This window comes from Scyliorhinus canicula, chromosome 9 (assembly GCF_902713615.1).
Source record: "Scyliorhinus canicula chromosome 9, sScyCan1.1, whole genome shotgun sequence".
In the NCBI taxonomy this organism is placed as follows: domain Eukaryota; kingdom Metazoa; phylum Chordata; class Chondrichthyes; order Carcharhiniformes; family Scyliorhinidae; genus Scyliorhinus; species Scyliorhinus canicula.
The window spans coordinates 6,166,413-6,454,770 of record NC_052154.1 but is presented as its reverse complement, the minus strand read 5'-3'; the positions used below and the strand labels follow the sequence as shown (position 1 = coordinate 6,454,770).

The following is a 288,358-nucleotide window of genomic DNA, read 5'->3' as shown; positions in this document are numbered from 1 at the left end:
TCCTAATTCTATTTGTTATGTTTCTATCCCAGTGGGTATTAGGGATTCTGAAAGACACTTGCATTATATTGATTTGACTTTACTTGCGTCACGCACACTGTGAACCAGAATCAACTCCTGGCCATGAGTTTTGATTCTCACAAAAGCTTTTTATGTTACCTGACTTTGTGGTCAGTGTGATATTCATCGCAGTATTCACTGGAATTTAGAAGAATGAGAGGAACCCATATTGAAACGTATAAAATTCTGGCTGGGATGCAGCAATGTTGTTTCCTCTGGCTGTGGGGGGGGCGGGGGGGGGGGGGTGGGTACTAGAACAAGGGGTCACAGCCTCAGGATATGTGGCGGATTATTTAGGGTGAGAGGAGGAGAAATCTCTTCACTCAGAGAATGTTGAACCTGTGGAATTCTACACCACAGGAGGCTGCAGAAGCCGAGTCACTGAATATATTTATGAAGGGAATAGATAGATTTCTAGACTCTGAAGCGGTCAAGGGGTATGGGGAAAGCACTAGAGTATGGTATTGAGATAGAGAATCAGCAATGATCACGTTGAAGTGTAGAACAGGCTCGAAGGGCTGAATGGCCTACTTCTGCTCCTATTTTCAAGGGAAAGAACAATCAAATTACAGCAACAAATGGGAAAGGTGCCCGACCCATTTTGAGTTCCAAATATCTATTTGTTTATCGAACTTGTGCTTCTTCTGAACCTTTTTGAGTGCTCTTGGCATTGTGTAAGTGCGAAATATTCCGCTGCTAGCTAGGTTCATGAATACACTTCAAATATAACTAATTGGGCGTGGTTTTCCAGCTGCATTGCACCCGCCACCGATCCCGCCAATCACAGCTCCAGAGTACCAGGTTCGATTCCTGCCTTGGGGTCACTGTCTGTGCGGAGTCTGCACGTTCTCCCCGTGTCTGCGTGGGTTGCCTCCGGGTGCTCTGGTTTCCTCCCACAGTCCAAAGATGTGCGGGTTAGGTGGATTGGCCACACTGAACAGAGGGAGAACCCAGAAACAGGTTTTGTGCCAAACAGCGAGCCGATTGTAATGCTCCCGACCTGCTGCGCCTGACAGGATCTGGTTCCTTCCTTCATTGGGCGTGATCCGGATCAATACGTTTAAACGAGCCGTTAAACCCATTTAAATAGGTGCCGCTGTTCAAGGTTGGAGTCTCCCGGCTCCTGGCATTCACGGGCTCAACCGGCCCAGCTTTAGGCCGGCTCCAATCATTACTGGTCTCAAAAAAAGGAAACCAGATGTGATGGCAATGCCGGGGGAGGGTGGGGGGGAGGACTCGGAGGCCATTGGTCGGGCACAGGGCAGAGCAGTGCCCTGGCACTGACCCTGGCAACCGGGCAGTGCCAACCTGGCACACTGGCCCTTGGGCAGCACGGTAGCACAGTGGTTAGCAAGGTTGATTCACAGCGCTAGGATCCCAGGTTCGATTCCCGACTTGGGTCGCTGTCTGTGTGAAGTCTGCACGTTTGTCCCGTGTCTCCTTGGGTTCCTCCGGGTGCTCCGGTTTCCTCCCAAAGTCCAAACGTGTGCAGGTTAGGTGGATTGGCCATGCTAAATTGCCCTTAGTATCCAAAACAAAAAGGTTAGGTGGCGTTACTGGGTTACGGGGAGAGGGTGGAGGTGTGGGGCTTAAGTGCGGTGCCCTTTCCAAGGGCCGGTGCATACTCGATGGGCCAAATGGCCTCCTACTGGACTGTGAATTCTATGTTCTAAAAAGGGTGCCCTGATCCCTGAGGAATCATAGAATTTACAGTGCAGAAGGAGGCCACTCGGCCCATCGAGTCTGCACCGGCTCCTGGAAAGAGCATCCTACCCAAGCCCACACCTCCACCCTATCCCAGTAACCCAGCAACTCCACCTAACCTGTTTGGACACCAAGGGCAATTTAGCATGGCCAGTCCACCTAACCCGCACATCTTTGGACTGTGGGAGGAAACTGGAGCACCCGGAGGAAACCCACGCAGACACGGGGAGAATGTGCCGACTCCACACAGTGACCCGTGACCAGAACTGAACCCGGGCCCCTGGCGCTGTGAGGCAGCAGTGCTGACTTGCTGCCCCTACCGGGAGTGGTAACGGTCTTGTTGGTGACTTTCAGTCCCCACTGCAGAAAAAGGTCAAAGTGTGGGATTCAGCGAGAATCTCCCCATGCTCCATAAAAATGATGAAGAGCGGGAGGATTGCGATCATGATTGCGCCCAAACACCCAACTTGAATCATCCCCCCCTCGAAACCGCCCAAAATTACACAGCGGAATTTGCTGTCGGCGCGATCCTCCAGTCCTCCGGCAGTGCCCCACGCCCGTGGCTTTCCCTATGGCGTGTGGTGGTCACAATGGAAAACCCCATTGGCCGATTGCAGGTACTGGGAATACCGTTGCCAGTCGTTGCGCCGTGCCAGAAAGTACGGCTGGCAGACCGGACAATCCCTCTCTTAGCCATTTTTTGGGAGAACCGCGCCCATTGGCTCCAAAGAATGTGGGGGTCTCCCGTGGGCATGAAAGGCGCTATATAAATGCAAGTCTTTTTTTCTTTCAGCCATTGTGGTGGTGGGATAAATATTGGTCAGGACACCAACCCTGCTCCTTGTTTGAAGTGGTGCCAAGGTATATTTTATATCTACACGGTCAAGACCCTTTGTTTTAGAACACTAATTCGAAAGATGACACCTCTAACAGTGCAGCACACCTTCGATACTGCACGAGGAACGTCAGCCTGGATTGTGCTTAACTCTCCAGTGTGGGACTTTAACCCAACTCAACCTCGGATTCAGAGATGGCAGCGCACGCGCTGATCCACCGCTGGCACCTTTCACACTTTGAATCTTCAGAGAGGAAAGGAGTGAAGTCTCCAACTCTGTGAGACTGTTTCCAGCAGTGTTCCGCAGCACATTCCTGTAGCCACGCTGCTGAATGCAAGCCTGTGAGAGTCTGGTGACACTGTCGCCTCTCCCACAAGAAACCAGCCAGGAAGCAGCAATGATTTAATTAAGCATTGACTAGACTAGGTGTTGTAAACCACAAAGAACTAATGAGTTCACTTCACTCTTTTAGATTGTTAAATGGTGTAAACAAGCTTTCCGAGTTAATTAGCTGCATTAGCAGAGCAACCAATTTAATTTGCAGTCTACCAGCCCTGCCTGCACGGTGTCACGGTCTCACCTTCCCATTGCTGTCTCTCACACAAGAACCTTTTCAAAGTGGCAGTAGACCACTCTGCCCATCGATGCTGTCGATTCTATACCATCATGGCTTATCTTGGGCTTCAATGGCGACGGCCAGAATCCTCCGTCCTGGAATCTAAGTTGGGTGGCAGGTGTGGAAGTGGGAATGATCTCTGCAGGGGCGGAGAGGGGGTGGAGAACGGGGGGGGGGGGGGGGGGGCAGGACGGTTGCCCGCACACAATCCTGTACTGTTCAGCTCATTACAAATGCGTCTGAGAAACCTCATGGGTTTGAAGGCCCCCACACTGTGGCCGGGATTTTCCAGCCATTGGGATTTACTCTTCCCGTCGGCAGTGCACCCTCACCCAGGTATCCCGGCAGCGTGGGGCGGCTGCAATGGTACATCCCATTGACAAGCGGCAGGAGTATAGAATTCCCCCGCCAGCGAATGGTGCGCCGCTGAGCAACATGCAGCTGGGGGACCGGAGTATCCTGCCCCACATATTGCCTCACTGGAGACCAGGATTCTCCGCATCACAGGCCAGACAACCTGTGGCGCCGTGGTTCAGCGAGACCTCCCTGCAGACTCCCCTCCAGGCAGACCAGGCGAGGCAGGAGGCACTGTTTCCCAGGGGTGGCAGCAGGAGGTCTACCCCTCTGATGACAGCGGCCAGGGTGGAGGCCACAGCAGAAGTCCGTGCCCATGTGGCCCACCAGAGAGCAGTGCAGGAAGGGGATGAACGATCAGCTACCCTCCAATTAAGGGGCAATTTAGCGTGGCCAATCCACCTACCCTGCACATCTTTTGAGGGTGAGACCCATGCAGTCATGGGGAGAATGTGCAAACTCCACATGGACAAACTCGAACACTGGTCCTCTGCGCCGTGAGGCCGCAGTGCTAACCACTGCGCCACCGTGCCGCCCAGATATTGCTTTAATAAGGGAACCTGTTTGAGCATCCACTAAATCTTTATTTTTCCCATTCCAGGTGCCAGCAAAAATGGGGGAGGTCCACAAGGGAGGCTAGCGACAGAACCGGCAACAACCCCATTTCTGAGGAGGATGCCTCGGAATCCTCAGAGGAGGCATTGTCACGGCGTTCACCCTCTGCCTACGCAGACACAGTACCCTCAGTGGATCCATGTTCTAGAATAGGCTTGGGGACCACAATCTGGTGAGAACATCATCGACACAGGTATACAGCTGGCGGAGGAAGTGACAGCCAAGGTCTCTGGCACTCAGAGGATTGAAGAGCAGGGACATGATCAGCCCTGTGCAGATGGATGAGCCTCTGGTCTGGGTCCTGAGAGACGTGTTTAAGATGCAAAGAGAGGCAGGGGAACATCAGGCACAACGTCAGAGGCCATGTGCAGACTGGACCAAAGGCTGAAGGAGTCCATCCATGTTCTGCCTGTTGCCATAGATCCAGCATGTAAGTACTTGGCTGCCTCCATGGGAAAGGTGGTGGCCACCTTGGAGACCCAGGTCCAGCAGAATGCACAGTGGCTGCCAGATATGCTACATACTTTGACTTCCACTCTATCTCTTTAGCCATTGTTACAACACCCTGGGGTAGGCCGCGGTCAATTCCAGCCCCCTTAACCCAGAGTCACAACACAATTGAATTAACCAATCATTTTTAGAAAAATACCCAAGGTCTTTGGACCTTGGCTGCCCAATAATTACAGTCACCAGGTTTGAAACACACACACAAGACAGACAAACACAGAGGGGGAGAGAGGGGTAGAAAACAATCAGTATAAGGTAAAGAGTCTTTCTTTCAGATGGTTGTCTTTCAACACACTTTCCTTCAAACCAGGCTTGCAGTTCAAGATTTCTGTTCCCAGTGTAGTGGTTTTAACTGTAGATTCATTCAGGTCTCTGTAGTTTCAGAAATACAGCAGCTATTCAGCTTTTACTGGAGAAAATATGAGGGAGGCAGAGAGAGTGAGCAGGTCCTTGTCTCTCAGTGTCCACGTCTCCAACTCTGCTTTCCTTTGGTCTCTGGAAGTCATCCCATTCAGGCAGGATCCAATCAACACCTGTTACCAGGCAGACTACAGCCTTTTGACCAATTCGTTGGCCAGTAGCTTCATCGCCTCCAGTACATCAGACCAAGGAGGGCGCACCTTCAGCTGGGCTGGGGACCCTTAGCAGCCTGTGCTTCTCTCAGCCTCAGCCCACAAGAGGACACCCACCAAAGACATCACTGTCAACAAGGTCTGGCAATCAGTGGGCTGCCTCCGCACCCTCCTCGGGGTCTGACGTGGTGGAGGCGATGAAGCTACTGGTATAGGGCGGTCGAGTAGCAGGGTGCCCTTGGAGTTTCCAGGGATTAAGGCCCCAGGGTGTCTGGCTGGTGTCCCCCCTCCATGTGGGTGCCTGATGGCACCTCCTCAATTGTTTGAGGGAAGGAGTACCTGAATAGAGATCAAAGTTCCTCATCCCCCTCTTGCCTGTGCATTTTGCTGGACCTGGGTATCCCAGGTTCCTCTGCCTCAGCTGTGGATGTAGGGACGGCGTTGAGGCACGGAAATAGGAAAATATATTTTGAATGCACACAAATGGCACAGGTGTACAACCATTGTGGTATCAAGAAACGGCTGAAGGTGCTGGTTACTGCAAAGGCTATGGGCCCTGACAATATTCTGGCAATAGTTCTGAAGACTTGTGCTCCAGAACTTGCCGCACCCCCAGCCAAGCTGTTTGAGTGCAAGTACAACATTGGCATCTACTTGGCAATGTGGCAAATTACCCAGGTATATCCTGCACATAAGAAACAGGAGAAATCCAACCTGGTGAATTACCGCCTTAACCATCAGGAAATGAGGAAAGGAGTCATCAACAGCGCAATGAAGCAGCACTCGCTCAGCAATAATCTTCACATTGATGCTCAGTTTGAGTTCAGTGTTGAGTGCAGCTCCAACACTGAAGAAGCTCGACACCATCCAGGACAAAGCAGCCCCGCTTGATTGCTCTCCCTTCCACAAACATTCAATCCCTCCACCAACGACAAACTGTGGCAGCCGTGTGTACCATCCACAAGATACACTGCGGCAACTCACCAAAGTCCCTTCGGCAGCAACTTCCAAACCCACGACCGCTACCAACTAGAAGAACAAGAGCAGTAGATACCTGGGAACCCCAGCAAGCAATTCCTATCTAAGTCACTCACCATCTTGACATGAAAACATTCCTTCAGTGTTGCTGGGTCAAAATCCTGAAATTCCCTCCCTAACAGCACTGTGGATGTACCTACACCTCAGGGCAACTAAATATGGGAAATAAATGCTGGCCTAACCAGTGACGGCCACATCCTTATTAATTAATTTTTAAACAATTACACTCGTTACCATCCCCCTGACCCCACCCGTTACCCGAGCCACCTGTTTTGTCCGTTTCCATGACTACCCTGATGAAACCTTCAGCTACCTGACTATTGTCCTGGACCCTATTGTATCCCACTCACCCTTCGGACACTGAGTGTTTCTCCTGCTGCCCAGTACCCTCAGTCCAATCCCCCGGACCCCACCATGTACAGCATGGACATCTCCCTCTCTGATCATCTATCGACCAACATCCCTACAACAATCAAGGCCCTCCCCTCCATCTCACATCGCTGTACCCTTGAATTCCCCCCCCCCCCCCCCCCCCCCCCCCCCCCCCCGCCCCCACGGACAGACTATCTTCCTTCCCCGGCCAGCCTCCCACACTTCCTTGCTGGTGCCTCCCTCCCCGCTGGTGCTGCCAGCCTTGCCAAGCCTCCGCAAGCCTGGACTATCGGCACTCCATCTCAATCAACAGCCTGACACTGCTGTCAGATCTCCAAGAAGGCAAACACAGTGACTACACACCTCAAAGTGGCAGAAGAAGTCAATCTCACCAGGTACATTCCGCTCCAATGCAGGCATAAATGTCAATGTGCTGACTTTTGACCAGCAGACGATTTAATCCTGCCGAGGATGAGGATGTCTGATTTGCTAGTGAATGTCAAAGGACTTCCTGGCATTGTTCACTGGAAAGCTTGGTCCCCACCTTGAAAATCCCGAGAACACAATTCCGACAGTTTGTCCCGACATTGGGAAACTGATTTTTGACGTCATGCCAAATTACGCTCCCCCACCCGTCCACCAAGCTTGCCACCGCTGTCTGAAAGTCCAAACTCTCATTCGCTCTTCCAAAACTATCTCTGTGTCCTTGGTCCTCAGGCCCCATGTCAGTCTATTCTCTTTCCCCGTTGAAGGTGCTAATGTGCCAGGTTACTGTCATAGAATCATAGAATTTGCAGTGCAGAAGGAGGCCATTCGGCCCATCGAGTATGCATCGGCCCTTGGTAAGAGCACCATACTTAAGCCCACGTCTCCACCCTATCCCCCTAACCCAGTAACCCCACCCATCCTTTTTGGACACTAGGGGCAATTTAGCATGGCCAATCCACCTGGTTTAGCTCACTCAGCTAAATCGCTGGCTTTTAAAGCAGACCAAGCAGGCCATCAGCACGGTTCGATTCCCGTACCAGCCTCCCGGACAGGCGCCGGAATGTGGCGACTAGGGGCTTTTCACAGTAACTTCATTGAAGCCTACTCGTGACAATAAGCGATTTTCATTTTCATTTTCACCTAACCTGCACATCTTTGGACTGTGGGAGGAAACCGGAGCACCCGGAGGAAACCCACGCGCACACGGGGAGAACGTGCAGACTCCGCACAGACAGTGACTCAACCAGGGAATCGAACCTGGGACCCTGGAGCTGTGAAGCAACAGTGCTAACCACTTGTGCTACCGTGCTGCCCTCATTGCTTATTCATGTTACTTATTCTTGTATCAGTTCATCACATGGAATCAAGTGTCAAAAAGTCACTGCAAATTCAACACAATAAGGGAAAGGATTTATGGAAAAGCTTTTAAAAATGTGCAGCGTGCAAACTGCATTGTAAATCTGCATTTCTATCCTTAATTAATATGCCCTTCAAGTTCCCCTGGTTGCAGAGACACAACTGAAATAATCAGGTTTCAGATTACACTTTCAGGACCTTCGTGGATCTGTACAATATCTGCCCCTGAGGTACCATCAGTCCTCAAATTGTTTGATACTTACCAGCAAGTTACTGAACTGGGGCCGCCAATGGAGGCAAGCCTCGCCTCCCTCCTTAACTTGTGTTAACCCCTCAGACCCTGCATTCCTATCTTATATGTGAGGTATGTTGGCCATCAAACCTCGCCTTCCGCTGGAATTATCCATTGAAGTGTAAAGTTAGATTATGATCTCATGGGGCTACAGGTTGATGGAGCCTACAACCTCTAAACTCTTCGGTCAGAATACAACAGCTGAGCCACACTGTCACACGTATCCTTCAGGGAAGGAAACCTGCTACCCTGAGCTAGGCTGGGCCTATACGTGACTCCAGCCCCACACCAACATGGTTGAGTCTTAATCGCCCCCTGTAGTGGCCGAGCAAGACACAGAGTTATGTCAACAAATCATCACCTTCCCAGAGGCAACCAGACATCGGCCCTTATGGCATCAGTCCCACGTGACACTCTTTCCCCTGCCTCCTCACTCCTTCAGGATGGTGCCCCCTTTTAAATCTTGTTCATTCACCCGAGGAAGGAGCAGTGCTCCGAAAGCTAGTGATTCGAAACAAACATGTTGGACTTTAACCTGGTGGTGTAAGACTTCTCACTGCACTCACCCCAGTCCAACGCCGGCATCTCCACATCAAATCTTGTTTTTGCCATTATGAAAAATGAAATTAAATGAAAGTCGCTTATTGTCACGAGTAGGCTTCAAATGAAGTTACTGTGAAAAGCCCCTAGTCACCACATTCCGGCGCCTGTTCGGGGAGGCTGGTACGGGAATTGAACCGTGCTGCTGGCCTGCCTTGGTCTGCTTTCAAAGCCAGTGATTTAGCCTTTTATAGACATGTCGACGCTGCGGACAGCAAACTAATTCAGAGATGAAGAATTAGCGAGCATGTAAGAAATCTAAATAAAATGTAGGCCGTGCCGGTGATTCCGAATGTGATTTAAAAAGAAAACGATTAACTAACGTTCAACCAGCCACACCTTTTTTGGGCAGCTGCCTAACTAGTCCAGGCCTCCCCCTTGAATGCTGTTCATCTCTCTTATCTTACTCTCCTGTTAATTTAGGTCCACACCACCCAAATATTCACCCCTTCACCCATTTCCCTTGTTCCTAAAGGAAACTCTCTCTCTCTCCGACTTCTTGGCCCGCCTTCAAATAAATCCACCCATCTGAGGCGAGCGAGCAGCTTTGAGAAATAGGTTGGCCCTGCGGTGATCTTGTTTGGAATTCAAGCATTTGACCTGCTGATCGGGAGTCAGGCACCCGGCTATGTGAACTGGCAGGCCGCCGTTCATCATGCTTTCATTCACTGGAATTGGTGTTTCTGCAGACACGTGGCAGAGGCATTTTGTAATGCACACTGGGGCAGTGTACAGAAACGTGTTTCTGTCAAGCGTTCTCAGAAGAATTCAAGCTGGTTCTTTTCCCCCGAAGAGATTTTCGCGCACACGTGTCAAGCCGCGGCAGTCTCTTCACTTCAGAGTTACAAGCAGCTCGTGGGCTCCAACCCCACTCCAAAGACTCGAGCACAGATCCCAGGCTGGCGCTGCCAGGGCAGTGCTGAGACACTGCTGCACTGTCAGAGGTGCCAGCTTTCAGATGGGACATTAAAACAAGGCCAGCTTTTCCCTGTTGGGTGGGTATATAAAGGAGCCCACCATGCTATTCTGAGAGCAGAGGAGCTCTTCTAAGAGGGCCCTAACCAGTATTTGTCCTTCAATCAAAATCACCAAAAAAGAAACAGATTATTGCATTGTTAGCTGTGGAATCTTGCTGTGCATAAATTGTTTCCAACGTTACAACAGAGATGGCTGCATGACAAGAGTTCATTGACTGTAGAGTGACATATATGTATAACTGGGAATATAGTTTTTTGCAATGTGTTTAAGTGATTCTATCTTCATGAAACTGTGGTCAACCTTTTTATTGTCGCCCATAAAAGACAGGTGCCACGTTCTGAGCCAAAGATCCTCATTGTATCAGCTCCATGTGGTTCCATTGTGATGGACTGATTCACCCTTCTTACCGATTTCTCTCCTCTCAAATGTATTCTATTTGAGCCACCCCCCCCCCCCAACCATGGCCCACCCACCACCCCCCCCTCATTCTTCCACCACTGCCCATCCTAGGCCCCCCTCCACCTGCCTCCTCATTCCCCGACACACAATGCCCATTTAAATCTAGGTTTACCATTGTTAATTGATGAAAATTAATTGGTGAAAATAAAAGCTCGCTAGTTATTTTGCATTGGGAATGTGATGATACGCATAAGCAATCATGTATATAATGATGTAAACCACCTGCGACCAGCAGGTGGCAGTGTACATCTACCACATGACGCTGTACCTTGAGGAGTTGGGAGATAGTCGTGTTAGTGGATAGTCATAATTGCAGTATCTCTGGAATAATTTATTAGTATTAGTAGTTTGTAATATATTTCTTCTTGTTATCCTTACCGCGCATTTGTTTTATAATAAAATACTTTAATTAGTCAGGAACTAGATGTTCTATTGCGCATCATTCCTACCGGCCAAGCACCAGAGCTTAACAGGGAATATCAGCATTATGCATGATTACAATTACGGTGTCCCTTTGCCTTTGCGGTCAAAGCTTTCTGGAAATTGCTTCACACCCCTCTCTATCCATGAAATATTCTGCATTGCTGGAACTCAAGGCCCCAACCTCAAACTCCACATTTGCCTGGTTGTTGCCTCTAATCCATCATCTCTCTCCCTTTGTCTCATCATTTGCGGGAAGGCTATCAGCTGCACTCCCCCCCCCCCCCACCCCCCATCCGCTGTGCCACCGTGTCACGAGGATATTGTGTTTCATTTGTGAGACCAGGGGCAAAATTCTCCGACCCCCCAGCAGGGTTGGAGAATCGCCTGGAGGCGCCTAAAATCCCGCCCCCGCCGTGGCAGAGATTCTCCGCCACCCGGGAAGTGGCGGGGGCAGGAAACTTGCCCCGCCGATCGGAGAAGCCCCTGCGGCGATTCTCCGGCCCGGATGGGCCGAAGTCCCGCCGCTGGGAGGCCTCGCCCGCCGCCGAGGTTTAAACCACCTCTGGAACGGCGGGCTCAGCGGCGCGAGCAGGCCCCCGGGGTCCCGGGGGGGGGGGGGGATCGGACCCCGGGGGGTGTCCCCCACGGTGGCCTGGCCCGCGATCGGGTCCCCCCAATCAGGGGCCGGGCCAGTGCCCTGGGTGCAGTATGTTCCTCCGCAACCGCCACGGCCTCCGCAATGGCGGAAACGGAAGGGAACACCACATCGCGCATGCGCCAGCAGTGACGTCAGCGGCCAGCTGCCGCTGACGTCACTGCCGGCGCATGCGCCGACCGGCGAAAGCCTTTCGGCCAGCCCCACTGCCGGGGGCGCCGGTTTTTTGCGCCAGTCTTCTGGTGCCAACCGCTCCAGCGGGGGGCTGGCCCCCAAAGGTGGGGAGAATTCCCCACCTTTGGGGAGGCGCGACCCCTGAGTGGTTGGCGCCACTCCCCAATCCGGGACCCTCCGTCACGCCGGGTAGGGGAGAATGCCGCCCCAGATCTCGAATACTGTGAGCGTTTTGGTTTCCTTATTTAAGGAAGGTTCTAAATGTGTTAGAGTCGGTTCAGAGGAGATTTACTCCGATTGATACCCGAGATAAGGGGGTTGACTTCTGAGGTAAGGTTGGACAGGCTGGGCTTGTTTGCACTGGAGTTTAGAAGAGTGAGGGGGAGACTTGATTGAAGTCGTGAAGATTCTGAATGGTCTCAACAAGGTGGATGTGGAAAAAATGTTTCCTCTTGTGGGTGAGTCCAGAACTCGGGGCCACTGTTTTACAGTTCGGGGTCGACCCTTTAGGGCAGAGACGAAGAGAATGTTTTTTTCCCCAGAGGGTTGTGTGACTTTGGAACTTTCTGCCTCAGGAGGCAGTGGAGACGGGGTCACTGAATATTTTTAAGGCGGAGGTAGATAGAGTCTTGTTAGGCAAGAGAACCAAAGGTTATCGGGGGTAGTTGGGAAAGTAGAATCGATCAACCATGATTCCATCGAATGGTAGAGCAGGCCCGAGGGGCCGAATGGCCTACTTCTACTCCGGTTTCACATGTTCGCAGAAGAGTTGATCATTTGAGGAATCAGGGACGGGATTCTCCGACCCCCCCCACCGGGTTGGAGAATCGCCGGGGGGGGGGGGGGGGGGGGGGGGGGGGGGAGGCATGAATCCTGCCCCCGCCGGCTGCCGAATTCTCCCGAGCCGGGGTTTTGGCAGGGGCGGGAATCACGCCGCGCCGGTCGGCGGCTGCTGACAGCGCCCCTCAACCCAGCGATTCTCCAGCCCGCGATGGGCCGAGTGGCCGCCCGTTTTCGGTGGGTCCCGCCAGCCTAAGTCACAACAGGTCCTTACCGGAGGGAGCTCCACGGGCGGCCTGCAGAGTCCTCGGGAGGGGGGCGCAGGGGGGGGATCTCGCCCCAGGGGGTGCCCCCATGGTGGCCTGGCCTGGTGATCCACGGGCGGGCCTGTGCCGTGGGGGCACTCTTTCCCTCTGCACCGACCGCTCTGTCAACCTCCGCCATGGCCAGTGCGGAGAAGAACCCCCCTGCGCATGCACTGGGGTGACGCCATGCGCTCCCACGCATGCGGCAACTCGCGCCGGCCGGCGGAGGCCCTTCAGCACCGGATGGCATGGCGCCAAGCTCTTTCACGCCGGCTGGCGCCGGAGTGGCCTGCCCCGCCAGTTCACGGAGAATCCCGCCCCAGCTGAGGAGAAATGTCTTAACTCAGAAGATGAACCTTTGGAATTCTTTCAGTAACCTTTGTATTGGCCATGCTAAATTGCTCCACAGTGTCCAAAAGGTTAGGAGGGGTTACTGGGTTATGGGGATAGGTAGGCTACTCTTTGGTGCAGACTCGATGGGCCGAATGGCCTCCTTTTGCACTGTAGAGATTCTATTGTCTCCTCCTGCTCCTATTCCTTATGTTCGTCTGCTCCCATTTTCTGCTTTCTGTCTGTTGACCAATCCCCTAATTTCATTCAAATATGTTGTCACCAACCCCATCAGCCCTGACACCTATCGTAACAAATAGTGTGGGTCCGTGAAGAAAGAAATTTAACTGGATGGGTTGGCAAAGAGTTAGGGTTAAACAGAACAGTGAACATCTTTCTGTACTTGGAACAAACGACATCAAATAATTATACAAGACCAGAACACTGCTCAGCCAGAGCTATTAACTGTCAGGATTCCACTGTGGTGCTCTGTAATTGATGCTTAATACTCTGCTTTAATTTGGTAAACACGTACAATATTTTCTCCAATTCCAGTTTGTTTTCTCTCTTCATTTCATGCTCTGTTGGTTGATATTGTCTTTGGTTTCTGTTTATGAGTTGTGAGGTGACTGGAATGTTAGCGCAGAATTTCTCATTCAGGTTAATAGAATCGCCGCGTCAAGCCTTTCGATCTTCAGCCTTTTGCAACTGAGGTTGCCCAAGCCTCTTCATCAATAATAAAGACCAGAATCGTTGAAATAAGTAAAAGAAATTATTCATGCGGGCTCAGTTCCACGGACTTGCATGGGTAGGGAGGTGAATCGGTGCCTCTTCTTTTATCCCACCTTTTTTGTTCAAAGAAGGGTGTTCTCCGCTGGTCCTACAGGTGGTTGCTGACCTCTGGGCCACACCTGAGTGTTCACCAGTGACGCCCGGTCCCAGACAAGGCTGTCCAGCTATTCAGCTTTGGGATGCCTGAATCGGTGGGTACTCGGGGCAAAGGTCATGGCTGTATTCTCCGTCGGCGGGATCCTCCATTTCGCCGGCAGTGCACTCATGCCCGTGGATTTCCCGAGGGCACGGGTGTGCCCCCAAGCGGGGCAACCCCATTAGTCAGCTGACGGTGTGGTGATATGCACCACTGTAAATACACAAGGGTTTAATGTAAATACACGTAGACTAGATAGACACTAGAGGGAGCACCAGAGACATGACACCCAGACATTCAACCAATAGGCCAGTAAGATAGGACACAACCAATGAGCATTCACGATACACACAGAGGTGACACTACCACAGGAGGGCATTACATCAACCCATATATAAAGGACACAGCACACATGGTCTTCCTCTTTCCAGTGGAGGCACTCAGTGAGTACAGACACAGGGTTGATTGAACATCACACCCACCATGTGGATTGTAGCAGACTGGTTCGTCAGTCTGAGTAGCTATAGAAGGATTGACAGTGGAGTCGAATCCAAGTCGGAGAATTGTAAATAGTTTAATAAACGTGTTAAAGCTATCTCCACGTCTGAACCTTCCTTTGTCAGAGTGCACATCAAGGAAGCAGCTTATGCTAAGTCAAGAGGAAAACAAGACAGATGGGACTGAGGATCCCACTGCTGGCCGGGGATGCACCGCCCAAGAAAACGTGGGCTGGATTCTCCGATTCTGAGGCTATGTCCCCACGGCGGCGTGGGAATGGTGGTATTTTACAACAGAAAAAATGGCGTAAAACAGTCACCGATCCTCCATTTGGCTGGGGGCTGGCAGGACGGAAGCATAGAGCACCCAGCTCTAGCTGCCGATACGTCCCGGAGAATTGCCGGGTCCGAGCCGCGTATGCCCGCGACGGTGGCCTGTAGCGGCTGTGCCGTGCTGCATGGCGGCGGCCGATCGCGGACCCGGCCCGCAAAATAATGCCCTCCCCCCTTGGCCGGCTCGAGAACCCCATACCACCACCCACAGGGCCCCCAGCCCCTGATGAAGTCCCCCTCTGCCCACGGATCGGCCCTCTCCTGACAGTGGCAGCTGCGGACCGCCATGCCGAGTTCCCGACGGATGGGATCACACGTGACCGACACCGTCGGGAACTCGGCTGGTCGGGGGCGGAGCAACGGGGGGGGGACCTCAGGTGATGTCCTGATGCCGTCAATACGGCGCGCGGCGTCCTCTCAGAGTACACCCCTTTGGAGGGGGCGGAGCATCACAAAAGCGCCCGATTTGTTCGGGAACTTTGATTCTCCGGCCGATCGCCGAACACGATTTCGCCGTCGGCGACCGGAGAATCCAGCCGTGGGTGCGTTGGACGGAGAATCCCACCCCTTAAATCTCTCAATGCTATTCGGGCGAATGATTTGAACAATGTGGTTGTAAAGGCAGCTTTCTCTGATACCACAAACTGTGAAACTAAAGTTCTGACGGTCACACAGGCAGAGTTAAAACCAGAGGTTGCTGTCAGCGGTTAGTATTTTTCCACGCGACGTGGAAGCTGCCGACAAGGCCAACTATTGGTTGGCCATCCACAATTACCCATGTTTCCCGGCTCCTCCACAGGGCCACACTGTTGAGGACCCCGCAGGTAACGATCTTGTTTAAACAAATCACTGGAAAATAGAATGAAGACGCCATGCCATGTCGAATGGGGTGTAACTGGATTGTGAATCACAATTGCTGCAGCTGTAACGTTGGAAATGCGGCAGGTAATGTTTGCTCAGCAACATCCCCACAATATCAACCAATGGATTGATCAGTCAACCTGTTTTAGTGGCGCTGGTGGAGAAGATAAGCGTTGGCCAGGAAACAGGGAAGAAAAGATCCCAAGTCGCTGCCCCAAAGGAGGGCAGGAGCCCTCCCCCCCCCCACCGAAGGACAGCAGGAGCCCGCCCTGCCCCACCCCCCCTCGGTAATTTGCTTCTAATGCTTGCCCCTCGACCAACGCCATTAGAAAAGATCACACAGTCATTTAGGGATGCCACTTTCTTTGAACCTTTCACTTTAACAGATGTAAAAATATCGAACACGGCGGGGGTGGGGGGGGGGGGGGTGGAAAGGGTTGTTCAGCTGACAGTCACTCACCATCCAATTTGGGGAATGATTACTTTTGCTTCCCATTTGACGGAGGAAGGAAGTTTGTCACAAGAATGGCCGGTGGCTGTTGAATGGCTGTCGCGTGGGAGCACATCATGTGATGAAACCTCCAGAGGGTCATAGGGTCGTACAGCAAAAAAAAAGAGGCCTTTCGGCCCATCATGTCTGCGCTGGTCATCAAACACCTATCTGCGGGCGGCGCAGTGGCACAGTGGTCAGCACTGCTGCCTCACAGCGCCGGGGTTGAATTCTGTTCCCTGGTTTAATTCCGACCTTATAAGACCATAAGACATCGGAGCAGAAATAGGCCACTCAGCCAATCGCGTCTGCTCCGTCATTCAATCATGGCTCATCCCCATTCTCCTGCCTTCTCCCCATCACCCCTGATCCCCTTATTAACCAAAGACCTTGGGCAGGATTCTCCCGAAATTGGCGGGATGGCCCGACGTCGGCACCAGGAACGGCGCAAACTACTCCGGCATCGGGCCAACCGGATGTTCCGGAAACCTCCAATCCGGAAGGGGCTAGCAGCGGAGTGACACCATTCGCGATGGCGTCACCCGTCACAGACGTACGCGCCGTCATTGACGCCATGCGGCGTCACAGCACAAAAGACGCCACCGCCGGAGACTCAGCAAAATGGCTGCCCACCGCGCAGTGCCAAGGTTCCAGGAGCAGGACATGGAGGCGCTCCTGGACGCAGTGGAGCAGAGGAGGGAGGCTCTGTACACCGGACACGGCCACAGGGTTGCACCACACGTCAGCCGGCGCCTGTGGAGTGAGGTGGCAGAGGCCGTCAGCGCCGTGGCCGTAGCAACCAGGAGAGGCGTCCAGTGCCAAGAGAAGGTCAATGACCTTGTCAGGGCAGCCAGGGTGATGACCCCTCACCCCCGCCCCCCCCCCCAATTCCCCCCTCCCCTCCCCGGACCTGGCGCTGGACCTTGTAGACAGACCCGAGGTCGGGTGTGCAGCCTTCCCCCTTCCTCCTGTCCCCCCTTCCCCATCCCCACTTCCCCCCTTCCCCCATCTCCTCTCTCCTCACCTCCCCCCCATCCCCCATCTCCTCCCTCCTCCCTTGCCCTCTTGCCCCCTTCCCCGTCACCCTTTCCCCCCTCCCCGTACCCCATCTCCTCTATCCTCCCTTCCCCCATCTGCCCTTCCTGTCCCCCTTTCCCTCCTTTCCCACCATGCCCCCCATCCCCCCTTCCCCACCCAGTGCCGGGGAGCTAATGGGCCAGAGAAAGACCCAGACAGTCAGGCGTCCGCTGCCCCCATCTGGTGCCAATGTGGCGACACCGTAGGGCCACATCCAGCAGTGGGGAGGGCAGCCACACCAACAGGCCCCCGTCCCAGTCGACCCAGGATACTGACACCCAGGACACACCCACCCAGGACACCCACGTACAGGACACACCCACCCAGGACACCCACGCAGAGGACACACCCACCGAGGATACCCAAAGACAGGGACGGACGGACAGGAAACACCACCACAGGGGACACCGGACTTCGGGTCCGATGAGGACCTCGACATGTCGCCACTGCTGTCTCCTACACCCTCCACCATCGCAGAGACACTCACCTCGGTTGGGCACTCTAGCGATGAGGTTGGTGGTACACAACTGGTGCGCAGCACACAGCCTTCCCAGTATGGCAGGTGGAGGTAGGAGCAGGTGGAGGTAGGAGCAGCCAAGGGGTCGGACAGTCGGAGGGCAGCCCATGCGCAGCAACCAGCTGCCGCCCAGACGGGTCCCAGGTTCCTGGAGTTACCACACCTACCCATAGACCCGATGCAGTCACGGACCCAGGGACGATCGAAGGGGGTGACGGCCGGCTTGCCCCACGTCTAGGAGCAGGGAGTGGTGTCGGTCATGTGTGCCACCCAGGCCGTGTCCGTGGCCCGGGACATGGCTGCTTCCTCACAGGAATCCATGAGCCAGAGCCAGCTGCAGATCGCTGGCGGCACTCAACGCCATGGCCAGCAGGCCGTAGCCCAGTCTCAGCGGGCCGTGGCCCAGTCTCAGCAGGCCGTGGCCCAGTCTCAGCAGGCCGTGGCCCAGTCTCAGCAGGCCATGGCCCAGTCTCAGCAGGCCGTGGCCCAGTCTCAGCAGGCCGTGGCCCAGTCTCAGCAGGCCGTGGCCCAGTCTCAGCAGGCCATGGCCCAGTCTCAGCATGCCGTGGCCCAGTCTCAGCAGGCCGTGGCCCAGTCTCAGCAGGCCTTGGCCCAGTCTCAGCAGGCCGTGGCCCAGTCCCAGCAGGCCGTAGCCCAGTCCAGCAGGCCGTGGCCCAGTCTCAGCAGGCCGTGGCCCAGTCTCAGCAGGCCTTGGCCCAGTCTCAGCAGGCCGTGGCCCAGTCTCAGCAGGCCGTGGCCCAGTCTCAGCAGGCCATGGCCCAGTCTCAGCAGGCCGTGGCCCAGTCTCAGCAGGCCGTGGCCCAGTCTCAGCAGACCAGGGCCCAGTCTCTGCAGGCAGTGGCCCAGACTCTGCAGGCCGTGGCCCAGTCTCTGCAGGCAATGGCCCAGACTCTGCAGGCCGTGGCCCAGTCTCAGCAGGCCGTGGCCCAGTCTCAGCAGGCAATGACCCAGTCTCAGCAGGCCGTGGCCCAGACTCTGCAGGCCGTGGCCCAGTCTCAGCAGGCCGTGGCCCAGTCTCAGCAGGCAATGGCCCAGACTCTGCAGGCCGTGGCCCAGTCTCAGCAGGCCGTGGCCCAGTCTCAGCAGGCCATGACCCAGTCTCAGCAGGCCATGGCCCAGTCTCAGCAGGCCTTGGCCCAGTCTCAGCAGGCCGTGGCCCAGTCTCAGCAGGCCGTGGCCCAGTCTCAGCAGGCCGTGGCCCAGTCTCAGCAGGCCGTGGCCCAGTCCCAGCAGGCCGTGGCCCAGTCCCAGCAGGCCGTGGCTCAGTCTCAGCAGGCAATGGCCCAGTCTCAGCAGGCTGTGGCCCAGTCTCAGCAGGCCTTGGCCCAGTCTCAGCAGGCCGTGGCCCAGTCTCAGCAGGCCTTGGCCCAGTCTCAGCAGGCCGTGGCCCAGTCTCAGCAGGCCGTGGCCCAGTCTCAGTAGGCCTTGGCCCAGTCTCAGCAGGCCGTGGCCCAGTCTCAGCAGGCCGTGGCCCAGTCTCAGCAGGCAATGACCCAGTCTCAGCAGGCCGTGGCCCAGTCTCAGCAGGCCGTGGCCCAGTCTCAGCAGGCCGTGGCCTAGTCTCAGCATGCCGTGGCCCAGTCTCAGCAGGCCGTGGCCATGTCTCAGCAGGCCATGGCCCAGTCTCAGCAGGCCGTGGCCCAGTCTCAGCAGGCAGTGGTTCAGTCTCAGCAGGCCGTAGCCCAGTCTCAGCAGGCCGTGGCCCAGTCTCAGCAGGCCGTGGCCCAGTCTCAGCAGGCCGTGGCCCAGTCTCAGCAGGCAATGACCCAGTCTCAGCAGGCCGTGGCCCGGTCTCAGCAGGCCGTGGCCCTGTCACAGCAGGCCGTGGCCTAGTCTCAGCAGGCCATGGGCCAGTCTCAGCAGGCCATGGCCTAGTCTCAGCAGGCCGTGGCCTAGTCTCAGCAGGCCGTGGCCTAGTCTCAGCAGGCCGTGGCCCAGTCTCAGCAGGCCGTGGCCCAGTCTCAGCAGGCCGTGGCCTAGTCTCAGCATGCCGTGGCCCAGTCTCAGCAGGCCGTGGCCCAGTCTCAGCAGGCCGTGGCCCAGTCTCAGCAGGCCGTGGCCCAGTCTCAACAGGCCGTGGCTCAGTCTCAGCAGGCCATGGCCCAGTCTCAGCAGGCAGTGGCCCAGTCTCAGCAGGCCGTGGCCCAGTCCCAGCAGGCAGTGGCCCAGTCCCAGCAGGCAGTGGCCCAGTCTCAGCAGGCCATGGCCCAGTCTCAGCAGGCCGTGGCCCAGTCTCAGCAGGCCGTGGCCCAGTCTCAGCAGGCCATCGCTGAGGGCATCGGCGCCATTGCCCAAGTGCTGGCCGGCATCGCCCGGACACAGGCAGGGATGGCCAACTCCCTGAGCTCCATGGCTGCAAACTTGCAGACCCTTGTCGATACCAGCACGGGCCTCCAGACTGGCAGTGCCAGGTGGCGGGGGTCATTAGATGGCCGGTCCGTTCGCACCCACAACCCATGAAGAGGCCCAGGGGCCATCGGGCACCCCGAGGGAGGAGGAGGGGCTGAGGCCCATTCCGGGCCCCCCTGCAGGGGAGGTCCCGGAACACACTGACATCTCGGACCCCCCCCCCACCTTCCGTCCCAGGTGCATCAGGTGAGCAACCGGCTGGGCAGGTTGGCAGCATGCCATCCCAGACTAACGAGCCGCAGGCTGGCCCTTCCAGGCCGGGCCGGTCCCAGGAAACGGCCGCCAAAGGGCCTAGTCACAGGGGAGGAATCAGAGGAGTCCACCTCCAGTTCTGCTGTACCGTCTGGGGAACCACCTAGACGTCGTTTAAGGGCCCGTAAGGCCAAAAAGGCAGACACTGAGTAATTTTGCACGGGCGCAGGGTACAGATTAGTCATCGGGGCTGGGGCACATGTCTGAACTGTTTGTCATTAAAATCACTTTCTCACCTACAGAAGCTGCCTCTGTGCTCTGTCTGATGCGTGTGGGGGTGGGATGTGAGCTGAGCGCCAGTGTGTGTGTGAGGGGCGATAGGACATTGAGCTCAGGTGAGTGTGCCCCCTTCTCCCTCGCCATCCTGCCCCTGGGCACACGGCAGGACCGTGAGCTGCTGTGTCACGGCCGCATACAGGGATGGTCCGGGTGGAGGGTGGTATTGTGGGGCATGCGTCAGACATTGTCCAACGATGTAGAGCCCAGAGCTCATCGCAGAGCGGGTTGTCATCATCCTCCATGGCCTGCAATAGACCCGCTTTCACTGCCGACCATGTCAGCCCTGCCTGTTGTGTCGCAGGTGAATGTGCAATGGAGGGGGTGCTGTGCGTGCAGGCACTGGGTGGTGGGTGGGGTGAGGGTGGTGGGTGGTGGGTGGGGTGAGGGTGGTGGGTGGTGGGTGGGGTGAGGGTGGTGGGTGGTGGGTGGGGTGAGGGTGCTGGGTTCTGGGTGGGGTGAGGGTGGTGGGTGGTGGGAGGGGTGAGGGTGGTGGGTGAGGGTGGTGGGTGGTGGGTGGGGTGAGGGTGGTGGGTAGTGGGTGCGGTGAGGGTGGTGGGTGATGGGTGGGGTGAGGTTGCTGGGTTCTGGGTGGGGTGAGGGTGGTGGGTGGTGGGTGGTGGGAGGGGTGAGGGTGCTGGGTTCTGGGTGGGGTGAGGGTGGTGGGTGGTGGGAGGGGTGAGGGTGGTGGGTGAGGGTGGTGGGTGGTGGGTGGGGTGAGGGTGGTGGGTAGTGGGTGCGGTGAGGGTGGTGGGTGATGGGTGGGGTAAGGTTGCTGTGTTCTGGGTGGGGTAGGGTGGTGGGTGGTGGTGGTGGGAGGGTGAGGGTGCTGGGTTCTGGGTGGGGTGAGGGTGGTGGGTGGTGGGAGGGGTGAGGGTGGCGGGTGAGGGTGGTGGGTGGTGGGTGGGGTGAGGGTGGTGGGTAGTGGGTGCGGTGAGGGTGGTGGGTGGTGGGTGGGGTGAGGGTGCTGGGTTCTGGGGTGGGGTGAGGGTGGTGGGTGGTGGGAGGGTGAGGGTGGTGGGTGAGGGTGGTGGGTGGTGGGTGGGGTGAGGGTGGTGGGTAGTGGGTGCGGTGAGGGTGGTGGGTGATGGGTGGGGTGAGGGTGCTGGGTTCTGGGTGGGGTGAGGGTGGTGGGTGGTGGGTGGTGGGAGGGGTGAGGGTGGTGGGTGGTGGGAGGGGTGAGGGTGGTGGGTGAGGGTGGTGGGTGATGGGTGGGGTGAGGGTGTTGGGTTCTGGGTGGGGTGAGGGTGGTGGGTGAGGGTGGTGGGTGGTGGGTGGGGTGAGGGTGCTGGGTTCTGGGTGGTGGGAGGGGTGAGGGTGGTGGGTGAGGGTGGTGGGTGATGGGTGGGGTGAGGGTGCTGGTTTCTGGTGGGGTGAGGGTGGTGGGGTGAGGGTGGTGGGTGGTGGGTGGGGTGAGGGTGCTGGGTTCTGGGTGCTGGGAGGGGTGAGGGTGGTGGGTGAGGGTGGTGGGTGATGGGTGGGGTGAGGGTGCTGGGTTCTGGGTGGGGTGAGGGGTGGTGGGTGAGGGTGGGTGGGTGGTGGGTGGGGTGAGGGTGGTGAGTGCTGGGTGGGGTACCGTACTGTGCTGTCCGTGCCCATACACGCCGATTCCCACTCCACCTAGTCTGCGCACGGTGCAGCTATCAGCCCGTCCCACGCCCACTGGCCGAGATGGTGACGGTTGGCAGTCTCCCGTCCCTGTCCAGCCCATCTGTCCCGTACATTGCCCCCATCCTCCTCATCTTGGGAGGCCAGCCCTGCATCGTGTTGCTCCTCTCCCCCCCCCTCCTCTGTCTCTACCACATCGCCCCTCTGCTGGGCTATACTGTGCAGGACGCAGCAGACAACAACGATGCGGCCAACCCGCTCCAAATAGTACTGGAGGGCTCCTCCAGCGCGGTCCAGGCACCTGAAATGCATCTTTAGCCGCCCACAGCACTTCTTGACCACACCCCTGGTTCTCCGCGTCAGTCTGTGGTCTCCTTATTGACGTCATCAGCCATGACCGCAATGGGTAACACGTGTCGCACAGCAACAAGCCCTGCAGCCGGGGTGGGGGTCCCTCGAACATAGCGAGGATGAACGGTTGTGCCAACATGAACGAGTCATGCACACTGCCCGGGTACCGGGCAAAGACGTGCAGGATATTCATCCGGTGGTCACACACCACATGAATGTTCATGGAGTAGGTCCTCTTCCTGTTCATGAACACTGCCCTGTTATCCACTGGTGGCCACACGGCGACGTGCACCCCATTGATTGCCCCCTGTACCATGGGTATCCAGGCCATGGCAGCAAAGCTGTCCAGATCATTAATGTAATATGACAGACAGCGAGGGACCCAACACCGATCCCTGTGGAACTCCACTCGACTCAAGCTTCCAATCACAAAAACAACCTTCGACCATCACCCCCTTACCACTGAGCCAATTTTGCTTCCAACTTGCCAAATCTCCCTTGATCCCAAGAACTCTTTATCAATCTCCCATGCAGGATGTTGTCAAAAGCTTTACTGAAGTCCATGTAGAATACATCGACTGCACTGCCCTCATCAACACACCTAGTCACCCCCTTTAAAAATTCAATCAAATTTGTGAACCGAAAGTCATGGTCAAATTGTTGTTTGTGTGCACAAATTGGCTGTCGCACCTCATTGGGCGTAAAGCACTTTGCGACGTCCTGGGGTCCTCAGGGTCTCTATATAAATGCAAGCTTTTCTTATTTTTCCTTTCCCCCCTTTATTCCCACCGGGTGCTAGCGCTGTGTGCGTCGTCAAGCTGACAGCTGTTTGTGCATGCAGCTTGTAAGTTTGCATTGCATCAAGTTGTTGACTTTGGGAAAACCTGCTACTTCTGAGCATCCTGACACACTATCTATCAACATTGATGGAACAGGTAACAAAGGCCCCACTGCTCCCTGGGTTATCAACTCCTTCAACAGGGACACTGGCACAGATGGTGGTATGTCAGCCAGCATTCTCAGCACAAAGTTGGCATCTCCTGGAGGGTAGTTCTGGCCTTAAGTATCTCCAAAGCCTTTTCAACAAGCGCTAGGAAAGTTGCTTTTGGCAATATTTCAAGGACCACCAGCTGCCGAAGATTCCATCTTTGTTTACCTGTCAAATGCCATCAACTTAATTCAATCATCCATCAGAAGATGTGCTACTCTCCGAATTGGGAATTTCAAAATGCAACCCAACAGATTAGCAGAGAAAGAAATACACACATCACCGGCTTCTTTTGGCGGATTCCCCATTACAGTTAATAATGGGCTCACTTGTTTTCCAGGGGGAAGGTTGGTGCTTGTTTGGAGCTAACATCGACCAGCTGCTCTGACCGTCTGTTAACCGTCAACAAAGCATCACTCAACGCGTCTAATCAAACGTCCTGTCACTCGCACCTTGACTGGCGTGCCTAGCCACTTGGCAGTAAGACAGGTCGAACAGGAGCGATCTTAAACAGAGTATTGCCGCCTTCGATTGGCACCCAATTGGTTAGTCAAGGGATCTAGCCTATCAGAATGGTCTATGGTATTAAACACCATTTGTCTTGGTTCAGTCACATACCTGGGGCAGCATCATCCAAACAAATATGGACTGCTGGCAAGAGAGACGGGTTTGTGGATGGCAACGCAACAGGGAAACATGGGTTTAACATTTTCATCCCTATACATTGTGGTGGTGTGAATGGGAGCACTGCCATTGGTGCAGAGCATTGGTCTCCCATTGGCTCTGGCTGGTCATGTGCCTCTCGTCTGATTGGCTGGGACTAGTCATGTGACTGCTCATCAATTGGTCGCGAGGCAAGTAGACCCTGCCTCCGAGGCGGGGTATAAGTACCCAGAGTTCCCGGCGGTCGGCCTTTCTCTGTAGTCGACCACCGGGCTAACAACTAGCTGATTAAAGCCACAGTTTGGATCTTCATCGTGACTCGCGTCCAATTGATGGTACATCATACATAAATATTTGTGGCCCTCAAAACCAACCCATTATCCTTCAGGGTACTATGCCCACCACTAATTTAGAAGTTTGTAAATCCACACCAGCGACCTGCGTAGTACAAAATCTGGGCTCATTCCAGTGCAGTACATCGGGAGTGCTACACTATTGGAAACCCTGGCTCTTGGAGGAGACATTAAATTTCCACGGTAACTTCATTGCAGTGTTAATGTAATACTAATAATCTTTATTGTCACAAGTAGGCTGACATGAACACTGCAATGAAGTTACTGTGAAAATCCCCTAGTAGCCACACTCCGGCACCTGTTCGGGTACACTGAGGGAGAATTCACAATGTCCAAGTTACCTAACAGCCACGGGCTGAATTCTCCAGTCAGCGGCGGCCGGAGAATCCTAATTCCAAACATAATTGGGGCGGCGCCGCTTTCACGATCGTCGGCACCCTACAAAGCGGCGTACTCTGCAAGTACGCCACACCACGTATCACCACCCGATGCTCTGCCCCCCCCCCCCCCCCCCCCCCCCCCCCCCCACCGGCCGAGATCCTGGCGGCACAGGACGCGTGTGGACTCATCTGTCGGGAACCCAGCGTGGGGGCTCCGGTCCAGCGCTGCCGCATTTGGGGGAGGGCCGATCCGCGGATTGGGGGGGGGTATCATTTGGGGCTGGGGGCACTGTGGTGGGACGGCCCGGGGCGTGCGAGCCAGCCGAGGGGGGGGGGGGCTATCTTGCGGGCCGGGTCCATGAGCGACCTTCGCCATGAAGCATAGCGCGGCCGCTGCAGGCGCTGCCGTGCGCATGCGCAGCCACGGACCCGGAAATTCTCCGGGGCGCGTCAGCAGCTAGAGCCGGGTGCTCTATGCTGCCGTCTTGCTAACCCCCAGCAACATGGGTAATCGGTGGCCGCTTTGCACCAGTTTTCCTGGCGTAAAACGCCACCGTTCCCACACCGGCGTGGGGACTGTGGTGAATGTGATTCACACCGGATTGTAATCTGTATATAGATGTGTCTGTATTGTAAGTGCAGTTGCACTACCTGTCCTCCAGGGGGAGTAGCTCTGGGAATGCTCGAGTTGTATGGGGCTTCTCCCTTGGCTCTGCCCAGGACTCCTCCCCCGGAAGCTGCTGTATAAAGATCAGTGCCACATGGTCAGCCGGCCAGTTCACCGAAAGTTCAATGGCTAACCGGCTGGCTCTGTTGTGAGTATATTAAAACCACTATTCTAATCCTACAAGCACGTGTCCGTAGAATTGTTGGTTCCAACAGGGACATAGCCCCAGAATTGGAGAATCCAGCCCCACATCTTTCGGGACTTGTGGGAGGAAACCGGAGCACCCGGAGGCATCCCACACAGACACGGGGGAGAACGTCCAAACTATGCATCGGCAATGATCCAAGCCGTGAATCGAACCCGGGACCCTGGCGCTGTGAAGCAACAGTGCTAACTACTGTGCTAATGTGCCGCCCAGAGATGTAAATTAATGTTAATAATAAATGTATGGCCTCTCAGGTGGACATAAGTCACTCAACAACCACTATTTCAAAGTAGACAGTGTGCCCCCCCCCCCCCCCCCCCCCCCGCCCCACCACACCCCGTGCCCAATATCCCCATCGGCCCATGTCCTGGGCCGATATCTATGTCCCAATCTACACCTAAAACACAGATGATCTGGTCATTAATAAATTGCCGCGTGGGGAGTCTTATTCTGCAGAATGTGACTGCCATATTCCTTACATCACCGCACTGGCTAAACTTCCAGCAAAAATACTGTGTTGGCTCTTTTGTAAACACCGGCTTGTCTTCCTTTCACTGATTGGAAGGTTCCTGTCATCGGCGAATCCCTGTTTTGAGAGATGAGGGTCACATTAAAAAAAACAGGAGGAAACGGAAGCGTCTGATCTCAGTGAGAACGTTTCCCCTCATTGGTCTCTATCAGGTGGTCAGCGGTGAGATGGTGACGCGCTCCGGTGAACTGGAAGAAGACTATCCCACAAAGATCTAACGTTCTCTCTCTGACGTGGATTTCAACTTTCCTAACGTATGTTTGAATTGGCGAATAAACCATGGAGATTTCCAGGCATTCACCGAAAATGATGTTATGAAGCTGATCAGCAGCCAATCGTACAGTAGGTTTCTCACAGACAGCAAACCAGGAAGTAGAATGTGCTGATGATACTTTACTATTTATAGATTTTATAGTGAGAAAAATAAAGATTTGGATTTACCAATGGGAAGAGGTAGAAGTTGAAATACCTCAAACAAACGTTTTTTTTTAAATGTCTATTATACGTAGAATAATGCAGAAATTTTAAATTCCAATCATAGAACCCCAAAAGTGCAGAAGGTGACCATTCAGCCCATCAAATCCACACCACCCCTCTGAAAGGGCATACTACCTTGGCCCACTTCCCCTTCCCTATCCTTGTAATCCCATAACCCCACCTAACCTTTTGGATACTAAGAGACAATTTAGCATGACCAATCCACCAAACCTGCACATCTCTGGACTGTGGGAGCACCCGGAGGAAACTCACGGAGACACGGGGAGAACATGCAAACTCCACATGTGTTTCAGTCGCCCAAGATTGGAATCGAATCAGGATCTTTGGCACAGTGAGGCAGCAGTGCTAACCACTGTGCCGCCATGCCTTTCCAATGCGAATAATAATTGAGTTTAGTTATAAAATTAGTTTCCCGGGGCCAGAGAGGCGGCTCAGCTCTTTAAAAAAGTACTTTGCTGGCCATGTAGGAAAATAGCAGTATAGTTCTATATAAATACAAGCTCTTTCCTTATCTGCACTGATAAGGCTTTTGGAAACATAATAGTAATCTTTATTGTCACAAGTAGACTTACTTTAACACTGCAATGAAGTGACTGTGAAAATCTCCTAGTTGCCACATTCCGGCGCCTGTTCGGGTACACAGAGGGAGAATTCAGAATGCCCAATTCACCTAACAGCACGTCTTTCGGGACTTGCGGGAGGAAACCGGAGCACCCGGACAAAACCCACGCAGACACGGAGAGAACGTGTGAAATTAAAAATGAAATGAAATGAAAATCGTTTATTGCCACAAGTAGGCTTCAAATGAAGTTACTGTGAAAAGCCCCTAGTCGCCACATTCCGGCGCCTCTCCGGGAATCGAACCATGCTGCTGGCCTGCTTTGTCTGCTTTAAAAGCCAGCGATTTAGCCAAGTGAGCTAAACCAGCCACCATGGACAGTCCTCAAATGCTGATGTGGCCACTCACTCCACCAATGGAACATGGGGAACAGGTTAAATTGTGACTGTGGTCACACCGAGTCAGACCACTGGCCACACACTGGGCTCCTGCTCAGTAAGAAGTCTTACAACACCAGGTTAAAGTCCAACAGGTTTGTTTCAAACACTAGCTTTCGGAGCACTGCTCCTTCCTCAGGTGAATCGGGTTTAACCTGGTGTTGTAAGACTTCTTACTGTGCTCACCCCAGTCCAACGTCGGCATCTCCGCGTCAGACCTCCTGCTCTGAGAGATCCATTCCTGTGCCAACTGAAATCATCAGATGGATCGTTAACCTCAGCAATGAGCCATCGCTGCTTCTCCAGCCACACCAATAAAATAATTCAACATCTAACTGGTTTTAAAATTCTTGATCTTGACTCTGGGTGCATAAGGGACGATTTAAAAAATGAAATGAAACTGTGAAACATTACCAGCTCTCTCACCGTGAGAATCCCCAAAATGTGCTCCCAGAAAATACAATAATCTATATGCATAACGCAGCAATGGAGTCATTGATACAGAAACTATGGGAACAAGTAAATCAAGTGGTTTTAACATTATAAAGTGTGAATTGACTTTTGGTGACCTATCATTTCATCCTGTGTGTGTGTGAAACTTGCAGATTACAGAGATCTAACAAGCTCCAGAGATGTTGTTAAAACACCTCTTAACAAACCAATTTTGACAGAACTGTAAAAATAGAACAATTAAACGACTCTGTTTTTCCAAGTACTTTCGTTGAAAGGAAGAAACTTGCATTTATTAAAGGAACTTATCACATTTCACAAACTGCTAAACACATATTCTACAAAGCAAGAAAGAACTGCATTTATATAGCATCTTCTTCCATCTCAGGACAACTCAAAGCGGTTTACAACCAATTAAGTAATATTGAAGTATCGTCGCTGCGATAACGTAGGAAATTCATCGTCTTCTTTCTGCACAGCAAGCTCCCACAAGCAGCAATGTGCTCAGGACCAGTCAATCTAATTTTGGTGATGTTGATTGAGGGATAAATATCGGCTGGGGTTTCGATGAGGTCTGCTCTGCTTGTCCTCAAAAGAGCACCATGGGATCTTTTACACTCACTGGGGAAATCAGACACATTATAGCAAAGTCAGGGTGCTGGTTTAGCACACCCAGCTAAATCACTGGCTTTTAAAGCAGACCAAGCAGGCCAGCAGCACGGTTCAATTCCCGTACCAGCCTCCCTGAACAGGTGCTGGAATGTGGCGACTAGGGACTTTTCACAGTAACTTCATTGAAGCCTACTCGTGACAATAAGCCATTTTCATTTTTTTCATTTCAATTAGAAATACAATTACAAAGAGAAAATGAGCAAGAAATAGATTTAACTCGAAAAAAACTTCATCCTGAAATATTTTAGCGGTTAACAAATCGCCCATTTGCGAGAACTGTGCTTATCCCATCAATGGTACTTGGGAATCTTTTTCATCCTGACACTGAGCTGCGCTCTAGCGGGGGCGTTGCACCCGAAGGGCAGTGGGTCGCGGCTGGTAGATTGGTAGATTGCTCTTCCTTACTTTTACACTTATTTTGTTGGGACCAACTGAGGGGGTTGAATCCCTCCTCACCTGGGAGCAGAACAGTTCAGCGCTGTCCCAGCCGCAACATATTGAGCAATCTCATCTGGGTTTGTTTAACAAATTGGGGCTTGTTCCCCTATAGTTCCCACAGGGAGTAACAAATGGAGGGATATGGTCCGACTAAACAAATCTGGGAAACCTCGCCTGGGGAGCGGTTGGAACAGCATGCATCTCTCTAATCTTATTTACTCTACGCCAGTTTGCTCATGGTTCAGGTAATAATCCATTCGAGATTCCGCTTTCTAATTTAGTCCGAGCTGCTCATAATCCCGAAGCAGAACTTCTTTCCAAATCCTAACTCTGTAGTTGTTCCCAATATGGAACATGGCTACTCAATCTTCCCTTTCCCACTGCAAGTTCCTCTTCAGCTCAGAGCAGATTGCTGAACCTTGGCATCAGGCAACACAGCTGCATGGTCTCATGTCCTGGGCTGCAGTGTCAACCCACCTGACGATACTGAGCCTAACTACCACCACATTCCCATTGACTCACCCACTTTGATAGCTTCCGAGACCACAATGCTATGGTCAGTTTGCTCATCCACCTTGCAGCTCTCATTTTCATCCACATGGGCTTTTTCCTATCTCGTTGCATAATACCAGGTCCACTGTTGCAAATGAATGATTTCCATAAGTTCATAAGATATAGGAGCAGAATTAGTCCACTTGGCCCATCGAGTCCGTTTCACAATGCAATCATGGCTGATCTCACCCTGGCCTTAACTCCACCGCCCTGCCCATTCTCAGAAAACCCTTCAGCCCATTACCAATTAGAAATCTGTCTCACTCCTCCTTAAATTTACTCACTGTCCCAGCATCCACCACACTCTGGGTAGTGAATTCCACAGATTCACAACCCTTTGGGAGAAGTAATTTCTCCTCGATTCCATTTTAAATTTGCTACTTCTTATCTTAAGACGATGACCTTTCGTTTTAGAATTCCCCACAAGAGGAAATATCCGCTCCACCCCTACTTTCTCCATATCTTTTATCATTGTGTGTACCTCAATATGATCTCCCCTTATTCTTCTAAACCCTAGATAGTATAGGCCGAATCTCTCTTCATATGACAATCCAGCTATTCAACCAAGCCCTGCCATGAGCTCACCCAATGTCCAGCACCAGTCACCAGATTGCACTCCGTGCCTGAGTTTCCCTCTCCATTCTACCACAGCACTAACACCAATCGTAGCCCATCAGCAGTCACCTCAGCCAAAATTAAATACCTCAGTACCAATAAGACATTGATCCAAGGGCTTATCTGTCCTCCGTACCTCAAAGCCATACGAGGTGCTGCACTGTTCTACCCAGTTCATAACTGTCGGGGGAGACTGGACGGACTGAGGCTCAATTTGCTTGAAAAGAGGTGACTGAGAGGTAACCTGTTGGAAGTGTTTCAAATGATGAAAACTTGCGTACGGTAGAAGTAGAGAAGAGATTTTCAATGGAAGAGGCGATGCAAAGTAATGACCATGGGCGAGATTCTCCATGCTGCCGCACCCATTTTCTGTTGCGGCGCACCCACGCTGGAAGGGGGATTCTCCGTCCCGCCAACCGGCCAATGGGGTTTCCCATTGTGGGCACCCCAACGCCATCGGAAAATCCGCAGGCGTGAGTGTGCTGCTGGTGAATCGGAGGATCCCGCTGACGGAGAATCCAACTCCATAGATGTAAGATGTTCACTAACGTACCCAGCAGAAAAGTCCGAAGGAGGGTGGCATGTGGCGCAGTGGTTAGCACTGGGACTGCGGCACTGAGGACCCGGGTTCGAATCCCGGCCCTGGGTCACTGTCCGTGTGGAGTTTGCACGTTCTCCCTGTGTCTGTGAGGGTTTTGCCCCCGCATCTCAAAGATGTGCTGGTTGTGGGGATTGGCCACGCCCCTTAATTGGAAAAAGAAAAAGAATTGGCTGGTACATAGATTACGGTAGAATGCTGGGTTGTCGATTAGTTTGTTCGTAATCTAGGACAAATGTTCAGCACAGCATCGTGGGCCAAAGGGCCTGTTCTGTGCTGTATTTTTCTATGTACTATGTACTCTAAATTTATTTAAAGAAAATTCAGAAGGAACTTCTTTACATAGAAAGTGATTACATTGTGGAATTGACAATTGCACAAAGTCAAGGAGGTTAATAGTATGTTTAAGGAGAAGCAAAATCGAAACCATTAACGATTTTGAATCTCCTCTTTACGTCCTAAGGTGAAGGGCCCAAATTTCTCCAATCTTTGCACTTTTGGGCAGCACGGTAGCACAGTGGTTAGCACAGTTGCTTCACAGCTCCAGGGTCCCAGGTTCAATTCTTGGGTCACTGCCTGTGCGGAGTCTGCACGTTCTGCACGTTCTCCCCGATTCTGCGTGGGTTTCCTCCGGGTGCTCCGGTTTCCTCCCACAGTCCAAAGATGTGCAGGTCAGGTGGATTGGCCATGCTAAGTTGCCCTTGGTGTCGAAAAAGGTTAGGTGGGTTACGGGGATATGGTGGAAGTGTGGGCTTAGGTAGGTTGACCTTTCCATGGGCTGGTACAGACTTGATGGGCCGAATGGTCTCCTTCTGGGGACCATGGGGTTGTTTAGCACACTGGGCTAAATTGCTGGCTTTGAAAGCAGACCAAGGCAGGCCAGCAGCACGGTTCGATTCCCGTAACAGCCTCCCCGAACAGGCACTGGAATATGGCGACTAGGGGCTTTTCACAGTAACTTCATTTGAAGCCTACTCGTGACAATAAGCGATTTTCATTTCATTTCTGCTTTGTAAACTCTATGATCTATTAAGCGAAGTCCCGCATACTTGGTGCTGTTCTAGTCAACCGTCTCTATTAATAATAATAATAATAATAATCGCTCATTGTCACAAGTAGACTTCAATGAAGTTACTGTGAAAAGCCACTAGTCGCCACATGTCGGCGCCTGTTCGGGGAGGCCGGTACGGGAATTGAACCCGCGCTTCTGCCAGCTGTTTAGCCCACTGTTTCGACATCCACCCTGAGACATGGTGACCGGAGTGGGATTCCTGCCGAGAATTGGGCAGTGATCTGAAAAATTCCAGCATAACATCCATGCTCTGTTACTGTCTGTCTTTATTACTGGAGCCGAGGGTCTCAAAGGCCTTCTCACATCTTGCTACCATTGAACATTTGTGTACATTTATCTCCATGAATCTCTGCTCTTGTAACCCCATCGAAACTTGCAGCATTTAGATAATATCGCGTCCTCTGGCACTTGCTGACAAAATTAATCAATGTCGGCATTCAAAGAACGTGAAAAGCAGGAAGATTTTGTTGAATGTTCCTCCGACTGTTCCCCTGGCCGTTGCTTGCAGCAGTTGCGCTCAGATTAATCCTTGATTCCAGGAGATTCCACGACAATGGCTGAAGGGGTCCAACGTCAAAGGCACATTGTCCCTTCTTGCTCAGTTTAGGAAAGGGAGAAAAAATTTGGGAAAAGAAGATAAAGATGCACAGTGAGGCGCACATTGTCCATTCGCTGTTTTCATTGCCAGAATTCCTCTTCACCATCCCATTTCAGTGTACCGTGTCAAAAGCACAATGTGTAAATAATGTATGAGTGGAGGCGGCAGTTCTCTCACACATACCCAAATAAACACAGACACTTTATACAAAGCCAGAAATCTTCACGCACGACCTTTTGACAAATTGCAACAAACAATTATTTCTATCCGCACTGGCACTTGAAAGCTCTCGCTTCCAGCGTTTCATGTTTGCTCTGTTTGATATCTTCTCAATCTGCAACCTTTCTGCTACATAGTCCCAATGGACCATCCCCGGCTTCCCGAGACAGGGTCACCAACCCTCCAGGATTGGTTTGCAGTTGACAATTAATCTCCAGGAAACTGCAGCGAGCAAAAACCCCAAGAGGAAAATCATCAGGGGTGCTGAACAAAACTTTTTCATTACCTCTGAACACTTCAGTGTAACAATACTGACGATGGGAGGTAGAAAGTAACCATAGTCCCAGATGATCTTTCCTCTTTGAGGGGGAGAGCTGACTGGTGGCGATTTAACCTGAGGATCACCACACCTCAGGTGAGAGTCTGCACATCCTCCCCGTGTCTGCGTGGGTTTCCTCCTGGTGCTCCGGTTTCCTCCCACAGTCCAAAGATGTGCAGGTTAGGTGGATTGGCCATGATAAATTGCCCTTAGTGTCCAAAATTGCCCTTAGTGTTGGGTGGGGTTACTGGGTTATGGGGATAGGGTGGAGGTGTTGACCTTGGGTAGGGTGCTCTTTCCAAGAACCGGTGCAGACTCGATGGGCCGAATGGCCTCCTTCTGCACTGTAAATTCTATGAAATTCTATGAGAGGCAAGGTTGAGAAGGCCTCGCTCTGCATCACAAACCAGCTGTCCAGCCAACTGAGCTAAAAGCCACTGGACAAATTGCGAGCCACCCAATCCGCTAATAAAGCATCAGTTTGTTCCTTAACTAGCCGGTGAGGAGCACGGACGCGCCGGGTGACCAATCCAAGGTGTATGGGGGCAGCGTGCCTGGAGGCAGTGGGTTAGCTTTCGAAACCTGGAAAAACACCATGTCAAAGATCCCCAATTGCTGGAGGAGCCAACAGATTGTCTCTTTCCTCCCTCTCTGTGTGAAGACCACTCCTTCAGCTCAAACTGTTGGTGCACACCTGAGGCTGAGAGATTACTGCACTGGGGATAGATAATGACAGGCACATTCTTTCCTCCTGTAATTCCTGTATGGCGTTGGAGCAAGGTGCTATTCACCACAATGTCTTCAACTTCCCCAATGGTACGTTGGGATCAAGCGAGCCTCCGCACCTTCTGGAAATGATTAGAATGTGGAACTCAGAGAGTGGTGAGAATGTGGAATTCACGAGCACAGAGAGTGGTTGAGACAACTAGCAAAGCTGCATCAAAGGAGCCAGCTAGAAAAGTACATGAGGGAGGAAGGAACGGGATATATTGGTAAGGTTAGATAAGGTAGGGTATGAGGAGGCTTGTGTGGAACATAAAGGTTAGCATCGACCAAATGGGCCGAATGGCCTCTTTCTGTGTTGTACATTCATTGCAGTTGGTGTGGATATTCTCAGCTTCGTCCTGGTTCCTGTTTCCTTGATGGGACATTGAGAGATAAATCAAATGGATCAGTTGCCCACATTTGAATAAGGAACTGAGGAGTGATCTGTTCCAGGTGTTTCAAACGTTGAAAGGATTCAATAAGGTTGGAGGAGAGAAACTGGACATTATTCTCTGTTCCAGTGACACTGGACAGGATTCTCTGGCCACGTTCGTCCGGCGACCGGAGAATCCCACCCGAGGTCAGTGGATTTTTCCATTGTCGGCCTCTCTCCCGTGGCGTTCTTGCGGCGGGCAAAGGAATCCAGCCCATTGAGCAGATTTCTCCATTGGTTGGCTGAAATCAGGAAACTCGATTCGGCGGAGAATCGGTTCCGACGGCGAAATCGTGGCGGACGCCGATTTCACGCCAACTTGCAATTCTCCGTCGCCTCGACAGCGGCGTGAATGCATTCCGGAACATCCACACAGTAAACATCGTTGGCATATCATTCGCAGGCCTGTGCCGGTATTCTCCGGGCGACCGCAATTCTCCTGAACAGCCTTGCTCTCCCTACTGGATTCCCAGCTGGGAGAATTAGTGGTCGGAATTCCCACTGCCCCGCCGCTAAGTTAAATCCTCCATCGGTCCAAAAAAGAGGATCGGTGTTGGGCGACAGATCCGTCCATCCATCTCCAGAACCATCCCATCAGCCATAGGTCATGGGGTTACAGGGATAGGGTGGGTGGATGGGGAAGTGTAAATGGATGGAGTGCTTATTCAAATGGTCGGTTCAGACGTGATGGGCTGAATGGCGCCTTTGTGCACTGGAGGGATTCTATGAATGAAGGGTACGTCAGATGCATTCAAGCATGAAGGGAAAGATAAAGGAGCAAACCTCCTGGCAGCTGTGTTTAAACTATTAAGCTGTCAAAAACTGCACCGTGAAATTGAATGACTGCTTCGCATTTCAAAGGATTTCAGGAATTTTAAGCTTTTCCAAGTGTTGTGGGTTTTCTAGGCATGCTCCAGCACTTCAAAAAATCAGTGTTTTTAATTGCATAGTGCTGGGGGAGCAGATGCGAGGAATGTGAAAGTTTCCTGGCTTGATCCTTCACTGAACTGACTGCTCTGCTCATCAGCTGGCAGGCAGAGCCGTTCAGAGTGAGAAGGTCACCTCAGAGTTTAAACAGGTCAGATCAGGATGATGATGATGATTTTGAGCAGAGGGCTGCCTGTGATCACTATACCAAGGGTGACTTTCAGGTTGCCCAAGGCTGGAAGGGGCAGTCCAAACACTGGACCAGAGGGGGGAGGGTCGCCGGATCAACCTCTTACACCCAACCCCAAGGACCCTTGGAGGATCCTCACTCTGCAGCCTGGCAACAGAAGAGTTGCAGGTGAGCAATGGACTGACCCCTTTGACCAACACCCCCCCCCCCCCTCCCCTTCATGGTCCATTACACCAGGACGTTGCTGGTCAATATTTGCAACAAAGCCCCCCACGAATGGAATTCCTGCTGGGGAGGCTTGAAGCTTAAGGGGTGGGGGGTGGGGAGGGGGGGGGGGGAGTGGAGAATCGGACTTCCAGCACGTTATTCACATTCTATTTGCACGTTCCCGCCATTGCGGAGTGATAAGACCGCTATGGCTGATGGGATGGGTCCGATCCTGTTTTTGGACCGACGCGGGATTCTCCACCCGATCAGGATTTGCAAACTTAGCGGCGGGGAACTGGGAATCCCGACCACTATTTCCCCCAGTTGGGAATCCAGGGCGGAGAGCTAGACTGTCCAGGAGCGAACTTTTTATCACGAAGGATGGAGGAAATCTGGAATGCTGAAAGGCTGACAGTCAATTGGAGCTTCCGTGACTGAGGTTGAGGTTTCGTGTTCGGTCAGTAAGACTATCAAAAGATATGGTGCAAAGGCAGGAAAAACAGTTGAAACGCAAAGCAGTGTCGATCTAATTGAATGGCACAGCAGCCAAAGGGTTGAATGGCCTCCTCCTGTTTCTTATACTTCTACGTGTCCATGGTTACGAATTAAAATTAAGAGTGAGGCATCAAAATTGTACCATGGGATATTTTGGCATAAATAATATTGTGCATTGTGCTTCAGACAACAAAAGAAAGGGCTTTCATACATCTGTAATGCCTCGGTTTTAGCACACTTGTATTACTGATGCCTGCATAACTTAAAAAAACTATGGGACCATTTTAGATGTTTCAATTTTTTCATCAGTGTTCCCTCCGGCGCTTTAGTTAAACGGTCATTCTTCATCAGCGAGTCGAGGCTGTGGGTGGCATCTATATCCAGACTGATTCTATCCTCGCTCAATTGTTCCAACCAGGCACTGAGAAGGGATTACCATCTGAAAAGGAAGGATGTGTCGGGAGAGGTTGGGGGAAAGGCACTCGGTGAATTGCTCATGCGGGGAGCTGCTGCAGGCAGATTGGGCCAAATGGCCTCCTTCAGTACTGTAGCCATTCTGCGATTCATTTAGCGTCAGAGGTTAACAGTGGGGGGTGGGGGGGGGGGGGGGGGGGGGGATTGTTAAAGGGGAATGGGATTGTTAGTCAGGCAGGCACTTGAAGTGGTTAGCCAGCTTGTGTGTTCTCACCCCTACCCCAACACATGTCAGTTTACTGAGAACAGGCCAGCTTGTTCTTGGGTGTCTTCCTCGCTTGGAAGTATTAGTACCGAACCCACTCTCAGTCTCCCCACCCCTTCATCGGCACAAGTAGGCTTACATTAACACTGCAATGAACTTCCTGTCAGAAGCCCCTAGTGTCCACATTCCGGCGCCTGTTCAGGTACACAGAGGGAGAATTCAGAATGCCCAATGCACCTCACATACATGTTTTTGGGACTTGCGGGAGGAAGCCGGAGCGCCCTGAGGAAACCCACGTAGACACGGGGAGAGCGTGCAGACTCCGTACAGACAGTGACCCAAGCTGGGAATCGAACCTGGGACCCTGGCGCTGTGAAGCCACAGTGCTAACCACTGTGCTACTGTGAGAGCATTAGAACATTCTCATTCCCTGGTCGCTGAAAAGGGGACAACAGGTCAAAAATGAGCCAACGTGAGGAACGAGACAGCGTTTAAATCACAAATAATAACTCCCTTAACTAAATTGGGAGGGCGTACTTGCTGTCGGAATATGCCTCCGAATTTTTCAACCGATCGTCGGGTAGCCTTCCACTCTCCATCTCTCTAAAATGTGACGTTTCACCTCTGTGCAGCTACCCGCTTTGTCCTTCTCTCCCCCCCCCCCCCCCCCCCCCCCCACCCCCGCCACTCCAAACCCCCGGGAACAAAATACAATAAAGAAAAGGGATGGAAAGATCACTTTGCCATCACGATAATTTTTCTTGAAAGCCTCTGCTCATTAGTATGCAACCCTCTAAGTCACTCTCTGAAAAGCACCTCTGCTTTTAACATCAGGGATGAATTCTACATCCAATTAAACTTAGAACCTTATCGAATTTGACATAGTTTTATAAATCAGAGAAACGAAGGTTTCGAGAAGCAAATTTAAATTCTAGTTATATTGTATTCATGCTTTGATTGTTATAATCATTAAAGGTGAACTTTAACCTTTCTCTTCACACTCAATTTCATGCATTTACACGCACGCTTGGTCTGTTGGCAGACTTGAAGTGTGCTTCCTGAACTGTGGTGAAGTGCTCCCGACTGCAATATTGGGAGTCTTTCCTCATGTTTGGTCTCCGCTGCCCCCCTTATATTTCCCAGCCTGCAGTTTGTGGTAAAGACCTGTGGGAGAGGAAACAAGCTGGTCAATGGTTGGGTGCAATGCCACGAATTATCCCTGATGGGGGGAGATGAGGGACAGCAGAGTGATGTTTAGTCCATACACTTGCCATCGCAACATGTCTTCAACACCGCCAATTCGAGACAACACCAGGGTTGTTACAATAATGTGCTGCTTTAGGATCAGCATGTCGTGTTACCGGTTCGTCTATGGTGTTTCAATTATGAGGAGCTTGAGGCGTGTACATTTGAACATGAACTGTCCAGTGTTAATCTTTTACTATTGAGAGATCTCAGGTATTTTCATACATGTTGCTGTTCTCTGTGCAGGCTGCTTCCAGGGTATTCTGTTCATGAGTCTATTACCATGTAGGTCATAGGCAGCACGGTAGCACAGCGGTTAGCACAGTTGCCTCACAGCTCCAGGGTCGCAGGTTCGATTCCCCACTGGGTCACTGTCTGTGCGGAGTCTGCACATTCTCCCCGGGTGTGCGTGGGATTCCTCCGGGTGTTCCGGTTTCCTCCCACAGTCCAAAAATGTGCAGGTTAGGTGGATTGGCCATGCTAAATTGCCCTTAGTGTCCAAATAAGGTTAGGCGGGGTTTCTGGATTACAGGGATAGGGTGGAGGTGTGGGTTTAAGTGGGGTGCTCTTTTCAAGGGCCGGTGCAGACTCGATGGGCCGAATGATCTCCTTCTGCACTGTAAATTCTATGTGACCCCATTCATCATAATGTGGGTGGTGCTATTCTCTCCAGTCCTATGTTAACCCTTGCTCTGCCGTGCACATTTACATTACAATGGCAAGTGGGCACAGAATACAACAGGAGTTAGACAGATCAAAAGGCAATTCTCATGTCTATAGTGAGCCAGACAATTTCAAATGGGGTGGTGGTGGGGTGCCACAGCATGCCTTAACGTTCCTGAGCTTATGAAAGAAAAATAAATAATACACAATTTCTGCGAATCACAGTGACATCATGCAGGAAAGTACGTGAGGCCAATAGTATAGCAGCGGATAGGATTGGGCTGACTTGAGTGACCCTGATTGAGCAATGAGATCAAGTGCACGGGAACAGGAAGGGGCCATTCAGCACCTCATGCTCAGTCAGTTAGTCCGCAGCTGATCGATGTGGCACTCAAGTGCTCTGTGTTTGATTGGCTCTCCCTGTGATTGATGCTCTCTGTACTTGCTTGCTTAAGCCTGGGCGTGGATCCAGAGAAAAGTAAACAAGCTGCAGCAGTTGCTAAACGCCAGAGCTGTAACTCCATCAACCTGCTATGGTTCCATATTCCTTCAAAGTCGAGAAAATGGTCTTATCAATGTCAGCTTTGAAATTCCCAGTTAACCCACCCATCAGCCACAATAAATACATAAGCCAGAGATCTGTGTCCCAGTGTTCATCAAGGGTAGGGATGTCTTGTTACAGCTATTATGGTGTGTTACAGCTATTATGGTGTTTTATGGTTGCTTTTCATTGTTTAGAATTTAGAACAGTACATCACAGAACAGGCCCTTCGGCCCTCGATGTTGTGCCGAGCAATGATCACCCTACTCAAACCCACGTATCCACCTTATACCCGTAACCCAACAACTCCCCCTTAACCTTACTTTTTAGGACACTACGGGCAATTTAGCAATCCCCCCATTAACCTTACACTACGGGCAATTTAGCTTGGCCAATCCACCTAACCCGCACATCTTTGGACTGTGGGAGGAAACCGGAGCACCTGGAGGAAACCCACGCACACACGGGGAGGACGTGCAGACTCCACACAGACAGTGACCCAGCCGGGAATCGAACCTGGGACCCTGGAGCTGTGAAGCATTGATGCTAACCACCATGCTACCGTAACAAATACTGCAACAAATTCCAATAAAAATTATTTTTTAAAAAAAGGGTAGGGATGTCCAAATATGTAACAACCATTAGGATATGAAATGAAAATATCGAGAAAATTTGATTTTTGGTTGTGATATCGCACTAAATTAGCAAATTGTTAATTTCCTTGTTTAGTGAACTGTATCAGTTAGAATTCTCCTCGTTGCTCTTGCTAATTTATCCCATTCTTCTGCAGCTGTGGCCATAGGAACTGGATCAACCTCATATCATTCAAGTCCTCTCCATCGCTTTTGAAATAGTTTAACAATACACTTGTACACTGAGAGCATCGCAGGTTGGCCTTGAATTAATAAATGGAACTAGAAAGAGAAGTTGATCGTCATTCCACAATGAGTGTTATTGGACGGGTGATTGCAAACACAACTTTGGTGATCGTGGTTGTGAAAGAGTGGGAGGCGATCCGTCATTGTGCTATCGAAGTTGTTGAGGAGGGAAACGGAATTCTTGGGCGGGATTCTCAGACCCCGCGCTGGGTCAGAGATCGCCGGCGGGCTGCGCGAATCGCGCCACGCCGGCACGACGCAGAGCGGAGAATTGGCGCCACTGGGAACCGGTGTAGTCGGCGCGGTGCCGGTTGGGGGCTCCACGTGGCCCCCTCTGGGATTCTCCGGACCGGATGGGCCGAGCGGCCGTAAAACAAAACGAGTCCCGCCGGCTCCGTTCTAACCTGCTCTGAGCCGATGGAACCTCGCGTTGAAGGGCCCAGGGGTGGCCTGTGGGGGGAGGGGGTGTCCGGCCCCGGGGGGGCCATCCTCGCTGTCTCCCGGAAATCGTGCGGTGGGACCGCGCATGCGCGGGCTCTCATCTCCGAAACCTCCCGTCCAACTTCCCCGGCTCAAACCTACGGTTCCCCCTAATCGGCATCGCCCTTGACCCTGCCCCCATCTTAAAATGCTGCCTCAGCTGCCTCCAAATCTTCAGCCTTGCCACCACCACCGGACTCCCTGAATATGAACCCAGGGCTGTTAGCAACGCCCTCAACCCCGACCCCCTTCACAGACTCTCCTCCATTCTTACCCACTGGGACTTCCCCCTTCAACCCAACTCCTCACCTTTTCGGCATTCACCGCCCAATAACAGTACAATAAATTCAGGAGGCCCAACCCTGTCGCCCTCTCCGCAGAACTGTCTTCCTAACCCTGACCACCTCCCCCCCACCCCCCCACCCGACCAAATAAACAAGGGGATCGACCTATCCAGCTCCTTGAAAAACGCCTTCGTCAAAAAGGCTAGCAGGCACTGAAATAAAATAGAAATCAGGGCGGCAGATACATTTAAAAAAAAAAAAAAATTTAGAGTGCCCAATTATTTTTTCCAATTAAGGGGCAATTTAGCGTGGCCAATCCGCCTACCCTGCACATCTTTGGGTTGTGGGGGTGAAAGCCAGGCAGACATGGGGAGAATGTACAAACTCCACGCTGACAGTGACCCAGAGCCGGGATCGAACCCGGGTCCTCAGTGCCGTTGGCAGCAATGCTAACCACTGTGCCACCGTGCTGCCCTGGCAGATACATTTTTATCACCTGCACTCGACCTGACAGCGACTGAGGGAGACTATCCCATCTTGCGAAATCCGCCTTCACCCTCCCCACCAGGCGAGTAAGATTGTACCGATGGAGCTCCCCCCAGTCCCACGCCACCTCGATAGGCCTGTTTTCAATGACTATTTTCAATGTTTCTGTATCTGCCGAAGAGAAATGTGTGAAATGACAAAAAACATTCTATATTTCTAATGTGCCAATGATTTTTCTTCAGGGTCGCAGACAGCACTGACCTGGAGATCGATGTTCCATTTCTGGAGGCCCCAGGCCAAACCAGGAGGTCTTCTCAACAGCTCCCTCATCGGGTCCTGCCACCTTCACAGACTTTTGCCATTATTCACCGGGTCGCCATTTCCCTGAGTCTGCTCATTCTTCCCACCAAAATGACTCACTTCCCACGACTTATGACTTCACTCAATATGCCATGCGGAGAATTTGGATTTAGGACAGTGCGAATCCGGAATAATCCTTCTCAGGCCATGGGCAAAGGGATCTCTGGGCAAAGGTCTGCCGGAATTCTGCATTCATTCAGCATAGATTGAGGGGTGATTTGATTGAGGTGTTTGGAAGTGTGAAGGGGATTCAGTGGGGTAGATGCGTGGATGTTATTTTCTCTGCTGGATCGATGAAGGACACGAAGAAAAAATTTTACACCCAGGCAGGTGCTTCAGGAATAGAAATCAGCAACTCACTTCCCCGTACGGTTGTGGAAGCGGTTGTGATATCACGGTTGCGTTGTAATTCACCGACTGACCACTAGGAGTCTCACTGGTATATAAGTGAATGTTAAAGTCATGTGACCTCAGACTGGCTGGAGGAAGTTGAAGAGTGAGGTTGCTTTGCATGATTTTACTGATTTCATCTGTTAAAGTTAGTTAATAAATCGTTTATGACTTTAACTACAAGTGTTCTTGTAATAAATCAGGCTATCCGACGAGAACACTACAGAAGGTGGAAGTTAATGGCAGCTCTCAAGACACATGGCGGGATTTTACACCACTCACCAATCCCCTCCTCCCTCCCCGCCCCACCGGTGCCGTGTTTCACGACGGCAGAACAGCCTGCGATTGGCCGGTCCTGCTGCTGTCACCGGGTTTTCCCATTGTTCATGCCCTTTGCTGCTGGGAAACCTGCGGCAGGGGTTCGCCATCGACAACTTTCGGGTGGGCCACCAAATCCCCCACATGACAGATCATGCCCCGGCGTGGCCGGAGAAACACTTGCCTAAGATTTTGTTTTTGTAAATTTAGAGTACCCAATTCATTTTTTCCAATTAAGAGGCAATTTAGCCTGGCCAATTCACCTACCTGGCACATCTTTGAGTTGTGAGGACGAAACACACACAAACACAGGGAGAATGTGTAAAAGCCACACGCACAGTGACCCAGAGCTGGGATCGAACCTGGGACCTTTGCACCATGAGACAACAGTGCTAACCAGTGCGCCACTGTGCCAACCTTCACTCTTGCCTAAGGATGATAGATTTTTTCAATATATGTTTTTATTAGAGTTTCACCAAACTTTCAAAACACAAAACTCGTACAGCGCAGGACAATTGTTTCTGTAAACATCAAAACAGAGAAAGACAGGATAACTTCCGAACTGTGGTCCTTAACAACTAGTGCCTCAAATAAATAATGATCTTTATTGTTACAAGTAGTCTTACATTAACACTGCAATGAAGTTACTGTGAAAAGCCCCTAGTCGCCGCATTCCGGCGCCTGTCCGGGTACACAGAGGAAGAATTCAGAATGTCCAATTCAGCTAACAAGCACGTCTTTTGTGGATGGAAACCGGAGCAGCCGGAGGAAATCCACTGAAATACATACATTGGGTGAACCTGTAGACTCTGCACAGACAGGGACCGAAGCCGGGAATCGAACCCGAGTCCCTGGTGCTGTGAAGCAACAGTACTAACCACTGTGCTACCGTGCTGCCTTTACACAATGGATAAATCAGAGGATGGGGGGCTAAGAGGATCGTGCCAAACAAACATGGTAAAATTACGTAACAAGATGCACACCTTTATGTACAGCGAGATCAAGACTTGCAACATGGCTCATGGGAAACTGTTCAGGAATATCTCATACAGAGCGGGGCCTATTAATCTGAGGTTGGGGTCCCACACATTACTGAATGTATCTGACTTAGAACGGGCTACAGAAGTCAATTCAATAGGAATATAATCCATATATATTTTGTCCCAATTTTACATCAGATGACGCTGATCACTGATCCAGGAGTAGAGGATATTTTTCAGAGCTGCACAGTCTAGGATGTCATCTGGCCTTTTTTCCTTAGCATCAGCTATTCTCCTATTTGGAAGACCCAGAATTGGGAATAAAGAATCAAATTCCAAGGCTGTGCCAAATATCCTCTCAAGCTCCTTAAACATACCAGATCAATAGGATTGAATCTTGACACAGGACCATACGCACTGTATTTAATCGCCCTCGACTACCAGGCACTTTCGGCACATCAGGGAAATAGCAGGATCAAACCTGTGTCTCAAATTTTGTGTAATGTGCAAACAGTGCAATATCTCAATCTGAGTCTCCTTCCTTCTGTTACATACATAAATTTTATTGGCATAACCCCATATACTACCCCATGTCTCCTCACCAATCTTGGTTGCCAAGTCTCTTTCCCAAGACTGCAAGTTGCCCAATGCACTTACACAGGAACAAGAACACAAAGTATCATTAAAAAAAACTGCTAATTAGCTGTTTAGCCCTGTAGATGTCAGGATTTTTTCCCACTGGGGAAATAGAAGTCTCAAGATGAACAGTTGTCTTATTGAGGATAAAGTCTCTTAAGTTGCAGACATTTAAAAAAGGAGTGTTTCGGAATGTCCTTGCCTGGAGAGTGGGGGATTTATGGTGACTGGAAACGTATCCACTGAGGGGTTTAAGTGACAGTGAAAGTCCCACCCACAAAAAAAATTGGCTAAAGCCAACTGCGCAAAGTCCATGAAGACTTCAGTAATGAACTCCGAGGAGCAATTTGGAGTGCCACACACATTAATTATCGAAACAGATTCTCCCCAGACAAGACCCTTAACCAACACATATCTAGCCCACCCCCCACCCTCCCCCCCCACTTACCCTTCACATGATTCTCCACCTAAGATTAATAGGTTTTATTAAATTATGCTATCAAGGTTTATGAAGCTACGGGTGGTAATTGGAGATGCGGTGAAACTCAGCCATGATCAAACTGAATGACAGATTGGATCAAGTGGCTGAATGGCCTCCTCCAGTTCCAATATTTCTAGTGTGGATATATCCAGATAAAAGCCTTTGTTTTATCACAGCAACACTGTGGGCAGTTGGCAATTCTGGATGAATGAACTTTCTCATCCATATTTATCTAGTGGCCCTGAAACCTTCTGACCTTTTCTTCAATAATTTGGTCTTTAGGGAGCTCTAGTTTCCTCGACCTGATTTCAATGAATTAGTTATAAGGTAACCGTGACATGAATGAGATGCTCCGAGAGAGTCCACGAGCCCCTCTGCATCAGTGCCACTGGTTTTTGAAGCTGATTGAGAGCTTCTAGTTTGTGACTCTGGGAAAGTCTTTATTCGGACAAGAGTTGTGCAGTGAAGGAACCTTCTTCGCAAAAGATCTGACTCTCAGGGCCATTGGGGAATCAATTATTGGAGTTTGACTCCCTTCACCGGGAGTCAATAAGCACTCGGAAGCCGTGATTAACAAAGAGCTTCCAGTAAGCTCGCCGGCAGTGACATGGATGTGCCTGGAAGGTGGCTGGTTTCAGCCTTTTGAATTAGGCCGTTACATAGACCATCGATGGAGGCTCTTGCCTCATATCCGGAGGCAACTTTATCTGTGGGAATAGGGATCAATTAGATCAAACTGAAGGAAAAGATGGACTAGGTCGTTAACGACAGGTCTTTCTTGATATATGTATTTTTTAAGTGTCTCAACAGTACAGAGGATTAGTGCAGAGTCCAGGAATATTGGGCGTCGTGCAGTTAGGTTGGTGGAATTGGGTTGAGGCTGATAACTTCTCTTTGAAGATGATGGAGATCTGATGGTATATCAGAGTACTTGCTTCTTCCAGGGAAGGAAGAACATCAAAGCACTGGCCAAAATGTGGTTGGGCGGAGAATATTTTCCCACACCAAAAAAGCTACGGTGGTCGATTTGACGCCAAATCGCAATTCTCCATCACCTCGACGGTGGCGGGCGTCAATGCATTCCGAAATGCATGTACAGTAAACACAATTTGCATGTTATTATCAGGCTGGACCCAATATGGTCTGGGGCCCTACAATTCCCCGGCTCCGATTGGTCGAGTTCCTGATGGCGCGGTTCGCTTGTGTCTTTAAACATCATGAAACCAGTGTCGTGGCTGATGAGGGAGAGAGAGAGGAGGTAGGACACAGAGAGGCACATGGCCAGGCTGGCTGGGATGGGGGAGCCCTGCCAGGGCCGGGGGAGGAGGGTAATGGAAGAATGGGCCGAGTAGCCGTGGTGACCCCCACGGGATTGGGATGGTGTCCAGGCATGGGCCACCATTGCCAATGGCCTGCAACACAGCCATCTACCTGCATACCCCACTGACTACCTACCTTGGCCCCCAATTCTGCAGTGACACCGGCCATCTGGGCTCCCTACCACCAGACCCCACCCTCTGCCATACCCCCTCACCCGGCTGCCACCCACTGCTGGAGCACCAGGCAGCCCACTCTAGGGCAACGCCCACTTTATCCCCTAAGGGGGCGCCGAGTGGGGGCCACGGAGTGTACCATGGGCAAGGACAGCACCAGCCTGGCATCAGGGACAGGTGTCAGGACCAGAGGCCTCCACTGTGCTGGCCATGGACAGGGCCAGGGGTGCGGGGCTGGGTGGGAGACATGTTGGGACGCAGCCCGCAGTATCAACCGGAGCCACCATGTAGCCCGGTGGACCTGGTTGGGCATGGAGTTACGCACCATGCTAACATGTTAGCCTCTCCCCCCTTGCAGACAATCGATATTGCAATTCAACCAGCAATGGTGGCCTTCCTCCTAGTCGCCGCAGCCCGGGGGGTTGCCCTGTGGATGTACGAGCGGGAGCTGCTCGAGGAGGAAGAGGACGCTGCAGCAGCAGAACATGCAGCAGCGGAGCGTGATGCAGAGGAACAGGAAGCAGCCGCCAAACAGGCCGAGGACGAGGTGCCGCAGGAGGCCCTGTGTGTACCGGCACCCCATGTCGTTCAAAGACCTGGCGGACTGAGCATGCCATCAAAGACTCCGGTGAAGCAGGGGAGACAGTGCAGCATATCTACCAGATCATGGCACACCTGGCACTGTGAGGGTGTGGGGGAGGACACCCGCTCCCAGTGGCCATCAAGGTGATGGTCATCCGGAACATTTACAGGATGGGGTCCTTCCAGGTGCCGAGTGGGGACCTGTCCAGGATCCCACAGACCTCAGTTTTCCCGGTGGAGGACACTAGTACCATTCCTATAGGAACGGGCAATTCAGGGGTAATAGAAAGGGTGGAACTTGGAACAATCGGCATTAATAGGGAAACGGTACTTAAAAGACTCTTGGAATTGAGGGCAGACAAGTCCCCAGGGCCTGATGGCCTACATCCTAGAGTGTTAAAGGAAGAGACAGCAGAGGTAGTGAATCCATTGGTTATGCTGTTCCAAAATTCCATGGACACAGGAAAAGTTCCAGTGGATTGGAAAAATGCTAATGTAACGTCCTTATTCCAAAAAGAGAGGGAGGCAGAATGCGGGGAGATTATAGACCAGTTTGTTTAACATCTGTTGTTTGGAAAATTGTTAGAATCAATTATCAAGGATTAATATCAGGACGTTTGGAAAGCCAAAGCTCGATCCATCAGAGTCAGCATGGTTTATGAAGGGAAAATCATGTTTGACTAATTTGCTGAGCTCTCGAAGAAGCAACAAGCAAAGTGGATAATGGAGATCCGTAGATGTAGTATATCTGGACTTCCGGAAGGCGTTTGATAAGGTTCCGCACAGAAGGTTAATTCACAAGATAAGATCACATGGGATTAGGGGGTAACTTATTAACTTGGATAGAAGACTGGCTGATGGCAGGAGACAGAGAGTCGCGGATAAATTGGTCTTTTCTGGTTGGCAAGATGTAACTAGTGGGGTGTCACAGGGTTCGGACCTTGGGCCCCAGCTATTTACAATCAATATACAGGGATGGAAGGTTGTATAGTCAAATATGCAGATTGCACAAAAATAGGTGGAACAGTAAGTTGCAATGAGGAAATAAGAACCTGACAAATGGATGCAGATAGGTTAGGTGAGTGGGCCAAAATGTGGCAGATGGAGTTTAACTTGGATAAGTGTGAGGTCATGCATTTTGCTCAAAAAATAGAAAGGCAACATATTATCCAAATGGGGAGATACTTCGGGGCGCTCCAGTGTAGAGGGACCTGGGTGCCCTTGCGCATGAGTCACAGAAAATGAGCGTGCAGATGCAGCAGGTAATAAAGAAAGCAAATGGAATGTTGGCATTCAGAGCAAAACAAATTGAATATTAAGGTGAGGAAGTGTTGTTGCAACTATACATGGCATTGGGAAGACCCCACCTGGAGTGTTGTGCACAGTTTCGGTCCCTTTATTTGAGGAAAGATGTAGTGGCATTGGAGGCAGTATAGAGGAGGTTCACCAGATTCCAGAGATGAGGGGATTGTTGTGTGAGGAGAGATTGAACAGTTTAGGCCTAGACTCTAGAATTTAAAAGAATGAGGGAGATCTAATTGAGGTATGCATGATGCTAAACGGTCTGGATAAAGTACAGGTGGAGCTGATGCTTCCTCTTGTGGGACATTCTGAAATGAGAGGTCATCATCTGAGAATAAGAGGGAGCAAATTTAAAATAGATTTGAGGAAAAACTACTTCTCCCAAAGGGTTACGAATCTGTGGAATTCGCTACCCCAGAGTGCGGTGGATGCCGGGACAGTGAGTAAATTTAAGTTGAGGCCAGGATGGGATCAGCCATGATCACATTGAGGGTGTTTAGGCTCGGGAGGCCCTATTGCCGACTCCCGCTCCTCGGGTCATGTGTTCGAGGGAGGAGATGCTCTGGCTGATTTTGCAATCCAGCTCTTAGTCTGTAGCATTGCAGGGAGCAGATGAGGAACATATCAGCCATGATAGAAAGGCGGAGCTGACTCGATGGGCCAAATGACCTAATTCTGCTCCTATATCTTATGAACTTATGAACCTTGGTGCACAGGTGCATCCGCGCCGTCACGGAGGCCCTATATGCCCAGGCGGCTCAATACATCCACTTCAAAGTGGGCCAAGTCCACCAGGATGCCTGAGCAGCAGGGTTCGTGACCATTGACGGGATGCCCCAGGTCCAGGGGGTGCTATGATCACCTGCAGATGACAGGCCGCTCGACACAAACCAAAAGGGGTTCCATTCGATGAATATGCAGCTGATATGTCATCATCAGCTGCGCATCATGCACGACTGCGCCTGATACCCGGGCAGGGAGCACGATGCCTTCGTCCTGGTACTCTTGACGATTCCTGACATGCTCGAGGCGCCCACCCCGACTGGCCGTCTGGCTTCTGGGTAACAGGGGTTACCCGCTGCGGCCTTGGCTGATGACAGCTATCCAGAAGCCACAGGCTGGCGTGGAGACCCAGTACAACATGGCCCACGCAGCGACCAGGAGCATGATTGAGCAGCGCTTTGGCCTCCTGAAGATGCTGTGCAAGTGCCTGGACAGCTCTGGGGGGGGGCCTCCAATATGATGCTGAGAGGGTCGCCCGCATTGTGGCGGCCTGCTGTGTCCTCTACAACATCGCGCAGCAGAGGGACAATGTGCTGGAGGAGGAGGAGGAACGCCAAGCCTCATCCGATGAGGAGGATGCCGGGGAGGGGGAGGATGGGCAGGAGATAGAGACACAGCCCTGGCCACCACTTCACCTGCAACCCCTCTGTGATACATACCTGCCGCATTGCGGGTGTGGGCCCTGGGTTGGCAGTAGCACCGAGTCTGGTCCATGCGGTGGAGGATGATGACAAACCGCTCCGCACTGAGCTCTGATGCTCCACATCGTTTTACAATGTCTGACACGTGCCCACGGTAGCCCTTTCGACCATCCACCCGGGTGATCCCTGCATGCGAGCTGGCCATTCCATCACATGGACTATTGAATCCCTGGGGTGACGGTGGTGGAGAGACTGCCGGGGTGGGGAGGGCTGATGGGGAGCCCAAGCCACCCACAATGACTGTTCATTCCCCACCTCTCCTCTCTGGCCAGCCCACCCCTCATATCCATCTGACAGAGCAGTGAGGCAGGTCGTAACAGTGGTAAAAGGTGTTTAATGTGAACAAATATATGCAGATTTGTATATATTTAGGCCCTAGCCCCTACAGCTAACTATGCCCTGCACCTGTGCCAACTTAACTGGTGTCTAACTTTCTGGCCTTACGGGCCTTAACGCTACGACTTGGTGGATTTCCAGACGGTACAGCAGGAGTGAAGGCAGCCAGCTCTGATTCCCGCCCTGTGACCTGGGTCCCCGTTGGCGACCGTCTTCTGGGGCAACCGGGCTTGCATGAGGTTGTATCACATCAGCCAGTGACTGAGCCATCTCCCCCTGGTACTCGGCCACCTCCCTCTGGGTCTGCGTCACGTCGGTCGGCGCCTGGGTAATGCCGCCGACGTTCCCAGCCGTTACCTGCTGTGACTGGGCCATGCTGAAAAGCGCCACTGCAATGTCCAGGTAGCTCTGGCACACGGTTGCCTGTGAGGCGGGAACCCTGTGCTGTGGCCTCACCCAGCACTTGCACAGAATGTCCCAGGCCTTGGACCCGCTGATCCACATCCAAACCATTGCCCCCCCAATACCTCCACCACCGGGCCGCCACCCATGAGGAGTTGGCCTGTGTGACCCGTGTGGTCCGCACCATTTCCTGTACTGCAATGTGGTTGGTGCTCCCTTCCGACTGTGCCTGCAGGTTGCCGGATGCTTACTGACAACCCCTCATGTAGGGCTGCATCTCCACAATCGATGGGACTGTCCATTCCAGAAGCCCGAAACCCGTCCGGGCGGCAGCTAGTTCCTGGGGTCAGCCTGCCCTCCGAACGTCCGCCCCCTCGGGTGTTCCTACCTCCCCCCTACTGTCCCGGATCAGCTGTGTGGTGCGCACCAGAGAGTGTCCCCAGGAGCCTCTTCGCTGAAGTGCCCAAACGAGGTGAGTGTCCCTGGGATGGTGGACGGTGTTGGAGAGACAGCTGTGGCGGGAATTCTGTGTCGTCCTCGGACTCGAGCTCCTGGATGACCTGCGTCTCAGGTGGTGGGCTCGTGTCCGAGCTATTCTCAACGTCGGTAGTCAGCTGAAGGGGAGGCTCTGGCAGTGACACTGGCTGGGGGAGGGGTACACCAGATGGGTCTGCCAGCAGGCCCTGCAAGATACAATACAAGATTAGATTGTGGTCCGGGGCGGTGTGCGAGTGGTGAGGGTGAGCATGTGGGTGGGGGGGAGGGGTGTGGGGTGAGGGTAGTGTAGGGTGGTGGGGGTGGGGGAATGGGTTGACACACATGCCACGGGAACCGCAACTCAGCCGTGTCTCACCTCCTCGCCGCGGCCGAACTCCACCTGGTGACCTACCTTTCCTCCGGGCCACCAACCATGTTCAGGGCCCTCTGCTGTGCCATGGTGAGGGGTCGCAGGTCCAGCAGACCCCTCCTGTCTTCTCCTGCTCCTGCGATTATGCACGGTAGCACAGTGGTTAGCTCTGTTGCTTCACAGCTCCAGGGTCCCAGGTTCGATTCTCGGCTTGGGTCACTGTGCGGAGTCTGCATGTTCTTCGCGTGTCTGCGTGGGTTTTCCTCCGGGTGCTCCGGTTTCTTCCCACAAGTCCCGAAAGATGTGCTGTTTGGTGAATTGGACATTCTGAATTCTCCCTCTGTGTACCCGAACAGGCGCCGGAATGTGGCGACTAGGGGATTTTCACAGTTACTTCTTTGCAGTGTTAATGTAAGCCTACTTGTGGCAATAATAAAGATGATAATTAAGACAACAGTGTTAGACAGTCCGACCCAGGGGGTGGGTAGCTGTTGGCTTCAGTGGCCTGGGCACCCGGCCATGGCAGCCAGTATGGGTACCAGCCTGCAGGGTGGGAGTTTGGCTACCCCCCAATTGGAGGGAGGGTAGGGATCGGTGTGTTGGATCGGTCGGTGCCAGGGGCACAGTGTTGCCTACTCACCCTGGCCGCCCTGAGGAGGTCGTGCCCTTTTTTTGCAGCACTGCTGGCCGGTCCAGACGACGTTAACCTGGGCACTCACTGCTTCTGCCACCTGCGCCCAGGCGCGGCGAATAGCGGCAGCTGTCAGCTCCTTCCCTGGCCGGGTACAGGATCATCCACCTCGCCTCCACTGCGTCCAGGAGGGTCTCCAACTTGATGTTGGTGAAATGTTGAGCTGCGCGCCTTGCTGCCATCTTGTTGGCTGGGATGGTGTGTGTGGGGAGTGCAGTGTGTATGTGTGACTGCAGCTTGTCAGCCTCCTGAGCGTCAATCGCAAAACCGGCTCCATTTCCCATTATAATCGATGGTGTTCCACATGGCGCAGGTGCGCGCCCCTTCACCGTTGCTGAATCGGTCCAGGTGCGGCACCTGTTTTGCTGTCGTGGAACTCCACGACTTCAGTCCTGGCATCAACACTTAGCATGTTGCCTGTCTCAATGGGTGGGGTGTAAAGCAAAAATTCCAAAGTTCACCATCTACAGCCTTCACTTCATAGAATCCTTACAGTGCAGAAGGAGGCCATTCGGCCCATCGAGTCTGCACCAACCCTCTGAAAGAGTACCCTACCGAGGCAAACCTAACCCCGTAAACCCACCTAATCTTTAGACATCAAGGAGTAATTTATCATGGCCAATCTACCTAACCTGCACATCTTTGGACTGTGGGAGGAAACCAGAGCACCCGGAGGAAACCCACGCAGACACGGGGAGAACTTGCAGACTCCACACAGACAGTGACCCAAGGTCGGAATCGAACCCGCGTCCCTGGCGCTGTGAGGCAGCAGTGTTAACCCAATGATGCCAGCTAGCAGGCTGAGGAACGGCTAGGGCTTAAAAAGGAAGGTAAGCCAGGAGCATCTCGTCACCCTGAATACTTTCAGACACGCAATTTGTTATGGACCTCTCGCAGCTGTGCATCCACAGTGTCACCACCTTCATCAAGCTCAATGGTTGAGGTTGTCCTGGGTGAGTAATGAAGTGTAGGGTGTATTGAGCAGCGAAAGGTTGATGCGATGGCTGGGAGGTGTCCTATGATGACGCATTCAATTGACCTTGTGAGGTCATCGAACTTTTAACACTGCTGCCAAGTCCTCGGAGTCAGACTCCAGGATTTCACCTCTCGGGCCATCTGCTCCCATTGACATTGGCGGGCGACCCATGAGGGCCTCTTGGTCCCCCCCCCCCCCCCCCCCCCCCCCCATACCCTCTCAGAAACATTGCATCTCTCCTGCGGGCCTCCGTGGGTGAGTCCTGTTGCATCGGAGACTGACAGGGTCTTCCCTCTCCCGATGCATCCCCCATTTCATTTTTCCCCACTGTAACAGTGGCAGTGAGCAACAGGCTTCATTCAGTGCGATCTGCAGTCAGGAGAGTCAAGCCTTCTTTAAAAGCTGGAGGCAGCACGGAACACGCGTCATCCTCAATAATTGCTTGGCCACCTGGAGCATGTTAATGGTGGAGCAGGCCGGTAATGTGGGTCAAAGTGAAGCCATCCAAATGAAGAGACAGTCTGAGTTAGCACGTTGCCTGTCTCAATGGGAATGAGTGGCGGCAGGCCACCATTTGTTGTCTCTGTGCTCAGAAACAGATCTTTATTCGCTGCTGGCCCTCGAAGCACTGACCTCAGATTGATTTCCATTTTAAACAGCAATAATTCTAACAGTATCAATCCGTGTCACTCAGACAAAATCTGTGCCACGTTCATGCACAAATATCGCACAGTTTCATCTTACCCCCCAATAAGCCCCTTTTCACTGCCCAGAGTAAGACAGCTCATTCATGCCCTCGCAGTCAACGGGGCATTATCACCTCCCTCCGTCAGATGTACGGTTAGGACCGCATTTAATCTAACAGCAGGTGGGGAACTAACTGGGCAGAAGCCAAATTCTCAGCCTCCCAATGTTAGATTGAGTGGGAGAAATTGAGTCAATGGAGGTGGGAGCAGATATCGCAATTGACCAATGGCAGGAAACAAGCTACCTGTCATAATTTGCAAATCATGAATTCACATGAAATGGCAACAGCTTGAAAAATTCATTCTTGGGGTGTGGGTGTCGCTGGTTAAGCCAACATTTGTTGTCCATTGGGCAGCACTGGCTAGCATAGTGGCTCACGTCACTCCGTCCACGCAAGAACCCCCGCCCCGCCTGGTACGGGAGAATCCCGCCCTATGTCCCACGCCGGCGGTGAAAATGGTGGCCTTTTACCTCAGGAAAACTGGCGCAAAACGGTGACCGGATTCCTCCTTTTGCTGAGGACTGCAGGGAGGCAGCGTAGAGCACCCGGCTCTAGCTGCCGATACGGCGTGGGGAATTGAGGGGTCCGTGGCCACGCATGCGCACAGCGGCGGCCTGCAGCAGTCGCGCCGCGCTTCGTAGCGGATGCTGCTCGCGGACCTGGCCCGCAAAATAGTCTCCCCCCTTCTGCCGGCCCGCGCACCCTGGGCCGCCCCACCACAGTGCCCCCAGCCCTCAATATGTCCACCCCCTGCTCGCAGATCAACCCTCCCCGACTGTGGCGGCGCTAGACTGAGTCCGCAGCCCACGGATCAGACCACACGCGACCCAGCCGGCGTGAACCCGGCCGGTCGGGGAAGGGTAGCATCGCAGGGCAGGCCTCAGGCATCGTACGGAGGCCGCGGATACGGGTGCGGCCGTGTTCACAGTTGTACAATGTTTTTCAAGGGGGGGGGGGGGGGAGATCATCGCAAAAAGCGGCGCCGCCCCCGATTTTGGCATCATCGGGGATTCTCCGCCCCCGTCACCAAATACGATTTTGCTGTCAGGATCGGAGAATCCAGCCCCAGTTTTCTCACGGAATTTTGAACCTCCTTTTATAAAAAATGAGCGGGTGTGGTTGACACCATCACTCTGGTACGGCGGAGAGGGGCTGGTCCTCGCCGAGCTGGGAGCTGCCTCCAAGGAGATCGGAGCGCCATCTTAAAAGGGAGCCCCGACCACTGCATCAGCTCAACAGCCTCCGTCAGGGAGGTATCAGGGGCTATTCCGCAAACCACCCTCCCCACAACATTCTTCACCAGCAACCCCCGCACCTCAGTCTCCGTTCTCCTCCCCGCCCACCACACATCAACATCCTACCTCACCACCCCCACCATGGGGCTCCCACTATCCGCCCCGACATGTCCCCTCCTCCCGGCACAGGTTGGCGCAATGCCAACTTGCCAATGGCAACCCGTGCCGGGTGCAGTGCCCGAGCATGTCCTTCTAACCCCGGGGAGCTATACACTTACCTCTCTGTCCCCACAGTGCCAGACTGGAGTGGCCAGCGGCGCTCGGAGGTATCTCATGAAGAGTCCATGCCTTCGCTTGCCTTGAGAGCCAAAGGCACTGAAATCGATGCTTGGTGAACGAATTGGGGATTTCCATCTCCAGCTTCCCATGCCCCTGCAGGATCGGTGACCATTTCAACATCAACCTCAATGGGTCGCACTCCAGACCGAATCAGAAGGTTATAGGCCCATGTCCTACCCCAGAACTACGATCACCAAATCTAGACTGTCACACCAGTACAGAACTGAGGGAACGCTTCGCTGTCAGACATGCCACTTTTTGGATGACATTTCAAAGCGAGTCTCCGTTTGCCCTTTCAGATCAATGTAAAGGAAACCCCCGACCATTTTGAAGAAGAAGGGCAGCACGGTAGCACAGTGATTAGCACAATTGCTTCACAGCTCCAGGACCCCAGGTTCGATTCCCGGCTTGGGTCACTGTCTGCGGAGTGTGGTGAATGTGATTCACACTATATATAGTTGCCAATATCACTCCATGTATATATGTTCGTTATCTACCCATTGTAAGATCAATGCTGTATATAGTTGCCAATATAACTCCATGTATATATGTTCACTATCCACCATTGTAAGTGCAGTTGCACTATCCGACACCAGGGGGAGTCGCTCTGGGAGTACGCGAGAGTTTGTACTGGGCTCCTCCCTTGGCTCCGCCAAGGACTCCTCCCCCTGGGACCGATGTATAAAGATCAGTGCCTTAGAGCCAGCCTGCCAGTTCATGGAGTTCAACGACGAATAGGCTGGCTCTGTTGTAAGTGTATTAAAGCCTCTGTTATGTTCGCTGAATTGATGGTTCCATCATGGAGTCTGCACGTTATCCCCGTGTCTGGTGGGTTTCCTCCGGGTGCTCCGGTTTCCTCCCACAGTCCAAAGATGTGCAGGTTAGGTGGATTGGCCACGATAAATTGCCCTTAGTGTTGCGTGGGGTTACTGGGTTGTGGGGATAGGGTGAAGGTGTTGACCTTGGGTAGGGTGCTCTTTCCAAGAGCCGGTGCAGACTCGATGGGCTGAATGGCCTCCTTCTGCACTTTAAATTCTATGAAGAGCAGCAGAGCTTTCCCTGGTGCCCCGGCCGGGTATCACCAAACAGAAAGTCCAATCACCATCACAATTCTATTTGTGGGATCTTGCTGTGTTGTCATGTCCCTTTAAGAAGTGTTTTTTAATCAGACGGCTGCAGTGATGTTATTGTGTGGTTGGAAATGGAATGTGATTCTGCTTTTTATTTTCGTTTTGAGTTAGAAGCTCTTTTTGTCTGTGTTTTAGTTTCGCTTTCAGTTGGAGAGCTGCATTCAAACCCAGCAGATGTGTATTGATCTCTCTCTCTCTCTGCAATCTAAAGAATTTCTCCAGATCACTTGATGATTTCAAAGTAATACCTATTTCTGTAAGGAATGCAAAGCCTTTGTTAAAAAGGGTCTTTGACTTTTGGATATTGTTAGGAAAGTTACTAAGGGTTACCTATAGAGTATTGTAACTTTGGGGGGGGTATCAGTGTTGGTAGTTGGTAAGATGTTTACTGCAGGTTTATAAAATGTTAACTGGATTCATAAATACGCATTGTTTTTATTTTAAAAGACTTTAGATCTCTGTTGCATCACACCTGTAATGTGGGCCCTTGTGTTCCCCATAGCCAAAATCTATTCAAAGTTGTGGGTCAGGTGAACTCCATGATATACTTTGGTGTTCTCCAAACCCTGGCCTATAATAGTGTGCAGGTTGGCTGTCATATTTCCAACATTCCCATTGTTTGCGAAGCGTCTCAGGCTATCATCGAAGTCATGGGAGACGCCATAGAAATCCCTACTATGCAGAAGGAAGCCATTCGGTCCATCGAGTCTGCACCAATCCCCCGAAAGAGCACCCTAGCTGGGCACACTCCCCCACCCTGGCCCCGTAACCTCAGTTAAGCTTCACATCTTTGGACACGAAGGGACAATTTAGCACGGCCAAGCCACCTAGCCTGCACATTTTTGGACTGTGTGGAGGAAACCCACACAGACACAGAGAAAATGTGCAAACTCCACATAGACAGTCTCGCAAGGCCAGAATCGAACCCGGTCCCTGGTGGGGGAGGAAATAAATACAACAACAATCACTAGGGTGAAAGTACCAGGGAAACTAATGGGGCTAAAGGCTGATAAGTCCCTTAACCTGATGTGTTGCATCCCAGGATATTAAAGGAAGGAACTACTGAGATCGTGGATACATTGATCGTCATCTTCCAAGAAGCCTTAAATTCTGGAAAACTGCCAATGTAACACCTTGACTCCGAAGCGAGGGAGACAGAAACAGATAACCAAAAACCAGTTAGTTTAATTTCTGTCATTGGGAAAATGTCAAGGGTCCATCACAGAGGATGTAATAGCAGAGCATTTAGAAATACACAATTTAATCAGGAGATTCAGCATGGCTTAATGAAGGGGGAAGTCATGCCTGACAAATTTGGGCAGCACAGTAGCATTGTGGATAGCACAATTGCTTCACAGCTCCAGGGTCCCAGGTTTGATTCCGGCTTGGGTCACTGTCTGTGCGGAGTCTGCACGTCCTCCCCGTGTGTGCGTGGGTTTCCTCCTGGTGCTCCGGTTTCCTCCCACAGTCACAAAGATGTGCAGGTTAGGTGGATTGGCCATGATAAATTGCCCTTAGTGTCCAAAACTGCCCTTAGTGTTGGGTGGGGTTACTGGGTTGTGGGGATAGGGTGGAGGTGTTGACCTTGGGTATGGTGCTCTTTCCAGGAGATGGTGCAAACTCGATGGGCCGAATGGCCTCCTTCTGCACTGTAAATTCTGTAAATTCTATGAAAATTTGTGAGAATTCTTTGCGGTAGTAACAAATAGGATAGATGAAGGGAACCAGTAGATGTAAAATACTTGGGATTTCCAAAAAGTGTTCAATATGGTGCTGCACAAAAGGCTACTTGAGATAAGAGCTCATGGTGTTGGGGTGGTATATTAGCATTGAGAGAGCATTGGCTAACTGATTGAAGACAGAGCTGGGATAAAGGGGACAGTTTGAAAGTGTCAACTGTAACTGGTGGAGTGTCACAGGGATCCGTGCTGAGGCCACAATTATTCAAAATATATCAATATCTTGGACGAGAGAAATGAATCTACTACTGCCAAGTTTGCAGATGACATAAAAATAGATGTGGAGGCAAGTGTTGAGGATGACACAAAGTCTTCGGAGGGATACAGATCGGTGAGGTGAGTGGGTAACAACTCGGCTGATGGAATAGATTGTGGGAAAGTGGAAAGTTGTGCACTTTGGTGGGAGAATAAAGGAGCTGAATATTATTTAAGTGAAGGAAGGTGCAGAAAACTGCATCGCAGAGGGATTTAGCGGTACTTGTGCATAAATCACAAAAAGCTAGCATATAAATTCAGGTAATTGGGAATGCAAGTCGAATGTTGGCCTTTATTTCAAAGGTAATGGATTTTAAAAGTCTTGCTAAAACTATACAAAGCAGGGGCTGTTTAGCACAGGGCTAAATCGCTGGCTTTGAAAGCAGGCCAAGCAGGCCAGCAGCACGGTTCGATTCCCGTAACAGCCTCCCCGAACAGGCGCCGGAATGTGGCGACTAGGGGCTTTTCACAGTAACTTCATTTGAAGCCTACTCGTGACAATAAGCGATTTTCATTTCATTTCATTTTCACTAGTTAACTCACACCTGGAATGCTGCATACAGTTTTGGGCCCCTTATCTAAGGAAGTATGTACTGGCGTTGGAGACAGTCCAGAGAAGGTCCGCTAGGTTGATCCTGGGTATGGAGGGATTTTAAATTTTTAATTTTTATTCATTTACGAGATTTGCATGCCACTGGTTAGGCCAGCATTTATTGCCCATCCCTAGTTGCCCTTCAGAAGGTGGTGGTGAGCTGCCTTCTCGAACCGCTGCAGTACTTGAGGTGTAGGTACACCCACTGTGCTGTTAGTGGGGGGGGGGGGGAGTTCCAGGATGTTGCCCTAGCGACAGTGAAGGAACAACGCTATATTTCTAAGTCAGGATGATGAGGGACTTGGAGAGGAACCTCCAGGTGGTGGGGTTCCCAGCTATCTGCTGCTCTTGTCCTTCAAGATGGTGGTGGTCGTGGGTTTGGATGGTGCTGCCAAGGAACCTTGGTGAATTCCTGCAGTGCATTTTGTAGATGGTAATAATAATCTTTATTATTGTCACAAGGAGGCTTACATTAACACTGCAATGAAGTTACTGTGAGAATCTACTCAACGCCACACTCTGACGCCCATTCGGGTACACAGTGGGAGAATTCAGAATGTCTAATTCACCTAAGAAGCACATTTTTCGGGACTTGTGGGAGGAAACTAGGGCACGGAGGAAACCCACGCAGACACAGGGAGAACGTGCAGACTCCACACAGACAGTGACCCAAGACGGGAACAGACAGTGACCCAAGACAGGAATCGAACATGGGACTCTGCCGCTGTGAAGCAATAGTGCAAACCACTGTGGTACCCTGCACACGGCTGCCACTGTCGATCAGTGGTGGAGGGTTTGTATGTTCGTGGAAGGAGGAGCAATCAAGAGGGCTGTTTTGTCTTGGATTGGTCGAGTGTTGGATCGAGCTGCACTCATGAAGACAAATGGAGAGTATTCCATCACACTCCGGACTTGTGCCTTGTAGATGGTGGTGGGGGGGGTCAGGAGGTGAGTTACTCGCTGTAGGATTCCTAGTCTTTGACGGGCACTGGTAGCCACAGTATTAATATGGCTGGTCCAGTTCAGTTTCTGATCAATGGTAACCACCAGGATGTTGATTGTTATGACGAGAGGTTGAGTAGGTTGAGCCTGTACTCATTGGAGGTTTGAAGAATGAGAGACGACCTTATTGAGGCATAAAGAATTCTCAGGGGGTTTGACATTGTAGATGCTGAGAGGTTGTTTCCCCTTGTGGAAGAGTCTAGGACCAAAGGGCATAATCTCAGAATAAGGGGTCACCCATTTAAAACAGAGATGAGGAGGAATTTCTACTCTGAGAGGGCAGTGAATCTGTGGAATTCTTTATCGCAGAGAGCTGTCAAGGCTGGGGTGTTAAATATGTTCAAGGCTGAGATAGACAGATTTTTAATCAGTCAAGGAATTGAAGGGTGTGGGGTAAGGCGGGAGATTGGAATTGAGGATCATACAAGGTCAGCCATGATCTCATTGAATGGTGGAGCAGACTCGATGGGCCGAATGGTTTCCTTCTGCTTCTTATGGTCTTAGCCATAATGGTCTGCAGGCATCTCTCTCTCTTGAGAGCTTGAAGTGGACCATTCTGAATCAAGCACTGGGCAAGGAGAGGAGACAGGTCCCAAGACTGCAGCAGCCAGAACGGTGAATTGAACCGCCGCTGATGGTGTTATTCTGAACCAGATGTTAACCATCGAACTAACTGAGCTAACCAGACACCCCTGACCTGACATCCACCCAGAGAAATACGCAGAATCGATGACAACTTGTAGAAAAATTCTTTTATTGTAAAGTCCGGCTTCTCTGCCCGAAGCACAATAATAAAGCAACAGTACAATGTCCATAAAATAGAATAGTGATGCCTTAACATTTTGTTGCATGTCATATTATTGAGACTTCATGTATTTTTTACTAAAATAAGAACTTTTAAGATTGTACAAATTGACACATAGAAATGATGTAGAAATCAGGCATCTCTCTCACCTTAATGGGGACAGGACTGTGCCCGACACATATTAAACACAATACTTAAAAGCAAAAAAAAAAATGGTTTACAAGATTTAAACATGAATACAGTCTTGTTCTTTTGCTTTTGCAAAGACAGATTAGTCCCGTGCCTCTCAATGTCGCTGCGAGCTGTACCACAGGGAATATTCTCGCAAACAGAATGAGTGTAGCCAGCGACTAAACCCAATACTTAAGGCTCAATATTCAAACTGTTTTATTGTCCGTCTTGCTCATGGCACGTTCCGTGTCTTGCGACCCACAAAGATCTGCGGAAAAAGATCTTCCGTATCTTCCCCCCTCAATTGATCGACCAATAACGTACCGTTGAGTTGATTTTTTTTTCCTTACTCTTTAAAGCTTTATCTTACAGTTCAGTCATATCTGTTCCAGCTTCTTTGAAAAACTGCAGGAAGTTCGTTTGAAGGCAAGCCAGCTTCATTGCTTCTTTCTTTGTTCTGGATGTTGTGGGCGAGTGAGAGGACAAGAGACTGGAAGGTGGAAAACAGCAATGGCACAGCTTCGGGTGAGCCCCTTTCACAGTATCCACCAATTAAAAATAAAAACGTCCTTCAACATTGAAAGGATGAAGTCACTGACATCAGTTCCTGTGCTCAATAAAATTGAGCATATATATATATTTTTTTAAAAAAGGAAAAAAAAGGGGGAAAAAAAGAAAAAAAAGGGATGTAAATCCGTTCGATCCCACCAAATTTCCAGTCCGGCATTTCTCTCGAAGGGTTGATGTAGAATTTTAAGGCTCGGCTGCTCTGTTGTGTGTTAAGATTCTTCACAGGTCTCTTTAGATCCATACAACTCTGCCAACCTCTTAAACCGGGGTCCCCAACTGTTGAGGTAATCATAGTCCAGGTCAGATTCTGTGGTGGCCGATTCCAGAGAGCTGAGGGATCCCGCCACCGAGTCCCTCCCTTCGTAGCCGTAGATCTGGATGGAGTCATAGGGGGGGGCGGTGGGGTCGCAGTCGGCCTCCTGGAGCCTGACCTTGATGAAGTCGTCAACATCGACGCTGTTGGGGGCGGTGCAGAAGCCTTGCCTGGGCATGTACTGGAGCTCAGGCTTGATGTCCTTCCGCGGGAGGAAGCCATTCAGGCCGTCGGGGTTCTGCAGTGTGGCGATATCGAAGGCCTCAGTGTCTTCCTCCCCTCCTCCTTCATCATCGTAGCTGATAATGTTCTCCCGCACGTCCTCCTCTTCAAACACTATCAAGGGCTCTTTCTTTTGACGCCTCAAGGTCACAAACAGAACCACGATCACTGGGGAGGGTGGAAAATAAATATGCGTTACCATTTGGAAAAGGCCTTACTTAAGAAGAATATTTAACAACCTTCCCCAGACCACGGACTGCACCCTCACACAGACGCGAAAATGTAGCATATCCAAAAACCTGCTCAGCTGACAAGCTGAAGACTCAATAAAGGGTATATACAGCCTTGCACTGTAACTAATGGCTTCACAAGTTCCAAATGCACTGTAGTTGCATGTCAATCATTGATATATTATCTTTTCAACCCATTGGTTGCCTCCCATTGCACACGTTCACCTTTCGAGGACAACTATGGTTCATCTGGGTTTGTATTAGAAACAGGAATGCACTTCATTTCTGGAAGAGGAGACAAGATAGTTTGAAGTGATTAATAGCCCATGCCTACACTCTCAGTGGAAGCGGATTGAGTGTTTCAATAAAAGTGGAAAAAAATGTACTGGGTTGAGATTTATGGGGGACGGGACGGCGGTATTATATACTCTACATCCCCAGGAGGAAATGTCAGGTTCCATCAGACCCACGTTAAACAAAGCCGCCCCCCCCCTACAGCAATAATACGCTGCGGACAACTTTAAATAGGTGAGAGAGGGACACCTGCACCTCAGTGGGAGGAAGTCCTCGCCCGCGAGAGCTTCTGGCCAATTTGAATGATGCAACTCAGTAGTGGGCACTGCTGGAATTCCAACTAGGCCCAGGATGAAGATAGAAAAGACCCAGGTAAATCCCCATTTTGGGACTAAGTCCTGTGGCGGGGCAGGATTGGGAAGGTTTCCCACTGTGCAGGCCAAGGGGAAATCCCACCCTCATCAATTATGCATCTGGGGATTGGGGATGCTGGTTTTGATTGTGCGTGACCCGCAGTCATTTCAGGTGCCCAACGTCACTGACCCACCACTGAAGGAACACTGGAGGCTGGAAGATAGGCTTCCTCGCTGACATTGAAGCTGGAAGATGCTCTGCCCACCCACTTATGTGAAGTTCCGGGCTCCAATGTTGCAGGCGGCCTCCAACCCGAACTCCAGAGGCATCCCCAGGCCTTTTTCAGGTGAGTCCCAATTTCTGCATGCCATGTTGGTCCGGACATGTTGTGGACTGGCATGATTTCCCGCTGGCATCACGCATGGTGGTTGGCTAATCACTCAACAGACATCACAGGAGACCTGAGAAGCATTAACCTGCCCTCTCTCTGTACGGCTGTTGCCATTTTTTCTATTCAGACAGTTAAGACCAGTATAGCGGGGGCAAGGCACGCGTTCTGTTCACGCCGGCTGTGGGGTGGCTGCCAGATTGGCCAAGTGGCCTTTTATTCAGGCCTCCTGCACTCAATTCAGAGGCTGATCGGTGCATCGGTTTGTCGGTCCCCAGGGATGAACAGAGACAATTCTGGGCCCATAACCGGGACAAACGAGGAAGACCATGAGGGCACTTTTGTGCTCCTGCTCCCCACCTCATCACATTATTTTCCCAAAGTTAGTGGCCATCCCGGTGCCCGATCACTCGCTTAAAGCTCCTTGGGAACTGGAGAAGGCATTAGAGAAATGTAAGTTTGCATTGGTGTCTGAATGCTGGCCTGTTTACTTAGTGAAGAGCCCTTCACACTAATTTGGCCACAGGAGGCATGCGGACCCCATTGGTAAAGAGGGTTATCTCTCCCTACAGTTTGAGGATAAAACCGATCTCCAATGCTGCCTGTAGTTTGGGTTTTAGCCAGGTTGTGCATCTTTCACACCGGGCTGAATTCTCCGGTCCACCAGCCGCATGTTTCACGGTGGCGTGCCATTCGCTGGTGGCGGGATTCTATCTTCCCGCTGCTTGTTTAGCACAGTGGGCTAAACAGCTGGCTTGTAATGCAGAACAAGGCCAGCAGCGCGGGTTCAATTCCCGTACCGGCCTCCCCAAACAGGTGCCAGAATGTGGCGACGAGGGGCTTTTCACAGTAACTTCATTGAAACCTACTTGTGACAATAAGCGATTATTATTATTATTGTCAATGAGGTTTTCCATTGAAGCCACCCCAGGCCGCCGGGAAACCCCTGGGCAAAGGTACGCGGGCGGCAGGAATCTGTCAGGAACCTCAACTGTCTGCACGCTTGTATCTCCCTCGCAAAACAAAAGGAACAACGATTTATTTCTGATGTGATTTATTTCTCGGAAGAGATCTTTACAACCTTACATGTTATCCTCCTTACATAAGGAAGGATATACTTGCATTGGAGGGGGATTGGAGAAGTTTTACTGGGTTGATTCCTGGGATGTAAGGGTTTGTCTTCCGCGGAAAGGTTGAACAGGTTGGGTCGATCCTCGTTGGAGTTTAGAAGAATGCGAGGCGGTCTTATAGAAATATAAGATTGTGAGGTGGTTCGACAGGATAAATGCTGAGAGGATGGTTGGGGAACCTGGCACCATTTATAAATAGGGGGTCTCTCACTTTAGGCAGAGGTGAGGAGGAATTTATTTTCGAGGACGGTCATCAATCTTTGGAATTCTGTTCCCAGGGAGCAGTTGAGGTCGAGTCACTCAATATATTCAAGACTGACTCGGGCAGATCTTTGCTCTGCGAGGGTTAAGGGGAACAGGCAGGAGCGTGAAGTTGAGGCCGCAGTCAGACCAAACATCATCTCATTAAATGATGGAGCAGTCTCGATGGGCCGAATGGCCTGCTCCTCCTCCCGTTTCATACGGACTTGTGGTTTCGGTGTCGATTCGCCAAATGACACGTCTCGGGAGTCAGTGATTCATCTGACGCTCAGCCTTAAGAAACGTTAATCCACTCATTGTAAATTCAAAATAAATCAGTGAGTGGTTTTTGTCACCTCACTGATTACCTGACCCCACAAAGAGGGTCAAATGTCAAAACCACAGCTCTCTGCAATTCTGAGGTGTCCACATTGAGTGCGCAAAGGGGGACGAGGTTAATGCAACACAAACATCGCTCAGCCTGACTGCCTTCTCGCAATACATGTTTTCTGAAAGATATTTTTGGTCTATTTAACTTGCGTTCACAGGGAAGATTTTCATCTCGACTCAACTCTCATTTGCCCACAAGCAAGAAGAGTGAGGCACAAAGCGGAAGGAGAGAACCTGCCTTTACAAAACTCCTTTCCTGACCCAAAGCACTTTACAGTGAGTTCAGTATTTCTTGAAGCAGGATCATGGTTGTAATGTCGGGAAATGTGGTAGTTGATTTGAACACAGCAAAATCCCACAACAGCAAGACCATAAAGGCCACAAAATCTAACTTTTCTTGTTGGTGTTGGTTGAGGGGTAAATATTAGCACTGGACACCAGCGCAAACTCCCATATACTTCTTCAAAATAGTATGGTGGGATCTTTTTATGTTTACCTGAGAGAGGCATCAGAGTTCAGTTTAATGTCTTGCTCAGCTTCACAGAACATAAACCAGACTGATATTCCGTGCATTACGGACAGAGTGCTGCACTCAGAGTTGACATTTATCAGATGGGTCACAGTTCAACTAATAAATGACTATGTGTGCGATCGAACAGCCTCATCGCTCCCGACTCAGTGATGCGGCGGGGCCGTTAAATCTCATGAGAGGCTTTTGGTCGTCTCGCGAGATGTGACAAGGTCTCATGAGATGTTGCGATCTGGATATAGTCTTCAGTTAAATATGTCTGGGCCACAGGTCGAACCCCGTGCCTGCGGCACCTCACCGTGGCTTCGTTTGGAACTGGTTCCCACAAACGTGGTCCAGGCATAACAGCCCTTGAGGGGGCCTCCCAGGCGATCAGAGGCCGCCGGTTGGTCAGGCTTTGGGCAGGGTGGTACCCTTGCACCCCATGCCACCTGGGCGACTTGGCACTGCCAGTCTGCCACCTTGGCACTGACACCCGTGCACCCTGGCTGGTATGTGTGGCCTCGGCAGGGAGTTCCCCGCAGAGGCCGCCAAAACAACAAAGTTCCCATTCAATAGCGGGGTTGTTCTCGGCACTGCAGGCTCTGAGAAATACCCCACTACCCGCGTCCAAAGCGGGACACTTTTTCTCCCCCGTTAAAACGTGCCCCATATGTCGGTTTGGGCTGGTTTGGCGGGGTGATCCGCGTCGGCTTTTTTGGTGAGATCCAGATTTTTGGTCTTGAGGAGTTTCTCAGTGGTAAATCGCACACTTCGAATTATCTTCTGCCGTTGGGAACTAAACTCGGTGGCCAAACCGGCTCCTCAGAGGTGGGGGCACCATTTTTAAAGGCCACGGACATTGCGAACCCCCCCCCCTCCCCCCCCCGCAGACTTGAGCCACCCTCTCAACCCTCGACGACCTGAGGGTCAGCCACCTGTTCATTCGTAACATATCGCGTGAGCACCCCTTCCCCCCAACCCAGGCAGGGGGCGATTCTGCCCATTATGTCATCATTATCTCATTGCTTTTCATGGGATCTGGCTGTGTTCAGACTGAATGCTGTGTTTTGCTGCACAGAAATCGTGATTATACCTCCAATGTATTTAAGAGCAGTAAAGCTCACTGGGATATCCTTAGGTTGTGGAAAGTGCGATGGAAATACCAGAGATTTTTTTTTTTTTACCACCTTCCTTTCTTTCCCTCTGTTTTTTTCTCGTTCTCCCTCAGTCTACCTTTCTCTCTCCCTCTCTCTTTCACTTTAATTTTCCTTAATCACTGCCTCCACTTACCAAGAAGTATAATGATACAGGTGAGGATGGCGATCAGCGCTCCGGTGCTGAGCCCCGCCGGCAGTGTCAAGGGTTCCACATTGCAGGACTGCACACTCCCATCCGCACTGCAGCTGCACACCTGAATGGTGAGGGTGTTGGTGCTGCTCATGGGGGGGACCCCACCATCTGAGATTACCACCGGCAAGTGGTAGACTTCCTGTTTCAGCCGCCTCATGGCTCCTCGGCGAACCTTTATGTCAGCACTGTGCCCTATACGAGGGGGGAAATTGGTGATGAGTGAGGTAACATTGGACACAATCCCTTAATACTTCTGCATGAGATGAAAGGCACAATCAACAAAATGAGTATCAGCGTCCTCCCAACTATCTTAACACTCTTAATAACAAATATTGATTGATTTTAGAGTTGGAATTTTCAAACAAATCCCCCTCTCCGATCTCAATCGCTTTCTCATAGAATCCCGACAGAGCAGAAGAAGGCCACTCGGCCCATCGGGTATACACATTCCCTCCGAAAGAGCACCCCACCTAGGCCCATGCCCGCCCGCCCGCCCTGTCCACATAGCCCCACCCAATCTGCACAACTTTGGACCGCGGGAGGAAATTTATTAGTGTCACAAGTAGGCTCACATTAACACTGCATGAATTCAGAATGTCTAATTCACCGAACAGCACGTCTTTCGGGTCTTGTGGGTGGAAACCGGAGCACCCGGAAGAGACCCACGCAGACACGGGAAGAGAACGTGTTAGACTCTGCACAGAATGTGGCCCAAGCTGGGAATCGAACCCTGGGACCGGGCGCTGTGAAGCAACAGTGTTGACCACTGTGCTGCCGTGGCCTCTTCTACATAAGAATCAGGAGCAGGAGGAGGCAATTCAGCCCCTCAAACCCACCCAGCTCTGTGTTATTCTGTCATGAGCACCCACCCCAGAGGTGAAGCAAAAGGAGTCGGGGGGAGTGGGGGGGGGTTAAGGATGAAATTGTTTTCTGATGAAGGACTGACATTGCACAGGAACAGCACTCACACTCATGCTGTAAGGCCCAAGTATTTATTTTTTTTAAAGCAGCCAAGTAATTGCTTCCAGGCAAAGTTTAACAGTCCATTTGTCATCAGAGGTTGGAGAAGCTGGAGTTGCGGGAGTCTCACAATTTGAGGGTCTTGGAATGCTGAAGAGTAGGAAGTACAAAGAGGAAATGAAACGCAACTGGTCACGAGCAGCTTTCGGGGACACAGGAGCTGCCGAACCCACGCGGTCCTTGTAGCCAATTGCTCGATACTGTTACAGAATGTTTCACATGACATGCCCTTTCAGATGGGATCTCGCTGCAGTGACCGCCCACCCCCTCCCTCCAGCAACAACTGGAGCCAAGCACCCCATTGGCACTCACTACTCAGAATTCCAGCAGGAAGGATGGCATTTCAGGGCAGGGAACTGTGCGCCGCTGCTGTGCAGTGCCCCCAGCCCTGCAACAGAGAGAATCGGAGAAAGAGCCAAAAAATAAATGGTGTATTGAAATGTGAGGATAATGAGCACCCATGGGACAGGTGCAAGGCAGTCTTCAAGCACAGACAAAGGTCTGTGAAAGGCTGGAGTGTGAAACATCAGTTCAGGCCTCCTTAACCCCTTCATGGAGCGCAGAGATTTCTGAGCGAAAGCCGCGGAACGTTAACCAGAGTGTTCCACGGCAAGGCAGCAAGGTTAACGACTCTACCCAGAGTCATCAATCACGTGGCAGATTTAATTAATTGGAGGATATATCAGTAAAGTGCCCGAAACCATTTGTTATGGATCACAGGGATTGTAAGTGACCATTATAACCAGGTGGTCTCCTTTGATAAATACTCAGCTGTTTGTGGCTTGGTGGCTATTCTCCATCCCCCCATCCCCCACTCCATTGTCAAAGTGGAATTCCATCACTGGAGCGGCCTGTGGCTCGGTTAGGAGGACGTTTGCCTCGGCATCAAAGAAACCTCGGTTGATATTCCAGGATGGTACTGAGAGAGTGCCGCACTCTCCGCGGTGCTTCCTAATCTGAGTCCCTGCCTGTCCTCGCCGGTGGGTATGAAAGATCCCATGGCTTCATTCTGAAGAACAGCGGGGAATGAGGGACGGGGATGTTCTCCCCGATGTCCCACCTTTTTCCAGATTGGGCACTCCTCCCCCCCCCCCCCCGCCCCCCCACCCAAAGCAAGGTGTTCTGTCCCTGCCGTACCTTGCCAGCATAACCCCCCCACCCCCCCTCCCTCATCGCCTTTGCAGACTTCTTGAGACCTGTGGACCCCGGCACTGCTTGCAGTACCGGCAGTGGCCACACGCTCCCAGAGGGGCTGCTGGGAGGACAGAGCTGGCTGGTCCATGAGGCAGGAGCTCCTCCCGAGTGTGAGGCAGAAATTCCGTCTCGGGCGATGGACACTCCACGCTGAGGGGCGGCCATGATCCCCACCAATATTTTAGGTGGCAGTGTGGGAAACCACACACAGCTCAGATGGAAGCCAATTGCCCAATTGCTTTTAGCTTGAGGGGCATTACACTTAGTCACTCTGTAAAAACGTTCTCCCTCCAGACGTCTCCGCCATTCGAACTCTCATCAGTTTAGTGAACGAATAGCCCTGATCAACTTTGACATAATCTCAAAAGTTTAAATTAGGCCACCACCAACAAATTCTCTATTTCAGAGAACATGTTCACCTTCACTAACCTCCAATAAAGAACAAAGAACAAAGAAAAGTACAGCACAGGAACAGGCCCTTCGGCCCTCCAAGCCTGCGCCACCCATACTGCCCGTCTAAACTAAAATCTTCCACACTTCCAGGGTTCGTATCCCTCTATTCCCATCCTATTCATGTATTTATCAAGATGCCCCTTAAATGTCACTATCGTCCCTGCTTCCACTACCTCCTCCAGCAGCGAGTTCCAGGCACCCACTACCCTCTGTGGAAAAAACCTGCCTCGTACATGTCCTTTAAACCTTGCCCCTCGCACCTTAAACATATGCCCCCTAGTAATTGACCCCTCTACCCTGGGGAAAAGCCTCTGACTATCCACTCTGTCTATGCCCCTCATAGTTTTGTAGACCTCTATAAGGTCCCCCCTCAACCTCCGTCGTTCCAGTGAGAACAAACCGAATTTATTCAACCGCTCCTCATAGCTAATGCCCTCCATACCAGGCAACATCCTGGTAAATCTCTTCTGCACCCTCTCTAAAGCCTCCACATCCTTCTGGTAGTGTGGCGGCCAGAATTAAACACTATACTCCAAGTGTGAAATACAAACACACACACTAAATAAACTAAGTGCCTCTGGTGTTTGTCCCTCTTATGGGTAAACTTCACTTTGCCCCAAAACCTAAATCGAAAATCTTTTCTGTTACTGCTCTCCAAATGGTGAGCATGTGAGACATGGTTTGAGTTTCAGTAGGATTGATTCCCAAATTTGAATGTACTTACAACAGCTATTTTTCTCCCACGATTATAATCATTTTTTTTATAAAGCATATACATAAATATTCAACAGGAGGAGGAGGTGAATAAATCTCGCACATTGTGAAAGCATCTCATTAACTTTCAACTTCCTTGCCCAATGTGATCTCCAGTAGCACAACATGTATAATGCAATAAGCTCTTTAATAAGGGCAGGAAATGTCATCATTCTTACACTGCAATGATATGTCATCTCCTTGTGTAGCTATTAATATGGCGGGTTTAGAAATGGGGACTGTTAGAACTGTAGGTTTGTTAAAGTGTAGTGATGGCTTTGGATATCAAAGCTTTGCAAAGGGCCCTGGGTACTGTAAATTGGGACACTAATGAGGGATTGTGCTGAGGAGGAGGATGATGGACCTGAACAGGGCAGACAGAGAGGGGAAGCGACAGGAGTAGGGCAGAGAATAGGAACAGGACAGACGGGCATGGATGGGCACAAGACACAGAGTAAGGAGGTGCGATAGGGGCAGGGTAGAGGATACGGGATAGACACAGGGCTGAAAGAGTGGGATATGGGAAAGGCAGAGTTTGGAGGTGGGTCAGATCAAGGGACAGAAGGACTTGGATAATAATGATATTTATTGGTGTCACAAGTAGGTTTAGATTCACACTGCAATGAAGTTACTGTGAAAATCCCCTAGTCGCCACACTCCCGGCGCCTGTTCGGGTACACAGAGGGAGAATTCAGAATGTCCAAATTACCTAACAAGCGCGACTTTCGGGACTTGTGGGAGGAAACCGGAGCGCCCGGAGGAAACCCACATAGACACGGGGAGAACGCGCAGACTCCGCACAGTGACCCAAGCCAGGAATCGAACCTGGAACCCTGGCACTGTGAAGCAACAGTGTTTTTTTTTTAAAATTTAGATTAGCCAATTATTTTTTCTAATTAACGGGCAATTTAGCGTGGCCAATCCACCTACTCTGCACATTTTTGGGTTGTGGGGGCGAAACCCACGCAGACACGGGGAGAACGTGCAAACTCCACACGGACAGTGACCCAGAGCCGGGATCGAACCTGGGACCTCAGCGCAGTGAGGCGGTTGTGCTAACCACTAGGCCACCGTGCTGCCCTGTGAAGCAACAGTGTTAACCACTGTGCGACTATGCCACCCTGTTACTGCACAGAGAGAACATCATGAATTATGGGGGATAGCATCGGAATATGATCATGGAAGGGTAATAAAAAGCATGCATCATGCATTATGTATGATCAACTCACATCCGCATGTCAACACTGTCCAACAGTGATCAAGTGCAGTCATGCTTCTCATGAATATTTATCTGCCAACTGAACAGACCAGGATTGGTTCTGGAACCTTCCTGGTCTTTATTTCTTAGTTGTTACTTTTATATATTCCAAGCTCTTCAGCAGGAGGATTCAGTAACATTCCTTTTATTGCATTGCCAATCTCTGAACGAGCCAAGAGCAGGTACAGTCCTCTACAATGGAGGATTTGATCGCTACAGCCCATACAATAGGGGGAGTTATACAACAGTCACAACATTCCCACTGGATGTTAACCTTCATAGAGCTCCTTGATAGAGCTCCGCCCTACACACGGCAAGACTGTCCAGAAAGAGATTCAGAGACATCCACCTTTAGATTCTAAGGCAGACTCAATCAAGCATCCCTTCCACAGAACTCACCAAGGGCTTTTCGTTCACCAACCCTCAGCCTAACCATTCCCGTTTTCAATAACTATCGTGTCTATGGAAGCTTCACATTCTCTAAGATAAGTTCTTTGATGAAAAACGTATTTGAGTTCAGACTGAGCTGGTCAATAAATGGATGGGCCTATCCTCTTTTATCGAACGCTAATAAAAATGATCCCTTTCTCCACCCTGCCAGATTTCTCTGCAGACTTTGCCGTTGTGACATCTTGTGTTCCTGTGCTGCTGATAAATACAGCAGCAAGAAATATGGGCATCTCTGAGGTCCTATTTTCCTGATTGCTTCACATTGATTGGGAAGCTCCTTATCAGATCATTGTGTGATACTAGCCATTCCAAATGAATGTCATTAAATTTTTATTAGCTCCCAATCACTTGCGATAATAGTGTCAAGTAATGATCAGAATATCTTCTTCCTAATTAGTCCCTGAGATGCTCATGATTGAAGACAAGTTCACAGGTCACTGGGGAATGAAATAGAGAAGCAGAAAATTCTCTCTGAGACTGAGGTGATGAATGGTTAGCTTCTAGCCAGCCTGATGCCGCAGTTACTGATCAGAGTGCAACCGAGTCCGACATATTGGGAAGCCCAACCCCCTCGTCTGTCCTGAAATAAATGATCTCATCCGGGGCGATCTTTCCAGTTCCTCATGCAGTACTGTTATTGAGGGTGCAGTTAATTGGTAAGACTGAACCAGCTGGAATCTTTCAACTAAAGAAGGGAAAACTGAGCCAGTGACCGAACAGGGTCTTAAAAACATTAAAAAATGGATTTGATAAGAGTTGGGAGAGGGTAGGGAGGAGGGGTTGTGGGGTGAGGTGCTCCGGAGGGTGAACACCTCCACCTCGTGCGCGAGGTTGGAGCTGATACAGCTGAAGGTGGTGTATGGAGCGCACCTTACAAGGGCGAGGAAGAGCCGGCTCTTTGAGAGGGTAGAAGATGTGAGTGAACATTGCGGGGGGAGCCCGCAAACCACGTTCATATGTTTTGGTCCTGTCCAAAGCTGAAAGATTACTGGAAGGAGATTTTTAGGGTAATCTCTAATGTGGTGCACGGGAAATTGGACCCGGGCCCTCGGGAGGCCATATTCGGCACAATCGGATTGGCCGGGGTTGGAAGCAGGCATGGAGAGAGATGTTGTAGCCTTCGCCTCGTTGTTTGGGAGATCAACCTCCTCACCCTGTGCCTGAGCGTGGCGGGTGGACCTGCTGGAATTCTTGATGCTTGAAAAGGTCAAATTTGAACTGAGGGGAAGGATGGAGGGGTTCTACAATTCATGGACGTTATTCATTATGCACTTTCGAGAATTGGATTACACTGAACATTAGTGTGGGGGGGGGGGGTTCAGCTGGGAGGGTTGGGGAAGGGGACTGAGTGTGTTGATGGTGACTATGGGTGATTCCTAATTCCTCTTTGTCATTTGATTCTGTTGACATGAGGGCGAATGTTTGGGGGGTTTGTTGGGAGGATGGGATCGTTGTTATTGATATGGGGATTGACATTGCATTCGTTACTGATTATTGTTTATTGTTGGGTGTAAATTTGGGAGAAAATGTGAAAAAGGAGAATAAAAATATATTTTTTTAAAAGGGATTTGATGAGGTAGACATAGATGCTTCCACTTGTGGGGAGTCTGAACAGAAAGGAGGGCAGAGGTGCAATAAATCATATCTGGAATTCAGGAAAACCATTTTTATTCAGGGTGTGGAGCTCACTGCCACAGAATGGAAGAAACAGGAACAGGAGCAGGCCATTCTGCCCTTCCCGCCTGTTTCGCCATTCAATCCAACGTGGCTAATCGGAACATGGCCTCAACTCCGCTTTCCTGCCTGCTCCCCAAACCCGTGTCCCCCTCAGAGATCACAAACCTGTTTAACGCAGCACAGAATTGATACGGCGCAGAAGGAGGCCATTCAGCCCATCAATGACTGAGACCCTATTGCTCGCGAGGGTGGAGAATTCCAAAGATTGCCCTTGAGGAAAGGAAATTCTTTCACACTTCCCAAACCAATGGGAGAGCCCTTATCCTGAAACTGTGCGGCTGGGATTCTCTGCAACACCGTGCCGAACGCGGAGAATCCACTTTCACACCGAAATCGGGCCCAGGCTTTCCACTGTGACTTCATTGAAGCCTACTCGTGACAATAAGTGATTTTCATTTTTATTTCATTTCAGTGCCGGTCCGACGATTCTCCGGCACCCGCGCGGCTGGAGGCTCGTTGACAGAGGCCCGCCCAGCGATCCTCCGCTCCCGACCGGACGAGTTCTGGACGGCGTGGAACTAACCTGGTATTGCCGGTCAGGATGCAGGCGTAGCGACTGCGGACTCAAACCGCGGCCGCCCTGGTCGGGGGCGGGGCGGATCAGACAATGGGGGGGGGGGGGGGGGGGTGCTTATAGGCGGCCGGGAAATAGATCCGCACGGTTAGATGCTCGGGCGCGTGGCCGATCAGGGGTGTCTAATTTTTTCTGTCTGGCTCCCTGGTCCGAGTCCACCATGGAGCTCGGCACGGCCGCTGAAGCCCATCACCGTGCGCTTGAGTGGACTCCGAACAGGACGAGTGGGGGCCCGTTTCCACAACTAAAGCTGCGTGAATTACTCCGGGTCCCTGCTAGCCCCCTGTAGGGCATTGAATTAGCAGATTTTTTTTTACAGGACTCTCTGGGGTAAAACTTCAGTATTTGTATGCCAACGTGGGGACATAGTCCCATTGTGGATGAATCCAGCCCGTGATCCCTGGTTTAAGATTCACACACAAGGGAGAACCTCCTGGGGCAAAGAGAAAATACTGGACAATCTCAGCAGGTCTGACAGCATCTGGGCCCTCAGGGAGCCCAGCACCTTACCTGTGTTCTCTCCTATTGTGAAATTTGTATTCGGAGCTATGCTGAAGGTGAACCGCGGTCCATTTGCGTTTTCATCCTTGTCCACAGCCTTAATTGTCTGGATGAGCTGATAGGAGGGAATGAGGGAGATAAAATCTAATCAGTGCTCAGAAATCGTGATCAATGAACACCCACTGTTCCCATTCTGAAGATAGCATTATGTGTGACCTTTAACTTTGGCCTGTAGATTAGATGGTCACCATAGCAACAACATAATGGAACACAGACTCCTCATTAAAACTCCCAAATGAGTGAGTTTAGAAACCATTAACTCTCCATTGTCCTGTCTCTAAAAGCTTCTCTCATTATGTAAAAAGATAAAAAAGATTAGTGAAGATAAAGGTAGGTCCCTTGCAGTCCAAAACTGGGGAATTTCTAAGAGAGAACAAGGGACTGGCAGAGCAACTAAACAACTACTTTGGTCAATGGTCATGCAGGAGGACACAAGCAAGGTCCCAGAACTGCTCGGAAACCAAGGTTCCGGTGTAAGGTGCTTATTCCTTTTTTTTCCCTTTCTTTTCTTTTGCTCTTTTCATTTTTTGATCTATGGGTGATTAATGGACATCTGTCTTTCGGTCGAGCAGCAGGGAGAATGAGGAACTCAGAGGGTACAGGAAAGAGCACTCTGCTAGTCTCTGCTAGTTTGAACAGGAGCTTCAGAGAGAGAGTTGGGTTGGGACTTGAATTGACTGAAAGGCTAGTGGCCAATGAATTGGCTTAAAGGCCAATTCCAGTGGGATGGTTCTCGGAACCCCAAGAAGTTTAGGTTTGACTCCTGGATACAGAAGGACAAAGATATGGGGCAAGATTCTCCGCACATGCGGAGAATCGTAAAGGCTGCCGTGGGACAGGCCGTGACCCACGGCAGCCTTCACGCCCACTTCCGGGGCCGATTCTCCCCCCGGGCGGGGATAGGAGCGCGGCCCCGTGCGTCACGGCGGTGCGACCTTGACGACCGTCATCAAGGCCGCACGTCAAGCGTCACGCCGGCTGACGCGGCCGATGACGTCAGCCGCGCATGCGCAGGTTGGACAACGCCAACCCATACATGCGTAGTTGCCGTCTTTTCCCTCAGCCGCCCCACAAGACGTGGTGGCTTAATCTTGCGGGGCGGCGAAGGGAAAAGAGTGTGTCCGTTACGGACGCACGGCCCGCGATCGGTGGGAACCAATCGCGGGCCTATGCCCCCCTTGGCACGGCAGTGGTACTGCCGTGCCAATCGGGCCCCCAGATGCCCCAAACGGGCATCTGGCACCCGTTTCATGACGGCAGCAAGCAGGTGTGTTTGCTGCCGTGTTGAAATGGGCGTGAAGGACTGGCCGCTCGACCCATCGGCCTTGGCGAGCGGCGATTTGTGGCATGGAGGGGGGGGTGGGGGAGAATAGCGGGAGGGCGTGAAAAATGTTGGGAGGCCCTCCCGCTATTCTCCCACCCGGCGTGGGGGGCGGAGAATCCCGAACCTCTCTAGAAAGACCGTGTTCTTGAAGCTGCAGAGAACCTGGATGAATGGATCGACAGGAAAACAACTGCAAGCTGCAAAAAAGGACCAGGACTCTTTCTTCCCCCAGAATGGTTGTGAGTGCTGTATTCCTAACACTACAGAGACCTGAAGGAATCGGCAATAAAACCTCAAATTGAAAGCCATGTTTGAAGAGGAGTAAGGTGCGAGGAACACCACCATCTGAAGCAAAGACTCTTTTTTGTCCTTTTACATATGTTTTACTTTAAACCCCTCTCCTCCCCTCTTTGTTTGCCTGTCTTATGTGTTTTTGTGTGGAGGGGGGGGGGGCAATTAAAGTGGGTAATTAGGAATTAGATAACAGTTAACCAATTGTATTTGCTACATATTTCATTGTAGTTCTCATTATAAAAAACAGTAATTGTGTTTACATTTACAAACCTGGTGACTGTAATTTACTTGAGTATTTTTCTAAGAAGTATTGGTTAATTCATTTGTGTTGAGACTCCGGGTCAAGTGGGCTGGAACTGCCCGTGCTTTAGCCCAGAGTGTTGTAACACCAGGGAGAAGGAGCAATTGAAGGAAATTAGTATGACTCAAAAAAAATAACAGAAATCAATGTGACTGAAAGTCGATAAATTGGCCTCAGAATCTATATCCAAGGGTACTAAAGGGAGTGGCCATGGAAATAGTGAAAGCGTTGATTGCCACCTTCCAAAATGCTGTAGATTATGAAGCGTATGGGATTGGGGTAATTGGGGCAGCAGGGTAGCATGGTGGTTAGCATAAATGCTTCACAGCTCCAGGGTCCCAGGTTCAGTTCCCGGCTGGGTCACTGTCTGTGCGGAGTCTGCACGTCCTCCCCCGTGTGTGCGTGGGTTTCCTCGGGGTGCTCCGGTTTCCTCCCACAGTCCAAAGATGTGCGGGTTAGGTGGATTGGCCATGCTAAATTGCCCGTAGTGTCCTAAAAAGTAAGGTTAAGGGGGGGTGGGGTTGTTGGGTTACGGGTATAGGGTGGATACGTGGGTTTGAGTAGGGTGATCATTGCTCGGCACAACATCGAGGGCCGAAGGGCCTGTTCTGTGCTGTCCTGTTCTATGTTCTATATTGGTATAGATTGAGAATCGGTGAGCAGACAAGAAGCAGAGAGTAGGAATAAATGGGCCTTTTTGAAGTGGCAGGCGGTGACTATTGGGGTCCCCCAGGGATCAGTGCTTGGACTCCAGCTATTCCCAATATAATGATTTGGACGAGGGAATCAGAGATAATGGTTGGAATTTACCGGTCGTCGCGATTCAATATCCCCACCGGGAGCGCAGCCCCACCAGCTGGTTTTGTGGCGACGTGGGATGGCTACAATGGGAAATCACATTGGCAAGCGGCGAGAAGATAGAATCCCGCTGCCAGCGAACGGCGCGTCACTGAGAAACAGGTAGCTGGGGGGGGCAGAGAATCTCAGCCGATATTTCCAGGTTCGCTGATGACACAACGGTTGATGGGACTGTGAGCTGTGAGGAGGATGTTTAAGAGGCTTCAAGGTGACTTAGACAAGTTGGATGAATGGGAAAACACCTGCCAGATACAGTTTAACGTGGATAAATGTGAAGTTATCGATCTCAATCGGAAAAGCAGAATGGCAGAGTATTATTCAAATGGTGACCGATTGGGAATGTTGACGGACAAAGGGACCTGGGTGTCTTTGTACACCAGTCACTGAAAGCAAGCATGCAGATACAGCAGACCCTTAAGAAGGCAAATGGGTGGTTGGCCTTCTTTGGAAGAGGACTTGAAAACAGGAGCAGGGATGTTGCCTGGTATGGAGGGTGCTAGCTATGAAGAAAGGTTGAGTAGATTAGGATTGTTTTTGTTGGAAAGACGGAGGTTGAGGGGGGACCTGATTGAGGTCTACAAAATTATGAGAGGTATGGACAGGGTGGATAGCAACAAGCTTTTTCCAGGAGTGGGGGTGTCAATTACAAGGGGTCACGATTTCAAGGTGAGAGGGGGAAAGTTTAAGGGAGATGTGCGTGGGAAGTTTTTTACGCAGAGGATGGGGGGTGCCTGGAACGCTTTGCCAGCGGAGGTGGTAGAGGCGGGCACGATAGCATCGTTTAAGATGCATCTAGACAGATATATGAACGGGCGGGGAACAGAGGGAAGTAGATCCTTGGAAAATAGGCGACAGGTTTAGATAAAGGATCAGGATCGGCGCAGGCTGGGAGGGCCGAAGGGCCTGTTCCTGCGCTGTAATTTTCTTTGTTCTTTGTTCTTTTGGGATTATCATAGATATCATAGAATTTACAGTGCAGAAGGAGGCCATTCAGCCCATCGAGTCTGCACCGGCTCTTGGAAAGAGCACCCTACCCAATGTCAACACCTCCACCCTATCCCCATAACCCAGTAACCCCACCCAACACTAAGGGCAATTTTGGACACTAAGGGCAATTTATTATGGCCAATCCACCTAACCTGCCTTACTGCAGTTGTACTCAGTGAGACCACATCTGGAGTATTGTGTGCAGCTTTGGTCTCCATATCTAAGAACTGACATACTTGCCATAGCGGGGGTGCAACAAAAGTTCACTAGGGCGATTCCTGGAATGGAAGGACTGTTGCATGATGAGAGATTGGGTCGACTTTCAACTGGGGTTGAGAAGAATGAGAGGGGATCTCATTGAAATGCATAACTTTCTCGCAGGGCTGGACAAACTGGATGGAGGGACATTGTATTCTCGGGCTGGGGAAGGGGTGGGGGGGTGCCTGGAACAAAGAGTCACAGCTTCAGCATAGGGGGTCGGCCATTCAGGATTGAGATGGAGAGAGAGAGATTTCTTCACTCAGAGGGTGATGAACCTGTAGAATTATCTACTACTAAAGACTGTGGAGGTAAAGTCACTGAATATATTTAAGAAGGAATTAGATTTTTAGACTCTAAAGGTATCAAGAGGTCTGGAGAGAATGCAGGAATATGGCGTTGTGATAGAGAAGCAACGAAGATCATATTGAATAGTGAAGCAGGTTCAAAGGACCAAAAGAGGTGACTTAATTGAGGCATACAAGGTGATCAGAGGATTAGATAGGGTGGACAGTGAGAGCCTTTTTCCTCAGATGGTGATGTCTAGCACGAGGGGACATAGCTTTAAATTGAGGGGAGAAAGATATAAGACAGATGTCAGAGGTAGGTTCTTTACTCAGAGAGTAGTAAGGGCGTGGAATGCCCTGCCTGCAGCAGTAGTGGACTCGCCAACATTAAGGGCATTTAAATGGTCATTGGATAGGCATATGGACGATAAGGGAATAGTGTAGAGGGACTTTAGAGGGGTTTCACAGGTCGGCGCAACATCGAGGGCCGAAGGGCCTGTACTGCGCTGTACAGGCCCTGTTCTATGTTCTACTCCTGTTCATATTTTCCATGTTTCTGTGAAGACTTTCCAGCCATTTTGAATCACTCAACAGTCCTGAGAAATCCAACCAGAATATTTGAAATTGCCCAATGATACTCACCTTTCCTGTGTTAGCATTTTCGCACATTTCTACTTCATAAGGTTCCGCAAATTCTGGTGCATTGTCATTGATGTCCCGGATTTTGATGGCTACTTGAGCGCGCGAAGAGTGAATTTGGTTATCTGTGAAGAAGATTAGATGTAAAAATGTGAAAACGGTGCACTTGGGACAGTAAAAGTTCACTTCAAACCAAGATTAATTAACGGAACTAAACCTGGCGTGGGACTTGAACCCTTACCGCTCATGGTTCACTCACAAGGGTGCTCCCCACTGAGCACATACAACAGTATTCCTCAACAGAGCGAAGGATGATCATTATGGCAGAACCATCAGGAGCATAGAGACACAGTGAGATCTGGGCATGCAGATCCACAGACCTTTAAAATTGGCAGCACTGGTGGAAATGGTGGTAAAGAAAGCATATGGCATGCTTGCCTTCATAGGACGGGATGTCGAGTCTAAAAGCTCGAAAATTATTTTCCCATTATATAGAACGTTGGTTAGGCCACATTTGGAATACTGTGTCCAATTCTGGTCACCACACTACCAGAAGGACCTGGAGGCTTTGGAGAGAGTACAGAAAAGGTTTGCCAGGATGTTGCCTGGTATGGAGGCTATTAGCTACGAGGAGAGATTGAATAAACTGGGATTGTTCTCCCTTGAGAGACGGAGGCTGAGGGGCGACCTGATAGAAGTTTATAAAATTATGAGCGGTACAGATAGGGTGAACAGTTGGAGGCTTTTTCCCAGGGTGGAAATGACAATTACAAAGGGGCACAAGTTCAAGGTGAGGGGGGATCGGTTGAGTGGAGATGTGCGGGGGAAGTTTTTTTACACATAGGGTGATGGTGGCCTGGAATGCACGGCCAAGTGAGGTGGTTGAGGCAGATACGTTAGCAACCTTTAAGACTTATCTGAATATGCACATGAACAGACGGGTATAGCAGGATACAGGCGATTGGTCTAGATAGGTCACGTGATCGGCGCAGGTTTGGAGGGCCGAAGGGCCTGTTCAGGTGCTGTATTGTTCTTTGTTATGGGAAGTAGCTCAGGAAAGGTGCTGATATTCGGCCAGATTATGTCTGTCCGACATGTCCGGGCATGAACAGTTTCAAAGGGATAGGAGGATATTCATGTTAGACTCGAAAATTTAACCCCGCTTCTCTCTCCACAAATGCTACAAATCAGCTGAGGTTCTCCCACATTTCCTGTTTTCATCTCAGACAAAGAACAAAGAACCAAGAAAAGTACAGCACAGGAACAGGCCCTTCGGCCCTCCAAGTCCGTGCCGACCATGCTGCCCGACTAAACTACAATCTTCTACACTTCCTGGGTCTGTATCCCTCTATTCCCATCCTATTCATGTATTTTGTCAAGATGCCCCTTAAATGTCACTATCGTCCCTGCTTCCACCCCCTCCTCCGGCAGCGAATTCCAAGCACCCACTATGCTCTGTTTAAAAAACTTGCCTCGGACATCTCCTGTAAACCTTTCCCCTCGCAGCTTAAACCTATGCCCCTTCGTAATTTACCCCTATACCCTGGGGAAAAGCCTCTGACTATCCACTGTCGATGCCCCTCATAATTTTGTAGACCTCTATCAGGTCGCCCCTCAACCTCCGTCATTCCAATGAGAACAAACCGAGTTTGTTCAACCGCTCCTCATTGCTAATACCCTCTACACCAGACAACATCCTGGTAAATCTCTTCTGCACCCTCTCTAAAGCCTCCACATCCTTCTGGTAGTGTGGCGAACAGAATTGAACACTATACTCCAAGTGTGGCCTAACTGCAGAATGACTTGCCAATTCTTATACTTAATGCCCCGGCTAATGAAGGCAAGCATGCCGTATGCCTTCTTGACTACCTTCTCCACCTGTGTTGCCCTTTCAGTGACCTGTGGACCTGTACACCTAGATCTCTGACTTTCAATACTCTTGAGGGTTTTCCCATTCACTGTATATTCCCTACCTGCATTAGACCTTCAAAATGCATTACCTCACATTTGTCCAGATTAAACTCCATCTGCCATCTCTCCACCCAAGTCTCCAAACAATCTAAATCCTGCTGTATCCTCTGACAGTCCTCATCGCTATCTGCAATTCCACCGACCTTTGTGTCGTCTGCAAACTTACTAATCAGACCAGTTACATTTTCCTCCAAATCATTTATATATACTACGAACAGCAAAGGTCCCAGCACTGATCCCTGTGGAACACCACTGGTCACAGCCCTCCAATTTGTAAAGCACCCTTCCATTGCTACTCTCTGCCTTCAATGACCTAGCCAGTTCTGTATCCATCTTGTCAGCTCACCTCTGATCCCGTGTGACTTCACCTTTTGTTCCAGTCTACCATGAGGGACCTTGTCAAAGGCCTTACTGAAGTCCATGTAGACAACATCCACTGCCCTACCTGCATCAATCATCTTTGTGACCTCTTCGAAAAACTCTATCAAGTTGGTAAGACACGACCTCCCCCTCACAAAACCATGCTGCCTCTCACTAATATGTCCATTTGCTGCCAAATAGGAGTAGATACTGTCTCGAAGAATTCTCTCCAGTAATTTCCCTACCACTGACGTATGGTTCGCCGGCCTGTAGTTCCCTGGATTACAAAGGAACAACATTGGCTAATCTCCAGTCCTCCGGGACATCACCTGAAGACAGTGAGGAGCCAAAGATTTTTGTCAAGACCTCAGCAATTTCCTCTCTAGCCTCCTTCAGTATTCTGGGCTAGATCCCATCAGGCCCTGGGGACTTATCTACCTTAATATTTTTCAAGACGCCCAACACCTCATCTTTTTGGATCTCAATGAGACCCAGATTATCTACACACTCTTCTACAGACTCAACATCTACCAATTCCTTCTCTTTGGTGAATACTGATGCAAAGTATTCATTTAGTACCTCGCCCATTTCCTTTGGCTCCACACATAGATTGCCTTGCCTATCCTTCAGTGGGTCAACCCTTTCCCTGGCTACCCTCTTGCTTTTTATGTACGTGTAGAAAGCCTTGGGATTTTCCTTAACCCTATTTGCCAATGACTTTTCGTGACCCCTTCTAGCCCTGCTGACTCCTTGCTTAAGTTCCTTCCTATTTTCCTTATATTCCAAACAAGCTTCGTCTGTTCCCAGCCTTCTAGCCCTGACAAATGCCTCCTTTTCCTTTTTGATGAGGCCTCCAATATCTCTCGTTATCCAAGGTTCCTGAAATTTGCTGTATTTATCCTTCTTCCTCACAGGAACATGCTGGTCCTGAATTCCTTTCAACTGACACGTGAAAGCCTCCCACATGTCAGATGTTGATTTACCCTCAAACATTCACCCCCAATCTAGGTTCTTCAGTTCCCGCCTAATATTGTTATAATTAGCCTTCTCCCAATTTAGCACATTCACCCTAGGACCACTCTTATCCTTGTCCACCAGCACTTTCAAACTTACTGAATTGTGGTCACTCTTCCCGAAATGCTCCCCTACTGAAACTTCTACCACCTGGCCGGGCTCATTCCCCAATACCAGTTCCAGTACAGCCCCTTCCCTAGTTGGACTGTCTACATATTGTTTTAAGAAGCCCTCCTGGATGCTCCTTACAAACTCTGCCCCGTCTAAGCCCCGAGCACTAAGTGAGTCCCAGTCAATATTGGGGAAGTTGAAGTCTCCCATCACAAAAACCCTGTTGTTTTACTCTTTTCCAAAATCTGTCTACCTATCTGCTCCTCTATCTCCCGCTGGCTGTTGGGAGGCCTGTAGTAAACCCCCAACATTGTGACTGCACCCTTCTTAGTCCTGATCTCTACCCATATAGCCTCACTGCCCTCTGAGGTGTCCTCCCGTAGTACAGCTGTGATATTCTCCCTAACCAGTAGCGCAACTCCACCACCCCTTTTACATCCCCCTCTATCCCGCCTGAAATATCTAAATCCTGGAACGTTTAGCTGCCAATCCTGTCCTTCCCTCAACCAGGTCTCTGTAATGGCAACAACATGATAGTTCCAAGTAGTAATCCAAGCTCTAAGTTCATCTGCCTTACCCGTAATACTTCTTGCATTAAAACATATGCACTTCAGGCCACCAGACCCGCTGTGTTCAGCAACATTTGGCAGCAGGGTAGCATGGTGGTTAGCATAAATGCTTCACAGCTCCAGGGTCCCAGGTTCGATTCCCGGCTGGGTCACTGTCTGTGTGGAGTCTGCACGTCCTCCCCCTGTGTGCGTGGGTTTCCTCCGGGTGCTCCGGTTTCCTCCCACAGTCCAAAGATGTGCGGGTTAGGTGGATTGGCCATGCTAAATTGCCCGTAGTGTCCTAATTAAAGTAAGGTTAAGGGGGGGGTTGTTGGGTTACGGGTATAGAGTGGATACGTGGGTTTGAGTAGGGTGATCATGGCTCGGCACAACATTGAGGGCTGAAGGGCCTGTTCTGTGCTGTACTGTTCTATGTTCTATCTCCCTGTCTGCTCTCCCTCAGAGCCATACTGGCCCTATTCCCTAGTTCTCCCTCAATGCTTTCACCTTCTGACCTATTGCTCCGGTGCCCACCCCCATGCCATACTAGTTTAAACCTTGAGCATCCACGGCAATTTGCTTTTATCGATAGGGCAAGAGTTGGGGGAATGGATCTTCAATCGGCCGTTGCTGGTGTAAAATCCCGCACGAAACCTCCAGGGTGCGAATGCTCATCTTCCCCATGCTCCCTGTGGAGTTTGAACTCCCCTAACCAGTGAGGATATCTCAATTAACCCATGTAAATAAGATCGGCCAGTAATGCATCAACGTCAGTGGGAGTCCGGTTGGAGTCTATCAGGTATTGTACATATCGTTTGTGTAAATAAAACTTTGTTTCCCATTTCACTCCCTGGGTCCTGATCATAGCTGTCTTCAGCTGTCCAAAATTAAGCTTCAAACTTATAAACAGCAGCTTGCAATATGTACAGTAGCTGATGGACATCACCATTCTGGACTCAGCTTTTCCAGCTATTAGCTGAAGGAGACGTGTGCCAACCATGACAGGTGCAGCAACTGAAAAATAGGATGAATTAAGTCAAATTTTATTTAAAATTGCATGAGGAACTGAAAGCTCAACAGGAACAGCAGTTGGAGACGAAATATTGCATTCAACTCTTCTGGGAAATGACTTCAACTTGCCAAAGATACCCTGAAATCAGTGCCATCGGAATTAAATGCTTGCAAGTTACACTGCGCTGGCATAGATCGACTGGGCACAGCGCAGTAACGTTTTGCTACACCTGTACAAGTGCTGGGCTCCCAAACACTGACAAGGACTTCTAACGAGCAATACTTTAAATGAAGAATGAAATGAAAATCGCTTATTGTCACGGTTGTCTTCAATGAAGTTACTGTGAAAAGCCCCTAGTCGCCACATTCCGGCGCCTGTCCAGGGAGGCTGGTATGGGCATGAGCAGCCATTCTGTGCTGGTGCACTGCCCGTCCACCGGACAGAACGCCCGCGCTCCCGGCATGTGACTCTTTTGTCGCCACGTCATCATGCCATCACGTGACTGCTCAGTCTAGATCTTCTCTGTTTAAGTTTGGCTAACCGGTGATATTGAGATATAACAGTGTATACGAACAGTGACTCTGTATGAATCCCTGTGTGAGGCACGGATTAAGCTGTTGCAGTCGATGCACAGCCCGTCACGTCTCCTTTCTCCACCCATTTCCATGTTGTGTTGGGATGAGATCTGAAGGCCAATTGCAAACTAGAGGCACGATTCTCCGTCCGTTTAAACGGTTGAGTATGTTGTCGGCACTGTCTGAGGTTCCCATATAACTGTTCGGTTGCAGGAATGGCTGTGTACAACCGCCAACCTGTCATGGCCACATGCGGTCTGGATCCAGACCACTTGACCAAGCTTTAGAGAGCCGCGTCTGTGGCCATTTCAATGATGGTGCATTTTGCTTCTCAATCTGCGTTGCAAGGGGGCATCTTTCACGTTTGGGCTGTCGCAGACCTTTGGCAGTAGGTCCTGGAAAAGAGTCATGCGGCTGATGAGTGCGGGCCCTGTTAGGGCAGATTTCGCAGGCTCAGGAGTGATTCTGGGCACATTTCTCTAGAAGATGCTTAGCTGAGTGCACATTGGGCAGGTTGTCGAGTTCAAACCACCTGTAAAAGAATCAACTACGACTAAATGTTGTGTACCATTTCATTCAAATATATCAGCTGCTGTGAATGACCACGGAAGGTCCGGGTCCTCATATAACTGCAGCAGTTCTTTTGCTTGATGCGGCTTGAGTGCATTATGGGTGCACATCTGGAAAATTTTGTTTCCATGTTGGCAGACAGGGAAAGCCAGTACAGTGATTCTTTGGCCTTGTATCTGATTGTTTCCAACCACTTTGGTGAGGTTTTTGGGTGTAGAACATCTGAAGGGCTGTAAGGATGATGAATTGCTGGCCACACAGTATCAGTCCATCCTGTACAGTTAGTTCAGCTCTGACAAGCTGACAACAGGGTCAGTAGTTCAAAGTCTCATGTGGGGGAACTCTTTTCTTGTTTCAGAAACGCTGTCGGTCATTCCGGTGGAGTTGGAAACAAATTAGAATGACACAGGCCCAAGGCTATGAGGTAATCCTACAGTTGGGAGTTCTGACCGAATGTCACCACCAGAAGATCTTTGTTAACCATCAAACCAGTGGTTCCAATCGCTCCGCATCTTGGGAGGACTGCCTGCTGATGCAACAACTTTAATATCTGAAGCAAGGACACACCTTACATTTCATATTAATCCCCTTATTATTTATACCACCCCCCCCCCCCCACTCCGTGTGTGTCTGTCCGGTGTGTGTTTGGGTAGAGGGTGTGACGGTGAAACAGGGGAGTAGTAGATTAACTGGTCGTGGTTGAATTGAGGAACAGACTTCTTCTTGAGGCTACTGATTTTCCCCTCCAGATTTCTGGAATTCTGCACAGTCTGATGAGGGCAGGCGGGCTGGAGAGGGTGATGTAAGTGTGCTGCACTGGTATTTAAATATTGTGCCTCGGCTTTCGAACACGTCAGCTGAGGAAAGGTGGGCGAACCAGCTGCTGTCCCACCAGGAGAGCCGGAGAAAAACGCGCCTCTGCATAATTAATCAGATTCCGGGCGCTGAATCTGGCGCGGGATGCCGCCGTACTGGACATCGGAACAGCTGCCTCCAGAGCTCCCCACCGCTACGCTTTGTCTGAAAATGGGAGAATCCTGCCCAATGCACGTGGAGCTGGGGGAGGCTTATGCTCAAACCTTTTGCTAATTCGCAGAGCAAAATTAGCCATAAAAGAAACAAGAACGTTCAGCAATTGACTGAGAAAATATCCGATTAGCACAGGCGAATTTGGGATTGAGCTTTTGAGGGTATGCTTTGGAAGCCAATGGGAGATAAAATCACTGCACAACTTAACATGCTTTATAAATCATCTTAGCACAGCAGTGCAAAATGAAAAGTGCGTGACAAGGACTACAACATCAACATTCCCACATATTTTTTTAATTTTCCATTTTTAGCATTGCCGTCCATTAGCAAGAGGGTGTTGTCTACCTCTACACAGCAACAGCAATCTATCAGCAGCATGCGGGGGGGGGGGGGATTTCTGATCTCGGGGAGGGCGAAACCGAAAAAACTCGCCTGTTAATTCTCTTAATCCCTCACCACAGATGCTGACTGACCTAACTGAAATGAAAAATGAAAATCGCTTATTGTCACGAGTAGGCTTTGATGAAGTTACTGTGAAAAGCCCCTAGTTGCCACATTCCGGCGCCTGTTTGGGGAGGCTGATACGGGAATCGAACCGTGTTGCTGGCCTGCCTTTGTCTGCTTTAAAAGCCAGCGATTTAGCACAGTGTGCTAAACCAGCTCCTTGTGTGCTAAACCAGCCCCTACTGAGTACGTCCAGCATTTTCTATTTATGGAGTGTTTTTGTCTATTTATCTGTACATCTGTGTGTCTGTCCATCTGTTCAATGTACTGTCAGTATTTGCCTGATGATTAAAAAAATTATAAAAGCTGGCTGATGCTTTTGATAAGGTCCCTCATGGACCTTATCAAAATGGGCAAAATTAAAGTACATGGGATAGGGGGTAATGGATTGACATGGATCAAGAATTGGTTGACAGACAGGAGACGGAGAGTGGGAATAAATGGGTCTTTTTCCAAGTGGCAGACAGTGACTGGCGGGGTCCCGCAGGGATCAATGCTTGGGGGCCTAACTGTTCATGATTATATATAAATTACCTGGATGAGGGAACCAAGTGTAACATTTCCAAGTTTGCTGATGACACAAAATTGGGTGGAATTGTGAGTTGTGAGGAGGATGCAAGGAGGCTTCAAGGTGTATTTAGGCAAGGTGGGTGAGTGGGCCAACACATGGCTGATGCAGTTCAACGTGACTAAATGTGAAGTTACACACTTCGGTGTGAAAAACTGAAAGGAAGAGTATTATTTTAAATTGTGATATTAACTGGGAAGTGAAGATGTACAAAAGGACCTTGGTGTCCTTGTGCACCAGTCAATGAAAGTGGAGAGTCAGGTATAACAAGCGATTAGAAAGGCGTATCGGCCTTCATTGGGAGGCGGTTTGAGTTCAGAAATAGAGATGCCTTACTGCAGTTATACAGGGCCATGATGACACCACAGCTGGAGTATTGCGCGAAATTTAGGTCTCCCTACCTGAGAATGGATATACTTTCCACAGAGGGAATGAAACGGATGTTCACTAGGCTGATACCGGGTTGGTGGGATTATCTAATGAGGGGAGATTGGTTCGATTAGGCCCGTATCCCTTAGAGTTTAGAAGGATGAGAGGAGATCTGATTGAAATGTCTAACATTCTAACAGGATTGGACAGGCTAGATGCAGAGAGGCTGTTTCCGCTGGTGGGGGAATCTTGAGCAGGTGACACGATCTCAAGATTCGGGGTCGACCATTTAGGATTCAGACGAGAAGGTTTCTTCACTCAAAGGACAGTGAACCTGTGGAATTCTATCCCACAAAAGGCTGTGGAGGACAAGTCACTGAATGTATTCAAGAGTGAGATAATCATTTTTTCGATTTGTTTTTTTTTGATTATGAATTTAGAGTATCCGATACATGTTTTCCAATTAAGGGGCAATGTAGCGTGGCCAATCCACCTACCCTGCACATCTTTGGGTTGTGGGGTGAAACCCACGCAGGCACGGGGAGAATGTTCAAACTCCGCACGGACAGTGACCCAGAGCCGGGATCGAACCTGGGACCTCGGCACCGTGGCGAACCCACTGCGCCACCGTGCTGCCCCATGTTTTAGATTTTCAATGACATCAAGGTGTATTGGGAGAAAATGGGAATATGGCATTGAGATCGAGGGTCAGCCATGGTCATATTGAATGGTGAAGCTGGCTCGCAGGGCCTACTCCTAGTTTCTACAGCTGAAATATTCCACCCTCATTCACCCTCATTGGGGTGTCCCGGTGCCACTGAAGGCAGTTTTGGCTGGAATGCCGTATTTTCAGCTCTCGCTCGCAACTGATCCCACCATGGACAAGACCGGAGAATCCTGCCCTTTGTTTCTATGGATACGCCGTATCGTGGTGCCCATCACCCTTTGCACACCGCGCACTCTCTACTGCACATTTCTCCGGCAATCATTCGAAAAATAAATAAAAGTTCAGCAATCGAAAATCCCAGAGCCGCAATATCTGGTATTTCTTAATTGACCATCTCACAAATACAGCTGGCTTGAAAACAATTGACCTTTGAATGAGTTCAACCTGTGATCACCTGACATCTGAAAGAGAAGAGACCTACATTTTTAACCCTAATGTTTTACATTCTTTCATGGGGCATCACTGGGTTTGCCAGCATTTGTTGCCCTTTCATGGGTGGGTGGTTTGCGAGGCCATTTCAGAGGGGAGTTAAGGGTTGACCACATTGCAGTCGATCTGGACACACATGTAGGCCAGACCAGGTAACGCCAGCAGATTTCCTTCCCTAAAGGGCATCAGTGAACCAGATGCGTGTTTACAGTGACTGATAATAGTGTCATGATCACCATTAGTGGGACGAGCTTTATATTCCAGATGTTATTCATTGAGTTTTAATTCCTCCAGCTGCCATGGTGGGATTTGAACCCATACCCCAGAGTATTTGTCTGGGTCCCTGGATTATTAGTCAAGTGATATCATCAGAGCACCATCTCATGGAATAATGGGCGGAATTCTCCGCAAGGCCCGACGCCGTTGTGAAACCCGGAGAGGTTCACAACGGCGTCGGAGGCCGCTCCTGGCCCCCAATTCCCCCCCCCCCCCCCCAGGGGGGCTAGGAGGGCCGTGCTGTAAATCTCAGCCCCCGGGCCTTGTCGCTGGCATCAAGGCCTGGCGCGCCGAGAATGACGCGGCCGGCGCGCCTAATGATGTCAGCCACGCACGCGCATGTTGGCCGGCTCCAACCCGCGCATGCGCGGCTGACGTCACGATGGCTGACGGCTCAAACCCGCACATGCGCGGCTGCCGTCTTCCCCTCCGCTGCCCCGCAAGACGTGGCAGCTTGATCTTACGGGGCGGCGGAGGGGAAAGAGTGCGTCCCTTTGAGACGCCGGCCCGACGATCGGTGGGCACCGATCGCGGGCCAGTCCCCTCCCGAGCACGGCCGTGGTGCTCACTCCCCTCTCCGCCCCCCACAAGCCACAAACCAGGTATTGGCGCCAGGTTCACGCTGGCAGCGACCAGGTGTGGTTGCCGCTGGCGTGAACCGGTCGGGAACGGCAGGCCACTTGGCCCATCTGGGTCGGAGAATCGCGGGCCGCCGTGAAAAACGGCGGCCCGCGATTCTCTGAGCGGCGTGTCCCAAAACGTGACACGCTAGAGCGGCCCTCCTGCGATTCTCCCACCCGGCGTGGGAGCGGAGAATCGCGCCCATTTTTCCTGGCATTAAAAAAGCACAGGCTATGATTTATTTCTTAATGTACAATAACGGTTAAAACATAGAACTTACAGTGCAGAACAAAGCCATTCAGCCCATCGAGTCTGCACTGGCTCTTGGAAAGAGCATCCATTTAATTCCCTCACTTCCACCCTATCCCTGTAACTCAGTAACGCCACCTAACCTTTTTTTGGACACTAAGGGCAATTTATCATGGCCAATCCACCTAACCTGCACACCTTTAGACTGTGGGAGGAAACCGGAGCACCCGGAGGAAACCCACGCAGACATTGGGAGAACGTGCAGACTCTGCACAGACAGTGACCCAAGCTAGGAATTGAACCACCTGAGACCCTGGCGCTATGAAGCAACCGTGCTAACCATGGTGCTACTGTGCTGCCTTGGGGGGAGTTACACTTGGGGGGGAAAGGTGGTTAATTGGCTAGGAATCTGAGGCTTCCTGGGTCCGTAAGCAGTGCTGCATAAAGGCAAGTGCAGCAGGGGTTCACTAGGCTGATCCCGGGGTTGGCGTGACTGTCCTATCAGGAGAGATTGGTCCGGCTGGGCCCCTATTCCCTAGAGTTTAGAAGGACGAGAGGCAAACTGACTGAAATGTGAGTTGGGACCGGGGGTAGGTCCGATGGCCCCTCGAGCCTACTCTGCCAGTCACTAAAGTCAAGGCTGATCTGAATGTGGCCTCAACCCCACTTTCTTTGCAACCCCCTCTTGCCTTTGACTCCCTTGTCCATCAAGAATCTGTCTACCTCAGTCTATCTGCCTCTCTTCCTACCACGCTGGGAGATTGAGCATAACACTCAATTGACACTTCATCGGAGACGCCACATAACAGATGCCATGTGCCGGGCATCACGGTTTATGGCTCCAAATAACCTTTTAAAAGATTTGGCTTCCGTGAAGCAATTTTTCATCATCTGAAGTGACATGAGGTGAAACATTAAATATTTCTGAAAGTCTGCGCTTAACACATTTTGCACATATTTAGGGTGGATGAAGGCCAAGGCAAAGAGTTAGCTTCTGAAAAATGAAATGAAAATCACTTATTGTCACGAGTAGGCTTCAAATGAAGTTACTGCGAAAAGCCCCTAGTCGCCACATTCCGGCTCCTGTTAAGGGAATTCAACCATGCTGCTGGCCTGCCTTGGTCTGTTTTCAAAGCCAGCGATTTAGCCCAGTGTTAAACCAGCCCCTCTCAGAACTGGATTCAAAATGTTCTTTCATTTCCCTGTCCAGACCATGGGCGCAATTCGCTGCATCCCACGCCGGGTGGGAGAATCACAGGAGGGCCAGGCGAATCATGCCACGCTGCCCTGGCACCCCCCGCGATTCTCCCACCCCCCGCCCCAAAATGGCGTGTCGCGTTTTGCTCAGAGAATCGCCGCTCGCCGTTTCTCAAGGTGACCGCCGATTCTCCAGACAGGATGGGCCGAGCGGCCTGCCGAACCCGACCGGTTCATGCCGGTGCCAACCACACCTGGTCACTGCCAACATGAACAGTGCGTGACCGCTGTGTGTGGGGCCTGTGGGGGGGGGGGGAGGGAGGATCGAGCACCACGGCCATGCTCAGGAGATGTCTGGCCCCCGATCGGTACCCACCGATCATCAGGCCGGCGTCTCTAAAAGACGCACTCTTTTCCCTCCACCGCCCCGCAAGATCAAGCCGCCACATCTTCCGGAGCAGCGGAGGGGAAGACGGCAACCTGCGCATGCGCGGCTGACGTCACTTAGGCGCCGCCGGCCACGTCATTCCCGGCGCGCCGCTTTTACGCAAGCGTCAAGGCCGGGCGCTCAGAATTCACGCGAGGGAGAATAGGGGGCGAGGAGTGGCCTCCGACGCCGGAGTGAAACACTCCGGGTTTCACTCCTGCGTCGGCTGTTTGTCTCCCTTTGGGAGAATTGCGCCCCATGTTAGTTGCCTTTTGACAGAAGGAAGCAGGACCATTATTCCAGTGTTTGTGATATTCAGTCCTTGGGCACATGACTACTCCAGGAACAATAATGTTAATGATTCGGAGCAGGACATTGCTAAGCCTGATCACAGAGGTTTTCTACAATGTCGTAGAATTGACAAGGATTTCTAGTCTCACTGCAAAGGGTAGAATTTTCTTTCAAGAGGTTAAATGCGTAGCGAGAGTCCGTGATTCAACACATTGATACATGGGGCTGGATTCTCCGATTCAGAGACAAAGGGCGAAATTCTCCCAAAACGGGAGAAAGCGCGCCCCTTCCCGACGGGGGACCGATTCTGGTCCCCCGTCGGGGCTAGCAGCCCGACGTCGGAGGCTCCGACAAGTCGGGCTTAACGAAAATCGTTAAGCCCGCTTGCCGGAGTTAGTGCCGGCTGACGCATCATATGACGTCAGCCGCGCATGCGCAGGTGGGAAGACTCCACCCGCGCATGCGCGGGTGACGTCATCGCGTTTTTGCGCGAAACCCGCGCATGCGCGGGCCGGGTTGCCCCTCAGCCGCCCCGCGTATTGATACTGCGGGGCGGCGGAAGGACAAATAGTGCGCGGGCATCGGGCCCGCTGCCCGCGATCGGTGCCCACCGATCGCGGGCCCATGGCACCCTTGGCACGGCCGTGGTACTGCCGTGCCAATCGGTGCCATGGTTATTTTTTGCGAGTTTGTCACGACGTTTTTACGAACGGCAGGACCAGGTGTGTTTGCCGTTCGTAAAAAGGTCGTAAAGGGCTGGGACTTCGGCCCTTCTAACAGCTGAGAATCGCTGCCGGCCGTAAAAAAACGGCGGCAGCGATTCTTGTCGGGATTTCGGCGGGGGGGGGGGGGGGGGGGGGGAGAATAGCGGGAGGGCGTCAAAAAAGTCGGGAAGGCCCTCCCCCTATTCTCCCACCCGTCGTGGGGGGGGGGAGAATTTCGCCCAAAGTGCTGATGACGGCGTGGGAACGGTGCCGTTTGACGACTGAAAAAATGGCGCAAAATAACCACCGGTCCTCTGGCTGGTTGGGGCTAGCAGGACGGCAGCATAGAGCCCCCGGATCTTGCTGCCGATACGGCAGGAGAATTGCCGGGCCCATAGCCATGCATGCGCATGGCGGGGACCTGCAACGGCCGCGTCCAGGCCCGGCCTGCCAAATAGTGACACCCCCTTTGGCCAGGTCCGCTACCCCCGGACCATCCCCCACCAGGGCCCACAGCCCCTGCCAAAGCCCTCCCCTGCCGACGGATCAGCTTCCTCTGCCCCCCCCCCCCACCCCCCCCGCCGTAGCGGCGCTGGACTCAGTCCACAGCCACTGCGCCGAGTTCCTGAAAATAAATACCCTGAGTGACCGACGCCATCGGGTAATCAGCCCATCGGGGGCGGAGGATCAGGGGGAGGGCCTCAGCTAACGTCCTGAGGCTGTACCGACGGCGGGCGGCAAATTCCTAGAGGGCGCCATTTTGGAGGGGGCGGAACATTGCAAAAGCGGTGCCGCCCCCATATTTGGCGCCAAGATGGGTTCTCCGGCCGATCGCCAAACGCAATTTCGGTGTCGGAGATCGGAGACTCCGAAGACCCCAGGAACTATGGGAGGTGATTAAATGGGGGTTTGGAGTCTGTAATACCTCAAACAGGACCTTCAGGGTGAAAATGATTATCTTCCCCGTGGTTCTCGTGCGGTATGACCTTCCACACTGAGGAGCACGGGAACTCGCTCTTCAGTTGTGTATCAAAAGTCGTCCAGTAAGGCAGCGATCAACCGGGAGTTGTATATAACGTAACTGTAAATAAAACTAAGTTCTTTACTCAGTGTGGGCTTCCTGGGTCCTTATCAAAGAGTCCATAATAAGGAGATTATACATAGGCTGTGGAAGGATATTTAACGAGCGGCTGAAGTCTGTATTGGAGCAAATTGTACATGATGTGTGGGAAGGGATGAAATAAGTGGATGATAACCATGATTTTTTAAAAATAAATTTTGAGTACCCAATTATTTTTGTTAAATTAAGGGGCAATTTAGCATGGCCAATCCACCTAATCTGCACATCTTTTGGGTTGTGGTGGTGAAACTCATGCAGACACGGTGAGAATGTGCAAACTCCACACGGGCAGTGGCCCAGGGCCGGGATTCGAACCCGGGTCCTCAGCGCCACAGTCCCAGTGCTAACCACTGCCCGTGCTTCCCGATAACCATGATTGAGCATCATGTGACCACAGTGGGCCGGCATGGGTATGGCTGACAGAAACAAAGGGCAGACTTCTTCACCCCTGCCCCGCGCCGTGGTTTCCCGCAGAGGAGCTGGCCCGCCATTGGCGGCCGACGGGTTCTCTCATCCCGCTGAAGTCATGGCGGGAGTCAACTTCAGCGGGATTGGTGGCAAGGGCTGGAGGGTTCCCGCCTAAACGTGCGATGAGCCAAGTTAAGATTTTCTCCTTTCGTACTCCTTTGCGTTGATAAGAGTTGTCTTTCATCTCCTCAGGGCAACAAAAAGATCAGTTTTGAAGTGTGGTGTTGACAAATGCAGCCGCCACTTTATTGCACAGCAAGATTCAAATGAGAGAAATCACCAGTTCATCCGTTTCTGACAATTTCATTTTGACATCCCTGTGTCTTTCTCCTTCCTATTTGATTAGTTCATTGTTCACTCACAAAAACATTACCCCACAATCGAATTCAACTTCAAAGTTCTATCCAATCACGTTCCACCAAAAGAAAAAAATTGGGATACAGTTGCCACGACACCCAGTCCTCCACACACCCCTAAATATAGTCATCACTTCAAAAGCAGTTACCAGAAAAAAACAAAAATTCAAACATTATTCAAAATTCAATTGGCTCAAACTTTTCCCGTCTCCGGCATAATAAGCAAGGCTTGAAATCTGCTGGGTTTTTGAGGATTGGTCTCGAGCACACACTCCCCTTCATGCCTGACTTGAATTTCATGAATTTCCTGCTCGTTGCCCTGACTTCCCGCTTTCTCAGGATACTGCCAAGGCACTGAAGCATAAAAACAACTTCCAGATGTCAAAAAAAAAATGAAACGAAATGAAAATCACTTATTGTCACAAGTAGGCTTCACATGAAGTTACCGGGAAAAGCCCCGAGTCGCCACATTCCGGCGCCTGTTCGGGGAGGCCGGTACGGGAATTGAACCGTGCTGCTGGCCTGCCTTTGTCTGCTTTAAAAGCCGGCTATTTTGCCCTGTGCTAAACCAGATGTGCAGGAATCCGTAATACAAAATGCCCAGGGCAACTATAAAATCAGTTTTTGCATCCAATGTATAATTCTTCAATTCCCAGGATTCTTGCAAAGATGCAAATGAGATATTTCAATTCCTGGTGACTTCACGATAATCCTGTACACAGGGCCCTGAACCAGGAGGCCCGAAGCTCACACGAAATTGGGCCTCCGGCCTCAGTTGAATGAATGGCAGCAGAGTGGTAATGCGACTGGACTAGCAATCCAGAGGACTAGTCCAATGCTGCAGAGACATGAGTTGGGAAATTTCAATCGAAGTAATTAATAAATCTGGAAGAAAATATCGGTTTCGTTGCTAACAATCTCAAAACTGCCGGATTGTTGTATGAACTCATCTGGCTCACTGATGTCCTTTCAGTGAATGAAGAACTGGAATGAAGAACTTGTCGTGTGAGGAACGTTTGAGGACTTTGGGTCTGTTCTCGTTGGAGTTTAGAAGAATGAGGGGGGGGGATCTTATTGAAACTTACAGGATACTGCGAGGCCTGGATAGAGTGGACGTGGAGAGGATGTTTCCACTTGTAGGAAAAACTAGAACCAGAGGACACCATCTCAGACTAAAGGGACGATCCTTTAAAACAGAGATGGGGAGGAATTTCTTCAGCCAGAGGGTGGTGAATCTGTGGAACTCTTTGCCGCATTAGGCTGTGGAGGCCAAATCACTGAGGGTCTTTGAAACAGAGATAGATAGGTTCTGTATTAGTAAGGGGATCAGGGGTTATGGGGAGAAGGCAGGAGAATGGGGATGAGAAAATATCAACCATGATTGAATTGCAGAGCAGACTCAATGGGCTTAGTGGCCTAATTCTGCTCCTATGTCTTATGGTCTAAACCTACCATCCCTACCCTGCCTGGCTTACATGTAGCTCTAGACTTACAGCAACCTGTTTGACTTTCAAATGCTCTCTTAAAATAGCTTTGAGTTTTAGCAGGACTGCTGAACAAAGAGGGGCTACGGGTGTACCTACACCATACGAATTTGCTCACCACCACCTTCTCAAAGACAATTAGGGTTTGGGTAATAAATGCTGGCCTTCCGGTGATGCTCACATTTCAATGAATGAATCAAAAAATATATCGGGAGACGGCTGTCCAGAATTAAGGGGCGGAATTCTCCGACCCCTCCACAGGGTCGGGTAATCGCCTGGGACCGGCGTAAATCCCGCCCCCGCCGTGGCCGGAATTCTCCACCACCCGGCAATCGGCGTGCCCCCACCGCGGCGATTCTCTGGCCCGCGATGGGCCGCAGTCCCGCCGCTGACAGGCTCTCCCACCGGTGGGAATTGGAGCACCTCTGGTGCCGGCAGGATTGGCGGCACGAGCGGGTCCCCGGGGTCCTGGGGGGGGTGCGGGTCGATCGAACCCTGGGGGGTGCCCCCACGGTGGCCTGACCCGCGATCGGGGCCCACCGATTGGCGGGCGGGCCAGTGCCGTGGGGGCACTCTTTTTCTTCCGCCGCCGCCATGGCCTCCACCATGGCGGAGGCGGAAGAGACCCCCCCCTACCGTACATGCGCCGGTGGTGACGTCAGCGGCCGCTGAACGCAGCGGCGCATGCGCGGACCGGGCGAACGCCTTTTCGACCAGCCCCGATGCCGGGCGGCGGGTGCCAAAGGCCATTGGCAGCGGTTTTGGCGCCAGTCGGCATGGCGGAAACCACTCCGCCACGGGCCTAGCCCCTAAAGGTGCGGAGAATTCCGCATCTTTGGGGAGGCCCGACGCCGGAGTTGTTGGCGCCACTCCGCTACGCCGGGACCCCCCACCCCACCGGGTAGGGGAGAATCCCGGCCCAGGTCACTTTCCCTCCTGGGTGAGAATTTGGGATGTTGGAGGAATGATTTCCCTCCATGTTGGGAGTGACAGGAATGGCTGTTGGTGGGATTTAGCCCCGCCTCTTTCCAGCTCCTGCGCAGCCAGACTCTCTCACTTTTGTTTACTGGCTCTGAACACACAAATCTTCAGAAAATATTGTTTTTCAAAGCATCATACATCGGTAACTTAGGGGATTCACAGATCAGAGGGATGCAATCTGAAAGCACCCAGCATCTGAGAGGCTCAGATATGCAGGTAGCTTATGAACTACTCCTGGTCTATTTTCAGTTCAATAAATTCAAGTGTCAGTCAAGGTGAACAGCAAAGTCTCCCGTCAAAGATCCTTCTATCTCAGCAATCAGCTGGTACATCTAAGAGAACAGAAAGATCAACAGGAAGGCATATGCATACCGAGGAGAAGTTTGAACCGGCACAGTGGGGAGGCTGTCTGCACAGAGAGTGAAGAAAAAAATGAAATAATAAACGCTGGGGGGGGGAACATATGAAACCATCTGTGAGGAAAGGGACATGAAGGAAGAGTGAGGCAGGCAGATATGTTCTTCAAATGGTAAACAACTACTTTGGAGCCATGGTGTAGTATTAAAAAAAGAGTTGCATTTATTTGTGCCTGTCACTACCTGAAGATGCCCAAACATATTCTACACTCAGTGAAACACTTTTGAAATGCAGTCACTGTTGTAATGCAGGAAACACAGCAACCAATTTACACAAAGCAAGCTCCTACAGAGACCAATGTGGTAATGACCAGGTCACCTCTTCTTAGCGATGGGGGTTAAGGGATAAATATTGACCAAGGGTCTGGAGATGACTCTCCTGCTCTTCTTCAAATCATTCCATGGCATCTAACATGTCCATTTGAGAAGGTCATCGGGAGCATTGGCTTAACTCTCATGCGAAAGACAGCACATCCATCATTTCAGCATTCCTTCCTGTGCGGATGTACCAGCCTAGAATTTGGGCTTGGCTCTGGCAGTGGGTGTTCAAACCACAGGGTGGGATTTTACAGCTCTTCCTGTCGGTGGGATTTTCCGATTCCGCCAAAGGCAAACGCCGCCAGCGAAGTGGGCGAGCCTTATAGCTCAGCGGAACCAGAAGATACTGCGGCGAGCTGCCTCTGCCAGCGGAAACACGCTGGTAAATATCGGCCGCACTTTTGTGACTAAAGAGATAAGAGTGCTGTCCAGTGGTCTGTGGCTAAAGCGTGGTGATCAGGAGCAGCGGGTGGCGGGGGGTGGTAGTGTATTCCCGGGTGCGGAATGAACAGGGCGCCAGGAGGACAGGCTGTGGGTTGCAAAATCTGTTTGGATGCATCCCCATCGCCATCCATATCCAACATCCCCACGCAGCCATACAGTCTCATTGTCCCACTCTTCCCATCTGCAGTACATTGACAACTGATGCCAATGGATGAGAGACACAATTTACCCGCACTTTTGCGCACAGCAGGTGTGTATGAGGTTGCCATTTACGTTTGGAGATCCCAGGACAACCTTGGAGGTTGGGAACTCGAGCAGGAAGCCGAATGCTCACCCACGCTTGGCCCTGCTGGGTCCTCGTTTAAATAACACCAGCGAGCTGCTATCAAGGATTAATTTCAGGAACTTTGCCACATTGGGAGGGGATAGAGCTTGAAATACTGCTGCTGGAAAAGCCATCTGCTCAGAGCGACAGGAATAGTCACTGTGTAGACTTGGCACGTCCTTGTCAATTTGTGACTCTGAGCAGTCAAGCTCTCTCACCATTGTTTACCTGTCCTCAAAGCACTAATCTCCAAAAACGACACTCGCTGAGTAATCACGTCAAAGGGAACACAGGATTTGATGGAGACACCCACCCACAATGAGACAGAGAGAGTCTAAATGCAGTTCTCCCCGGTGGGTTAAGCAGTGCCAGGGTAATGAAACTACTAATTCATCAAACCTTCGTTGGATTGAATCCGTAATTTGATAAATTGACTAAAAAGTGAACTGGCAGACTAAAGGGATGCTGATGTACGCCAGGGGAGTGTCCAAACAGCCCCAACTTCACTGTTTCTGACCACGCGACAGAAAGTAAAAATGATGAAAGAATTAAAGAAAGAATACAAATGGAATAAAAAGGAAGGCTGGGAAAAGGAAAGACTTGCATTTCTTCTTTTTTTATAAATTTAGAGTAGCCAATTATTTTTTTTCCAATTAAGGGGCAATTTAGCATGGCCAACCCATCTACCCTGCACATCTTTGGGTTGCAGGGGTGAGTGTGGGGAGAATGTGTAAACTCCACATGGACAGTGACCCGGGACAGGGATCGAACCGGGGACCTCAGTGGAATAACTGGGCTTTTTAGAACCTACCAACAAAAATCCAACAGGTTAATTTCCAACCGCCTCCTTATCCAATCTGGGCAAAGACATTACTCCAATCCCACATCAACATGCCGGAATTTGAACTGCCCTCTGAACCATCCTTACAAATCGCACATACCAGGGGATGGACAAGAATGCCGATCCTTTCATCGATGCCCACGTTTCAAGAATGAATATTAAAGCCAGGAGCTGGTTTAGCACAGTAGGCTAAACAGCTGGCTTGTAATGAAGAACAAAGCCAGCAGCAGGGGGTTCAATTCCCATACCGGCCTCCCCGAACAGGCACCGGAATGTGGCAACTGGGGGCTTTCCACAGTAACTTCATGTGAAGCCAACTTGTGAGAATAAGCGATTATTATTATTTTTAATAAGCAAAATTAAGTGGAAGAGGAAGAAAAATGGCAAGGATCCCATTTTAATGAGGCGGGTTTGCCAAATCAATTGTGTTGACAAAGTGGAGTGACAAGCAATTACTTTCGAGTACGGCATGTAATCTGCAAATTGATTTTTATTTCTGAGACAGCGAGAGAAATCCAAGTTGAAAAATTCTGAGCATCAAGGATGGGGTGGGGGTTGGTGCCGGAGAGAGTAGCATCGTCTCAGATCCTTACTTAATTTCCCTCCCTGTATTTCGGAGTTAATAAAATCAGAATGTTCAACCTCATTGAACTCTGAGAAATACTAGCTGGAGACCAGGAAGAGGAAAACTGGATTTCCTATCCTATTTTCCCGTCTGTTCCTCTGCCTGCCCCTCCAAAATGATGCCACAAGTGAGATCTTCCAAGCTCTTCCTGGAGGAGTATTGTGGGATCTTTTATTTCATTCCTGAATACAGGAGAAGAAAACCTTCTTTCATATTTTCGTTAAGTGCAGTCTAAGTTTGTGCAAAGAATTACATCCACCCAGCACCCGACACATCCTCAGCAGCCCCCAAAGCATTTTATAGCCAATTAGGTACTTTTTGATGTGCGGTCACCGCGATTGTATACATAACGTGGCAGCCATAGCACAATCTCACCAAGAATAGTAACGCGGGAGAGAGAAACATGTTTTGGAAGATTTTTATCTTTCACCCATCCGGGCTAATATAAGAATAATGATCAGGTCATCTCGTGATGTCGGTTGAAGGATAAAGTTTGTTCAGGACACTGGGGTTAAGTCCTTTGTTCTTCCTTGGAGTGTGTCATGGGACCTTTTCTATCCAACCAAACAAGCAGACAAGGCCTGGAGTTAACTCCTCACCTGAAAGATGGCACCTCCCTCGGTATATTGGCATCAGTGATGCCAGCCTGGATTATGTACAAGTCTCTGGAATGAGGCTTGAACCCATTCCTTCTGAATCAGAGCTTTGTGCTGATCAATGGCCGGCACCTTTCCAGTAGCCTCGTAACTCAACTCGATAAACCGTCACAAAGCCATGGAGAACCAAGGTTCACTCACAACACTCTGCCGACTCAGGCATCAGCATCTCAATACTCACTGACTTCTGTTGCAATCACGGAGATATTTTGCCAGGCCGTTAGCTCTCTGTCCAGCGGTTCCATGGTTTTTATAATCCCATTCTGTGCATTGATGGTGAATGATCTGTCCAGGTACGATTGTTGCTCAATGGAATATCTGAGGAGAATGAATCCGAGGAGTTAGAGCAAGCTGTGCAACGCAGGATGTACCAAAGGAGGAAAAGCCAACCCCCCCCCCCCCCCCCAACCCCCTGCCCCACCACCAGCTTTATCGCTCAGTACTTTCATTCTCAGCCTTCTCCATTATCTTCCTCCCCTCCTGAAAATGTTTGACAAATCTGACGGGTGAGGGGACTTTATTCTGCTTGTCACTGTCGCAGTGAGGGTTTCGTCAATACAGGGGGGCGTCAGGCAGTTGAATAGACAATGTTCCGTTCCCCAGAGTTACTATTGCAGAGCTCAGTTAGCACAAATGCTCCCCCCCAAAACATAACTCACACTCCGATCATTCAGCTGCTCCAACCGTGAGTGCATAGCAAGACTGCAGCTTGAATATTCCATCTTCAAACTCTCTGCCAGGCATCTGTTATTCTATATATACACCCCCTGAACCGTTCGGTTAGATTCCACTCCCGGGATTGGTTATTATGTGCGCGATTTAACGGGAGACGTTCTAAGTGCCATATTGGGGGCAACTTCCCGGATGTTTCCCGACAGCCAAGCCGGCAAGACCCTGGCCCCTATTTACCCACATTTATTGCCCAAAATGATTCGTCACGAGGTTCAAGGTGGTACTGACTGTCTCGCCAGCTACTTCCCCTGGGCAGCACGTGGCAGCTCCTCTAACAAGAGGGAGCTGCTCAGAAGCTGCCTCCAAACACTCTCTGGTCGGCACACACACACAGCCATGCCACTACCTCGACCTGCTCCACGCTTCGGGAATGCTGACCTGCTCAGGCTGCTGCAGTCGGGAAGGTGAAACGGAGCATCCTGTTCCCCCTGAGGGGGTGGGAGGACCAACCACAGGGCAGCCGATGCCACCTGGGAGGCAGGGGCAGCGATCATCAGTTCGGCCAGTCTGACCAGGAGAACCTCTGTCCGTTCAGGAAGAAAGCCAATGACCTCTGCCCACCTAGCTTCGGTCCTGCCTGCCACCGCACCGATCTCCACCCCAACTTCATTGATAATGTCGCCATGATCTCCCTGATCTCTGGACTCCACTGTGGCTTCACAGCGCCAGGGTCTCAGGTTCGATTCCCGGCTTGGGTCACTGTCTGTGCGGAGTCTGCACGTTCTCCCCGGGTCTGCGTGGGTTTCCTCCGGGTGCTCCGGTTTCCTCCCACAAGTCACGAAAGACGTGCAGGTTAGGTAGATTGGACATTCTGAATTCTCCCACTGTGTACCTGAACAGGTGCCGGAGTGTGGCGACTAGGGGCTTTTCTCAGAAACTTAATTGCAGTATTAATGTAAGCCTACTTGTGACAATAAAGATTATTTTTTTTAAAGCCTGTAACTCACACCCGGGTATCTGTTATTCTCTATATAAACCACCCTGAACCCCTTGATCAGATTTCAATCTGTAACTCAGTCCCGGGTATCTGTTATTCTCTATATAAACCACCCAAACCTCTTGATCAGATTCCAGTCTCTAACTCACTCCCTGGTATCTATTATTCTACATATAAACCACCGAAATTCCTTGATTAGATTCCTGCCTGTAACTCACCCTCGGGTATCTGTTATTCTATATATAAACCACCCTGAAACCTCGATTAGATTCCAGTCTGTAACTCAGTCCTGAGTATCAGTTATTCTATATATAAACCACCCTGAACCCCTCGATTAGATTCCAGTCTGTAACTCAGTCCCGAGTATCAGTTATTCTATGTATAAACCACCCCGAACCCCTCAATTAGATTCCAGTCTGTAACTCAGTCCCGGGTATCTGTTATTCTATATATAAACCACCCCGAACCCCTCAATTAGATTCCAGTCTGTAACTCAGTCCCGGGTATCTGTTATTCTATGTATAAACCACCCAAACCCCTCGATTAGATTACAATCTGTAACTCAGTACAGGGTATCTGTTATTCTATATATAAACCACCCAAACCCCTCGATTAGATTCCAGTCTGTAACTCACTGTCGGGTATCTGTTATTCTATATATAAACCACCCAAACCCCTCGATTAGATTCCAGTCTGTAACTCACTCTCGGGTATCTGTTATTCTATATATAAACCACCCCGAACCCCTCGATTAGATTCCAGTCTGTAACTCACTCTCGGGTATCTGTTATTCTATATATAAACCACCCTGAAACCTCGATTAGATTCCAGTCTGTAACTCACACCTGGATATCAACACCTTTTAGATTTCGCAATCCTGCTTTCATTAACTCACTGGCAAAGATCCCCCCTGGTACTCAGCGGTGTGTAACTGGCCCTGTTTCTCGCCCAGTCTCTAATTAAAGGAAGTGGGAGTATGTACCTACAGATCTCACAAATGCTGTCATGTGTAGGTTGCCAAAAGCCTGATGGAACATTATAGATTCCCGTCCAGCTCTGTGGGAGGCAGATATCCTCCCCATCTGTACAGTGTTTTGAGCAACAGATTCATCTCATTCCCTGGGATATTACTCCACATCCCACATGTGTCCCGTGTTGCAGTCTGTAATATGAGGCTGATGGATTATATATTATATCACAAATCCCTGCCCTGCTCTGTCACAACATCACACTATTTTGAGAAGACAGTTCCACATGCCAAAGTTGCCGCAATATTTGTTCAGTTTGCAAATGACATCAGGCCCCATGCTGGGGCCATTTCGGCAATAATGCACTCTCACTGAGGAACTGTGTGCAAACAGTGTGAAGGTCAAGAGGTAGAGCTGCAGGAGTGGAATGGAGATTCACTAACCTATGGGGCAGCAGGGTAGCATGGTGGTTAGCATAAATGCTTCACAGCTCCAGGGTCCCAGGTTCGATTCCCGGCTGGGTCACTGTCTGTGCGGAGTCTGCACGTCCTCCCCATGTGTGCGTGGGTTTCCTCCGGGTGCTCCGGTTTCCTCCCACAGTCCAAAGATGTGCAGGTTAGGTGGATTGGCCATGCTAAATTGCCCGTAGTGTCCTAATAAAGTAAGGTTAAGGGGGGGTTGTTGGGTTACGGGTATAGGGTGGATACGTGGGTTTGAGTAGGGTGATCATTGCTTGGCACAACATCGAGGGCCGAAGGGCCTGTTCTGTGCTGTACTGTTCTATGTTCTATGTTCTATGCTCTTTGTGAGCACTGCATTGGTGAATTTACCATGCAAATCCCCTTCCCTCCCTTTCTCTGTGTGTTGACGACTATGCCTTCACCAAGGTGGGCTCTAAAATCCCAAATCCCCCTCCCTGAAGTCCAAAACCTCTCCGTCTCTGTCCCTTCCTTTAAAAGCCACGCCAGTGACCCAAGTCTCCCTGGCCTAATTTCTCCGTGTTCCCGTGAAATGCCTTCAGATGGTTTTTTTGCAAAGTGAGCTGTTTGTGTTTGTGGGACTCAGTTGGGGCAGAGCGGCTGCCGCATTTCCCCAACAACAAAGGTCACCGCACTTCGAGAGTAATTCATTGTGGAAAGCACTTTGAGGGTAACATGCTCGCGTGTTACTTGAGTGCTTGTGGCTGAGCATCCGTACCACACTGTGTGCCGACAAACTCCGAAAACAGCTTATTGCACCTATCATGTGCGGCGTGTTTCAACGTGTCTTCCACGAGAGAGAGGTGGATGTCAAAGAGGAGGTCAGCAGTGAAGTAATGGAGAAGTGGGCGGTGTGGTGATGGGACTGAAGACCCAGCTGACGAGACTGACGTAAAGAAGGGAGGGCGATAGAAAACAAACTGAGATTGGGCGTGAAGACGGGAGCAATGGTGTCGTGATCATAGAATTTACAGTGCAGAAGGAGGCCATTCGGCCCATCGAGTCTGCACCAGCTCTTGGAAAGAGCACCCGACTCAAGGTCAACACCTCCACCGATGGATTGGTCTTGATAAATTGCCCTTAGTGTCCAGAATTCTATGAATTCTATGATTCTAATTCTATCCCCATAATCCAGTATCCCCACCCAACACTAAGGGTAATTTTGGACACTAAGGGCAATTTATCATGGCCAATCCACCTAACCTGCACATCTTTGGACTGTGGGAGGAAACCGGAGCACCCGGAGGAAACCCACGCACACACGGGGAGGACGTGCAGACTCCGCACAGACAGTGACCCAAGCCGGAATCGAACCTGGGACCCTGGAGCTGTGAAAGCAATTGTGCTATCCACAATGCTACTGTGCTGCCCACCGTGATGGTGGAATGAAGCCATGATCTGTGACCATTAAATGACCAGGAGGGGAATAGAGGATGCTGAGCTGAGCTTTAATGAATGGGGGAAGCTGGCCAGGGAGTATTGGTGTCATCAAAAACCTGGATTGACACTGCAGTGAGCAATATTTCCCCTAGTTTTATTACTGGTGCCCTAACTTCGGAGAAGGCAGATTTTCCCTGGAACCTGCTGTGGGTGTGAAGGGTTAAATATCATCCTTGTGTTAAGATGAAGGGGACGGTAGTTAATAAGACAAGAGAACAAATAGCAGATGGAAAGACCATCTGCCAATGGGGAAGGCTGGTGGTTGGGTTGAGGGGGTGTGGGACAGGGGAAAACAGCATCGTATTCGCAGGAGGTGAATGAGGGAGGCGAGGATCAGCAATGAAAGTGTGATTTGAGCCACCTGCCAATGATTGAGGATAAAATATTCGCAATAATTTACGTTGCAGATTTTCTTGTCGGGTAATCATGTAATAGAATATTGAAATGTAAAATATTAATATGTCTATTAATTTTAAACGGGTACATCTTTGTTCAGAGAATTTGGCAAACTATTTTCATAGCTGTTGGGACAGGAGGGTTAATATTGTCCAGGGGGGTATAGAGTTGAATAGTGGAGTTGGGTTTTCCAGAATTTGCTTGGTGACCTTTGAAGATCAAGTAGAAACCTAAGGTTGGAACTTTACATTGCTCGGGTGGGTGTGCGTGCTCCCGATCTGGATCATTCCCATGCATCTGCTGCCTTTGTCCTTCGAGGAACTGGGGCTGGATTCTCCGCGCCCCAACGCCACAATCGCGCTCAGCAACGGTACGGAGAATCCAGTTTCCTGCATGAAATCGGGACCCGTGATTCATAAGAAAAGTATTACTGGAGTTCAGTGATTCTCCACCCCATGAAAAGCGGGCGTACTCAGGGAGAACGGCGTGCAGAGCATCCACCGCTTGAGGCCATTGCCAGAGGCCAGCCCCGCTATTCCCCGCCCCCGATCGAACGAATTCCGACGGCGTATTTCTAATGTGGTCCTGCCATTCAGGAATGTCGTCTGGCGGCTGAGGACTCATTTCAGAGCCGCCACAGTCGGGGACGGGCCAGTCGGAGGGCGGGGGGGGGAGGGTGCCTCATTTGGGACTGGGGTTTATTTTAGCGGGCGATCTGGGGCGCGCGAGCGGCCAATGCGGGGCACTAATTTGCACGTCCAGGTCTGTGGTCTGAGTCCACCATAGAGCACGACGTGGCCGCTGGAGGCCACAGCCGTGCACATGCACGGCCTCTGACCCGGAGGTGCGGGGGCCGTATCGGCAGCTGGAGCTGCAAGCTCCATGACAGGTGCCTGCTACCCCGCTGCAAGACTGTGGGCGGGATTCTCTGACCCTGCTGCTAAACGCGACGGTGTTTATGATGGCGTCAACACGCCCCTAGGAGCAGCGATCCTTTGCCGCCCAGGGGGCCAGCACGGCACTGGAGCGACGCATGCACCCATCAGGAGTCGCCCGCCTGTCGATTGGTAGGCCCCGATTGCAGGCCAGGCCATGGTGGAGGCCCCCCCCCTGGGGTCCGATCCCTCCTCCCCTTCACCAGGCCGCCCCCCCGTAGGATGAATGGTCAGGTCCCGCCGAGTAGGGCCACACGTGAACGGCACTGGCGGGACTCAGCCTATCTCGGTGGCCACTCGGCCCATAGCGTGCGGAGAATCGCCGGGGGGGGGGGGGAGCCGCTCTGGTACTGCGCCAACCGCGCCGGCGCCAATGGCGGCAATTCTCCGGTGGACCAGCATCGAAGGGGCGTCGTGTGAATCACGCCGCCCCCCCACTCCGACAATTCTCCGACCCAGCCCAGGGTCGGAGAATCCCACCCACCGGATCTGTGACAATTTGAGGCCAGTTTTTCTGGCTTAAAAGACCACAGTTTTCACGACAGCGTGGGGACATAGTCCCAAAAAACGGAGAGTCCAGACCCTGATGTTGTGGATTGGGACATTGAAGAAGCCTTGCTGATTGCTGCAGTGCATCTGGTAAATAGTACACACTGCTGCCATTGAGCACTGGAGGTGGATCCAGTGAATACCTAATGCTGTGGATGAAGTGCCAATCTGGCAGGCTTCCAAGCAAGTGGAGAGCATTCTATCACGCTCCAGACTTGAACCTTGTTGATGATGGACAGGCTTTGGCGAATCAGGAGGTGAATTACTCAACACAGAATTCCAGGCGATCTGAGGGGGGGGCGCGGAGCGATCTGGCCCGGGGGGGTGCCCCCACGGTGGCCTGGCCCGCGATCGGGGCCCATTGATCCGTGGAGGGCCTGTGCCGTGGGGGCGCTCTTTCCCTACACACCGGCCGTGTTAGCCTCCGCGATGGCCGACACGTAGGTGAAACCCCCCCCCCCTTGCGCGTTCATGGGGATGACGTCAGCAGACGCTAACGCTCCCGCGCATGTGCAGACCCGCGCCGGCCGGCGGAGCCCCTTCGGCCCCGGCTGGCGTGGCTCCAAAGGCCTTCCATGCTGGCTGGCGGGGCGCAAACTACTCCGCCGCCGGCCTAGCCCCTGAAGGTGCGGATGGGGCGGGCTGACGCTGGAGTGGTGCACGCCACTCCGTCCCGCCGGAACCCCCCGCACTGCCGGGTACGGGAGAATCCTGCCCGAGGAATCTCGGCATAGACTATTTTCTAAATGGGGCAATGCTTCAGAAAGCAGAAGCACAAAGGGAATTGGGAGTCCTTCTTCACGATTCTCTGACAGTTAATGTGCAGGTTCAGTCGGCAGTTAAGAAGGCAAATGCAATGTTAGCATTCATTTCGAGAGGGCTAGAATACAAGACCAGGGATGTACTTCTGAGGCTGTATAAGGCTCTGGTCAGACCCCATTTGGAGTATTGTGAACAGTTTTGGGCCACGAATCTAAGGAAGGATGTGCTGGCCTTGGAAAGGGTCCAGAGGAGGTTCACAAGAATGATCTCTGGAATGAAGAACTTGTTGCATGAGGAACGTTTGAGGACTCTGGGTCTGTACTTGTTGGGAGTTTAGAAGGATGAGGGGGATCTTATTGAAACGTAGAAGATACTGCGAGGCCTGGATAGAGTGGACGTGGAGAGGATGTTTCCACTTGTAGGAAAACTAGAACCAGAGGACACTATCTCAGATTAAAGGGACCATCCTTTAAAACAGAGATGAACAAAGAAAAGAAAAGAACAAAGAAAATTACTGCCCAGGAACAGGCCCTTCGGCCCTCCCAGCCTGTGCCGATCAATGAGGAGGAATTTCTTCAGCCAGAGGGTGGTGAATCTGTGGAACTCTTTGCCGCAGAAGGCTGTGGAGGCCAATTCACTGAGTGTCTTTAAGGCAGAGATAGACATAGAACAGTACAGCACAGAACAGGCCCTTCGGCCCTCGATGTTGTGCCGAGCAATGATCACCCTACTCAAACCCTGTATCCACCCTATACCCGTAACCCAACCCCCCTTAACCTTACTTTTTAGGACACTACGGGCAATTTAGCATGGCCAATCCACCTAACCCGCACATCTTTGGACTGTGGGAGGAAACCGGAGCACCCGGAGGAAACCCACGCACACACGGGGAGGATGTGCAGACTCCACACAGACAGTGACCCAGCCGGTAATCGAACCTGGGACCCTGGAGCTGTGAAGCATTTATGCTAACCACCATGCTACCGTGCGGTTCTTGATTAATAAGGGGATCGGGGGTTTTGGGGAGAAGGCAGGAGAAGGGGATGAGAAAAATATTAGCCATAATTGAATGGCGGAGCAGACTCGATGGGCCAAGTGGCCGAATTTTTCTCCTATGTCTTATGGTCTTATGGGATCGATCTCCTGACTTGCAAATAAGGACTTGTTTTGTACCTCGTAGGAAAGGCAGTAAAATAATTCTTTATTAATAGAGCAGGATGTGCAGTCCAAGGCCCAAGGCCATTGTTCCAGCCAGTGCAGTCAACCATTTCTTAATATCACGTGGAGCAAATTGGCTGAGATGAGGATGTGCATTTGTAATGCTGGAGGTCTCAGGAGGAGGCTGAGATGGATCATCTACTCAGCGCTTCTGGCTGATGATGGTTGTAAATGTTGGTGCTGCACGGAATGTGCTGAGATCTGCTATCGTTGAGGATGATGTGGAGATGCCGGCGTTGGACTGGGGTGAGCACAGTAGAAGTCTTACAACACCAGGTTAAAGTCCAACAGGTTTGATTCAAACACGAGCTTTCGGAGCACTGCTCCTTCCTCAGGTGAAGGATCTGTGCTCCGAAAGCTCGTGTTTGAATCAAACCTGTTGGACTTTAACCTGGCGTTGTAAGACTTCTTACTGTGCTCACCCCAGTCCAATGCCGGCATCTCCACATCATGATGTTGTAAGACTTATCATTGAGGATGAGGTGGTTTCACCTCCAGTTAGTTGTTTAATTGTCCACAAATGTTCCTGACTGGATGTGACTGGACTGCAGAGCATAGAATCTCGACAGTGCAGAAGAAGACCATTCAGCCCATCGAGTCTGCACCTAGCCTCTGAAAGAGCGCCCTACCTAGACCCACCTTCCTACCCTATTCCCCATAATCACACGCATTGATCACGGCCAATCCCCGTAACCTGCACATCTTTGGACTGTGGGAGGAAACCGGAGCACCCGGAGGAAACCCACCCAGACACGGGGAAGAGCATGCAAACTGCACCGGAATTGGCCGGAATTGAACTGTGTTCCTGGCACTGTGAGGCAGCCGTGCTTGTCACCATGCATCATGATCTGATCCATTGGTTCAGATAACCACATGACTGTCTATTCTCAGAAAGTGAGGTAAATTCGGCTGTGTTTAATAAAACAGTAATTATGTGTCATTTTCGAGAATTGTGTTGCCAGATCTGTTCCCAATACCAATATTAGCGTTGCTTTAGACATCATTGACTTTGATTAGTGATTAGGGAAGATCACACTGCATCCTCTCACGCCTGAAACAGTAACCCTGGGTTTCTGTGCTTCCAGTTAAGGAAACGCACACCTTCACCAAACCCCCGCACCCACCTCTCCACACACACACACACACACCTTCACCAAACCCCCGCACCACCTCTCCACACACACACACACACACCTTCACCAAACCCCCGCACCCAGCTCTCCACACACACACACACACCTTCACAAACCCCCACACCCACCTCCCACACACACACACCTTCACCAAACCCCCGCACCCACCTCTCCACACACACACACACACCTTCACAAACCCCCGCACCCACCTCCCCACACACACACACACCTTCAAACCCCCGCACCCACCTCTCCACACACACACACCCTCACAGACACCCCACACCCACCTCTCCACACACACACACACCTTCATAAACCCCGCCCACCTCCCCACACACACACCACCTTCACAAACCCCCGCACCCACTCTCCACACACACACACCTTCACAAACCCCCGCACCCACCTCCCACACACACACACACCTTCATCAAACCCCCGCACCCACCTCTCCACACACACACACACACACCTTCATCAAACCCCCGCACCCACCTCTCCCACACACACACACCTTCATCAAACCCCCGCACCCACCTCCACACACACACACCTTCACCAAACCCCCGCACCCACCCTCTCCACACACACACACACACACACACCTTCATCCAACCCCCGCACCCACCTCTCCACACACACACACCTTCACCAAACCACCGCACCCACCTCTCCACACACACACACACACACACCTTCATCAAAACTCCCGCACCCACCTCCCCACACACACACACACCTTCATCAAACCCCCGCACCCACTCCCACACACACCTTCATCAAACCCCCGCACCCACCTCTCCCCCACACACACACACCTCATCAAACCCCCGCACCCACCTCTCCACACGCACCACACACACCTTCATCAAACCCCCGCACCCACCTCTCCACACACACACACACCTTCATCAAACCCCCGCACCCACCTCTCCACACACACACCAACCTTCATCAAACCCCGCACCCACCTCTCCACACACACACACACACACCTTCACCAAACCCCCGCACCCACCTCTCCACACACACACACACACACACCTTCATCAAACTCCCCACCCACCTCCCCCACACACACACACCTTCATCAAACCCCCGCACCCACCTCCCCACACACACACCTTCATCAAACCCCCGCACCCACCTCTCCACACACACACACACACTTCATCAAACCCCCGCACCCACCTCTCCCCACACACACACCTTCATCAAACCCCCGCACCCACCTCTCCACACACACACACACATACCTTCATCAAACCCCCGTACCCACCTCTCCACACACACACACACACACACCTTCATCAAACCCCCGCACCACCTCTCCACACACACACACACACCTTCATCAAAACCCCCGCACCCACCTCTCCACACACACACACACACCTTCATCAAGCCCCCGCACCCACTCCCCACACACACACACACACACACACACACCTTCATCAAACCCCCGCACCCACCTCTCCACACACACACACACCTTCATCAAACCGCCGCACCCACCTCTCCACACACACACCTTCACCAAACCCCCGCACCCACCTCTCCACACACACACACACACACACACAAACACCTTCATCAAACCCCCGCACCCACCTCTCCACCACACACACACCTTCACCAAACCCCGCACCCACCTCTCCACACACACACCTTCACCAAACCCCCGCACCCACCTCCCCACACACACACACACCTTCATCAAACCCCCGCACCCACCTCTCCACACACACACACACCTTCATCAAACCCCCGCACCCACCTCCCCACACACACACACCTTCATCAAACCCCCGCACCCACCTCTCCACACACACACACACACACCTTCATCAAACCCCCGCACCCACCTCTCCCGACACACACCTTCATCAAACCCCCGCACCCACCTCTCCACACACACACACCTTCACCAAACCACCGCACCCACCTCTCCACACACACACACACACACCTTCATCAAACCCCCGCACCCACCTCTCCACACACACACACACCTTCACCAAACCACGCACCCATCTCCACACACACACACCACACACACCTTCATCAAACTCCCGCACCCACCTCCCCACCACACACACACCTTCATCAAACCCCACACCCACCTCCCCACACACACCTTCATCAAACCCCCGCACCCACCTCTCCCCACACACACACACCTTCATCAAACCCCCGCACCCACCTCTCCACACGCACTCACACACCTTCATCAAACCCCCGCACCCACCTTCCACACACACACACACCTTCATCAAACCCCCGCACCCACCTCTCCACACACACCACACCTTCATCAAACCCCCGCACCCACCTCTCCACACACACACACACACACCTTCACCAAACCCCCGCACCCACCTCTCCACACACACACACACACACCTTCATCAAACTCCCGCACCCACCTCCCCACACACACACACACCTTCATCAAACCCCGCACCCACCTCCCCACACACACACCTTCATCAAACCCCCGCACCCACCTCTCCACACACACACACACACCTTCATCAAACCCCCGCACCCACCTCTCCCCACACACACACCTTCATCAAACCCCCGCACCCACCTCTCCACACACACACACATACCTTCATCAAACCCCCGTACCCACCTCTCCACACACACACACACACCTTCATCAAACCCCCGCACCCACCTCTCCACACACACACACACACACCTTCATCAAACCCCGCACCCACCTCTCCACACACACACACACACACCTTCATCAAGCCCCCGCACCCACCTCCCCACACACACACACACACACACACACACCTTCATCAAACCCCCGCACCCACCTCTCCACACACACACCACCTTCATCAAACCCCCGCACCCACCTCTCCACACACACCCTTCACCAAACCCCCGCACCCACCTCTCCACACACACACACACACACACACACACAAACACCTTCATCAAACCCCCGCACCCACCTCTCACACACAACACACCTTCACCAAACCCCGCACCCACCTCTCCACACACACCTTCATCAAACCCCCACCCCACCTCTCCACACACACACACACCTTCATCAAACCCCCGCACCCACCTCTCCACACACACACACCTTCATCAAACTCCCGCACCCACCTCCCCATACACACACACACACCTTCATCAAACCCCCGCACCCACCTCCCCACACACACACCTTCATCAAAACCCCCGCACCCACCTCTCCACACACACACATACACACACATCTTCACCAAACCCCCGCACCCACCTCTCCACACACACACACACCTTCATCAAACCCCCGCACCCACCTCTCCACACACACACCTCCCGTCAACGCAATAACACCTCCCCCCCCACCCCACAGCTCCCACCTTCACACACACACACACATACATACATACATACATACACACACCTCCCGTCAGCACATACACGCCTCCCCTCCCCACCCCATACCCCCCACACACACACACACACACATACATACACAAGTCCTGCCAATACAAAACGCCTCCCCTCCCCACCCCATGGCCCCCACCCTCACACACACACCTCCTGTCACCACAAAAACACCTTGCACATATAAGCCCCCCTCCTCACCCCACTGTTCCCTCGCCTCCCACACACACACACAAACACACCTCCTGGACACACACGTACCTCCACACCCCTCACACACATACACAGGCACACCTTCTCTCCCGCCTTCCACAAGCACACATACAAACACCTCCTCCCAGACACAGATGCCACGCAAACCTCCCCCCACACACACAAAACACGCACACAAAACCACACCTCCACACACACAGACCTCTCCCTCCTCCCCTGCACACACACATGCGCACACATCCCCCCACACGTACATACGTACGAACACACACACACAAATATAGCCCTGTTCTACTTGTCCCTGATACAGCTGAGACCCGATCACGGTGCCAATGTTGAGAGTCTGGGAGTCTAACACTTCACACCAAGTCCCCAGAGAGGTCTCAAATCAATAAGATAAATTCTGCCTCTAGATTTAAATTCATGGCACTCTACAATGTAAAGGACGGCGCTGGAACCATTCTGACTTATCCCCCCTCCCCCATCCTTTCTCAAATGAGGCAACTCACCATTTTGATTTGGTTAAAGGATGTCAGTTAAAAGCGTTGCCTGCAGATCCTCAAAATGGTTTGTGCGTCGAGCTCTGCCTTCAGCTCAGTCAGTGCCTGGGGAGGCAAGTTGTGGTCTTGTGACAGAGATGTGTCCTACACTTAGCTAGTTCATATTCCAGCCCTCTGGGGAGGTTAGATTTGCAAACCATGTTGTCAAACAGATCAAATACAGCTGGGATTACTGGAGTACTGAGTGTATAATACAACCCGCTGGAATCTAATTCTGATACACTGAAACACCATTTGTAAAATCCCAGTTTTGCAATTCAGCTACTTCGAAACAAAATAAGACAGAGCGCCCCGCACAATGAAATTACCAGTCACATATACTGAGAATCTGAATCCTAACCTTTTGTTATAAATTTCCAATACGAACAAGTAATCAAATTTGTCTAACAGACTATTTAAAAATGACTGTCTACAGTCACAAAAGCATTAAACTACAATGTGCATTCATATTGCATCTTCAACCTAATAAAATATTCCAAAACACGAGGGCACTATCAGACAAGTAAGCTGCATTAAAACAGGCGCCCGGATGCTTGGTCAATTGTGGTCAGTTTCGAGCAGCGTTTTAAAGAGGGAGAGGCAAGGATTTAATCAGGGAGTTTCAGAACTCAGGGACGTAGAAATAGTCGCAGGATTCGGGGCTGTTTAGCACAGGGCTAAATCGCTGGCTTTGAAAGCAGACCCAGGCAGGCCAGCAGCACGGTTCAATTGCCGTACCAGCCTCCCCGAACAGGCGCCGGAATGTGGCGACTAGGGGCTTTTCACAGTAACTTCATTGAAGCCTACTCGTGACAATAAGCGATTTTCATTTAGTTTCATTTTTCATTTCCTGGCCCTCGAGCCTTCTCCACCGTTTAACCAGATCGTGGCTTATCTTCTATACCTCACCGTCATCTTCCTGCACGATCCCCATATCCCTTGACATCTTCAATATCTAAAAAGCTGTCAATCGCTACCTCGACGATACTGAATGACTGAGGCGCCCACAATTGCTTGGGCAGAGAATTCCAAAAGGCTCATCAATCTTGGGAGTGAAGGAGCACCTCCACACCTCTGTCCCAAATTGACCTAACTATGTCCGCGGGTTCTAGATTTAGGTTAGGATAATCATTTTTGTATCGACAGTGCTGCAGGGCCAGGGGTGAATGTGGGTCAGCGAGCGTATAGGCGCTAGGTGAACGGGACTTGGTACGAGTTAGGACATGGGCAGCAGAACCCTGGATTGAGTTCAAGATTATGGAAGGTGGAAGATGGCAGTCCAGCCGGAGCATTGTAACGGTCGGTTTGGAGAACGGAAGAGGATTTCCAAAGCATGGTGATGAGCTGAAAGAAAAGTGACAAGAATGGATGTCGATAGTTTGGGTGATGGGGCACATACTGTGTCAGTGATTTACGTGGAGGTGGTTGCTTTGCCGCCCCCAGCCTCAATGGTCGGATGGCAAACCCGCCTCTACTTGGCTCAGTCGCCCTGCAGCATTTTAACCGCTGTCCATGGCTCAGGACTTCTCGATCAAGGAGGAAGCCCACCTCTGAGGGCTGCCTAGCCAATCAACAGCCAGTAGCCCTCTAGACCCGGTCACGTCACCGAGAGCAGGTGTCATTCCGGGGATTATCGGCAGTCCCCAGTGTTGAGGAGCCATGCAGCCGGGCGTCCAGGTAAGTCTAGGGCTTTGCCCAGGCCAGACTGGCAGTTTCCGATGAGGTTAATGGGGGGGGGAGCTGGGTTCAGGAGGGTGGAGTGGGGGGGGGGGGGGGGGGGGGTGGCTCCAGGTGTCTTTAACACTTCCCACCCGGTAAAGTTTCGGCAATGGCAGGAGGTCATTCAATGCCTCAGAGGGCTCGAGAAAATATGTAGGAAATAGAAGGTAGCCATTCAGCCCTTCGATCAAGGGTAGGCTGGCAGCACAAACATCTCTCCCACCACTGGCAAGTTACCACGGAGGCAGACATAGGTGGCAGACAGGGCGTAGCTGCCAAGGCAGCTGATTTTAAAGCCCACCTAAACCCCCCAACCCACTGACCTGACAGCCTGATACCACAGAGTCCCAACCATGGGGTTGGATACCCAGCTCAGCATCAAATAGAAACTCCAAGAATACAAACATCTGGTTCAGCCTGAGGCAGTGGCCAATGGTGGAGATGGAACTGGTGGAAAGGCAAGAGGGTTTGTGGTGGAGCCGAACACAATCGAATAAAACCCCGAGATAATGGCGGGTCTGAGCGAGGTAATGGGGAGATAGAGTTGGCTGTCATCAGCATACATGAGGAATCTGATGCTGCATCTTCCTATGATATCAGTCATGCTTCCACTAACAAGATCACAAGTTACTTTACAATTTAATCACCAGTAACTGAGGTTGGTATTTTCAGAGTGTTTTTGTTGAAGTTATGGGAGGATTCAAAGGCTGATTAACAGTCAGAATGGCCACATTTGAAAGCTCCTACCCTGACTGGAACCATCTTTAGAACAGCTCCTATCAGCTGGAAGAGTTTAATGGGCTCCCACAATCCTCACCCGCTATTCAAATATCCCACAAGCTACTAACTCAGAATGTGGACCCAGGCTTCAGTATCCATTGGTGAGGGCTACCTGGTGTTGGGCTTGAGCCCCAATCCTTCTGACTCAGAGGCAGGTATGGCACAAGGGCCAAAGGCTCACTCCAGCAACTGGTCATCACACGATCTAAGCATATTCAGGTCAGATGGCGGGAGGAAAGCTTTCACTAACACATTGGTGAAAAGAGAGGCATGTTACCAAAGTTTTTCACCTGCAACTCACCACGCTCATTTACACTTGTTAGTTGAGACATGCATTCATACCCGTTCTCTGCAAATTTGCACTTTTTTTTTAATTACACAAAGCTTGGGGAGTCTTTATTTCCAAGGTGTTACCATGGAGAAATGCAATTAAATGTTCCCCTAGAAGATGCCCCTGTTGCTTTCTCCATGGCAGCGCCAATCAGAATTGACTTGCCAAACGATCGGCACCCTTTTCGCCTGTCGTATAAATTGTTGTGACTGCTTGAAATTTGGAAATCTTGCAATTGGCCTGATGAGTGCAAGAAGGAAAGCTTCGGCAGCATGGCTCTCTTTTCAGCAATCTCCACGTTCTGTACCGCCAAGCTATTTTCTATATACCTGAAACAGCACTACACCAAGGAACAAATTCCAGATAGCCTCACCGGTAAAGTCGGAATGGTACAGGAACCCCCCAACCCCACACGATGTCACAATGAGGAAACGCACCTGATGGGGCTGCGTCCCAAGTCGTAGTCTACGGCGTGGACTTGACCCACTGTCGTCCACGCTGGAGCGCTCTCGTTGACCTCCATGAAGTAAACGGGCATGGAAACACAGGAGGCTCGTCCGCGTCCTCCACAGAAATCTTGACTGTCGCTGTATCCTTGAACGGCCCCCGGCTGATGAAGCGCGGATCAAAGTATACGTTGGCCCCTTCCACTTTCAGGGAATACAACTTTTTGGTTTCAAAGTCCAGGCCCTGCTGAAAGGAGTGACAGAGATGAATTACTTGGCAGCGAGAACAGGCTGAGCTCAAACAAATACTGATGAATAGGCAGGGTGTGGAGGCAACACCATGATGGATTTTAATAACTCCGCTTACAGACTAACTGAGGTGAAGTATTTCATTCCAAACTCCAGCGACAAGAGAGAACAAAGCGCCATTTGAGTCATCACCTCTGCCATGTTCTCTGCGCATTGCAGTGAAACCTAGACACAGCTGTCTTTACTGTCAGTTTTACGAATGGTCCATGACCATTCAGACACATCAGTTTACATGGGATAACATACAGCATACATGGTAAAACAGATCAGTCAGCCGACTTGATCCACGCCATTGTGTCTGCTCCAAATTAGGCCCTTCCTACCTCACTTCATCTAATCCCATCAATGTATCCTTCTGTTCCTTTCTCCCTCATGCATTGCGCTTAAATGCATCCATGCCAACTGCCTCAACAACTCCCTGTGGTAGTATATCACATTCTCACCGCTCTCTGGGTGAAGCGGTTTCTCTTGAATTCCTGACAGGATTCATTAAACTATCTCCTCACAAGTGGAAAAATATTCTCTCTGTATCAAACCGTTTTATAATCATAAAGAGCGCGATCATATCAATCCTCTGCTTCTGGAGAAAGTGCCTGTTCAGTCTTCCCTGATAAATATAACCTTTCAGTTTTGCTATCACCCTTTTAGATCTTTTTTTTGCACCATCGTCAGTCCTTCTATATCCTTTTAATAATACGGAGATAGGAACTGCGCACAATTCTCCAAGTACGGTCGAACCAAGATATCGTCCAGTTTTAACATAACTTGATTGAATGATATGACGGTGAAGCACAGGAAGAGGTCATTGGGCTATTATCCCTCTGTCAGCTACCCAATCAATCCCAGTCGCCTTCCCTGTCTGTACTATCCTGTTTTGTTCATCGAGTTTACAGTTCAGGATGAGGCCATTCGGCCCATCGGAAACGGCACCCTACTGAAGCCCATGCCTCCAACCTATCCCCGTAACCCAGTAACCCCACCTAACCTTTTAGAAACCGAGGGACAATTTTATTGTGGCCCATCCACCTGACCTGCACATCTTTGGGCTGTGGGAGGAAACCGGAGCACCCGGAGGAAACGTGCGAACTCCACACAGTCACCCGAGGCCGGAATTGAACCCGGGACCCTGGAGCTGTGGGGCAGCAGTGCAAACCACTGTGCCTTTGAGTTAGTCCGGTCACTCTAAGTGTCCTGCACACTCCGATCTGTAATCTGACCCCATCGCCTGATGTTGTTTATTTTAGCTTCTCCGAAAGTGCTCCCTGGCAACTCTGAATTTGAATCTTTGGTTAGCGGTTTGGTTGCCTGAGATGTACTCAGTTTAACGTTTTCCGGTCTGAGTCAATGTAGAGGGAGATGGGTCAGCAATTGGTCTACGAAGAGCGAGACTCAAAATGAGGCTTCCCTTTCCTGAGGGATGTCCAGCACTCCCGACTGGAGAAGTGCTTGTATTTGGACTTCAGATTAGGGTGAGACAGGGCTCAGCAGTGACGCCACATTTGGCCAACCATTGAATCCCTACAGTGCGGGAGCAAGCCAATCAGCACATTGAGTCTGCACCGACTCTCCAAAAGAGCATTCTATCTAGGTCCACTCCCCTGCCCCACCTTTGCAACCCGGACACTTAGGGGCAACTTATCATCCCCAATCCGCCTATCCTGCACATCTTTGGACCGTGGGAGGAAACCGGAGCACCCGGAGGAAACCCACGCAGACACGGGGAGAACGTGCAGACTCCACACAGACAGACACCCAAGCAGGAATTGAAGCCGGGTCCCTGGTGCTGTGAGGCAATAGCGGTAACCGCTGTGCCACCGTGCCACGCATCGAGATTCATCGCATGGTCTTCTTTGGCAGAGGTATCATAGAGGTACGTTGGAATTGTTACAGATACATCGTAGCATATGCAAGAGTAATTTATCCGCCCTCATCAAAAAGGAGTGCACAGGAATACAACAGAAACTGGCATGGTTTATAGTGCAGGACTTTCAATCTAGAGTAAATAAAATAGGGTCAATCAATAAAAAGGGTAAAGTTCACAGAATCTCTCTTCTAATTGATGCACTCCGTAATGCAATGTCCAATAGCGGTAGATTCTCTTTGTTGTGGGCAGCATGGTGGCGTAGTGATTAGCACTGCTGCCTCATGCCGCCGAAGTCCCAGGTTCGATCCCGGCTCTGGGTCACTGTCTGTGTGGAGTTTGCACATTCTCCCCGTGTCTGCGTGGGTTTCGCCCCCACAACCCAAAGATGTGCAGGGTAGGTAGATTGGGCACGCTAAATTGCCCCTGAATTGGAAAAAATGAATTGGATACACTAAATTTAAAAAAAAGATTTTCTTTGTCGCTTACTTGATTAGATGGAGCCAACAGGTCCAGGGTTCAACTTCACCTTCAGGCACTGTGCCCTCAAGGCCACAGGTGTCAGGGAGCCACGAAGAGATCCACAAGGAATTAAGGAGGAACATGTTTACTCTGATAATGGTGAGAATGTGGAGCTCGCTGCAGGAGGGGGTTCATTTGAACAACAGCGGCGCTGTTGAATAACAGAGAAGTCTAGATAGACACACGAGGCAGAAATAACCAGAAGGGTAATGCTGATGGGGTAAGATGGAGAGGGACTGAGAGGAGGGTGTCTTCCAGCGGAAACACCAGCTAGGGCGACATGGATATTTATTTGTGAAAATTCTGTGTAATTCCTTCGGGTCAAGAAATGAAAGCAAACGCTTCAGTTAAAAAAACATGGTCAAAAGGAACCTTTAAGACAAGAATGATGTCTATCATGACTGATCAGGTTGTTAAAAAAAAACAGATGGTAAGATTAGCATGAATTTTACATACAAACTGACAGCCCTAATTAAGGTGATGTTGTGAAGAGCTGAATAATGGATTACACTGAGTTTGGGTCCATACAGGACTTTCCAAGGTCAGGCATGATGTTAAACTTGCTCCAGCTGATTAAATGGAGCTGGCTCAGGATTAGCTACTGAGAAGCAGCGACTGGAGACAATATGACACAGCCCCTGTCTGTCTTTCAGTCATCAGTGATCCAGGATTTTATAGCCAGTTAACGTGCCCAGTTGATTTCAGGAATTTTCAGATCCCTCCATGGTCTTGCCCCCTCCCACCCAAGTCAGTCACCTCCTCCAGCTCGAATACCCTCTGCTCTCCTCCTGTTCTGGATTTTATTCATCCTGATCGCTTCCACATCACCGTTGCCGGTTGTGGCATCGACCGCCGTGGTCCTCAGCCCTGGCAGGTGCTCCGTAAACCTCTCTGCTTCTCACTCAGGCTCCAAGACACTCCTTAAAGTTTACCCCTTTTTACCATCTACCAGAGGTGAGAGTGTTTGTTTTACAAAGCACGTTATTATCATCTAGTATGCGCTGAACTAATTGTAGAGCTCCTACAATGACCCAGCATGGATATGGTAGGCGGAATGACTCCTTCTGCACAGTATGTTACCCCAATGCACAGAAGTGAGGGGGTTCAGTGCTGAGGAATGGGATTATTGTTCAATGTGGACAGAGGAATTCCAACTCAGGGACAGGAATATCCCTCAGTATCAGCAATGGTCACCAATGTCAACTGCGGCAACAAAAGCAACTGATGCCGCGCCTTTAACAATGTTAAACATTGCAGCACAGTTGCACAGTGGTTAGCACAGTTGCTTCACAGCTCCAGGGTCCCAGGTTCGATACCGGGCTTGGGTCACTGTCTGTGCGGAGTCTGCACGTCCTCCCCGTGTCTGCGTGGGTTTCCTCCGGGTGCTCCGGTTTCCTCCCACAGTCCAGAAATGTGCAGATTAGGTGGATTGGCCGTGATAAATTGCCCTGAGTGTACAAAAAGGTTAGGTGGGGTTACTGGATTATGGGGATAGGGTGGAGGGGTGGACTTAAGTAAGGTGCTCTTTCCAAGAGCCGGTGTGGACTCGATGGGCCGAATGGCCTCCTTCTGCACTGTAAATTCTATGATTCTATGAAAAATCACAAACATGCTTCAGAATTTGACACCTTATCAGGGCAAATGGCCAGAAGCTTGTTCAAAGCGTTTTAAGGAGAGTCTTTAAGCAGGAAAAAGATGACATGAGGTTTGGGGAGAGAATTCCAGAGCTTGGGGCGCAGGCAGCTTGTAGGCTGAGTAGTCAAGCGATGACACGGCTACAACAGAGGTCACATGTCGGGGGTGCGGGAGCACAAGTGTTGAAGTAGCTGCTAAACTAATGAACAAACTACTCTTCACTATAAATCCTTGGTGTCTATGATTCAGGAACCCGCCACATTGACACAGTTAAAGGAACAGTTGCCAACGGTGAAGCGATTAATAAGGGGTGCACAAGGCTCCAAATTGGGGGGGAGCATGAAGTTTTACAGTTTTACAGAGGCTATTCGGCCCATCGAGTCTGCACCCGCCCTTGGAAAGAGCACCCTACTGAAGCCCATACCTCCACCCCAATTCCTGAAACCCAGTAACCCCCACCTAAAGTTTTTGGACACTAAGGGCAATTAAGCAGGGCCAATCCACCTAACAGAGGAAACCCACGCAGACACGGGGAGGACGTGCAGACTCCGCATAGACAGTGATCCAAGCCGGGAATCGAACCTGGGACCCTGGAGCTGTGATGCAACAGTGCTAGCCACTGTGCTACCGTGCTGCCCAGTGTGTTACAGGGCTGGAGGGAGTTACAAAGATAAGTGGGGAGGAGGAGGACGATACGAGTACATGGAAAGATTTTCAAACAGGATGCAGATTTTAAGACCGAGGCATTGCTTGAGTGGGATCCAATGTAGGTGAGTGAGCAGAGAGGGTGATAGGTGACTAGGACTTTGTGTGAGTTAGGAAGCAGTGGAGACTCCCCACCCACCCCCACAAACCCCAAGCCCACCCATTGTATCGGAGTGAGATTGTTTTATTTCCTCACGGCTGCCCTGATTCACAATGCCAATTTTGTGCCAGTTTGCTCTCGATTGTGGACCGTTTTGGAGCTGTGGAATCTTGCCCAGTTGGACCTCATATGAGACTGCTGCCGACTTACTTGACTAAGACTTCAGCAGTTGGCAGTGATAGATCTCTGTGCTATCACTCTAGCCATGATTCAAAACTCCAATCTCAGCAATTTTTAAAAAAGACCATCCTGTATCTAAAGGTCAGCTTTCCTACTTACTGTTTAAAAATAGAATTGTTTTTAAAAAACCTAAGTTGTGTGGAATGTAAGGCGGGGGGGGGGGGGGGGGGGGGGGGGGGGGGGGGGGCGGAATTGGGAATAGTTTCCAAGCTTGAATGAAGAGAAGCAAGGACAGCCAACCCTGGCTGGTGTGCGTTCTTGGAAATTTCATCACATGACCTTCACCGAGAAACCACCACTACCATAGGTCTGCCACCCAGGCACCAATTTCTCACAGCCAATTAGAAAGGGAACAATCCGTGTCACACTCCAGTGAGTCAATCATTGGAAGGAGACAGTGGTGTAGCAATATGTCGCTGGGCTAGTAATCTAAAGGCCCAGTTAGCTCAGTTGGACGGATAGCTGGTTCGTAATGCAGAGTAACACTAGCAGCACGGGTTCAAGCCCCATGATAGCAAATACAGTGCAGAAGGAGGCCATTCGGCCCATCAAGTCGGCACCTTAAGTCTTCACTTACACCCTATCCCCGCAACCCAATAACCCCCCTCACCATTTTGGACACTAAGGGCAATTTAGCATGGCCAATCCACCTAACTTGCATGTATTTGGACTGTGGGAGGAAACCGGAGCACCCGGAGGAAACCCACGCCGACACGGGGAGAACGTGCAAACTCCGCACAGACAGTGAACCAGCGGGAATTGAACCTGGGATCCTGGCGCTGATAGCTGAGGTTATTCATGAAGGCCCCGTCTTCGCAGCCTTGTCCCTCGCCTGAGGTGTGGTGACCCTCAGGCTAAACAACCAGTAGGCAGCTCCCCCGCCACCGCCCTCAAATTTGCAAGTGGGCACCCTATGATCATCTGGGACAATGGTGACTTTCTCTCTTCCAATCCAAAGGCCCGACTAACTGGGGACATGGGGCAAAATTCTCCGACCCCCCGCAGGGTCGGAGAATCGCCCAGGACCAGCGAAAATCCCACCCCACTGTGACCGGAATTCTCCGCCACCCGGGAATTGGCGGGGGAGGGAATTGCGCCGCACCGATCGGAGAGCCCCCTGCGGCGATTCTCCGGCCCGCGATGGGCCGAAGTCCCGCCGCTGAGAGGCCAATCCCGCCGCCGTGGTTTAAACCACCTCTGGTGGCGGTGGGATTGGCGGCGCGAGCGGGCCCCCGGGGTCCTGGGGGGGGGGGGGGTGCGGGGCGATCGGACCCTGGGGGTGCCCCCACGGTGGCCTGGCCCACGATCGGGGTCCAACGATCGGCGGGCCGACCTAGTGTCCATGGCGGAGGCGGAAGAGAACCCACCTACCGCGCATGCGCCGGTGGTGACGTCAGCAGCAGCTGACGCACCGGCGCATGCTCGAACCGGCGAAGGCCTTTCAGCCAGCCCCAACGCCGGCCGCCGTCAAAGGCCGTTGGCGCCGGTTTTTGCGCCAGTCGGCGTGACGCCAAACTAGCCCACAAAGGTGCGGAGAATTCCGCACCTTTGGGGAGGTCCGACGCCGGAGTGGTTGGCGCCACTCCGCTCCGCCGGGACACCCCGCCCCGCCGGGTAGGGGAGAATCCCGATCATGGATTCAAATCCCACCATGAGAGCTAGTGGAATTTAAATAAATTTGATCAGTCTGCAATTGAAACAGTGGTGATCACAAAACTGACATTCATGTTGTAAACACCCATCTGGTTCACCAATGTCTTTTCGGGGAGGAAATCTGCCATTCCTACCTGGTCTGGCCTGCATGTGACTCCAGCCCCACAACAATGTGATTGAGTCTTACCTGCCCTCTGAGATGGCTGACCAAACCACTCCATTTAAGGGAAATTATGGAAGAGCAATAAATGCAGTGATTCCAACATACCATGAAGGAATAAAACAGTTATTTCTGCAATTTACGGAACAGATGCAGGATGCTGGGCCTTTTCTGCCTCTGCTGGGGCACAGAAAGAGTTCTTTCCCCAGCACTTGGCACATGCCCTCCTTTCCAAATATTCACCCAAAATTCTTTTTTCGAAAGTTCGTATTGCTCCATCAACGGCAGCCCCTTGTTTTAAGACCACGCAATGATTCTGTTTCTAGCAAGCCCTCAATCACTGCCTTTCCGTTCCAGTGATAAATAAAAGCGTTTGACGATCTTTCCTTTGAGTTTCCTCCCAGGCCGCTGGCGACAGTGACCTGGAGATTCATCTTCCAGTTTTGGAAACCCCCGGCACAATCCTGCAGTTTGGCAAGCACAGAAGGGCTGATTGCACGCTGCCTGGAATCAGCAGCACTCAACAGTCAATTAGACAGACACAATCTGCAATTTGTTGAACAACACTCCTTGTGAATGAGACTTCTCAACTGGAGTGTTGAGCTGCTAAAGGAAACCCTTGGCTTTGTAATTAGAGAGAACTATGGAGCACAAAGCAAGGACATTTCAATGATACTTAAACAAATCACTGGGTAGGTCTCAGCAGGGGAAATGTACCCAATTCTGGGCACCGTACTCTAAGAAGGATGTCAAGGCCTTGGGGTAGGTACGGTTGAGATTTACGTGAATGGTACCAGAGATGAGGCGCTTCAGCTATTTTAGGAGACTGAAGAATCTGGAGATGGTTCTCCTTCAGAGAGATCAGCAGGAAATTTAATCGAGGCGCTCAAAATTATGAAGGGTTTTGATCGGGTAAATGCTTCCGCTGGCTGTTTTCACTGCGCACTCAACCGGGCAAACAATCCCTTTCCCACATTCACTTAATAATGCTTCAGTACCTTTTTCAGCTTGATAACTCCCTCCTGGGTCTGTGAGTCGGTCGTGATTTCAAACAAATCTGTGCCATCTCCATCAATGATTCTGTAGGACACCATCCCGTTCTCCCCAATGTCTGGGTCTTTGGCCTTCACCCGCCCCACTACCTCTCCGAGATCAGCAGCCTCGGAGATCGACATCTGATACACACCTGAAGAAAACGAACGACACACCTTGCTTACAATGGAATTTCTAACTTGAATGTCTCTAATTGCCAGTGGGTATCGGTGCCCCATTGATGACTTGAGTGCAGACTGAACCTGAGTTGGGAAATGTCAATCGGCATGGCTGTGGTGGGGCACATTTGTGTCAACTGACATCGAGCGTCTTTTGGTCTGCTGTTATAGTGTTTATGTTTGTGGGCAGTCATGCCAAGAACGTGGGTTCAAATCCCGTCAGGGCAGTTTGATCATTTGAATTCAGTATTGACATAAAAAAAATCAGGTTACAAAAATGGTTATGAAGCTGCCAGATTGTAATTAAAACCCAGCTGGTTCCTTTAATCACGATCGTTAACGAAGGCAGTTGATGCGACCATTAATTCACGTGAAACAGAGAGTGGATGTGAACTGTGGCTTTAGTCGACTAGAACAGTGCCTGCATGCGGCTGCTGCTCTTTATACCTCCCCTCAAGGGGAGGAGCCAGGGGCGGAGCCCACAAAGGCACCAATATGATACATCACAGGTAATACCTTACAATGGTCCATAGGTGGAGCCCTCATGGGCAACAGCGTGGTACAGTTACATACATGGTGAATGGTTACTGCAATACGTTCACCACAGAAGTCCTCGCCTGTTCTTACACAGTCTGAATCTCTGACTTCAGCTCTACACCAACCTGATTGACTCGTAACTGTCCTCTGAAGAGCCTGCATGGCACCTAAGGCGGTTTCAAGAAGAAGGTCCACCACTTTCTTGGGGCAATTGAGGATGGGAACTAAATGGTAGTCTTGTTAGTGCTCTCCACATCCTGGGAATGAATGAAACTATCTCACCAGGAGTACACTAAAGACTTCAGTTTACACCGAGTGCTGAAGACCTCAGCCCAACGTGATAATGAGTGAAGGACCACATACCCCTCAGGAGGTTTGCAAAGTAACTCACAGAAGGTTTGGGACCACCTCATGATGGATGGACTTTCGGAGCTCCATTGCTTTGAGTGGCAGCATGTGCTTGTCTCAGAGTTAGACAGTCAAGCCCCACACTAGAATCGCCAGTACACAATCTATGCTGGTACTCCTGATGCGGGGGGAGGCCGGGGGGGGGGGGGGGGGGGGGCAGTTTAGCTCAGTTGGATGGACAGCAGGTTCCTGATGCAGAGCGAGGTCAACAGTCCGGGTTCAATTCCCGTACTGGTTGAGGTTATTCATGAAGGCCCCGCCTTCTCAACCTTGCCCCTCACCTGAGGTGTGGTGATCCTCAGGTTAAATCCCCACCAGTCAGCTCTCCCCGCTCAAAGGGGAAAGCAGCCTTTGTTCATCTTGGACTGTGGTGACTTTACTTTACTTTACTGAGGGAGTGCCGCAGTGTAGAGGGATTGTCTTCCAGCTACTTCAGAAAATATTTAATCTTAGAAAAGTTAAACAGAATAAATGAACAATAATGGTCTGGTCACTCCTCTTGCAAGAGACTCAGAGCATCGGAACAGATGGAGACCTTTCAACTGCTCCAGCCTCTTCTACAATTCAATTAGCTCATGGCTGATTAATATGTTAACTCCCTCCACTTGCCTTGGTTCCGTAACCCTTTATACCTGAAAAAGTGAAAGGATAAAGTGGAGCTTTCTTACTTTGCGGGAACTTTGGTGGATTGTCGTTGACGTCCGTGAGGGTGATTGTCACTTTCGTCGTCCCGGAGAGACCTCCCATGTGGCCGCCCATATCCTTGGCTTGTATTACCACAAGGTATTCCTCCCTTGCTTCCCGATCCATGTTTGGAAGAGCTGTCCTTATGATGCCTAGAGGATCGAGGAAGGGTCACCATTTTCAGTACTGTACAGGCAGTATTCACATTGATATTCCATCTTTAACACAATAGAATGTCCCAAGGTACGCTTCTCTTGATGTTCTCATGCAGAATTAGATACGGACCATGCAAGAAGAGATGCCCAGAAACTTGGCCAAAGAGGGAAGTTTGATGGAGGTGAGCAAGTTTGATATGTTTAGGAAAGGAATCCCTGGGCTCCCAGACAGAGGGAGTGATGAAAATCTGGGTTATGCAAGAGGTCAGAATTAAAGGAGTGCAGAGATCTTGGAGGACTATCAATTACGAAGATAGGAAAGGGCAAAGCCTCGGAGGGATTTGACAGCAAAGACGAGAAATTTTAAAACCGAGATGTTGCCGTACTGGGAGCATAGGGTTGACAGTCGAAACAGGAAATGGGGCCGATTTAGGATATGGGCAGCAGAGGCTTGGATTGATTCAAGTTTATGGAGGTTGCAACTGAACTGAAATTTTTTTTTTTAAATTTTCAAAGCCGTTTTTGTTTATCAGCCCCCGGCCCAACCCCCATACTGACCCCAGCACGACCCCCATCCCCGCCCCTACCCTGAAGACAGTGAATGCGTTCAGTTCTAATCCCAGGGGCACTGGCAGCCTTCGGAATGACAGGGCCAGACTGAGTAGTGAGTATTAACAGGCTGCTCGGCTGCAGCGTCATCACCCAGCTCTACCCAATTCCCAGCAGGAATCCCGTGAGTTAAAAGAAGGAAACCTGGATGAACCCCTCCATCTCTCTTGCCTCCTTACAACCTGCCCTTTGACCGATCGTCGATCTTAGTTTGGAGTCAAACGTAACTCTGAACTCACTCCTCTGACGCACCTTGGGACACTTAATAAATTAATCCCAGTTTCTGTTTTGAATTTATGTTGAGCAGATTATTTCATGTGATCCGAAACGCCTACCTCACTTGTGAAGCGACCGTTTCACATTTGTATATTTTTAACGTTTCACATCCCACATTGAGGTCCGCCATTGGCCATCACCGTTATCAGCTGTGAAGCTTAAATTTCCCGGCGTTCCCTCTGACTGTCAGAACGTTTCACCCTTGCCTCTGAGTGAGGAGATTGAGACTTCAGTTCCCACTCTAGGACTTCAGCATGTAGTCCATGCTGATGCTGAGAGAGGGTGCTATACTGATGGAGGTGTTGTCCATTAATTACATTCAACGTTAGGCCTAATTCCTCCATTTTGTGGCTGTCAAAGTACCCATGTTGCTATTCAAAGGAGCACAGGTAAATTCACCCCAGAATCCCAGCCAGCATATATCCCGTAACCAACGTTATAAAAGAAACAGATTGCCTGATCATTTATCACATTGCCGTTTGTGGGATCTCGCTCTGTACAAATCAGCTGCCGTGTTTCCCTACATGACAACTGTAACTGAATCACGCCTGCTATTAACCTTCTCTGAGGACAAGGCAACAACACGGAGTCGCACTTTCAATAAAACGACATGGTGGCACAGTGGTTAGCACTGCTGCCTCACAGTGCCAGGGACCTGGCTTCAATTCCGGCCTCGGGTGACTGTCTGTGTGGAGTTAGCACGTTCTCCTCGTGTCTGCGTGGGTTTCCTCCGGATGCTCCAGTTTCCTCCCACAGTCCAAAGATGTGCAGGTAAGGGGGATTGGCCATGCTAAATTACCCATTAGTGTCCAAAAGGGATACGGGGATAGGGTGGAAGCATGGGCTCAAATAGGGTGCTCCATGCAGGTTCGAGATTTTGCCAGAAAGGAGATACAGAGCTTCCCGGTGGAGCCGGCCTCCACATGGCTGGAGGAGGTGCTGACGACAGGGGAACTGGAGAAGGGGTAGTGTCAGTGGTTTCCGGAGCTATTTTGGAAGAGGAGAAGGCACCACTGGAAGGGATCAAAGCAAAGTGGGAGGAAGAGTTGGGAGAGGATATGGAGGAGGGGTTCTGGCGTGAGGTGCTTCGGAGAGTGAATGGTTCCACCTTGTGCGCGAGGTTGGGGCTGATACAGCTGAAGGTGGTATACAGAATACACTTCACAAGGGCGAGGATGAAGGAGTAGAAGATGTGTGTGAACGTTGCGGGGGGGGGGGGGGGGGCAGCTAATCACGTTCATATGTTTGGTCCTGTCCAAAGCTAGAGGATTACTGGAAGGAGGTTTTTAGGGTAAATTCTAAAGTGGTGCGCGTGAAACTGGACTTGGGCCCCCGGGAGGCCATATTCGGGGTGTCGGACCAGCCAGGGTTGGAAATGGGTGCAGTGGCAGGTGTTGTAGCCTTCTCCTTGTTGATCACCCGAAGGCGGATCCTGATAGGTTGGAGAGAAACCTCTCCACCCTGTGCCCTGGCATGGCGGGGGGACCTGTTGGAATACTGACTCTGAGAAGGTTAAGTTTGAACTGAGGGGAAGGATGGAGGGTTCTACAATGAATGGGCTTTATTCATTATGCACTTCAAAAAACTGGATGACATGGAACATTAGTTGGGGCATGTGGGTGGGAGGGTTGGGGGGAGAGGGGCTGTGTGTGTTTTAATGGCGACCATGGGCAATCCCGAATTCCTTTTGTCATTTGTTTGTGTGAACATGCGGGCTAATGTTTGGGGTTTGGTGGGAGGATGGGATCATTGTTATTGATATGGGGATTGACATTTTTGTTCCTGATTATTGTTTATTGTTGGTGGGAGTAAATTGGGAGAAAATGTGAAAAAGGAGAATAAAGATATTTTTTAAAATAGGGTGCTCTTTCCAAGGGCCAGAGCAGACTCAATGGGCCGAATGGCCTCCTTCTGCACTGTAGGGATTCTAGTCTATGAAAACCCCAGTACTTGCATCTCCATTCAGCCTTCTTTATTGTCCGAACATGTCTCATTCACCTGAGCAAAGATATTTTTCCTGATGCACAGGAACGTCAAAGGAGAAAGTGGCCATTCAACCCCTCGGGGCCTGTCCCCTCTGAAGGGGGTCATCGAATCATAGAATTTACAGTGCAGAAGGAGGCCATTCGGCCCATCAGGTCTGCACCAGCCCTTGGAAAGAACACCCGACATGAGCCCACGCCTCCATCCTATCCCCCTGACCCAGTAACCCCACCTCACCTTTGTGGACACTAAGGGACAATTTGCCATGGCCAATCCACCTAACCTGTACATCTTTGGACTGTGGGAGGAAACCCACGCACTCTCGGGAGTCGAAGCCGGGACCCTGGGGCTGTGAAGCAACTGTTCTAACCACTGTGCTGCCGTGCTGCCCACCGTGCAGTACACTTCGAAGTAAAAGTATTTTGTCAGCGGAGAACTTTGGAAAGCCCTGCGGTCATGAAAACCCACCATCGGAATTCAAATTATTTCTTTCCCGAATCTTTCCTTCCAGTTCGTTCCCCTCCAAGATGTGAATGAGCCCCGGAGATAAACATTCCGAGCAAACGAGAGCCAAATTACTAAAATACTCTTTTCACAGGCAGTTCCAAGGGCTGACGATAAAAGCAAATTAGTCCCGCTCCCCTCGTCTGAATAAATTATGCAAATAGGAAATGCCTGTCTAACACTCTTTAAACCACTAGAGTGATATAAAACACAATGTTATATTGTTTATAAACTTTAAAAAATGCTTTACAGTTGCTCTGTTACCACTCCTGGATAGTAATGAAGCCCAGTCTTATTTAATGCCTATTAGAACTCAACAGAAACTGTATCGCTAACCATGGTTACAGTTCCAAAACAAGTTTTATTATCATTTAGGAACAGTCATTTTTCCCAGGTACTTTGACTTCATTTCACTCCACTGCGTTTTTTTTACTTTTTGGAAAAAGGGGGAACTGGTTGGGAACAGCGAGAGGATGGGGCAAAGGGGAAGCAGCGGAAGGAGAGTGGGGGAAGGGGGAGGATAGAAAGAATGCGAGAAAGGCTGGGGGGGGGGGCGTACGGTGAGAGCTGGGGGAAAGGGGAAAACGCGGGAAGAGCGGTGAAAGGGGGAGTGTGGAGAGAGCGTGTGAAAGGGGGAGTGTGGAAGAAGGAGGAGAGGATTGAGAAAGAGTCTGCACAGGGAGGGTGGAGAGAGTGGGGAAAAGGGAAGATGGAGAGGCGGTGGGGAAACGGAAAGAGGGAGAGTTTGTGGAAAGGGGAGGGGGCAGAGAGGAGGGTGGAAAGGCACAATCAAAGAGAAAGGATTTGAGGGGGTTTATGAAAATAGGGTGTCAGGTGACAGGGTTGGGGAATTGAGGAGAAAGTACCATTGGGATAGAGTGTCATGATTTTAAAATGGGTAAATATTGAACTTCCATTTTAAAAGGAAAATCTATTTTTTTCCATTTTATAAACGTCAAGATGAACCATTCAGAGAACAGATGGGTGTCAAACACTGGCTCGGTGTGTGATTCGCATTGGCCATGACAGCTGTGTAATTAGGAACAGGAATAGGCCATTCAGCCCCTCAAGCCTGCTCCATTATTTAATAAGATCATAATTGATCTCTACGACAATTCCATTTACCTGCCTTTGATCTACACCTCCAACACCCTGACCTAACTAAAATCCATCTTTGTCGGCCTGGGATACAACAGTGTTCCCCAACACCCATAGCCTTTGGCAGGGAGAGAGTTCCAGATTTTCGCCTGCCTTTATGTGAAGAATTACTTTTTTATTTATTTCTCCGAAATGACCGAGCTCAGATTTGAGGATTGTGACCCCTCGCCCTCGATTCCTCCGAGGAAATACTTTCTCTCCGTATCTACCCGACTGCTCCCTTTAAACATTTTAAATATCTTGATTAGATCATTCCTCAGTACAGATTTTCTTCTTTTAATATTTGATCTTGGGATGTGAACGTCACTGGGCAAGGCTAGCAGCTTGACCTTGTGAGCCGCCTTCTTGAACCGCTGTAGCCTCATGTGCTGTAGGTGCTAACTGTAATAATAATAATCTTTATTGTCACAAGTAGGCTTACATTAACACTGCAATGAAGTCACTGTGAAACCCCGAGTCACCACATTCCGGCGCCTGTTCGGGTACACGGAGGGAGAATTCAGAATGTCCAATTCACCTAAAAGCACGTCTTTATCTAGGCTGGTTTAGCTCAGGGGGCTAGACAGCTAGTTTGTGATGTAGAACAAAACCAGCAGCATGGGTTCAATTCCCGTACCAGTCGAAAATTCTGAATTCGCCCTCTGTGTCCCCAAACAGGCGCCGGAATGTGGCTTTTCACAGTAACTTCATTATAGTGTTAATGTCAGCCTACTTGTGACAGTGAAGATTATTTATTTATTTTTGGGACAGGTGGGAGCATTTGGAGGAAACCCACGCACACACGGGGAGAACGTGCAGACTCCGCACAGACAGTGACCCAAGCCGGGAATCGAACCCGGGACCCTGGAGCTGTGAAGCGGCAATGGTTTGCTCGACGTCAGTTAAGTGTCAACCGCACTGCTGCGGATATGGAGTCATGTATAGGACAGGCCGGATAAAGATGGACGATTTCCTCTCCTGAAGGACATCAGCAAACTAGATGCTTTTTTACAGTAATCTGGTCATTCCATGAGCATTATCGATGGGGCTCCAGATTTGTTGACTGATTTGAGTTTTAGCCACCATGGTATGATTTGAATGCATGTTTCTGGATCACCACTCCAGTAACATTGCCACTGTGTTACCATCCCTTCTAAACTCAAGGCAAGACAAGCCAAGTTTATCAATCCCCCCCCCCCCCCTCCTAATTTAACCCTGGTATCATTTTGGTCAAACTACATTGCCATTCTCCCAAGACCACGATAGCCTTCCGGAGGATCAGTGTCCAACACTGAACACAGTGTTTCAGATGGGGGGCGGAATTCTCCGCAAGGCCCGACGCTGTCGTGAAACCCGGAGAGGTTCACAATGGCGTCGGAGGCCGCTCCTTGCCCCCTATTCTCCCCCCCCCCCGGGGGGGTTAGGAGGGCCGTGCCGTAAATCTCGGCCGCGGGGCCTTGACCCGGCGCGCCGAGAATGACGCGGCCGGCGCGCCTAATGACATCAGCCGCGCATGCGCATGTTGGCCAGCTCCAACCCGCGCATGCGCGGCTGACGTCACGACGGCTGACGGCTCAAACCCGCGCATGCCCGGTTGCCGTCTTCCCCTCCGCTGCCCCGCAAGATGTGGCGGCTTTACCTTGCGGGGCGGAGGGGGGGAAAGAGTGCGTCCCTTTGAGAAGCCGGCCCGACGATCGGTGGGCACCGATCGCGGGCCAGTCCCCTCCCGAGCACGGTCGTGGTGCTCACTCCCCTCTCCACCCCCCACAAGCCACAAAATAGCTTTTGCCGCCATGTTCACGCCGGCAGCGACCAGGTGTGGTTGCCGCCGGCGTAAACAGGTCGGGAACGGCAGGCCGCTCGGCCCATCCGGGTCGGAGAATCGTGGGTCGCCGTGAAAAACGGCGGCCCACGATTCTCCGAGCGGCGTGTCGCAAAACGCAACACGCCATTTTGTGGGGGGTGGGAGAATCGCGGGGGGTGCCAGAGCGGCCCTCCCGCGATTCTCCCACCGGCGTGGGAGCAGAGAATCACGCCCGGGTTTGGCTGGGATTGCCAACCTTTAGGATTGTCCAGACAACCCCAGGAATTAAAGATTAACGTCCAGGATTACACTGCAAGCAACAACCAGGAGGATATTCGTAGTGGCATTAAAATAAATGATGTTCTTTGAAACTTTCTTCAATAAGGGCACAGGCCACACCCGGTAAAAATAAGAGCAAAGTTTTATTCACAAACGATATATACATGGACTTACCGGGTTCCTCCTTGGTTGGTTTTTTACTGTCTGGCCTTATATACACTAGGTAATTGAGATACCCGCCCCTAGCAGGGCAGCTCGTATTCCACAAGGAGCATGGGGAAAAGAAGCATTCCCATCCCGTAGGTCCTGTGCGGGTTATTACACCTTCTTTGAATACATTTACTTATTAGTCATCAAAAGTCTGGAGATGGGAATTAAGTGATAAGAGTTGGCAAGCCATAGATCTTGAGCAAGGCGCGCCTGCACAACTGAATTCCTCACATTATCTAACTCCATTGTGAGATAAATACCAACATTCCACCAGCCTGCAGGATACATTTTACCACCGGTCTATTAGTATTAAATGGTTGGCGTTCATACCTGTCTGAGGCTCAACTGAGAAGTAAGGCTGACCCTCAAGAATGCTGTACACCAGCCGGGCGCTGTTCCCGTAGGATGGGTCATCGGCATCTGTGGCTGTGACTTGAATGACAGAAGTACCTGAAAGGGAAGCGATGATCACATTGTCAAAGGGAGCGAGGGAGTGATAAATGGAGATGGTGCATGAAAGACTGCAGAGAACCCAAAGCCAGGCCTCACCATTCATCATGCTGTCAAAACCTTCTACCTCTAGCTGTCAGCTGTGTGATACCAGGCTTTTGTTATGAAACGCTTTGCAAACTACGCCAGGCAAGAAACTGTTGGCACTTTAAAAAGGACATTGAGGCACCGGTGAAGTTGCAAAAAAAGATTTACAAGGATGATACTGAACAGAAATGTTATAATTATCAGGAAAGACTGTGTGGCCCGGGGCTGTTCACACTCGAAAAGCGAAGACTGGCGAGTGTGAACTGCAAAAAATCTTGCAAAGATTCTGCAGGGGTTTGATTGGGTGGACTTGGAGAAAATGTGCGGAATGTAATGCCCTCCTGCATGGCGTGTTTGGTGACAGGAATACATTTACTTGGGCAGGAGGGTGGCGATCCGGTCCCTGCCACCTCCCCACCGCTGCCCCCTCCAGAGTGGTAAAGCCTCGTGACCTAAATGACCGAGTTGCAAAAACTCGGACAGCAATTAGATTTGAATGATCTAAAGTTAGCAACTGCAAAGGAAAAATCGAAAGAACCTGCGCACAATTCTGGTTGCCACACTGCCAGAAGGATGGGGAGGCTTTGGAGAGGGTGTAGAGAAGGTTTACCAGGATGTTGCCTGGTCTGGAGGGTGTTAGCTGTGCGGAGAGGCTGAATAGACGCGGACTGTTTTCATTAGAAAGACAGAGGTTGAGGGGCGACCTGATAGAGGTCTACAAGATTATCAGGGGCATGGATAGAGTGGATGGGCAGACACTTTTTCCCAGGGTGGAGGGGCCAGTCATTAGGTTTAAGGTCCATGGGATCAGTTTAGAGGAGATGGGCGAGGCAGGTTTTAGACACAGAAAAGTGAGTGCCTGAAACGCGTTGCTAGGGGAGGTTGTGAAGCAGATACATTAACGGCGTTCAAAAGGCATCTCAACAAATACATGGATAGGATGGGTATGGAGGAATACGCCACTAGGAAGTGCTGAGGGTTTTGGCCAAAGGTGATATCATGCCGGGACACGCCTGGAGGGCCGAAGGGCCTGTTTCTGTGCTGTATTATTTTTGTCCTTTGTGTTTCATAGAGCCTTTCACAACCCCAGGACGTCTCAAAATGCTTTCCAGCTGATGAAGTACCTTTTCTGTAGTAATACAGGAATTTAAGTCACTTTGTTTTCATTGCAAGGTCGCACAAAACAGCAAACTGACAAGAACCCGATAATCTTTTATTTTAGTGATGGTGATGGAGAATTGGGGTCCATCGGCCCAGTTGACTCAATGGCACAGGTATGTTGCAGAATAACACCCGATTCCCCCTAACATCGATCCCTCTGCTGCCTGAGGTAGTCCCTGCATTCGGCTTGCTCCTTTGTATTAACACGGCCCTAAGACACGATTAGTCAGCCTTGGGCAATGACGGCACTACATGGCGAGAATGATTGGGGGATAATCATTAACCAGGATGTGGGTAGGAGGCAAAAGTTAGCACCCTGTACTTGTTCAAAATAATACCATGGCTTTTTCTTCTTAACCCACAACTCGTTTGGTATGTCCATGTCAGAGAAAGAGACTGCAATAAAAATTTTAAAATTATCAGCCTCTCTAATTCTACCTTTAATATCCAAGTGGCTTCTTTATTTATTTTTTGATTTGAACAGCTGTTGTAAATCTGATTCACGCATGTACTGTCAGGAGCTAATTAAGAGTTTACAACTCTTTTAACAATTGATTTTATTTATTGAGCTGAGGGACATTCTCAGTGCTTGAGAATGAGAATTTATACCCTGTGCAATCCAGGGCAGCATCAAACACTCCCAGGCCAGATGCAAAATACCTCAGACGCAGGAGATGTCTGAAGTAACAGCAGGAAGTGTTGAGAGATGCTCAGCACCCGTGGAGAGGGGGGAGCCAGTTGACGGGACGGGTTTTCATGACAAAGACAGGAATCTGGTGGCGGGTTCATTTACGGGTCATGAACCTGCCCACGATATTTAAAGTAGCCAATTCATTTTTTTTTCCAATTAAGGGGCAATTTAGCGTGGCCAATCCACCAACCTTGCACATCTTTGGGTTGTGGGGGTGAGACCCACGCAGACACGGGGAGAATGTGCAAACTCCACACGGACAGTGACCCAGAGCCGGGATTGACCCCGGATCCTCGGCGCCGTGAAGATACAGCGAAGCAGAGAGATTTAGAGCTCAGTGTCTCGGCCTACCACCAGTGCTGACGCCAATGAAATGAGGGGAATCAAGCCATTTGTGAGGAGTCAGATTGAGAGGAAACGCAAAGATGTCAGGGAGGTTGAGGATGGAGGAGTTTACAGAGTAAGTAAGGGGGCATCACCATGGAGAGATTTCAAAGCAAGGATGCAAATGTTGAAATATAGTCGCTACAGGACTGGGATCTATGTCGACCAGTGAACATTGGGGTGATAGAACATAGAACATAAAACAGTACAGCACAGAACAGGCCCTTCGGCCCTCGATGTTGTGCCGAGCAATGATCACCCTACTTAAACCCACGTAACCCGTATACCCGTAACCCAACAATCCCCCCATTAACCTTACACTACGGGCAATTTTAGCATGGCCAATCCACCTAACCCGCACATCTTTGGACTGTGGGAGGAAACCGGAGCACCCGGAGGAAACCCACACACACACGGGGAGGACGTGCAGACTCCACACAGACAGTGACCCAGCCGGGAATCGAACCTGGGACCCTGGAGCTGTGAAGCATTGATGCTAACCACCATGCTACCGTGAGGCCCCTGATGTGTGGACAAGACCCGGTGCAAGTTTGGATAATGACAGAAAAGGTTTGGAGTAGCTGAAGTTTACAATTAGTGCAAGATCCAAAGCCATGGCAGAATATACAAACAAGATATAGGAACTGGCGGAGGCCATTCGGCCCTTCGAGAGTCCTCCACCATTCAATAAGATCATGGCTGATTTGATCATGACAATTGTTGCCCCACGCCCTTGACTTCGTGGTAGATTTAAACTCTGTCTAATTCAGCCTTTGCATATGTGCAGAGACCCAACACAGAAATATCCATCACTGGATGTACCACAGAATCATAGAATGTCTATGATGCAGAAGGAGACCATTCAGCCTATCGAATCTGCAGCAACCCTCCGAAAGATCACCCTACCAAGGCCCATTCCCCCGCTCTATCCTCGTAACCCCACCTAACCTTGGGACACAAAGGGGCAATTTAGCATGGCCAATCGACCTAACCTGCGCATCTTTGGACTGTGGGAGGGATGTGGAGCACCCGGAGGAATCCCACGCAGACACGGGAGAACGTGCAGACTCTAAAGCTCAGAATCTAACCCGGGTCCCTGGCGCTGTGAGGCAGCAGTGCTAACCACTGTACCACCATGCCATAAAGGCATGGATGATAGTTTCAGCATCAGATGATCTGAGGCAAATGTGGTGGACACAGGCAATATTGCAGAACAATGAACAAAGTAAAGTACAGCACAGGAACAGGCCCTTCGGCCATCCAAGCCCGTGCCGACCTTGCTGCCCGACTAAACTACAATCTTCTACACTTCCTGGGTCGGTATCCCTCTATTCCCATCCTATTCATGTATTTGTCAAGATGCCCCTTGAATGTCACTATCGTCCCTGCTTCCACCACCTCCTCTGGCAGCGAGTTCCAGGCACCCACTACCCTCTGTGTAAAAAAACTTGCCTTGTAAATCTCCTCTAAACCTTGCCCCTCGCACTTAAACCCATGCCCCCAAAGTGAGAGTGTACAACCTTGGTGATGGAAATCAAATGGGGTTGGGAGCACAGCTACGGGTTGAATGGAATACCAAGGCCTGCGAACAGTGTCACATAAATGCCGAGCGAGGGCTGGAATCGGTGGTTGGGAAGGCGAGCTTGCGGCAGGACTGAAGGCCAAGGCTTCAACCTTCCCAGTATTTAGTCGGGAAGAAATTTCAGCTGAGCCAATTCTGGAAGCTGGATCAGTATTATTGACGAGTAAATAGATTGTGAGAATAAGATTGAGTGCAGTAATAAATAAGTAACTTAACAAAGGAGTACAGCACCAAATAAGCATAGCAATAGATAAGTACAGGAATGAATGAGTAGATGAAGGAAAAGTGGAATGAATAAACGTACTAACAAATGCGTATAGCAATGAATAAATGATTAGGTATCGGAGAACGATATTGAATGACTGTCGATTGAGGATAGAAAGATGAGCCTTGGACTAAGTGCCTTTATGAATGAGTGCAATAATGAATAAGTACAGATGAGAAAGGATGGACCGGTGAATGGCTATGAATACATGGTAACAATGAGCCATACATATGTATGATAGCCCACATCATACTGAACAAGAACAACTTTGCAGCGTAATGTTTGGTGGAGGCGATGGCACCTACCCACATTAGACATCTCGGGGACCATGGCGTGGTGAGGCCCAGTCAAGAACTCAGGAGGGTTGTCATTAATATCCTGGACTTTCACAATGAACTCAGAGGGAGGCTCCAGAGGCTTGTTTGTCAGCCGGTCGACAGCTTGGGCCATCAAAGTGTACTCAGCGCGCTCCTCCCGGTCCAGCGTCTTCGTTGCGTGGATGTTCCCTGTTTTCTCATCGATAACAAAAATAGTTCCGGCCCCCTCACCCGAGAGGATGTACCTGATCTTCCCTCCTCCACTGTCCAGGTCCGTGTGGAGCTGCAATGGGAAACAAGACACATGAGGGATTACTGATCAGTATACACTGACAACCCGCCCGCTAACTCACCCAATAGAGTCTCACCGTCTGGGTCCCTTTTAAAGGCTCACCCAACAACCCATTATAAGGAGAGCTGCCCACTATAAGCACCTGTTTGGAAAGAGTCAACATTAGGAATCCTTTTAAAGAGGTGTTTTTACCACCAGGGACCCCTTTTAAGAGCCAGAGATTTTTCAGAAATGATGGGAACGATTCTCCGTCAAATTGGGCTTCACGCACAACTCACTGGGCACAAACCAGATGAACATATTAAAGTAAGCGTTGATATATGCTCGCCCCATTTCCAACTGGAGTGTCCGGCTTCCGGAACTCTCCGTCCCGCCAGCGCTTCGTGGGCCTGGCGGGAATCACTACTGGTCTCCGTCAACTAAGACCAGACATTGGAAGCTATTTACCCCTGGGTGGTCGGAGATAGGGTAGCGTAGTGCCCTAGAACCCTGCCAGGACACCAGGTTGGCACTGCAAGGTGTCGAGGGGCACGGACAAGGGGTGGGACCTGTAATGGGCACGGCCAGCAAAGCGGGGGGGTTTTGAGGGGCGCCATGCTCGGGGAGTAATTGAGGGAGAGCGCCATGAAAGGAGGGGGAAGGAGGGAGTTCATCAGGGGCATGAAGGGGAGGCATGAAGGGATATTTGGCGACCCATGGGAGTGTCTCTCTCACTGGAGGTGGGGTGGGGGGAGAGCTGGTGCTGACGATTGGGGGAAAGGTGGCCTGATGCTGGTTGGAAGGGGGTGGTGTCTGAAGAAAGATCTTTTGGGAGGACCATCTTTCCACAGTGCCAGAGATCTTTGGGGTGGGGGGGGGGTGGGCGGGGTGGGGGGGGGGGGGGGGGGGGGGGAGGTGCGTGGTTAGCCTGTAAATTACTTTGAGACCGGCCCGATCTGTAGGAGGCCGGGGCCGGGCTTCCGAACCACACATCACTTTCTTGGCGGGTTTCACCCCAGGCTCCAGAGGGGATAACTAAGTGTGGGACAGCTGTAATGGGAATCGCACCAGAACAGCCTGCGGGATTCGTACTGACTTTCCCACCCGAAATGATGTTTCGTCCGGAATTCCCTGGCCTGAATTTGTTGGCGGCGGGATTCCCTGGTCCCGCTGGCAGCTGAGCCCCGCCCGTTGGTTTCCCGGCAGAGTGGGGTGCGGAATCCCAATGGCATCGGCGGGAGCAGAGATTCCCACCGCCAGAAAATAGCGGGCCATCTCCCGCCGCAGGGAATCACAAGACTGGGAGGCATAAAATCCCGCCGACCATCATTTTTGGCAGAATTCCGCCCGATATCTTCTGGACAAAGCTAAAATGTTGCTCTCTCTTTTATTATTAATCTCATTCAAGATTCCCAATATCTAAAGTTCTTCCCAATTTGTCCTTTTCCCCTTTTTCTGCTATGCAGATTGCTTTCTTTACCACCTGACTATGCTACCCCAGATTGTTTATTGTTAACACCATAAAGAATTTGCTTCCCAATTGATAGAATCATAGAATCCTTACAGTGCTGAAGGAGGCCGTTCGGTCCATCGAGTCTGCACCGATCCTTGGAAAGAACACCTTACCTAGGCCCACACCTCCACCCTATCCCCATAACCCAGTTGCCCCACCTAACCTTTTGGACACTAAGTGGCAATTTAGCATGTCAAGCCACCTAACCTGCACATCTGTGCACTGTGGGGAGGAAACCGGAGCACCCGGAGGAAACCCACGCAGACACGGGGAGAACGTGAAAACTCCACTCAGTCGCCCCGAGGCCGGATGTGAACCCGGCCCCTGGTGCTGTGAGGCAGCAGTGCTAACCACTATGGCACCATGCTGCACCAGAATTTAGAGTACCCAATTATTTTTTCCAATTAAGAGGCAATTTAGCGTGACCAATCCACCTACCCTGCACAACTTTGGGTTGTGGGGGTGAAACCCACGCAGACACGGGGAGAATGTGCAAACTCCACATGGACAGTGACCCGGGCCCAGGATCAAACCTGGGTCCTCAGCGCCGTGGGCAGCAATGCTAACCACTGCGCCACCCGTGCCGCCAAACAGTTCTGGCATCCAGACCTGTCAACAAAGTTTAAGTGAGGATTCAATTGGCAACTCTTTCCCTATGGCATTACCTCTTGCCAAAAGAGGCAAGTTGCATCAACACAGCGCCACAGAGCAACATCAAGTGTGTTTAATCTATTATAATCCTCAACCCCTGTCCACTTTTCTCAGCCTTTCCTTTCCTTGTTCTGTTTCATTATCCCTCAGCGGCGGAAATGCTGGCCCTGCTGCATCCATTTCTGGGCACTGCCCGTCAATGCAGGATATGTTGGCCTTAGTGAAGGGGCACAACACAGATTCACCATCACTGCATTTTTTTATTCGTCCAGGGGGATGTGGGCGTCGCTGGCTGGGCCGGCATTTATTTCCCATCCCTGAAGGCCAAGCGAGGATCAGACACATTGCTGTGGGTCCGGACTCACAATTAGGGGCAACAGATTTCCCTTCCCTCAAGGACGTTGGTGTACCAGATGGGTTTTGGCGACAATGTTACATGCTCATCATTTGACTCTTAATTCCAGATTTTCTTTTAATTGAATTCAAACCTCACCATCTGCCATGGTGCGATTCAAACCCGGGTCCACAGAGCATTACTCTGTGCTTCGCAATTACTCAGCGTCAATACCGTAGACCACTGCACCCCAGCACTTGTACCAGGGCTTAGAGAGTTAACTTACAAGGAAGGTTAAGTAAACTTGGCTTCAGATCCCTTGAATTTAAAGGATTTAAGGCTGAGGTGTTTAAACTGTTAAAAAGGATTCTATCTCGGCATCCAGGTACATAAATCCCTGAAAGTTGCCACCCAGGTTAATAGGGCTGTTAAGAAGGCATATGGTGTGCTAGCCTTTATCAGTAGGGGGATTGAGTTTCGGAGCCACAAGGTCATGCTGCAGCTGTACATAACTCTGGTGTGGCCGCTCCTGGAGTACTGCGTGCAGTTCTGGTCACCCCATTATAGGAAGGACGTGGAAGCTTTGGAAAGGGTTCAGAGGAGATTTACTAGGATGTTGCCTGGTATGGAGGGAAGGTCTTACGAGGAAAGGCTCAGGGGCTTGAGGTTGTTTTCGTTAGAGAGGAGAAGGCTGAGAGGTGACTTAATAGAGACATATAAGATAGTCAGAGAGTTAGATAGGGTGGACAGTGAGAGTCTTTTTCCTCGGATGGTGATGACCAACATGAGGGGACATAGCTTTAAATTGAGGGGTGGTAGATATAGGACAGATGTAAGAGACAGTTTCTTTACTCAGAGAGTAGTAGGGGTGTGGAACGCCCTGCCTGCAACAGTAGTAGACTCGCCAACTTTAAGGGCATTTAAGTGGTCACTGGATAGACATATGGATGAAAATGGAATAGTGTAGGTCAGATAGGCTTCAGATGGTTTCACAGGTCGGCGCAACATCAAGGGCCGAAGTGCCCGTACTGCGCTGTAATGTTCTATATTCTATGTTCTAAGGTGTTTATGGAGAATGTGTTTGCTCTGGACAGGGAATCACAAAAGGCCTAGTCGAAACCTAGAGCTCCCTCCCACAACAGGTTGGACCCGAAGAGACAATTGGAGCTTTCAAAATCACTCAATCCTTGTGTGATAACGATAAGGATCGCAAGAGACACGGGGTGAACCCAGGTAAATGGGAGTTGAAATACAAATCAACCATGATCTAAATTGAATAGTGGAATTCACTCACGGGGCCGAAGGGGATACGACTGTTTTCGATGTTGCTAAATCATCCTTTTTCCTGGCCTCAGGTTTTTTGAGAGGTTTTTTTGGTGTTTCTAAGGCAGGGTTTCTCAAAGTACGGTTCCGACCCGCGGGTGGGTCACGGACGGCGAGGAGATCGGTCGCAACGTTCCCGCAGTGGTCCCGATCGCGGGCGAAGGTCCCAACAGCCGCTGCTGCCACTGTCATTGAGAACAGTAGCTGCTATCAAACAGGGCAAGAGGACTGTGAAGACGAATCATTTTCTTACAAGTAAGAGACAGTCAGAGACACATAAGCAGTGTACCTACTGGTCAGGATTTCACATCTAAATCTGCTGGAGAGAGCTGCCAAGGAGAATCCACAGCAGAACAGAGCAGTAGTAGTGTTAGCTCTGTACAGAGCTCCAGGGCCTCTGGTGAACAGCTGACAAAGAAGAAACGTACCACGGAAACAGAGCAGCATAAATATGATTTCTTGAGGTGCGATTTTGTCAGTTATGCCAATGTAAATAAGGACGCAAAGTCCATGGGCAGATTCTCCGACCCCCTGCCATGGGCAGATTCTCGCCATGCAGAATGGAGAATCGGCGCTATTGGCGCCGGGGTGGTCGGTGTGTCGCCAGTCGGGGGCCGCTCTACGGAGCCCCCCCCCGCTCGATTCTGTGCCCTGGATGGGCCGAGCAGCCGTAGCAAAAAACCCGAGTTACGCCGGCGCCGTTCTAACATGCTCTGAGCCAGCGAGACCTCGACTTTGAAAGGTCCGGGGACGGCGTGTGGTGGCGGGGAGGGGGTTCCGAGTCTGCACCGACCCACTTCAGCCCTCACTTCCACCCTATCCCTGTAACACAATAACACCTCCTAACCTTTTTTGGTCGCTAAGAGCAATTTATCATGGCCAATCCACCTAACCTGCACGTCCTTGGACTGTGGGAGGAAACCGGAGCACCCGGAAGAAACCCACACAGACACGGGGAGAATGTGCAGACTCCGCACACACACAGTGACCCAGCCGGGAATCGAAGCTGGGACCCTGGCGCTGTGAAGCCGCAGTGCTAACTACTGTGCAACCGTGCTGCCCAATGCAATGTCCGGCAATTATTGCAATGTCCTGGCTGGCCAACCATCTTCCACCTTCTTGAAGCTTTAGGTCATCCAAATGCCTGCTCCTACTAACATGCACTAAGTCTATTCACTCATTATCCCTCTGCTCGTTGACCTACTTTGGCTCCCCACTAAGCAATATCTCTAACTTAAAATTCTCACCCTTGTTTTCAAATCCCCCCACGGGCCTCACCCCTCCCAATCCCTCCAACCTCCTCTAACCCTACAACCTTCCGAGATCTCTGCATTTCTCCAATTCTGATTCTTTGAGCATTCCCGATTTTATTTGCTGCTCCATTGGCGGCCGCACTGCCTGCTGTCTGCCCCAATGCTCTGGACTTCCTTCCTTCACTCGCTCCTTCCTTCTTTTAAGACTCTCATTAAAATCCACCTCTTCGACCAGGTTTTTGATCACCTGCATTGACGTCTCCTTATGGGACGAGGGGCGCAGTTCTAACCCCCCCCCCCCCCCCAGTGAGAGGCTGGCGCCAATCACAACACTGGTTTCCAAAAACTGAAATCAGACACGATGGCCAGGCTGGTGGATCTGGAGGCCATTGGAGCCTCCAGGTGGTCAGAGACAGGGCAGGGCAGCGTCCTGGCACTTAATAATGTCTTTAGGTCCCCATTCCAGAAAACAATCTAAGTGGGGGATAATTGAAGTGAGAATCTCCCACAAAAATGGCGAAGTGTGGGTGGATTGCGATGGGAATCTCAGCGGAACAACCAGGTTCTCCCGCCCAAAATTTACTGAGGGGTGGATTCTCATTGCCCAATGACGGGATTGGGATTCCCGGTCGGGGAGAGAATGGAGCATCGAGGGGGAAAATGGGATGGCTGGAAGCTCCAATCCCTGGTATCGGCAGCACCCTCCTCCATGCTGGGCATCTGATTGGCTAGCAGACCTAGGTAGGCGTGGCATCAAATCCCAGGGTGTTCAGTCCGAGGAAGGTCCACTGTCGTCCTCTGAATGGATAGAAGATATACAGTGGTACTCCCTCCTAAGAGTTAGCGCTTGTGTCTTGCCACTTTCTCAGGAGGCACATGAGATGCCTGCTAAAAATAGAAAATTCTGCCCACGTTCTCTGTCCAGAATCCAGATTCTTGCTCTCCAGAAGTTCTTCAGTATAATTAACTCTCCAGCTCCGCCCACAGATTTAAGCACTTGAGTATAGAAGTATAGTTACAAAGATCTGATTCTGGACTAATGTAATCAAACACAGATCGATCAAACCATTGTACCTGACAATGCCAGATGACATGTTAGGCAGCTTGATTATTCTAAGAGCCTTTACCTCTATGGGGTTCAAGGGATGCATGTGCCCTTATCCCCCAACAGTTCTATTATGTACCACACTGTCCTGCAAGAATGGAGGCAAAATGATTGTGCAGAAGTGTGTTAGAAATAACATAGAACAGTACAGCACAGAACAGGCCCTTCGGCCCTCGATGTTGTGCCGAGCAATGATCGCCCTACTTAAACCCACGTAACCCGTATACCCGTAACCCATTAACCTTACACTATGGGCAATTTAGCATGGCCAATCCACCTAACCCGCACATCTTTGGACTGTGGGAGGAAACCGGAGCACCCGGAGGAAACCCACGCACACACGGGGAGGACGTGCAGACTCCACACAGACAGTGACCCAGCCGGGAATCGAACCTGGGACCCTGGAGCTGTGAAGCATTGATGCTAACCACCATGCTACCGTGAGGCCCCCCACCATGCTACCGTGAGGCTACCGTGTTTCTTCCATAGCTGACTGGCTGGAGTATTATGAAGGCAGTGGGTAGTGGATGGCAACATTACTCAGTGTGCGAGGGTGAGGTGGAGTATCGAGATGTGAGGCCTGAGCCCTGACTGTTAGGGAGTGCTGCTGGGTGAGTGCTGGGGGTGGAGTGCATTGGGTAGCATGAAGGGCTGGTGTTGCGGTGGGTAAGTGATGTAGTCTGAAAATGTATTCAGTGACCTTGACCACCTTCGTGAAGTTAATCGACTTCTTATGTCCCTGCGGCAGACCTTTGCGAGTGGAATCCAGGTATTGACCTCTGTGACAACCTGCTCTCGATCCCTGCTGAGGGTAATCTTTGAGGTTTCCTGCCCCCTGAGGAACAGATGAGGACCGTCAGAGGATACAGCAGGATGTAGATCCAATGGAGGCTTGGGCAGAGAGATGGCAGATTAATCCGGATAAAAGTGAGGGAATGCATTTTGGAAGGTCTAATACAGGTGGGAAAGATACAGTGAATGGTAGAACCCTTCAGAATATTGGCAGGCAGAGGGATCTGTGTGTACAGGTCCACAAGTCACTGAAAGCGGCAACACACGTGGAGAAGGTAGTCAAGAAGGCATACGACATGCTTACCTTCATTGGCTGGGGCATTGAGTATAAAAATTGGCAAGTCATGTTGCAGCTGTATAGAACCTTAGTTAGGGCACACTTGGAATATAGTGTTCAATTCTGGTCGCCACACTACCAGAAGGATGTGGAGGCTTTAGAGAGGGTACAGAAGAGGTTTACCAGGATGTTGCCTGGTATGGAGGGCATTAGCTATGAGGAGAGGTTGGAGAAATTTGGTTTATTCTCACTGGAGCGACAGAGGTTGAGGGGCGACCTGATAGAAGTCTACAAGATTATGAGGAGCATGGACAGAGTGGATAGTCAGAAGTTTTTTCCCAGGGTAGAGGGGTCAATTACTAAGGGGCATAGGTTTAAGGTGCGATGGGCAAAGTTTAGAGGAGATGTGCGAGGGAAGTTTTTTACACAGTGTAGTGGGTGCCTGGAACTGGCTGCCAGAAGAGATGGTGGAAGCAGGGACGATAGTGACGTTTAAGGGGCGTCTTGACAAATACATGAATATGACCAGAATAGAGGGATACAGAACCCGGAATTGTAGAAGATTTTAGTTTAGATGGGCAACATGGTCAGCGGAGGCTTGGAAGGCCGAAGGGCCTGTTCCTGTGCTGTACTTTTCTTTGTTCTTCTTTGTTCTCGGCATTACTCATCCAGTTCACCTCCACAGGTAAAGACCTCCACCATCACACTCATCACCCTCCCACTGTCCTGGCCTTAAAGGGGCTGGTTTAGTACAGTGGGCTAAATAGCTGGCTTGTAATGCAGAACATGGCAGCAGCGCGGGTTCAATTCCCGTACCAGCCTCCCCGAACAGGCGCAGGAATGTGGCGACTAGGGGCTTTTAACAGTAACTTCATTGAAACCTACTTGTGACAATAAGCGATTATTATTAAGTTTCCATGTTCCAAAATCCAGCAACAATATTTAATGTGGCTTCCCTCAAAGGGGTGGGGGGGTGGGGGTGGGGGAAGGGTAGATAGCCTGCCTTTAAGAAGTGCAGACTTGCTGTGCCACATGTTCTCAGCACATTACTGATCAATCCCATGCTTAGCGCAGACACCAATCAACAGCAAGGAAAGCACTCGGACCCCATACTGCCACCATGGTAATGAGCTGGGAGTACAAAATCTGCACATTGCCTGCCTCCAACAGAACAGGGAGGGGTTGGTGACAAATCATAACCCCCCCCACACACACACACATACACACACACACCAAAGAACAGGGCCCTTTGTGTTTTCTCCCACCAAAGAGATTCAGAGAAACTCTTCAAACTATAGTGTGGAACACAAGTGTGTGAATAGTTAACACACATTATATCCAGGATTCCACCTCTCACTGTTTTAAATGAGCCATTAAACAGTTTCATAAGCAGCATCAGCACTGAAAGTGTGAAGGCAGAATCCTTTTCCTTCCCAGCAGAGGATTGTCAGAATATAAAATCCGAGACCACCTGTACAAGTCAAGCACATCGTGACATTTAAGAAGGAGTTAGTGGGAAAATATTGATGAGAAAGAGCAGGGGTGATGGGCTGATAGGGGGTGGTGCGGATGTGCAGCGGCACAGGTGCAGGTGTCAGCTGTGGCTCTGCAGGCAGCGCCCTCTTCTCTGTGTCACAAGGTTAGGAATTCGAGTCCCACTCCAAAGACTTTGGGCACACTTACAGCAGCGCTGTAACTGAGGCCACTCCGCACTGTGCGAGGTGCTGTCTTTCAGAGGAGGCGAGAACCTGCCCTTCTCAGGCCAACACAATCACCACTGAGAGAGTATCTTCAAGGAGAGACAGCAAGGGTGGGGGTGGAGGGGAGGGGGGAGTGGTTTACCACGTGCCGTGTTTCTGTCTATCACCCTCAAGCAAATAAGCCCCCACATCTGGACAGGGGAGATTTCCCTGCATGCATCCTGGGGGCAGTATTGTGGCAGGGGAGCAGGTGAAGGAGTAAAGAACGTTAAGAGTGAAATTTCATGCCACGAGCAACTCAGAATATTTTCTCTTACATTTGTCCCAATTTTTTAAAACATAAATTTGGAGTACCCAATTCATTTCTTTCCAATTAAGGGGCAATTTAGCGTGGCCAATCCACCTACCCTGCGCATCTTTGGATTGTGGGGGCGAAACCCACGCAGACACGGGGAGAATGTGCCAACTCCACACGGACAGTGACCCAGAGCTGGAACCGAACCTGGGACCTCGGCGCCGTGAGGCAGCAGTGCTAACTCACTGCGCCGCCGTGCCGCCCCTACATTTGTCCCAGTTTTTCGGGTTTTTGAAGAAATGGTTGTGAGAAAGAAACAGCAATTAACTGTTTTCCGGCTTTCCCTCTCCTCGGAGAGCGCACAGTTTGGAGCAGAATTGGGAGTCGATCTGATACACGGGGTATCACAGTTATTGGGGCACAATGCTGACTCTTTTCCTGTCCATTATCGTTTGTGTGTTGAAACAATATGAATGCGTTCAATTTCTCAAAGCCTATTAGGCCCAAGGACCACTTTACTCCTTTTCCTGTTTTTTGACACTGATACATTTGGGAGAAATCTCCCAGGCCAATTTTAACTCTTTGACCAACGACTCAATGGAAAAGAGATTGAGTTTGGAGACAGTGATTTGCCAACCGCACGTCGCAAAATCCTTATCTCCCCTTGAGTAAATAAGACTTAAGGTTGATCGGATTGAGAGGTTTGAGGTGACCAGAAGATAGAGAGACATTAGTTTTTCTAATGGGTCAGAAATGATGGGGCAGAACCTTAAGATTACAGACAGGCCGTTCAAGTAAATGTCAGGTAGCAGCTCTTCACATAAAGTGTAAAGGAAATCTGGAGCACTTGTCCCCACGAAAAGCGAATAGAGGCCGGTGGTCAATTGACAACTTGAAAGCCGAGATGTTTGTTTCATGCTAAGAGACGCAGAACCGAGGAATGAGGTATGGGCTTGTTTCCTTTGTTGGTATTTGACCATCAGGCAGGTCCATACCTTGGGGCCTACCCACCTTTCCCCATCGCATTCTCAGGCCGTGGCAACCTCTTTAATGAATTTTCAATGATTCCCCCCACCCGCCCCCCCCCAACCCACCTCCCCCAGCCACCACTCCCCCCCCCCCCCCCCCCTGCTCTTATATTCACCTGTAACCATTTACATCTCCTTTAGACCTGCGTCATTACCACATCGTCTTGCATGCACATTTACCCGTTACATCATTTTGCCAATTGTCCGGCGATTTGGGGATTTCAAAAGAAACTGTTCGGACAGAAAGAGAGAAATCTTTTTCCACTCGCAGGAGAGTTCAAGGAAAGGGTTCATAACCTTAAAACCAGAGACAAGCCACTTTCGGAGAAGTTAGGAAATGTTTCTTTATGCAAGGGTGTCGAGGAGTGAAATGCCCACAAGGGGCAGTGGACACTATCTCAATTCCTAAATTAAATCTGAGATGGGTTGATTTTTGCCAGGCAAGGTTCTTTCAGGGCATGGAGCCAAGAGTTAAGATCTAGATTGGGCTTGAGTTTATTGCATGATGGAAGAAACTCAAGGAATTTAACCCTTGTAAGGACAAGAGGAGACCATATTGCCCCTTACCTTGTGGATTAATAGTACCCTATCCAAAACCTCTGCCTTTTTCTTTATTCCTGCTGCCTGTTTTTCCCTTGCCTGAACTGTATATATGTTATAAAGCTGTTCATCTCTAACATCTTCCAGCTCTGATGTGGAGATGCCGGCGTTGGACTGGGGTGAGCACAGTAAGAAGTCTTACAACACCAGGTTAAAGTCCAACATGTTTTTTTCAAAAACTAGCTTTCGGAGCACTGCTCCTTCCTCAGGTGAATGTATTTGTAGAAACTGAATGTCAGTGTCTATATACACGATCTTCCTGGAGATCCTCTCCACTTTGAGCCGGCAGTTTGCGGTGTTGATGGTAGCCATGATGTGGAGATGCCGGCGTTGGACTGAGGAAGGAGGAAGTTTCACCTGAGGAAGGAGCAGCGCGCCGAAAGCTAGTGTTTGAAACAAACATGTTTGACTTTAACCTGGTGTTGTAAGACTTCTTACTGTGCTCTTCCAGCTCTTCCAAAGGGTCATCCATCTGAAACATTGGGCAGGATAAAAAAAAACTTTGTAAATCCATTCAGTGCTTCTATCGAAAGGGAAAATGCTGGAAAATCTCAGCAAGTCTGGCAGCATCTGTAGGGAGAGAAAAGAGCTAACGTTTCGAGTCCGATGATTCTTTGTCAAAGCTAACAGACAGAGAGAGTGGGAAATATTTATACTGTGGATTATACTAATGGCCACAGATACCAAGGGGAAAGAGGACTGCCATTAGCACTCTTTCCCCTTGGTATCTGTGGCCATTAGCACCCCGTTCCCCTGGGTTTCTGTGGCTATGACTCATCTTTCATTCTCACTCCACAGTATGAATATTTCCCACTTTGTCTGTTAGCTTTGACAAAGAGTCATCGGACTCGAAACATTAGCTCTTTTCTCTCCCTACAGAGGCTGCCAGACATGTTGAGATTTTCCAGCATTTACCCTTTCGTTTCAGATTCCAGCATCCGCAGTAATTTGCCTTTATCCAGTGCTTCTATCGATCCATTTTTCCCTCACCACTGTCTCCACACCCTCCCCCCCCCAACCACCACTCCACCCACCACGAAAACACGTTGCTTACCTCTGTTCTGCCATTAACACATTCCGATCTCATAATGTGCCACTAGCAGCACCTTTCTTAGTTTAACCTTAATCGGCCTCATTTACATTCCCTTTGTCTTTTTATCCACGACATCTTTTTCCATCTCCGGCGATCCGCTGGCCCTCTATCCAGCCCCACTGCTCCATACAACCACCCCCTGTCCCCCACCGCCCCCACCACCACCCCCAACAAGAAAATAAATCTCATCCCATTTTCCAGTTCTCTCTCCATAGATCAGTCAGACCTGCTAAGATTGTCCAACACATTCTGTTTCTGTCTTGTAAAATCTATTAGAACATAGAACAGTACAGCACAGAACAGGCCCTTCGGCCCTCAATGTTGTGCCGATCACCCTACTCAAACCCACGTATCCACCCTATACCCGTAACCAACAACCCCCCCTTAACCTTACTTTTATTAGGACACTACGGGCAATTTAGCATGGCCAATCCACCTAACCCGCACATCTTTGGACTGTGGGAGGAAACCGGAGCACCCGGAGGAAACCCACGCACACAGGGGGAGGACGTGCAGACTCCGCACAGACAGTGACCCAGCCGGGAATCGAACCTGGGACCCTGGAGCTGTGAAGCATTTATGCTAACCACCATGCTACCCTGCTGCCCCAATTGTTGGGGTACAAACAAATGTCAGACATTAAACAAGTACCCACGGGAGAAGGCAGCAGAAATATTGCAGCAATAGCTTGGAACCAGGGGTTTTCGAGAGAACGAAGAACTTAAAAGAAAAACTTGCGTTTACGCGATGCCTTCCAAGATATCAGGATTTGTTTAGCACCAGTTAAAATGTGTTGAAATGTAGCCACTGTCATAAAGTGGGAAACACAGCAGTCATTTTGTACACAGCAAGTTCAACAATGAGGAAGCGACCAAATAATCTGCCTTTGCGATGTTGATTCAGGAGCAAATACTGGCCAGGACACCAGGCAGGTCTCTACTACTCTTCGAAATAACTCACGGAATCTTTTATGTCCACTTGAGAGAATAGACACAGAGCTAAGTTTAACGTCTAATCTGAAAGCAACTAATAATATTCAGTAAATAGTACTGGAGAAACTAATGATGTGGAGATGCCGGCGTTGGACCGGGGTGAGCACAGTAAGAAGTCTTACAACACCAGGTTAAAGTCCAACAGGTTTGTTTCAAACACGAGCTTTCGGAGCACTGCTCCTTCCTCAGGTGAATGGCGAGGTATACCTCGCCATTCACCTGAGGAAGGAGCTGCGCTCCGAAAGCTCGTGTTTGAAACAAACCTGTTGGACTTTAACCTGGTGTTGTAAGACTTCTTACGGAGAAACTAATGACACTGAAAGCCCTGGACTCGATGGCCCTCGGCATAAGTGGTTCAAGAGAGGCAGCTGCAGAAAGGGTTGGATTTGCTCTTCCGAAGCTCAGGAATGGGAATGGTTCCCATGGATTGTGAAGCAGCAAGCTGAGTCTCTCTGTTCTTGAAAGGAAGGAGAGGGAAGGTACGAGCGCGGTCATCAGGAAAATGCAACAGTTAATTTTACTTTTTAAAAGGGGCAGCACAGTAGCATGGTAGTTAGCATAAATGCTTCACAGCTCCAGGGTCCCAGGTTCGATTCCCGGCTGGGTCACTGTCTGTGTGGAGTCTGCACGTCCTCCCCGTGTGTGCGTGGGTTTCCTCCAGGTGCTCCGGTTTCCTCCCACAGTCCAAAGATGTGCGGGTTAGGTGGATTGGCCATGCTAAATTGCCCGTAGTGTCCTAAAAAGTAAGGTTAAGGGGGGGGTTGTTGGGTTATGGGTATAGGGTGGATACGTGGGTTTGAGTTGGGTGATCATTGTTCGGCACAACATCGAGGGCCGAAGGGCCTGTTCTGTGCTGTACTGTTCTATGTTCTATGTTCTAATTATTAGGGACGTAGTAACAGGGCACTAGAAAATCACGAGATACATTGACAGAATCAGCATGGATTTATGTCAGGGAAATCGTATTTGGCCAGCAGAGTGGGTAAGACGGAAGCAATGGATGCAGTTTATTTGGATAGTCAGACAAACAAATGTTCATCAAGGTGCCACACAGGGAATGATTCCACAAAATTAGTGCTCATAGGATTGGAGGTAATATGGATTGAGGATGGTTCATGGTCAGAAGAAAGGGAGAGTAGAAAGAATAAATGGGTCGCTTTCAGGTTGACATTCTCTAATCAGTGGGGTGCCGCAAAGATCAGATCCTGGGCCGCAGCAATTTCCAGTCCATATCAATGACTTCGATGAAGAGACTGAGTGTCGTGTCCCCAGATTGCTGGTGAACATTGTGAGGCATACACAAAGAGGTGTTGAAGATGGATTTGGAGAGGTTAAATGAATGGGGAGAAATGTGAATATAACGTTGAGAAATGGTAGGAAAATGCAAAAGCAGAGTATTTTTTCAATTACTGGCATTGGGAAATGGTTGCATTCATAAGGACCCATGAATCATGTATAGAATGTTAACATGTAGATAGAGCAAGCAATTAGGAACGTCCAATAGTCTTTATTACAAAAGGATTGGAGTATAAGTGTACCTAAGTCTTACTACAATTCTGTTGGATCTCGATGGACCACACCAAGAGTATGGTGGTCTCTTTACCTAAGGAGGGATATATCAGGCCTCAGGTAGAAGGCAACAAAGGTTCACTCAACTCATTCCTCAGGCGAGGTGTTTATACTGTGAGGAGAGATTGAGGAGACTGGGTTTCCTTCAAACCGCGACTCTCGACACTGATATGACCCAGGAATAGAAGCGGGGGTGGGGCTGGGTGAGGTATTTAAGGGGGTAATGGGGAGGGTAGGTTATGTGAAACGGGAAGGGGGGGGGGGAAAGCTGTGATAGCGGGGGTGGGGCAAGGAGAAAAAAAATAATAAAGCGCGTACAAGCCAAGGGCCTCGGAGCCCGGGGCTGACCCACCAGAGTGAACACTCCACATTGCAGCCGTGGAGGAGTGGGAGCTTGTGACCCTCACCACTCTTCCTACCACTCTCTAGGTTTGGAAACCCCTGATTTAGAACTCAGATGAATCAGAGCTGACCTAAAAACATGGAACAGGGTAAATGCTGTGAGGATGTGTCCCCCCCCCCCCAACTAGCCCCCCCCCCCCTCCCCCCCCCTCCCCCCCCACACCCACCCCGCCCCCCACTAGCCAGATAATCTAAAGCACAGGGGCACAGTCTTGAATGAAATGATCAATCATTTAAGACTGAGATAGGGAGTTACTTGTCCACTCAAAACGTCGTGCATATTTAAAATCTTCCAGTGGGCTGCTGATGCTCAGTTGTTGAGTGTATTGGGTCAGAGGTTGCGAGGTTTATGGGTACTGAGAGAATTAATGGATTTGGAAATACTGTGGGATGTGGAGTTAAGGGAGAAGATCAACCATGGATTTATTAAACTTGGTCAGGCTTGAAGGGCGGACTGGCCTACTCCAGCTCTTACTCCTTTTCTTCCTATGAAGAGAACAATGAAGAAATAGCCTTACCCTTCCCACGAGTACAGGATCTGGGCCTGTATACTCCTCTATAACAAAGAACTGATTCCAAACCCAGCCTCTCTTGGATCTGTGAAGCACTTGACCTTTGACACCAAGTCCATGACGAGGTCGAGTTGACGCCCGTGAGCCAGTGGAATTTCTCGCAGGGGCAGCGTGACTCCAATGGGCAATGGTGAAGCATGCCAGGAAGCAGTACAAATAAAAGTCTCGCCTCATCTCGCTTCCAATTTGCGTTCTTTAATATATTTTATTTTTGGTTTGTTGGATCGAGCTCATTCGCTGCCTAGGACTGGGGGAGGTCCAATGGCCGCTGGCCAGCCCTAACTCCGGATTGAGCAGGGGATCTCCTGTCAATGTTCCTTCATTGGGATGACTCGCTGCTTGCTCTGTAGTTCATTGCCTGTCCGCAGGCCAGGACTTCCCAACTTTATTACCTACAAGATCACAAAATAAAAAGAGAAATCAGATGTTGTTAGTCCTTCCCTGAAGGAGCAACAGTTAATCTTCCACTTTACAATCAACCGAGACGTAGTCCAAATTGCTCCCTGCTTACTGCCTTGCTTATGTGCTCAAACAACCAATCCAAAACAGGGACAGGGTCGCTATGTCAGGGTTGAACGCAATATCAGCATGGACTTTGCAATGAGAATAATAGTGAGGCTATTTCCATCACTGAAGAGTAAATCAGACAGCAAGCTCCGATGTCCCTAAACGTGCAGTTAAACACAAAAAGGATGGATTTGCTCTCCGAGATGCTCTGTTCCCCCAGAAGCTCCATTATAACAGTAGCTAATCCAGAGGCTCGGCATTGAAACACAAATATTGGTGTAAAGATGCGAGGCTCACCCATTTAATGCTCACTAAACATGTCAGAAAAAGCTAGGTGTCGTCCTTCTAGTGTAAGTACAATTTTAATGACACGCTCAATCGCAACTACTGTCAAACAGCTTCTCCAATGCTGGAAACGTACACTTTTTTTTAATCAAGTGTAGAGTCTCATTCCATCGGATTTTAATTATTTTTGGCGATTTAAAGATAGGTTTTGAAAAATCATTTTTTTCTGTCTCGCAATCCTGCCTTCCTTTCCCTGTCTTTATTTCTGTGTGTGATTTTGAAGTATGAGTTGCCCTAACTTATACCTGTTGCACAGAAAGGATTTTCAACCTGATTCATTCAGGGGAGACACAGTCATTTGCCCGGTTCTCTTTAGGCTGACAGGCTGTTTCGTCTTGAATCACCACAAGTCCCAGCATAAAGGCCCACAGCTAGAGAGGGAATGTTAGTACAATGAAAGGCGAACACTCTACATTTGCTGCTGATTGCAAACAAGTATACAGTCTCAGACATGCACACAGACACACACAAACATACACACAGGAGACTGATGGATTTGCTATCTTGCTATTAATTATCTGTAAAGCGTTGCGACATGATTAATTTCGCAACATCAAGCTATCAAAGGAAATATTTCCCCTCACACATGTGGAATTGATAGAGCTAATGTGATAAATGTGTTGGAGATGGCACTGAATTCTAGCGTGTCCGTTCCTCCTTCTCCAGTAATTTTGTTTGGAGCAAAGATAAATAAATAATAAAGCATTTTTCATTGAACAACTCGAAATAAATGCAGTCAACTGCTCCAATTTTCTTAAGCTTTCTGGAGTTATGGGGGGGGGGGGTGGATGGGAAGTGGATCTAGGTTAGGTGCCCTTTCAGACTGTCTGCGCAGAATCGATGGGCTGAATGGCCTCCTTCTGCAAGGTAGTTATTCTAACACCATCTAACATGTCTGTATCCCTCCGGTTCTAGCCGCTAGTGCATCCCCCATTTGATTCACCAACCCCCAAGTTCCTCAGTTCTAGAACTGCCTCCCTATAAAGGAGCTGGTTCAGCACAGTGAACTAAAAAACTGGCTTGTAGCGCAGAACAAAGCCAGCAGCGCGGGTTCAATTCCCGTACCGGCCTCCCCAAACAGACGACAGAATGTGGCGACTAGGGGCTTTTCACAGTAACTTCCTTGAAGGCTACTTGTGACAATAAGCAATTATTATTATTAAACCCCCTTTCTCTGCACATCTCTCTTGAGAGAAACAATAGTTAAAATGAGCCTCTTTGATTCAGTTTCTAATCACCTGTCCTAATGGGGGAAGTGGTAACGTAATGGTATTTCCACCCGGACTAGCAATCCAAAGACCAAGGGGGTAACTCTCTGGGGACCCAGCTTTGCTCGCCACCATGGTAGATGGTGAAATATTGCATTGCATTAAAACAAAATCTGGATATAAAATTCGCATGATGCCCTTGCCCTAAAAACTCATCAGGTTCACTGATGTCCTTCAGGGCAGGAAACCTATCATCCTCACCTGGTCGGGCCGACATGTGACCCCCAGATCCACACCAATGTGGTTGACTCTTAAATGCTCTTTGAAATAACTCAGCAAGCCACTCAATTGAAGGGAAATTAGGAATGGGCACTAAATGCTGGCCCAGCCAGCGACGCCCACATCCCAGGAATGAATAAAACAAAATACTCCTTCTTTGTTCACTTTTGCTCGAATGTACTTGTGAAACAACTTGGAGCTTTCTGTTAAAGTTGCTGTACAAATGCAGATTGCTATCACTGTTTTTAGTGTATGGTTTCCCCTTCTCCTCCGTATCAACAAAGGGGAATAAAGAACAATACAGCACAGGAACAGGCCATTCGGCCCTCCAAGCCTGCCCTGCTCATGGCACAAGCACACTCCGAGTCAAAAATTCCAAGTGTAAGTCAACTCGGCTAGTCGGTAATTATCCTTATGGATATCATTTTACTTTGGAAGTTTACAATGAATAACGGAATGGAAGTAAATAGTTTTCAATGTTCCTGAGGGCAGCTGGGAGAAAAGTTATTTGTGACGAGGGAAGCAGAGAGGGTCTTGAGTTAACCGGTGGGGGGGGGAAAGAGAAAGGTATTATCGGAGGAAATGAGAAACAGATTGTGACAGGAAGGGATGGAGAGCACAAATCTAACAGTACATCAACAGATGAGACCAGAGGCTAGAACAGGAATAAAAGGTTAAAACTAAAGGCTCTGTAACTGAATGAATGAAACATTTGAAACAAAACAGATGAACTGAGGGCGCACATAGAAATAAATAAGTGCAATTTGATAGCCATTTCAGAAATACGGCTGCAAAGGACAGGGATTGGGACGAGGGGTTTTCACAGAATTTACAGTGCAGAAGGAGGCCATTCGGCCCATCGAGTCTGCACCGGCTCTTGGAAAGAGCACCCTACCCAAGGTCAACACCTCCACCCTATCCCCATAACCCAGTAACCCCACCCAACACTGAGGTCAATTTTGGACACGAAGGGCAATTTATCATGGCCAATCCACCTAACCTGCACATCTTTGGACTGTGGGAGGAAACCGGAGCACCCGGAGGAAACCCACGCAGACACGGGGAGGATGTGCAGACTCCTCACAGACAGTGACCCAAGCCGGAATCGAACCTGGGACCCTGGAGCTGTGAAGCAATTGTGCTATCCACAATGCTACCGTGCTGCCCACAATATGGGACCAAAATATTGAAGGGTACAGGATATTTAGCAAGGATAGTGTAATAATTTGCATGTGGCATGCATGGCATTCATCCAGCTGGGGATGATTGATCCCTTGTCCTAAATGGACTGGGAATTAAACAGTATTTGTATAATAGCTCAGCCTCTGTCGTGGGGCAGCACGGCCACACAGTGGTTAGCATTGTTACTTCACAGTGCCAGGGACCCAGGTTCGATTCCCAGCTTGGGTCACTGTCAGTGTGGAGTCTGCACATTTTACCTTTGTCTGTGTGGGTTTCCGGTTTCCTCCCACAAGTCCCAAAAGACACTGAGGGATATTGTCAGCATCAAACACTCCCAGGACAGGTACAGCACGGGGTTAGATACAGAATAAAGCTCCCTCTACACTGTCCCCATCAAACACCCCCAGGACAGGCACAGCATGGGGTTAGATACAGAGTGAAGCTCCCTCTACACTGTCCCCATCAAACACTCCCAGGACAGGTACAGCACGGGGTTAGATACAGAATAAAACTCCCTCTACACTGTCCCCATCAAACACCCCCAGGACAGGCACAGCATGGGGTTAGATACAGAGTGAAGCTCCCTCTACACTGTCCCCATCAAACACCCCCAGGACAGGTACAGCACGGAGTTAGATACAGAGTAAAGCTCCCTCTACACTGTCCCCATCAAACACTCCCAGGACAGGTACAGCACAGGGTTAGATACAGAGTAAAGCTCCCTCTACCCTGTCCCCATCAAACACTCCCAGGACAGGTACAGCACAGGGTTAGATACAGAGTAAAGCTCCCTCTACACTGTCCCCATCAAACACTCCCAGGACAGGTACACAACAGGTTTAGATACAGAGTAAACTCCCTCTACACTGTCCCCATCAAACACTCCCATGGGCAGGTACAGCATGGGGTTAAATAAGTAAAGCTTCATCAACACCGCCCCTGTCAAACGCTACCAGCATAATTTGATGATGCTGATTGAGGCAGGAATGACAGTCTTGACAGCAATTGAACTATTAAAAAATCAATATCACATGATGCCGCCATTCTGTTCTTTCATTTGAACCAATTCTGAAATAAACTTGTAAACATCTGTTCAGAGAAAGATTGAGATCTGAGCTTCCATATTAAACCAGTTACTTTATGGTAAATTACCATGTCCTGTATTATTGTCAAATTCTTGTTCAACTATTAGACAGCAAGTGTAGACTGGATATGTAAATGCACAATAAGGACACAGGTTACAGATAGGTCATGGGTTGGATTATGTTCCGCACTCCAATTGGATGTTACCGTAATGATATTTAGTCATTTAGATTCTCAAATCACACTCACACCTGCAACCACAGATTGCTCATGAATTATGTACCTTCAACACAAGGCAGGCGTTGTGTGTTCTATGTTTAGACACCTCAAAATGCCGAGACCAAACATTGGGTGAAATGCACATGATTTTTTAAAAATAATTTGCTAAAAGTTGCCCACTGGATTGAGGTTTGGCCATTAATTGTTTTGTACAGTGAAATCAGTTTCTGCAGCCTTTATCTGAGCTTTTACATGTTAGAATATCTCTTGCTGTATTAACTGTGCCTTTTGCAGACACCTTCCCTAAGGAACTGGGTTTTATATATATATGCAAATACTGCTGTCTCCAGCGCTAATATGTGATGTACTATTCTGAGGGTATTAATAAAAAGCAAGTTAAAATTCAATTTTCTTCTGGAACCAATGAATATGAAGCCGGTGGATAAATGTTCAATCTGCAAGTATAAAATCTTGAAAAAGTTTGAAGTTTTGTGACTTAATTTTTCCTATTTTTGTCTTTTTTGAACAAAAGGCAAGGGAAAGAATTCTGGGAAATCCACGGATGCAGGATAAGGATTCGCTGGTGAATAGATGGTCTGAAAGGAGGTCAGCAGTGAAGAGGTTTGACCGAGTAAGACCTAAGGGACCTGATCAAGAGGTTATTGTTGGAATGGAATCTTCCTCCCACAAGTGGCATGGTAGCACAGTGGTTATCACTGCTGCTTCACAGCGCCAGGGTCCCAGGTTCGATTCCCAGATTGGGCCACCGTCTGTGCAGAGTCTGAACGTTCTCCCCGTGTCTGCGTGGGTTTCCTCCGGGTGCTCCGGTTTCCTCCCACAGTCCAAAGATGTGCAGCTTAGGTGGATTGGCCATGCTTAATTGCCTAAGTTCAAAAACGGTTGGGTGGGGTTGATGGGTTACCGGGATGGGGGTGGAGGTGTGGGTTTGGGTAGGGTGCTCTTTCTAGGGGCTGGTGCAGATGTGATGGGCCGAGTGGCCTCCTTCTACACTGTAAATTCTATGCAAGTCGCGAAAGACATGCAGTTAGGTAATTTGGACATTCTGAATTCTCCCTCTGTGAACTTGAACAGACGCCGGAATGTAGCGACTGGGGGCTGTCCACAGTAACTTTATTGCAGTGTTACTGTAAGCCTACTTGTGACAGTAATAAAGATTATTATTATTAATGGAGTCCTTCTCGATGACAAGAGTGAATGGTGTTTGAGTTGAGTCTTGATTCAGATTCCGACAGGGCAAAACATTCAATATAAAGGAAGGAAAAAATTGCATTTAAGCAGTGCCGTCCACAAGGGGCGGCATGGTAGAAGAGTGGTTAGCACTGTTGCTTCACAGCACCAGGGTCCCGGGTTCGATTCTTGCCTTGGGTCTGTGCGGAGTTTGCACGTCCCCCCCCCCCAGTGAAACGCCAGGAGGAACCACAGCAAAGCAATGCGCACTAATCTCCAACTTTGCAAAATGGTCATCATCAGATCCGCAATTTGTTTTAGCTGAAGTTGCTGGAGGGTTTACCAGAACATCAGGAAGAGCTTTACAGTTCTTCTTCAAAAGAGAGGTCACAGGATTGTTCACATCTCAATCTGACTGGGCAGACAGGGCTTGAGTTTCTCACACAAAAGAGCCTGGCAGTGCCGCACTCCCTTAGCATCGCAGTAGGGGGCGTCAGCCTCCATTCTGTGCTCAAGCCCATGGTGTGAGACCTGGATCCATGTCCCCAATATAAATGAATAGAAGGGCAGCATGTGGCGCAGTGGTTAGCACTGGGACTGCGGCGCTGAGGACCTGGGTTTGAATCCCGGCCCTGGGTCACTGTCCGTGTGGAGTTTGCACATTCTCCCCATGTCTGCGCGGGTTTCACCCCCACAACCCAAAGATGTGCAGGTTAGGTGGATTGGCCACGCTAAATTGCCACTTAATTGGAAAAAAATAATTGGCTACTCTAAATTTATTTTTAAAAAAAATATATATATAAATGAATAGGAATTCTTTCCTTTGTTACAAAGGTCGCCGGCTGGATTCTCCGTTCCCCCGGCCGGGTGTTCCTCGGCCGTGCACCGTCCGTTGGCGGAGAGATTCCATCTGCCCACTGCCTGTCGATGGGATTCCCCTTGCAACACCCCACCTAGCCGCGAAACCCAGCTGGCGGGGGTGTGCCGTCAGTGGGAAAAGGGAATGGCAATGTCTTTCCCACAGTACCTCGCAGCGTTGAGCATCCTGCCAACTCAATGTCTGGCCTCGCACAATGGTTCTTGGCCCAGGAGACAATTGGTCCACCTGGAGCAATATTCCAGCAAAGTGCAAAAGACGTCGGTGCAGGAGAAAGGGCAACAGCATGAGAAAGGAAATGGTCTACACTGAGCTTCACAAAGAAAGTCTTTCTTAACCGTCCATGGATTTTCGGCGCAGGAATCAAGAGGGAGGGAGCTGGAAAAATAAAACATTGAAGAGGGTCAAGGAAGGAATGAAGGGCCATTGTTTTTTTAGGAATGGAATAAGATGAAATGGGCCTTGAATGTAAACACAGCCTGCAGTTAATCAGACTTCCTGTAAGTAGAAAATAGACAAATGTGTGTTTGATTTCCAAACAGACTAAACATTTTCACGAGATGGTGTGTGATTGGAATTTCTTTATGTGATAAATCATTCTCAATAGGAAATTCTTACAAAGCCTTAAATTAAGCTGCTTTCTAATGGCAGGATGATTGATTGGAATATATTTTAATCTGGGACCTCTCCCGAGTTGCATGAAATTTTTCATTTCACCTTTTCTCCAAAACACTTGAAGATGTTAATTTCTGAGGTCTGAACAGGAAATGAAATTTTCATTATTGTCCAGAGATGATGGGGGCGATGATCCTTAGGTTTTTCTGGTTTTGGCCATCTCCCCTCTCACAACCATAGTTTCCTGTTTTGGGGAGGTGCCAACTGTGACACAATTGGTCGCACTCTCACCTTCAATGAGGAGGTCACTGCTGAGGGACTGTCGGACTACTGGAGCTGCCTCATACAGATAAGGTGCTAAGGTCCTGTCTGCCTGTTCGGGAGGATGCAAAAGACCCCATGATCGGTGGCACAGAGGTTAGCACTGCTGCCTCACAGCGCCGGGGACCCGGGTGACATTGTTTGTGGAATTTTTCTGTGCACAAAATCCTACATGACAGCACTCCAGAAGTACTTAACTGGCTGGCAAGTGTTTTGCAGATATCTTGTAGCTGTGAAAGGCGCCGTATAAATTCCACACTTCCATCCTCCATCACTTGTGAATTCTAGGGTCTGTTCTTTCAGATTATTTTGTCCTCCAGCATGACAGGAGAAGACATGATTACTGGAAGCAACAACAACCCTGCCTTCATATAGCACCTTTTCCTTTACTTATCACCAGCTGTGTAATTTTTGCTTTCATAAACAACGCTTACAATGCCGCCTATCTTTGTGTAATTGGCAAATCTGAATGTGTGGCTTTCTGTCCCGATTCTGCTTGTCAGTCCTCCAGGAATGGCGAAGGGGGTCCCCCTGGAATTGGCCTCAATCTCGCTGTGACCAAACAAAGCATCCTGGGAGCGCGTCAGCTCACGGCAACGGCAGCCAGTATTGACCACCAGCCAATCACTGCCCATGCTCGGGTACCACCTGACCCTCGAGCAGGCCAGGGCTAATTGGTAGCCAATCGGAGATCGTGCTTGGGTACCACCTGACCTTCCCTATGTCAGGGACTGACCGTCAGCCAATCACTGCTCACGTTCAGGTATCAGCTGACCTTCCCTATGTCAGTAACCTACTTCCCCACCCACAGAAAAGCCCGACATCGTGTCGAGAGTGAGAGGGGGGATTGACGGATTTAACAGAACGGCCTACAGACCACATGATCAGTGCTCCAATCAGTTGAGGTGACGCCCACTTGGGCTGCATTGCTGGAGAAAAGGGTATTGCTTATGTGCCAAGGTTGGAGCTCCGCCGAGACTGGCCTGGTGTTGATTCATTAGTGTTATTAATGTTATTAATGAGTGCTGGGTTGAATCAGTGGTGACTGGCCAGTTTGTGGTGCGCTACAGATTTCCATCGGGGAGTGTGTTGTCCAGACGCAGCAACGGAACTCAGCGGAGAAAGGTTTCTTCCATCTCACTCAGGCCCGCACTGAACCGCCGCTCACGGTTGACGGAAAAGGCTGGGGTGACCCGAGACCAGAGCTGGGATTTTCCCTGCCCCACCGTGGAAAGCCAGCACCGATAAATCCCGCCGGCTGGCGGGCCTCGGAAGACCCTGCCACAGGTGAGTGGCTCAGCAGAAAAGCTTGATGGAGTAGAGGTCTGCCACTGCTCTCCACTGCACCTTTGTAGCCGCACAGTCTCACAGACAGCACATTGAACTGTGTAAGATATACAGAAAGAGGCCATTCAGCTGAAACTAGCCTGCGCCGTGACGCCGATCTTTCTCGGAATATGGCTCGCCAGGGTTTTACTCTTTGTGATAAAAGCCGCTGCTTGATTTAGCTCCTGAACGACCAGCTCTAATTTTAAAATCACGTCCCCAAATTCCCGATTCCCCCAGTAGCAGAATTAGTTCCTTCTTATTTACCTTGCCAAATCCTTTTAAGATTTTAATCAACCCAATTATATCACCCTCAAATCTCCTGTACTCAGCGGAATACAAGTTTATACAACCTGTCCTCATAGTTGAGGCTCGGATCCGTGTGTAATGATGCCAGGCTGCGAACATCATGACAGGCCGTTGGACAAAGGGTGTTCGGAACAGAGCAATATGAGAACAAGAGTAGGCCATTCAGCCCATCGAGCCTGCTCCATTATTCAGTATGATCATGGCTGATTGGAACTTCATTGCTTTTACCCCCACCATCCCCATAACCCTTTACGTTATTGTTAATCAGAAATCTGTCAATCTCTGCTTTAAACACACTCAGTGACTGAGCCTCCACAGCCCCCCTGGGGTAGAGAATTCCAATGATTCACAGCCCTCTGTCAAGAGATTTCTCCTCATCTCAACCTTAATAATAATAATAATCTTTACTATTGTCACAAGTAGGTTCACATTAACACCGCAAGTAAGTTACTGTGAAAATCCCCTAGTCGCCACATTCCGGCGCCTGTTCGGGGACACAGAGGGTGAATTCAGAATGTCCAATTCACCTAACAGCACGTCTTTCGGGACTTGTGAGAGGAAACCGGAGCACCCGGAGGAAACCCACGCAGACACGGGGAGAACTTGCAGACTCCGCACAGACAGTGACCCAAGTCAAGAATCTAACCTGGAACCCTGGTGCTGTGAAGCAACAGTGCTAACCACTGTGCTACCGTGCCATGGCTTCCCCCTGATTTTGAATTTGTGACCCCGGGTTCTAGACTCCCCAACCAAGGGAAACATCTTGGGCTGAATTCTCCGCCATCGGGATTCTCTGTTTTCCCGGCAGCCCGGGAGTTTCCCGACGGCGTGGGGCTGCCCCACAATGGGAAACCCGATTGACCAGCCGGCAAAATGGAGAAACCCGCCACTTACCTGCATCCTGTCTATTCTTGAAGTAGTTTGCAAGTTTCAATGAGATATTCTCTCCTTCTTTGAAACTCTATTGAATACGAGCCCAGTTTCTCCAATCCCTCTTCACAAGACAGTCCCACCTTCCTCGGAACAAGTCTGGTGAATAGCAATTGAAACAGGTCACCAAACTGGCCCCAACTGAGGTCTACAAATAGGTGTCATCACAAGTAACCACCAAATAACGATCCGTAATGGGAGCCTCGACTGCAAGTTGCTCACATCAGCCAGCTGTAACTCCTGGCTAATAGCCGACTCTGGGCTGGATTCCCCAGCTGCATCTCTCTGTGCCGCGTGCCGTTTGCTGCCGCTGATATTCTAGCTTCCCGCAGATCATCAATGGGTTTGTCATCGTAATCACCCCACACCTCTGCGAAACCAGCTGGCCCCCGGGGTGCACAGCAGGCGGGAAAATTGAATCGCCACGTCTGGAGAATTCCTGGCTGAGTATCAGCTGTGACTCAGTCTTGAATCCGAGCCAGGACGTTCTGACCCCCATGACCAAACCTCAAGTGCGCACTTCAGGCAGTTACTACCCCGACCTGCACCGGGGGGGCTGCTGAACTGTCGGGAGCTGCCAAAGCGAACGGGTGTTGAAGACCCCACAATACTATTGTGAATAATAAAAGCCAATTACAGTGGATGCTGGAATCCGAAATGAATACAGAAAATGCTGGACAGTCTCAGCAGGTCTGACAGCATCTGTGGAGAGAGAAGGGAGATAATGTTTCGAGTCTGGATGGCTCTCGGTCAAAGCTGGAGAGAGCTGGAAACAGGGTCAGATTTATAGTGTTGTGTGTGGGGGTTGGAGGCGGTGGGGCAGTGGGGCTGGACAGAGGGTTACCGATCGGTGGGGATTGACAAAGGTGTCGTCAATAAAAAGACAAAAGGGATGTAGATGGTGGTGATAATGACTAAGAAGGGTGCTGATGGTGGCCCATTAAGAGATCAGAACGTGTTCCTTGCAGAAATTGAGTAAGCATCGTGTCAGAGGACAACAAGGAACAAGATGGCCCTCGTGGAGTGGGGTGGGGGGGGGGGGGGGGGGGGGCATTGAGGGGAGACAGTATAAAATGGATAAATGGAAGAAAGGAAAATGAAAGATAGAAATAAAAATGGGGCAAAGGTGGACAGGAGAGTTCACAGCCTGAACTTGTTGAACGCAATGTTAAGTCCGGAAGGCTGCAAGGTGCCAAATCGGAAGATGAGGTGCTGTTCCTCCAGTTTGCATTGCGCTTCACTGGAACATTGCAGCAGGCCAAGGACGGACATGTGGGCATGAGGGCAGGACGGTGAGTTGAAATGGCGACAGGAAGGTCTGGGCACCGCTTGTGGATGGGCCAAAGGTGTTCTGCAAAGTAGTCGCCTGGTCTGCGTTTAGTCCCTCCAATGTCTATTCTGAATGAGATGTTTCAAACAATATTCATCCCTCAACAAAAATCACCAAAATACCTTGGGCAGAACCTCGTACCGGTGACGGGGTATTCCGTCCAGTCATCAGACCCCAGGAGTGGGCAAACAAACACACCAGGGTCCGTCATTAATTGGCTACCTAAGAGCCTCAATTGGTAGCAGAGCAGGTAGGCCACCCACAGGCCTTCCTGCTAAGGACCTAATCAGCTTGGCGGTGGGAATACAGGGGGGGTCACACCTGCCAACCCTACCAACTGATTAAATGCCCCACCAGGCTGAAACGCGCCAAAGGGTTGGGCACAAGATTCTGCCCATTATCTTGGCGCTATCTCAGTGATATTTGTGGGGCCTTGCCGTACACATTTCACTGCCGCGTTTTCCACTTTATAACAGTGACTGCATTTCAAAAATACTTCACTGACTGTAAAGCGCTTTGCGATCTGCTTTAGGTCATGAAAGGCGCCATGGAAATGTAAGCTTTCTTTCAAAATCCATTAATGCAGTTTAGACCCTGAATGAAATGTATTCCCTGTGGCTCAGTAAAGCATTAATAGCTGAATATTTTGAAGATGTTTCCCAAGGATGGAATATGGAAATATATCTGCTATTCCCAGGATAGATAAAATGATTAAAGTAGTTAAAGAAGGACAAACTGTACAGATAAGAAGATTGACACTTCAGATATACGACGTAGAAACAGCACAATTGGCCCAAGTCCGTGTTGGTGGTTCATCTTCCAACAGACCATTTTTTCTCATTTAAACCTGCTCTCACGCACCTCTAATCCTCTCCCTCCAATGCTTTTCTAGCTTTCATAGAATCACTGAGATGCAGAGGAGGCCATTTGGCCCATTGGGTCTGCGCTGACCCTCTGAAAGGATACGCTACTTAGGGTCAGGCCCCCACCCTATCCCCTTTACCCAGGAACCCCACCTTACCTAACCTTTTGGACACCAAGGGGAGATTTATCATGGCCAACCCACCTAACCTGCACATCTTTGGACTGTGGGAGGAAACAGGAGCACCCGGAGGAAACCCACGCACACACGGGGAGAAAGTACCACCTTCGCACAGAGAATTACACAAGGCCGGAATTTAACCCACTTTCCTGGAGCTGTGAGGCAGCAATGCTAACCTCTGTGCCACTGTGTGGTCCTTTCCCTTAAGTACATCGATACTATTCACCTCAACCGCTCCCTATGGTAGCAGGTTCCACATTTTCACCATTCTTTGGCTGAAGAGGTTTGTTTTGAATTCCCTATTGGATTTCTTGGAGACTATCTTATATTGATGGCCGCTACTTATTTTTTTTTCCATTTAGGTGGATTGGCCATGCCAAATTGGTGGCACAGCAGAACAGTGGTTAGCACCGTTGCTGCACAGCGCCAGGGACCCGGGTTCGATTCCTTGGCTTGGGTCACTGTCTGTGTGGAGTCTGCTCGTTCTCCCCGTGTCTGCGTGGGTTTCCTCCAGGTACTCCGGTTTCCTCCCACAGCCCAAAGCTGTGCAGGTTAAGTGCATTCGTCACACTAAATTGCCTCGGTAGTGTCCAAATGGTAGGTGGGGCTACTGGGTTACGGGGATAGGGTGGAGGTGTGGGCTTAGGTAGGGTGCTCTTTCAGGGGCTGGTGTAGACTAGATGGGCCGAATGGCCTCCTTCTGCACTATAAATTCTATGATTCTATGATTAATTGCCCCTTAATGTCCAGAGATGTGCCGGTTAGATGGGGTTATGGAGATGGGCCGGGGAGAGGGCCAGGGCAGGGTGCTCTTTGGGAGGGTTGGTGCAGCCTCGATGGGCTGAATGGCCTGCTTCTGCACTGCAGAGTTTCTATGACATTCTCTATGACATTTTCTGCCGATTTTTCCAGACATCCAATAACCGAGAGTTTCAGAGCGAATTTTCCTCAGTGGAACGACCTTATTCTGGGAATCAATTGTCAACTTTCAACAGGATGGTGAGATAAAAACCTTGCTGAACTTACTTTAAAGAACTATAGAAATCAATTTGGGATGGAGACTATGTTAACACACTCTTGCAGCTTGGGCTAAATGGGAATGCAGGAATCAACTAACAGGGGATTTGGAAAATGTCAAGAATACTGCCTCCTGGTGTACACAGTAAGAATTTTTTTTAGATTTTTTGATTTGATTTATTATTGTCACTTTTATAAGTATACAGTGAAAAGTATTGTTTCTTGCATGCTGTACAAACAATGCATACCGTACATAGGGAAGGAAGGAGAGACTGCAGAATATAATGTTACAGTTATAACTAGGGTGTAGAGAAAAGATCAACTTAATACGAGGTAGGTCCATTCAAAAGTCTGATGGCAGCAGGGAAGAAGCTGTTCTTGAGTCGGTTGGTACGTGACCTCAAACTTTGGTATCTTTTTTCTAATGGAAGAAGGTGAAAGAGAGTATGTCCAGGATGCATGGGGCCCTTAATTATGCTGGCTGCCTTTCTGAGGCAGCGGGAATTATAGATCGAGTCAATGGATGGGAGGCTGGTTTGCGTGATGGACTGGGCTACATTCACAACCTTTTGTAGTTTCCTGCGGTCCTGGGTAGAGCAGGCTCCATACCAAGCTGTGATACAACCAGAAACTATTACAACACCAGATTAAAGTCCAACAGGTTTGTTTTGAATCACTAGCTTTCAGAGCACTGCTCCTTCCTCAGATGAATCACCTGAGGAAGGAGCATCGCTCCGAAAGCTTGTGTTTGAAGCAAACCTGTTGGACTTTAACCTGATGTTGTAAGACTTCTTACTGTGCTCACCCCAGTCCAACACCGGCATCTCCACATCCTGGTGTACAGGTTGGGTAATAATCTATCTCGACATGAGTGTGCTCACCATTTTTGAAATCTTGGATGCAAAGTCAATGTCAAAACACAACCTCCTGCAAACAACTCATCCTGCTTGGTCGTACAGCTTCTGGCATCTTGATGATATAAACTCCCAACCTTCACTTTCCGAGGAGCGTTTGAATGGCGGTCAGACACTCTCCCAAAGCCGGAAGAATCATCTCCGAACCGTTGCTGCAGTGCTGATTAACGGCTGGGGTTGGCTCAGGACTGGGTGGGTGAGGTTCTGGAGGAGTTACAGTCTCTGTTCCAACAACTAGAGCAAATTGTATTCATTTAGTGCTTTCCAAGTCGGAAATATCCTGATTTTTGGTGAGATAGACTGGGAGCAGGCTTACATAGAACATAGAACATAGAACAGTACAGCACAGAACACGCCATTCGGCCCTCGATGTTGTGCCGAGCAATGATCACCCCACTCAAACCCACGTATCCACCCCATACCCGTAACCCAACAACCCCCCCCCCCCCCCCAACCTTACATTTTAGGACACTACGGGCAATTTAGCATGGCCAATCCACCTAACCCGCACATCTTTGGACTGTGGGAGGAAACCGGAGCACCCGGAGGAAACCCATGCACACACGGGGAGGACGTGCAGACTCCGCACAGACAGTGACCCAGCCGGGAACCGAACCTGGGACCCTGGAGCTGTGAAGCATTTATGCTAACCACCATGCTACCGTGCTGCCCAAATGAAGTGGAAACATCAGCTTTGACCAGCTGTGCCGAATAATGCAATGCGCTCTGTGTAATACGTCAAGCAATGGAATTCACAGCAGTGTGAGGAATAGTCACTGAACAAAAGGACTTACGAGAAGCGACGAAAACAGAAAGACTTCCATTTATCTAGTGCCTTACATGATGACCAGATGTCACAAAGCACCTTACAGCCAATGGAGTAAATCTTTCAACAAAGAACAAAGAAAAGTACAGCACAGGAAAAGCCCCTTCGGCCCTCCAAGCCTCTGTTGTGATGTAGGATATGCAGCAACCAATTTGTGCTCAGCAGGATCCATCAAGTAGGGGCTTTTCACAGTAACTTCATTTGAAGCCGACTTGTGACAATAAGCGATTTTCGTTTTCATTTCATTGCATTTCTTTTGCCATCTGACTGAGGAATAACTTTTTTTTTCCTTCCCCATTGTAGCGAGATGTCGGGATGCCATTTTCAAATGGCGCCCCGATCTCCGAAGCCCCCAACATGATCTCCGAACGCCCGTCCCCTGCCCAAAAGCAGGATGGGAGGGTCCCCAGCCCTCCTGCACCACCCCCCCTCTCCCCCCCAACACCCATGCGGACAACCCCGGCGCCAGATCGCATGTGCGCAAAAGGTGCCAGCCTGGCACGCCAGCAGCACCAACCCGGCACTCTGGCTGCACCCAAGCCAGCTGACAGTGCCACCCCGGCAGCAACAGGCCGGCACCCAGGTGGCACCGCCAGGGTACCAAGGCAGCACCAACAGTGCCGGGGCACCACCCTGGCCAAAGGGCATGCAGCTGGGGGCCTCCGATCCCCTTGGAGACCTCCATGAGCGCTGTTCCGTCTGGTCCCCGTTTGTGGGGACCAGTACCAAAAGGCGCCTGCCCAAGGCCTCCGAGGCTTGAGGAATAACTATTACCAGCTGGGTAAACTCCTTGCTCCTCTTCCAAATATTGCCAGGGATCTTTGATGTCCAACCAAGACGGTAGACAGAGAGTCAGGACTGTGTTTTGTTCAAAAATTCAAAACAAAAATAGCAACGCTGACAGTCCAGCGTTCTCTCAGTGTTGGGAGTGGTAGCCAAGATTGTTGTGCACCGATCTCCAGGACTTGGGAACCCAGATCCTGCTCACTCAGCGTCAGGAGTCCTACCTGCACGACCACAGCTGATTCTGCATCAAAATGACTGAAACATTTGGAGGAAAGGCGAGTTATGGAGAGTCTTAAAAGTAATGAAAGTGAAGAAGTCGATTAAGGAAGGAACTCCCAAGCTGAAGACATGGTACTGAGTAGGGGGAGGGGGAAAGAGCGAAATAAATGTTAAAGTGTTAAACCTTTGGCAGCAAGTTAGTGATGGAAGAGACAGGAAGTCAATCTTTCTTCAGCTTTTAGGTTATTCACAAAGTGAGGCACGGGTGTAGAACTCCTAACTCTGTAACCCACCACCAGTGTCAATAATTCTCTTCAGACACTTTTAACAGCCCAAATATAAAATGGATTGGCAAAATGACAGCCCCTTAAAGGGGCAGTGTAACAAAAGACAAAACGTATCTAATTAAATTAAAATGTAATTGTTGGGGCTGACGATGCACTCCAGCTGCCTCTTTGACTTTAAGTGTTTCCTAGAAAAATGCAGCTGCCCCCGAACATCATTAGCCAGCTCTCTTGCCTCTCGGCTAGTGGTTGTTTGTTGAGGGTCAACTCCAGCAAGGTGAGCACCAAAATCCCGGCTGACACTCCAGTGCAGTACTGAGGGAGTGCTGCATTGTCAGAGGTGCTGCCTTTCAGATGAGGCAGGTTCCCCGGCACTATTCTGAGGAGAGGAGGAATTATCCCTGGCCAATATTTATTCCTCTGGTAACACTGTCATGGGGGTGTCCCTTTAAGAAATATTTTTGTCTGATCACATGGCTTCAGTGATGCCATTGTGTGGGTGGAGCTGGGATGTGGCTCTGAGTTTTTTGCTTTCATTTTCACATTTGGCTGCTGTATTCAGACAGACAGGTATCTTGGGGTGCCTCGCTAACTTCAGTTTAGAAGCTGTTTCCAGGCTTGATAACTTGAAAATAAATAATTGCTTTCCGGAAGAAATTCAAACCTGCTGTTTTGTAAAGGAACAAGAGCATCTGAACCAGGTCTTGAGTGCTGTGTGCTGGGCCACACCTTTGAAAAGAGGTTTCTGGTTTATGGGATCTTGTTATTAAATTGGAACAGTTAAAGGGGGGAATTCATTGAGGGTTATACATAGAGTACTGTAGCTGTGTGGGGTATATATGTTGGTAAAAATGCTTACTGTGTGTGTTTATAAAAATGTTAAGTAAATTTGTAGAGTAAACTTTGTTTCTGATTAAAAGTGTTTAAGGCCTCTGTTGATTAACACATAAAAGGCAAGCTCTTGTTCTCATCATAACAAAAATAAACAAACAGTTGTAGGTCAAGTGAACTCCATGATTTGGAGTGTTCTAAACCCTGGCCAGAACAAATGTCTGACTCAGACTTAGTTGCTCGGGTCTCATGTGGGACAATAGGGAGTAAAGCTCTACCACCTATCGCTCCGTCACAATCACTTTCGCCCCCAGTCCAAGTAGTGTCCTGCTCTTGACAGTCAACATCAACACCAACTTCAATCCAATCCAATCCAATCAAGCTTCACGAAACTAAATTAGTCATTATCGCATTGCTGTGGGGCAGCACGGTGGCGCAGTGGGTTAGCACTGCTGCCTCACGGCGTCAAGGTCCCAGGTTCGCTCCCGGCTCTGGGTCACTGTCCGTGTGGAGTTTGCACATTCTCCCTGTGTTTGCGCGCCGCCCCACAACCCAAGGATGTGCAGGGTAGGTGAATTGGTCACGCTAAATTGCCCCTTAATTGGAAAAAAATTAATTGGGTACACAAAATTTTTTTTTTTTGAATTATCGCATTGTTGTTTTGGCGAATTGCAGATAGGCTGTGGCACAACTGTGGTAACACTTCCTAAAACATCTTACAGGCTGTAAAATGCTTTGGGACTTCTTAATGTCATGCGAAACACTGTGGCAATGAAAGTCTTTCTTTGTTTAAGTTCCTGGGTTTTGACTCAGCAATAATGGAGGAATGGCTGACGTTTGAATAAAGGATGGATATTTTGGCGGCTATCATGGAAAAGGATCTGTTGCATTGTACCTTCATGAGTCAGGTTCACAGAGGTGAAAGGGTAAATTGTCTGCCTCTCGCTTCCATTCCAAAATGCAGGTCCAACAACCACCATTGACCCCGCACGCAACTCACAGCTCTTCAGTCATCACACTTGGGGAGATGACGAGCAAAATCACTTCATGCAAATATGGAAAATAGGTGAAGTGAGTGAACACAGTAGGCCACACAAGCAGACAGCTTAGGAAGCACTAAATGACTTTTTTGAGAAATGGGTTGAAATTGTGAAGTGCAAAATTAGCTGCGAATGAGGTGAACATAAATCAAAGATTCATGCCTCCGTTAAAATAAAGCAGCTGGAAATTGGGCGCACTTTATCATTATTAATATGAATGATGGACTGGCTGGTGTTGCGAAGGGACGTTTGGTGTGGGAGGCGGCGGAAGGCAATGGGGGGGGTGGAGGGTAAGGTTGGGGAGTGGTCACCGATGCCAGCTAGACAGCAGGTTCTGGACTATTAAAGGTGACACTCCGCGATGTCCCCTGCTGCCAGTCGCAAACGATTTTGCAAAATGGACTTCAAAGAGAGTGGACTTCAAAACGAGACATTGGACATCCACAGCTCTCCAACCCAGGACCACTACCATATCCACCAAAGTAGCACATGTAAAGGTTCCAATTAATGCTGCAGATCTTCTCCCTGGACATCCATGTCAGAGGGCAACTGGTTTGCGACTGCATTACTGGACCCTTGTGCGCCCATTTTATGCCCGCGTGATACAATTTCAAAGAGACTTGCAGCACAGAAGGAGGCCACTTGGTCATCACGCCTGTGCCTGCCCTTTGAACAATCTCTCCAGTTGGTCCCACTCCCTTGCCCACTGAGCCTCGCAAAGATTTTCTCCACCACGTATTTATACAGTTCCCTTTTCAAAATGCGCACTCTGTTTACCATCGCCTTTGCTTCCACCAGCTTCTCAAGCTGCACATTTCAGATCATAACAGCTTGCTGTGAAAAAAAAAATCTTCATCTCCCCTCTGGTCCTTTTGCCAATTACTTCAAATGTGTGGCCTCTGATTGCTGACCCTCCTGACAGTGGAAACACTTTCTCCTACTTTATTCTGTCAAAACCCTTCAGAATTCTGAACACCTCTATTAAACCTTCTCTGCTCGATAGAGAACTAGTCTCCCCACATAATTGAAGGCCTTTGGTTAGCGACCCTCCTGCCATTTCGAGGCCATTATCCGGGATTGGTTTGTCGCACTGTAGTTAAATCCCAGTAAGCACTTTGGTCAAGCTGCTGCTGCCTGCATCATTGATTGCAGCGGAATCTGAATTTCTACTGAAGGAAACAAAAACAAGACAACCCCCTTTCACATCTCAGTGGCCCTGGAATGTAACATTAACAGCGCTTTCCAAAATGCAGGCCGCAAGACGCCACTAATAGGCCAAGAGAATAAAACAAGCCTCATAAAAAAGCAGCTGGTGGCTCTTAGGTGTGAAACGGGAGCAGCAGAGTGATGGTGCTCCAGGTGGGAAGCGGTTATTGGAGTAAATGCATTACAGGTTGGGGAATTAAATGCATTTCCATTTGATCCCAGGTGATTGAGCTCTGCTCAAATTATTTTTTTTTCATTAATAATAATAATAATAATAATAATAATAATAATAATAATAATAATCGTTTAGTGTCACAAGTAGGCTTCAATGATGAAGTTACTGTGAAAATTCCCAAGTCGCCACATTCCGGCGCCTGTTCGGGGAGGCTGGTACGGGAATTGAACCCGCGCTGCTGGCCTTGTTCTGCATTACAAGCCAGCTTGTTTAGCCCACTGTGCTTCTAAGAGCGTGGGCATCGCTGTCAAGGGCAGCATTTGAAATGAAAATTGCTCATTGTCACGAGTAGGCTTCAATGAAGTTACTGTGTAAAGCCCCTAGTCGCCACATTCCGGCGCCTGTTCGGGAAGGCTGTTACGGGAATTGAACCGTGCCGCTGGCCTGCTTTCAAAGCCAGCGATTTAGCCCTGTGCTAAACAGCCCCTGTGGACATTTACTGTCCATCCCTTAGCTGCCTTGGAGAGGTGTTGGCAAACCTTCCTCCTGAACAACTGAAGTCCCTGTGCAGTGTAAATCTTGCCACACCAGCTGGTAGTTTCAGGATTTCGATCCAATAATCACAGGATTGTTACAGTGCAGAAGGAGGCCATTCGGCCCACCATGCCTGCACCAGCCCCCCCCCCCCCCCCCCCCCGTATAAGAAACTGGCCGAGCATCATTAGGGAAGGGATTATTCTGCCCTTGCCCTGTCCAGCCAGACTCCAACCTCACGACAATGTGGCTGTCTCCTAACTGCCCTGTGAAATGGCCCAGCAAGCTACCCATGTGCACCAGGCTGCAAACGGAATATAATCCTTCAGCAGCGTTTCAGGAGCTTTGCTCAACATCACCTGCTCAAAATAATTAGCAATGGGTAATAATTGTTTGTCTTGCCTGCGATGCTCACTGCCTGTGAATGAATAAGTAAGAAGAGTTAAAGCTTCAATTATATTGCAGTACTGGTGCGAAACTCTGTTTTTGGAATAAGCAAGACAGCAATTGAGTTAGTTGTGACGACTAGCGCCTCCAGCATAGGCAACTCTTCTGTTACCTCTAAATTATTGTCTAGCATGCAGCAACAGAAGAGGAGATATTCCATCTAAATATTAGGAATACCACAGACACAGCTGGGGTTGAACACCAACTGCATTCCCTAGCCACCAACTTCATCCTTCTCCCTATCTTTATCATCTTTCCCTGTCGTAATACCGCCTCCCTGTCTGACTACCCACTCCCTGTCTTCATCGACTCACCATTTTCTTCCCCTCTCCCTGTCTTCATCCCCTTTCCTAGTCTCATTCCGCCTCCATTTTTCCATCCTCTCTCCCTGCCTTCATCCTACTGCATACCTTCATCCCCCCTCCATATCTTCAGCCCCTCTTTCTGTCTTCATCCTCTCGCTCTGTCTTCAGCCCCACTCCCTGTCTTCAGCCCCTCTCCATGGCCGGGATTCTCCGCTATCCGGCAGGGTGGGCCGTACTGGCACTGAGGAGTGGTGTGAACTACTCCGGCGTCGGGCCGCCCGGAAAGTGCGGAATCCTCCACACCTTCAGGGGCTAGGCTGGAAGGGCCTCCGCCGGCCGTCACGAGTTGGCGCATGCGCAGGAGCGCCGGCGTGTTCTGGCGTGATCCCAGAGCATGCGCAGGGGTTTCTTCTCCGCACCGGCCATGGCGGACCATTACAGCGGCCTGGGTGGAGGGAAAGAGTTCCCCCACGGCACAGGCATGCCCACAAATCGGTGGGCCCTGATCACGGGCCAGGCCACCGTGCCCCCCCCCCCCGGGTCCAGATCTCCCCCCCCCCCCCCCCCCCCCCCCCCATGCCCCTCCACCCGAGGACTCCGCAGGTCGCCCGCAGAGCCAGGTCCCGCCGTTAAAGACCGTGTTTGATTTACGCCGGCGGGACTGCCGAAAACGGGTGGCCACTCGGCCCATCACAGAGCGGAGCATCGGCGGGGGGGGGGGCCCACTGCCAATGGTCCCCGACCGGCGTGAGGCGATTCCCGCCCCCGCCGACAAACCAGCGCCAGAGAATCCGGCAGCCGGCGTCGGATCGGCACGGCGGGATTCACGACGCTCCCCCCCCGGCGATTCTCCGGCCCGGCGGGGGCTCGGAGAATCCCGCCCTTTGTCTTAATCCCACTCCACACCTTCAAACCCTCTCCCTCTCTTCATCTCCAAAGCAAGTCTTCACCCCGTCTACCTGTCTTCATCCCCTCACCATTTCTTCATCATCTCTCCCTGTCTTACTACCCACTCCCTGTCTCCATCCACTCACCTCCTTCATCCCTTCTTCCTGTCTTTTTCCCATCACCATCTCTTCATCCCCTCTCCATGAATTCAGCCCCTCTTCCCTGTCTTCATCGACTCCATACCTTTGTCAACTCCATACCTTCATTTTCTCTCCCTATCTTCATCCCCTCTCCCTGTCTTCATTGCCTCTCCATATCTTCATCCCCTCACCATTTCCTCATCACCTCCCCTGTCTTTATCTCCTCTCCCTGTGTTCATCCCCCTCCATATCTTCATGCTCCTCGATATCTTGATCCACTCTTCCCTGTCTTCACCCCCTCTCCCTTTCTTCATTCCCCCTCCTTGTCTTCAGCCCCTTCCCTACCTCCTGTTTTGGGCTCTTTTCTTTGGAAAAGAGGTCTGGGGCACGGGGTGGGGTTGGGGGGGGGGGGGGGGGGGGGGGGGTGGATTACCTGACAGATTTCTTCATCGAGGAGTTGGATAGTTGTAGATGTAATGTTTCCGGCGGAGAGGGGATAGAAGCTCGAGGCCAGAAATACAAGATTGTCCTTAATAAATCCAATAGGAGGTTCAGGAGTAATTTGTTAGTGATGAGAATGTGGGACTTGCTGCTGGAAGATGTAGTTGAGGCTAAGTTTAGACGCATTTAAAGGGAAGCTAGATAAACACATGAAGAAAGGAATAAAAGTGTATATTGATTGGCAGCACGGTGGCGCAGTGGGTTATCCCTGCTGCCTCACGGCACCAAGGTCCCAGGTTCGATCCCAGCTCTGGGTCACTGTCCGTGTGGAGTTTGCACATGCTCCCCATGTTTGAACAAAAGTACAGCACAGGAACAGGCCCTTCGGCCCTCCAAGCCCGTGCCGACCATGCTGTCCGTCTAAACTAAAATCTTCTACACTTCCGGGGTCCGTATCCCTCTATTCCCATCCTATTCATGTATTTGTCAAGATGCCCCTTAAACGTCACTATTGTCCCTGCTTCCACCACCTCCTCCGGCAGCGAGTTCCAGGCACCCACTACTCTCTGTGTAAAAAACTTGCCTCGTACATCTCCTCTAAACCTTGCCCCTCGTACCTTAAACCTATGCCCCCTAGTAATTGACCCCTCTACCCTGGGGAAAAGCCTCTGACTATCCGCTCTGTCTAAGCCCCTCATAATTTTGTTGACCTCTATCAGGTCGCCCCTCAACCTCCGTCGTTCCAGTGAGAACAAACCGAGTTTGTTCAACCGCTCCTAATAGCTAATGCCCTCCATACCGGGCAACATCCTGGTAAATCTCTTCTGCACCCTCCCTAAAGCCTCCACGTCCTTCTGGTAGTGTGGCGGCCAGAATTGAACACTATACTCCAAGTGTGGCCTAACTAAGGTTCTAAATCTGTTTGCGTGGCTTTCACCCCTGCCAGCCAAAGATGTGCAGGGTCGGTGGATTGGCCATGCTAACTTGCCCCTTAATTGTAAAAAATAAATTGGGTACTCTAAATTTATATATTAAAAAAAAAAGGATATTGATAAGAGGAATAAAAGTGGATATTGATAGAGTAAGGTGATGAAAGGCGGAAAAGACTCATGTGGAGCATTAACATCTGCACTGCACAATTGGGTCATAGAACATAGAACAGTACAGCACAGAACAGGCCCTTCGGCCCTCAATGTTGTGCCGAGCCATGATCACCCTACTCAAACCCACGTATCCACCCTATACCCGTAACCCAACAACCCCCCCCCCCCTTAACCTTACTTTTATTAGGACACTACGGGCAATTTAGCATGACCAATCCACCTAACCCGCACATCTTTGGACTGTGGGAGGAAACCGGAGCACCCGGAGGAAACCCACGCACACAGGGGGAGGACGTGCAGACTCCACACAGACAGTGACCCAGCCGGGAATCGAACCTGGGACCCTGGAGCTGTGAAGCATTTATGCTAACCACCATGCTACCCTGCTGCCCCGGGTCAATGGCCTGTTCCTGATCTGGAAGTTCTAAGTATTCTGAATAAAAAAATAAACTTTACTTCTGCATTTTGATCAATCTGATCGGGCCCAAGGAGAGTGGGTTAGCAGCTATTAGACAAATGTGGAAGGCTTGAAGACTCAATGCCCTCAGGCGAACATAACTCTGTTCACCATCTCTGTATATAGTTTTGGAGACATGACTGACAGATCTAGCTTGACCAACTAGACCGACGAGCTAGTGTAAAACATGGATAGGCTGGGATTGGCAGGAGGCGCGACAACTCAGTGAGGCATCTGATCCACCTGTCAATCTCAAGCCATCAGATCAGCTAACATCAATCCGCTGAGGGAGAAGGGAACTGAGACATAGATTCTTTTTTTTTTTAAAACCCTTAATGGAATTTCCTCGGTGGTATGCTGGAACAGATTGTGCGTAATGATGTTTGAATTTATATACATCCCTGCCATGAATTCTTTATTCGACGGATCGGGAGCTGAACAATAAACAGCCGGTTGTGGCCTCTGTGTGATCATCTGCTCTGTATCCTCTCAATACGTTGAGGGATCAGGACAGAGGATAAAGGGCTAAACTAACCCTATATAGTGTTTTCTTTTCTGAATTTTGATGGCATCGGGAAAAATAGAATCATCTCACCAAGCAACGACAACGCAGCTGAAAATCAGGCAGACAGTTCGCAACCATGTTGAAAAAAAATGAAAATGAAAATCGCTTATTGTCACGAGTAGACTTCAATGAAGTTACTGTGAAAAGCCCCTAGTCGCCACATTCCGGCGCCTGTTCGGGGAGGCTGTTACGGGCTGTTCCAACTGAGCGCCAATTATACGATACTTATCAACTACTTTTTCTGTCAATTAAGTTGCCAAAAGCAACAGGGCTATCACCGTGGAGCGTCTGAGGATTTTTTCGTTCTCTGGTTCATTTCAGACCCCTGCTTTTGGCTGAGTAAGATCCCACTCTGCCAGCATTGGGACAACAAATTCCAAAGATCACACCTCCAGCACACAGCGACTCCATCCCGCCAACCCAACTCAAACGACCCCCCCACCCCCCCTCGCCTGAAACAGGAAAGCGCAACAAAAAGCAAGCACAGCAGCATCCTTGTCGAATTCAGCAGAACACAACAGTACACCCATCGAAACACACTGGTGATCTCAACACGTCGGGAAAAGGTGCATGTTGTCCCCTAGGCAGTAAATCCCCACTTTAAGTGTCCCCTTTTAAAGCAGTTTTGTTTTCAAAAGGACTTTATTTTTATGTCTGGGTTCCGTTTCACAGAACAAAGTACAGTACAGCACAGGAACAGACGCTTCGGCCCTCCAAGCCTGCACTGATTACATGTCCTATCGAGACCACCCGTCTGCATCCTTCTGTTTATGTGTCTATCCAGATAAATCTTAAAGGTCGCTTACGTATCTGCCTCAACCATCTCACTTGGCAGTGCATTCCAGGCCACCACCCTGAAAAAGCCTCCAACTGTTCACCCTATCTATGCCCCTCTTAATTTTATAAACTTCTATCATGTCGCCCCCTCAGCCTCCGTCGCTCTAGGGAGAACAATCCCCAATTTATTCAGTGCAACGACAACAATCTCACCCTCAATGCCAGCAAAACTGAAGAGCTGGTCATTGACTTCAGGAAGCAAAGTACTGTACACACCCCTGTCTGCATCAACGGGGCCGAGGTGGAGATGGTTAGCAGTTTCAAATTCCTACAGGTGCACATCACCAAAAATCTGTCCTGGTCCACCCACATTGATGCTACCACCAAGAAAGCACAACAGCGCCTATACTTCCTCAGGAAACTAAGGAAATTCAGCATGTCCACACTGACTCTGACCAACTTTTACAGATGCACCATAGAAAGCATCCTTTCCGGCTGCATCACAGCCTGGTATGGCAACTGCTCGGCCCAAGACTGCAAGAAACTTCAGAGAGTCGTGAAAACAGCCCAGTCCATCACACAAACCCATATCCCATCTATTGACTCTGTCTACACCTCCCGCTGCCTGGGGAAAGCGGGCAGCATAATCAAAGGTCCCTCCCACCCGGCTGACTCACTCTTCCAACTTCTTCCATCAGGCAGGAGATACAGAAGTCTGAGAACAGGGGCAGCACGGTGGCGCAGTGGGTTAGCCCTGCTGCCTCACGGCTTCCAGGTCCCAGGTTCGATCCCGGCTCTGGGTCACTGTATGTGTGGAGTTTGCAAATTCTCCCCATGTCTGCGTGGATTTCGCCCCCACAACCCAAAGATGTGCAGAGTAGGTGGATTGGCCAAGCTAAATTACCCCTTAATTAAACAAATAAAATTCTGAGAAAATGCACAGATAAAAAAATAGCATCTGCCCCTCTGTTACCAGACTCCTAAACAACCCTCTTATGGACTGACCTGATTACCACTGCACCCCTGTATTCTCCACTCAATGTCGGTGTCCAGGTATTTACATTGTGTACCTTGTGTTGCCCTACTATGTATTTTATTTTTATTTTATTTTATTTTCATGTACTGAATGATCTGTTTGAGCTGCTCGCAGAAAAATACTTTTCATTGTACCTTGGTACACGTGACAATAAACAAATCCAATCCAATCCAATCCCTCCTCATAGCTAATACCCTCCATTCCAGGCAACATCCTGGTAAACCTTTTCTGTACTCTCTCCAAAGCCTCCACGTCCTTCTGGTAGCGTTGGAACCAGAGGTGCAACATTTCTCGTTTTGAAGTGTGTGGGCAGTATAATGATGCCACCACGTCTGAAGGATGGATTCTGATCGGCGCCATTTTGTCCTTTCCCGACATTGGTGGAACATCATTTTTTTGTTGTTGCATTTTCGGGTGCCCCCCTCTGATAAACATCATGTTTCATAGATATCATAGAATTTACACTGCAGAAGGAAGCCACTCGACCCATCGAGTCTGCACCGGCTCTTGGAAAGAGCACTCCACCCAAGTCCAACACCGCCCCCTATCCCAATAACCCAGTAACCCCACCCAACACTAAGGACAATTTTGGACACTAAGGGCAATTTATCATGGCCAATCCACCTAACCTGCACATCTTTGGACTGTGGGAGGAAACCGGAGCATCCGGAGGAAACCCACGCACACACAGGGAGGATGTGCAGACTCCGCACAGAGTGACCCAAGCCGGAATCGAACCTGGGACCCTGGAGCTGTTTAAAACTGTTTTTCTCTAAACTTTACCCTGTACTAGTTGCGGATCCCTGTGGAACTCGTTTTCTGTGCGAATTCTCCACGGCACTGAACCTTGATGGGTTTACTGGGTTACGGGTAACGGGGCCCAGGCAGGGGGCTCTTTCAGAGGGGCGGTGCACACTCGGTTGGGCCGAATGGCCTCCTTCTGCAATGTCGGGATTCTATGGATACTGTACTTGTTTTTTCAAATTTCTTTGCCGTTGTGGTATAGTATATACCTGAGGAACCCCTGCAGTCTTCTGCCCTTAAAAGAATCCTTTGCTGTATGAAGCGACTGTTGTCTACAACACTGTACTGTGCAGTGCCTGTGTCCGAGGAACCCGTCTTAAACTTGGTCATTTAAAGAGGTCTCTGCCACGATGAAGCCTGCAGCAATTTTAAATTCACTTACTGTACTGTGCATAATTGTATTTCAAGCTCTATGGCAGTGTTTCAATATTCACATTGATTTTCCCAGGCAAAATCTGTTCTCGGGGACTCTAACTCCGGGTTTAGCATTGATTCCTACGGATGCCTCACTTAAAGGGGTTTCACTTGAAGTGCCGCCAATCATGAACACAAAACCACTACTTTAAGAGAGGGCTCCCTCTACCTTTATTTGAAAGTGGTGGGGGAAGGTGGGGGGGGGGGGGGGGGGTTGGAATTTCATCAAGAGTTGCTCGAGGTACAGCCATTAAATTGTGCCTGAAACTTCCTGTCATTAAAATCCTGCAGTCAGTTATTTTTGAGAGCTGGAACTTTGCAAAAGAAAAAGTAAAGAGATTCTGCATGAAAAGGCAGCTACACGGCACGCCATGGCTTTGATAAAGGAGAAGAATGTGCCCCAGTGCTGGCTGGTGCCGGCGTGGAATCCAGTGGGAATGTCTATCTGCTATTTGGTTAATGGCCACTGGGACAGCATTTACAGGCATTGTAGAACTTGTCAGAAGTGATTGGAAGGCAGCAAATAGGAAACATCTTGTTAGATCACCATTAAAGCTGTGTTTCTCTGGGTAGTTTCACAGCCCCGCTCGCTATACAGGCAACCGCCTCTAGAGGTCTCTGAGCCTCAGCCTTTGCGCCTCTGCTTTGTGCTGCACCGAAGGGTTAATGCTTCAATTAAAATAGCACTGGCCATGGAATTGTGGAACGGACATTGCAAGCTCATCTCCTGCGAATGTCACCTGTGGTTCCCAGCAGCGAGGAGGCCATTCAGCCCCTCTTTGCATGTTCTGCCACCAGTTAGAGCATGGCTGGTCTCACTCTTCCTCTCTCGTCATGTAAGGACACAAGAAATAAGAGGAGGAGTTGACATGCAGTCCCTCAAGCCTGTTCGCTCATTCAATATGGGCGAGCTTCCACATGTGCATCCGGCACACATCTGTAATGTTCTTGTCGGATGGCCTGATTTATTACAAGAACAATGGTAGCAAAAGCTATAAACAATATATTGACATTAACTGTGGGTAAACTATATACAAAATAGATGAAAAACAGTAAAACCATGCCAAGCAACCTTTCTCTTCAACTTCCTCCAGCCAGTCTGAGGTCAGCTGACCTTAACATTCACTTATGTACTAATGAGACCCCTAGTGGTCGTTCAGTGAATTACAGCACAACCATGATATCACTGCAACGCTGTAGCCACAGTGTTGCCTGAGGTGAGATAGCGAAGGAGCGGTGCATCCAGCAGCATTGCCCCCCCCCCCCCTCATAAATGTGGCTTCACATCCCATTAAGAGTCAAGTGACAGAAACCTGAGCAAAGTGTTAACCTGTTAGTCCAAAGATTTTAGGTGGAATGGCCATGCTAAATTGCCCTTAGTGAGGTGGGGTTACTGGGTTATGCGGATAGGGTGGAGGTGTGGGCTTAGGTAGGGTGCTCTTTCTAAGGGCTGTTGCAAACTCGATGGGCTGAATGGCCGCCTTCTGCCATTTCTATGAGCTGTCAGAAAGAAAAAACTCATATAACATGTGAGGAAGTATGCCGGGCAATTTTGCCCTCCCGTGATCACGTGTTAACAGGATGTATGTTTGGTGACATCAATCAGCATGGGCAGTGCAGGAGCATTTGTTAGCTTGTGTGCTTAGATATGTGCATGTGTGAGTGTGTTCGTGCGCATGCGTGTGTGTGTACATGTACGTGTGCAAGCGTGCGCGTGGCTTTTCCTCAACAATATCATGAAATATCAAAACACACAGCCACTAATCCTCCCGCGCCAGTTAATTTATTTCTTGAATCACTCTGAATGAGGTTGCATATTGGACAGAAGCAGGAATAATTCCCAGCAATCTGTGAAACAGGCTGTCAGCAAGTGGGAGGGAGGGCGAGAGGGATGAAAACAAAAGCTTTCATCCTTTCTCTGGCTGAAACCACAAGGGAGCAGTGGGAGAACTGATTGAAATGTTGCGAACGCAGGCCCCCCCCCGAGACATCAAGAATGGAAAGACTGGAGACAAAATCTGTGAGGTATTTATTGATATCGCCATGCATCTTCATGATTAATGCTTGCAGCAGGTTGGTCAATGGTCTTTGCCTTCCAATTCTGTCCCCCCTCTTGCCCTCAGCACGCTGGGTGTATGACTCCAGGTGGAGTCAGCCTGATTTCACATGTGGCTTGCCAACCCTGCTGGATTCCTCTGGAGTCTCCAACAATGAAGGATTCACCTCAAGGTGCCACAGTGAGCAGATACCCAAGAGAAATTTCACTCTGACAATTTTTGGTTTGTTTGTTATAATACTATTTGAGATAGATTCAGTAAGGTAATGAAGAACCTCCTCGCTTTCCGATTGGCTGCAGGGAAAACAGGACACCATAAGATGCAGAGCTGGGCTTAGAAGTGGCAGATGGAGTTTAACCCTGGAAAGTGTGAGGTTGTCCATTTTGGAAGGACAAATATGAATGCGGAATACAGGGTTAAAGGTCGGGTTCTTGGCAATGTGGAGGAGCAGAGAGATCTTGGGGGTCTATGTTCATAGTTCTTTGAAAGTTGCCACTCAAGTGGATAGAGCTGTGAAGAAGGTCTATGGTGTGCTAGCATTCATTAGCAGAGGGATTGAATTGAAGAGCCGTGAGGTGATGATTTTAGGAAGGATGTGGAAGCTTTGGAAAAGGTGCAAAGGCGATTTACCGGGCTGTTGCCTGAAATGAAGAGTAGGTCTTACGAGGAAAGGTTGAGGGTGCTCGTTCTTTTGTCATGAGAACAGAGAAGGATGAGGGACGAGTTGATAGTAACAGCCTCCCCGAACAGGCGCCGGAATGTGGCGACTAGGGGCTTTTCACAGTAACTTAATTTGAAACCTACTCGTGACAATAAGCGATTTTCATTTCATTTTTTCATTTCATTAGAGTTGAATCAGAAACATAAGGGATCTTCAAGCGGCTATTGGATAGGCACATGGATTACCGTAGAATGATGGGGTGTAGATTAATTTGTTCTTAATCTAGGACAAAGGTTCGGCACAACATCGTGGGCCGAAGGGCCTGTTCTGTGTTGTATTTTTCTATGTTCTATGTTCTAAGATGGACATTTCAGGTGGCAAGTATTGGATATGTAGGGGCAGGGCACTTGGTTGCAAGAGACCAGGGAGAGAATTTGACATACCTCATGTGGTCTTTCTGCCAGCACACCCTGACCTCACCGCAATTTTATGGCGGGGCAGGCAATGTCTGGGTCACCCCTTCATCCTGGTACACTATCGAGGTCCTCACTGACCACCTAAGGGCTGTCCCCTGCTCTGCCTGAATTTTCAAACTATGGGAGGGCTTCCGGAGCAGGGGAGAATCCGGGAAAATGACCCTCTTCAGGCCGGCTGCTGGGAGCGGCGCCTCCCCCTCCTTTCAACATCAGGTGTGTGCACGTCCCACTCATGTCCCCTGCAACATCTGGCGTTACTGGGGTTGGAACGCTACAGGTGATTCAGAGGTGGGACTTCCTTCCTAGTCAGGGGCAGAGCTCCTTCCTCCAGCCAACTAAGGTTGATCAGAGGGTTAAGTAACTGCGAAGCAGTCAGCATCAGCGGGGACACGTTCTCCATCACCTCTTCGGATGACAGGGTTCCCAATCCTCCGGGATTGCCTTGGAGTCTCCAGGAGTTAGAGGTCGCTCTCCAGGGCGTTGAGTGTGCGGCCCTGGAGGAAAATCACCAAGGGCATTAAAAAATGTTGGGGCTTTCTTTGTCCTCGTGATGGCTCATCCAGGAATGTGTCCAGCCAGAGTTGGCAACACATAGTTCCATCCCTGGACAGTGCTGAGTTTGCTGGGTCTCAGTCGGAGTAGGGGCAAGTGCACAGAGAAAATCAATCAGACAGTGTGAATTCATAATTCGTTCTGGGGATGCCAGTGTCACCGATAAAGCTGCAAGCACTAACATCCATGTATTAGATCATAGATCATAGAATTTACAGTGCAGAAGGAGGCCATTCGGCCCATCAATCCTGCACCAGCTCTTGGAAAGAGCACCCTACCCAAGCCCACACCACCCTATCCCCATAACCCAGTAACCCCACTCAGCCAACACTAAGGGCAATTTTGGACACTAAGGGCAATTTAGCACGGCCAATCCACCTAACCTGCAAATCTATGGACTGTGGGAGGAAACCGGAGCACCCGGAGGAAACCCACGCAGACACGGGGAGATCGTGCAGACTCCGCATAGACAGTGACCCAGCCGGGAATCGAACCTGGGACCCTGGAGCTGTGAAGCAATTGTGCTAACCACTGTGCTACTGTGCCGCCCAGTTGAAGTAACTCCCACAATACGAGGCAGGAGTGGTTTGATACAAATACATTTCAGGACAAAGTTAAGAGTCAGTGACGGTGGCTTGGGACTGGAGTCACTTCTGTGTCCAGAATAGATAAGTACAATTATTTTCCCCAACAGGGCGCGAGTGAACAAGTTGGGGTTTTACAACGAGCTGACAGTCCCATGGTCACTGTTACTGATGTCAGCTTTTTATTTCCAGATTTTTTTTTAAAACCAAGTTCAAGTTCTCAAATTGCCCTGTGGGGATTTGAACTCACATTCTCTCGATTATTACTCCAGTCACATAACCAGCATGCTGCTAAAGCAAAGCTTTGGATTAATGGCAGCATTTACTGCCTGTGAGGTGGAAGGTGGAGGAGTCGGATTTATTTCCGCAGTTCTGGTAAGTTGCTGCCGGCTCTTAATTCTGGGTTGGTATTCAACGGGTCACTCACATGTGGTGGATGTGTTTCACCATTCCCCGCCCCCTCCCCTTCCCGTTCCCCTGTCCCCCACTCCTCCAAATAATAGGAGTTCTTGGGCAGAATAAGATTGAGCCAACGCAAGGTATCGGCCCTGCGTTTGTCCTCTCGTGTTGGCGATGGTGGGTGAAGGGGAGCAGGAGAATTCTGGGGAGTCACATAGGGATGCGTTCCTTCCTCTGAGCTGCCTTCCAGGTTGGAGGGGGGGGGTGGGTGAAAGTTGACTGCCTTTCCAATACGGTGGGCAGCCAATTGCGACATTTAAGGGCATAATTAAGGGTCAATTTCTAACAAGAGTCCCACCACCACCATCCCTCCTCCCCTACCTCCCCCCTCCCCTACCACCACCAGTCCCTCCGTTTACTGAGCCCACCATTCACCATCTTGGGAGGGAGCCGGCTGACGGCAGACTGGGGCTGCATCAAAACATTCATTTATCATAGAATTTACAGTGCAGAAGGAGGCCATTCGGCCCATCAAGTCTGCACCGACTCTTGGAAAGAGCACCTACCCAAAGTCAACACCCTATGCCCATAACCCAGTAACCCCACCCAACATTAAGGGCAATTTTGGACACTAAGGACAATTTAGCATGGCGAATGCACCTAACCTGCACATCTTTGGACTGTGGGAGGAAACCGGAGCACCCGGAGGAAACCCACACAGACACGGGTAGGATGTGCAGACTCCGCACAGACAGTGACCCAAGCTGGAATCGAACCTGCGATCCTGGAGCTGTGAAGCAATTGTGCTATCCACAAAGCTACCGTGCTGCCCTTTAAATGCATCTCCAGCACAAAGACATGTGGATCTCAGGATCACAGTCACAGGCTCCACAACCACGTCCTGGCGGCTGTGGCCAGATCTAATTTCAACAATTTGACGAGTCTTCCGAGAGCACCTCCATCTTGATGTACTCATACAGTCTCCCAGATCCCTCACCATGGCTCACACTCTCCTGGAGGGGGCTGCTGGCTTCCCCCACAGCCCCTGGCACTCCGATTGGCACTCTCACAGATGCAGCGCGTGCTTGGCCTCACTACTTGGGTCGTGTTTCCAAGGCAGCTTGCTGAATGGCTACTTCCAGAAAGGTGACACAAATGGGCGGGGCTCAAACAGCATTGTTTGGGGGGGGGGGGGGGGGGGGGGGGGGGTTCAGTGCTCACATTTGGGAACCGCGTCAGGGCTCCCAAGACCCAGTGGAAAGTTTAACCCATTAACTCTGGTTTTTCTTTCCACCGATGTTGCCAAATCTGCTGAGGATCTTCCGTTTTGATTTCAGCTTTCCAGCAAATGAGGACTTGCAGGCAAAGCCAGCATCTGTTGCCCATCCCTAATTGCCCTCGAGCTGAGTGGCATTTTAATGGTCAACCACATTACTGAGTCACATGTCAGCCAGACCAAGTAAGGACGGCAGATAAAGGGCATTTGTGAACCAGTTGGGTTTTTACAACAGTAGTTTCATGGTCATCGTTAGACTTTTAATTCCAGATTTTTTACTGAATTCAAATTTCACCATCTGCCATGGCGGGATTTGAACCTGGGTCACCAGGGCATGACTCTGGGTGTCTGGATTACTGATCCAGTGACAATACCACTACGCCACTGCGGTTCGTTCCTGTGTGAGAATTGGCTGCTGGCTCTCTTACATGTTTTTTTTCTTTTTCTTTATAAATTTAGAGTGCCCAATTCATTTTTTTCCAATTAAGGGGCAATTTAGCGTGGCCAATCCACCTACCCTGCACATCTTTGGGTTGTGGGGGCGAAACCCACGCAAACACGGGGAGAATGTGTAAACTCCACACGGACAGTGACCCAGAGCCGGGATCGAACCTGGGACCTCGGCGCCGTGAGGCAACAGGGCTAACCCACTGCGCCACCCTGCTGCCCTTTGGCTCTCTTACATTACAACAGATTTAAAAGAACTTCATTGGCTGTAAAAGGTCCTTTGAGAGGTCCTCTGGTTGTAACTAAATACAACGCTTTTTCAAAATAAATTTAAAGTACCCAATTCATTTTTTTTCCAATTAAGGGCCAATTTAGCATGGCCAGGGCAGTGGTTAGCACTGCTGCCTCATGGCGTCGAGGTCCCAGGTTCCATCCCGGCTCTGGGTCACTGTCCTTGTGGAGTTTTCACATTCTCCCCGTGTCTGTCTGGGCTTCACCCCCCCTCAATCCAAAGATGTGCAGGGTAGGTGGATTGGCCACGCTAAATTGCCCCCGTATTGTAAAAAAATTAATTGAGTCCTCTCAATTTATAAAAAGTAAAAAAATAAAAATGTTTCCTCGGGTAGATCTTACACAGTTCAATTACTGTAAACTCAAGTGATGGAGCAATCAAACTGTTTTTGTTGTACCATTTTACTCCCTGATAGAGTGCCAACTTTTGCCTTATTTCCAATTTATGTCATTGCTGTGTTTCTGGGCTGTGTGAATTGATTTTTTTTTCCAAAAAGGACCCGTGATTTAAAAAAAAAACTCAATAAAAAATAAAGCACAGAAATTATTCCTGCGTCGCTTCCCAAGACATCTGACCCCAGTTCACATCCCCCACCCCCCCCCCCCCCCACCCCGCCCACCGACCCTCCAATTTGTTATGGAAATTAGAGCCTTGATTAATTATGACATTTGCCGAGAAATCTATTTATTAAAATTGTGCTTTTTTTTCTCATGCGAAGCAATCTGTTCGATTGTCAACCCTCCTTTTCAATTTTAATTACACTGATAATGTCTGACTAACATTACATTTTATACCACCTGAAGAGCACCACTTTGATAATGCCTCACGTCACATCATATCCTTTTTCAGATGATCCAATTTCAGCGCTGCTTTGCATTCAGGTCACGTGGGAGAAGGGTAGTAACCGCAATAGGAATTTTGGATGGCTGTTGATCCGGGTGAATAAAGGATGTTCCGGGGGAGTGGGGGGGGGGGGGGGGGGGGGGGCGACAGGATCAGGCGATTGAGTTGGACGATCAGTCATGATCGTAATGAATGGCGGAGCAGGCTCGAGGGGCCAAACGGCCTCCTCCTTTTCTTATTTTCTATGCTTCTATTTTAAAAATCCAACCCGTTCACCTACATTTATCTTCTGAACCGACGTCACTGAAATAATAACGGACAGTCTGTTCATTATCATTTCGATATTCTGGGGATATTGCTGTGTGTAAATTGGCTGCCAGAATTCCTCCATTGCAGCAGTGCCAAGTGTCTGAAGTACGTCCTTGGCTGCTAAGCACCTTGGGGCATTCTGGGAACATAAAAGATGCCACAGAAATACAAGTCTTTCATGTGAAAAAGGATCCAGATCAAGGCACTGGAGAAGATACAATAAAGGTTTTAATGTTTAATACTGGAGATGAGAAATTAATAATAATGGTAATGTCACCATAGCCCCAGGTGACCATAGGCTGCTTTCCTCTTTGAGGCTGACTGGCGGTGATTTAACCTGAAGATCAGGCAAGGGGCAGTCAGCATCGCAGTGAAGCAGTCTGGGAACAGTGTCCTGCAGTCAGCATCACAGTGAAGCAGTCTGGGAATGGTGTCCTGCAGTCAGCGTCACAGTGAAGCAGTCTGGGAACAGTGTACTGCAGTCAGCATCGCAGTGAAGCAGTCTGGGAACAGTGTCCCTCTCTCCTCGGCCCTGTTTGTGTACTGCATAGAACCTTTTGCCGAGTCCATCAGGAAGGATCCGGGTATGAGAGGAGTGACGATCCCAGGCAGCGGAGGCACGCAAGTCAAGGCCTGCCTGTACATGGACGACGTCACCGTCTTCTGCTCGGATCCCGCGTCTGTACGCAGGCTCTTGGACACCTGCGACCAGTTTGAACTGGCCTCAGGAGCCAAGGTAAACCGCGGCAAGAGCGAGGCCATGTTTTTTGGGAACTGGGCCGACCGATCCTTTGTCCCATTCATGGTCAGGTCAGGTTACCTGAAAGTGCGGGGGATATGGTTCGGAGGGCTGGGGCGTGCACCAAAAACTGGGAGGAACGCATTGCTAAAGCAAAACAGAAACTGGGCTGGTGGGAGCAACGCACCCTCTCCATTGCGGGCAAAACCCTGGTCATCAGGTGTGAGGTACTCTCGGTGTTACTGTACGTGGCGCAGGTCTGGCCCATCACTCGGACCTACGCCGCAGCAGTCACCCGGGCCATCTTCAAATTCATTTGGAGACCCAAGATGGACCGGGTCCGAAGAGACACAATGTACAAGCCTCTGGATAAAGGAGGGAGGAACGTACCCAACGCCGCCCTCATCCTGATGGCCACCTTTGTGTGCAGCTGCATCAAGCTGTGCGTAGACCCCGGGTATGCAAACACCAAGTGTCACTACATACTGAGGTTCTTTCTGTCCCCGGTGTTACGAAGGATGGGCCTGGCCTCATTGCCGCGGGACGCTCCAAGCAGTTGGACCGTGCTGTACCACCTGTCCTTCGTGGAAAAGTTTTTGAAGAAAAACACCTTTGACCACAAAGCAATGAAGCAGTGGTCAGCATGCAATGTCCTCGAGGCCCTCAGGGAAAAGGAGACTGTGGAGGACGTTGGATGGTTCCCTGAGCAGACTGTCAGAGCCATCTAGCAGAATGCCTCATCACCAGAACTTTCAAACAAGCACCAAGACCTAGCTTGGCTGGTGGTGAGAAGGGCCCTCCCTGTCAGATTCTTCAAGTACACCCGAAGGCTCAGCACCGTTGCACGCTGCCCTCGGAGTGGCTGTGGGGGAGATGAGACGGTCACACACCTCCTTGTGGAATGTGCCTTTGCAAAGCAGGTCTGGAGAAAGATTCAGTGGTATCTGTCAAGGTTCATCCCGAGCAGCTCAGTAACACAGGACTCTGTGCTCTACGGACTGTTTCCAGGGACACACACCGAGACAAATATCAACTGCTGCTGGAAGGTCATCAACTCGGTGAAAGATGCTCTTTGGTCTGCCCGAAACCTGCTGATCTTCCAGTGCAAAGAATTGTCCTCGACCGAGTGTTGCAGACTGGCACATTCCAAGGTCCGGGACTACGTGCTGAGGGACGCACTCAAGCTTGGGGCAGCTGCCGCCAAGGCGCAATGGGGAAAGACCACAGTGTAAGGTCTTACCAACAAATGTACACCGAGGGGTTGGTAACAGTGTAAAACCCCTCGGTCCGGGTCTTCAATACAACAATGTATCAAAGAAACAAAGCAATGTAAATATTTAAGAAAGAACTGTAACTTAAAGTAGGATACGGGTGTAACGTTATCCCAATTGAATTGAAGACAAATTAATGTAACTCAGATGGAAATGTACAGTCAAGACAATTTGAAATGTTCTGTAAAGTTTATGATAAATTTTATGAATAAAGTATATTTTTTGAAAAAAAAAGTCTGGGAACAGTGTCCCGCAGTCAGCATTGCAGTGAAGCAGTCTGGGAACAGTGTCCCGCAGTCAGCGTCACAGTGAAGCAGTCTGAGAATAGTGTCCTGCAGTCAGTGTCACAGTGAAGCAGCCTGGGAACAGTGTCCTGCAGTCAGCGTCACAGTGAAGCAGCCTGGGAACAGTGTCCGCAGTCAGCGTCACAGTGAAGCAGTCTGAGAATAGTGTCCTGCAGTCAGTGTCACAGTGAAGCAGCCTGGGAACAGTGTCCCGCAGTCAGCGTCACAGTGAAGCAGTCTGGGAACGATGTCCTCGCAGTCAGTGTCACAGTGAAGCAGTCTGAGAATAGTGTCCTGCAGTCAGTGTCACAGTGAAGCAGCCTGGGAACAGTGTCCTGCAGTCAGTGTCACAGTGAAGCAGTCTGGGAACAGTGTCCTGCAGTCAGCGTCACAGTGAAGCAGCCTGGGAACAGTGTGCTGCAGTCAGCGTCACAGTGAAGCAGTCTGGGAACAGTGTCCTGCAATTAGCATCGTGGTGATGCAGTCTGGGAACGGTGTCCTGCAATTAGCATTGTGGTGAAGCAGTCTGGGAACAGTGTGCTGCTATCAGCATTACTGTGAAGCAGTCCTATCACAGTGACGCAGTCCTGTAGTCAGGTCTTGTTGAATAAAAACAAAAGGTGGGATTCTCCCGATTCGGCGCGATGGCCCGATGACGGAGTAAGAAAACGGCGTGAACCACTCCGGCATCGGCCGACCGGAAGTAGCGGAATTCTCCACACTCCTGGGAGCTAGTCCGGCGCCAGAGGGGTGGGCTCCATGCCAGACGGCGCCAAAGGGTCTGCGCGAGTTAGCACATGCGCAAATCCGCTGGCGTGGGTCCTCACATGCGCAGACTGGCCGGCGTATTCTGGCGCATGCGCAGGGGGAGTGCCTCCTCCGTGGCGGAGCCCTACAGGGTAAGGCGCGGAAGGAAGAAGTCAAAAGATGCTTCATATCCCCAGGGTCCTGACCACAGGTGTGCCCACCAACTTGCTGCATTGATGGGCCGAATAGCCTACTCCTACTTCTTCTGTCCTCCTGTTTGCATGGACGGTTGCATAGCAATCTTAAAGGGACAGTACAATGCAACAAGCCGGCCATGCACTATAAATTAGACGTTAGGGGGAGCATTGGAGGAAGGTAAAATAGTGAAGAGCAGGACGTTGAGGTGGAGGATCGCTTCCAACTGCAGAGAGGAGCGCCATCTGCTGGCCACCTCTGAGCAATGCAGCAAGTTGGTGGACACACCTGTGGTCAGGTCCCTGGGGATATGAAGCATCTTTTGATTAAAATGCCCAACAGAGAAGTTGTGTGGGATAGAGGGGAGTATTGATGGGAGCTGGTCATCAATACGATGAAAGTCAAATCTCAAGAGGGCGAACTAATGTGACTGACCAGAGGCAATGAACGCACTCCCCTCCCTACCTCCCGCCTCCACCCCACCCTCCGCCTCCGCAGCTGGGTGATAACAAGAGGTCCTTTGCACAGCCGGCTTCCCCTTCCATTGTGAGTGGGCTGATTTAATTATTCTCCATGATGTGACATGTCAACGTCAGTCGCAACAGCTTGTTATGCAAAGGCTTTTCAATGAGCCTGAAGGAATATGCAACTGGAGATTGAGGAGAGAGGTGGGAATTACAGTTGTATCAATGCCCAGGGCGACATTCCTCGGACCAACCTCCTGGGTGTGGGGAACTGCTCGTCAAGGCCTTCCCCGTACAGTTCGATGGTGGCGCGGGGAAAAGCAGTGTCGATCATTCTGCGGCCAAGAAACGCAGTTCATTATTCCATTTAGAACAAGCAATTGCTAAGCATTACCCATGTCACAATGACAGTGAACACAAATAATGTGACAGCACATTTTTTAACAACAGCAACTTATATTTATCAAGTGCCTTTATATCCGCAAAGTGTCCCGCAGCATTTCATGGGCCGATTGTGAGAGAAAAAACTGGCACCGAGCCTCGTCAGGATAAATTATGAATAAAAACAAAGAGCTTAGTCGAGGGGGAGAGAGGGGCGGACGAGGTTTAGGAAGGGAATTCCAGAGCCTGGGGCCCTGGCAGATGAAGGAACGGCCACCGCTGATGGATGATTAAAATCAGGGTTATGCAAGAAGCCAGAGTTAGAGGAGGCAAGAGTTGTCAGGGCCAAAGGAGGTAGAGATAAGGAGGGAACGATGGAGGGATCTGACCATGAGCACGGGCATTTTAAAATCCAGCATGCTGGGAGACAATCATACTGTGCGTTTCTGAACAAGGTTAGAATGGTCAACCTGGACCCTCCTGTCACAGTCAGGGGGCTGTGTGGTCCTGCTCTGTGCTGGGAATTGAGCTTGTTATTGACACTCCAGCACAGGACTATCAGCACTGTTGGAAGTTCCAGACCTTGAATGAGAGATTTCAGGTTGTTCAGGCAGCTCCTGAAGATATGACTCACAGTAACTGGCATTTCTAGAGAGTGCTAAACGTAGTAAAGCATCCCATGTCTCTTCACAGTAGCAACATCAAACAAAATGTGCTGTGATCAGGGATGTCGCTTCCTCGCTGATCACCGTGGCTGGATGAGCACTGGTGCCTGCTGATCGGTATGTTCATCCGACAGAAACGTCCGATGCCTGGGTTTCCATGGTGGAATTGGATTCCTCAACCTCCTTCATTTCTCCATCGGTTTGCCCTTGGGGTAACCCCCTGGAAGCTACTGTTGCCGGGGCTGTCTGGGTCATGGCTGGCTCCTCTGGACGAGTATTGCTTATTGCTGGTCTCTTGCTGCAGAGATGATATCGATGCCTCTTCAAAGCTCAGTCCTGCACCCGAACCTGGTACGATATAGGTCCTGCTTGTCCAACTACCGTGCCTGGAGCCCACTTGGCGCTGTCAATGAAGTTCCTAGTGTGGACCACGTAACCTGGTACGAAATGTCTGGTCTGTTCACGACTTTTCGAGCAACGCCTTTGTTGCTCTTGACCACGGTGTATTCTCCTGCCACTATCTGGAAAAACAAGGTGAGTCTGAAGTCTGCGGCCCATCAATGGTTTTGCCGATGCTACGCTGGTTGCGAATGTGGAGTAGTACGGTAACACAATAAGAACCTGATTAGGAGAGTGTCAAGGGAAGCCGAGGTCTGCTTTTTCAATCCTCTCTTGAACATTTGCACCACTCTTTCAGCTGGACCATTCAAAGCGGGGTGGGTGATACGGGGCCGTGCGGCTGTGTCGTACCCCGTTAGTTTCCATGAAACCCCCAAACGCCTGGCTCGTAAATGGCATGCCATTGTCGGTGACTAACACATCTGGGATACCGTGTGTGCGAAACAGGGAATCGCAGCTTCTCAATCATCGCCCTCAAAGTCGTGGACGGCATCCTGTGGACCTCCAGCCATTTTGAATGCACATCGATTATGATCAGGAACGTGGAACCTTGAAAAGGGCCGGCAAAATTGGGGTGAAGCCGTACCCAAGGCCATTCCCAGGGATAAAGAGGTGCAGCCAGGGAGGGGAGCACACACTCCGTTGTTGGGCCAGTCGTTCCATCTCTGCGTCCAGGCCCGGCCACCAGACATAGCTGCGGACGAGCATTTTCATATTGGACACTCCCGGGTGATCGTTATGAAGCTCCCTCAGTAGGAGGCCCTGAACCTTGTATGGAACGACAACACAAGTCCCCCTGAGGGAGGACGCCGTCTTCCCCACTCAACTCTATTTTGATGGAAAAAGTATTTAACACGCTGGGTAATTGTCCATCCTGGCCCCCACACATAATAAATGAGGGATTTTGGACAGCAAGGGTTCCATTTGTGTCCACTTACGTATTTGGGGCACCGTAACTGATAACGTAGCCACGATGTGCAACGCGGCTATGACTTCATCGGCTCTGGGGGGCGTTGGTGGTTTCATCCACAGTGGGACTTGATCCAACACTTCGTATTTATGATCTGCTTGCCTGGCCGATGCTCCAACGTGTACTCATATGCTGCCAGTAAGAGGGTCCATCTCTGGTCTGGCCATGCTCGGAATGCACTTATCCATAAACAGTGGTTTATGGTCTGTCAACACCGTGAAATGATACTCACACACGTACTGATGGAACTTCTTGACAGCAAAGACCACGACCAGACATTCTTTTTCGATTTGCCCACAATTACGCTCAACTGTGGCTAGTGTTCTGGAGGCAAATGTAACCGCCCGCTCCCTACTGCCGTCCATCCGATGTGACAAAACGCTGGCAATTCCGTAAGGTGAGGCATCACAGTTGATCAGCAGGGGTTTGGCAGGATAGTAGTGGGCCAGCAGACAGGACAAAGTCAGCCATCGCTTCACGTTAGCAAAAGCTTCTTTCTACGCCGCTCTCCATGGCCACTCCTGATTTGTTTTAAGCAGAGTGTGCAGGGGGGGCTAGTATGGTTGCGATTCCCAGGGTGAATATGCCGTTGTAGTTTACTGGTCCCAGAAACAATCAGAGTTGAGTTTTCCTGTGTGGAGGCTTGTTTGATGGCGTGTATCGTTTCCTCCACCGGGTGTTGATCATCCAGTTCTACTTGATATCCCAGATAGATTACATCTTTGGTGTGAAAAATGCCCCGCAGAATACTTTCCGTAACTCGCGGGAAAATCGCGCAATCCGATGAAACCCTGAAAGGCAGCCTCGTGTACGCATACAAGCCCCTGTGGGTATTTATCGTCACGTACTGCAGGGACTCAGGGTCCAACTCCAATTGGAGGTCTGCATCGAGCTTTGTAAATGAGTGACCTCCAGACAGTTTTGTTCATAAGTCCTCAATCATCGCTACCGATCCAAACTGGAGACCCTATTTACCGCCAGTTTGCAATCGCCACAAAGACGATGGTGTTTGCTTTGCTATCTCCTCTGTTTGTGGTCGATATTACCCGCCCCAGCCGTGTGCTTTCCCCTTTCTTTGGTCATGTTTAATGAATGTTTTTTCCTGTTGTCAGCAGCCCATGTGACTCAGTTCCTCCACATTTGCTAAAAACAGAGTTACTATATTTTGAGCCAGGGTTCCACTGTGACAAAAACTGGGATTGTGAAGGAAGCAAGGCTCCAAGTTCAGTGCTAATGGAGGACGGCTACTTTTACCCTGCTATTTAACAGGGGAGGAACAGGTAAAACCAGTAAATACAGGCCAGTTAACATACTTCAGTGGTGGCGACATCATTGAAAAAGATTCTGAGGGCTAGTATAAATCATCCCTTAAATGTCACAGGATAATCGCAGGCGGTCAGCATGGAACTATGAAAGAAAGGTTGTGTCTGACTAACTTGGTTGAATTTCCCGAAGAGGTACAGGTGAGTCGATGAGGTCAGCACGTTTGCCGTGGCCTGCTTGGATACGAGCAAAGTTTCTGAGCGGGCCTCACGTGACCGACTGGTCAGAGAGTGTGGTAAGGTGGATCTAAAACTGGCTCAGTGGTGGCGATGAAAGGGTAATGGGGGAACGGGTGTTTTTGTGACTGGTCAGCTGTTCAGCGGGGTCCCGCAGGGCTCAGTGCTTCTCTGTGGTACATGCCAATGATAAAAATAAAAACGTAGGGAACATGATTAAGAGGTTTTCCCCCGTTAGTTTTGGTTGATAATGAGGAACAAAACTGTGTTCTGCAGGTCAGGTAAATAAGGTTGCTGTCGACGATCTCCCTTATTAGCCAAGGCACAGGCAGGGAGCGAGATTGTGCTGTTAAACAATAAAACTAGCACACTGGGCTAAATCGCTGGCTTTTAAAACAGACCAAGACAGGCCAGCAGCACGGTTCAATTCCCGTACCAGCCTCCCCGAACAGGCGCCGGAATGTGGCGACTAGGGGCTTTTCACAGTAACTTCATTTGAAGCCTACTCGTGACAATAAGCGATTTTCATTTCAAGCTACAGTGCAAATAGAGTTCTTTCCAGTCGTCACTTTACAAGGTATGTTCAGTCTAAGAGCAGGTAGAGAGGAGAGTTCTGAGCACGATTCCAGAACTGCAGGATTTGAGCTCGGTGGGAAGATTGATGGGTTGAGCTTGCTTTGATGGAGCAGAAGAGGCTGAAGGGAGATTGAACTGAGGAGAAGAGGGGCCTAAATGGAATAAACGGGAAGAAACTATTTCCATCAGCAGAGAGGCCAATAGCCAGCGGACCATGGATTGGAGGTAATTTATAAAAGGCTTAGAGGGGAGTTCTGGAGCAATTGTTTTCTCCCTGAGGGCGATGGGGGGTGGGGGGGAGGTGGAACTCAAGGGCAGAGAGGGGGATAAAGGCGAAAAACCTCACTGGATTAAAAAACACTTTGGTGTGCACAGGGCTGCAAACGGAGAGCTGGAAGTCTGGGTTTTCATGCGGTTTAGACTCGACAAATCACTTTACGTGCTAAAAATGTCCAAGATTCTATGATCTGACAGCAAACCACATTGGAGATGTAAGGGCAAATGACCAGAAATTTGATCAACTCGTTTTTAAAAAGTATTAAGGGTGACACGGTAGCACATTGGTTACCACTGAAGCCTCACAGCGCCAGGGCCCCGAGTTCAATTCTGGCCTTGGATGATAGTTGGTGTGGAGTTTGCACGTTCTCCCCGTGTCCAGGTGGCTTTCCTCCCATAGTCCGAAGATTTTTTTTTTTTATTCACTCATTGGGTGTGGGCATCGCTTTCAAGACCAGCATTTGTTGCTCATCCCTAAGTGGCAGTTAGGAGTGAACTACATTGCTGAGGGCCTGGAGTCACATGTAGGCCAGACCAGGTACGGACAGCAAATTTCCTTCCTTAAAGGACATGAGTGAACCAGCTGGGTTTTTACGGCAATCGACAATAGTTTCATGGTTATCGATCGATTTTTAGGTCCAGATTTTTTTTCATTCAATTCAAATTTACCATCTTCCATGGTGGGATTTGAACCAGGTCCCCAGGGCAGTAGCCTGGACCTCCAGATTACCAGTTCAAGTGACAATACCATGAAGTCACCACCTTCCCCTAAAGATGTGCAGGTTGGGCAGGGTTGTGGGGTTCGGGCAGGGAGGTGGGCCTAGGTCGGGTGTTTTTTCAGCAGGTTGGCGCAGGCTTGATGAGCTGAATGGCCTCCTTCTGCACTGTAGGGATTCTACCTTCAGGAGAAAGAGGGAAAGAGGGAACATATAAGATTCTCGGGGGGTTGGACGGTGTAAACAGCGGCAGAATGTTTCCACTGATGGGAGAGTGCAGGATCAAAAGGCACAGTCGCGGAATAAGGAGGTGCTCATTCAAGAGAGATCTGAGGAAGCATTTCTTCTGTCAAAGAGCAGTGAATATCTGGAATTCTTTGCCCCAGGAAGCTGTGGAGGCCAAGTCCTTGAACGTTTTCAGGCTGAATTCGATAGGTTTTTAATCAGTGGGGAATTAAGGGTTAGAGATAAGACAGGAAAGTGGAATTCATGAATGTTGGATCAGCCACGATCTTATTAAATGGTGGAGCAGAGTCGAAGGGCTGAATGGCCTCCTCCTGTTCCTATTTCCTATGGTTTTATGGAATCCTCCAGCTTCGGGCAAGGCACTGTCTGAAGAAGAGCGGATAGGAATTTCCGTGTTTTCCTGGCCAACATTCTGTCCTCAATTGACGCCAATAAAATTAACTGGTAATTCATCACACGTCTCAGCCCACAGTTAGTTCTTATCACCATCCAAACCATTCAATCAGATCCCAGCCTGTAACGCTCTCCCCATTATCTGTTATTCTGCATATAAAGCAATGGATCCCTGTTAACAAGTACTCCACTCTAGTTTTGGTGATCAGTGCAAGGATCTGCCCAGTGTGTGAAGCTTAAACAGTGTGAAATAGTGGACGGCACTGTAGCACAGTGGTTAGCACTGTTGCTTCACAGCTCCAGGGTCCCAAGTTCGATTCCCGGCTTGGGTCACTGTCTGTGCGGAGTCTGCATGTCCTCCCCTGTGTCTGCATGGGTTTCCTACAGGCGCTCCGGATTCCTTCCACAGTCCAAAGACGTGCAGGTTAGGTGGATTCACCGTGCTAAATTGCCCTTAGTGTCCAAACAAAAATGTTTGAACTGCGTTACGGGGTTCGGGTGGGGGTATGGGCTTAAGTACGGTGCTCTTTCTAAGAGCCGGTACAGACCCGATGGGCCGAATGGCCTCCTTCTGCACTGTATAATTCTATGATGATACGACTCGTGGAACTGGTGAATAACGTATCCAAGAGCTTGGATATATCTGCAACATTGGCTGGTAAACAGCAAAGTAGATTTCAGGTTTTATGTTTAAAAAATTCACGTTTTCCTCCACTGTCAGACAGGTAAACAGGTCCTATGTCTGAACTCCAGTCATTTCTATTGGTGCAATGGTTTACTGTCACAATAAATCACAACATTGCACAACACGGAACACTAATTGTAACAATATTTATATTTTACAGGGTAAGGTCACTAAATAATGCAGGCTGCAGTCAAAAATAATTGCAGTTATGCAATGCCTGTCACAACCTCAGATATCCCAAAGCACTTTGAAGCCAAAAGTGTTGTTACCGCTGTGATGTCGGAAACGTTGCCGCCAAATCGTTGCACAGCAAGATCCTACGAACAACACTCGAGGGGCAATTCTGAACGCCGTCGTGTTTCACGACGGCACGAAGCGGGCGTGGGGACGACTGATTCTATCCCCCACAGGGGGGCCAGCACGGCGCTGGAGCGGTTCACGCCGCTCCAGCCTCCTTTCCTGGCGCCAAACGGGCGCCACGCCAACCCGCGCATGAATGGGGGGCTTCTTCAGCGCACTGGCCCCTACACAACATGGCGTAGAGATTCAGGGGCCGGCGGCGCAACAAAGTAACCCCGGGGGGTGGGGGGGGGGGGGGGGGGGGGGAGAGGCCGGCCCACCAATCGGTTGGCCCCGATCGTTAGCCAGACCCCATTGGAGCCCCCCCCCCCCCCCCCCCCCCCCCCCCCCCGGGTGAAGGAGCGCTCTCCCCCGCCCCACAGGCCGCCCTCGACCCTTCACGCAGAGTTTCCGCCGGCAGCGCCCAGGGGTGAACAGCGCCGGCGGGACCCCATCCGGGCTGGAGATCGGCTGCCCCGCAGATTCCAGCGGCCCGAGGCTAGCGCCGTGTCAAACGCGCCAGTGCAAATGGAGCCGATTCTCCGCACATCGGAGAATCGCACGCCGCCGTCGGGGCGCAGTTGCGGTGATTCTCCGGGCCGGCGCGGGGCTCGGAGAATCGCGCCCTAGATCTTTATTGATGTTGGATTGGGAATCAATATCGCTTCAGGCGGTAGGGAGAACCCTGGTGCTCTTTATTAAAATGGCGCTGTGTGATCCATACCGACCACCTGAGAGAACAGGGGGTCACGCCCTTGGTTTAGTATCACCCTCATTGCACACTTCGCTTTGCACTGAACTCACAGAGCTGCCCCTGAGCTCACCGCCTTCCCACCATGATGGATATGACTGCCACACACTGAGCCAACACCCGAGGTGGAGGCAGGAAGGTGCAGACTGACTGCTCGGCCGATGTAGTCCACATGGTCCACGCTCTCCTGAGTTATGGAGGAGCTGGGGCATTGTGTTGGAACCTGACATCCAAACCAGTGTTGGCAGCTCTGGTTGTGGTGAAAAGATACAAGCGATCTGTTGCAAAGTGGAACTAATAATCTGCTATCTTGTCCTCTCGCTCTTTTCTCTTGTTACGAAGCATCTGGCAAATGTTGCTTCAGAAAGTTGCGGCTGAAGCAAGTGTGTTTTTGCGGTATAATTTGTCAATGTGTGCCTTGCCTGAAGCAGTCCAGCCATAACTGAAAAGACTACTTCATGCAAAAAGCAGAAGTCTGATGGGTTTTGCTTGTAACGTGTGGAGCAAAGAGCACAGCATCAGCCAAACAGCCACTCCTTTCCCCCACCATCCCTCTGTATTGGATGTGCGCAGGTTGAAGGCATGGGCAGTGTGTATGAATTGGGCATTTCCACGCGGGGACTGACAAGCTCCCATTCATTCATGGGATAATTGAACACAGCAAGGATGTTTTATTGGGTTTTCAACAATGAAATGCGAGGGGGGGCGGGGGGGGAGGGGGGGGGGGGCGGTTGTGAAGGAAAGGCGTCCTGAGAAAGCGCAGTAGGGGGTTGACATCAGCCAACTCGTACTACAAAAAGCAAAGGAATGATTTTAAAGAAGGGCCGGATGGAAGGTTTACTTTACATGACAAGTAACAAAGACAAAAACATGCATCTTCCAGGGGTTGCTGGGGATGGGGGAGGGGATGGGGAGGGGTTGGGTTCTTTTGTAATGCAGGATGTCTCTGTAGGTGCTGCTTCCCTGCAGAGTGTTTGACAGATTGTTAAAGCTTGGAGGAATTGACAATACAAGTGATTTGAGGGAGTCGGCTCTCTGACTTGTTCAAAGTCTCTGCTTCCACTCGATCCTTTCCAATCATCTGAGACCTGTGCAGGGCTGCGGGGGGGGGGGCTTATTTTTCTTTTATCCGCCATGTTCGTTCTCGGGATGTGGTTATCATTGGGAAGGCCGGCATTTCTCACCCCATCCGTAGTAGTCCCGGAGAAGGTGGGGGTGGCGAACGTACTTCTCACGAGTGGCAAATCAAAAGTCCTGGGTTGTACTCCAAGGGCAGAGCTCTCCCTGCAGCGTGACGTTAAACTGAGTGCCCTCTCAGGTGGATCTAAAGGATCCCATAGCCACTATTTTGAAGCGCAGGGTGTTTCTACCTGGTACCCTAGCTGAGACTCGTCCCTCAGTCAGTGTCATTAAAAACAAACTCAAGATTCTCGGATCATTACCTCATGCTGACACTGGGATCTTGCTGTGTGCAGCTTGGCTGCAGCATTGGAACACGCTGAGATTATGAAAAGCACATCCTTTGCCCCCTGACAAAGCTAACCAAATACCAGGCGACCCCAATACAGATTCCCTGATTGAAATCTTCTGGAGCTGTGAGCCAGATTTGACATGGAGTTCAAAGTGAAGACGCCACTTTACGCACGTGTAGGTGATCAAACTGAACCACCGATGGGTATCCGACGCACATCTCCAGGAGGGTGTGCATACATTGGTGCAATTGGTTCCTGTCGCACAAACTGCGCCCAATGACCGCCGGCGACAACGGTGCAATTTGCAGCCTGCACGAAGCTGACCACCTCACCTCCGAATGGCCTCCTTTACATGTAGTAAACTTCAATAACTACCCAGAGTAAAATATCCCAAGATGTTTCACCTGAGCGGTTATCAAACAGAATCTGACACCCAACCTGAGGGGGCATCAACGGCAGGGGCAACCAACAGCTTGTTCAAAGAGGCAGGTTTCAAGAAGCTTCCCAAAGGAGTAGGGAGGAGGTGGAGAGATGGTGAAGGAGAGAAACCCGCAGCTCGGGGGCCCAGGCAGCTGACCGCCTGGTCACCCATGGCGGAGCAATTAAATCAGAAAATGTTCAAGAGGCCAGGGCTGAAGGAGTCCAAAGAATCCCATGGGCAGCATGGTAGCATAGTGGTTAGCATAAATGCTTCACAGCTCCAGGGTCCCAGGTTCGATTCCCGGCTGGGTCACTGTCTGTGCGGAGTCTGCACATCCTCCCCATGTGTGCGTGGGTTTCCTCCGGGTGCTCCGGTTTCCTCCCATAGTCCAAAGATGTGTGGGTTAGGTGGATTGGCCGTGCTAAATTGCCCGTAGTGTCCTAATAAAAGTAAGGTTAAGAGGAGGGGGGGGGGTTGTTGGGTTACGGGTATAAGGTGGATACGTGGGTTTGAGTGGGGTGATCATGGCTCGGCACAACATCGAGGGCCGAAGGGCCTGTTCTGTGCTGTACTGTTCTAAGTTCTAAGGTTGTTGGGCTAGAGGAGAAAGCAGAGAAAGAGAGGCCGGAGGGATTTGGAAACAAGAATGAGAATTTAAAAATTGAAGCGTTGAGGGACCCGGGGGCCAGTGTCAGGTCAGCGAAGACGAGGGTTTGATGGATGATCGGTTATGGGCAACGGATATTTCATAGTCATGGCGTTCCCTGTGCACAATTCCAAGCATCGCCGAAACCAACTCCAGACCGAAAGCGAGAATAGTTTGGCGGGCCGGGCTGAATGGATTCACACCTAATGCAAAAAATATCTCCCCGAGTCATGCTAAGAATACTGATTCAGACTCATCAAAACAGATATTAGTCCTGGTCCCAAATCACAATGCAACTCGGTTTGGGCAGCCATGTGGAACCCGCCCCAAAGCAGCCTTGCTTCCAAACCACAGCTGATCCAATTGCACGGCACACAGCAGCACATGCCCAGCAGTTAGTACTGCTTCCTCGTCCACTGGGGCAAGTTTTTAAATATAACTACGAGAACTAGCCTTGGGATCAATCTTCACTTCTAATCTTTCATTGGCATCTATCCCACACACATCTCTCCTGGTTCTGGCTCCAAGGCAAAGCACTCGTCTGAATGTAGTCTTTTTTTTTCAAAAGTTCTTGCAACTTTGGGGAGACTGAAAGAATGCATTGTCCACGTGGACAGGAATATAGTTCGGTTTCACAGTCAGCTGGCTGCCCACTGTTTCTGCCACTGCATTGAGTCTGGAGTTTTGCATAGATTGAAAGAGAAATAAAAGTTCCTCTCGGGAGCTCTAAATTTTTCAGTACCTCGAGCCAATCCGCAAATCTCATTTTTGATTCTCCACTGCCTCCTGCCTCACACGTTCCTCTCAGCTTTGGTCTGACAGACGCAGTCTCCACCGCACAGAATGAGCAGATTGTGAAGCAGCGGATGCGTAGACCTGCTCATGCAGGTTAAGTCTGGAAGGTGGTGTAAAAAAATGAAGTCGAGATTATTATTGGCTGGCCAGACTGTTTAATGGGGGTAAAGACAGAATATGTCCAAAGGAGCCAGCGTAGACGGAGCCCGTGAATCTCAGGCTAACAGCACCACCAGTTGTAATTTTCCCAGTTGCCTTGCAATTCATTTGAAACCATATCACAGGATCGCACAGCGCACAAGGCAGTGATTTGACCCATTTCGCCTGTGCACGAGCTCTTTGAAGGAGTTATGTAATTTATCCCACAACCTCCTGTCTTTCCCCCTGGGTCCTGCAAAAGTTTCCCTCTCCGAAATCCATGATTCCTCTTTGAAAGTTATCATTGAATCCGCTTCCTCCACCCTTACAGCCAACACCTTCCAGCTCGTCAGAACCCACTGCGTAAGAAACGTTCTCTGCATTTCCCATCTGGTTCTTTTTCCCAAATATCTTGAATCTGTGTCCCCTGATTACTGCCATTAGAAGCAATTTTTCTCCAGTTACCCCATCTAAAATCCCTCCGAGTTTAGAAATCTTCTTTCTGGAATGATGTTGGTCACTATGTGTTTATTGGAGATACTTCCCAATACACAATGAATATCACTTGTTCATAGAATCATAGAATTGACAGTGCAGAAGGAGGCCATTCGGCCCATCGGGTCTGCACCAGCACCACATCGAGTCTTGGAAAGATCACCCTACCTAAACCCAAACCTCCACCCTATCCCCGTAACCCAGTAACCGCACCTGCCCTTCTTGGACACTAAGGGGCAATTCAGCATGGCTAATCCACCTAACCTGCACATCTTTGGACTGTGGGAGGAAACCGGAGCACCCGGAGGAAACCCACGCACACACGGGGAGAACGTACAGACTCCGCACAGACAGTGACCCAAGCCGGGAATCGAACCTGAGACCCTGGAGCTGTGAAGCAACAGTGCTAACCACTGTGTTACCTTGCCCCCCCCCCCCCCACTTTTTAATTTTAATTTTAAAGTGGAGCAGGAAGGCAAGGGACCATGGAGGGGACAGGGCAATGGGCATGAGATCACACTTCAACTAGCTGCAGACATCTGCGAGGTAGTCAACCCACTTATTGTGGTTTCAACACCACGTTTGTAAATGTCAAATGGTCAGGGATATTCATCCGATAAAGGCAACTCTTTATAAGTCTAAATGACAGCCATCATTCCATTAGTCAAGCTCGTACTCCTGAGTGCCAAAATCCCACTGCAGGGCTTGAGGTGTGATGGAACCATCAATTCACCAGACACGTGTTTCCGATGTGAATCTAGGCTTTAATCGACTTACTTCAGAGCCAGCCTGTTACCCGTTGATGAACTCAAAGTGACCCAGGCTGACTCTGGACACGGATACTTATACAGCTGTACTAGGAGGAGGAGTCGTGGGCGGAACCAAGGGTGGAGCCCAATACAAGTTCCTAAGTGCTCCCAGCGCTACTCCCCCTAGTGGTAGGATGGCGCTACTGCGCTTACAATAACAGTGTGAATTAGTATATATACATTCATATATTACATTCACCACAAGGTGCCATTGCCAAGATGCTCAGGTGGCATCATTGGGTGGCAGGATACCACCCTGCCAAAGCCCAGCCACCCAGGGGTACTCAATACCCTGGGAAACGCCCCCTCCCCGGCCCCCAAGCACTGATATGTCTGATTTCCCCCTTTGTGGAGACCAGTGCCAACTGGCACTCACTCGGGGTCTCCAAGGTGTGGGGGTAACTGCGGCGAGTGCATATAAAAGTGCTGCAGTTTATGCAGATTAGCCAGATCTCGATCTCCCACGCCATGGGCAGGATCCAGATCACGATGCCTTGTGAGTTCCCGTTAGATCCCGCTAGACGTGGCAAGCCGGGTAAATCCCGTGTGGTTTACCAGCCGTGTCGTGCCCCGGTTCGGGCGCGGCCATTAGATTTCGCCCAGGGATATTCCTGTCGACAGCTGGCATTTATTAAAATGTTAATCTCTTCAACCCATAGATTTTTGATGCACCATTTTTCCAATTTCGGCCTTAAGTTCCATCGTCAGCATCTCTCGAATTCTGACCCAGCCTCATGGCTAGCTCCTGCGGCAGAAGAAATCATTATTGTGCAAATTGCTGTGAATACATCTCTTCCACACTGCTGCGAGCTACAGAATATTCCTCCTCCAAATGGACAGATCCCTAATTCAGGCACTGATTTCCAATTGAGACCAATCCTTCTCCTATTGACCAATTCTATGAAAAATCCCAATGGACTAAATACCTTCCTGTTCATCCCATTTGTTTCAAGTGGAGTGTTGGTGTTCATTGCACAGGGAAAGAGAAATAAAAGAAGGGAGGTTTGCTGCTGGCGTAGGGGGCTCTGGTCAGATATAGCTGGAGTACTATGCACAGCATGGATCTCCTTGTTTGAAAAAAGAATATAAATGTATTGGAAGTAGTTCAGAGAAGCTCTACTCAACTCATTCCTGGGATGAAAGGCTTATCTGATGAAGGTGGCTTGGTCCTATACCTGGTAGGGTGTAGAAGAAGAGGTAGTCCTACTGGGGCAAAATGAAATGAAAATCGCTTATTGTCACGAGTAGGCTTCAATGAAGTAACTGTGAAAAGCCCCTAGTCGCCCCAGAGAGCCTGCTGGGCCTTGATGGGGCTTTGATAAACAAGGGATTAAATAAATAAACAACCTTTATTGTCACAAGTAGGCTTATATTAGCACTGCAATGAAGTTACCGTGAAAAGCCCCTAGTTGCCGCATTCCGGAGCCTATTTGGCTACACAGAGGGAGAATTCAGCTGGTACAGGAATCGCTGCTGGCCTTGTTCTGCATCACAAACCAGCTGTCTAGCCCACTGAGCTAAACCAGCCCCACTTAAAAGGGGTTGGACAGGAAAGTGGAGTTGAGCCATATTCAAATCTTATCAAATGGTGAGCAGGTTTGAAGGGATGAATGGCCAACTCCTCAGGCACATGTTCCTGTGTAAAACACAAAGGGTCAAATCTCTTCCCATTGACTCCTAATCTACACAAACCCAATGGACCAAACTCCTGCGCATTCCATTCCATTGTACAAAATCCTAAAATCATTCCCATGCAAAATCCCAGTGGATCAAATCCATTCCCATTCACTTTCAGCGCACTAAATTCCATTGGATTGAAGTCCATCCCATTCACTCACAAAATCCTAACGGAACAAATCCTTCCCCACTGCCCAAAATTGAACAAATCCCTTGTCGCACCGCCTTCCCACTCACTCCAGCCATGCAGGATTTCAGTGAATGAAATCCAAAGTGACCGACTGCCAGATTTTCTGCTCAAAGCAGAACGTTCAATCATGAAATTCTGGCCCACGTCTCGGCCAAGTCTCACCTTCAGGGAGCAATACGTTTTAGAAGTAACCGGCTTGGTGTGACAACTCTCTCTGTCCAGTATTCGCTGCAGTTTGCGATTAAATCACTAAATGGCTTGTAAAATGGTCAACCAGGACAAATGTTTGCAAATTGACTACTTTTATTTTTATTGGCTTGGATGCATATTGGTCATTATTTTGTCGTTGGCGTGTCAATGTCCTGGCACACCCGATCAAACAGCGCTGTGAGAGCCCCTTCAACACATGGGATTATGGCCACCATCTGCAGGGCAGTTATAGGGATGGGTAAACCAGCCAGCAATGCCGAGATATCTCGATCATTTTTGGATGTTTTAATTCAATCTGTGTCAACCCCATTGCCATGTTTACCCAAGGGTAAAAGAAACAGAATAAAAGTGTTTATGCAACGAGGACTGATGTTTCCTCTATGTTAGATCGAGTAAGCGACACTAACTGCTTCAGAGATTTCACTCCTACACATGGCAGGTGACGGTACCTATCGCAAATACCTTTAGCTCCCAGTTGCTGACTAGTTTACGCCATACTCACTCACGCCACCTGTTTATGTTTCGGAATTTGTGGCCCTGGCAAAGTTGGGTGGCACGGTGGCACAGTGGTTAGCACCGTTGCTTCACAGCTCCAGGGTCCCAGGTTCGATACCCGGCTTGGGTCGCTGTCTGTGCGGAGTCTGCACGTTCTCCCCATGTCTGCGTGGGTTTTCCTCCGGGTGCTCCGGTTTCCTCCCACAGTCCAAAGACGTGCAGGTTAGATGGATTGGCCATGATAAATTTCCCCTTAGTGTAGGAAAAAAAGGTTATGTGGGTTTACTGAGTTACAGGGATGGGGTGGAAACGTGGGCTTAAGTAGGGTGCTCTTTCCAATGGCTGGTGCAGACTCGATGGGCCGAATGGCATCTTTCTGCACTGTAAATTATATGATTCTTTGATTCTATGGAAGTCACTCAATGGTCGGCTAGGCAAACTGAGTCCAAATATCTTTTCGCTGATCAAGCGGTTTCATTCCTCCTTTATTCATTTAAGGCCAAAGAGGTTTCTCTTTATTCTTTAACGGGATGTGGGTGTCGAGGCTAGTCCACCACTTATGGTCCATCCCCAATTGCCCTTGAGGAGGTGGCAGGGAGCCGTCTTCTTGCACCGCTGCAGCCCGTGTGGTGTAGGCACACCAAATTTTCACCAGCATTCAGAAACAAGAGGTCAGCCTTGTTGTTGGAGCCAACTGACCTGTTTCTGCACCGTCACGCTCTGCAATTGATGGAAGGGGCTGTCGCGCTTTGTGACAATCTCAAAAAAAAGGTTCAGAGAGAGCGAGAGAGAGAGTGGGGGTGGGGGGGGGGGGGGGGGGAGAGCAGGGGGGAGGAGCGAATGTCTTCACAGCTTCTTAACTGTCCCACAGTGAAAAGGATGATTGTTCAGTACTTACACATTCAGCTTTCCCCAGCACTTGACAACCAAAAGCTGGAACAATGGGAGGTTTGTCCCCAAGTGAGTGACCCATGTCAAGAAATGGTTTGTTTCAAAAACACTTTTCATTGTGTCTAAAAAAAAAAGCTCCCTCCCCATTAGCGCAGGGACGAAAAATAAACCGAGCGAAGCTTTCAGAACTGCCTCAAGGAATTAACGGGTTGGATTTAATGCCCCACAGTCATCGGCCACCTCACCGCCCCCCCCCCCCCCCCCTCCCCCCACAGCTGCCTATGGATTTGGGGGCAGGGGGCTTCAATTCCAGTAGGTGGCCTGCCCATCAACATGCCTGCCTCTGCCCTCCCCACAATTAAACTGGGGTCAGGCTGTACCACCCACATATGAGACATTTGGGCGCCCATGAGTGGGAAATTATTTCCCACTTAAAGGCCTTGTCTCATCATTGCCTAGATTTAATGGATGGCAGGGGGAAGCGTCCAGGTTGGCAGGTTTCCCTGTGCGGGCAGGTGGCAGGCAAACAGGGTGAGGGTTGAGGGGGAATTCCACCTTGAAGGGACCCAGCTGCCACATCGAAGGACCCAACCAAGGTTTTACACTCACAGATTACCCTTCCCTACCACCCTCTCCCAGATTGGCATGGCTGCCAATGCTATAAACGTGGGTTTCTGACCTTCTGGCGCTGCCCATCATAACAGCTCACTCAGAGACTAACTAGCAACAAGATCCATAGAGTATCAGCAAAGCTGTGAAAGCAGTTATGGGGCCTAATTACAATCTTTATTATTGTCACAAGTAGGCTTACTGCACTGCAATGAAGTTACTGTGGAAATCCCCTAATCTACATTCCGGCACCTGTTCGGGTACACAGAGGGAGAATTCAGCCTGTCCAATTTGTCTAGCAAGCACATCTTTCGGGACTTGTGGGAGAAAACCGGAGCACCCGGAGGAAACCCACGCCGACACGGGGAGAACGTGCAGACTCCGCACAGACAGTGACCCAAGCCGGGAATCGAACCCGGGACCCTGGCGCTGTTCCAGCGTACGGAGCAGGAACAGAACGACCCAAGAAGTGAAGAGCATCAAGTTTCTAAAAACAAAACTTTTTTCTTTCAATTCATGAATCGCAAGTGGAATCTTTCTTTGCCCAGAAGCAACCAATAAACATTATCGCAACCTCATTTTTCTTTGCAATGTCCGCTGCTGGGTGGAAGTGAAATCCAACGAACACATCTCAGCTGCTGAGAGGCATATAAAGCATGGAGAGGGAGGCAGGCTCTTTCTAACTCAGGTTGTCAGCGCAGAACTAGAGGACACGTGTTTAAAATTAACCAGCTTCCAGCGAGATGGGAGATTGAGGGAAATGTTTTCCGCATAAAGCAATCCTTCCGGAATGAGACCATTAACTCCCTCGCATAAGTCAAGAGATTTTGAAAATGATAAAGACAGACTTTGCGCTTTACAATCAATGGAATATTCTTGAAGTCACTGTTGTAATGCTGCAATTTGCACACAGCAGGCTCCCAGCAGCAACAATATGATAACGGTATGATAATGTCCTCCTGTGACGGGGCAGACAAATTGAGGGACGAGCCAAAGACCGTGGGCAGCAATTCCTGATCCTGTGCCAAGAGGGACTGGAAATTCTTGGCCAATGTGCTCTTTTAGAAAATTGATATCGGCCTACGGTTACTGGCCCAGCAACGCAGGGAGAACTCTGCTGCTCTTTTGCAAAGTAGCGCGTGTGCCATCTCTAATGTCACTGGTGGGCAGTCAGGTCCTGAGGTTTAACCTCTCGTTGGCAAGAAGGCATCTCCCAACAATGCTGCACCGCCTGCGCTGGGAGTACCAGCCTGGATTTTGTGCTCAAGTCCCAAGAGTGGAACTTGAGTCCAGACCCTCGTGGCTTCAGAGGCGAGAGGGAGACCATCTGACCAGCGGCAGCTTATTAACCATGTCGGGAATCGATAGATCAGCTCTCGGAGGACAGGCCTCATCTATATGGTGAAGCAATTTGATGCCAGCATTGCATCAGTTCTTCAGTCCTCTCTGGGCCTGGGTCAGCACAATAACATGCGTTGCGAAGCGAGTTAAGTCCCAGAAGGTTGGATTTGGATTATGAAGGCGGGTGTGACTCGAAGGGACAAGTTAGGAGTGCCGGCATTTCGATGACTCATCAATGATATGTCAAGACCTGAAATATAAGGGCAGCACGGTGGCCTAGTGGTTAGCACAACCGCCTCACGGCGCTGAGGTCCCAGGTTCGGTCCCAGGTTCGATCCCGGCTCTGGGTCACTGTCCGTGTGGAGTTTGCATATTCTCCCCGTGTCTGCGTGGGTTTCGCCCCCACAACCCAAAAATGTGCAGAGTAGGTGGATTGGCCACACTAAATTGCCCCTTAATTGGAAAAAATATTTGGGTAATCTAAATTTATAAAAAAAACTTTAAAAAAGACGTGAAATATCAAGGCCCTTAACTTCCTGGCTCCCCAGATCAGATTACAGAGGATTGCAGATATCCACTGGGAGATACCCAGGTAAGGATTAATCCGGTAATTGTCCAAAAACACACTTCCCCTGGATAATTACGCTGAGCTGGACTGAAAGAGGGTTTTTTAAAGCTTTTTTTTTATAGATTTAGAGTACCCAATTACTTTTTTTCCCAAATTAAGGGGTAATGTAGCGTGGCCAATCCACCTAACCTGCACATCTCTGGGCTGTGGGCTTGAGACCCACGCAGACACGGGGAGAATGTGCGAACTCCACACGGACAGTGACCCAGGGCCGGGTTCGAACCCGGGTCCTCAGCACCATAGGCATCAGTGCTAACCACTGCACCACCTTCCGCCTGGGCTGAACGAGGTAGAATAAATAAACACTTCAGAGTAACTATTTTAAACACCCAGACCGAGCCTGAACGAGACACCCCATTCTCCGCACCCCCCCACAATCCAACTAATTAATCCCCCAGGGTATACCTAACTGACCCCCCAACTAATGGGATTCACCCCATCTCCAGAACCCCAGCCCCATTGGACTTCTCTTACCACACCCTCTCCAAGCTGCCGGCTCGATACTCAATGCACCCCCGACTTGAGCCCCCACCAACAACCCAACCCGCTTCCCCTCCCCCGCCCCAAATCCGACCACCCTTCCCAAAACCACCAGATCCTATCCCCTTACCTGGACTAGTACCTTTTCCCTGGTTTTACTGAGCCCTTATAACCATCTGCTCCCCCACAGCCAGTGCAATAGAAAAAAGGGGCCTTACCTTCCTGAACTCACCAGCGTTACGTTGCGCTGTGACCTTCAGGAATACTTCACTGCTGGCATCAAGCCAGTGGCAGATAGAACCACAGGCCACTCTGCCCATCAGGTCTGCACCGACCCTCTGAAGGAGCACCCTGCCCAAGCTCAGTCCCCCAGCCTATCCCCATAACCCCACCTAACCAGCACATCCCTGGACACTAAGGGCAATTTGACCATGGCCAATCCACCAAACCTGCACATCTTTGGACTGTGGGAGGAACCCGGAGCATGTGGGGGCGAAACCCACGCAGACACGGGGAGAATGTGCAGACTCCACACAGACAGTGACCCAAGCCGGGAATTGAACCTGGGACCGTGGCACTGTGAGGTAGCAGTGCTAACCACTGTGCGGCTGTGTCGCAGGTGTTGAACAAAGTTTTCCACCATGGGTAAGTGAAATGAAATGAAATGAAAATGGAAATGAAAATCGCCTATTGGCACGAGCAGGCTTCAATGAAGTTACTGTGAAAAGCCCCTAGTCGCCACATTCCGGCGCCTGTTCGGGAAGGCTGGTACGGGAATTAAACCGTGCTGCTGGCCTGCCTTGGTCTGCTTTAAAAGCCAGCGATTTAGCCCAGTGTGCTAAACCAGCCCCTGTGTGCTGAACCAGCCCCTAAAAGTATCACCCAAACAGGGACTCGAACCCTGGACCCTCAGATTAAAAGTCTGATGTTCTACCAACTGAGCTATCCGAGCTCTTCCGTTTCAAACCCCTAATTCCAGCAGGACAGGACTTTACACCGCTGGGTGCGAGTTACAGCCCAGTGTGTCTCTTTCCACTGACACAGATCTGTTGAGTGTTTCCACCATTTTAGTTTTTTGTTACATGAAACCAAGGTCCTGTCGGCCATTTTAGTTGTATGTAAAAGTTCCCCTGTTCAAGCGTCCTGTCTGGGCTGACATTTATCCTTCAACCAACAGTGTCAACACAGTTTAATTGGTTATTTACTGTATGGTTGTTTGTACGATTATTATTCACAGATTGGCCGCAGTATTTCCTGTCTGCAATGGATGCCCTGAAGTGCTGGAAAGCACTGCAGAAGAGTTCATTCTGTATTTGTTATGACTTTTGGCCATTTTTATAATGCAATCTGCCACATGAGGGAGAGAGAGTCATTGATCACCTTCCACCATTTCGTTGGCTGAAAGTGTAACAATGCCAGTGTCTGATGGTGCGAACATGACGTCTGAACCACTGGGTGTTGAGTTGAAATTAAAAATACTCGACCGTGGTCAAGGTCGAAAACAGCAAGGGGTCTTTGCGAGCGTGAAATTTCTCACTGGCAGTAATCTCAATGATGCCAAACTAGGTCAAATTGACTTCAGTTCCGATGCTAAGTCAAGTCAATCATCTGGGGAGGTGATGATGTAGTGGTTCTGCCACTGGGTTGGTAATGCAAAGGCCCAGGCTAATGCTCTGGGGCCACGGGGTGGTTCAAATCCCACCGTGGCAGCTGGTGGAACCCAAATTCAATTCATAGAAGAACCTGGGATTGAAAGCTGGTCTCAGTAATTATAACCATGGTCGTATAAACCCATCTGGTTAATTAACACCATTTAGGGAAGGAAACTGCTGTACTTACCCACTCTGGCCTACATGTAACACCAGACAATGGGGGCACACTGAAGAGAGAAGGCAAACAGACAGATATTGTGGTACACATTGGTACCAACGATATAGGCAGGTCTCAATCAGGTCCTAAAAGCAAAATTTAAGGAGCGAGGAAGCGGATTAAAACACAGGACCCAGAAGGTGGTATAAAGAACAAAGATAATTACAGCACAGGAATAGGCCCTGCGGCCTTCCAAGCCTGCACCAACCATTCTGCCCGTCTGAACTAAAAACCCCTCCCCTTCCGGGACCACATCCCTCTCTTCCCATCGTATTCATGTATTTGTCGAGTCGCCCCCTAAAAAGTCACCATCATATCTCCTTCCACCATCTCCCCCGGCAGCGAGTTCCAGGCTCCCACCATCCTCTGGATGGCGTCCGATGCCACGTGCCAGTGAGTATAGAAATAGGAGGTTAGTCCAGATGAATGCGGGGCTGGAGAGATGGTGCCAGGGGGAGGGCTTTAGAGTTCTGGGACATTGGGGCCGCTTTGGAGGACGGTGGGACCTGTACAAGGCGGCCAGTTTGCACCTGAACCGAAGTGGGACTAGTGTCCTTGCAGAGTGGTTCGGTAGTGCTGTTAGCTTAGGGCTGGGAAAGTTCAGCAAGGACAGAGGCACAGCCAAAATTAGAATAGGCATCAAGTGAGTCAGGAAGGCACAGAATGTCTAGACCAGTTAAGTCACAAGGGAGTTTGCTGAGATTGGATGATATTTATTTTAAATCAGGAACCTGACGAACAAGGCAGCTAAATTGAGGGCACAAATTAGAACATGGGGGTATGATGCCATTGCTGTCACTGAGGCATGGTTGAGAGAGGGGCAGGTTTGGCAGCTCACTATTCCAGGTTACAGGATCTTCAGGCAGGATAGGGAAGCTGGTAAAAGAGGAGGGGGTGTCAGCAGTAAGGAGGGAGGGCATCTTAGAAGGCTCTTCAACTGGGGCCGTATGGGTCGAGCTTAAAACCAAAAAGGAGCAATCAGCTTGCTGTGAGTGTTCCCCAGGCCCCCAAACAGGCAAAGAGAAATTGAAGAGCAGATACGTAGGAAAATTTCAGAGAAGTGAAAAAATAATATAAGAATAATCTTTATTGTCACAAGTAGGCTTACATGAACACGGCAAAGCAGTTACTGTGAAAAGCCCCTAGTCGCCACATTCCGGCGGCTGTTCGGGTACACAGAGGGAGAATTCAGAATGTCCAAATTGCCCAACAGCACGTCTTCCAGGACTTGTGGGACCCAGTGCAAACCCACGCAGACACGGGGGAAACGTGCAGACTCCGCACAGACAGTGACCCAAGCCGGGAATGGAACCTGGGACCCTGTCTCTGTGAAGCAACAGTGCTAACCACTGAGTTACCGTGCTGGTAGTGGTAATGGGAGATTTCACCTTCCTCAATATTAATTGGGGTAACCAATTAGTGTAAAAGGTTTAGAAGGAGAAATATTCATAAAATGCATCCAGGAGAACCTTGTAAGCCAGTATATAGAAGGCCCGACAGAGAGGGGGTGGTCCTGGACTTAATTTTGAAAATAATAATAATCGCTTATTGTCACAAGTAGGCTTCAATTAAGTTACTGTGAAAAGCTCCTAGTCGCCACATTCCACCGCCTGTTCAGGGAGGCCGGTACGGGAATTGAACCCGCGCTGCTGGCCTTCTGCATTACAAGCCAGCTGTTTCGCCCACTGTGCTAATTTTAAGTAACAAAGCCGGGCAAGTGGTTGAAGTGGGGGTGCATTTTGCAGACAGCGATGATAACTCTGTTAGATTCAAGATTGTTCTGGAAAAGGACAAGGATGGGCCTGAGATCAATGTTCAAAATGACGGGACGAACCATTTTAATAAGATCAGGTATGATTTGGCAAAAGTGGACTGGGTAAATCTGTGACAGAACAGTGAAACACATTCAAGAAGCAAAGAGGGAGAGTGCAGGGTCAACATGCTCCAATCAGGAAAAAGGGCGGGACCAACAAATCCAGTGAACCCTGGATATCGAGGGATATATAACATTGGAGAAAAAGGGAGGCGTATGGCAGATACCGAGAGCTCAAAACAGCAGAAGCCCGAGAGGAGTATAGAATGTGCAAGAGGGAACTTAAAAAGGAAATTCGGAGAGTAAAAAGGGGGCATGAAAGGGGGCAGGTAAAATAAAGGAAAGTCCTACGTTGTTTTACAAGTAAATTAAGGGTAAAAGGCGAACTAAGGAAAGAGTCGGGCCCATTAAGGACCACAGGGTAATTTGTGTGTGGAGCCGGAGGATGTAGGTCGGGTTCTGAATGAATACTTTGTGTCGGTGTTCACTACTGAGAGGGACAGTGTGGATACAGAAATCAGGGGTAAGGACTGTAATAAGATTAAAGAGATTAACATGGATAGAGAGGAGGTTCTGAGTGGTCTGGCAGGCTTAACAATAGACTAATCTCCAGGACCAGATGAAATGTATCCCAGGCTGTCGAATGCAGCAAGGGGTTGGCGGGGGGGGGGGGGGGGGGGATAGCAGCGGCGCTGGCAATACTTTTCAATTCCTCTCTGGGTGGAGGTGCCGGGGGACTGGAGGATAACCATAGTGGTGCCATTGTTCAAGAAGGGAGGAAGGGATAAACCAGGAAACTACAGGCCAGTCAGTCTAACCTCAGTGATGGGGAAACGATTGGAAGCAATTCTGAGAGACAGAATTAATCTGCATTAGGAGAGGCAGAGATTAATCAACAACAGTCAGCATGGGTTTGGTTAAGGGGAGGCCATGTCTGACCAACTTGATTGAATTTTTCAAAGAGGTGACCAGGTGTGTCGATGAGGGAAATGTATTTGACGTAGTCTACTTGGACTTCAGCAAGGCTTTTGATAAGGTTCCACATGGAAGACTGATAGCGAAGGTCAGAGCCCATGGGATCCAAGGAAATTTGGCAAATTGGATCCAGAATTGGCTGAGTGGCAGGAAGCAGAGGGTGATGGGCGAGGGGTGTTTTCCTGACTGGAAGCCTGTGTCCAGTGGGGTCCTGCAGGGGGCAGTGTTGGGGCCCTTGCTGTTTGTGGTTTATATAAATGTAGGAGGGTTGATCAGTAAGCTTGCGGATGATACAAAAATTGAAGGGGTGTTAAATAGTGAGGATTGCCTTAGATTACAGGATGATATAGACGGGCTGGTCAGATGGGCTGATCTGTGGCAAATGGAATTTAATCTGGGTAAATGTGAGATGTACTTGGGCAGGACAAACAAGATAGGGAATACATGATAAACGGCAGGAACCTGGGAAACCTGGGAACCACCGAGGATCAGAGGGACCTTGGTGTGCATGTACATCGGTCCCTTAAGGTAGCAGAGCAGGTGGCTACAGTGGTTAAGAAGGCAGATGGTGTACTTGCCTTTATTAGCTGAGGCATAGAGTTTAAGAGCAGAGAGGCTGTGCTGGAACTGTATAACATTTTAGTCAGGCACAGCTAGAGTATTGTACAGTTCTGGAAGTGTGCAGAGGAGATTTACCAGCATGTTGCCCGGACTGCAGAGTTTTAGTTTTGAAAGACAGATTGGATAGAGTTGTGTTGCTTTCCTTGGAGCAGAGGAGACTGAGGGGGGGGGACATGATTGAAATGTATCAAATTATGAGGGGCACAGATAGAGTAGACAGGAAGATATTATTCCCCTTGACGGAGGGGTCAATGACCAGAGGGCAAAGGTTTAAGGTGAGGGGCAGGAGGTTTAGAGGGGATTTGAGGAAAAACGTTAAAACGCAGAGGGTGGTGGGAGTTTGGATTTCACTGCCTGAAAGGGTGGTGGAGGCAGGGACCTTCATAACATGTAAGAAGTATTTAGAAGTGCACTTGCGATCCCAGGGCAGACAAGGCTAAGGGGCAAGGCTGGAAAATTGGATTAGAATGGTTAGGTGGTTGACCGGCACAGATGCGATGGGCTGAAGGGCCTTTCTGTGCTGTATGACTCTAATGTGGTTGACTCTCAACTGCCTTCTGAAATCATAGAATCATAGAATTTACAGTGCAGAAGGAGGCCATTCGGCCCATCGAGTCTGCACCGGCTCCTGAAAAGAGCACCCTACCCACGGTTAACACCTCCACCCTATCCCCATAACCCAGTAACCCCACCCAACACTAAGGGCAATTTTGGACACCAAGGGCAATTCATCATGGCCAATCCACCTAACCTGCACATCTTTGGACTGTGGGAGGAAACCGGAGCACCCGGAAGAAACCCACGCACACACGGGGAGGATGTGCAGACTCCACACCGACAGTGACCCAAGCCTGAATCGAACCTGGGACCCTGGAGCTGTGAAGCAATTGTGCTATCCACAATGCTACCGTGCTACCCTGGTCAGGTCCCTCTCCTGCTCACACTCCCGAGTTGAATCTTCAATTTTTTATGTGCTTTCTTTAAGTCACAAAGAAGCTGAAGCAGAATATAAAGTGGATTGGCTGCCATAAAACCATGGAGCCAGAGGGAGGGAGGCCATTTGGCCCATTGAGTCCATGCTGGCTTTCCATTTAGAGCAATCCATTTAATTCCATCCAATAATCTTTAATGGCCCAGCAAGCCAATCAGTTCAAGGGCAATTAGCAATGGCCAACAAATGCTGGCCTCGTCAATGACACCCACATTCCATGGAAGATGAAATTAGCTCCCTTTTGCTGATTTGAGTTAAACCCAGTCAATTAATATGAAAATTCAACATGTCCTACCCTTTGAACAATGCTGCTGTTTTCATTGGCAAGGGGATTGGTAACTACAGGGCGCAGATTTATACTACCTGGAAAAAGAACCAGGGGCGAATGAGAGAGATTTATTTTGATGCAAGTGAGTTGCTGAGATCTGGAATGTGCAGTCTGGAATCAACAAGACTGGCAAAGGGGTTCTTGACCCCGTCCAGCCATCGTTCCACTGCTGCCAGCTTCGAACACGCCAAACTGCCAATGAGCACTGACCTTGACAATGAAATGGAGATCAGGTTGCTTCTGCAGAATACAATCAAGCTGATCATTCCATCGAACAAATCTTGGGAGGAGGAAACGCAATGTGAAAAATTATTTTGGGAAATTGTCAATATTGTGCAGCCTTGTAAAAGAAAACAAAGCTGAAAAAAAATTAGGCTAAAAAAAAAGTGATTGCGTCACACCATAAATAATTCATGGAGTGGTCCCCTGCCCCTTAAAAAACTCCTCTGCAGCTTTTCTGCTGTCCTCTGCAGTTTGTTAAAGGGTCATTTCACTCTTGACCCTCTGTGATACAAGTGTAGCTGAAAATAAACAACTCACATTAAAGACGCCTATTCCTAACTCGGAGCAGGCGAAAGACAGGACTTGCCATGTCACTTAAAAGAAAAAGATTCTCTTTGTTTCATAACCTGTCATTTCTCATTTTCCCTCTCCTGCTCACACTCCCGAGTTGAATCTTCAATTTTTTATGTGCTTTCTTTGAGTCACAAAGAAGCTGAAGCAGAATATAAAGTGGATCGGTTGCCATAAAACCATGGAGCCAGAGGGAGGGAGGCCATTTGGCCCATTGATTCCATGCTGGCTTTCCATTTAGAGCAATCCATTTAATTCCATCCAATAATCTTTATTAGTGCCACATTAAAAAGGCAATAAAGTTACTGTGACAATCCCCTCGTTGCCACACTCTGGCGCCTGTTCGGGTACACGGAGGGAGAATTCAGAATGTCCAATGCACCTGACAAGCTCGTCTTTCGCGACTTGTGGGAGGAAACCGGAGCACCCGGAGGAAACCCATGCAGACACAGGGGAAACATGCAGACTCCGCTCAGACAGCGACCCAAGCTGTGAATCGAAACTGGGTCCTTGGCGCCGTGAATCGACTGTGCTAACCACTGTGCTACCGTGCCGCCATGAAGCTTTACCGCGAGCCAGCCCCCCTCACTCAGCAAGCCCCCCAATCCCCGTAGCCCAGCAAACTGATTGCCTTCAAGTGGTCATCCAATTTCTATTGAAATCAGTGATCATCTCCACCCCCACCAACTTCACAAGCAGTCAGCCCCATTTGTAAAATATTATGTTCAGTGACTCATATTCACCTCCTCTAAAGGCTTCACTGATTTTATAAAATACAACTTTACCTATTCTATTTACGCCTTGGAGCAAAATGGTAGTAAATATAAATGGCCAACTTATGGGGCTGAATGGCCTCCGAATGTTCCAATGATATTATTATTATATAGTGGGAGGATTTACAGCTGCTGAAAACTCTGAGAGGATTTTCGTATCATTCTTTGTGTATCTTTATGCTCAGTCATGGAAACCCTACAGTGCAGAAGGAGGCCATTAGGCCCATTGAAAGGGCACCCTGCCTAGGCCCACTCCTCCACCCTACCCCCACAACCCCATAACCCGCCAAAACTTTTGGACATTAAGGGGAAATTTAGAACGGCCAATCCATCTAACCTGCATATTTTTGGACTGTGGGCTGAAACCGGAGCACCCGGAGGAAACCCACGCATACACGGGGAGGAAGGACAAACTCCACACGGACAGTCACCCGAGGTTGGAATTGAAGACGGTCAATTTGATGGTCAATCAAATCGAGTTTTGGAGGAATGATGGTGTTGAAGGCTGAGTTGTAGTTGATAAATAGGAGTCTGACACAGGTGTCTTTGTTATCTAGGTGTTCCAGGGTAGAGTGCAGGGCCATGGAGATGGCGTCTGCTGTGCACCTGTTGCAGCGGTAGGCGAACTGTCGTGGATCAAAGCAATCCGGGAGGCTGGAGTTGATTCATGCCATGATTAACCTTGACTACAGGGATGATACTCATCTTCTTGAAGTCTGGTACAAGGCAGGGTTCAATGAGCTGCCAGAACCCAGACAATGGGCGGAATTTACCCATTTATTCAGAGTGTCAGGCTTGGACTGAAAACCAGTGTGTCGCTCTCCAGCTGCACAGTCGAGTTTTCAGTCCAGATTTCCAGGCCTGAGAAGGATTGGGGGCCCCGCCCATGGACATGGAGGCACCCCTCACATGCATCAAGGGCTACCACATTCCCCGGCAAAACACCAGCATCGGTACTCTCCCCTCTTCTCCCCATCACCGCAGTCTAATGCGCTCTCTTCCCTCTCCCCAATCTCCTGCTCCCCCCCCCCCCCCCACCCAAACATCCGCAGTCTTTGCGGCACTCCCACCCCTCACAGGTGTCAGCACGCCCCATCTCACAGAAGGGGAACCACCCCCGATGGGGCTTCCCAGAGACAAACTCCTGTCACCCCCCCCCCCCCCCCCGGCGTGAGTTGGCAGTTCCAGATTGGCAGTGCCAACCTGGCAGTGCCAACACGTGCCGTCCCTCGCCAACTGGAGGCTTACATACCTTGGTGCCCCCAGCGGGATCCTCTCGACTGTTCCCTCATTCACAAACCTGTATTGAACACGCCGGCGAGGTTTCAATATTCGGGGGGGGGGGGGGGGGGGGGAGGGTTAATTTGGAGGAGGGGACGTTCAAATTCTCGCAAATGTATCAAGATGTACTGAGGTGGCATTCCGCCCTTTTGGGCAATGACCTCGTTGCGTCACCAGTGATGGGCGGGGTAAAATGGGAAACGGGATGTCACCGGCGAGAATAGAGTTTCCGGATTCGCGCGATTTCCTGCTCCCATGACGCCGTTCTCACTGGGCGCCATCCATATCCACCAGACCCAAGTAAACAAAATAGGTTTGTCAAAGATGATTAAATGTATTCCTAGAGGTTTCAGAGAACATAGAAAAATACAGCACAGAACAGGCCCTTCGGCCCACGATGTTGTGCCGAACTTTTGTCCTTGGTTAATCATAGATCATAGAATTTTGGACACTAAGGGACAGTTTATCATGGCCAATCCACCCAACCTGCACGTCTTTGGACTGTGGGAGGAAACCGGAGCACCCGGAGGAAACCCACGCACACACGGGGAGGATGTGCAGACTCCACACAGACAGTGACCCAAGCCGGAATCGAACCTGGGACCCTGGAGCTGTGAAGCAATTGTGCTATCCACAATGCTACCGTGCTGCCCTTAAGAACAAATAAATCTACACTCCATTATTCTACCGTAATCCATGTACCTATCCAATAGCCGCTTGAAGGTCCCTAACGTTTCCGACTCAACTACTTCCACAGGCAGTGCATTCCATGCCCCCACTACTCTCTGGGTAAACAACCTATCTCTGACATCCCCCCTATATCTTCCACCATTTACCTTAAATTTATGTCCCCTTGTAATGGTTTGTTCCACGCAGGGGAAAAGTCTCTGACTGTCTACTCTATCTATTCCTCTGATCATCTTATAAACCTCTATCAAGTCACCCCTCATCCTTCTCCGTTCTAATGAGAAAAGGCCTAGCACCCTCAACCTTTCCTCGTAAGACCTACTCTCCATTCCACGCAACATCCTGGTAAATCTCCTTTGCACCTTTTCCAAAGCTTCCACATCCTTCCTAAAATGAGGTGACCAGAACTGCACAGAGTACTCCAAATGTGGCCTTACCAAGGTTTTGTACAGTTGCATCATCACCTCTTAAATTCAATCCCTCTGCTAATGAACGCGAGCACACCATAGGCCTTCTTCACAGCTCTATCCACTTGAGTGGCAACTTTCAAAGATCTATGAACATAGACCCCAAGATCCCTCTGCTCCTCCACATTGCCAAGAACCCTACCGTTAACCCTGTATTCCGCATTCATATTCGTCCTTCCAAACTGGACAACCTCACACTTGTCAGGGTTAAACTCCATCTGCCACTTCTCAGCCCAGCTCTGCATTCTATCTATGTCTCTTTGCAGCCGACAACAGCCCTCCTCACTATCCACAACTCCACCAATCTTCGTATCATCTGCAAATTTACTGACCCACCCTTCAACTCCCTCACCCAAGTCATTAATGAAAATCACAAACAGCAGAGGACCCAGAACGGATCCCTGCGGTACGCCACTGGTAACTGGGCTCCAGGCTGAATATTTGCCATCCACCACCACTCTCTGACTTCTATCGGTTAGCCAGTTCGTTATCCAACTGGCCAAATTTCCCACTATCCCATGCCTCCTTACTTTCTGCATAAGCCTACCATGGGGAACCTTATCAAATGCCTTACTAAAATCCATGTACACTACATCCACTGCTTTACCTTCATCCACATGCTTGGTCACCTCCTCAAAGAAGTCAATAAGACTTGTGAGGCAAGACCTACCCCTCACAAATCCGTGCTGACCATCCCTAATCAAGCAGTGTGTTTCCAGATGCTCAGAAATCCTATCCCTCAGTACCACCGAAGTAAGACTAACTGGCCTGTAATTCCCAGGGTTATCCCTACTCCCTTTCAACATTCGCCACTCTCCAATCCCCTGGTACCACCCCTGTTGACAGTGAGGATGAAAAGATCATTACCAACGGCTTTGCAATTTCATCTCTTGCTTCCCATAGAATCCTTGGATATATCCCATCAGGCCCAGGGGACTTGTCTATCCTCAAGTTTTTCAAAACGCCCAACACATCTTCCTTCCTAACAAGAATCTCCTCGAGTACCACTCTGTTTCACACTGTCCGCTCCAACAATATGGCCCCTCTCGTTTGTAAATACTGAAGAAACGTACTCGTTCAAGACCTCTCCTATCTCTTCAGACTCAATACATAATCTCCCGTTACTGTCCTTGATCGGACCCACCCTCGCTCTAGTCATTCTCATATTTCTCACATATGTGTAAAAGGCCTTGGGGTTTTCATTGATCCTACCCGCCAAAGATTTTTCATGCCCACTCTTAGCTCTCCTAATCCCTTCCTTCAGTTCCCTCCTGGCTATCTTGTATCCCTCCAGCGCCCTGTCTGTACCTTGTTTCCTCAGCCTTACATAAGTCTCCTTCTTCCTCTTAACAAGACATTCAACCTCTCTTGTCAACCATGGTTCCCTCACTCGACCATCTCTTCCCTGCCTGACAGGGACATACATATCAAAGACACACAGTACCTGTTCCTTGAACAAGTTCCACATTTCACTTGTGTCCTTCCCTGACAGCCTATGTTCCCAACTTATGCACTTCAATTCTTGTCTGACAGCATTGTATTTACCCTTCCCCCAATTGTAAATCTTGCCCTGTTGCACGCACCTATCCCTCTCCATAACTAAAGTGAAAGTCACAGAATTGTGGTCACTACCTCCAAAATGCTCCCCCACTAACAAATCTATCACTTTCCCTGGTTCATTACCAAGTACCAAATCCAATATGGCCTCCCCTCTGGTCGGACAATCTACATACTGTGTTAGAAAAGCTTCCTGGACACACTGCACAAACACCACCCCATCCAAACTATTTGACTTAAAGAGTTTCCACTCAATGTTTGGGAAGTTGAAGTCACCCATGACTACTACCCTGTGACTTCTGCACCTTTCCAAAATCTATTTCCCAATCTGTTCCTCCATCGCTGTTGCTATCGGGGGGCCTATAGAAAACTCCCAACAAGGTGACTGCTCCTTTCCTATTTCTGACTTCAACCCATACTACCTCAGTAGGCAGATCCTCCTCGAACTGCCTTTCTGCAGCTGTTATACTATCTCTAATTAACAATGCCACCCCCCACCTCTTTTACCATCCTCCCTAATTTTGTTGAAACATCTATAACCAGGGACCTCCGACGACCATTTCTGCCCCTCTTCTATTCAAGTTTCCGTGATGGCCACCACACCGTAGTCCCAAATACCGATCCATGCCTTAAGTTCACCCACCTTATTCCTGGTGCTTCTTGCGTTGAAGTATACACACTTCAACCCATCACCTTGCCTGCAAGTACTCTCCTTTGTCATTGTTACCTTCCCCACTGCGTCACTACACGCTTTGGCGTTCTGAATATTGGCTTCCTTAGTTGCTGGACTACAAATCCGGTTCCCATTCCCCTGCCAAATTAGTTTAAACCCTCCCGAAGACTACTAGAAAACCTCCCTCCGAGGATATTGGTGCCCCTCTGGTTCAGATGCAACCCGTCATGCTTGTACAGGTCCCACCTTCCCCAGAATGCGCTCCAATTATCCAAATACCTGAAGCCCTCCCTCCTACACCATTCCTGCAGCCACGTGTTCAACTGCACTCTCTCCCTATTCCTAGCCTCGCTATCACGTGGCACCGGCAACAAACCAGAGATGGCAACTCTGTCTGTCCTGGCCTTTAACTTCCAGCCTAACTCCCTAAACTTGTTTATTACCTCTACACCCCTTTTCCTACCTATGTCGTTGGTACCAATGTGCACCACGACTTCTGGCTGCTCACCCTCCCCCTTCAGGATCCTGAAGACACGATCCGAGACATCCCTGGCCCTGGCACCCGTGAAGCAACATACCTTCCGGGAGTCTCGCTCGCAACCACATAATCTCCTATCTATTCCCCTAACCATTGAATCTTCTATTACTATTGCTTTTCTATTCTCCCCCTTCCCTTCTGAGCCCCAGAGCCAGACTCAGTGCCAGAGACCTGGCCGCTAGGGCTTTCCCCCAGTAGGTCATCCCCCCCCAACAGCATCCAAAATGATATACTTGTTTTGAAGGGGAACGGCCACGAAGGATCCCTGCACTGTCTGCCTGTTAGTTTTCTCTTGGGTGTGGCTACCTCTCTTTAACTCTTCTCGACAATCCCCTCTGCCTCCCGGATGATCCGAAGTTCATCCAGCTCCAGCTCCAGTTCCCTAACATGGTCTCTGAGGAGCTGGAGTTGGGTGCACTTCCCGCAGGTATAGTCAGCGGGGACACCGGTGGTATCCCTCACCACCCACATCCTTCAGGAGGAGCATGCAACTGCCCTAGCCTCCATCCCCTCTTACCTTACAGAATACAGCTGCCCTGTCGACCAACTGGACCTCCGCCCTCAGACTCTGGTCTCAGTCAGCTGCACTCTCTGTAAACTCCCAGCTCCCTTCTCGCTCTTTACGGAAATGAAATGAAAGGAGCATCTTGCTCCCTCCTCACCTAACTCCCTCAGTCACCAAAGTCTCACTATAGCACTCAAATGCACCAAGTTCAGCACTCCAGTGCAAACCAGTTTCATGCATGAACATGACTTTTCCCCACTCTCCACCCGTTAGTTATCCAAGACATTCATCCTTATGGCACATTGCCTTCCTAAGTTTATTGGAAAGCAAAAGGATTCATGACCCATACAATCATAGAATTTACAGTGCAGAAGGAGGCCATTTGGCCCATCGAGTCTGCACCGGCTCTTGGAAAGAGCACCCTATACCCGTAACTCAGTAACCCCACCTCACCTTTTTGAACACTAAGGGTAATTTAACATGGCCAATCCACTTAACCTTCACAGCTTTGGATTGTGGGAGGAAACCGGAGTACCCGGAGGAAACCCACGCTGTCATGGGGAGAAAGTGCAAACTCCACACAGTCGAGTGAGGCCGGAATTGAACCTGGACCCTGGAGTTGTGAGGCAGCAGTGCTAACCTCAGTGCCATCGTGCTGCCACCCAATTGGATGTTCCTCCTCACCCAGTCCTAACACTGTGCACTTTGAAAGTATGTAAATTGGGAATAAAGTGCTTCAGGTCCTAAGGTGAGGAAAGATGCTACAGAAATGAATATTCTTTGGGCGGGATTCTCCGACCCCCCCCCCCCCCCCCCCCCCCCCCCCCGCCGGGTCAGAGAATCGCCAGGAGGTGGCGTGAGGCCCGCTCCATCATTCCGACGCCGGCTGCCGAATCCTCCGGCGCTGGTTTTTGGGCGGGGGCGGGGATCACGCCGCGCCGGTCGGGGGCCGTTGGCAGCGGCACACCTCAGCAATTCTCCGGGCCCCAATGGGCCGAGCGGCCACCCGTTTTCGTCCAGTCCCGCCGGCGTGAAATAGACATGGTACCACACACGGCGGGACCTGGCTTGGATGGCGTCTTGCGGAGTCCTCAGGGGGGGGGGGGCGTGTGGGGATCCGGCCCCGGGGGGGGGGGGCCCACGGTTACCTGGCCCGCGATCGGGGCCTACCGATCTGCGGGCGGGCCTGTGCCGTGGGGGCACTCTTTCCCTCCGCGTCGGCCTCTGTGAGGCTCCGCCATGGCCGCGCGGAGAACAAACCCCCTGCGCATGTGCCAGAACACGCCGGAATCCTGCGCATGTGCCAGAACACGCCGGCAGTCCTGCGCATGTGCCAGAACAAGCCGGCAGTCCTGCGCATGTGCCAGAACAAGCCGGCAGTCCTGCGCATGCACCAACTCGCGCCGGCCCGCGGCTGCCCTTCGGCACCGGTTGGCGGAGCGCTAACCCCTCCAGCACCGGCCGAAACCCCGGAAATGCGGAGGATTCCACATCTTCCAGGCGGCCCGACACCGGAGTGGTTCGCGCCGCTCTTGGCGCTGGTACGGGCAGCCCTGCCAATTGCGGGATATTCCCATCCAATGTTTTTACTCTCACACCTGCCTTAATATTGGATAGGGCAGACATTTTCCGCATTAGGATTACACATGTATTAAATCTCATTGGAAAGGGGTGCAATGAGATTATACCTTTTAAAACCTCCATCCTTTTCAAGCTCTCCTATTATGTGCTCTTTTTATATTGTGATTGAAGATAAGATTCTTAATAAAAGTAACTGACAGGGAGTGAAAGCATTCACTAGAAAAATAACACAGGCTCCACAGTGTATTACAATGTACCAGTACATATTATACTACCATTAATCACAGTCATCTCTATCTGACTGACATCACAAAGACACTATTGTGACAGCAACAACCTCAACTGTTGTGAGCTGTTAAATTGTGATACATTCATTCTTCCCCCCCCCCCAACTCCACCCCCACCCCCCTCCCCTACCCAAGTGACAGATGTACCCTGCCCACCCAGTAACATTCCATAATTCAGTTGTTGGCGAATGGTCCTTTGCTCTTCTTCCAAGAAAGAACTAAGTCGTAAGACCATAAGACAGAGGAGCAGAATTAGGCCACTCTGCCCATCATGTCTGCTCCACCATTCAATGATGGCTGATATTTTTCTCATCCCCATTCTCCTGCCTTCTCCCCATAACCCCTGATCCCCTTAATAATCAAGAACCTATCTATCTCTGTCTTAAAGACACTCAGTGATTTGGCCTCCACAACCTTGAAATGAAAATTGCTTATTGTCACAAGTAGGCTTCAAATGAAGTTACTGTGAAAAGCCCCTAGTCGCTACATTCCGGCACCTGTTCGGGGAGGCTGGTACTGGAATTGAACCGTGCTGCTGGCCTGCCTTGGTCTGCTTTAAAAAGCCAGCTCTATAAGAGTTCCACAGATTCACCACCCTCTGGCTGAAGATATTCCTCCTCATCCCTGTTTTAAAGGATCGTTTTTCCTAGAAGTGGAAACATCCTCTCCATGTCCACTCTATCCAGGCCTCTCAGTATCCTGTAAGTTTCAATAAGATCCCCCCTCATCCTTCTAAACTCCAACGAGTACAGACCCAGAGTCCTCAACCATTCCTCATATGACTAAGCTGTTCATTTCAGGGATTATTCCAGTGAACCTCCTCTGGACCCTTTCCAGCACATCCTTCCTTAAATACGGGACCCAAAACTGCTCACAATACTCCAAATGGGGTCTGGCCAGAGCCTTATACAGCCTCAGATGTACATCCCTGGTCTTGTATTCACGCCCTCTTGACATGAATGCTAACATTGCATTTGCCTTCTGAAGTGCCGACTGAACCAACACGTTAACCTTAAGAGAATCATCAAAAAGGACTCCCAAGTCCCTTTGTGCTTCTGCTTTCCGAAGCATCTCCCCATTTAGAAAATAGTCTTTGTCTCCATTTCTCCTTCCAAAGTGCAAAACCTCACACTTTTCCACATTGTATTCCATCTGCCACTTCATTGCCCACTCTCCTAGCTTGTCTAAGTCCACCTGCAGCCCCCTTGCTTCCTCAATACTACCTGTCCCTCTACAGATCTTTGTATCATCTGCAAACTTAGCAACAGTGCCTTCAGTACCTTCTTCCAGATCATTAATCTATATTGTAAAAAGTTGTGTTCCCAGCACAGACCCCTGAGGCCCACCACTAGTCACCGGCTGCCATCCTGAAAAAGACCCCTTTATCCCCACTCTCTGCCTTCTGCCAGTCAGCCAATCCTCTATCCATGCCAGGATCTTACCCTCAACACCATGGGCTCTTAACTTCTTTAACAAAAGAATATTTGAGTCAAATTGGCAACAGGGTAGCTGGCTTTGACATCGGTATCTATGGTTAAAGAAGGAAGTGTGTAAGTGCGGCATGTGGCGCAGTGTGTAGCACTGGGGCTGCGGCGCTGAGGACCCAGGTTCAAATCCCGGCCCTCAGTCACTGTCCGTGTGGAGTTTGCATATTCTCCCCATGTCTGCGAGGATTTCATCCCCGCAACCCAAAAAAGTGCTGGTTAGGTAGATTGGCCACACTAAATTGCCCCTTAATTGGAAAAAAGAAAAATGAAAAAATGAAATGAAAAAAAAAAAGAAATGAAAATCGCTTATTGTCACAAGTAGGCTTCAAATGAAGTTACTGTGAAAAGCCTCTAGTCGCCACATTCTGGCGCCTGTTCGGGGAGGCTGGTACGGGAAAAATCTTTGGCTACTCTAAATTTATTTTTTAAAAAGGAAGTGTGAGAAATGATTTGGAATTCCTTGAACATGTTCCAGTGGCTTTACTGGCGAGCACATCCTTGGTCATGCCTTGTTATGGTGGTAGATCTATTGACGCAGATCACTGTCTACATGGTACAGGTAATGGGAGGCGAGGTCCTGAAGGTCAGTCAGCCTCCACAGAGCGGGCCCTCTCAGAAATTTGGAACTAACCTGTCTACTGGGGGTTTGGTTAGTTCAGTTGGCTGGATGGCTGGATCGTGATGCGGAGGGCCACCAACAACCCGGGTTCAATTCCCGTACCGGCTGAGGTTATCCGTGAAGTCCCTGACTTCTCAACCCTGCCCACCACCCCACCACCCCCACCCCCTCCCAACGCCCACCCCCCGCACCCTGAGGTGTGGTGACCTTCAGGTTAAACGACCACCTAGCCAGCTCCCTCTCAAAAGTCCTTGAGGACTATGCGACCTTCCTATTCCACACTGCGCCTTTCTCAACTTCAGGGCACCACTTTACAGTCATTGGCACACTTCCTGCCGTGTGGCTGCTGGTCTCATGTGGGAAACACAGCAGCTAATTTGCATATTGCAAGCTCCTCCAAGCTGCCACCCGATGGCTGTCCGGGTAAATCTGCTCTCGTGACACAGAAAACAAAATACTGGATATCTGAAAGCAAAAGAGAAAATGCTGGAAATCCCCCAACTGCTCTGGCAGCTTCCGCAGACAGAGAAATTAAGTTTACCCATGTCAGGTTTTGAGTCTAAGCCCAACAATCTGGAACATACCTCTGTTTCTCTGAGCACAGATTCTGCCTGAGCCTGCTGGGTAATTGCCAGCATCCATTTTTGTGATGTCTGTTTGAGGAATAACCATGGACACATCATTCGAGGTGGGGGTATGATTCTGGCTTATCAACCGGGTAACGATGGGTTAATGTGTTACAATGAGGTTCCTGCCTCTCACGGTGAGAAACGCGGTACGCCACTCATGGGGGGAGTGGGGGGGGAGGAGGGGATGATCGTACCCTGCATTTCCATTGACGTGAACCGCGGCTGAGGCTTTGGCGTGATAGTTTCCGAAAGTCGCTGCCGATAGGGAGTGGTCGAGATTAATATTTAAGAGGAGCTGGGGAGGCAGAGGGCTGGATAAAAGGAAGGAACAGGAGGATATGCTGGTTGGGTGGAATGAGGAGGGGTGTGAGCAGGCTGGTGCGGAGCACAAATGCCAGCCTGGTTCGTTTGGGCCGAATGGCCTGCTTCTGCAAACTCTGTGCCATCGGCTGCTTCCCCTTATCTAATAATAGGAATGTGATGTAGCTGCAACAATGCAAAAGCTGATTGAATGCTGACAGGTAGCAAGCCTTTGAGAAGAGTGGGGCAGAGGCGGCCGCGTGACTCATGTGCAGCTGATTATGCACATTTGACGCGCTGTACATGGGGCTGTTGTTGAAATCTTGTGCACTTAACAATTTGATTGAACCCCCAACAGTTTCGATGAGGGACGTCACCTGCTAAATATCAGGGCGAAGGATATCTTATGCTAATTTCAACATATTTTATTCATTCCGCAGAAATAAACACATTGCACTCGACGAAGAGGATAGGACTCCAATTATTGCGACCGAGAAAGTGCAGAGTTAATGAAGTGTGTTATTACTAATCAATCCTCTCTCCTCTGTAAATGATTCTTAAAAGCATGCAGATGCAGACAATTCTCAATTAAGAGAGTTACAGAGGGAAAAATAATTTGCCAAATATCCTGCAGTTGACTCCACTTTAGTGAATGCCCAGGCAGCTGATATTCTTGTGAATTGCCTTAACGTCAGAACCCTCTCTAATTGTTACTTATCTGCCATTCGATTCTGTTCTACCTTATCCATTGTTGGAGTGAAGATTCTTTCTGGCCTATTTTAACCCCGTGCTCACTGACTGTGTTAAACCTTGCACAATGTGGCGCTGTGCCAACTCATCAACCATTGTCAACACCCCCCCAGAATTGCTCAACGAGCCCCAGTAATTAAAGGTCAACCACTGTTGTGGGCAACAAATCACAGTGTGTGTAGGAAATTATCAAAGGAATTGAAAGGGTCTGGAGAGAGAAATGATTTCTTCCCAATCACTGCTTTTCTTTGTTCAGTATTCCTGACCTTGACTTGGGCGTGGAGGGCACAGTTTCAAAGGTAGCAGATGACACAAACCTGGGCAGTGTTGCGGACAGTGCAAAGGACACTGATAGGCGACAAGACGATATAGGCGAGGCAGGTGGACGGGCGAAAAAAGCAGCGGATTAAATTCAATGCAGAGAATTGTGAAGTGGTTCACTGTGGTCAGAGGAAGGCGAGGCAATATAAAATAAAGAGCACAATTCTAAAGGAGGTGCAGGGACAGAGGGAACAGGACTGCTTCTGCACAAATTATTGAAGGTGCCAGAGCAGGTTGGGAAAGTGGGGAAGAAAGCATACAGTGTGGAGGGCTTTGTAAATTGGAGGGATAAACCGGGATTTTATGGGGTGATGGGTGGCACTAGCTATTGGGTAGAAGTCAGGGAAACTCTATCCGAGCCAGTTAAGGGGGCCCCAGTCGGACTTTACATGCGGCAGACCATTAACTGCCTGACGTCAGGGCTCCTGTCCCTTTAAGGGATGAGGCCCCTCCTCTCAGCCAATTGGAGGGCCAGCAGCTCTTGAGTCCCAGCAGCGCCACCACAGGCGGTGGCTATCAGCCATCTTCCACACCGCGGGCAAAATACCATGGCAGCAGGAATGCCAGAAGGCACGCTGCCCTTTGCCTTCCCACATAATGCTCCTCACCCCCCAACCCCGGTTTTGCAGGGCGCTCCCTGAGGCCCCGTTAAGTCCGATATAATTTAAAAACAAGGAGGCTCTGGTAACTCGGTACGAAGCACTGGCCGCAGCTTCAACTGGAGTAGAGTCGTCGGGCGGTATTTCCACAAAATGTCACAGAATGCTGGATAAGGCGAGGAAAACAGTGTGAAACTCACCAGCTTCTCACCTGATTAAACAGCACTCTGTACAATGCTAGAGTGTTGGCGAGGATCACACAGCGGGAGGGGGGGGGGGATGCGGTAAGGGGGACATAGAACATAGAACAGTACAGCACAGAACAGGCCCTTCGGCCCTCAATGTTGTGCCGAGCCATGATCACCCTACTCAAACCCACGTATCCACCCTATACCCGTAACCCAACAACCCCCCCCCTTAACCTTACTTTTATTAGAACACTACGGGCAATTTAGCATGACCAATCCACCTAACCCGCACATCTTTGGACTGTGGGAGGAAACCGGAGCACCCGGAGGAAACCCACGCAGACACGGGGAGGACGTGCAGACTCCACACAGACAGTGACCCAGCCGGGAATCGAACCTGGGACCCTGGAGCTGTGAAGCATTTATGCTAACCACCATGCTACCCTGCTGCCCCAAGGCCTGGAGCAAGGCCTAAACATGCCGGCAAAGCCTGGATTCTGGGATCACACTAAAGATCCCCCTCCTGTGCCCATTGAGATCGGGAAGTCCCCAGTGGACATGGGGAACAGCACCACATGAAGAGGAGCAACCATTCTCCCCGCACCACGCAAAGATTAAGACCCCCCCCACCACCACCATACAAGCATCGGGTGACCTGATACCCTCCCCCCACCAGCATCATGAACTTCCCCCCCCCCCCACTTCTCACTGGCACCAGCGCCCCCCACCCCCCCCCCTTCCACCCCTGTCACTGGCAGCATCCCCATCCCATCCGCAGTTACCGATCTCCCGTACCCCAATGCATGCGCAACATTGGTGGCAGATTTCAATCGAGGCTATCAAAACAGAATTGAATAATTACCCAAAGAGGACAATTTGCACGGCTACGGGGAAAGGTGATGGAGAAAAGCCATGGTGGGTTTGTTCCTCTTGCAGAGAACCAGCATGAACATGACGGGCCCAATAGCCTCTTTCTGTGTTTCTATGATGTTGTGGCCATTGAGGTGGTGTCCAGAACAACAGGCGATAGCCTTAAAATTGATGCTAGGCCAGAGATGTGTGAGGAAGTCCCAATATTCCGCGACTGTTTCCGTGATAGCTTGTTACATACGTGATTATGTTCTGTGGTCCACGTTTCATTGAGTCTCTTCTGCACTCTCCGAAATCATCCCAAAAATCGCAAGCATTTCCAATGAGACACGATTAATGACTGTCCAGCAGTTCTTAACTTCCAACTAGCCTTCCCATTGGCCATTACCCCGGGGGATGTTGGTCCAGACATCGATTTCTGGAGTTGGGGAATCACCAATTAGAGCGGGAGGGTACTTGTGAGGGGGTGGGGGTGGGGTTGGGAGGGGGGGGGGGGGGGGCTGTGGGGAAGGGGGGACTGATTGAAGGGGCCGGGGTTTGAACTTCATTGATTGGCAAAGGTGGGTTTGGGGGGGTGGGGGGCACGAATTGGATTGGTCGGTTCGTGAGCCACTGATTGGAGCAGGAAGGGGCTGTGGTTACTGAAATAGAAATATTCACAGGGCAGCCCGGCAAACCTTGCATTATCCCAGCACAGTTGGCACCAATTACTGACATCTGGGGCCAATTTTCTTTTGTGGCAGGATGTGGGTTGATCGGAAACAGTTCCTCAGAGTTTATAGCAGGGATTGTGGGGAACATCTCTGTACAGCATTGCTGAGCAATAAATCTACATTAAAAACTTGGTGATTTTTTTTTTATATACCAGACAGGTCCTTAGCAGTGTGGTCCCAATGATTTGTGCTGGCTTTGTCCCAAGGTAAACACGATCCTGGTTTTACTGGAGTAATTAATCTGCTCTGTGAATGCGGGTAACAATGCAGTAACTGTCTGACCGTTTGCCGCTGGCTGATTTTTTTCTGAAACACAGGCAATGGCGGCCTGCCAAAGCTGCAGTCCCCCCCCCCCCCCTCCCCACGCCGTTCCCAACGGTTCTACAGACTTTCAAACCCAGCCATCAACAAGGACCCATGTTTAAAGTTCGAACTCGCCAATCTCCTTCCTTTGACTTGGGTGCTGCGTCGATAATTTATGCGTCACTCTTCATTTCACATATCTTCCCGTCTGCCAACTGACCCACTGCAGCCCTTGCATGAGAATGGCGACAGATTAAGAGGATTTACAAGCATGGTTGTTTATTTATTTTTTAAAGATGGGTCGGTTGAGGAAATCTGGTTCCTTCCCTGTCGACTGAGCAAAGAATAAAGCTTTCAGATCTCAATATGATGAAGAGGCCAGACTAAGGGAATACAGGCGCAATGAAAGATTCAAATGTCAGAAGGCTATTTTTTTTAAAAGAAGGAAAATGAGGCAGGTCTTGTTTGCGCAAAGGATAATCGAGTTGGTGGACGAAATTGCCACTGGACAGTCTCAACACATGTCAGAGGTCGAATGTTTCCTCTGGGTATTCTAGCGAAGCAGGGAAAAATGTTACCTGATATGCCCAACACACAGAGATGATATTTATCTTCCGGATGGAGCAGAGAAAAAGAAATAAGGGATATTGTGACAAGGCAGGTTGGAGAGTTAAGCTGAATTAAAACAAAGGCCAAACCTGGATCTTCAAGTGATCCTTTTCCCTCATGTTGCCATTCATGATGGGATTACTAAATTGTTTTATGTTCACCACTTCTTCTCGTGTGCGTTATTGTCGACATCACCCTTTCACCCCCTTGGTGTGCTTCCTACGAGGGTGTAGTCTTCCTATACTGCAGTATCTAGTGGAATAAACCCTGACATTTTTCAAAGTTCACGTGCTGCGATATGGCTTCAGCTCAAATTATGATTCAATTGATGTAGCCTGCAGTCTGTCACTTTTTATCATGGCACCTGCTGGAAGCTTAAATAAAAACGTGCTGTAAAGAGCAGGCCTATCCTCAGAGGTCCAAGGTTCAATCCTTGATCTTTGCCGACATAGTGGGGCACAGCTGGGATTAGAGTTTGGTCTACTCTATATGCTAACTCGCGTCAAGGCCCCGTTCATCCATCGCTCCCTGCGCTCACTGATCAATGCCACTTCGGCATTGCCTCAACTTTAAAATTCTCATTCTTATTTTCAATCAATTCCATGGCCTTGCCCCTTCCTATTTCAGTGATCTCCTCCAGCCCTACAATCCTTCCAGATATGTGCACTCCGGAAATCTCGTGCATCCTCGATTTTAATCATTCCACTGTGTTTCTGGCTGCCCAGACCCTTAGCTTGACAAATTGTCTTCCAACCTCTCTCCATCTCTCTCTCCTCTCTTTTACGCCCTCCATAAAAACTACGTATTTGGCAAAGCTTTTGGCCACTGCCCAGTGTTACATTTTGTTTGATCATCACTCCTGAGAAGCACGTTGGAACGCTTTGCGATGATTTTTTTTCAGGGGCAATTTAGCGTGGCCAATCCACCTCCCCTGCACATCTTTTGGGTTGTGGGGGTGAAACCCACGCAGACACGGGGAGAATGTGCAAACACCACACGGACAGTGACCCTGGGCCGGGATTCGAACCCGGGTCCTCAGCGCCGCAGTCCCAGTGCTATCCACTGTGCCGCACGCCGCAGGGCTAACCACTGCGCCACCATGCCACCCTAGCAATGTTAAAGGTATGAGATTTAAATGCAAGCTGTTGTTGGCCTGTTTTTGGATGAGGTGTTAACCCGAGGTTGCGTTTTTCCTCAGGCGGAAGTCAAAAAATGTCATTGCCTGTTTTTGAACCAGAGCAGAAAGAGAATCCTGCCCAATGTTTCACTCCAAAGGGGTAAATGTGTGGCAGCTGGTTTTCCATCAGGTAAGTGCGAGGTCATCCATTGTGGACCAGGCAATGGTGAGATCCAGGTGTTTTTGAAATGGAGAAAAGCCACGAATAGTGGAGGTTTGACATGTACACAGATCACTAATACCTCAGGGCAGCACGGTAGCACAGTGGGTACCACAGTTGCTTAAACGTCGATTCCCGGCTTGGGTCACTGTCTGTGCGGAGTCTGCACGTTCTCCTCGTGTCTGCGTGGGTTTCCTCCGGGCGCTCCGGTTTCCTCTCACAAGTCCCGAAAGACATGCTGTGGACATTCTGAATTCTCCCTCTGTGTACCTGAACAGGCGCTGGAATGTGATGACGAGGGGCTTTACACAGTAACTTCATTGCAGTGTTAATATAAGCTTACTTGTGACAACATAGATTATTATTATACTATGTGGCACAGTGGTTAGCACTGCTGCCTCACGGCGCCGAGGTCCCAGGTTCGATTCCGGCCCTGGGTCATTGTCCGTGTGGAGTTTGCACATTCTCCCCGTGTCTGCGTGGGTTTCGCCCCCACAACCCAAAGATGTGCAGGTTAGGTGGATTGGCCATGCTAAATTGCCCCTTAATTGGAAAAAATGAATTGGGTACTCTAAACTTATTAAAAAATGGAAAACATATCCCATACTCTGGGACAAAGAACATGATCAAAGGCGTCAATAGAATGTTAACCCTTATGGGACTAGGATACAAAGGGGAGGACGTTTTGTGAAAGCTATGCATAGTCCTGGTGACGCCACATCTGGTCTCACTACTGTGTACAGTTCTGGGCATTGCACTTCAGAAAAGGATATATTAGCCTTGGAAGGAGCGCAGCTAAGATTCACCAGAATGCCAAGGGCTTCAAAGGTTCAAGTATGAAGCGAGATTGCATAGGCGAGGTGCATATTCCCTGCCACGCTGGAGGATTTTAGGACTTTGAAAGGAATTCAGTGGGAGACTCAAGGGCAAGGGGACATTATCTTAAAATAGAGCCAAATCATTCAGGAGGGAAGTTTGGAAACATTTCTTCGCGCAAAGGGTGGCGGGAGAGTAGTACCCTCTGACACAGAGAAGCAGTGGCGGCTTGCTCAATTAATCAGTTTAAATCTGAGATCAATATGCCAGCCAAGTGTACGAGAGTGTTTGGAGCCAAAGCAGACAGATTGAGTCAGGATACACGTCAGCTAAGATCTCACTGGATGGTGGAATGGATTTGAGTGGCCCCCTCCTGTTCCTATATTCGCTCAATCAACATTTCTAAAAAAAAAGTTCTTTCATTTATTCATTAGTGTTTGTACAACACTTCACTGTCATGTTTTCCTGTACAACTCTTCAAAATTTAATTTGGAAAGTGCTTTAGAATATTCTTGGGATTTGTTCAGGATCCGTATCAATGCAAATTCTTTCTTTTGTTCTTTCAATAGGAGCAGGCTCAATATCCCTAAATTCTGAGGAAAGGTCAGGATGTTAACTGTCTCTGCACAGACTTGCTATTTCCAGCATTTTCTGTATTTATTTCAATATCCCTCGGCTCTTCAATGTTCCTTAAACAGCACCTTCCAAACGTGCGACCTCAACCAGCGAGAAGGACAAAACTGGGCAGCGGGCGCATGGGAAGATCGCCACCTGCAAGTTCCCCCCCCAGCCATACACAATCCTCACTGTATCGGCCGTTCCTTCACTGTCGCTGGGTCAAAATCCTGGAACACCCTTCCTGACAGCTCAGTAGGTGCACCTACACCACATGGGCTTGCAATTGGGGGAAGGGCAACAAATGCTGACCTTGTCAAAGAAGACAATGTGCCAGAGAGGAATGAATATCAGGCTATGGGTCAACTTGGGTTCAAACTCCTGATTGGTACCCTGTGCGTGGGCATTGTTTCAGGTTACATAATCTGCCATGGTTGACAGTCAGGCGAGTGGTATGTGCTGGTTTGTGCACAGATCACAGCACCCAATGTGGGGGAATGTAAAAACAAGGGGGGCCTACCCGAAAAAAAGAATTTTGTTTGCTAAGCAGTTGACCAGTGCGTCTCAGCAATTAAATAGTTTTTTTTTTGTTACGTGGCTTTCAGTGGTTTTATATGAAGCTTCTGGCAGCGGAGGAGTGGGTACCTTTATTAAGAATGATTACTTTCACTGATAGTCCTGTTTTCTTCAGCAGTTTTAATAAGACTGCAGCAGTTACCACTCTTAAGTACATGAAGGAAGTCTATTTGTAGCTAAAAAGAAACAATCATGTTCTGTTACTTTGCATTGGCTAATGGAAGATTTTATGGTCGTGATTATGCAAATGAATTTCAGCAAAAAGTGGAAGCAATTTCAAGCGCATTTTGGGTGTAATTGGAAACTGGCATCAATGTATCAGCCACCTCTTGGGATGCATTTTTCAATGGCCCCTTGGCAACAGTGCTGGAGGCCCAAAACAGGGAGGAAAACCCATTGACCCTGTTCCACATCATGTTCCTGTCTCCGCAGCAATATGGAGGAGTCAAGGTTGAAGAGAGGAATCCCCCAGGAAGCAACAGGTAGCCAATCAAGCCCTGATGGGCACTCACCTGATGCCGACTGCCGTCTCAGGAGGCTGGCCATGAAACCATGCGGCCTCCCGGTGAAAGGGTGGGCTGGACCGCAGCCAGAGGCTCCAGTTCAAACTCCGCTCTGAAAATCAGCTTCGACTGCAGCAGCATCTGTTACGATGGGAGGCTTTACTGCTCATCTCCAAGGGCCATGACCTTCCCGGCTCACTTACTTGACTGATTTTTCACTTGCCCCTTCCCTTTGACTCCCTTCAGAGACTTCCCCCTCTGATGACAGGGTTGCCAGTCTTGGATCCTGTGGGGTAAACCAATTGGCCCATCCTCCAGCCTTATTGGAAGGACTCCTGAGACTGCCAATTGATTGCCCTCTTCAAAGCTGCCCTCTGGGTCACGCTGCCGGCATTTCCGAGTTCCTGACCCACATTTTGTGCAGAATTTCAACCCTTAAGGGCTCAGGTTAGCACTTTTCGTAACGGAGGAAGAAAACCAAACTGATCGGTGTTGACGGGGACAGAGAACGGCACCTCCTCTTGATGTAGCGAAACAGGATCCTTGACATCAATCTGGAGGGTCGACACAGCCTTGGGACAGCACGCCCAACAGCACAGCACTCCCCAAGAGCTGAGCGGGGGATGTGAGCCCAGATCTTGTGCTCAAGTCTCCGGAGTAAGAAGCTGAACCCACAACCTTCTGAGACGATAGTTAAGGGCACTGAATCTCCACATAAGCATTTCTCAGAGAACATTCCGATGTGAACAAGGCTCCACTGTGATCCGACATTAATAAAAAAGTAATTTAATGTAAGGACTGTGCATCAGATTTAAACTTCAAAGCCCTGAAACGGGAACAGTTAGTAATCTCTCCCTAAGTCCACAAGGGAGGTTTACCAATGCTTCACTGAAGCTTTAAAAAGAAGCTCAGCATCAATTCTAAAGAATTCATATCATCTCTCCAGGAATCTCTTTTGACTTCACTTCAAGCTGAGTTAGTGCTGTCAGGCATGCATGGTGAGATAGTTAAAATGGAGACACAGAGCACCTTGTCACAACTTTAGAAACATTTCAAACCACTTCATATGCGATGAATTGCCTTCAAGTGCATTGGCTGTTCTGTATGTACACGGGTGCAGCAGCCATTATCCATACAGTTAGTGCGACCCCCGTGCCCAGCAGTGAGAGAATTGGCCGGTTCAAGTTGGTGTTTGTTGGGTGAGGGGACGGTTCGCCACGTCACCAGGCGAGCCCATCCTTTGCTGAATCAAACATCTCTCCTGACTGTCATCCCAACAGACACTGTCGTTGAGGGGGTAGTGAATCTGTGGAATTCTTTACCGTAGAGGGCAGCGGAGGCCGGGTCGTTAAGTATGTTCAAGTCTGGGTCACTGTCCGTGTGGAGTTTGCACATTCTCCCAGTGTCTACGTGGGTTTCACCCCCACATCCCAAAGATGTACAGAGTAGGTGGATTGGCCACGCTACATTGCCCCTTAATTGGAAAAAATAATTGGGTAATCGGAATTTATAAAAAAATAAAAAAATAAATTTAAAAAAGTATGTTCAAGTCTAGCTGCGAACAAAGTATGGGCTGGAGCAGGGGGAAATGTTTAGATACATGCAAGTTCGAGACTTTGCCAGAAAGGAGGTACAGAGATTCCCAGTACAGCCAGCTTCCACATTGCTGGAGGAGGTGCTGACGACAGGGGAACTGGAGAAGGGGGTAGTATCGGCGGTTTACGGGGCTATTTTGGAGGAGGAGAAGGCACCTCTAGAAGGGATCAAGGCAAAGTGTGAGGAAGAGTTGGGAGAGGGTATGGAGGAGGGTATGGAGAAGAATATGGCCCTCGGGAGGCCATATTCGGGGGGGGGGGGGTCGGACCAGCCAGGGTTAGAAACGTGCGCCGAGGTAGATCTTGTAGCCTTCGCCTTGTTGATCGCCCGATCACAGGCGGATCCTGTGAGGGTGGAGTTCGACCTCTCCACCCTGTGCCCTGGCATGGCGGGGGGACCTGCTGGAATTTGTGACGCTTGAAAAGGTCAAATTTGAACTGAGGGGAAGGATGGAGGGGTTCTACAATTCATGGGTGTTATTCATTATGCACTTTCGAGAATTGGATCACATTGAACATTAGAGGGGTTGGGGACTGGGAAGGTTGGGGGAAGGGCATCTGTGTGTGTTAATGGTGACTATGGGTGATTCCTGATTCCTCTTTGTCATTTGTTTATGTTAACATGAGGGCGAATGTCTGGGGTTTGGTGGGAGGATGGGATGGTTGTTATTGATATGGGAATTGACATTACATTCGTTATTGATTATTGTTTATTTTTGGGTGTAAATTTGGGAGAAAATGTGAAAAAGGAGAATAAAAACCTATTTAAAAAAAAAAGTATGTTCAAGTCTGAGATGGACAGATTTTTAATCTGTAAAGGGATCAAGGGTGATGGGGATAGGGAGGAAAGTGAAGTTGAAGATTGTAATATCAGACCAGTCACAATCTCATTGACTGGCGGAATAGACTCGATGGGCTGATTGGCCTACTTCTGCTCCTATGTCTTGTGGCCTTCCAGGTAATCTGGAATTCATTTGCTGCCTGTGTATAACTCGCACCAAGTCCTGTTCACTCATCACTCCCTGGGGACGATTCTCCCAAATGGAGCCCAAGTGTTCGCGCCGTCGTGAACGCCGTCACGTTTCACGATGGCACGAAACGGGCACGGGGACGACCGATTGGGGGCCAGCACGGCGCTGGAGAGGTTCACGCCGCTCCAACTTCCCTTCCCGGCGGCAGATGGGCGGCACACCAACCCGCGCATGCGCAGTTGGGCCGCGTCAACCTGCGCATGCGCGGGTGACTTCTTTAGCGTGCCGGCCCCGACTCAACATGGCGTCGGTGTTCAGGGGTCGGCCGCGCAGGAATGTAGGCCGGGGGGGGGGGGGGGGGGGAGTGGAGAGGCCGGCCCGCCAATCAGCGGACCCCGATCGCGGGCCAGACCTCCCTAGGGATGGAGCCCCCCTCGCCTCCCCCCCTCCCCCCCCCCACAGACCGCTGCCCGACCGTTCGCGCAGAGTTCCCGCCGGCAGCAACCAGAGTGAACGACGCCAGCGGGACTCTGTCGTATCCGCTCAGCCCATTCAGGCCGGAGAATAGGCGGCCCCGCCGATTCCAGCAGCCCATGGCCAGTGCCACGCCAACCGCACCTCAGAGAATCGCGCTCCGGCGTCGGGCTGTCCCGGTGCGGTTGCGGTGATTCTCCGGCTCGGCGCGGGTCTCGGAGAATCCCCCCCCCCCCCCCCCCCCCCCCGCTTGTTGACCTACATTGAGCCCAGCAACCACCGCCATGTCAAAACGTACACGATTGTTTTCAAATTCTTGCATGGCTTTTCCCCCCTCTCTAATTCTGTAACCTGTTGATGTTCTCTGTGATTCTCCAGGTCTGGCCTCCCAATTTCTTTCACTCCACCAATGGCGGCCCTTCTTTCTGCTGCCTGGGCCCGTGCGTTCGCTGAGCCTCTCTCACCCCTCTCTGCTCATTTCAAATATAGTCCCCGCAAAGCTGCCTCTTTGATCCAACTTCTGATATTCTCAAGGCTGGCCTAGCCAACAAAGCCCACACACTGTGAAATAAATATATATATTTTTTAATTGGCCTGTTCCCTCCTCGTCTGGTTCAGTGTCAGTCTTTTGATCCTGTCAAACACTTTGGGATATTTTATGATGTTAAGAGTGCTAAATAGGGGCAGCACGGTGGCGCAGTGGTTAGCACTGCTGCCTCACGGCGCCGAGTTCCCAGGTTCGATCCCGGCTCTGGGTCACTGCCCGAGTGGAGTTTGCATATTCTCCCCGTGTCTGCGTGGGTTTCACCCCCAAAACCCAAAGATGTGCAGGGTAGGTGGATTGGCCACGCTAATTGGACAAAAAGGAATTGAGTACTCTAAATTTATTTTAAAAAAGAGTGTGATGCGAATGTATGTTGCTGTTGTTGGGCATGGGGCACGGTTTCCCTTCTCTGTAAACGATGGCACCTGTGACAGTCCAACCACTTTGTGGTATTAGCTTGGAGTGTCAGCCCAGATTAACTGCTCAAGTCCTGGAGCGGGATTGAAATAAACAGCCTCCTGTGGCAAAGATGTGATTTGTACCAAATGAGCCAAGCCAGTGATCACCATCTGTCCCGTGCATTTCAGAAGAAACTTTCAGCACAGTTCATCTGCTTTGAAAGTAAACATATTGGAGCCAGAGTTTTATAGGAAAATAACAGTGAATTTAATGGCGCTCGCCGTAATTAACGTGTAAATTAGTCCACCAATCTGGGAAATCGCAGTCAAACCCCCATCCCTGGCCGTGAACTGTAAAAATCTGGGTTGCTGTGGGTTAAAGAACAGGAGGGGTGAGATAGCTCATACAAAGAGCTGGCACTTGGCACGATGGGCTGAGTGGCCTCCTTCTGTGCTGGACCATTCTACCCAGTGATTCATAACAGCTCCGCATCAATCCTTTGCTGTTGTCTTCTTTATCTCAAGCCAGTGAGTGAGTTCAGTCAGGAATCTGCTCTTGGAGTTACCTCTTCTTAAAAAAAAGTTTCGCATTAAATTTAAATGTCCTGAAGGAGTGTCCTAAACCATTGGCTATTGGCCCTCCAAAAAGACCTACATATGCGAGGTTGCATTCCCCGCAGCACGGTAGCATTGTGGTTAGCACAATCGCTTCACAGCTCCAGGGTCCCAGGTTCAATTCCGGCTTGGGTCACTGCCTGTGCAGAGTCTGCACATCCTCCCCGTGTGTGCGTGGGTTTCCTCCGGGTGCTCCGGTTTCCTCCCACAGTCCAAAGATGTGCGGGTTAGGTGGATTGGCCATGATAAATTGCCCTTAGTGTCCAAAATTGCCCTTAGTATTGAGTGGGGTTACTGAGTTATGGGGATAGGGTGGAGGTGTTGACCTTGGGTAGGGGGTAGGGTGCTCTTTCCAAGAGCCGGTGCAGACTCAATGGGCCAAATGGCCTCCTTCTGCACTGTAAATTCTATGTTCTATGTTCTATGTCTCACAAAGACGAATACGCCGCAAAGGAATCGGCTGAACTCTGCACCTGATGTGTGCATTGACCGCTCCCCCTGTGATTGGAGTGATGTCGTGAGGACCAACCAGGGTCCCCTTTCGCATTAAAGGTAAGCGAAGATGTCGTGGGTCACGAAGGCCGGCCAGCATGGGTCACGAAGGTCGGCCAGGGTGGGTCACGAAGGTCAGCCAGGGTGGGTCACGAAGGTTGGCCAACGTGGGTCACGAATGTTGGCCAACGTGGGTCACGAAGGTCGGCCAGCGTGGGTCACGAAGGTTGGCCAGCATGGGTCACGAAGGTCGGGCAGTATAGGTCACGAAGGTCGGCCGATTGACAAAAGTGGGTCTCGGCGGTGGCGGGGGGTGGGGGGGATTTGAAAGACAGTGTTCTGAAATACCCTCCATTTCAGGTAGGTTATTATTAATGGGAACCACTTGATGTGATTATAAATTCACACACGCACACAAATTTCCACAAAGGTTAGCAATAGCAGGATAACTTTGCACCAATTACATATGCTAAACCATTGAGTATATCCGTGTGCTTTGTGGGCCGAATTCTCCGGCCATTGCAGTCCACGTTTCCTGCTGACAGCACATTCCCGCCAATGGGTTTCACGGTGGTGTGGCATGGCTTCAATGGGAAATCTCACTGACCAGGGGTTGGCAGACAGAATCCCGTCACCAGCGAATGGCATGCCGCAAGACGCCCATGGCTGGCGAACCAGAGAATCCAGCCCCATCACTGAATAGAACCAAAATACCTTCTCACACCCAATATTGGTCAGGTGACCAGGGAGATGCCCTCTTCTCGGGTATTTCGTATCCATGTGTGAAAGGGCAGTCGGAGCTAGTGCCGTTTCAGTATCTCCACCAATAATCCCCCCTCAATTGGAACAGATAATCTGGTCATTGTCACCTCACTGTTCATGGGTGCTTGCTGTGCACAAGCTGACCACCACATTCCCTGCATTACACCTTTGGAAGTTTGTCATTGGCTGCGAAGCGCTTTGGGGAGCTCGGAGGTTGTAAAAGCTGCTGTGGAAATGCCAGACGTGCTCCCTAACCGGGCTGCTGGATAACAAATCAGCTGCCGAAACCTTGGTTGCTCAGATGTTACAGTCTTCTGACTCTTCCTGCCCCACCGCTCAACTAATTCGCCACAAATGCACAACCCAACAACCTTTCCTTTCCTCTGAGTCGCATAATTGAGGGGTGAACGAAAGGGAGTAGTTTTGATCTGGAGTGTGGACGTCGCTTCGATTCTTGCTTCAACACACTCCTCTTTCATTTCACCAAGAGACAATATTTAGAGAAGGCAAGAGTTCTGGCTCCTTCCACGTTGCACAACTATTTCAAACAAACGCCACTTAAATGTTGAGTGCACTGTGTCGTCTTTCCATATATGGTAAAAAGAGGCGAAGGTTAAGACAGAGATGTATTTCCATCGCACCTTTCACAACCTCAATATGCCCCAAACCCATTCACTGCCAAATCAGTACTTTAAGTGTTGTGATGTGTGGAAACATGACAGTCATTGTGTGCACAGCAAGATCCCACACACAATGTGAAGGTGACCAGATCATTTTTTTTTAGCAATGTTCATGGAGGAATATATATTGGCTAGGCTATCAAGAAGTAATCTCCTAATCAAAAGAAAAGTACAGAACCTTTAGCGCTCACCAGCGGTGAAGGGCGTCAGTTTAATGTCTTATTTGAAGAAGAACACCTCCAACAGTGTAGCTATCAGTCCTTCAGGACTGGGATTGGGGCAGCTTGGACCCGCAATCTTCTAACTCAGAAGTGCTTACCTGCTGAGCCCCCTCTGACACCAAGGCAGGAAATGAATTCTGTCATACACTTGATTTTTCAAACACCGATTTTTTTTTTCTGAACACAGTGCGACAGGCAACCTTATTTTCAGGTTGCTGGAGATTTCTCCCCAGTGAGCAGCGAGATGATTTGTAAAGACTAGCGACATGCTTCATTCCTGGGCTACTGGGCAGTCAAACAGAACTAGCAGCTTGCACTGTCGACTGTTTACATCACAGGCTCCATTATCTCCCCTTTCTGCCTTATTTAGGGATGACTCCCAAGAGTGGCACGCACCCACACCTTCACCCATCTAACAATTACAATATCAGAAATCTCCCAGCCTTCCAAAAATAACATGCGGATAACTGAAATATTCTGTTTCAAAGAGAAATTTCGATCCTATAAATAAAGCGTTATGCCTGACTGAGAAATTCATTGCACGTTGCCAATTGTATGAAAGAGAGAAGAATTCTAGCTGCTCCACGTTGAAATCCAAATTAATGCCTGTCTGATCTGCCACGGAATCTCAATGGGCCAAATCTTTTTCCATCATTTACACTCTAAATGATTCCAATGAGCCAAGCTCCTTTCAATTCACTCTCTTGATACAGAATCTTAATGGGTGAATATCCTTCCAGTTCACTTCCATTGTACAGAATCCCAAAGGACTAAACAAACCTTTCACTCTCGTGCAGAATTCCAATCGAGTAAACATCCCCTTAATCACACCCATCGCTTGGAATCCCAATCAACCGAACGCTTTCCAACTCATTCCCATTGTACGGAAATCCAACAGACCATATCCCTCTTCAGTTGTGCAAAATCCAAAATGGGCCCAATTGTTTTCTAAACGCTTCAGTTGCATTGAATATTTCCAAGAACAAAATATTAATTTGAATAATGAAAAAATTGCAGTTCAATCCAAACATATTCCTGTTTTGCAGTTATTAATGCTCAGTCAAACTAAATATAGTCAACTCACTGTAGCATCTAACCTGGAGCCTGAGGCACATTACAAATCTAAGTGCTTTATGTAAAATATCATTTTTATTTGGTCCTTGTTTTTGCTTGGATTGAACTGTTGAATGAATGAGCAGACAGGTTGTGGAATAAAGGTTTGCAAACAAAGTTATTTTTTTAATAAATATAGAGTACCCAATTCATTTTTTCCAATTAAGGGGCAATTTAGCGTGGCCAATCCACCTACCCTGCACATCGTTAGGTTGTGGGGGCGAAACCCACGCAGACACGGGGAGAATGTGCAAACTCCACACAGACAGTGACCCAGGGCCGGGATCGATCCTGGGACCTCGGCGCCGTGAGGCTGCAGGGCTAACCCACTGCGCCACCGTGCTGCCCTATCAAAGTTTTTAAAAATCTGTGCTTTAAAGGTCTTGATTGAAGGGAGTATTTCTCGGCCAAGTATGTGGACATTTAAATGGAAGAAATATGTTCCCATCCACGAGCATCTCCCTATCATTAAGATATCAATAAACGCCTAATCATGGCTAATTTTCAAGTCTAAAGCTATAAACCTTGTCCGGATTTCCTGTTTCTGCTCCCAGCGGGGAAGGTTCACAGCCGACAGTGCTGACTCTGAAAATTATCCTCAGTGTTTCTGACATGCGTCAGCTGTCACTTAGAGGCAACACTTGCCTCCTAACGTTGGACACAGTAATGTTAGGAACAGTATTTTAAAATCCATCTCATTTTGGTATAATTGATGCGAAACCTTTCCAAATCGCTTGTTGAGCCTCAGCAGGAGAATTGCGTTCAGTTCTGGGCACATGCTTCGGGAAGAATGTCAGGGACTTTTGTGGAGGGCACAGTAGAGGTTTACAGAGTAGCCCCAGGGATGAGGGAATTCAGTTGTGTAGTGGGATTAGATTTAGATTTATTGTCACGTGTACGGAGGTACAGTGAAAAGTATTGTTCTGCATCTAGTCCAGGCACATCGTCCATACATGAAAAACATAGGACATACGATAAATACACAATGTAAATACGTAGACACAGACATTGGGTGACGCAAACAGAGTATAGTGCTAGCAACAGTAGAGAAGCTGTGTAGAGAGATCAGCTCAGTCCATAAGAGGGTCATTCAGGAGTCTGGTAACAGCGGGGAAGAAGCTGTTTTTGTCTCAGACTTTTGTACCTCCTGCCCGATGGAAGAGGTTGGAAGAGAGAATAACCTGGGTGGGAGGGATCCTTGATTATGTTGCCCGCTTTCCCAAGGCAGCGGGAGGTGTGTACAGAGTCAATGGATGGGAGGTAGGTGATGGACTGGGCTGTGTTCACCACTCTCTGGAGTTGTTCTCCTTACAGCAGCAAAAAGGTACGGCAAGATTTGACAGATGGATTTCGATAAAGTAAATAAAAAGAAACTATCTGCAGCGGCAGAAGGGTGGTAACCAAAGGACGTAGATGATGAAAGGTGATCGACAAAAGAACCAACGGCGATCCGGGGACTTCTCGATTTTTAAGCAGTCGGGGGTTTTGCGACCTGGAAGTACGCTGGCTGGAGAGACAATGGAAGGAGATTCAATAGTAACTTTCAAAGGGAACTGTTTGGACACTGAATTTTAAAAATGGCAGTGTTGCGCGGGAAGAGAGATCGCTCAAGACTGGGGGGGGGGGGGGGTTTCACAACTGGCACCTGACCAGTCTGACAGAGGAAGTGAAAAAGGACCTGCAAAGATGAAACACGCTCCCACTCTCCCTCGCGGGGCGAGTGTAAAAGATGAAAATGAACCTACTGCCCCAGGTTCCTCTTCCTACTGACATCCATCCCGATCTATGTCCACAAGGCCTTTTTCATCTCACTGGGCAAGTTAATCATGGCATTTGTAAAAGTGAGGGGGGGGGGGGGGGGGGGGGGGGGAAGAAGAATGCTAGGATCCCAAAGAAAGTCCGATGCAAGAGGGAGTGGGAGTAAGTGGATCGCTGGAGGCGATCGCTGTGCTGAAAGGCTACTTCCATGTGCTATGACCGTCAATTATTCTGACAACTTGCGGTGATAGGGTGTGGAAATGGTAGGTGACAGCAATTTGAGGAGATGCAGTACAAATAAGACAATCCGCAACGTTAAAGTGCTTTGGTTTGAGTGAGAGGTTTTTTTTCCGCAAAAGATCATTTGAAAAGCAGCTTGGAGCCTCGCTGGCTGGGAATGTGGGTGGTAGACATGAGCGAAAGCGGTACAGTCTTGTCTCTAACACACATACTCAGTAGCTCTGCAATGGCTCACTCAGCTGTATTCATTCCGATGTCTCCAGTGTTTACATTACTTTGAGAATTGGAACGTACACGTGTCCCAAGCAGCCAGAGCTTTATACCAGCAGCAAGTAACACACAGGCATTCTCTTTCAGTTGCAGATAAGATAAACAATGAGCATAAGAAAGCAAAAGATCTCCATCTACCCAGTTTGTTTGGAGATCGCATAACTACAACTTACATCCATATAAAGCTCAATTAAAACATCCCAATTCAGGGAATTTTTAGAAGCTTTATCAATCAAGCCACGTAAGATGATTTGAGACATGTGGTCAAATACTCAGTCAAAGAGTTAGATGTGAAGGAGTGTCCCAAAGCAGGAGAGAAAGGTAGCCAGACAGAGGGGGGGGGGGGGATTCCTGAGCTTAGGGTCCATGTACAGAAGGCACAGCCAAGAGTGAAGCAGTTAAAATCGGAGAGTGCTGAGAAGGCCAGGGCCGGGATTCTCCGAAATCCCGGCCAAGGTGTTGACGCCGGCGTCAAAACCGGCGGGAGCAAGTCCGGCATCAACAGGCCTCCAGACCCAGTCATTCTCCCCTTCCTCGGGGGCTAGAACAGCTCCGGAGTGCTGTGCGCTGCTCCGGCGCCGAAAGCCAGCCCTACATAGCTGGTGCAGGTCCGCGAGTGTGGGCCGCGGCCAGCGCGGGTCCGCGCATGTGCGGAAAGGTCGCCTCTGCGCTGGCCCGCAGACAACATGGCAGGGCCTTACAGGCACCCCCGGTGCAGAGGAACATAGGGTCCCCCCGGAATTAGGGCGCCCGCCGATCAGTTGCCCCCGATCACGGGCCTGGCCAGCATGGAGGCCCCCCCTGGAGTCGCCCCCCCCCCCCCCCCACCAGGACAGCCCCCGCAGCCAGAACGGCGGAGTCCTGCCAGGGGGAACCACATGTGAACCACGCCGGTGGGACTCGGCCGTCGAGCACGCAGAATCGTCGCGGGGGCCGCTTTCAACGGCCCACGGAGCGTGATTGCCGCCGATTCTCCGGTTGCCGGAGAATCGATGGCCCGGCGTCGGAGCGGCGTGGCGGGATTCTCCGAGCCCGCACCGGGTCGAAGAATTGCCGGGGGGGGGGGGGGGGGCACGTAAATCCCGCCCCTAATTTGGAGGAGATCGGGGATAAGGCAGAGCTGGTGGATGAGGTTACGGAGATCGGAACAGGTAAAGCCATCAAGCACAAGAGCTCATATTCCCCTTTGGCACTGGCGTTAGATGTTTTATTAACTGTGAATAATTCTACTCACCGTATTTCAAAAAGGGATATTGAAACACTTGAGAAAGTGTAAAAAACATTACAAATCATAGAATTTAAAGAGCCATTCAGCCCATTGTGACTGCACCCGGCCCTTGGAAAGATCACCGTACTTAAGCCCACGCCTCCACCCTATCCCCGTAACCCAGTAACACCACCTATCCTTTTTGGACACTAAGGTCAATTTAGCGTGGCCAATCCACCTAACCTGCACATCCTTCGACTGTGGGAGGAAACCGGAGCACCCGGAGGAAACCCACGCAGACACGGGGTGAAAGTGCAGACTCCGCACAGACAGTCACCCGAGGCTGGAATTGAACCTGGGAACCTGGAGCTGTGAGGCAGCAGTGCTAACCACTGTGTCGCCCCATCAGCTGCCATAACTGAGAGTGTGCAATGACTGACCATGCTGCGGCTCTTTTCTCAAGAACTGAAATGACTTACTGGTGACCCAATAGACGTCATATGAAGGGGTTTAATAGGTAAGATGCGGAGGGGTTGTATTATCTCCTGAAGTGACAAAAACCTAAGGCCATAAGTATAAATAACACCAACAGAGAACTGAGGAAAAACGTACCCCACAATGGTGAAAGATTTCACTAACAGAGAGAATAGTTGAAGTGAAAAGCACGGATGCATTTAGGAGAACGGTGGAGAAGCGGGGAGAAAATAATAGGTTCTACTGATTAAGATGAAGTAGGGTAAGAGAAGGCTAATATGGATGACAGGCCCTGGCACAGACCAGTTAAAGTGAATGTCCTGTTTCTGAGCTGTTAAATTCCATGTAATAAAACCCATGCTGTTTCCCCCTTCCAAATAAATACAATACAAATGTGATTAATGCATAAAATCTTGTCTTGCTCCAATACCATACTGGCAGAGATGTGGACACACTACCATTACAGTGCGAGCTGATTTAGACTGTCAAATCAATCCATTATTTTAACTATGCCACCAAATCATTGCCAGCATTTTCCTTTAGCTAACTTAATTTTTAGAAAGGCAAGCCTGGCATTTATGTTGGCAGCCTCAGGATGTGCCTCACAGTCGATGACGTGCACACCACTGAGCACTGTTGGAAACAGAGCAACCAATATGTGCACAGTAAGCTCCCACAGGCAGCAATATGATCATGGTTAGACAGTCTGCTTTTAGGTATTGGTTGAGGGATAAATATTGGTCAGGATGCAGCAGAAAACTCCCCACCTCTTCTTCAAAATAGTGGCCACGGGGATCTTATATTTCAACTTGAGAGTGCCTCGCTTTTGTTTTGATGTCTCGGTCAAACTTATAGAATTTACAGTGGAGAAGGAGGCCATTCGGCCCATCAAGTCTGCACAGACTCTTGGAAAGAGCACCTACCCAAAGTCAACACCCTATCCCCATAACCCAGTAACCCCACCCAACACTAAGGGCAATTTTGGACACTAAGGGCAATTTAGCATGGCGAATGCACCTAACCTGCACATCTTTGGACTGTGGGAGGAAACCGGAGCACCCGGAGGAAACCCACGCAGACACGGGGAGGATGTGCAGACTCCGCACAGACAGTGACCCAAGCCGGAATCGAACCTGGGACCCTGGAGCTGTGAAGCAATTGTGCTAACCACAATGCTACCATGCTGCCCTCCGAGTGCAGTACCTCCGAGAGTGTAACACGTAGCAGCACTCTCGCCTCCAAGGCGAGACTCAGTAAGCAAAGGAAACTCTAGAGCTGACACTCCTGGAAGAGGGGTAATTATACTGTCAGAGACATTGAATGCGATGTTAAATCCTTAAGGCCCCAGCTGTGTTCTCCGATGGATGTAGAGCATCTGAAGCCACAATTTGGAAAGCAGGAGAGCTCTCCCCAATGCCCTGAACAATATGCACCCCCCAACCAACGTCACTCAGAAATGACATTACTGTTTGTGGGGTCTTGCCAAATTACCTTGTTTCTTTCCTCCTCTACGTCAGTGATTGTCCATCCAAAAATCACATGATTGGCTGTGGGTCACCCTGAGAACGGGAGATCGCCAAATTCTTCTTTGCAATGAAACATTGGGCAAGTTTGATGCAGAACAGGGCTCGGTACAATTGACAAATTAACCTTTTGAGGGTTGACGTTATTTCTAAATATTGCCAGCAGCCTCATTTTGTCATTCCTCTCTGGCAAGCTTCCGAACCTCAAAAGGTTCACTGTGGCTCTGCACCTTTAACCGGACAGTTTATCGATTTTGCAAACGAAACAAGAGTTTGAGGCGTACTGGGCTGGTTCTATATGTACAGCTCATGTCACCTTTTCCCACTAATACTCTTTAAGTCTACGTTCATAATAGGGATGGGCTTGTCGGCCTTAATTGCACCTTCGTCCTGGTGGAGGTTCTACAGTACCACCACTGGCAGAATATAATTACAGCGTGACACGTTTACATAGTTTTTTTATGATAAAGTTTGCGTGTAGGTGTTTACAAGGCAAATATAAAGATAAGGAGAAAATGTTGCAGAATTTCATAAAGGATTGAGTTCCATTTGTGAACACTGGTTCCAATTAGCCCCTGCCAGCTACCCTACTTGATCTTAAAATTATATTTGACCTTGACTCCCCAACGCAATAGCAGAGATGATTGTGATCGACATAATCTATATATACACACAAAAATGCACATGCTTGCTGATATGAATCAATCTGGTGAAGTATGACGGGCTGTCATTATAAGACTCCAGTTCTGGTTTCCACTTTCACAGCAGAAGCCTGTTTGTGCTATTTCAAAGATTGTGTTTTAAGTGCTTGATACACTGCACCCATCATTTTAGTTGTCAACAATTGTCGTGCCTGTGTTTTTTTTGGAGGTGGGAGGGGGAGACAGGCTGTGGGAGTGGGACGTAGGTGGTTAATGACCTTCAAATCAATTGTGAAGATATGGAATCTCTAGAAATAGGTGGCTCATATGCCCTTCAGTATAACGTGGGGAATACAAATGTGTCTTGGGTTTGCTTGTTGATGCCAGATGTATTTTTCTTTGCAAAAACCAAGTGCACAGTATTTTTCTGTAGTTGCATCTGGTAACTTAAGCCTCAGGTTTTCTGAAGCAAAGGTTACAAGCAGCCATCAGTGAAGCTTATTTGCACTCCAAACACACGGTTCAGAATATTACATAGAATTACAGAGTTTCTTCCAATACCTTCGGCCCAGTTGATCAGTGCTGTTGTGTATGCTCCAGGCGAGCATCCTCCTGCCTAAGTTCATCGGAGCCTATCAGCAAACCCAGCTATTTCGTTCCCCCTCATGTGTTTATCCAGCTTTCCCTTAAGTACATCTCTGCTATTCACCACAAGCGCTCCCTGTGGGAATGAGTTCCATATTTTTACCACTGTTCAAGAGCTCTCTCGAAATTTCTTGTTAGTGGCCATCTCAGATCAATAGAATCACAGACTGGAATGGTAGAATCCTTGCAGCACAGAAGGAGGCCATTTGACCCGTCGAGTCTGCGCCGACCCTTCCAAAGAAGGCCCTGCCCATGTTCAATCCCCCGCCCTTTTCCTGCAAGCTCATTCAAGGAGGCAATTTATCACGACCAATCCACCTTAACTGCACACCTTTGGACTGTGGGAGGAGACCGGAGCACCTGGAGGAAACTGGGGAGACGCGGGGGAGAGCGCGCTAACTCCGCACAGACAGTGACCCGAAGTCAGAATCGACCCCCGGTCCCTGCCGCTGTGAGGCATCAGTGTTAACCGCTGTGCCACCGTGCCACCCATTGTGCCACCATGCCGGCTAGCCTTACTCTCTCCCAACAAGTGGAAACATCTTCTGTACGATTACCCCTCAGAACTGCAATGACCTCTCGCCTTTCGCCCTTCTCCTTCCAGGAACAAAGAGCCCCAGACTTTTCACTCTTTCCTGATAATTATAATCTTTGTTTCGCACGTTGACTAAATCGTTCCAGCTCCGGTTTCCTCCCACAGTCCAAAGATGTTCAGGGTCGGCAGATTGGCCATGCAAGTTGCCCCTTTGCGTCTAAAGGTGGGTTGGGGTTACAGGGATAGGGCGGGGAATTGGGCCGAGGTCGGGTGGTCTTTTAACGGGTCGGTGCAGTCACGATGGGCTGAATGGCCTCCCCCTCCTGCACTGCAGCAATTTGAAGGCACCTTCAAAGCCTGGGGGCTGCTAGAATTGCTTAAATTGCCTGTCATACACCAACTGAAGCCTCAATTGGCCGCAGGATAGTTTGATGCACAGTCACACACACAGGGAGCGAAGAGAGTGGACAGCAACAATGATTTGCATTTACATAGCGTCCTTAACGTGGGCAAAAAATTCCAAGGGGCTTGACAGTAATGTCACAAAACAAAATTTGATGCTGAGTCACCAAGGATTTGAGAGGCTATGTAGAACAACTTGGTTTAGCCATTCACGATCAGGTCTATCTGGACTACATAAATCACGATCAGGTCCTGCTATCACCTGCTAAAACTGCTCACTATTCCAGGATCATCCTGGAATGCAAAAAAAAACGCCCTGGCTTCTTCACTCTCCTGCAAACTGTCTTCTAAAACCCCTCTCCCCTGTTATCTCCAACAACAAGTACAGGGAGCTCATGGATTCCTTTGTCACTAAGACCATCCAATCAGCTGCCTCTGCCATGTAGTAATAATAATAATCTTTAGTAGTGTCACAGGTAGGCTTACATTAACACTGCAATGAAGTTACTGTGAAAATCATACCTCTCTTCCACCATACCACAGGGCTAGAGCCTCTCTCCGGCTCTCCTCTGCCTGAGCCCAGAACTCACATCTTCCTTTTGTTTCTCTCCCTTCTCCCCTCGTGCCCTCCCAGAGCTCATCTTGTCCGTGAGACCCACCTCCTGTCCCCGCGATCCCATTCCCACTCAACTGTTGATCCCCCAACTTCCCCTCCTAGCTCCCACGTTAGCCGATGTTGTAAGTGGTTCTCTCCCTTCATGGTGTTGTCCCTCCCTCCTTTAAATCCGCCATTATCACGGCTCTACTCAAAAAGAGCCCTTGACCCCACTATCCTTGCAAACAGCCTGTCCACCTCCAACCTCCCTTTCCTCTCCAAGATCTTTGAACATGTTGTCACACCCTCCCCCAACCAATGCATGCCCAACTTTCCCACATCTTCATGTTTGAACCACTTCAATCAGGTTCCTGTCATTAAGCCCCACAATGACCATATGTGGACGATTATTGATCCCCATGGAGATCCTGAAGTATGGGTAGGGGGGCCGAGACCCACTAAATTGGGGCTCGTTAGAGCCAAGCATAAAAGCCACCCCGAGCAGGGACTGGCATGTTGGGTAACCCAACGGGCACTGTGAGTGTAGATAGTTATTACCATGGGCAGATTACTGTTAAAAGTAAAATTAATATTTTCCTTCCTGCCGCTGGCTTCCGTGGTTTTTAAAGTTCCTCACTATGCCACAAAATCAAAACAGTTCCCATCAAAGTTACAAATGCCATTGTAACTGAGACAGAAGCTTTCAGCTTTTTGACATGGTTGACCACATCATCCTTCTTCAATGCCTCTTGGCTTTGGCCCAGCTGCTCTCACCCGCTTCCATTCTTCTCTCCCTCAGCTTAAGCAGAGCATCACCTGTAATGGCTTCCCTTCCTGCTCCCACCCCGTGACCACTGATGTCTCCCGAGGGTTTATCCTTGGATTCCTCTTTTTTTTCTTTTTTTTTAACATTTAGAGTACCCAATTCATTTTTTCCAATTAAGGGGCAATTTAGCGTGACACATGTTTGGGTTGTGGAGGCGAAACCCACGCAAACACGGGGAGAATGTGCAAACTCTACACGGACAGTGACCCAGAGCCGGGATCGAACCTGGGACCTCTCGGCGCCGTGAGGCAGCAGTGCTAACCCACTGCGCCACTGCGCTGCCCACAGCTTCCTCTTGCTTTTCATCAACATACTGTACATCAGTAACATCATCCAAAAGTGTCCATAAGGTTTCACATGCAGTCTCTCTTAACGTCTCTACTGTTGCGAAATTGTAAGACTGTTCATCCGAAATTCTGTACCGGAGAACAGAGATTTCCACTAATTAAATGTTGGGAAGACTGAGGCCATTGTCGCCGTGGTCTGCATTCTGAACTCCGTTCCATCCCTATCCCTGACAGCTCTCTGAGACTAAACCAAACTCTTCGCAACCTTAAATCCATCTAGACTCTGGAGAGGTTCCAACGACATATGTGCGTCATCACTTGGACCATCTATTTCCAACTCCATCACATCACCACTGCCTCAGCTTATCTACCACTGAAACCTTCATCCATCCCTCTGTTACCTCCGGACTTGACTATTCCAGCGCACTCCTGGCTGGTCTCCCACATCCTATCACCCATAAACTTGACGTCGTCCACAAATATGCAGCGGGATTCTCCGCCAGAGGGATTCTCCCTCGCATCCCGGCAGCACTCCCACGCCTGTGGGTTTCCCGGCTGTGTGTGGTAGCCACAATGGGAAATCCAGGTGACGGGAATGAAGAATCCCACTGCTGGCGAGGGTGCACCACCCAGGAAAATGTGGCTGGCAAGACGGAGAATCCCGCTCACATTGTCTGTGTTCCGCACCTGCACTAAAATCCCGTTGCCCTATCACCCCTGTGCTCGCTGATCTACATTGGCTCCCACCCAAGTAACGTCTCAATTTTAGAATTCCCATCCTTGGTTTCAAATCTCTTCCTCCCCATGTCTGGAACTTCCTCCAGCCCCACAATCCCCCCCGAGATCGCTGCACTTGTCTATTTCTGGCCTTGTGTGCATTTCCAGTTTTAGATGCTGCACCGTTGGTGGCTATGCCTTCAGCTGCCTGGGTTCCTAGCTCCAGAATTCCTTTCCAAAACCTTTCCAACTTCCAATCTCTCTTCCCTATTGCAAGACGCTCCTTAAAGCCCACCTCTTTGACTGAGCTTTGGGTCATCTGCCTAATGCAGTTTGGCATCTAATTTTGCCTGATAATGCTCTTGAGAAGCTCCTTGGGATGGTTTATTACATTAAAGGTGCTATATGAATATAATTTGCTGTTACAAAGAAAAGTGCCCAAAACATTTGATCAAAGAGTTAGGCTTTAACAGAGCCTTAAAGACCATAAGATCATAAGGCATAAGAGCAGAATTAGGCCACTCGGCCCATCGAGACTGCTCCACCATTCAATCATAGCTGATATGTTTCTCATCCCTATTCTCCTGCCTTCTCCCCATAACCAGATGTATAACCAGAGATCTATCTCTGTCTCAAAGACACTCAGTGAGTTGGCCTCCACAGCCTTCTGCGGCAAAGAGTTCCACAGATTCACCACCCTCTGGCTGAAGAAATTCCTCCTCATCTCTGTTTTAAAGGATTGACTCTTCAATCTGAGATTGTGCCCTCTGGTTCTTGTTTTTCCTATAAGTGGAAACATCCTCTCCACGTCCACTCTATCCAGGCCTCACAGTATCTTGCAAGTTTCAATTAGATCCCTCCTCATCCTTCAAAACTGCAATGAGTACAGACCCAGAGTCCTCAATCGTTCCTCATAAGACAAGCTCCTCATTCCAGGGATCATTCTTGTGAACCTTGTCCTAGACCCTTTCCAAGGCCAGCATATCCTTCCTTAGATACGGGACCCAAATCTGCTCACAATACTCCAACTGGGGTCTGACCAGGAGCAGAGAGAGATCATGTTGCAGACAGTGTGAGGGAGGAGGTTTCAGCTCTGATAGCCCAGCTAGCTGAAAGCGAGGCTGCCAAAAAGGGGGAAATGTTCAAGCGTTTATAAAACACATGGTTTCCTATGGCTCCTGGATTTTGGAGGATGCTGAGTTTTCTTCAGAAAACTAACCAGCAGCAAAGAATGGAGTCATTAAAAATGTAAAAGTTAGGTACCAACATATGAATTAGGGGCAGGAGTAGGCCACTCAGCCCCTCAAGCCTGCTATCCCATTCAGTCAGATCATGGTTGATCTGACGATGGCCTCAACCCCCGCATTGCTGCCGATCCCCAGATAATCTTTCACCCCCTTGTTAATCGAGAATCTATCAAGCTCAACCTTAAAAAAGTTTGAAGACTCTGCTTCCGCTGCCTTTTGAGGAAGTGAGTTCCAGAGACTTCACAGCCGTCTGAGAGAAAGAAATTATCTTCATCTCTATCTTAAATGAGCGACCTTTCATTTGTAAACAACATTTTAAAAGTAACAATAGCCTGGGTCTCCTGGTTGTGAGAATGCAATAGCTTGGTTCGCTCCTCGGCAAAAACAAAATGTTGACGACACCGGTGCCACAAGTCATTGTCAATATATGCCAAATGGTACAACACGAAAGGAGGCACACGAGGGACCAGCGGTTGTTTGTGCGCAAATCCTTGAATTATGGAGGATATGTAATCAAGCAGTTAATAAAGCCTGTGAGACCCTGGGCTTTAGAAATGGAGACATAGATTACGAAAGCCAGATAGTTGTGCTAGGAGCTTTATAAATCACTTGCTCAGATCCAGGAAGAGAATTGTGGGCAATTCAGATACACTCAGGAATGACGTGGAGGCTTTTGAGAGCATGCACAAGGGATTTAGGAGAATGATTCCAGAGGTGAGGGATTAGTTACGTGGATGGACTGGAGGGTTTGAAACTGTTGACTAGGAGAAGGTTTGACAGATGTTTAAAAGCATGAATGGTAAAGTAGATAAAACAGGCTGTTTTAATAGCCGAAGGGGGCGATAGCCAGAGTACATGGATTTAACGTGACAGAGGAAGCATTGTTAATTATTTTATATAGGCAGCAAGCGTTTGGGATTTTGAATATACTGTCTGATATGGTGATGGATACAGATTCAATTCACCTTCAAATCGCAATTGGACAATACCTAAAATATGGTAAAAGCTGTAAGACGGAGTGGGACTGACTGGGTAGCTCTTTCAAAGAGTCGGTATAGACTCGATGGATTGAATGGCCTCCTTCTGCATTGTTCTAGTCTGTGCTTCCACGATAATGACCAGATAATCTGATTATTAGAGATGTTTGGACAAGAGATGCTTATTAGGCAGGGGAAATCTTCTCATCCCTTCTTCAAAATAGTTCCTGGAATTGTTTATGCCCATCCAGGAGGGGAGGCAGGTCTTACCACTGCCATAAGTTCTACCACTTATCCGAAAGATGGTAGCTCTGACAGTGCAGCGCTCCCTCAGTGCTGCACAGGGAATGTTGGTTGAGATATTGAGCTTGGGTTTCTGATACCTTATTATATCACTTCAAATTCAATTCAGCGTCAGCCAGACCAGTTACAACAGAAGTGAACCCAGTGAGTTCTGACTACAGTCTGTAGCCTTCAATCACCATTTGTACCAGCCCAGACATTTAATTCAATTTCGCAATGGCAAAAAGGGCACTGGGACTTACAACCTCTGGGTTCCTCGCTGACGTAACCACTACAGTATGGTGGCCTAGTCCCCATTATGTTCATGCCTGTAAAACCCAATGAGGTAGCTTCATTGTATGGATATCCATTGGTACTTCCATCAACTGCAGCATTTGCTATGAACTCTTTTTGGGAATTAGATATGGTGCGTGACAAAGGGACGCAGGACTAAGGATAGGATGAGACTGAGGGATAAGAGAGAGTAGCATATGGGATGTTGTTGCCCTTGGCGCTGCTTACAATAATTTTTCTCAGTCCTGTATTGAAACATTCCTCTGGTCCTATGTATTTGCCTGGCCACTCACTGGTTCTGAAGAGATCCATTATGTTCTTAATTATGTGAAGGTACATTGCAAGGGCAGCACGGTAGCATAGTGGTTAGCACTGTTGCTTCACAGCGCCAGGGTCACAGGTTCGATTCGCTGCTGGGTCACTGTCTGCGCGCAGTCTGCACCTTCTCCCCGTCTCTGCGTTGGTTTCCTCCGGGTGCTCCGGTTTCCTCCTACAGTCCAAAGACGTGCAGGTTAGGTGGACTGGCCATGATAAATTGCCCTTAGTGTTCAAAAAGGTTAGGAGGGGTTATTGGGTTATGGGGATAGGGTGGAAGTGAGGGCTTAAGTAGGTCAGTGCAGACTCGATGGGCCGAATGGCCTCTTTCTGCACTGTATGTTCTGTGTTCAATTCTGTGTCCAAGATCCCACAGCGAATTATTATGCCTCTTCAAAATAAATCTAGTGAAAGATAGAAGGTATGAGTTGTGTCCAAGTTCTTTTTACATCAGATATTTCTTGAAAACATTACTCTGGTCGTCAGTAACTTCAATGGTATTGAAGCATTCTTGGAACAGAGGATTTAATTAATGTTTAACATTATGGGCGACACGTTAACACAGTGGTTAGCACTGTTGCTTCACAGGGCCAGGGTCCCAGGTTCGATTCCCGGCTTGGGTCACTGTCTTTGCGGAATCTGTACATTCTCCCCATGTCTGTGTGGGATTCCTCCGGGTGCTTCAGTTTCCTCCCACAAGTCCCGAAAGACGTGCTTGTTAGGTGAATTGGACATTCTGAATTCTCCCTCTGTGTACCCGAACAGGCGCCGGAATGTGGCTACTGGGGGATTTTCACAGTAACTTCATGCAGTGTTAATTAAGCCTACTTGAGACACTAATAAAGATTATTATTATATAATAGAGAGCTTTGATAGTCTGAAGATAGAAAGACAACTTTCTTTGATTACATGAGTAAGTGAGGAGGGATTGATTTAAAGTTGCCTCTCTCTCAGATGGTGAGCAGGCTGGGAGTTATTGAAGTGGTTGAGGTAGCAAAGCCATTGGATCGTTTTAGGGAAAGAGTCGATATGTATTTAAATCAGTGGTTGAAGCTAATGGCTACAGGGAAAAAGCAGGGCAAGGGGGTTATTCCAGCCAAGAGCCAACAGAGATAGGATCTGCCATCTTTTGCCTGTTTTGAGAAAACAAAACTCTAGAAATCTAAACTGAGAAGGAGTGACTGTGTTAAATAATCAAAATAAAACTTAACTAACTCAACCAGATTGTCATTCCTGGGGATGTCAATGCACCCCAGCCCCCATGACACCCACCAGGAGGCCGAAAGCGTGCCAGTGGATATCGCAGTAATGGGGCAGACAGTGGGTCAGATGACCCTCTCGACCCTCCGCTGCCTGGAGTTGTTGATGACCAACTTAGCCAGGCCTGGGAGGAGGCGAACGAGGAGGTCCTCCTTCCCCCTCATCCCCCTCCGCACCAGGTGACCGAAGATAGGAAGGAGCATGGGGCTGAATTGCAACCAAGTTTGAGGAGCAGCCCCTTCAAATATCTCAAAAGGACAGAACGTGGGAGCCATTCATGCAATTGTTCCGGGGCCTGTTTGTGGCCAACGAACAAGAGGAAGAATAGCCGGGTGGCCAAGAATCAGGGGAAAATGGACGGGAATCGGGGGACGGTAGCCGGGGGGGGGGGGCTACGGGTTCGTTATGGGGGTTTGTTCTCATGGTTTTATGCTTATTTATTTTTCTTGTTAATTTATTGTTTTTGTATTGGAGGGGAGGGGTTACTGTTTTTCTCTGTTGTGATAGAATTTGTTGTTGAAAACTTGAATAAAAATTACTCCAAAAGGAAAGGAAGGACAAAGCCGCAAGCGACAGTCTGATGGCAAGCTAAGGCCCAAAACCAAATTGTAAATAAATGCCTATAAACATGTGCCTTGGCCATATTGGAGAATATAAAATATGTATGCCGGTTAAAGGGGATGGCCACAGTTGTTATTATGAAGATGCTTGCCTATAAATATACATGTTAATTTTTTGCGTGTTTTTTTCTAATAATTTGTAATTTGTTGGATATAAAATATGAAAACTCAATAAAAAACATTTCCAAAAAAAAAAAACCTCAATAGGGGCAACCTAGGTAAGGAAAGGCGTGCGGGGCCTCGGAGTCGGTGAACCACTTTACAATTGCTTCGCATTGTTGCATGCAACACCCTCCACATCTGGTCCTCAGAGAGAACTCCCACCTGGTGAGCCCTCCACTGGGGATGTCCCCCACCCCCAGGCGGTGGAACATAACAACAAGGCCTGTCCTGATGGTGGAGCAGGACAGGAATGTGGAGGATTGGCCGCAGCGGCCCATACAGGAAACCCTTCGACACCAAGCAGAGAGGCAGGGAGGAAATTTCCATCGGACTGTTCCCATTTGGGATCACGTCGGGCCGCAGGATCCATGTGGAATTCCATCCCAACTGATCGGATCGCCAGAGTTTTTGGGCTGCGGGTGGCACTGGCATTCGCCGACCCTCTGGGGTTTGAGAGGTCAACCTAGATGTTGCTCTTCAACAATGGAGGCATCACCACATCCATGGTGACCCAAACACGTACCGTTTGCAGCAGCTTGCAAACCCTCCCACATCCTCCTAAACCTCCCTCCCCCACAGGTCCTGAACCTGGTGGCAACATCTCAGCCAATCCCTGTCTCACAGAGGTACCATTACAACGGCTACCGTTTACAGGGGCACAGGGAGGCCATAATCTGGCTCATCCGTTACTCAGAGATCAGCTGATAGTGCGTGGGAGTGCGTGGGAAATCGAGCAACTTTCCCAGCCAGTTACATCCCCCCCCCCCCCCCCCCCGCCCTGTTACTAGTTAACCAAATATTTGAGTGAAACCGCACTTATATTGAGTCCAGACGCCGCCTCGACATTGGAAGCGAAACCAAACGGGAGATATCTTAGTTGGAAATAGACGTGAGCCCGGTCCTGAGGCAAAGGGGTTGATTAAAAAGCATTGTGGGGGGGGGGGGGTTTCAAGGAACTTGACGGAATAAATAAGGAATAAATGTCCTTTTTTTGCTGACAACCTAAGGATTGGGGGATTTGTTATTCCTTCATGTGTCAATTTTGCCTCTTGCACAACAACATGCCCAGGTTTCTGTGTGTCCCCCCCCCCCCCCCCCCCCCCCCTCCCTCCCTCCCTGACAGCCCGCACTCTCACTGGGGGACCGTCCTGACAGTGGGGAGCTGCCCAGGTCTGTATCCAGCCCTGGACAAGCATCTCCATCCTGCAGACACTGACTGACTTAGCCCAGCGCCACAGAGCGGAGACGTGCCTGAGTGTGGCAGGATGTCTGATAGAGTGATTGTGCCCTCTAGTGACTATTGACTATACTGACTGCACAGGGAGACCTGACAGCACCCCACCCCACCCCCTCCCAAAATATCCATCGACGTGTTCGTTCTGTACACCTCCTTATCTCTGCCTGAGATTAATCACCCGCAGCATAGAGAGGGGGAAACTTACAGAGAGGGAGTCTGGCATTTGGGGCCACAGATCAGCCTGTTCTCAAACACCGTCCTCGCTCTGGCCAGCGGGGTTTTGGCCGTCCAGCCTTTCCTATTTAAGGGGGTATCTGGGCCGCTCTCTTGTTACTGGGGGCCTCCCTGGTATGAGGAGAATCTTCCAGGACCACCCGGAGGAGTCTGAAATTCCACTCTGCCCCAGACAGCAACAGAACAGGCTGGACAATCTCTCGACGGCATCTGGGGGAGGGAGCTAACGTTTGCAGTCTGGGCGACTCTTTGTCAAATCCCACTGCTGTTTCTCTCCCTCTAACCCCCCCCCCCCCCCCCCCCACCATTCCTTCCCAAAATCAGATACACATGTAAAACAAAATGCCCCAACCATTCTGGATCCAACTTTCTATTGCAAACTAAGGATGCCACTTGTCAACTTGGAACATCACCAAATGTAGTGTTTCTTTTTAAAATCTTGCAAGAAGCCGATTTGTGGGTTTTGTTTTTTGAAAGTTGGCTTCATCCCTGCAATCGGCTTCAATGAACAGCGGAAAGAGTTGTCTAACGGAATGTTCTGGGGATATTTCGAGGCGGGCTAACATTTTGAAATACAGGTCACCAGAGTTGCAGACAACCAAACAGCCCACGGTCCGTGCAGGGCTGTAGCTGCAACGGCAGAGAGATCGGCTTCCGATTTTTAAACACAATAGAGTCTTGTGCCATTTTACAGGGACTCCCAACCACCTTAACGACCCCCCCCCCCCCCCCCCCCACTCACCAAACTAACAAGCAACGCTCTGTCTGGAAGCAAAATGTGGTCACAACAGCCACATCTGAATTTGCACTCTTGCGATGTCCCTGTCACCCCCCAGCACACCATCAATAGCTGCCTGACAGTGGAATAGAATAAATAGCCCCTGACTCTGCCTCAAGTGATGTCTTACTGTCCATTTCCGAAGCTGAATTCATCCCACCTCGCTGGTTGTTATCTGATTCATTCATTATTGCCCCCCCCCCCCCCCACCAAAATACATTCACAATTTCTTCAACACACTTTCTCCTCACCCTGACACGATTGGCGAGCTTCCTCCTTCGCGTACTCTGCATTCATAGTCCCTCTCTCTCCTCCCGATCCTCGATGTTTAGATCCCACCTCTCGCACTTTTTCCCAAAGCCTTTCTCTTGTCACACCTCCTCCTCCAACATCTCTCTCTCTCTCTCTCTGCCACCTTCCCTCACTCAGTACTTCTGCTCCCCGCCCTATCCACTGTTATGTGTGTTTATTCCTCCCGTTCGGAATAACTCAATGTGTTGCCTTGTGGAATCAGTGATCTGTTTCCCCCTCCGTCAGTTTCCTCCTGCCCTTCTCCCTTTGCAACCTCTCCCTAAAATCTTAATTCGGGCACTGATCAAGGGGGATGTGTGTATGTGTGTGTGTGTGTGGGTGGGTGGGGGGAGATAATGATTTATCTTCACCCTCCTCTCTGTCCACGCACACAACCCCCCCCCCCCCCCCCCCCAGAAAAAACCCTTGGCACGCAGTTTATCAGCGATTGCGGATATTATTTATCCAACACTTTCACCCAGGGTTAATTTAAAAAAAAAGGGTTTTGCAACTCAATGCCAGAGCTGTCTGCGCCGGGCAAGCTAATGATTTGAAATTGGATGAAAGGTCAGCCCAATATTTATACCACCCCCGCCCCCCAACAACCCTCCATACCCCCTCCTCAAATCAACACCCCCACAAGACAACTGGCCACACCGACAACGGGGACGCTCCATCTGCGCCAACCCTTCACTGTGCCAACTGCATCCAATGTGCAAATTCCCTGTTCAACCCAACATGTCCAGACCCACACGGTGCTCTTCCCCAGCCCCCCCCCCCCCCCCCCCCCCAACAACACTTGTCCCGCTCCCTCCTCTCCCAGCCGCCTTGCTCTGTAAAATATTCAGCGAGCAGGCGGGCTGGAGTGCAGTCATCGCGGGAGGCAAGGAGCAGGTCCCCTTGTTTTGAAATCGTACAGGAAAATAAAACCACAATTGATTTTCATGTCATGTCCTGAGTACAGATCCTTGAACTGTTCTGATCTGCGAGAGGGGGGGGGGGGGGGGGAGGGGAGAGGGGGGAAGGGGGGGGGGAGGAGATGGGGAGAGGGAGGAAAGAGGGCAATCACCCAGTGAAAACAGATACAATTCTCCATCCAGTCAGTGGCTCTCAGACCAAAATGTGACACAAAAAAACAAGCCGGTGCGGATTTGAATATTAAAATATTGCTAAATGACCCCCCCCCCCCCCCCCCCCCCTCTTCAAACCCCAAAAAATAAAACAATCGCACGTTGAAACTGACACGAAATTGATCAAAAAATGAAACCAAATGAAAGCTCCCCTTACCTCAGAGAGATCAGGTCAGTTTCTGGCTCAACTGAAGCGGTAGAGCAGTCAGCAAAGCCCCCTCATTAACAACTGCACGGGATGCTTTCTCCCTCTCCCTCCCCTCTCTCGGTGGCGATATGCTGGAATGTCTTCACACAGCAGCCGAGCCAAGGAGCTGATGCATCTTGCGCTTGTTTTATTTATTTATTTTTATTTCGTTTTAAATTCCGCCCAGGGAACGAGCCCGCACTTCGCAGCCTCCGAGCCGAGGTGGGTGGGTGGGGGGTGTTCTTCAGTGCGAGAGGGCTGGAGGAGAAGAGTGAGACGGAGAGAGATGAGGGGAGCTCCAAGAAAGAGGGAGGGAGGGAGGTCCACATCGGCACCCCTCCCGCACACTCTCACAGTCTCACACACACACAGTCACACACACTCTCACAGTCACACAATCACATGCACACACAGTGACACACGTATTTACACACAAACACACAGTCACACACACACTAACACAATCACACACACTCAGTCACACAATCACATGCATACACACACAGTGACACACTTACACACAATCACACACAGAGTGACACACGTACTTACACACAAACACACACAGTCACACACACACTAACACAATCACACACACAATCACATGCATACACACACAGTGACACACTTACACACACAATCACACACAGTGACACACGCACTTACAGTCACACACGCACACTCTCAGTCACAGTCACACACACTCAGTCACACAATCACACACACACTTACACACAGTCACACTCACTCACTTACAGTCACACACACACTCACACATAGTCACATTCACACACACACACAGTCACACTCACACACACTTACACAAACACACACATAGTCACACTCACATACACATACAATCACACACACACACAAAGAGACACACACATAGACACACACACAATCACACGCACACACAGTCAGACATACACACACACACACACACTCACAAACACAATCACACACGCACATCAACATGTGAAGATTTGCTGGTGGAAACTGCCCGCTGAACCGGGCCATCGGGACTAACCTGGTGTTGTATCCGCCAGTCAGGATGGAGCAGCAGCTCTGCTGCCTTCATCTATCTTCCTCTGTGCCCTGAAATTGGGCTCAACTGTCTGAGCCAATGAAAGTGGTCTCCCCCCCCCCCCCCCCCCTCCTCCAGGGAGTCTGGATTCAGGAAGATGCAAAAGGAGCAAAGCACGTTGATGAATTCACACACTCGCCAACTGTACAGGCGAGAAGGAAAAGTCTCTCAGAGAAGTGGAGGAGGAGAAAACGGGACAAGTTTTGATCGCGGGGAGGGGGGGGGGGGTGTTGACAAGCTGGGCTGGGCGAGCTTGGGACCACGAATAGGGATTTTGCTTTGGCAAGGGAATCTCCTTCACCATCCGTTTACATTCAACAAGCTCTCTCTGCTCTCTCTCCCCCCTCTCTTTCTCTCTCCTCTCTTTCTCTTTCTCTCTCTCCTCTTCCTCTTTATCTCTCTCTCCCCTCTCTTTCTCTCTCTCTCTCTCTCTCACACACACACATTGCAACCTTCACTCACTCAACCCAGAGCGAGCTTCCCCACCGGTTGGGATCGCGCACAGTCACAGAGGGTCTCTCTGAACTCATACCCGGGAATAGAGTCTCGCCCTGAACTTCCAGCGCAGCTTTTAGGCTGTGCTCAATAACCTGCCTTGGGCTGGATCTCCTTCCCCGGCTATGCTGATTCACGCCATGCCAATTTGAAATTTTTATTCATGCATTCATTCCCGTTGCAGCAGACCCCGCGCCCCCCCCCCCCCCCCCCCCCCCCCCCCCCCACCCAGCCAACACCACCCCCCCCCCCCCCCCCCTCCCTCTCCCCGCCAACACACAAAGCAGCCGGCACCCAGCCAGAAAGTCCTCAACTGGAAGTGAATCCACATTTTGTTTCCAAATGGGAGAGACAATCCTCCCATTCTGGTCAGCTCTCTGCTGTCAGGTTTACTGAACATGGGTTCCGATAGCCCGGCTCCTTGCCTGAAGACAAAAACAGCAAATGCTGGGTAAGCTCAGCAGGTCTGGCAGCATCTGTGGAGAGAGAAACACAGTGTGGACAGCTCAAGCCCGATACAAATCTATGGAACAGGGCAAACCCAGTCCATGTGGCCCAGCCTGTCCATAGAAATGAAAATGAAATGAAAATTGCTTATTGTCAGGAGTAGGCTTCAATTAAGTTACTAGTCGCCACATTCCGGCGCCTGTTCGGGGAGGCTGGTACGGGAATTGAACTGTGCTGCTGGCCTGCCTTAAAAGCCAGCTCTTTAGCCCTGTGCTAATCCAGCCCCCAGAAACAATTGTGCCCCACTCAGACTGAACAAAACAATCAGAATGGGAATCAGAACATTAACCCTCTTCCTCCCGCCACAGGCACTGCAAGACCTGTTGAGAATTTCCAGCACTTCCTGTTTTATTATTTCTAATTTTTCGTCCTGTACCCTTGAATTCAATGATGAAACCCAACCATGGATAAGTTAAGGAGCAGCTCGCATCATATTCATTTGACAGCAGAGATTAGCACTGCTGTCTCACAGCTCTAGGGACCCGGGTTTGATTCCCGGCTTGGGTCACTGTCAGTGCGGAGTCTGCACGTTCGCCCCGTGTGTGCGTGGGTTTCCTCCGGGTGCTCCAGTTTCCTCCCACAGTCCACAGATGAGCAGGTTAGGTGGATTGGCCATGATAAATTGCTCCTTCGTGTCCAAAAGGTTAGGTGGGATTCCGGGGATAGGGCGGGGGGAGTGGGCCTGGGTAGCGTGCTCTTTAGAAGGGTCGGTGAAGACGTGATGGGCCCAATGGCCTCCCTGTACGCTGCAGGGATTCTATGGCCTGGATTCTCCGATTCTAGGGCTATTTCCAGAGGATCCGTGGCGTTTTACGTGGGAAAAACCGGTGCTGCTCCAGCACTGATCCTCCGGCCGGTGAGGGGTTAGAAGCCGAGCCACGTAAAAAGCCCAGCCCCCACAAAATAAATAGCCAGAGAATTACCAGGTCTGTGGTCGCGCACGCGCACGGCAATGACCTGCCGCGGTCGTGTTATAGAACATGGACTTGTGTGGACCTGACCAGCCAAATATGGTCCCACAGGCCAGACCCTAACCACCCCCCACCAGTCGCTCCAGCGCTCGCCAAAGCCCCCCTGGCCAGCAGCATGGCTTCCGCTCGACTATGGCGGCGCTGAACACAGCCCAGCCGGGTTCCCAACCACTGAGACCTTCAGTCAACCGCATGGTCAGGAACGCGGCACATCGGGGGCGAGCCTTCAGGTGACGTCCAATGGCGGGTGGTGCTCGCCGCAATGGCGCCGTTTTGTAGGGGGGCGGATCATGCAGAAACAGGCACCGCCCCTGATTCCATTGCAAAAGGGATTCTCTGCCCAATCACCAATTCCGAAATCGGCGACGAGGAACGGAGTAGCCCGCCCAGTGATTCGCCGATTCTATAAGCGCTATTTCCCCAATTCAGGATCAGAGTTCAACTCCCAAAATGGCACTTTGGGAATTGTCGAATTCAGTTTTCAAACAAAGGGGGCAATGTTGCCTATTTCCCATCCGCCTGCTGTGCTAGCCAGCCTCAGTGACATCACCTGAACACAGGAGCCAGGGTTACACAGGCAAGCTGACCACTGCCAGCTTTGAATGATCTTTCTCAGCCTCCACGTTTTGAGTTGTCAGCCTGCAACATCCAATCCCAGGTTGGCAGAAATGAATACCGGGCTGGTCAGAGGGATTGGGCGAGATTCTCCGTCGCCTGACGACAAAATCGGAAAATACGATTTGGCGGAGAACAGGTTCCCACCCCGAAATCACGACGGGTGCTGATTTTACCTCCGCTGGCGTGTTCCCGACAGCGCGGTTCACTTGCACTTTTAAAAATTGTGAAACTGGCATTGTGGCTGCTGAGGGAGAGAGGGTCGGGGGTTACAGAAAGTGTCCAACATGGCCATAGTTTACTGACAGTTGTGCCGCTGGCCGGGGGGCTTCTGCCAGTGTCGAGGGGAGAGGCGGGGGTGGCCAGGAGGTGGCCTGTGGGGTCGAGGTGGACGGGCACGGGACACCATTGCCGCAACCGGAAAGGCAGCCATGCAGCTGCGCGCACCACTGACAGCCCACTGTGAACTGAGTGGCATGGATCGTATGGGACACCCCCCCCCCCCCAAGCCACATACCTAGGTGTCTCCTCGCCCCAGCCGACCTATCAGCTGTATGGGCACGCTCCAGCACAACCAGTGCCACCTTGTTGGCTGGGATGAGTGTGTGTGGGGGAGTGTCATGTGTATGTGCGGCTGCAGCTTGTCAGCCTCCCGAGTGTCAATCACGGAATCTGGCACCGCTTTTCATTGGAATCGATTGTGTTCCACGTGTTGCCGGTGCTAGCCCTTCCACAGTCGCTGAATCAGTCCAGGTTACGCACCAGTTTTGCTGCCGTGAAAGTCCACGGATTCTGCACCGCCGTCAACACTTAGGGCTGGTTTCTCTGATTTTGCAGCAAAGTGCCGACGCCGGCGTGGGAACTGTGCCATTTTACGCTGCCAAAATCGGTGCCGAACTCTTACTGATTCTGGGACCGGTGATGGGCTACCAGTGGGGCCGGCTAAAACTCCCGCCTACCGCACCAAAAACGTCCGGAGAATGGCCGGGTCCATGGCCGTGCATGCGCACGGCGACGACCTGCAGCAATTGCGCAGTACAAGCACCGGCCGTGCGCAGACCCAACCTGCCTAATACGGCCCCACAGGCCCGCCACTGCCCACCCCCCCCCCCCCCCCCCCCCCCCACCCCCACCACCACCACCACCACCACCAGTCCCCTAAGCCCTTGTGGAAGCTCTCCTGGCCAGCGGCACGGCTCCCGGCTGACTGTGGCGGCGCCGGGTTCCCGACTGCTCAGACCATACGCCAAATGCATGGTCAGGAACTCGGACCATCGGGAGCGGAGCATCGGGGGAGGACCTTCCAATGACGTGCCAAGCCCATTCCAACGGCAATGACCCCGGTTTCGAGGGGGCAGATACTGAAAAACTGGCGTCAAATCGGTGCCACCCCCGATTTGGGCGTCGGAGGGGATTCTCCACCCGATCGCCAATTCCGATATCGGCGTCGGCCAACCCAAAATCCTGCCCATAGTCTCAGGAACGGCAAATCTGGCTCATTGTCTTCTGTCACTACCACAACTCTTTTTTTTTAATTTTAAGTACCCAATTCTTTTTCCAATAAAGAGGCAATTTAGAGTGGCCAATCCACCTAGCCATAGACATGGGGAGAATGTGTAAACTCCACACGGACAGTGACCCAGAGCCAGGATCGAACCCAACTCCCCGGCACTGCGAGGCAGCTGTGCTAACCACTGCGCCACAGCGCCGCAATTCTTTTCGCTAAGCATTGACTGCATCCTGTTCCCGAGCAACTGACTTGAGGCTCAAACCAGGCAGCACACAAACCTTACCATATCCTTAGCCACTGAGATCAGCTTCACAGCATAGGTTCTCTCTAGTATCGCCATCTCCACCCCTGCCTCAACATTTCGCCGCTGAAACCCTAGCACCTGCTTTATTTTTTATCGAGTCCAATGTTGTCTTGGCTGGGCTTCACCTTCCATGCTCGAGAAGCTTGAACCCCTCTAAATATCTGCCTGTACCCTAATCCATCCCGGGTCCTGTTCCCCATATCAGCTCTGTGATCGCTGACCTACACAGTGACCTACATTCTGTAGATCCAACAATTGTTTGATATTAAAATTCTCATCCTGGTTTTCATCAGGAAACTAAGGAAATTCGGCATGTCCACATTAACTCTTACCAACTTTTACAGGTGTACCATAGAAAGCATCCTATCGGGCTGCATCACAGCCTGGCATGGCAACTGCTCGGCCCAGGACCGCAAGGAACTTCAGAGAGTCGTGAATACCGCCCAGTCTATCACACGAACCTGCCTCCCATCCATTGATTCCATCTACACCTCCCGCTGCCTGGGGAAAGCGGGCAGCATAATCAAAGATCCCTCCCACCCGGCTTACTCACTTTTCCAATTTCATCCATCAGGCAGGAGATTCAGAAGTCTGAGAACACGCACGAACAGAATCAAAAACAGCTTCTTCCCCACTGTCACCAGACTCCTAAATGACCCTCTTATGGACTGACCTCATTAACACTACACCCCTGTAGGCTTCATCCGATGCCAGTGCTTATGAAGTTACACTGTATGTCTTGTGTTGCCGTATTATGTAATTTCTTTTATTCCCTTTTCTTCCCATGTACTGAATGATCTGTTGAGCTGCTTGCAGAAAAATAATTTTCACTGTACCTCGGTACACGTGACAATAAACAAATCCAATCCAATCCAATCAAATCCTTCCATGGTCTCGCTCGTCCCAAAATCTGTAATCCCCTCCACCCCCCAACCCTCCAGGGTATCTGCGTTCTTCGACTTCTGGCACCTTGGATTTTCCCCCCAATTTTAACTGCCCCATCATTGGTGACCATGCCTTCAGCTGCGACAGACCTGAGTTCTGGAGTTCCTTCCCGAAACCTCACCATCCCCTCTCTCCTCCTTTGTGATGCTTCTGAAAGACCATCTCTGAGACCAAACTTCCAGTCACCTGTCTTAATAAGTAACTGTGTCCAAGGTTGTCTTCTAACACGCCTGGGAAATCCATTGGAACATTTTCCTACACGCGAGTTGCATTATAAATGCAAGTTGTTGTTGTATCAGAAACAGTAAGCGTGATATTTTGGGTTGTCATTCGAAACCCAACTGGTTCATTAGTGCCCTTTCGGGAAGGACACCTACCCTCCCTATCTGGTGGAGACCTATAGATAAATGTAGTCCCCTGTGAACTTTTATCGATGAAAAAGATGCTGAATTGAAATGCTGGCAAGAGAAGAAACTTTGTTGGTGGATTATGTTCGATCCCCAGAATTGTTGCGCCTGAGACCGGACCACTTTCATATCAAGTAAACATGGAGGGATGGATTGTTCATAAACATGAGAGTCACTTGAGGAGTAGAGAGATGCTCCAGCAAATCAGTGTTGCCGTCAAGAAATGCTTTCGAACTGTCAGCAGCAAAGTACCTGAGCTACCTGTTACAGACATAACGGATGTCTTTGTGGAAACAAATACTGAGGAATCACCTGTGCCGGGGGAGATACCCGTTATTGCAGTAGGAACAAAGGATTAAGAGCAGGAGTCAGCAATTTAGCCCCTCGAGCCTGCTCCGCCATTCAATCAGATCATGGCTGATCTCTTCCTGGTCTCAAATCCACCTCCCGACCTGTCCCCCATATCCCTTTAACCCTTTCTTTAAAAACAGAAATATATCTATCTCCTTCTTGAAACCATTTAATGACTCAGATTCCCCCGCTCTATGGGGCAGCGAGTTCCACAAACTCACCACCCTCTGCGAGAAGTAGTTCCTCCTCATCTCAGTTCAAAATCTTCCGCCTCTCAACCTATATCAGTTATCTCTCGTACTAGACTGCCCCACACGGGGGAACATTTGGTCTACGCTTACTTTCCAATTCCTTTTACTATTTTATATACCTTGATCAGGTCCCCTCTAAACCTTCTAAACTCCAGCGAGTATAAGCCCAAACTGTTTAATCTCTCCTCATACGCCAACCCCTTCATCCCCAGAATCAATCTGGTGAACCTCCTCTGAACAGCCTCCAATGCCCCCACATCATCCCTCAAATAAGGAGATCAAAACTGGACACAATACTCCAGATGTGGTCTCACCAACACCCTATACAATTGCAACAACACTCCTCTACCTTTATACTCCAGTCTTTTTGCAATAAACGCTAACATTCCATTTGCCTTTTTAATGTCATACTGTACCTGCATACCGACTTCCTGCGATTCATCAACAAAGACACCCAGATCCCTCTGCCCAGACGCATTTTAAATCCGATTTCCATTTAGATAATGATTTGCCTTTCTAATCTTTCAGCCAAATGGATAACCTCACACTTATCCACGTTAAACTCCATCTGCCAAATTTTAGCCCAATCTCCTAGCCTATCTATGTCCATCTGTAAAATCTGTATCGCCTCTTCCCTTCCTGCTTTCCCGCCTATTTTAGTATCATCCAGAAATTTTGCTATGTTACACTCTGTCCCTGCTTGCATATCATTTATATAGACTGATCCTCTGCTTTCTCTCAGTTCCTGTTAGCCGTAATCCTGTGGAAGCATCTCAGCCGACAGAATTTCACCGCTCTACAAGAAACAGAAAAACGCCCCCAATTCTCGACTTATTGTCCAACACTTTTATTTAATGCCCACTGAGCATTTAGGACTGAGTAACATAGTTATTGAAGATTGCATCAAGGCGTTAAAGGGGGAGAGATGTGGTGATTTGTGGTGATTGTCCCTTAAAGGGCAACACAGCAGAGTGGGGGTCATCTGACTTGGGGGACCAATGGGGACTCAGAGTGGGTAATCACCTCAGGGGGTGAATGTCTTTCTTAGGCAGGAGACATGTTGGGGACTGGGTGCAGCCATGTGGCTGCTGTACAGTTCTTCTTATTAATAAATCCTTTTTTGTTTCTGATGAAGTGTGTGAAAGTGCATACCTGCAACCAACTAGTTGCTGTCAGGGCTCAGTGGGAGCACTCTAACTTCTCATTTAGCTGGTTGTAGAATATCGTGTCCCACCTTAGAGAGCCACACACAAAATCCAGGCTGACACTCCAGTTCAGTACTGAGGGAGTGTGGCACAGTCAGAGGTGCTGTCTATCAGAAGCTATGATGAACTGAGCAGCCCTGCCTGCTTTTTTAGACAGTTACACAGGACCCATTTCAAAGAAGAGCATTGTGTGTTCGCCTGAATGTTGTGGTCAATATTTATTCCTCGAACAGAGGGATATAGATGCGTGCAACAGGCAAGGTTTACAATTGGGGGAAACAGATACTACGTGTCCTTGATATGTATGTCCCTGTCAGGCAGTAAGACGTCTTACAACACCAGGTTAAAGTCCAACAGGTTTGTTTCAAACACTAGCTTTCGGAGCACTGCTCCTTCCTCAGGTGAGGAATTACTGTGCTCACCCCAGTCCAACGCCGGCATCTCCACATTATGCCTATCAGGCAGGGAAGAGATGGTCGAGTGAGGGAACCATGGTTGACAACAGAGGTTGAATGTCTTGTTAAGAGGAAGAAGGATACTTATGTAAGGCTGAGGAAACAAGGTTCAGACAGGGCGCTGGAGGGATACAAGATAGCCAGGAGGGAACTGAAGAAAGGGATTAGGAGAGCTAAGAGAGGGCATGAAAAATCTTTGGCGGGTAGAATCAATGAAAACCCCAAGGCCTTTTACACATATGTGAGAAATATGAGAATGACCAGAGCAAGGGTGGGCCCGATCAAGGACAGTAGCTGGAGATTGTGTATTGAGTCTGAAGAGATAGGAGAGGTCTTGAACGAGTATTTTTCTTCAGTATTTACAAATGAGAGGGGCCATTTTATTGGAGAGGACAGTGTGAAACAGACTGATAAGAGCGAGGAGATACTTGTTAGGAAGGAAGATGTGTTGGGCATTTAAAAAAAAATGAGGATAGACAAGTCCCCTGGGCCTGACGGGATATATCCAAGGATTCTATGGGAAGCAAGAGATGAAATTGCAGAGCCGTTGGCAATGATCTTTTCGTCCTCACTGTCAACAAGGGTGGTACCAGGGGATTGGAGAGTGGCGAATGTCGTGCCCCTGTTCAAAAAAGGGAATAGGGCTAACCCTGGGAATTACAGGCCAGTTAGTCTTACTTCGGTGGTAGGCAAAGTAATGGAAAGGGTACAGAGGGATAGGGTTTCTGAGCATCTGGAAAGACACTGCTTGATTAGGGATAGTCATCACGGATTTGTGAGGGGTAGGTCTTGCCTCACACGTCTTATTGAATTCTTTGAGGAGGTGACCAAGCACGTGGATGAAGGTAAAGCAGTGGATGTGGTGCACATGGATTTTAGTAAGGCATTGATAAGGTTCCCCATGGTAGGCTTATGCAGAAAGTAAGGAGGCATAGGATAGTGGGAAATTTGGCCAGTTGGATAACGAACTGGCAAACCGATAGAAGTCAGAGAGTGGTGGTGGATGGTAAATATTCAGCCTGGAGCCCAGTCACCAATGGCGTACCGCAGGGATCAGTTCTGGGTCCTCTGCTGTTTGTGATTTTCATTAATTACTTGGATGAGGGAGTTCAAGGGTGGGTCAGTAAATTTGCTGACGATATGAAGATTGGTGGAGTTGTGGATAGCGAGGAGGGCTGTTGTCGGCTGCAAAGAGACATAGATAGGATGCAGAGCTGGGCTGAGAAGTGGCAGATGGAGTTTAGCCCTGAAAAGTGTGAGGTTGTCCATTTTGGAAGGGCAAATATGAATGTGGAATACAGGGTTAACAGTAGGGTTCTTGGCAATGTGGAGGAGCAGAGAGATCTTGGGATCTATGTTCGTAGATCTTTGAAAGTTGCCACTCAAGTGGATAGAGCTGTGAAGAAGGACTATGATGTGCTAGTGTTCATTAGCAGAGGGATTGAATTTAAGAGCCGTGAGGTGTTGGTGCAGCTGTACAAAACCTTGGTAAGGCCACATTTGGAGTACTGATGTTGCCTGGAATGGAGAGTAGGTCTTACGAGGAAAGGTTGAGGGTGCTCGGCCTTTTCCCATTAGAACGGAGAAGGACGAGGGGCGACTTGGTAGAGGTTTATAAGATGATCAGGGGAATAGATAGAGTCGACAGTCAGAGACTTTTTCCCCGGGTGGAACAAACCATTACAAGGGGACATAAATTTAAGGTGAATGGTGGAAGATATAGAGGGGATGTCAGAGGTAGGTTCTTTACCCGGAGAGTTGTGGGGGCATGGAATGCACTGCCTGTGGAAGTAGTTGAGTCGGAAACATTAGGGACCTTCAAGCGGCTATCGGATAGGTACATGGATTACGGTAGAATGATGGGGTGTAGATTAATTTGTTCTTAATCTAGGGCAAAAGTTCGGCACAACATCATGGACTGAAGGCCCTGTTCTGTGCTGTATTTTTCTATGTTCTAACAGCATGAGGAAATTGGGCCATCTGGCCATTGATCATACTGTTGCTTGTGAGGTCATGCTGTTGTTATGGGCCAGGGTTTAGAAAACCCCAAGGTATATCATGGAGTTCACCTGACCTATAACTGTTTATTGATTTTGGTTACGATGAGCAGAAGTGCCTGCCTTTCAGTTGCCATTCAATAGCGTTCTTAGGCACTTAAAACATTTTTTTTTAGAGTACCCAATTCTTTTTTCCAATTAAGGGGCAATTTAGCGTGGCCAATCCACCTAACCTGCACATCTTTGGGTTGTGGGGCAAAACCCACACAGACACGGGGAGAATGTGCAAACTCCACACGGACAGTGACCCAGAACTGGTACCGAACCTGGGTCCTCAGTGCCGTGAGGCAGCAGCACTAACCACTGTGCTGCCCCTTAGGCACTTTTAATCAAAAAACAACCTATATTCTATGAATTTGGTTAACATTTGTATAAACACACACAGTAAGAAATGTTATCAAATACAAACATAAAGACCCCACACCACTACAGTAATCTATGTATAACCTTTAATGATTTCCCCTTAACTGTTCCAATTCAATAAGAAAATCCAAGTAAAACCAGAAACTCCTTTTCAACGGCATGGCCCAGCACACGGCCTTCTTACAGATATAAGACTTGTTATTGATACTCTGTTCCCCTGTTCAAACAGCAGATTTGAATTCCTTCCAGAAAGCAATTATCTCTTTTAAGTTACCAAGTATCTGGAGTAGCTTTTAAAATGAAGGTGGAGAGACAATTCTTTCCACCTGCGCAGTTCAAAACCAGTCCAAACACAAAGCGAAAGTAAAAACTCACAGAGCCACAGCCCAGCTCCACCCACACAATGACATCACTGAAGCCATGAGGTAAGACAAAAACATTTCTTAAAGGGATACTGCCATGACGCTGTGCACAGATTGGTTGTTGCATTCTGCCGATGGTACAACAGTGACTGTACATGGCACAAAGTGCCTTTGGACATCCTGAGGTTGTTAGATAAATGCAAGTTCTTTCTTCATTTTATTTATCTGCCAGCCTATATTTCAGCACACGCACATCAGTTACTTTAACTGCTGGTCTGTTGTACAAATTCCAAAATGGTGGGGGGGGGGGGGGGGTGTTGGAAAAGAACTTTGCATCCAATTTCCAGTGCCCAGCCTTAAGATTTATTAATTTGAATTTTTGGATCTGTTCCAATTATTTAAAATGCTGAAAGGCAGAGATAATATTGTAATGTAAGCAGCTTAGATCGTTGGAGCTATGCTAATGTCACTTTCCCCACCAAAGTCCTTTAATGTGTTGTTGTCCAAACACCTTCCCAAAGCCCCCTCCCCACAGCGCCTTCATTGAACCCTGCCCCCATCCTCACCCACCAATCAAGTTTCCACCCTTTCTACGGCAGCACGGTGGCACAGTGGTTAGCATTGCTGCCTACGGCGCTGAGGACCCGGGTTCGAATCCCGGCCCTGGGTCACTGTCCGTGTGGAGTTTGCACATTCTCCCCGTGTCTGCGTGGGTTTCGCCCTCACAACCCAAAGAGGTGCAGGTTAGGTGGATTGGCCACGCTAAATTGCCCCTTAATTGGAAAAAATAATTGGGTACTCTAAATTTATTTTTTAAAAGTTTCCACCCTTTCTGTAGCACCAAAGTGGAACTTAGCAGAGTCACAACTGGCATCCCACGTGACCATGACAAAAATAGACTCGCCCCTACTCAACCTTTTTGGATCGTTTCCATTCTTTCACATGGTCAACCACACCATCCTCCCCCCCCCCCCCCCCCCCCCCCCCCAACGCCTCTCCACCGTCGTCCACCTGGGGGGGACTGCACCCGTACTGTTCCATCCACACCTTTCCAGTTGTTGTCACAGAATCAGCATTTTAAAAATTCATCTCCTGGGATGTGGGCGTCACTGGCTGGGGCAACGGTTTATTGCCCATCCCAGTCGCCCCTTGAGAAGGTGGTGGTGAGCCGCCTTCTTGAACCGCTGCAGTCCGTGTGGCATCGGTACACCCATAGTGCTGTTAGGGAGGGCCATCCAGCGTTTTGACCCAGCGACAGTGAAGGAACGGCCGATCTATTTCCGAGTCAGGGTGGTGAGTGACCACGTGGCGCGAATCAGGCTCTGCGCGGGGTGCCGAGTCAATCGCGAGTCACCCGACGGGCTCCGGCCAACGCGAGCTGGACCGCGCCCTCGCTGGTGGACTTTAACATGAGTCCGCTAACTCGCATCCCAGGTTCCATACAAATATTGTGGAGCACATATATCTCAGAGCCTTGTGGAACTGGAGAAGAATGCAAACGTTGGAAGCGGTGAGGCTACACGGGGACACTTGTTCAGTCTCAGCTGGAATGTTACATCCAGTTCTGGACACCACACTTTCGGAAGGATATGACGGTATTGGAGAGCAGTAACGCCAGATTCCCAGGTTCGATTCCCGGCTTGGGTCACTGTCTGTGCGGAGTCTGCACGTTCTCCCCGTGTCTGCGTGGGTTTCCTCCGGGTGCTCCGGTTTCCTCCCGCAAGTCCCGAAAGATGTGCTGTAGGTAATTTGGACATTCCGAATTCTCCCTCAGTGTACCCGAACAGGCGCCGGAATGTGGCGACTCGGGGATTTTCACAATAACTTCATTGCAGTGTTAATGTAAACCTACTTGTGACACTAAAGATTATTATTATTATTATTATTAAGATTCCAGGCACGAGGAACTTCAGTTATGAAGATAGATTGGAGAGGTTCAGACTGTTTTCCTTTGGGAAAGGAAGGCGAGAGGAGATTTGATAGGGGTTTTCAAAATCTTGAGGAATCTTGACAGATAGGGGGACACTGCTCCCACCCAGGAAAGGATCAAGAATGAGAGGGCACAGATTTAAAGTAATTGTCAAAAGAAGCAAAAGCATTGGGGAAAAGTGGCAAAGATCTGGAATGCTCCGCCTGAGAATGTGGTGGAGGCAAGTTTAATTGAGGCATTCAAAAGGTTATTAGGCAGTTATCTAAAAACTACAAATGTACAGCGTTACGGGGATAAGGTGGGGGAATGGGACAAAGTGAAAAGTTCACCCGGAGAGCTGGTGCTGACACGATGGGCTGAGTGGCCTCCTTCTGCACGATTGCAATCCTGTGATTATGGGATTCTATGACACTGCAATATTGCTCAGCAGGGAGTCAATATCGGGCCTGCAGGTGTTGGTGAGCAGGACTTGGTGCAATTTAATTAATAATAATCTTTATTGTCCCAAGTAGGCTTACATTAACACTGCAATGAGGGCAGCACGGTGGCACATTGGTTAGCATTGTTGCCTACGGCGCTGAGGACCCAGGTTCGGTCCCGGCTCTGGGTCACTGTCCGTGTGGAGTTTGCACATTCTCCTCGTGTCTGCGTGGGTTTCGCCCCCACAACCCAAAAGATGTGCAGGATAGGTGGATTGACCACGCTAAATTGCCCCTTAATAGGAAAAAATAACTGAATACCCCTATCAAATCTCCTCTCGCCTTCCTTTCCCGAAAGAAAACAGTCTTAACCTCTCCAATCTATCTTCAAAACTGAAGTTACTCGTGCCTGGAACCATTTTCAGGAATCTTAATAATAATAATAATCTTTATTGTCACAAGTAGGCTTACATGAACACTGCAGTGAAGTTACTGTGAAAATCCCCTCGTCGCCACACTCCGGCGCCTGTTCGGGTACACGGAGGGAGAATTCAGAATGTCCAAATTACCTAACAGCACGTCTTTCGGGACTTGTGGGAAGAAACCGGAGCGCCCGGAGGAAACCCACGCAGACACGGGGAGAACGTGCAGACTCGGCACAGACAGTGAAGCCGGAAATCGAACCCGGGACCCTGGAGCTGTGAAATGGGCGGCAGACATTTGGCTGATTTAAAATTTGTGGAGGGTAAACCGCAGGAGACAGCGCTGGTGTGCATTATTGCAGCCAAGTCTGGAAAAGCATCAATGAAGGTTTCAGCAGCAAATCAGCTGAGACAGGGGTGAAGCTAAGTGATTCTAGACAGGTAGAAATGGGCAGCATTTAACATGGCCTATAAAACTGACCTCCTTGACCAAGCCTTTGGTCATTGCTCCTCATATCTCAGTTGTTACTCTGTATCATAGAATTTCATAGAATTTACAGTGCAGAAGGAGGCCATTCGGCCCATCGAGTCTGCACCGGCTCCTGGAAAGAGCACCCTACCCAAGGTTAACACCTCCACCCTATCCCCATAACCCAGTAACCCCACCCAACACTAAGGGCAATTTTGGACACTAAGGGCAATTTATCGGGGCCAATCCACCTAGCCTGCACATCTTTGTGACTGTGGGAGGAAACCGGAGCACCCGGAGGAAACGCACGCACACACGGGGAGGATGTGCAGACTCCGCACAGACAGTGACCCAAGCCGGAATGGAACCTGGGACCCTGGAGCTGTGAAGCGATTGTGCTATCCACAATGCTACCGTGCTGCCATCAAATTCTGTTTGATGACTTTCCTGTGAAGCACCTTTGCTCCGTTAATGATGCCACCTAAATACAAAGTGTTGCTGCCTTTAAGGAGATACCCCTCTTTAACAATGTCCTGACATAGAGACTCCCCCTTTAAAGGGGTCCTGATGGAGGGAGTCTCTTTTTAAAAGGGATCCCGGAGGAGACCCTACTTCTTTGAAAGGAGGTTTGGAATGTTCTTTTGGAAAGCACTATTGCTGGTGAGCCAAGGGAGTCCTGAAAGTGAAACATGTTGTCTGAATTTGATAACCCAATTGGAGGCCCTAATCTTTGTGGAACATTTCCCAGGAGACTGCAAGTTCCTGTTACGGCATCCTGCCTGTTGTTCAAGGTGCTCACATAATAGGTATTTCTTTTCCTCTGTTGTCAAAAGTCATTCTGTGCTGGAGTGTAAACATATCACAGCAGACAGAGGAGTTACTGAGACAATGCATTAGTGTAAGAGATTTTGTTTACCTTACCTGATCAAAGCTGTGGAGCTTTTTAACAGGCCCCTATAAAGTGCACAAGCCTCATAGCTGCTGTTGTTAACAGAGGTCGTCAAGACGGGTCTCTGTCTGCTTCCCATTAGAAGTATTTGACAGTAACTGAGACAGCCAGAGATATTAAGCTGTGTAGTCGCCTTAATAACATAATTGCTTCCATCTGCAACAAAGACCTTGATGCAACAAAACAATCAGCCCAATCTGGTCACAAACAGCTTCCCTGCCAATGAGCGAGACAGTGTCACCAACTTCCAGGAGGTTGCCAACCCTCCAGGCTTCCCGTGAGTCTCCAGAAATTAGAAAGACATTTCCAGGACATTATTTCCACGGGAGGAATTAAAACAATATTGTGTTTCTCTTTGAACGCTGTTGTTAATTAGTTATTAAGATATTGGAGGCGGTTGAGAAATGGCTCCTTGAGTTTGGTGGTCAAGGATCATCTTATTGTCTCACCAAAGTTGAGTCTTTCAATTGTGGGGCGAGACCCGTGCAGACACGGGGAGACTTTCTTATCAGCATTCGGAAGAAGGAGCACAGGGAGGACCTTTTAGTCAGGTGACCAATTGGAGGAGATTGATAGATTTTTGGACAAGAAGGGAATTTTTTTTTAAATGTTTAACGGAATGTGGATGTGGCTTGCCAGGCCAGTCTTAAATGCCCCCTAATTGTCCCAGAGAAGGTGGTGGTGAGCTGCCTTCCAGAACCGCTGCAGTCCTTGTGGTGTAGGTACACCCACTGTGCTGGTGGGGAGGGAGGTCTAGGATTTTGACTCAGCGACAGTGAAGGAATGGAGATGTGGGGCGCTATTTAATGGGACAAATACAGAGTCCTTTTTGGGTGTGTTTAGCTGTTGCTCAGCAGCAGGAATGGTGAGAATGACATCGCTATTTAATGGCACGTTGCAATTTTTTTATCTCAGACGGAAGCGCCCCGCTGCAGCTGCACTTACATAATCTCCTGAAAGAGTATTCGAGGATCGGGGCGCCATTTTTAAAGGTCGCCCCAATTTTGGACCCCCCCCCCTCATGAACCCTGGCATGGGCAACCTGGTCCCTGGGTACCACTGTCAAGGTGCCAGGCTGGCAGTGTTAAGGTGCTCGGGTGTCTGCTGGAGTGTGCGGGTAGCAGCCTACCCAGAGCCTGACCACCCAGGCCTCTCCAATGGCTTTGGAGACCCCCCTCCCCCCTCGGTGCCATTGCGCCTGGTCCACGTTTGTGGGAACCAGTGCTAAATGGCACCCTGGTGAAACTCCCAGGCGAGGCTGTTAGTTCCCGGGCCCTGGGAGAATATGGCACAGATAAATTTAAATAAGGCTGGCTTGGCACGGTGGTGCAGTGGTTAGCACTGCCGCCTCACGGCGCCGAGGACCCGGGTTCGATCCCGGCCCGGGGTCACTGTCCGTGTGGAGTTTGCACATTCTCTCCGTGTCTACATGGATCTCACCATACAAGTGAAAGATGCTAAATTGCCCCTTAATTGCAAAAAAGAATTGGGTACTGTCGACTTAAAAAAAATATCTGCCTAATAGCTGACTGAAATATGTTAATCGCCCTCAGTGGGCGAGATCCAGATCGCAACGTCTCGCTAGATTTTGGCTAAATTGCACGAAGCGTTTAGAGCTTTGCTAATCTCATTAGAGGCCTCTCGCGAGATTCAGTGGCCTCGTCACCAAGTCGGTTGTGATGAGGCCATTAAATTGCACCCATACTTCCAAGTCAGGATGGTGTCTGGCTTGGAGGAGAACCTCTAGGTCGTGGTGTTCCCATGTATCTGTTGCTCATGTCTTTCGAGGTGGTAGATGTTGCAGATTTGGAAAGTTCTGTCTGAGGAACCTTGCTGAGTTGCTGCAGTGCAGCTTGAAGATGGTACACACGGCTGCCGCTGTGCGTCGGTGATCATGCGATACGGGGTAGGATAGGAAAGCAGAGTTGAGGTCGAAGATCAGCCGTGATGTTATGGTTCAAGAGGTTGTATGGTCCACTCCAGCCCCCATTTCTTACTTTCTTAAGTAAATGTGGTGGGTGGGAGGGGGAGGAACACTTCGAAGCAGGAGGTCATGTGATGAAGCCTCTCGGCATGTGTTTGATTTAGAACTCTGAATGGTTTTGAAAGAGTGGATCGAGAGACAACTGATTATATTGGTTAGAGAGTGAGTAACCGGAGGAAGCAGATAAAATATCATGCTACCAGTGGAAAGATGAGAATTATTTTTAACACAGTGAGTTGTGATCTGGAATGCGCTGCCCGAAAGGGTGGTGGAGTCAGATTCAATGATAACTTTTGAAACTAAATTGGATAAATACTTGTAAGAGAAACATTTGCAGAGTAATAGAAAGATTGGGTCTGTTTGGATACCTTTTTCAACATTACTGTCACATTGGGCTGAAAATTCTTCTTCAATGCTGTGGAATTCCATTCTGTGACATTGGAAGCATAAAAGCTGCTTAGATATCGTGCTGAACTAATTAAGCTACCTCATTATACCTGGGTCTCAGAAATATGATTGCCAAATGTGGTTGGACATATTCCTGTCTGTGTTTTTTCTTTACTTTTTTCATTCATGGATATGGGAATCACTGGCAAGACCCCTGCTCATCTCTAATTGTTCACTGCGATAGAGGTGACCATTGCAGTCGGACCAGTTGGGCGCCACGGTAGCACAGTGGTTAGCACAGTTGCTTTACAGCTCCAGGGTCCCAGGTTCGTGCCGCGGCTTGGGGTCACTGTCTGTGTGGAGTCTTCACGTTCTCCCCGTGTGTGCGTGGGTTTCCTCCGGGTGCTCCGGCTTCCTCCCACAGTCCAAAGATGTGCAGGTTGGGAGGATTGGCCACGTTAAATTGCCCCTAGGTTAGGTGAGGTTGCTGGGTTAAGGGATAGGGTGGAGGTGTGAGCTTAAGTAGGATGCTTTTTCCAAGAGCTGGTGCAGACTCGATGGGCTGAATGGCCTCCTTCTGCACTGTAAATTCTATGATTCTATGACGTAGTTTAGCCATTGTACATTTAGGGAGGGATTTTAACCCAGTAATAGAAAAGGAATTTCCAAGTCATGCTGATGTTATGGACTCCAAGGAAAAGAGGAAATGGTGGTGTTTCAATGCACCTCACCACCCTTGCCCTTCCAGGTGGTAAAGGTCGTGGGTGTGGGAGGTGCGTTAAAGAAGCTTGCTGAGCCCCGTTCAAACTGAAACAGTCCGCTCAGACTAAGGGACCCCCTTATGCCTCCCAATACCCTTCTTCATTGGTTTACGATTGATAGTGTGTGGAGCACAAAACAAATAGTTGTTGTAAAAAGCTCCTGAACCAAGCTCAAAGTACGGATACCTTTGGATAACTTGGCTAGAACTGCCAGAATTACATTGCGAAAATTCTGCATGAACACTCAACGTGAACTCAATGCTTTTCCGCATTAACACTCCCCACTGCTTCACGGTAACACTGATTAAAAAGTGAATGGCAATTAGTACACTTTACTTGCCTTCAGTAAGCGGGAATTCTTCAATATGAATTGTGGCTTGCTAGATGATATCATCATTGCCAGGAAATCCACTTCATTTGGTGCCAG

General features: G+C 49.8%; 1 protein-coding gene and 1 non-coding gene across 2 annotated transcripts; both read right to left on the bottom strand.

Moving 5' to 3' along the window:
* Positions 1 to 60,770: 60,770 nt before the first annotated feature.
* Positions 60,771 to 270,020, bottom strand: LOC119971087 (cadherin-11-like). The gene is given in 14 exon segments (XM_038806239.1): positions 60,771 to 62,286; positions 66,946 to 67,197; positions 74,955 to 75,060; positions 79,957 to 80,078; positions 101,721 to 101,857; positions 118,516 to 118,618; positions 118,621 to 118,771; positions 126,708 to 126,895; positions 128,534 to 128,701; positions 135,837 to 135,956; positions 140,432 to 140,726; positions 156,160 to 156,605; positions 268,696 to 268,983; positions 269,756 to 270,020. Coding segments are annotated over 12 exon segments (2,364 nt in total). The 5' UTR covers positions 156,388 to 156,605; positions 268,696 to 268,983; positions 269,756 to 270,020; the 3' UTR covers positions 60,771 to 61,792.
* Positions 215,852 to 215,924, bottom strand: trnak-uuu. The gene has a single exon. It is a non-coding gene; the product is annotated as a tRNA-Lys (tRNA).
* Positions 270,021 to 288,358: the final 18,338 nt, after the last annotated feature.